General features: G+C 47.6%; 1 protein-coding gene and 1 non-coding gene across 14 annotated transcripts; both read right to left on the bottom strand.

Annotated features, from left to right (window-relative positions):
- Positions 1–17,207: 17,207 nt before the first annotated feature.
- On the bottom strand, positions 17,208–17,354 carry LOC142364322 (U4 spliceosomal RNA). The gene has a single exon (XR_012766238.1). It is a non-coding gene; the product is annotated as a U4 spliceosomal RNA (small nuclear RNA).
- Positions 17,355–22,858: 5,504 nt separating this feature from the next.
- On the bottom strand, positions 22,859–216,524 carry TIAM1 (TIAM Rac1 associated GEF 1). Of its 13 annotated transcripts, none has more exons than XM_075433087.1 (29): positions 216,441–216,524; positions 178,694–179,035; positions 167,435–167,495; positions 157,530–157,589; positions 106,747–107,726; positions 91,319–91,766; positions 88,821–88,993; positions 84,496–84,720; positions 82,864–83,049; positions 80,255–80,401; positions 78,087–78,161; positions 76,861–77,031; positions 71,254–71,358; positions 67,342–67,423; positions 62,193–62,279; positions 58,560–58,784; positions 46,755–46,861; positions 38,122–38,301; positions 37,609–37,677; positions 37,194–37,319; positions 36,298–36,406; positions 33,957–34,136; positions 33,711–33,829; positions 31,807–31,915; positions 30,197–30,255; positions 29,116–29,218; positions 28,297–28,384; positions 27,255–27,427; positions 22,859–25,283 (listed from the first exon to the last, which is right to left on the bottom strand). In XM_075433087.1, the coding sequence occupies exons 5-29, from the start codon at positions 107,713–107,715 to the stop codon at positions 24,796–24,798; spliced, it is 4,803 nt and encodes a 1,600-aa protein (XP_075289202.1). In that variant the 5' UTR covers positions 107,716–107,726; positions 157,530–157,589; positions 167,435–167,495; positions 178,694–179,035; positions 216,441–216,524; the 3' UTR covers positions 22,859–24,795. The 13 variants fall into 13 exon arrangements, with proteins under 13 accessions (XP_075289202.1, XP_075289177.1, XP_075289186.1 ...); XM_075433062.1 differs by lacking the exon at positions 167,435–167,495 and adding an exon at positions 113,180–113,358; XM_075433071.1 differs by lacking the exons at positions 157,530–157,589; positions 167,435–167,495 and adding an exon at positions 113,180–113,358.
- Positions 216,525–228,685: the final 12,161 nt, after the last annotated feature.

Here is a 228,685-nt window from a genome sequence, read left to right as displayed (position 1 = left end):
CACATTTCAACTCAGGACAGATACAATTTTCCGGAGAAGTGTGCCAGCAGGGGTTGACTGGGTCAAGAACCTGGGAGCCCTATGGCCTTGGATGGCCCTTCCCACGCTGTACAGATCAGCAGAAACTGTGAAACCACCCTCCTGGCTCAGCATGAAGCAGTGATTCATGGTTTCTAGAAGGCAGATGTCCACACGAGGAAGACCCTGATCAGCACTGGGCATTGAGGCAATGTGGAGAACAGATAACTTACAGACTGTCAACATTGCAGAATTTCCCCTTTTTTTTAAACTTTGTCAAATAATTTGCTTTGCCAAATGCCATTCCTCACCATTATCCTTTACAGACACGTCAGCAACATTTACTTTTCCACCTTTTGCAGCAGCTATGCTTTCCTGGACAAAGAGCAGTGGAAATCTTGATAAAACACGTGAATCAGAGATGATAGTTGTCTTCCTCTTAAAAAAAAGAGAGTTGAAGAGGCAACTGAGGCTCCTGCATGGCTCCAGTATAGTCTTTTTGTCTTTTTCCTTCTGTCGATCCAGAGATAGCTAGCCAAAGGAGGCTGGCTGCATTGATTTCCTGTTTCATGGAGTCTCTGCTCAGAACACAGTGTCTGCTCGAAAATCTGATGAGATTTGGGAATTCTTCTCTTTGATTCAGTTAGTGTTTTCAAGAAGTTTATAGTTATACTTTGGGGTTTGGATGTGACTTTGTGCTTATTCTACAAAGTTTACAGGAAATGATGGAAGCTTTGAGTGATCCTTTGTGACTTCCCCCAGCGCAGAGCTTCAGAAAATATTTTGGGAAAATATTCAAAATCAGCAAAATTTGTAAATCTTTTCCAGCTAACCTCCCTGCTATCTGCAGCCGGGCAATCACGAAAGTTTATTGGCTCAAATAACCTGAGTTGGACTCTTCCTGTAGTCAGCGTCTCGGCAACGTTAATCAGTTCTCCAGGATGTAATTGAGAGCAGAGTTTAGGATACTCGAGGCAGAATTTAACACTCTGCTATATAGTCAGTGTTACAGATCTCTTTTGTTCATCCCTGAGTAAAGAACCAACTGCGACAAATCATATTCCTGTTAATTCACTTCCTGAGCATTTGTCCTACAATATTCTTGCTCCTTGCTTTACAGAGAAAAAGTTGAACGATTCCACCATATGGGTATAAAAATATTATCTCATATGGCTTAATATTTTATAGCAGCCTATTTCCCACCCACAATATGAATTCTTACTTGTGTGCTACCCAAACATTAGCAGCAACTGCTTAACATTGACATCTGCCCATTATCACTGTCCTCTGCTCCCTCAGGAAACGAGCTTATGCAGTGGCACTGTCTACCCATCCATCTGCTGGTCTGACAGTTTCTCCAGCCCCCCAAACAAGTGCTGGTTCTTGGCCAATTGCAATGACCTCTGACAGAAACATTTAAAACCTAAAATTAACGTGCTTCATGAAAATGAAAACCAGGCAAAGGAGACAGACCCAAATCAGTCACCACTGTGGGAAAGGTGAGCAGAGCTCAGCTGTCCTCCACCTGGCAGCAGCTACCTGGCCAACGAGCCAACATGTCCTGGCCTGCCCATCAGTGCAGCGGGGTCCCTGCCCAACTTCTGTCCGCACTGTTACCTGCCCTTTGTAGTGGCATAAAAGTATATCCAGGGGACGGAGGCTATTATCACAATGAAAGGGTCTAAAGGACACAAACCTCCAAGAAACTCAGCTACTGGAGCTAGAGGTTTCATTAGTTCTGCAGCTCATGGGACAACCTCTCTTATATATGTGGCGGCCGTGCCTAAAAGACCCTTTTCTGTATCAGACCCCAATTTTCTCAGCACTGTACAAATACAGAATACAAAGACAGTCTCTCCTTCTTCCTGCCAAAGCTTCAGTCATTCCTATGGCAGTTTCTCTCTCCTGATTGTGTGTCAAAAAAAAAGCAATAAAGACAACAAATTGTGGAATAAAGATAATATAGAGTGACGGGGGAAACGCATGTAAAAAATACGTAATGAGGCCAAACCATTGCTAGCATAAAGTCTCAAGTATGATTAGCAACTTTGGAAATGTCACTGGATTTATTTTGTTTCCTCACTGGATATGTCGCTGACAATACCTTCAGAGGGCCTGATTTCTCAGGTGTAGATGCTCAGTGCTGTGAAATAAAGTGAAGTCTGTGTACAGGGTTTGAGCAGCTGCTGATCCAATGTGAACGGCTGGAATTATTGCTCCCTCAGTCAGAAGTTCCCTCCCTGCAGATGTGATGAGTGAACTGACCATATGCGTGCTCCAAATCTGTTATAATGTGAAATGGAATAGGTAGCTTTTATCACACTTGGTCTATTTCTGGCTCCAGTAAATGAAAATAAATCTGTCCTGTCACCTTAGCAGGCACGATTTTCCCTCTCTCTCATGGGCACTAAGAGCATTTGACAAGAAAAGTACCTTTTCTTTGAGGAAAAGGGGAGGAAGCAAAAATAAACATAATGCGATGTCTCAAAAATTCAGTCGACCGCACAATTCCAAATTAACAAGGCAGCAGCAAAGCCCTTTGTCCCTGGCCAACACAAAATCCTCCCCAGGGTCCTGTGAGAAGCAGAGGAACCAGAAGGGTTCACCCCATGAGTTAGCCTCCACCCAGTGTATGTCAGCCCAGCTGGCCCATCCAGGCTCAGCTATAGTGCCAATTTTTCACCTCCCTGAATCCAAGCACGTTTCCCCTCAAAGCCAGCCTGATGCTATTTCCGACTCTGGCCCTGCCTGGTCAGGGCTAGCTGTCCCCAGGAGGGATTCCCAATGCCACCAAACATCCCTTGCTGGGCCATGCTGGGCAGGTTTCCCTCGCTGAAGCACCCCACAAGCTCAGGGTGACCTGTGCAAGGCAGGTCCTCTCCTGCGTGGCTTCTGGGCAACTGGACCTGCACCAAATAGGAAGTCAAACAGGCATTAAAAGCCATCTGGGTTCTGGGAAAGTGCTGGAAACCATGTCTGAAGGACTACAGCAGCTCACTGGTAATCAGTGGATCGCTTCAGCTGTTTACAACAACAAACGCAACCAATTCCAAAGCACTAAAAAATACCAAAACCAAAACAAGCATTGGGTAAGGAAAGTTACGCTTTATGTAAACCAGATAAATGAAGGTCATGAAAGTTGGGTCCCCCACTTTTTCCATACAGAAGCGTGGAAAATAATCTCCAAATCCAGTGGCTACAGGGTTTTCAGTTACAAAAAGTAATCTGGTCTAGGTCAAGAGGATGGAATTCCCCCCAAATTGTTGTATCAGGTTTTGTTTTAATTTTACTATCTCCATTTTCTCCCCTTTGAACAGTTCGAGAAATCACGTAGAGTGCTGAGGAGGGGGTTTCAGTGCTCTGTTCCACTCTGTGTCAGCATAAATTTCAGAGAAAAAATGTACCGGAACAGAAAATTATTCTTTTTTAACCTGAGGAAGTGTTAAGTCCCTTTCTCCTACCCACAAATCAGGAAAAACTGGAACAACTTTGAGATATCTTTGCCCTGATCCTCTCTGCTGAGGAAGAGCATTGTCTGCATCAACTCACCACACAGCCTCATACCAAAGGACTCTCTTTTCAAGGAAAAAGAAAATTCCACATTCCTGTTTTTATTCACAGTGCCTGTCAAAACTATTTGCAGGCTCTTTTCGTGGGTGAAGATGAAGAGCTCTTTCATCTACGTGCAGTTACTTTGACTCAATTTCCTTCAATTCATTCCATCAGCTGCTGCAATTATTTCTCTTCACAGAAACCCTTCGTCGTCTGCTACCAAATTCCCGGCACTGCGTGGCTGGGTACCCGCAGCAATGCTTACCACTGCTGTCAGCACCAGAGCTGAGCGTGTCTTCTTCTGAAGGACAGATTAGTAAGTGGGCTCTGTTTACTTCTCACACTTTCCTTCCCCAGGGCAATAGCACAAGTGAGTCTGACTGGAAAACAAAGGAAACACCATTCATGCATGTATGGTTTATTTTGAAACAAATTTTCAGGAAAAAAGACAGCCAGTACAGAGATAAAGAGACAGGAGTTCCCACCGCTCACTTTTGGCTGCAAAACATGTTTTCCTGTTGCAATTATCCAGTGTGATGTTCTGTGGTACATTTTCAGATTAACAAGGCAACGTGATGTGGCAACATAAATTGAACAGCAAAGATAAGAGCCTTCCCAACAAGCGTTTGGGTAACACAGGTCAGGCTGCCATCGGCCTTGGCCGTCTCTCCAGCAGTTAACCCAGCTGCTGCAGGACTGGGGCACTGCTGCTGTGGTCAGAAACAAAAACCCAGTCCTCCCCCAGAAAGAAAAACTTCTCCATTTCACGTCAGCTCTGGAGCTCCCATCTTTCCATGAGTCCAAATATGTGTGCTCCTTTTAGCCAGTGTTATCTCCCTGCCACTCACCCACACAGACCTTTTCTTCTCTAGCTCCCTCATGCCATCACTACGCGTCTCAAGTCCATTACTTGCTGTTTACCTCTTTTGGGCAGCTGGTGACCCTCCTTCTGGTTCGAGTGCACTGCTTCTGAGACAATACCCCTACAGAACAGGGTCTGACTGTTTTGATGGAACACCCACTCCAGCGGTGACACCGCTCCTCAACGCCTGGCCTGCGCCAGCCACAGAATCGCTGGCAGCAGGTCAGCCGGCCTCGCACACTTGTCCTCACCTGCACCTGCTGATCTTGTAGGCACACGAGGGGCTTGCGGGCTACAGTGAAACTGTTCTGCACTACCCAGTCTCCTTTAAAGGTGACGAGCTCTAATGAGTTTTAAGCATAAAGAAAAATTAGAAACTTGATTTCTTAACATTTCGAGATGTTAACTTAAGATTTGGACAAAGAAATCAGATAACAATGGCTTTCTGCTTTCTTATCTTTTCATCTTTTTTCTTAACATTTTTTTCTTTCTTTCTCTCATTTTTACCTCCCCCTGTTTTTCTAATCTTTTCATCTCTTTTGTGTTCTCCCCTTGCTTTTGTCTTCCTTGGTCCTGCACACCACCACCACCTCCCTCCAGCCCGGTTCCACTCAGGGCCTGGGGCTGGCAGAAGCCCACAACTGGGGCAGGAGAGTTCAGCGCAGGGCTAGGTTGGCAGGGACAGGCTGTCCCCTACATTGCTTAATACATAAAAGCAACTCACCCTGTTCTGGGACATAAATGCAAAAGTCTGATGGTTCTTCCTAAGCATAAAGCTCCTGGTTCAGTCCAGGGAGTGCTGTCGGAAAGGCTACAGCCCGGCGCTGAACGAGCACAACCAGTTCTCGTGTGTTGATGCAGACAGAAGTAGCTCACACAGAGAGAAAAAAAATTGGCTGGCTCTCGTACAAGCAGGTTTCACATCCTGACTCCATAGAAACCCCCTGCATTGCAAACATTGTGCTTCTCCGCTGGATGTTGCAGGCCATTCAGCACCACCAGCGTTCACTGTTCTTTGCTCCAGCTCCTTGCTGTGCTCCCAGGGACGTGCAGGAAGGTGGCCCGCAGCAGCAGCAGCGGTGACTGAGCAGGGCTGGTGCTGGCCCAGGCGCAGTGCTCGCCCTGCTCCCAGATCCTGATCGCAGGCAGGTCTGATGGGTCTCTGGGAAGCAGGGTTTCACCCAGAGCATATGGTCTGTATGAGTAGCAACTTGCTCATCACAAAAAGCCACAGGAACTGCAAAGCTTAATGTGTTCTTTATGTACTTCCTATGAACACTAATGCCTCTGGGCTATTGACTCTTTGTTTTCCTTCAAGTTCTCTTTTACACTAGTGGCACTTTATCAGGTTGATGATTCAGCTATATAAGAATCCCCTGATATCAGCACTAGTTTTGTCAAATCCCTTATCCGCTGCGTGAAAACAGACCGGCATTTTGTTGAAACAATAAATCCATTATGTCAACACGATTAATTCTGTTCACTGGCTAAAACATTCTGTCGAGGAACAAAAGGCATTAACGTAATATCTTTATCTAGTTGACACAAAACAAATTAGTTCAGCATCTTTGATGTCACTGTGGTTTATGCCAAGGAAAATCGTTCTTGTCGCCACACCATTTTATCATCATTTTGTGGGGAGTCAGGACATGTGGGCTTTACCAGGGCTCTGCTGGGTGACACAGGAAAAGTTGCTGCAGCTGCTTGTGCCTGCATTTCCCTCTGCCTGTCTGGACCGGGGCTTCTGCAGAGAACCGTTTCTAATTATGTGCTTGTATCCTGACAGGCTGTTCCCTGGGTCAGGGACCATCATTCCTCTTGTGTGTTTATTTTTATAACACAAAAGGAAAGGAACAGGTTCCCTCTCTGCTCTTGCAGCACCAACAATAAGCGTTTGATTTCTCTTGGCACTTCCTAATGCTATTATAGAGCTAATCGCTTTCAAAGTCATTGGTGAACACAAGGGGTTTTGGGGCTCCAAGCTTCGAAATGAGATCAGCTATCCATGCGTGTCTCCGTATGCCTTAAGGAAAGTCCCTCTCTTCTCACACGTATGTTTTTTCCTACAGCACTGAAAATTAGAGGTTCAAATTTCACATTATTTCTTCGGGGAATTATTTTACTACAAAGAGACCTCAGGTTTCACTGAAGCCCTTAGCAGTGGGCTGCATATGCACAGAGAAAGAAAGTTTTACACTGGGGTAAAGTTCCTTCCCCCCCCTCCCCCCTTCTCCTCAGCAGAGGTGAATTATGTCATGAGATGAGTTTTACATCAGCGAAGTAATCAGCCCTGCCTCCCTGGAGGCCAAGGTGGGGCGGTGGTTTCCCTCAGCTCCTCCTGGCACTGGGATGGCTCCTCTGCAGCGGGCCTGGCACCGGGCGGTACGAAAGCAGGTGACGCAGACCGTGGTTTGTGCTGCCAGCTCTATACACAAGCATGTGGATCGGTGTTGTCTTTTTGCTGAATGGAAAGGCTGTTGCGGAAAGGATTCTGGCTGACATTTATCAAAGCTGAGATTTATCAAATCAAAGGTAAATCTCTGATCTGCCAGGGAAAACCTGTGCGTGTCCCAGGTTACCTTTTCTTCAGTGTCCTTCTGGAAATGGCCGTAGTAGCACTTCTTTTCCTCACAGCGAGAATAAAGATGTCTCTTGAGGGCAGAGAGGGTTGTGAAGGGCTACTGCATGCGGTAATCTGAGTTAGAAGTAAGCACAAATATACTTTTAGGAGATGGGCATTTCACCGTGGTCACTTGGCCGTCCACTCCAGCTTCCTCAGGTACCCTGAAAGTAGCAGGACACCATCAGTCTCTGAAGTACTGTAGGTCCCACACACAGGACTTCAAACACAGGTCAGGGCACCAGGCCCTGTGAGATTCATCCTAGCTACCTGCTGACTAGAAAGCTACACTTGCATTATCTATGGGACTAACATTTGGTAGCAGATTTAAGAGGTTCATTTTAAAAGAAAAAAAAAGAAAAGAAAGAATTAAAAAGAAGCTTACAATAAACATTCAAGGAAAGTGCTCAAATTACACTTCATCATATCTAAACCTCCTTCAGACTGCATGCCTACATTTCTTTTTCAAAATCCCAGGAGCTAGGTTTTTCTCCTTACACTGCCTAAAATGCAAGAGTGTAGCTCCACGCAGTGTAGACAGAATGATTGTGAATTGTGTGGTTATCAATAGATTCCTGATTAGCAATTTTTCTTCCATTTATGCCTGCAGCGATTAAGAAATATCCAGTTCCTTCTTTCATTTTTTAAGAAACCTTTTTTTTTTTTTTGTTATTCTGCTGGAAAATAATCTGGTTTGATTGATCTGTGATTCGGCCCTCTGCTGTGGTCATGCATTGTTTTAGAGTAGTTTGTGAACCACAGTTGTGAGCTGAATTTCTAATGTACTTATGCATATGCTTACCTTTAAGCTGGCAAGTGATCCTTGCAAGATCAATAACGCTGTGTTTAAGTACGTGCTTAGGGGCTCTGCTGAACTGAGACTGAAGTGTTCAGAACCTACAAAGCTGAATTCCTGGTGGATAAGTGCTACAATCTTTAGATTTGTTATGGTTTTAATTTATCAGCCAAGGCTTTCCCATTTATTAGGTAGCTGCTGTCCCCTAAGCATATTCGCTATGACATTTTTTTTAGTGATTGTCTCAACGTCCCCACAGACCTCTCCTGTTGTCTCCTCTGAGGTAGTCCACTCTCTAAACTTCACTGGTAGCAGAGAAGACATCAGCAGGATCAATTATGTGGTAGCTATTTTGCTAATTTCGTTAATGAGATGCTTTTCCAGTGTGAGACAGATGTTGCCTGTACACACAGGCACAGAAAGAAACCTAGAGCTCTGGAAATACAATTACTGCCTTCGGGAAATGTTCTGCTCAACGTACTTGCAAATGCTCGTGGGAAGCCATCCTGTTTTACCTAGCCGAACTGAGAAAATTGGCTAGGGATTTTCTATCTCCGATTTTCAACTTTTCTGATATTCTCTGGAATGCTTCGATATTCAGTCTCTGAGTTTTTGCTGTGTTTCCTAAGCTATGCTCACTGAAATTAGCTGTAAAATCTTATTAAAACATCTCTTGAAATCATTTTGCAGTCAAAGCCAATCTGTCTAATGTACCATCATATTTTAGACAGCATCTGTACAGAGGTCTCTTAAAAAGAAATAGTCTTAATCGTGTTTTTTTCCCCTGTTATGTTTTTCCACTTATTTTCCCAGTATATTAATCTGCTGTACACAAACTATTCATTCTTCCTAAGCAGAAAAATTAAGTTAAACTTTCAGCACAAAACATTGCCCTTCCAGACACAGAAACACCTCTTGCTTTGTTGCAAATAAAATGTTGGAACATAACTCAGAGGTGTGCGAATACTTACGGTCTGGTAGGACAGAGCTGCAAGGTGGCAACGCCCCATGGAGCTGGTGTTAGTATGTGGTACTGGGAGAAGAAATGTGGAGTCCTTGAATCACAGGAGGACAGCTGAGGTTGGAAAGGACCTCTGGGGACTGCCCAGTCCCAGCCCCTGCTCAGAGCAGGGTCACACATAGCAGGCTGCCCAGGGCTGCATCCAGCTGCTTGTTGAATGTCTCCAAGGATGGAGACTCCACAACCCCTCTGGGCAACCGGCTCCAGTGTTCAACCAGCCTTAAAGTAAAAAACGATTTGTCCTATTTTCTGAATAGAATAGCGTACAGTGGAAAAACACTCAGCTGCCGTCTTTCACAGAGGGCTGCAGAACTGCCCTCAGGCCACCATCAGGCCAGCAGAATGGTGGCAGTCCTAACTGCAGCGTCACAAAAGGGCATCAGGGTGAGAGACACCCGAAATTCTACTGAAGTAAGACGATGTCAAAGGTCTTTTTGAAACAGATTAGCTTTATCACAGAAATGAGCTATTGCCACCATATTAGTACCTGGCCCTGCCTCAGGTTCCCCCAGGGTTTGGCAGATCAGTTCTGGCAAATCTCCTGTCAGTACCTCAGGGTGCTCCCATGCCAGCCATCCCTGGCTGCGGGACACTCGCCCCAGAGCAGACAGCCATGTGGGCTGTCCCACCACCACACAGCGGGACAGGCTCAGGAAACCCACTTTCTTCCGTGGCTGATGCTAAGACAGATGGGGGAAGGGGCTGCGGACGAATCCTCTCCGCTGCTGACTATGCTGTGGCAAATGTGGCTGTGCACGGGCAGGCAGACCAAAGCAGTGACAGGAGTAACATTTTAAAGCCATTTAGCAAATATGTCTAGGGCTCGCCTGTCAACACCCAGATTTAAAATGGCATCATAGATGAAAGACCACATAGTGCAGTCTCTGTAGGCCACACGTAGGATAAGAAGGGACAGTGCACTCGTGGAAGGGTGCAAGTGAGGAAAAACAAACTTTGGGGTTGACGAAAGGTGCTCAGTAGCTCAATATAAATGCGTGATGTGGGAGCAGGGGGAAGGGAAATTGCTGACTGATGAGCGGGACCACAGTGCCGGGTCCCTGAACCCCCTTGCAACTCCAGTTTTGGTCACCAGCTCCATGCATGTCCCCTTGTGGCACACAGCAGGCTTACTCATGTGGCTGAAGCAGAGACATCAGGAGAGCCCACCAGACAGCCCATCACTGGCCTTCACGGGTGTCTCGATGGCTGAGAAGGAAGATGGAGCAATGACTTTCTCTGGGTCCTTGCACTGCCCTCAGTCAGCCAGAGGTCCTAGGCATGGAGGACCCCACTGTTCTTGGGACGTGAATGGTGACATGTCAAGTGTGGAGGGATACAATGAAGGCACGAGACGTTGCTGCCTCTTTTTCATTGCCAGATGGTATTCTGGGAGCCCATGCTTGCATTCAGGAAGGCAGCTACTGCTCTCTGAAGACTCATGGCTTCCCACACCCAGCAGTCAGTGGCTAACCACTTTGGGATGGCACATCCACCACGCACTTGACACAGGTCTCCACAGCCTTATTCCAGACTTCCTAACTTAGACTGACTAGCAAGTGCCAACAAAATCACCTGAGCTTCTGCTTTCCAGGGTTTCCCAAACCCACATTAGCTGTGATTACACAGGCTGCGCATGCAGCACGTGTCCCGCCGCCCCCACAGTAGGCATTGGGTGCAGAATGCCTCCAGCCATCTTACCAAGGACGCAGGGTGAAGGGCTGGAAGCCATGCTGTGAACACTGCCCTGCGCAGCCCCTGTGAGCGGTTCTGTCACGACCAGAGCAGCGAGGACCGGGTTTTTTTGGCAGCCATATGCCCTGCCTTCCCTCCCGCCCACAGCAGAGGGTGCGCAGCAATGGCGGGGCCACATGAGGACACAGGTTCCTTCGCAGGGTGGCAAATGTCAGAAGATGACAGAAAAGCACCAGCTGACTTGCCAGGTTTATCTTTTTGCCCTCTTCTCTCGCTCTCCAGCAGCGTTTGATCACAGCATCTTCCGGGCAAGAACATTTCCTTTGCTCACGTGTCCCCGGGCCCTCTCTGCCCCCTCCCAAACACTGCGACGTGTCCACGAGCATGGCCTCCACCACCCCCAGATCTCACAGGCCTCGGGGCACACTTGGGTGGGGAAAAACAGGCCTCAAAGCAGCTGCATGAAGGATGGCAGGAGGGAGGTTCAAGGGGGGAGCTTTGTCCCCATTTTCCGGGGTGAAAGTAAGGGATCTGGGGGGTTGTGGGTGAGGGAAGATGGATGAGCAGCTCAGGGCAAATGAGAGAGCTGCAGCTAAGGGCAAGCAAATGTGTTCAAAGCACATCAAAATTATATTCCCCAGGAAGGCTAACGTGGCCCCAGAGCATGAGGGAGATGAGCAAGGCTAGTGTGGAGGCCCAAGAGTTTCTGGGGTAGGGCAAGACTGGTCTGAAAAGCAGGCAGGGAGGGGAGAAGGCAAACCAAGACAACAGCACCAGCATCCCTGAGTGGATCAGCACATCCCAGCGAGGACCAGGAGTAATAAACCCTGGCCATGTCACCTAACTGAAGAAGCAGGCATTGATGCTCCATCATTGAGAAGAGATGGCTCCAGCCATCCCGCTGCAAGCAGGGCCTGGGGGTGATGTGGGCACCTAAGGTCCATCGCTGAGGCCCAGGGATGCAGCAGAATCAAGAGAGGGCATAGTCCAGCTCCAGGGGCAGGGCATCCTTCCCGTCCCTCCTCCTCCACAATACAGGAGGAGGCTTACAGCAAACTTGAAGGTATATTTGGCGTCTCCGTTGCCCGAGAAGCACTTCAGAGCCCTGCGTGAGCGCTTGGTGTTTCCAGAGCCTCTGTTAGCACATGCGTCCACAGCAGCCATGTGGCTGAGTCGTCGGCTCAGATCCTCGTGTCCCAGTTCGAGGCCACAGTGCCTGAGGTGTGCTCCCGGAGCAGATCCTCCAGTTTCATTTAATCCAACAGGGCGCCAGGTCACTGGCACCAGAATCTCCCGAGGTTCCCAACGTGAACCAAGGCAGGGTCAGTGGGGGTGACTGGAATGTTCGCTTGGAAAGCAGGCCCCAGAGGCAGCTAAAACGCCAACGCAAACATGCACTGAGGGCTCTGATCTGCATCTGTTTCTTGACTGGTCTAGCATACCAGCTTTTAGGTGAAAGAGGACTTTTATATGGACCAGAAGCACTGATTAACTAGTCCTTGAAAGAGATTTTGCTGTGGAGTCCATTAGGGTGGTGTAACGTCTTTTCTTACACATTTTGAAACTCAGAGATGAATTAAACTCCAGAGGAAAAATGGAAAAAGGGGTTTTTTTTATAACTTGTTCATGTTTGTTATTTGAAGGCAAGCTTTTCAGAGATGAATGCCTGACATTTGACTATGAAATATATTGTCACACAGCACAGCCAGAAGACACCAGTCATTCTCTTGAAACTTTCATAAATAAAAACTGCAAGACTCATCATCCTGACTTAATACTCAGCACAGTGCTACAGCGCAGTGAAACCAGGCCGATGAAAACACTAAAACCCACTAACGTAATGCGACAAGCCACACAGAAGTGTGGTGTGATGTGCCGTAAGCTGCAGGGCTTTGTGCTCAGCACTCAATAGCTGGTACCTCGGCACCATGGTGATAACGCGACTTCTTCTCCTTTGTTCCTGCTGCATTAGCAGCCCACAGAGCCGTGGTGCCGCCGGGAGAACTGATGTGGAACTGCCTCCATTAGCAGCAGAGAGAGATATTCAAAGGGTGCAGAGCTTACTGTCAAGTAGGTACATCCACCTCTTTAAGAAGTAATTATAGCAAACAAATACAATCCATGTCCCTTTTTATCTGCAGGCACAAGGCTTCCACAGAACTTCAGAGCCTAGCGTGTCACCGTGGACTGAGCTGCATCCATTCAGCAACGCAACCAAGCTGTAGCTAGTTCCTACTCGTCCGCTGATGTTTCTCTGCAAGAAGGGAAAGTTAAACCCAGTATCAGGAAAAAAAAAGCTGCACTATGACAAATTAGCAATTTCCATGAGTACCAAACCAGAGAAAAAACTGGAATCCCCTACCACGCTGAAGAAAAGGTGTATTGGTTGGAAGTGTAATCTCACGCGAACTGTAATGCATCTCTCTCTGTGTTTTGCCTATAAAGCAGAAAAGTAAGGCTGTCTTCTCTCTGCACTGAAGAGACTTGCACATCCCAGCCTCCAAAATGGACCCATGCAGATGAACACCTTCTCACTTGAACAGGATAAATTTATTTATTCTCTCCCTGAAGAAGTTGCAGTGGGAAGAGCTTTTCCCAGCCACGAGTAGGCCTGAGCAAACTGAGCTACCAGTGTCACTGAATTTTGATTTACTTCTTTTTAAATTGAGGCTGACAGGGATATACGGAGCCTGCCGGACTTTAATGGTGTTTTCCAGCTCCTGCCACGACAGCATGACAGCAGTTTTCACAGTGCAACAGGCGGGAGCGTCCCCATCGACAGCGTCACCATTGCGCCTGACAGGAATAGCAGCACCCAAGAGCATGCGAGGGCCCAGGGGAGCAGCCTGAGCTCAGTTTTGGGAGCCCCAGCTGAAAGCAGCTAATGCAAACCTCCTCCTTGTCCTAAACCCCATCGCTCCTCCTGGAAGGGCTCTCCTGCTGTCACCAAAGTAGCAGGGAGCTGCTGACGGAAGTGCCGGCAACGGGTTTTTACCATCCCGTGCCTGAGCACAAGAGGAGCTCCCACGTGCACCAGATTGTTTTGTCAGCATTTCTGTCTCGCCCTTACGCTTTAACGTATTAACAGTTCCTTCAGGCTCAGATTCAGCTGAATCATATTAGCAAAGCGACGTCATCCCTTTGCATGACTAACATCGGTAGTTTTCAGAAACACGTATCGCATACAATGCCTCAAGGACGCTCCATGAACAGCCCGCAAGTGAGGCTGGCTCTGGTTGCCAGGACAGTGATGGAGGAGCCGCAGGAGGAAAATGCTCCATCAAAACCAGACATCACAGGTCAACTGATACGGCCCAGAAGTTTGTGAAACTGTTGTTATTTAACTTCAAACAACTCGAGTTCTTTATGAAACTGGACAGAAGCCCTTTCGCAGCTCTAAAAGCAACATAAGTATCTAAATTTTGGGATGATCCTTCCTCATTTCTTCCCAGTTTCATTGCTTTCAGGACCAGAGAGTAAGAATCCATGAGAAAGTTTAATCGATACACTATGCCTCCCACAAACAGATCTGTTTTGCCACTCCAGGTGTAACTTCAGTTAATCATAACAGGGAGAATGTTTGGCAGGTGGCAGGACCAGCCAGAGATCAGCATTGCACACCGACGCTGCATCTTTTTACACACTGCTGTGGGGATTACTTGTCTCTGTCACGATACTGCTCGAAACTTCTGCGTGTTTGGGATCAAAGTTTTATTATCCTGCAAATTTCTTCCTCATTCCCCAGCATTAGTCTCTCCAGGGATGGGACATCTTTGTGGACTGACGAAGTGCTTCGGATTTTTGCAAGTGCTAGTTCCTTTGATTCATGCTGAGGAAAGCACACCCTTTGCCTACCGCTGCTGTGTGTTTTATACTTTTTTATTAGTGTAGAGCCATAAGACAGCATTTTAAGGTGTGCACAGTTTTAAAAAGCAGATGGGTGTAGAGGAAGGGAACTGTTACCCAGCTGGTACCACAATATGTTACTTGTTTAGAGCCCAGACATAAAACCAGTCAGGTGAAAGCAGCAGCATCCCTGTGGCATTTCAACACCAGAACAAGCGCAGATCTTGTCCTGTGCTGCGGACCTCAGCCTAACGCAGGGTTAAAACATGTGGCTGAGAGAACGTGGCATAGCAAGCAGAGAAACTGAGCGGGTGAGCGCCCTGGCCAGCACAGACCCGCTCTGTGCGCTGTGCTGGGGGTGTCTGGGCTGCTGTGCCCCACAGCCTGCACCACAGATCAGGGCAATGCTCTGCAGGCTCAAGCTGTTCAGCCTAAATATCCTGAATAAAAAAAGTCCTCCCCTGCAGTAACTACCCCACAAGTGGAGAAAATTGCACTACGTTGGTTTCTTTTTCCTTAAATTCTCGCTTCATTTCTCTCTTCAGTTCCCAAAGGCGCTGTCTCGCTGCCCCCCTCCCACAGGGATCTCAATTCTCCACGCTAATGTTTATGACCTTCCAACCCCCTGCTCTTGCCCCAACATGCTGAAACATCTTCTTCAGCCTTCTACAAAAATAATGCCAGTCGCAGCTCGCTGCTAGGGGCCTGTCCCTGCGCCTCCTTGAGACCAGCTCTTCCAGCTGGGAGATGCAGAGAGCTGAGCCCCACGGCTCCAGCTGGCCTCTAACACGCCGGGGTAAACCTGCCCAGACCCAGCCACTGTTTTCAAAGTACGTTTGCTGTACAAATGTGCAGTTTTTATCCCGGCACTCTCAGTTTTCTCTTACTTTAAACAACAGCTCTTTCTTTACTTTTTAAAGCGAAGGCAGAGAAAAAAGGGTCATTTAAAAAATCATTTCGTTACACACTGCTCATTTTCTCATGCTTTGCGAGGTTTTGAGGGGCAGGGGATTGGATTTTATCTTTTTAAGTTACTTTTTTTTTGCTGTCTTTATCTCCTTTTCCTGGAGTACTCTAGTGTATAATTCAACTAATAACCCGCTATTGCAGTGACCTCAAAGAAAGCTGATACTCTTCCTCTGGTTGAGGCTTTTAGTTTCTTACTGGAGATTTAAAGGGCTTTTTTTAATGTTGTATTAGGAACTTGTGGGAGAGGATGGAGCAGCTTCTTCTGAACTACATTTCTAACAAAGCTTGCTTCCACATCCCTCTGCCTTCTCCAACAAAAGGGTTTTCCCCCAAATCCTGTATTATCCTGGAGAACTCCCGAATGCTCTTCACTTGCCGTTTTCAAGCACAGTGCAGCAGTTCTCAAAGCAAAGTTTCGAGACGCTAGGCTCTTGTCTCGACCTACCAAGCCACCACCCAGCCAGCGCATGGCAGGAAGGCTCGGTACAAACCTGTAAATGGTCTTGGCGAGCGGCTGCTGGCTCCCGCACCGCCTTACAGATCCTGCTAAAGCAACAGGGGAGGGGGGAAGCATTTGCCGCTTTCAAGCTTTGCGGGTACAAAACCTGTTTCTCCTTTGTGCCATATTCGCCTGTCGTCCAAAGCACTGACAGAGTCACAGAATGGTGGGGTTGGAAGGGACCTCTGGGGATCACCTAGCCCAACCCCCCCTGCCGAAGCAGGGTCACCTAGAGTGGGCTGCACAGGACCTTGTCCAGGCGGGGTTTGAATATCTCCAGAGAAGGAGACTCCACAGCCCTCGGCGCTCGCGGCGGCTGTCGCAGGCCTTGCGACGGTGCCGAGCAGCCGGCTGACTTTGACAATGTCGCCTGTCGGGAGGTGTTATCTCCATCCTGTCCCTGTTCCGAAATTCCTGGTGGGATCCTTCGGTCCCTTTGGAGAGCGAGCACAAGACACCAGAGACGACGGAGGGAGAAACCGCCCTCCTTCTCCAGGGGAGATGCCCGCCGATCGGTCGGGGAGTGTCGGTCCCAGCATCGTTAGTGCCTGAACAACTCCAAAATACGAATCACTCCAGTACCCCTTGAGGGGTTAATTAAAGGGGTTTAATCTCCGCCGAGAAGAAGCGAATCTGAATCCATCCCTGCAAATTACCGTCTCTCATGGAAAAAAAGCCGGCTCGCAGGCCGCGCCAGGCCCACGGCCGCCCCGCCGCGGGAGGGGAGCCGGGGGGAGCGGGCTGGGGGGGCTGCTCCCGCCCCGCGCCCGCCTGCCTTGGTCCGTTTTCCCCTCACCCGCTGGGTTAGCGAGGGAACCCCCCGCTTCTCGGAGGCGTTCGCGGGGAGAGAGTGACCCCCGCCGGCCACGCCTGGGAAGGAGGGAGCCGGGCTCGGCGCCGGAGCGGCGGCTGGAGCGAGCGGGCGGCCGGGCCTCGGCGGCGGCGGCGGCGGGGGCTGCGTCACGGCCGGCGGGAGCGGGGCCGCTCCGGTCGCTCAGCAGACCGGCCGTGGGCCGTCCCTCAGCACCGCGGGAGCCCGGTGGGCACGGCGGGGGGCTCCGAGCTGGCAGACCGCGCTGCGGGACCGGGCTGCGCGGCGTGGGGCCTTCGGCGTGCCCGGGGAGCCGCGTCGGGCCGGCCCCGTGCGGAGGGAGAGCCTCAGGGGTCACCCAGCGCCGAACCGCGGAGTCCTTATGGTTGGAAAAGACCTCGAAGGTCATCGAGTCCAACCATCACCCCAACACCACCACGCCTGCTAAACCATGTCCCGAAGTGCCGCGTCTACACCTTGTTTGAACACCTCCAGGGATGGCGACTCCACCACCTCCCTGGGCAGTCCAGCGCCTGACTGCTTTTCACAAATAAGTTGCCAACTGTATTTCAAGTCGTCATGGCAGGGTATTGGGAAAAGTTTTCAATCGGCAATAATCGCGCCTCAGATTGACCTCACCGGCTACGACGCAGCCACGGCAAATCCGTTTTCCAAGGAGGGGCAAGGACTCGCGGTTTCTCTGGGAATGGAAAGGAAAGCTGCTGGAGCTGCGGCTGTGCCGGAGTTCCAAAGTGTGGGGCCAGGGGCTACTCCCTGGCACTGGCGACAGCTGACCCCGAGCAGCCCGTGCCTGCGCTGCAGCCTCAGGCAAAACCTTCCAGTGGCCATGAGCTGCCCCGCGAAGTAACACGGGGGGGAGCCTGGGGACCCCGAGAAGCAGAAGGGCATCTGGTGAAAGAGGGTGTCTAGAGCAATTCTCGTAGGTGCGGCGAGTGCAAAGGTTCATCCAGTGCTTTTTTAGGAGTGAGGGCCATGCCACGTAACGCAGTGCTGGCCCTTGGGCGCGGAGGAGCGCTTGGCTTTTTCCCTGCCACGCTCCAAGCACCCCAGTCAGGCGTCGACTGGGAGCCTGCTCTCCCTTCGGAGACAGCGTAGCGCATACTTAATATTCTATTCACGCCTCTCTGCAGCTTTATGAATCTCACTTTCTGGCTTTGATCTGGTTCCTGCAACATTAATTAATTTCAGGCCCTCTTGCTCCCTGTTTTTTTCAATACGCTATTTCTAATTATTTCTTATTTCCTCAGGTTACCTATTTAATCTCAAGCAATTTTTCCCCAAGAGCAGACTACTTGTCTGTTGTAACAATGTGTGATTGCGTACGGGTCATCAGCTAATTGCATAGATGTGACACAGGGATCCGGCACACCTCTCTAACGTAGTTGCCTACACTCAAAAACGGCGTCGGTGTTTGCCTCTCCAAACCGGGCACAGAGTTGCAGGAGGAATTGCAGGAGGAAGTTTCCGTCTGTCCTCCTCTGCTTCATGCAGAGGCTGCTGGCTCGTGGTAGCAGAGATTTTTTTTTTAAGCCAAAGCAGTGGGAAGGATTTCAGACCCGGTGCGGTGAGGCACACAGGGAGCTGGCAGACGCAAGCCGCTTGTCGCTGCTTGTGTGCGTGCTCTTCCAGTTGTGTGCTGCTTTCCGCTTGATGCCCTGACTCGCTTTCTTGATTTCACGACTTCACTGGCGTCCTGAAGGTTCTGGATTAGTCTGGTAGTATTACAAGCTGAAAATAATCCTTCCTTAAGTAGCAAACATAAACTTGCCACCGCTGTAGGAACTGCCGCATATACCATACCCCTTTTCGGTGCCATTTACTTTCTGTGCCTTTTATTGTCATGACCTAGAGAGACATGGAGTTCTGCAAAATTTAATCACTCTAAGAGTCTGTCTCAGACTTGCTGGCAACATAGGCGAAATGTTTAATTTCTACTTCCTTTCACTGTCATACCTTCCTACTTTTTATTGTCTTTTTTGTGGGGAAAAAAGCCCAGTGGCATCCATGAGCAGGATTAATGTCTCTCTGAGTACCAGAAAGGGCCGAGTCTGGGGAAAAAAGCTGACTAATGAGGAGTATGACAGAGGTTTCTAAAGTTATGGTTGATGCGGAGAAAGTTAGTAGAGATTGACCCTTCACAGTTTCAGCCAATGTAAAAAGGTGTCAGATGAAACTAGTGGGATCGAAATTCAGAATGAGCAAAAGGAGGTGGCACATCGCCTCTTAAACTCCTTGCCAGAGGATGTCTGGATGCAAAAGGCTTACCTGGGCTCCAGGGCACGCTGGACAGCCTCCTGGAGCAGAAGTCATTGGGGAGCTACTAAACCCACACTGTGGGATTCGGTTGCCTTTAACGCCACAGGAGCTGCCCCAGGATCCCCCACCACACTCCAGCTGCCCCTCCAGAAGGCATAGCTCACCTGAAGCACCTCTGTCCTCCTGCACCCCCCTGCAGACAGATGTCTCGGACCTCTTAGATTTCTGAAGCATTACTGCTGACTACATGGGGGCAGCTGAATTGCTCTTGGGATCTTCTGAGGTGCCTTAGAAATTCTACACCACGGAACAGCACTGTGCACCTGTGTTTAGAGCTGAGAGTGTGGGGTTCAGAGTATCATCACAGATGTTGTTCTTCTCCGCCAGACCTGTGTCTGTGCGTGCTGCCTGAGGCAGGACATGGGGTGTGTCTGCAGGGGAGCCCAGAGGCATACCCTGTCCCCCATCGCCCCTCGCAGCCAGCCCTGCCCCAGCCATGCCTCCTTCACAGCAGGGTGATGACCCCGAATGCCAGGCTCTGGGCAGAGGAGCAGCAGCACCTTTAACTCTGATGTGCCACAGCAGGGGGTTAGGAGGAGATTTTCTCATTTCAAGTGTTTTGCTTCAGCTGGGAGAAAACAGGGAAGTAGAAAACATGGGTTTGTATACCCAAACACAGTTCAGATAAAAGCCCAGTGATGTTTTTGCAGCAAGGACCCAAGGATTAGGGTCAAACAGGCACTTCTGCCCTTTGCTGTGTTTAGCAGACCCGGAGGATCCCAGGAAACGTGTCTATGTCTGCACCAAACAGTTCTCACTGGGGGTGAGAGGATCAGGAGAAGGTGTCCTACAGCCTCTTCAGTTGTTCCATCCCCACAGTAAATCCGTGCTCCTGCCGTTTCCTATGGAAGATTGTCACCCAGCTTTATCTCCTGGGAGTTTGCCTGTCCGGTTTCGTTGCAATATTTTCATCTTTTGACACAAAATTCAAGATACGTTTTGCAGTTGGTTCCTGACTGGAAAAAAAAACCAACAAACAAATTGAAACTTCTCCCGTGCGACTGCATCGGAGGGGTGCGGAGGGGGAGTCACAGCATCACAGGATAACGCAGGCGGGAAAGGCCCTCGGGAGGTCTCCAGTCCAAACCCCTCCAACCCAGCTCCGGGTTCAGACCTGGCCGCTCAGGGCTTTCTCAGTGTGGTTCCTGAACCCCGCCAAGGATGGAGCCAGCAGAAGCCGTTCTCCTTCCCGGCACACCGAGGCCTGTTCCCTGTATTCCCAGTGGCTTTGTGCAGTCAGCAGCACCTGTAACATCAGCGCCTGCAGGTGAGCATCCAAGAAACCACGGCTTCATTTCGAAGGTCACAGATGGGGAATACTTTGTTGGTTACAATTATTCCCTGACCCAGCATCACCCCTCCCCCTCTCATTAAATTGATTGGAAACACAGAATGGAAAGGAGAAAGCAAACTCGGTACCGCAGCTGTACGTAATGGGCAAACAAATCCCCGCTGCCCAGGGAGTCTGTGTGACTTTTCTGATCACTTTATTAATCTACCACAAGCAAGGATTCCTGACTACAGCTAATTACTTCTTCACACTAACGAAAAGGAAACAGACTAATGGCTACCCAGCCTCCCGTAAGCCTTTCACCGGTACGGCAGGCTTGCTGCAGGACCTTGCGTGTACTCCTCCACCTGCCTTCACTGTCATGCTCAAATTGGGAACCGTTTACCCAGGCCCTAAGGCTGCTATCAGATTTCGTTACTGCAAAAAGCTGCTCAAGCTCATGCCCACGTACGACGCAGAGGTGCTACGTGTTATTAACAGGACGTGGCCAAAGCAAAAGAGAAACAGAGGAAGCGATTTTTCAAAGGCTTTCTTTCCCCTCGTTTCCCCCCAAAGTCAGGCAGAGCCACAGCCAGCTTCCAAAGCGCTGGCTTGGATTCATTCAGTCATGCTGACACGCTGACAGTCTCCAATCAACATGCATGACAGGTCTTGTAATTGAAAGGACTGAAAAAGAAAAGTCTAGTGTTCAGCACAAGTACCTCAGCAATTGTTGAGAATAAAATTAAGAGGAAAGGAAGGAGAGCTGCCAAAGACACCAGGAGTGGGAATGTGACCTGCGGGAAGCACTGTTCGCTGTCTCCACGGTTATCTGGCCACATTTAAAATAGCCGCACGCAGGGAGCGGGGTCACATTCTTGACGTGTTATTTGCAGAGACAATAGCCTCAGAAACAAAAGTACTTCCTGCGTTGTCCTGAAGCCGGGGCAAGCGAAGCAGGTCTGCTAGAGGAGACAGCAAAAACAACTGACTGGTAGAGCCAGAGTTAAGAAAAGCACTTCCCAGACCTCAGTGCCACCAGGTGCCTGGGCTCTCCCTGCAGAAGACCTCTGCCGCTCTTCTACTGCCGGCAAGACCAAGGGGCTGCGCAAGGCTCTTCTTGCAGCTCTGGCAATAACACCTTGTTTTTCAGTAAACCAGCTCCCCAACGTCCACCAGCCCACCTTCCAGGGACAATCTGCCGGAATCCACGTGCATAACCCCACCGCCTGTACGCCGCTAGTCCTACTTCCCCTGCAGGAAAGCGGTGGGAGTCAGGGTCTCACCCACGGGCCAGGGAAGCTCCTGCCCAGGCTGCACAAACCACCCCCCCACTGTGCGCTCCTTGCATTTGGGCTAAAATTCAGCACCCTGTTTGGCCAAACAACCGGCCACCGCACGACTGGAGATCTCTTCCAATGTAACAGGAATTCTTCTGAAATTTGCTACTTTTCTTCCTCTCTCTTTTTAAAATAGAAACTTAAGGTTCTTTGTGACCAGTGCAGAAAAAACCAGGCACGACTAGTTATGGGCATAATAAGGAAAATGGCAACTCTCACTTCTGCAAAATATGAGCTGAGCCTTCCCTGAGGGCTCTTTCCTAAGCTACAGTAGGTGAGAATGCAAGAACTACTCCACAGCATCACACTTTCCACCTACCACACCTTCTGTGTAAGGCTTGATAGGTGATAAATGAGCTGCACAACACGAATTTTTAATGCAAGGTATGATGTTATTGCAGTAGGAGCAGCTCTTCAAGCAGCTTCGTACACAACCTGAAAGCTGAAGTCAGTTGCTGGAAACACAGCAGTAGCTAGGAAAAACTATGCTGTGGGGGAGGCGAACACGTGAACACATCTAGAGAAAGGCTGTGGCATTTAAAACAGAAGTTCATACTTGTTCACACTTGTTCTCTGCTGAGCACACAAGCGAGGATTAGCATGCTTTGCACTCCTGCCTCAGCAGAGGTTGACACAGTTTCACAGATCTGGGGAACAGTGTTGCTAGTCACAGACTTCAACCTGCCGTTGCAAAGTTGGCAGCCCCGCTAACGGAAAGCTTCGTTTTGTGCCAAGGTGCCCATCAGACAGGCACACTGCAGGCAAACACTTGCATCTAGCGTTTGGTCTTCCTGTCTTGTTCTCCATGCTCTAACAGGCAAGGCTCCAGGCTTGGACCTTCCACTGGGGAAATGAATAAAAAAAAAAAATAAGGTTTCAGCAGGAGAGAAGGGAGGCCAACAAGTTTGCCCCCAGCCCTTCGCATGGGACAGGCTGAAGCTGAGCACGTGCTGGCCAAAGGATCCGTCACTTACCCCAGGGCTCAGACCCCACCAAAAAGCAGCGCCAAGACAGGCGGAACCCGTTCTAAGGGGACACCTGCACATGGTGCCAGGCACAAACTGCTAAGGGTGGAAACCTTACTATGAGGGAGACTCCTTAGGGGTTATTAAAGCCAGGAGAGCGATCCCAACAGCTTCATCCACTGTAGAACTTGCTTCCTTGCTTGCCTCTGCCGAGACAGGCACATATCTTGGAGCACACACGCACACACACCACACTCTCGTATTTTTTTCCAGTATTTTATTTCTGACAGGCATTTACAACGTTCCATTCATAGAACTAAAAACATAAAAATAGACCTTCTTTCAGCTTATAAAAGAAATATATAAGAACCTTTGACATAGACATGTCATGACATTATGTACAAGAACAACGGTACCTTCCCAGTACCAGCCTTCCAGTATTTCAGCACTGACTGTATTCCGCTGGGTACAGCATAGGACAGCTAAAACCTCCGCTTCTCTCATACGCCGGGACACAACTAACGGGTAGATGATATAAAACAATGATGTGATAATACAAAGGGTATAGAAACCTTTCTAAAGCTTTTACGAAAAGAAATCAGAAGATAGCAAAAAGTTAATAGAGAAAGCTTTCATAAGATCAAGTATAGTGCACCAGAAACAAGAAGGGAGGGGGCGACGGGGCAATGCTAGCTGGGACACAAAGACAGTGATGGATTTTTTAGGGGGAATAATTTTTGTTATGTTTTAAAATATAGTCAGAGTGGATTTTATAAAATATAATCCTAAAGCTATTATAAAATTTCAGGTTTTCAAAGTACCTATTAATGTGTCAAACATCAATAGATACCAACAAAAAAAAAGAAAATTTCATATAATCTTCCTTTTTTCCTATAGGTGAAACTGAAATGGGAAAAGCTATATAAATCTTAAAAAAAAAAAGTGCTATTTTGTGTTTCGTATTTGGAAGTCTACTTAAAAACCACAAGATTTTAGTCACATTTTACCCTGTTTTAGATGTTTAAATAAAAGATTTTAAATGTTAAAGAGGTTTGCTTGTGTAGAACTTGTTCATTCTCTATTGCAGTGGAAAAGCTTTTATAAAGGAATTAAAATACACTAGTTTCACCCACAGCAGGAAAGTGGATGAGGTCAGTTTTTTGGCCATGAATTCCCTGTCCCCTAAGCCCACACTCTGCCAGAGAGAGTGGACCAAACGGGTCTGTGATGTTGCTACACTGGCTCCAGCGAGGTTACACCATGGATCGGTTTGGTCCACTACAATTCAGTCACGTCATTTTATTTTATTCTTTTTATTATCTAACTAAACTCCAGTCTCAAACATATACAATAATCCTTTTCCTGAAGAAAGTTATACCTAAATAAGAGTTTCCAGTTCATATTTTAATATAAAATCACCATTCCTAACCCTCTGCAAAAAGCTAGCCTCGTATCCTAGACGTGGAGTTACGCTAACGCTGTAAAACTCTTATCCCTTTGTGCCCCTGCATCTCAGGTAAAATACAAAAAAATATTTCTTCAAGTGTTGAATTTGGATCTCTTTTAAGAGAGTTTGGCATCTTTATAATATCGTGTAAAACTAGAGCTTCCGACACTGACGTTAAATTAGACCAGCCACAGACCAAGAGGACTTGACACGACATAAATCCCAAACCTTTCCTCACACATTTCTAAAATACACGTATATTCTCTTACACTTAAAGAGGGAAAAGTAATAAGAATACTGCAACTGTACACGTTAAAAAGGCAGTTTCCTCATTAAGGAGATGAACCTGTAACTGACGTTTTGCAGCTATAAAACCTTCTGCTCGTTGTGCTATTGTTTAAGCTAGTTCGCTGCACGTAGGTTAAGACATCCAGAGTAATTTGTTTTCCAGTGATGATATTCTCCCCATACCTAATTTCAGCCCCTGATTATTTTAGAATAAATAAAATAGTGTGAAAGCCCTTGGTAACGTAAGACAGGACCTTAAGCTTATTCCGTTCCAGGTGTTTGAGCGTTTTACAGTTGCCTGAAGTGTGGCCGCATGGCTTCGGACCAATTCAGCTGCCAAAATGGTGTGTGCAAGTGTGCAATCTGTCGGGAGCGGCTCCCCGCGGCGCACGAGGGCGGAAAGGAGGGACGGAGGGTGGGACGGGGAGACCTACGCATCCAGGCGGGGGGAAGGGGGCCGGTTTAGAGCTCCGTGTTCAGTTTCCTGCCAGGGACAAAGTCTTCACGCCTAACCCAGATGACCTCCTCGCCGTGGCCCTCCACGTCGCCGTTGATGCCGGAGGACAAGGCCGCCTGCTTCTTCAGCTGGGTCATCCTGGAGGCGTGCGTGTCCATGGCCGGGCGCGGGCGGTCTCCCCGGCACGGCTGGCTGCTCGTGATGGAGGCCGCCTGCAGCCGCTCCCGAAGGTCTCGGTCGGCCACGGCACCTCTCATGGCCTCGCAGTACTCATCGTCATCGCTGAGGATGTCCGTTTCCTTGATGTCCTCCTGCTCCTCATACTGAGCAAGGTCAAACTGTTCCTCTACCCAGCGGTCAGTGTCCCCACTGTGCGTGGGTTGCTGGGGCTCTTTCTCAGGGCTGCTCGTGTAGACGGCATCTGAGTCAATGGTAAACCTGTTTCGGGCCAGCCGCCGCCTCCTCCTCCCAAGAGACTTGCTTGGGGCTGACACTGCGCACACACAAAGATAAAACCCCACAGGCTTTTTATACACGGTACAACACTCTTTAAAAAGTTACTCTTCCAGGGGCCCTTTGTTTAACACCACTAGGCACAAAGCAGGCAGAATCCCACGAATGACCTAGTCATTCAGCATCCTCCCTGCGGGCAAGTCACACTTCACTCAGCTCCTCAGTACAGGTCTCTCTCCAGCTGAAAAAGGAGTTTCTGCTACTCAGATCCACAGTTGGGATAATGGCCCGTAATTACTGTTCCTCCTCAGCGCCAGGCAGGCAGCCAGCCAGCACAGAGTGCATCCGTTCAGCTCAGCTTCTCACGCGCAGTGCCCTGCTGTCAGCACACCGCAAAAACCAGCTAGCCCTGCGCCTCGGTGCGGGAAGCTGCTTTGTCTCGGGTAAGAGCAACACTACAGGTTTCCAAGCAGCTACCTTGGCGCTGAAGATGCTGCAATTGTTGCGTTATTTACGGGGAAGTAAGTTCCCCATCCAGGCTCTACTACTCCCTTGCCCGCTCCCTCCCTACTAGGGGGAAAAAAAAAAAAAAAAAAGGAAAACCCCGAAACCAGAAAAACTTTCAGAAGTTTCTTACTCAGCATCAGCTGGTCTACTAGCTTTTGCAACTGGCCCAATTAGCAAATTCACATCTTCTGTGTCGGAACATCTTCATAAGAGGCTTGTGAGGCAAAGCAGGGGACGAATCCTGCAGCTGAAGGACCTGCAGGCATTCCAGCGCTTTGCGTGCACACACACGTAGCTCCGTGGCAAGCAGGTGAGCTCCGAGGTTGCAGCTTGTCCCCCTCCGCTAAACAGCACCTGAGCACTTTCAGCATGTATTTATCAAACTGTTGCTTGGGAGCGGGGCTACATCTAAATATCCCTGAGCCTCAAAACATGCATTAAGTACAACAGCTCAGCAGTTGCAAATTTTAGCTGTAGTGACAGGCATGGACTCTAAGAGGAGATTTTAATCTCTGCAGGATTCGTCATGCAAACGCACCAACGAGCCAAACTGAAAGAAGGTTCGGCACCTACGGCAGATTAGCCCCACAGGCTGACCGAAGCAGCACTGCGGCAAAACAGTTGCGTTTTGGCCCTCCTCTGACTCTTCTTCCTCACGATTTTACGTGTCTCTGAGGCAGATGGCTAGCAACACCCCGAGTGAGAAGCCATGCTGCGAATGTTATTGGTCTGGCCTGCCCATTACAGAAGAGGAACAGAAAGCCTGGTTGTCTACATGGCTGGATCTAATGAGCAGAAAAAAAAATAACAGACCAGAACAAAACACGCAGAGGTGCCGTATACTTTTCAGTTGGAAGTAAATGTTTCTTCCCTCCATCATCTAGTGTTCTGAAAATGAAAACCTGCTTTTCCCTGGGATTTTCTCATTGCTTTTGCCTGAAGTTTACTGAAAAGGAAAATCCATGGTTTAGGACAGACCATTACAAAAATAACAGTATCATGTGCATGCTTCTCAAAATGTGAGAAGTAGAAGCACGCACCCTTTAGCAATAGAGCTGAAAAGGCTAAAATGGAGGACGTACAAACCTAGCTCTTCAAAACAAGCCACTCACTCAGGGGAACTGATTTTTCTTGTGCATTTTAGTTTAAAAGTGCTAGGGTTAGCTCAAAGTTCTGTACGTGCTTTTAAGAAATATGCAGCGGGCTTCTGCTTTGTTCAGCTGAAACCCATTTTCAGATTAAAGTGCACAGCCAATCGGTATTGACAGGAATCCCATTTCTTCCTTCCATGCCAGAAGGGCCGCTCTGAAGCTGAGCCTTGAGTGCAAAGCAAGGTAAACAGAGGCAATTTAAGGCTCTCAAGGAGGTGAAGCATGGAAAACCAGCAGTTTTTACGTACGCAGGAGAGAATGCTAATCCTAATATACAAGTAACAGACACCACCACATGTCCTACAGCGGTGCAGGGGTTACTGGGATCTTGAAAGTCTGTAGCCCTACAGTACCTGCCCTGTTCATGGCTGGCCTTGCACCTTTTAGAGCACACAATCTTTTTCCACCAAAAGGAACATATTGCTGGGATGAGGGCAAACTTTCGGTTTTAAGAAGCTGTCTTCTGTGTTTATCCCGCAGAATCGAGTGCACTGCCTTCAGAAAGTCCTTCCTGTGTTCTGGTGAACTGAAAAATAGGTGAGAATACAAGAGGCAGCGTTATCTCTTGGGAACTGCTAAAAACTCACTGTAAATGAGATAAATAATGACCAGTTCTGTAATTTATGTCAGTGCAAACTGACTAGCACGCACCCCAGAGAAGCCTCAATTTAATACAGTGTTTTCAAATCCAAGCTAAATCTATAGTCATTGCAATGGCCATCCAAGGAAACAAATACACTGTTCACTAACAAAATATTTAGCCATTCAGCCCTCTTGAGGTTTCCTTCTTCTCCAATACCGACCACCCACTTCTCTTTTTCTGATAAAGATCAAATTGACCTATGGTGGATAATTAAATCTCAGTTTGTCTCCTTTAAACACACACCAAGCAGAAGTCCTGCAACTCTTTCCTACCTAGTAGAAGGAATTGGCTTGGTATCAGCTCCGTTAGACCCTGGTGAACTTCTGTACCACGTTCTTATTTGAACTCTAAAGCACATCAGGGCGACCACCACAATGAAGATGGACAAGGTTCACTTAAGGAAAGGGCAATGCCCTAAGAGGAGAGGTTGGAACTTAGTGGCCTGAAAGGTACCAGCTGAACACGACACGTTAGCAGCTACCTGGCATAGAGATCCAATGCTGGAGTTCACCTGGATGTAAATTTGTGACAGGACAACTGTGATAATGATATTCCCAGAAAGGCGCAACGATGATCAAATGTATGCCTTTATTTTAGTACATTTTACAAAATTCTGCCTGCCAGAAGTAAGGTTTTAAACACCCTCCCCCCACTTCCCCTACTGGCTATTCCCAGATTGCCTTCAAGGAAAGGCAGAGGCAAGCTGGGATCCAGAGATGCAGCTGCCATTGAAAATATGGAAACGCACTTACCTACAGCAAAGGTGAAACGTTCTTTCTGGCCTGCCTTCAGACTCAGATTTAACATGGACAATCTCACATACAGAATTGGTCTCTGCATCTAAAGTGAAAAGCAAACCAGACTTCATATAACAGTTTCTTATATTTAACCTCAGTTAGAGTATTTATTCCATACTCCTGAAGAAACAGTTTAAGACCATCCAGGATAACAGATAATAACACTGCAAGTAACATTAATTCATGGCTGAAAGGCAGCTGTGGACAAGTGACGAATGAAACCACACTTCAACTTGCCAAAATCTAGTAGTATTTTACATGCACTTACTGAGTCCCATGAAGATACGAAACCTGCCCCCCCAGCTTTCCAGGTGTTCTACAGAGTACTATCACATTTTACAGCTACCTCCTCTGTTCTTTCCACTTTCAGTTATGCATTAGAAAGGGAGCAAATTGTTTAAAATTTTAAATATAACAACCTTCACATGAAGCCATCACCAATAAGAACAAAAATTCACAAGCTCTGTCTCACAGCTGCAATATTTCCTTCTAGGCTCCAGAAGAGGATGAGAGGGAACCAGAGTCAACAACGACTCTGTCCTGTTTTTCCAGAACCCTGACTGGCTTCAGAAAAGTACTGACAAGCTTGAGATACACAACTGGAGCTTCTGCCCCTTCGTTTCTCTGCAGGGCTATTATGGATGTTGAGGTTGTGGGTTCCTTGCTCAGGCCCCAGAAGCTGCATACGCATGTACTAAGGACAAACATCGGTCAGTGAATGCCCCCAGACCAAACATTACGAACCTTGCCAAATTCATGCAGTGGGAACATTACCTGCACTTGCCAACGCCCGAACCTGCAGGGCTTCCAAAGGTATCATGTGGCGAAAGCGGAACGGATCCCAGTCTTCATAAATTGAAGCTCTGTGTGATCCTCCCTGGAAGAATTTCAAAATACCATTAGGAAACGAGACACCTTGGGATAGTCAGACACAAAAGTCTCATTTGCTTTGCACCAAGAACATCCAGCTAGAGACTTGTTGCAAATCCTGTTCTCTCCCTAAAACATCTTAGTAACCAGCATCACTGATGTGCCTATCTATGAAGATCTTGCTAAATTCTAGACAGAAGCAATGATTAGACCAATCAACTCTTATCAGTGCCTTCAAAAGTCATTCAAGACCAATGCTGCATTTTCTCCTTCAAGTGCACATACACACAAAAACATGCATAAATTTTGCCTTAGTCACTCCAAAGTTATTTCGTGGCCACCTGACTTTGGAAAACAACCATACAAGCATTTCAAATCACACTTTGGTTTATGCCCTACGTGGGAATCAGAAAGTTTTCTGTAATACTATAAGCTGTGTTCCCTATTGTACCAAGACATGTGGTTGCTGTCAAGCTTAGCTTTAACTTTTCATCCCAAACTGCAGTAGAATCCCCTGATACACACGGTAGGCACACCCAATTTAGCTAAGCGCAATCAGCACTTGCTCAGTGGCAAGCAACAGCCAGAACTGAAGAGAGGGTATTGTGTTTCACTAAGAAAGCTGACAGGCATCAGTTCTCATATTTGACTCACATACACCGATCAAGAGCCAAACGCAGGAGAGACCTTCAAGGTGACACCTTGTTTCATGGAAGTCCACTCCCCAGCATGGAATGGATATGGCAGGCCATAGGAATGACAGTCCAGCAGGGAGCAAAGGATAAACCAAATGAATGCCTGCAGAGCGCGGCGCCCAGGCCCAACGGCAGGCCACTCGGCGTTACTCAAACACTCAGTTGTGTGGCAGAGAACAAGAATCACATATTCAGAAGCATACTCTAGCACCCCAGCTTTATGGAAAGCAAATCTTGATTGCAGCACCACAAACGCACACAGCATCACCGAAATAGTCCATGCAACTTACAAGTTTCTTCTTCTGTTTGGAACCATCCTTGTATACAAGGACCACAGCAGTTTTGAACACTAGAGGAGAAAGTTAGAAACAAAAGCCATGCAGTCAATGAGGTTGGGAACGGGTCTCCTCTATGCCCAAGCACACAGACCTTTCAACTCCTCCGACAGCCCTCGCCTGAGTCAGGGAGGGAAGGCAGGTGTAAACCTACCAGCCCTCTTGCACACTCTTCCCACAAAAATCAAGCTCAACTGCTTTTAGTACACAAAACCAGGTTAGTTCAAAGTCAGTTGAAACTTAAGAGCTTAGGTTACCAGTTATTGGAATGAATATTTAAGCAGCAACAGTTCTATGCAAAAAATTTATAAAACTTTAATCCCCCTGGCCAAGTCCACCTCAGACAAACGAGCAGCATCCAGCTATGTGCAGCCAGTCAGCAGATGAGACTGCACTTGGGACAGTATCTGAATCCCTCCCAGGTGGGGCAGGGGTCTGTGCCGAATTAAACAGTGAGCACCACTGGCAGGCAGAGGTGTTGACCAGTTCCTCTTTTGCCACATAACATCCACATGGAGCTGGCATCTGCCTTTCCAGTTTTCCTTGTGATCTCTTTCTTCAGGCCTCAAGTGCATCCTTTGTTTTCAGGCTGAATTGTGTGGACACTTAATTTTGGACATTTTATTTAGCAATTCAAAGGTTTTTAGAGTAATTAAGAGTTGCTGCACATTCCCAGCAGCTTTCACAAGGCGCCTCAGCTTCAGGGTATGGCCAGGTGCTTTCCCAACTTACAGGAAAGCAGTGAATTTTTATACGCTCTTCCAGAACAAAGCTGAAAGAGACTTCATTCATTATTTGTTTGGTATAAAACAAAAACAGAAATAAAAATCACTGGCTTCCTAACCAGCATCACTTTCTGGAAACAAGAAGTAAAAAGCCCGTTGCATGTAAAGAAATCTAGGAACAAATAAAGAAAACTTAGCACACTCTGCATTACTTGATATAACCCTGAAAGTAGAAGAGATGAGATTTAGCCAATACAAGCAATCATGTACCTTTCCAAGGGACCATACTTCAATGCAGTGGAAAGACCTCGAGATCCGTGCCAACAGCAGCTTAAATTTCTAGTTTGGCCACCCAAGACAGGCTACTTGGAGGGAGACAGACCACTTCAAAGCAACTCACTGGGAGTCCTGGCTTAGCTTTTAAGCACTTTTTGAAGCCTAGATATACGAGTTCTTTCTGGCAAAAGGCACGGAGAAAAAAGGCAAGGTCTCTGCAAGCCCCCAACCCATTCTACAGGATGTGAGGTAGAGTTACTTGGTATCGACAGACTGCAAGCCGTATCTTTCCAGAGACAAATACCTTTCTATATAGCTCTCAGTTCATAGCCTTGGATATGGGTTTAAGAAACTCTTGCACTATTAAAGCAGTCATCTCCAAACTCTTCACCAGTCTTAGATCAACACAGAACAGAATCTGACCATTGCAGCAAAGACACAAATACAGTTTTAAGTTCCAGACAACGTTGTGGAAAGCAACACTCAACTACCTTCAACAAATATCTGTTAAGGCACAGCTGACAGTCTTTTAGGCATCCAAAATAAAATTACTAGGATACAAACCAAATGCTGCCAGCTCAGGTTCCTTCTTCCACTTCCCCAGCGAAGCTGGAGGATTCAGCCATATCACTGTGTTATGCAAGAGCAAGTCCCCCATCGAAAGGTCTGCAACCTGCCAACACAAACACACACACAAAGACACAATGTGTAAGCAGTTCAAGAAAGCTTACTCGAATTTTCAGTTCAAGAAAACTTGCTTGAAGTTTATTCCTAAACAAACAAAAAACACCCCACAAGCAAACTTTTGGAATATTTCATCAGATGACTGCAAGCGTGTGCAAGCAGACTGTGAAAGTTACCAATAGATGCATGTAAATCCTTAACTGGTGAGCATAAATTAGGAGAAGTCAAACTCAGAGTCTGGCTCTTGTAATTTGGCGGGAAGTCAGGGCAAAACCCAGATGTTTTCCTTACATCTTTTCCTCCTTTGTCCATCCTTCTCCCAACCAGTCTCTTTCTATTTTGTTTGAATGTTTAAGCATAGCCCCCATCACACACACAGAGTCTGGGGTCAAGTTTAGAGACCGCATCGTGTGAAGTGGTCAGAGCACTTCCTCCCCACAGTTGCTGTGGCTCTTGATTTCGCCTGAAGGCTCATCTGTGAAAACCACATCACTGGAAATGGACTAATACAGGCGTTCATAACAACTGTTGGGAGATGCCTACTAATATTGCAGCAACCCCATCTTTCACTTTAACTTACGGTCTCCCACAGTGACAAATCAAGGGCTGTCCCCAGTCGAGGGGCCATGTTACCCCATTCCTCCACCTTCCTCTCATTAAAGTCTGACTTTTGCCTAGGGATGCCATGGATACCATCAGCACAAGAACCTGAGGTCTCCCCGATAACAAGGGCAACACTAAGATATGTGCTTACTGTTTCCTCTTCAGATTAACACCAAACCATGATTGCTCTCCCAACAGATGTCCTGATGTGCTCTCTCCACTGCTGCTTGCCAGCACCAACCCTAGTCTCTGCCCTCTAACCACCATCTGATCCCTCCCTACCCCCTGCTGCTATCCAGCTCTCATACCCAAAGCTTCGTCAACACTACTCTATCCCAGACCTCCTTTGCCTTGTAGCCCAATGCCTCTTATCTTTGTTCTTCACATCGGCTGCTGGCAAAACCGCATTACCATTACTTCATACGGTCATGTCTCTTTCTAGCCTTCACGCATATCACTGCTCCCATTGGCTCTTTAGTATGACTCTACCTCTTCCTTGACTCCCCCTCAGCCTTACTCTGTTTCCCTCTTACTGCCCTCCACTCCGCTGCTCTGCTGGACTGCAGACCTGTGCTTTATCAGTAAATGGAGACTCCGGGTCTCAGTCTGACACTTCAAGACACCTTCCACGGCTTTCTGAGATGGTCAGCCAGGACTGAGCCACACTGGATCTCCACGTGTTTGCATATGCGCCATATGAGACACCTAGGCCAAAGCCCAAGGCTCTCTCACATACCAAGCCCACTAACACACTTTCTAAAAGAGAAACAGCAGTTTCTCACACATTGCACCTCATGTTTTGATCTCTTTAAAGTGATTAAAGAGCTAAGTACAGACCTGCCTCAGCAAGCCATTCCACTCAGAGTGGTGGGGTGAGATTGTTCATGTGGAACGAGGAGAGCCAAGGCATGGACATCAAAATAGTGATCTGCAGGTTGGGATGTGATTTTGACCCAAGCACAACACTGAAGGTGAATTAACCCACTACTTTTTTCCATTGTTACCACTCACTGATCCATACATGGAAAAGCGGTTTTTGAATTGGACTGGGATTTATCTGTTTGCACCAGGATCCACTTAAATGACCCAGCACGAAAGGTAAATATTTGATACGATTTAACATTCACGCTACAGGCACCAAAATAACAGCCTTTTTTCTCTTAAATTTCACCATCTGTTACCTCTTTTTTCTCCCCTGTTTGTTCTGCTATGAGTTGGTCAAACACTGCCCCATATTCTTCATGGATTTTCTGCATCTCATTAATGTGGCTGGCAACTTTGTTCATTGTTTTTATGGCCACTAGAAGAAAGACAGAGAAATAGGGGAAGAGACAAAAGGTATTTTTAATCTTGTGAGAGGAAACGGGAGGAGGAGGGTTCCGGATCAGAGGTTAAACAGGGAAAAGCAACGTAGGTTAGCTCCTTACCATCAAGGTGATAATGTTCTTCACTATCTACGTCAGTCAGAGCAAAGAGCTCCTTTAGCAGGAGAGGGTACTTCAGTATCCGCTGGATGGGTTTGATGAGGTAAGACTCCAGCGTGGAGGAGTGCTGCCGTCGGGGATTCTGAGCATCCAGAAATGCCTTGAAAGCAGTGTCTGTCTTGGCTGGAAGATTAAAATCAAATGATTTTTGATTTATCCAATCGCAACAGCTGTCCTGATAAAGTGACTTATCCAGCTTTAAATTCATTTATCCAGAGACATTTTGCAAGGCAGTGCAGATTTATTGGGTCCTGCATTTTATTTATCAGTACTGCATTTATGCACTTCAGGTTTTGAGTTACTGACACTTTGCCACAAACACACTATTTATGATTTAATAACAGGCACCCACCTTACTGTAGAAATACATGCAGTTTTTGATTTCACTATCCACAGTATTTCTGGCCTTGCAACTATTATAGAGCAGCAAAAATTGTTTTAATCTTCTGTTTTCTTTAAGAAAAGACTCAGGCTGGATATCTGTAAGAAATCACTACTCGTGACTCTAGTCTGACAGGTACATCTATAATATTGGCAAGTCTGGTTATTGTTACCTCATTGAGCCTTAAAATGCAGTACTAAACGACAACAATAAAAATCAAGAGCTAGTAAAGAGGCAGGAAGCGATAAACTTACAGCAGTACACCATATTTTGGGAGCACAGGCAGACTGGACACCAATTGCTGTCATCTCTTCTACCTGACTGCTACTGAATTTATGAAAATACCATATTCTCTGTTGCTCCCTCTACTAGAACATAAATTTGTACATGGAGAACGTGGCATTTTTAGACATACCAGTTATTCAGTGCAGGAACAATTCCATACAATTGTTTTTATTAGAGCAATGTCCCCTGCCAAGGTTGGGTGGTGTTTTTTTTTTTTAGACAATCACCTGATTTCAATAAAGCAGCTTCAGTTTCAAATCAAAAAGCCACCTGCACCTCAGCTGAGGACACCAAATACAGTTGAAATAAATCTCTTAAAAAGCCTGGGAGTGTATCGCTGGAATAAAATTTTAATTTCTGTTTGTGTCATAATTCAAGCACATCCATTTCTTATTTATAAATACAGTCAGCAATGAAAAAGCAAAAGAAAACCACCAGATCTACCTAGTCTACAGCCTTAACATTAAGGTCTAACGAAATGATGTCAAAAGAAAGCATGGATGTGACTAGCAACAAATCATTTATTCATGTATTCCACAGAGCTGCCAAGTATTATTTGCAGCATGGTAAATAAGAGTTTACAAGTAGAAATGAAAAAAAGAATGTGCACAGCAAAAAACACACCCAAAACCAAACCAACCAAGAAACAAGAAAATCCAAAACTTTTGATAGTCAGGCATCCATACATTCTTTGAAAAATAAGAGCTCTTCCCTTAATAACATTGTTACTACAACTTGAACCATTTGTTTATTTAATGTCTTGGCCAAAAATGAATTGCATGAAGCACTGCTAACTCTAAGAGATTAACACTTTCACAGGGGAAAAAACATCACTCCAAGGAAAGGAGGCCCATAAGCATTTATAAGCCAGACCACAGGTCATTTATCTCCATCTCAGCAAGCCAAGATCTGCTAGGAATTCATACATAGAAACTTCTCAGGCAAATTGGAATGAAGGTGAGAGGAAGAAGAAAGGGGAGAGAGAGCACAGTCTAGTTAAAATATTTAGACAGTTTCCATAAAACATTCTCCCAGGCTGATGCTTTCTTAGTGACTGTCAGCATTCAACCACATTGGCCAGAGCTTCAGTTGGGATTGTCACCAGCAAGGATTCATGACACAAACTCTAGGAGGATCCAGAGGTCATTACAAGCATCACCACCCCTGGTTCCAAAGTACACAGTGATCCATTAGCACATGCTACATCACCCATTTGGGAAATCTTTCCACTTCCCACATGACTGAAAAGAAACATGTCAGGGGAGAATAAATTAAGTGTGTGGGAGGAAAAACTACATGTGAAGTTAACGACCTCTTGTAATGAGCTACTTGGGTATTATTATGTTGATGGTGGTTCAAGAACACCCATGGCACAGAACTCTCTGCGAGCCTCTCATGCCAGACAGACTTAATTCCCTGCTGTGAAGGCTCCAGGAGAGCAACCAGGCATGCGCGTGACCCCCATTCCTCCGCCACAACTTGCCCTGCACCGTTTGGGGTGTAGTGGCCTCCCCTCATCATCCACAAGGACAACCTGCGCCAGCCCAAACCAACGTGTCGCTGTGACATCTCTCCATCTGCATGCCCAGGTCTGTTTGTCCAGGACATGGCTCTCACCTTTCACCAGTACTTTGGGGACTTTTGTGTGGCTGGCACAGAAGGCACTGTACAGCTTGAACCGGTCAGCGTAGTAAAGAAAGGATCCACCCAAGGAAAACAACACTTTCTAGGATTTAAAAAAAAAAAATAATTGATTTTGTGATTGATGCTTATTTTAAACAAGCACCTGATAGCAAAGCCACACGTGCACAGAAAGACAAATCCTTTCAGTAGTTCTTTGAAGGCTGTATGTTAGCTGAAGAGCAGTCCCAGTGGAATTATTATTATTCATCAAGACATTCTGTCCTCTACCAAGGTGAGTGCTCAAAGCAAGAGTAAAACTCCCCAAAGACAAAACATTGTATTAGCTACGAGCCATATATCCAGTACATGACTGCATTAGAAATTAAACAAGATTTCTGTTTCCACATTTCCCTGTTTTTTTAAATGAAGTTTATATATCTTGAGTTTACATTTCTACCTTTGATGTACAGCTCCTGACAGTTGGAAGTATTTGCCATATAGTTCCACTATGCGTCCAAAGCCCAAATACAGAATTCATTTACAGTCCTGACCTGTAGCCCTAGAATGCTTCTGAACTACTACACTAGACTTGTCAGAACAAAGATTTTATGTAACTTTCCATTTCTAGCTTTTCCTGACAGCCTGAGACAAGAAATCTGGCAGAAAGGCAAGAATAGCATCTGAAAGCACATGGCGTTACAGATTTCTAGTGCTCTATATGCAGCATAAACTACAATTGCAGCAGGATGTTTTACAAACAGCTCCAGTATTAGCTAAAAATTAATCTCGAGTGTAAGAAGATGTAGGTTTTTACATGAACAGTGTCAGCAGTCAGACAAATATGATAAAGAGTGTTAAAGGACTACTCAGAATGTAAGCAATGAGATTACCTTAAATTGCTCAACTTTTTCAAGCTTTTCCAGGTCTGGAACCAGCCTTACTCCATCTTCAAGAGTTTTCAAGAACTCTACCTGGAATGCTACCATTTCAGTCAGATTCCCAAAGAGAACATCCAGCTAGTAAGAGAAAAAAAACCAAGATGCTGAAAATAGCATTTCACAGCTAAATCACATTTTCTAGAGCTTCAGTAATTCCAAGCCCAATTGTATAATCAGTGCAATGTCAGGAAAAAAAACCTACAGACTATACATTATTGAGTAGTACCTTTATACTCCACTCAACCCGTTATTTTAAAAGAAATGGAATTCAAATTTGCTCAGACAAGCAAGTCAAGCTGGGGGGGTGGGCAGAGCGCAGAGGTGTGCATAAGCTGTCTAGCAGGAAGATAAGCAACAGTGAACATACCTCATCTGGTGTGAGGAACGTTTCTTTTTGTAGAGGCTTCAGGTATCTCTCCATTAGACAATTTAAGTCCTAAAAATTCAGAAAAAGATTCCCATGTTGCTTCGTCAAAATGCCTCTGAATATTTATTGAGGTAACAAAGATCACCGTTTACCTACTCTATGAATTTTTCTCTTTCACTCATAAGACAAAACAGTCAGATTTCAGAGAATTTAAGACAGTAAAAGGAAATATTTACACATCTTTACTTACAAAATCAATACCAGATCTCATTGAGCAGTGTTCCTCTGCACACCAGCTAAGTAATTTCAAAATGACAGCATAAGAATTTGGGAAGCCTACTCATTTCAGAAGTTTAAGTTACTATTCTAAGTACAGATAGCAAAACCGAATGTAAGTTAACAAAGAGATATATACATAAAACATCATTTGGAGTATCAGAGAAGCAGCTAACAAACTTTTCCAGAAGAAGGAAAAATATTAGTAGACTGAAGCAACACATCATGGCCCCTTACTTTGACGTAGGTGCGTTCTGTCTCGAGCAGTTCACAGATAACCTTTCGCAGTTTATCTGCATCTGTGAGTTGTCTCATGGTGGCCAGCTGGGGTCCTGTAAATTCCTGAGGATGAGCACTTGAATCAGAAGGGTTCATTTCATGCAGACTGCGACAGAAAGCAGCGACCTGCTCTGTACTCTTTAAAAAGAAGGAAGAGGAAAGACCAGTGGTAATATTTTATGTAAGAGCTATGGAAACAATGGAACCTTTGCAGTTAAGCAGCTGCAGCTTGGGGGCTTTTTAACAGGTACCAAAGTCCAAAGTGTACACATCATTTCCTATATCTGTCTGTCCTACCTCTCCATGACTGAGGATAAGGGGTGGGGGAAGAGTTACACAATTCAAGTTAATTGAAGTGCTGTTCAATAATATTCCTTGTTTCAGATAAGCATGAACATTAATTAAAATAGGCTCCTCCAGCACTTAAGATTGAAAAACAAACAAGAAAGCCCAAGAATAGGAACCAAAAATGACTGTACCAACAAAACACACAACCCAGCCCTCTGCCAGTTCCCTAATCTAGTTTGCAACAGTCCTGTGAATAGCTGTGTCAGCACAGCCAAGGAGACGACGCTGAGACAGAAACCGTTTAAGCTGTTTTTGGGGAAGCAGAGCCATCTGGGGAGCCAAAGCCTCTCAGGCTTCAAATGCAAGCTCTTTGGGAAAGCAACTGTATATCCGTTCTCTGCCCGGTTACAGGCCTTGCAGGGTGAATTTCTTCTCCTAAGTCAGGTGTTTCAGAGCTGCTACATCTAATTGGTTTCTTTAATGTTTAATCAGCTGTCTACATATAAAGACAGTTATCCTCTCTTCACCTCCTCATGTTAGATCATCTTCTCACATCTTTCGGTACGCTGAAAAGCTTGGAGCAGGTATAGTCTCCAGTGTCAGTGACGACAGCCCCAGGCTAGAATTCTAGGGTTGCCAAAGCAGCGGCGTGCCCTGTCTCCATCCCTCCCAGAGACCTGGAGGGGGCACGGGAGGAAAAAGAGCTGCTGCACTTGATCACACCTCTCTAACCTTCTGTACCTAATCCTGCCATGTTATCTTAATCCAGATTTAGAGACTTCCCAGCACTGCCTCTATATCCCTCCGGCCCATATGGAAACAACTTACCCAAAATTAGCCTGTTCAAACAGAGAATGTGCAGGGAGAGGAGAGAGGGGGGAAGGGGGGATGTGAGAAAAGGAAAAAAAAAGGGAAGAAAAAAGCACACCACCACCCTGCATTCTGGAGGCAGCACCCGTCTCCCTGGGAGGTCACTTCACTCCCACCAGCTGGTAGCAACATCACCCAGAGCCTGTACTACCCCACACCTTCGTGATGACCCAGCACTGAAAAACCTCCGCTTTTTTCAAGCTACACAGTCTGCTCACACACAACTGTTTTCCTCTCACGGTACACCTATGGCACTACACAGCCACGAAGCCCAAGAGGAACATTAACCATGCTCGTGATAAGCAAGGGATTTCCTTCCACAATAAAGTTGCTTTCCCTAAAGGTATCTTATGGTTGTAAATGCTCACCTGATCGTACCACTGCAAGGCATGTTAGTAAAGATGCTTGTTATGCAAAGGATAATTTTCTTCAGGACACAAAAGTAAGCAATGAACTAATTGTAACTGATGCCTATACAAAAATGCCTCTTGGACAGTTTATTACAAGAAAAATATTAATCTTCAGTATCTGAGGTTTAACTCAGATGAGGAAGAAAGGAAAAACATTGTAAGGTGAGGGCACAGGGAAGCAGTGAGTTGACCCAGTCCATTTCCAGCTAACAGCTTCTTGGTAATGGCGCATGTCACAGAGCTGGATTTATTTATTAGTCAAAGCAATTCCTTTCACTTCTCAGTGAGCTTCCACCTATACTTGCTGTACTCCTAAGCATACCCAAACACAGTCAAATTTTAGGTTAAGTTTGCATTAGATTTCAACAGGTGCAATCTTGATCCCAGCAGTCCCAAATCCACAAAGCCCAGTAGGTGAAAGCCTGGCTCCAGCACAGGCAAAAAAACCTGTCCCAGTTACCTGCTTTCCTAGCAAGCGACAAAGAACTGACAATTAAGAAGTGTTAATCTGAGCCTGCAGAGACCCAGAATAGGCAGGCTTTTCCTCAGAAACGTTTAGCTTTGTTAAGACAATTTATTGAAAGAATATTTGAGGAAGGAATATCCAGTGACATTTTGTTGTAAGAGCCAGCTATACAATTAAAAATAGTTATAATGTATAAAACATGATATGGGTCAAACTCCAAAAATAAACCAAGTGTTTCAAGCAGTTCATGCCTGATACCCCGCAGACAGCTCACCATCCTGTGCATTAACTTGCAATAAGTAGCAAGGGAAAAGATGGGTCACCCAGAAAGAGAGAGCGAAAATCCACTTACACCATGAAACACCAGCTAAGCACTAACAAGTAGTTGAAAATTGGATAACTGTCATGGAGGCACACAGTCTGCCCCAGAAGGAACAGTTACACCCATATGCCAAAAAGGAAGCACAGAAGACTCTTAAAAGCTTTATCTCCGCTTGGGCGCAGTTAACAAACCGCTCGCTGGCTTCAGCCATGCCCAGCTCCCGCCTGCAGCAACCCAGCTCTGCCTTGCCCCTGCCCTGCCCCACACCTTTTACGTATTCCCCAAGTATCATTCACCTGATACTCTTTGGACAGACGAAAAGTCTCAGGCACCGATAATGTTCACAAACCTGTTTTCTTGCTTGTTCGTTGAACTAACTGTCTTGTTTTGTTCCTCATAGTAATCCTTTCTACCTCATATTTACTTAAAAAAATCAATTTCTCGGCACAAAGCTGATGCATACTGCACCCAGGGAGGTTCCAAACACAGCCATTTTGTTGAAAACTCTTGAACAGTATTAACAAAGCCTCTCTCTCCCCATTTTCCTAGAGAAAGTGGATAGAGTAGAGAAGGTCTGGAAAAGAAACAGATCCATTTATCTCCCAGTGCCAACTCTGTTTGTCAGCTGCAACAACGATAGCACTGACCCGGGCTTTCTCTAGGAGAATTATGGCACCACACTTCAGGCACAATTCTGCAAGCAATCCCATCTAGCAACCTTCAAATGAGACGGAGGGCTGGCACAACTGGGCTGTAAAGCGAAGTTTACTTTGCAAGTACACAAACCCTTTCTCTGCAGGGGGCTCAGCAGAGGAGCTAAGCTCACCTCCTTCCCATGCAGGAGGAGCAAGTCCTTAAGTTCATCAAGCATACTGATGCTGCCCACAGTGGGGAGTTGTGGCTGCCTGCCCCACAGCTGCGAGAGCGGAGTGCCACATCGCCTCGCGCTCACCGTACAAAGCCATACAGGGTGCCTGGGCATCAGGCAGACTGCCCCCTTGAATGGCACACAGCACCCCTGTTCCACCACAGACGGCAAACTCTAAGCAGCATTGATCTCCCAAACAAAACTCAGGCAAACGGCATCCCTTCACGCATTGCCAGGACTGCTAATGACATTGCACAATAACAAAAAGCCTCTACAGGGTATATATGTTACAGCTCAGCCTCGAATTTATAACCTGAAAATTAAAACAGCATGAAAATTCGTTTAACTGCTAATTACTTAGACTAGTCGCGTTGCACAGTAGATCAGCTCACCAAATACAGCATACGGTACAGAGAGTCACCAGCTCTCCCAGCGCTTTCGTCCTTGAGTTTACGGTTAACTCTCCAAAGAGCCGACATCGCTGGAAAGACAGTCGTGCCAGAGCTGTCACTCAGCTAGGAGCAAAATCCCAGTTCTCCACATATTCAGCTGATCCGAAAGGCTTTCTCACTCCAGACAGATACTCTGTGCTGCTTCCTTGGCACGCAACACAGAAGACGGCTGCGTTTTAATAAGGAAGGGCAGTGACCATATTTCTCTCAGCAAAGCCTTTCCACATGTGTCATTTGCCACTGGCGTTGTTCGCTCGCCACATCAGCTGGAATTAAGAGCTGGCTGCCAGGCAAAGCTGAGAACTCGACGCTGCTTTTCGCAGACTCGTTAAGAGGAAAACTTCAGCAGAGAGGCTGAAATGCAGCAAAGCAGAGGTGAAGGCAGCCGGGAATATAAATGTCTCTTGCCTGTGGCTGAGCATGAGCCGATTGGCTACGAACAGCACTGCCGAAGAATACTAAATATCTGAAGGGACAGAGGCACAGAATTGAAAGAACTTTAAAAAGCCAGTTACGCTACTGGAAAACGTACCCTTCAAATCCCTGTTTTAATCCTTGCGCGTCTATCGCAACACATTGAAGGTTTTGAGACTTAATTCTGGTCTTGAATAACGATGCAGAGAGAAGACGACCTATTTTCTCTGAAAAAATACCTCTATCTGGTATAAGCATGTACACACACAGCCCATTACAGCATGCTCCCCTAAGCACAAGTGCTGCAAGGTAATTAGCTTTCATTTCAAGAGGCAGATGTTTTTAATTAGAAACAGGGAGAAATTAGTGTCCTGCAGTATTTTAACTGATGACAGCTTTTAAAACACATCCCCAGTCAAATTCAAAGGATCATGACAGGAAAAAACATGCAAAAGGCTGATCCTGAGATGCAACACAACACCTCTCTTAGCCTTTGGTAACCTGCAACACTAAGCACTCACATATATAATCAGTTTTCAGGGTACCTCCTTCGAACCTCAATTTATTCTACAATATTTAAAAGGCGAAAGCAGTCAGGTCACCACAGAGGCAAGTAACCATTTAAGAAATTACTCTGGTATGAAATGTTCCCAGTAGTCTATTGAACTGGAGACCGACAGAGGGACATCATCTAGATTTCATAAACAGCCTGAAATTTAAATTCACAAGCTGTATGACAACAAGCCTGAAGAGGTGGCAGAGAGCAGGCTTTCCTGCACTGATGAGAGGCAACGGTCTCAAGTTGCATCAGGGCAGATTTAGATATTAGGAAAAATTTCTTTACTGAAAGAGCAGTCAGGCATTGGAACAGGCTGCCCAGGAAGGTGGTGGAATCACCATCCCTAAAGGTATTCAAAAACTTGCAGATGTGGTACTTTGGGATATGGTTTAGTAGGCATGGTGGTGTTGGGGTGATGGTTGGACTTGATGATCTTAGAGCTCTTTTCCAACCTATGATTCTATTCCTTTTCCCCACTCTCCTCCTCTTGGCTCCCACATGAAACGGGGAGAGAAGGGAAAGTCAGGAACCCACCCCAGAGCAGAAGCAACTGGGAGCACAACTCAGGCTACCACTGGTTGCACGGCTTAAAGGAAAAGCGTTGCACCCAGAAAGCGTACCTGCTACTGTTTACACAGACTTCAACCCAAGAGATACTGTACCTAAGAGGGCTGGTTGATAGTGGGAAGGCATCATGACATCAGATAGGGAGTGAGTCCAAACGACAACAGCTATCCCACACCACGGCACTGCAGATGCCTCAAGCCACCTTGGAAATGGGTTCCTAGTATTTTATCGGAACAGTTCTACAGACATCCCATTTTTCCTTATTATTATAATGATTACTTCTCCATCGCTATTGTCAAAGGAAACTCCCTGTTATCAGGTCTTTAGGATATACAGCAGATAAGAGTTTCAGAAAAGGGAGGAATCCTCAGAGCTACTGGTGTACCCTTCAAATCCTTCACCACCATCAACAGCTTGGAGGCTTTTGCAGATTAAGAAACAAATGCACCACCACTAAGGAAACACACACCCACGTGCACACATGCTGGGCTGGGGGAAGGGAAGGAGACAGCTGGGAGGGAGGGGAGGAGAAAGGAAGACACATTCCAGTACCTCCTGTGTTACACATCCACCTATCACCTACGTGATAAAACGACAGGTAAGTCAGAAGGCACCCGAGGCTCGTTTTTGGTAGGATTTCACACAGCTTACCTTCATAAAAAGCCTGCTCAGCTTGTGCTACAACCAAGAGCGATGAAGGAGAGCTGCGGCACCGCGTTCCACTCCTTTTCCCATGAATTATTAACTCTCCCCTAGGATCGCTTTGCTGGCTGGAGAGCTGGGAGGTTTCCTTGGAGAAGCCTGGAGCTCTCCTCCCGTGCCGCGCTCTGCAGACATCAGCAGACGGCCAGCACCAAGGCACGGGGTCGGTGGGGTTTGCAGGGTTAAGCCCTGTCTCAGGATCGTGCTACCGCAAGGCAAAAGGCAACCCAAACGCTATTTTCGGATCTTCGGCTGCTAACGCCGTGTCTGCGCTGGAAGAAGGGGAACTCTGCATTTAGCTGGGAAGCTCCAGCGCGGTTAAACTGGATTTCTTCTGCTGCCCAGCGGTGAACGGGTAAGAGCGCTCCTGCCCTGCTTTCGCCAAGAAGGGCATAAGGTAACGACAGTCTCCCCTGACGTCCACCACCCGAGGTGGACGGGAAGCTGTGGCAGTAATGGCGATACAGGGGGAACGTGCCCCTCCTGGTGGGACAAGGGCAGAGCGTTTCACTTCCCACATACAAAAATAACCCGTGTAAAACTGTGCTGAGGACATCAGCTTAATCTTCTGCTCCATAATCCTCGCAGCATGGAAAGGTGTGGCTGTGCCTGGATGGGAAAACACCTTTGCTTTTTTCTCAATGTACCAGCCCAGGGGGGACTTTTCATGGAAAAACATGTGATGCTGGCTCCTTGCTGCCCATGCAGATTGGCTTTCCCAAGCACTCAAAAAGCAAAGGGATTAGGAACACCCTCCGGTTAATTGAGCTTTTTTAGGTTACAGATTCTTTTCCACTGTTGTATTTAAAAATTAGCATGTGATTAGCAAGAAATGACATCCTCCCCTCTACCACATACTGGAATTCTCTATAGGCACTGCAAAATAATTTGAGGGTTTCTGTAGCTTTCGTTAGAGAAGAATCACAAAAAAATCCCACTTATTAAAGAGCTCTTCTATGTGAACAGGGACAGTGGCATTCACGAGTTTGCCAAATGGAGCACACTGTATATACTGTGTGTACCTGTGTGCTGCTTTTCTATGGAAGCCCATTTTAAGCAGTTCATCCCGTAACAAACAGAACATGGAGTAAAATGCCTCACTCCCCTCTATATCACACAAACAAAACAAGACATATTTCTGAATTTTAAAAGAAAACATGTACTGATGTTAATATTTCGTTCACAGAAGGACCAATTTTCCTCACTGGAAACCGAGCTTGTCAGAGTTACGAGTTACTCTCCCAACATACAAATATTAAGTATTAGAGCTGCTAATGCACATTTCTCAGTTTAACCAAATCTCCTGAGCCACAGAGCTAATCGTGTAATCCTTACGCCTTGCTTCAGGCAATTACAGCTCTGAAGATCCAGGAGGCAAGATGCAAAATGGAACCCCACAGCCTGTCGCACAGTTCAGAAATAGAAAGCTACGGAAAACACGGAGAGAACATTTATTCCCGAAGCAACTACGTGTTATGCTCAGTGCTCTTCCACAGCTTCAGTGTTCAACATAGGAGACACTTTCAGAGCGTAAGAAAAAACCCACACATTTACAGTTTAAAATCCCAAATTATCAACAAACACTTCCACTTAGTGAAGAAGAAATTCTTTGTACTTACAAGAAAAAGTTCCGTAATAAAACCTGGAAACAAACTGTAAGAGTAATCACCTTCTCCGCATATATTTCATGCACGGGAATGTTTTCTCTTATCTGACTTCCACTGTCTGGCTATCAAAGACAAAACTACAGGCTAGCATGACATAAGAGATCAGGAAACAGGAGGCCAGGGTCTTTTCCTTCCTTTCACTACAATGACAAGTAGAATAGCACAGGGACCAGCTCAGAGCTCACTGTAACACATTTTAGTTAGAAGAAGAGCTGAGAAAAAACATACCTGTGCATAAGCACAAACTGGGTGAAATCTGATTCTCATTAAATCATTAATTCTGTAGAAAAATAGCTATAAGCTCTCACCACTACCCATGCAACAAATACATAAAAGCAATCAGCATCTTTAAAATAATCTCACTCGATTCTGCCTCAAAAGCCACTAAGCATCACACCTCATGTTGTGTAAAGCTCCCCAACACCAGAGCAAGTGCAAACTACCAACCACTGTGAAACCCATCCCTTAATAGATGGCAATTAGCAATCCATTTGCACAACCTCTTAGCTATAATTTGAGAATTTTGCTTCAGTTTAAGATAGATTGGCTATAATTAGTTTGCATCTGAAAACTAGCATTCACGCTATGCTATTGATTTAAGGAAATACTGTTTAACTTGTTTTCCTCCTATGATCAGAAATCGAGAAAGAATAAGAGATCTTAATAATCCACCTGATCTTTCGATTTAGCTGACCTGCTACGGTGAAGGACAAACCACGAGGTGATAAACCATCCCATTTAAAAACTATATGGGAATATTACCACAAGATGCTGAAGATGTAAAACAGCCCTGGAAAAAGGGCGCAAGTCTTGCTTAAGAGGTAGCGATGTGCCGTAATCAGAGCTGTAATTTGTTCCATTCAGCATCATCCGTGAACAGCTTAAAAGTAAGATTAACATTTTCCCAGAAAAGATGCTCTAATCATGTGCAGCTGTGAAGTCAGCACCTCAGCTGTGAGCGTACTGTGCTTTCGCTCCTTGTCATGTGAAAATGAAACTTTCTCACCTTGCTCATCTTCTCGGCCTCATCAGATGACTCCAAGTCTTGCGCCTCTGCCTCCTCTGGAGCTGTCTCAACAGAGCTGTCCGGGTCGCCACAAAATGAGTGCCCTGCTAAAATTGAGACGTGTGTGAAAACCCAACCATAATTTCCAAAAATTCAAAAGGTTGGGTGCAACAGAGATGGAGTTCCCACAGCGGGCCAGGCCCCGTCCTGCACACAAGTACATGCCAACAAGACGTTATGCCAGAGGCACTCAATGACCTCAAAGAACTACCTCGGTTTACAGCAGTGGTGAGGTTTAACTACAGGTGTAAAAATAAACAGGTTATGGCCAGACACAGTATTTAGCTGGAAACTACAAAAGCCGATTCAGAGATAAGGCTAAAGTGCCACAGCGAAATTCTTAGGTTTAATATTAATATCTTGGCTGGCGAGCAATTGCCTACCTTTATACTTCAGTGGGTTCAGATGGAAACTGCAGCACGTGAACGGGCAGGCCGTGCAAGAAGCAAGCCTTGTCAGCCCTTCCTCTGAGTTAACTCGAACGTGAGGATATTAAATTGCTTGCGGTTTTGGCCTAACACACCCACTACTGAGTTTTGATGTTGATTTTTAAGGAAACAAACCCAGTTTTTGCAGGTTTTAGGAGCCTATTACATTAACTGAAAACTAAATTTCATTTCCGTCAGTACGTGGCAACAACTATGCACCGCTATGCCCAAGCACTCTTCTGGAGACTGTGTTGTTGATACAGCTAATAACTCCTTTGCCACTTCTTGTAAGTAAATGATGAATTACCTGCAAGCGACAAAGGAAAGAGCAGAACTAATCCCAGTCTGAGACCTCTGTGCACAAGTAAGTTTTTCTGGGATCTCATTCTCTTACTCAAATAGCTGTAAGAAGCAGTATTAGCCACTCTTCACAGAAAAACAGATTTAATCTACATTCAGCTTCCAGCTATGGCAAATTATAATGACTAGCAATTAAATGAAATCTGCCAGGAAACTTCTGCGTGCCTCAGCTGAGCTTCAAGCCGGCACAAAGAGATGCTTTAGAGCAACTGACTCCAGACGCTAATTCCCTTTACCTTTCCCCTCTCCTCCCCTCAGCCCCACAAGGAAGAGGCTTTTTCGCAGTGCCGCTCCTGGGGCTGGATGGGGAAGGGTGGTTTCTGAGTACGCCTCCCTGACGGCATCCTGCCACACAAACAGGACAGTGAAAGTCCCACCAGGGACTGCACCCTTTATTCCGTCATGTTTATTCTTCAGGTAATGCAGAAAAACATAATCAAAGGCCAGTGGATGCAGCAACACAGAAAATCTCTGCTTTTTAAAACCCAGGACTCCACAGCCTATATTAGAAGTGGTTTTGGCTGTGTTGTTAGCACGTAGCGCTTAAATGTTTTGGCGGAAAATGGAACAGAAAATTTTTCAGACCAGTGGGTGTTTTCATTTGCTAACCCTACAAACAGAAGCAGCCCAACAGCACACTATCACGTTGTCAGCACCCAGTGGTCTAGCAGCCATACCCTCCTATTCACTGCTCGATTGAAACACGGACATTTTACAAACATTAACAGTGATTTAGCACTTCAGATGCAGCACCATTTCTATGTTAGTCCCATGCTGATTCTCAAGTTACTTGCTATTTTTCAATTAGACATTTCAATTTAGGTAAGTCACCTATATTTGTCTATAAGAAGCATTTGGCTAGAAAGCCATGCTGTGAGTAAAAAGGCCACAGTGATGATAACACACATCTGTCATTCTAATATATTTCAGTATGGCCAAAAAGGCTATAACAGCATGGATGGTCTTTTTAATTCATATAAAATGACAGGCTGCTTTCAAAATCAAGAGACTGGGGGGAGGGGGGAAGTGATTACACACATCTAGCAGATTTGTTTGTATTTATACTGGACTGAAATATGTTTCATGATATAGAAATTACAGACTTTAAGAAATATGTTTCCCAAATTAATAAGAAAATTAAATTCTCCTGCCCCTTTGCTGCAAGTAAAAAGGCACTGCTCTTCTTTCACGGAGTTTTATGTTAACACACAAAGTTGGTTTGCAAACATGTCCTAGGTAAGGTTCTCTACACCAAGACTGAGGGCAGAGATCCAGGTCTGGGTTCCTCAGTACTCAACTTTCAGCTGCTGTTCTTGCACGCTTTCGGCCACTATTACCAACACCAATTTGCACGACTGTACAAGATTTCCACTTTGCTGAGTCCGGAAATAATTTGGAAGAATTGGAATTCAGAAATCCGGAAGTAAATTCAGAACATATTCTGTACACTGGGATGGAGCTAAATTGGACATCAAATGATACTGAAAGGACATAAAAGGTAGCTGAGCTTCCGGAAGACATGCCTCTCTTCTGAAAACATAGGGTTTACCTTTTAAAAAGATGTGCCTGCAGGAGTTGTTTAGCAATACAAAAATCTATCTGAAGAAGTGTTTTTTCTGTAAGAGGTTAGGTTTTCAGAGCCTTGCCCAGTCTTTATCAGCTTGGACTATCAGCTTTCTGTTCTCTCTATTAATGTGTGAAAAAAATCTTAAAACCCTTAAGCTATTTATCAAAAAAAACAAAAAAAGAGAAAAAAAGTGCTGTGTGTCATAATTTGTTTGGGGCAGTCTGTGTTTTTTCACTGCAATTAATTTCCCATTATAAGCTGTGTGAAATACATCCTACAGCTGTTTCTCATCCCAAGCCAAGGCAAATAATGTTTGTTTGGGGGTTTTGGTTCTTGCTTTTAAGCTACCACTTCTTCTTTTCCTGTATATTAAAACACCACTTAATCTGTTTCCTGCAGTATAAACACTCCTACCCAGTAGACAGCAATCTTTCACTTACGCCTTAATGAGCAGTCACACAGTACATGTGCTCAGGGTATTTCTAATGTCTTAAGCTGCCAAAGCCAATGTCTACTTTAGCAGGTTTGTCTGCTGGTTGTTAAATGCAGGCAATCAGTTCAGTAACGCCGCACATTCCTGCCTTTTAATACCTTCCATATACCGTCCCACCTCTGTCAGGTTCATTACATCATTTATTTTTGCCCTGTAAATCTTTATTTAGCTCTGCAAGGAGCTCTGAGGACAATGTGCTCATTCCCTTCTGTAGCACCTGAACACTGCCCAACCACTACCGTTTTCTAGGGACGCTAATGCGTAGGCTTCACTTGACACGAAGGAATTAGAAAGGGAAATCCAACAAGCAGCAGGAAAAGGGGGTCAAATCCACGTGGCCACCAGCACAGATGGAGGTCACACGAGCGCCCAAGTTGCCCCAGCAGCGTCATATCCATGACATTCTGACTAATGCCCATTAAATAACTCCTACTTATGGCTAGAACTAACAAAATAAAAGGAAGACTTATATCACTGCAGCAACGGTGCTGAGGCTCAAAGGCCTGGAGAATCACGTAAAGCTTAAGCACTATGCCAACACTTGGCTAAAATTTTCCATGGCTGATGCTTCCAATTTGCAGGGTTGCTGCCGCTTGAGATTTTAATGAGACTTCCACAATATTTGGTATTGCTCTTAAAGCCCGCTTCTTGGTGCCAGCTTTTTTTTTCCTTTTAATGCAGTGGAAATAAATACTCCTAGTCAAGCTCTGACAGCTGTGGTGCAAAGCTCAGAAGTGCACATCCTACTAAACACAAAAAGCAGCACAGAAATCAGAAAACCTTCCACGTTCATCATTTTGGCATCTCGATGCCTTATTCCTGTGTATGTGGAACTGGCAGTACTGAATTTAGTCCCCACAGTGGCTGCAATGGGCAAGTGCTGGCAAGGGCAGCCATCTGCCAACATGTTACACGCTGTAGGCCACAAGCAACAACAGGCTCGGATGGCTGAAAGCTTTGGTTTGTAAATATAAGGTGCCTCAGCCTCCTAAGCAGGTTGTTTCACACATCTCGGCACCCCACACAACACCTTGCCATGCGACTGAGGCAGCAGTTGCCCAGGCTGTCCGGCGAAGTGGTGGAGTCACCATCCCTGGAGATGCTCAAAAAACGTGTAGATATGGCACTTCAGGACATGGTTTAGCAGGCATGGTGGTGATGGATTGACTGTTGGACTTGATGATCTTAGAGGTCTTTTCCAACCTATGATTCTATGATTCTATGGTCTGCGACTGCAGCAGCCAGATGGCAAGTGCCAGGGCCAAGGAGCTCAGCCTGCTGTCCCTCCCTGCCTGTCGGCCACCGCTCGCTCCCTCAAAAGCCACAGCGTGCTGCTTCACACCTCGCCCACCAACGAAATTCAGCTGTACTGGAAGTCAAACACAGCGACTGCTTCATTGCTCTCAGCCGGAAATACGGAGCGACCCCCATCCGAGCTGAAACCACAGGAGAAATATAGACCAGGCGGAACGCGACTACCCCGGCTGAGTCCCAGCCGAGACGCTCGGGTGTCTGCTCCCACGAGAAGTGCTGTAAAGGTTTCAGTGCCAAGTGCTTTCAGGGGCTCAAGTCTGACTGCAGTCTTAGAAGAAAAGTGTCACTTATTTGGGCAGTTCAACAGCAACTTCCTTAAACAGAAAGTGTCATTTCTAAATGCTGCTGGGGAAAGGCCCCGCTATGACAAAGGCGTACCTTTCAGGAGATACTCTGTCATAAATGGAACAATTTTAATACAAATTGTTAGGGAACAGTCTCTCAGATTAAATTTTTATTTGAGAAAAATTTCACCTATAAATCCACAATAAAAACGGTAAGTATGCAGTTTATTTCTTTTTTAGAATGCTGCTTAGCTTTGAAACACTGAAACACGGCTAACAGGGGAGGTCCCAGGCGACTGAAGGATCGCCAGTGTAACACCCATCTACAAGAAGGGCCGGAAGGAGGATCCTGGGAGCTACAGGCCTGTCAGCCTGACCTCGGTGCTGAGCATGATTATGGACAGGTTCATCTTGAGCGCACTCACCGGGCACGTGAAGGACAACCAGGGGATCAGGCCCAGCCAGCATGGGTATTCATGAAAGGCAGGTCCTGCTTGACGAACCTGATCTCCTTCTATGGCCAGGTGACCCGCCTAGTGGATGAGGGAAAGGCTGTGGGTGTTGTCTACCTGGGCTTTAGTAAGGTCTCTGACACTGTTCCCCACGGCATCCTCCTGGAGAAACTGGCTGCCCATGATTTGGATGGGTGTACTCTTCGCTGGGTAAAGAACTGGCTGAATGACCGAGTGCAGAGAGTGGTGGTGAATGGAGTTAAATCCACTGGAGCTGGTGGTCGGTCACGAGTGGTGTTCCCCAGGGCTCAGTTTTGGGTGTGGTCTTGTTTAATATCTTTATCAATGATCTGGATGAGGGGATTGAGTGCTCCCTTGGTAAGACTGCAGATGACACCAAGCTGGGCAGGAGTGTCGATCTGCTGGAGGGTAGGAAGACTCTGCAGAGGGATCTGGACAGGCTGGATCAATGGGCTAAGGCCAATTGTACGAGATTCAACAAGGCCAAGTGCCGGGTCCTGCACTTTGGTCACAACAACCTCATGCAACGCTCCAGGCTTGGGGAGGAGTGGCTGGAAAGCTGCCTGGCGGAAAAGGACCTTGGGGTGTTGATCAACAGCCAGCTGAACATGAGCCAGCAGTGTGCCCAGGTGGCCAAGAAGGCCAATGGCATCCTGGCTTCTATCAGTAATAGTGTGGCCAGCAGGAGCAGGGAGGTGATGGTGCCCCTGTACTCGGCACTGGTGAGGCTGCATCTGGAGTACTGTGTTCAGTTTTGGGCCCCTCACTACAAGAAGGACATTGAGGGGCTGGAGCGTGTCCAGAGAAGGGCAACGAGGCTGGTGAGGGGTCTGGAGAACAAGTCTTATGAAGAGCGGCTGAGGGAGCTGGGGCTGTTTAGTCTGGAGAAGAGGAGGCTGAGGGGGGACCTTATTGCTCTCTACAACTACCTGAAAGGAAGCTGTAGTGAGGCAGGTGTTGGTCTCTTCTCCCAGGTAACCAGCGATAGGATGAGAGGCAATGGCCTCAAGTTGCATCAGGGGAGGTTTATATTAGATATTAGGAAAAAATTCTTTACTGAAAGAGCGGGCAGACATTGGAACAGGCTGCCAGGGAAGTGGTGGAGTCACCATCCCTGGAGGTGTTCAAAAAACATGTGGCACTTTGGGATATGGTTTAATAGGCATGGCGGTGTTGGGGGTAGTGGTTGGACTCGATGATCTTAGAGGCCTTTTCCAACCTATGATTCTACGAAAGAAGGAAATATCACTTTTACAACGGGGTATTCTGTCCCACTGGGAAGTCCCACAGAATTGAAAACTTCTCCAAAGACCTGTAAAACTGAGCTACAACTATCACAGTTTCAGTCGACTGAGCAACCAAAGAACAGTATAGGGACAAACTGGGAAACTTAAGTCTTTCCTGTAGAGCTACAGAGCAAGCCCCGTAAATCTCTCTTCCCTTCAGAAGGACTCTATTGCTTCTCTTTCCATTTCAACTAGGCAACAAATTGTGCAAATATAGAAGAATCTAAGCTGAATGTCATTCCATTCACTCATGCTTCTTGGCAAAAATGCAGGTTTGATGAAACTTTCCCTGTACCAACTGTACCACGGCCACTTTTCACCCTCTCCAGGTCAGGAGCCTAGTCAGACACTTGTAATACACTGGAGTAGCCCCTTTGGAATAAACAGGAGCTTCCACAGATGTAAAAATGAAGTATGTGCTCAGGGACCTTGGAAACAAGTGACACTGCGGTCAGAAAAACCAGCATTTCCTTCTGCAAGCACCATGCTGCAGCCTCGGGCTCACAGAGCCAGCAGAGGGAGCGGCAACACAGCAAGAATATTCAGATTACAAACGAGGGAGCTGGTATGCTTACTGCAGCTAAAAAGGGAAGGGTCAGAAACCCAGAGTCGCAATGCAAAAACTAATGTGCTAACAGCCACGCTGCTTATTTCAACAGCAGCTCAGGCAGTCTTTAGAAAAGCCAGAAATGAGACCTCTGAATGCAATTCTGGCTGAGAATTATCGTCCTTGAGCTTTGGCTTTTAAGCTTTTAGAAAACAGATCTTGTGAGCAACAGTTCTGCATGTCTCTGATTAATTATACGCAAGACCCTCAGATTGCTGCTGCAGTTAAATGCCCCTGGAATTGTTAAATCAAGCATTGAATGATAATAATGTTTTTTAACATGCTACAAAATGTACCAAATTAGTTGTCTGCCTCAAGAAAATAACCCTGAAGAAATTAAGGTTACTGTTAGTCTCAGCTTGTTCTGAAATCCAGATTACTTAGCCTAAGGGGATCTGTGACAGGACGAGGATGGAATGAAAAATAGCGGCCATTCTTATAGTGCAATGAATGTTTGTTTCAGTTTTATACCATAGTCTTCAGAGCGTATGTTAACTTCAGCCTCTGGTTCTCCTGCTTTCTGAATGACAAAATAATCGACTCCTTAAAAATACCTAGCTGCTTTCTATCTGGAAGATTAACATACCCATTCAAAACAGAGGTATACTTTCTTTTTTATCATTTATACATTCTGCATGGTGATTTGCATGGCTCACAGTTATCCCTGCAGAATTATCCCTCAAGCTAGAGGTCTCCAAAATACAGGAGCATGCAAAGCTTAGACCTCAGAAACTCTACCCCAGAGTAAAAAAAGGTAGTGAATTGCAGGGAGACCACAAATATGGATACTACTCCCATTCCCAAATCCCCTTCCAATAATAAAATATCTTCTTTATGATTTTGGGGAGATGCAGTGCTGTGTTTCCAGCTTTCAGCATCTCATTCCCTGGATCGAGTGGAGCAGATCAAGTGGGGAGACAAAACACTCCTCATGGGGAGGGGAGACAGCTCTCAGTGATCCTTTTAGGCAACAAGGAAAACATGCTGTGGGCCTCCACACAGAAGGAGAGCTAGTCCTCCTCAACCAGATTTACGCAGACTGCAACAGCAAAAGAGAAGACTGAAAGCCAGGAAAAATGGTAACAGATGAAAGGAACAAAACTTGTGGCTCTGCAAGCCTGATGCAGTGTGAATTCCTAGGGGAAAGTATATCTCATACCCAAGATTGTATTTTTTGCATCAATTAGAGAGATAAAATCCAAGGTCATTTCAAGAATAACCTGTTAAGCAAACACAATGAAGTAACCGCTGACACAGAGCAGATTTGCAGCTCTGTCCCCAACCTCAGTATGCAGAAGGTAGTTCCAGAGAATAAAACAGCTGCGAGAGACGTTGTATTTAACAGGAGCACTGGCAGTTGCTTCAGGGAGGTCAACTCCCAGAAACACAGGCCCGCTTTTCTCCTGGAAGACCTCCCACTGAGTAATGAGGCATTAGCAAAGCTTCCTTAAAAAAAACGTAACACAGCATCTTTCTGCCGAAAACACACAACGTGATTTGCCTCGTGCAAAACAATGTACCCTTTGCTGACTTCATAGCCAATGAAGACTTGCTAGTGAAGAAGACACTGACAGAACATCAGCATGATCAGTCAACCAGACCCTGAAGTTCTCGAGAATGGATGTGCCTACAGGTGATTTATACCTGCTGGCACTCTGGCCCAGCAATGTTTCACACACACCCCGCTGAAAGGGGGGCTACACTACTTCAGGACCAAAATAAATATCTGCATGCTATAAATAAAGCATATAACAGAAATCACTGAGCTGCTTTGCCTAGCTAGCCAGACTGCCAGTAATCAACAAGGACACAAATAAATGGGTCAGTGGGGATTTCATACTTCACTGCTCTCTACAAGAAGCTGTGGAGCCAAGATCAAAAATCTAAGATACAGCCACAATCTCCCAAATAAAAGCACGTACTCCTTTTTAGAATTTCACGTGGATCCCATTTCAGGTAACAAATCCCTGAAAAAGCACAGGGCCAGAAGAAGAAAAGCTTCAGTAAAACATTGTGTTCTACAAACATCTAGAGAGAAATTGATGGGGAAGATCAAAACACCTGCCTCCCAATCGCATGCTTGGGTGCAGATCCTTGATTTCACTCCCACCTCAGGCTGCATCATCCCAAATTAGAGCATCAGTACTGTTTAGCTTTAAACACCATCTTCACATTGTTCTTCAGAGGCGTATTTCATACGGCAACTACAGGCACTTTCAGAAGCTGCCACAGACACCTGCACATCTACTGATAAGCTATTGTGTTGCTTCTTTGGTTAAAGCAGTATTCCTTCCCCTTTGAGGAGGAACGAAGGCGATTCCCACCTCAAGGTTTGCTGTGTTTTGACAGAAAGCAAATGTCAAGAGAGCTCAAGCTTTTGTGTTGTCTGTTGCCTGCAAGAGAGAGCAAAGGAGCTGACTACAGCACAACAGAGGCGAAGGGTGGCTGTACCGAGAGAAATCTGAAGGGAAAAGGAAGTCTTGAAGCTTAGCGCTGGTCCTGGGAGCTATTTAAGAAGGAGGCGCTCCGGCCCACCAGACAGTTCACGTGCTCACTGCAGGACATGGAAAAACAAGCAGCTGTTCCACACCACTGCGATAACCACAAAAACCCAGCTTGGGAGAGGCTTACAAAGGAGGACAGACACGGCTCGAGTTGAGAGCAGCACAAAGGAAGCCACGTCTACAAAGCAGCAGAGGCGGGAGGTCTGATTTTGCCGTGACATCTCCATCAGCCACGTCCTGTGTCTTCATTTCACATGGTGCATGCAGTGTCATTACTGGAAAACGTTAAAAGGCAAATGCTGGGCTCATCAGACACGTTCGGCAAACCATGCACTATCTCACCCTCAGCAAGGGAAAGGATCCCTCGAAGCCCCTCACAATAATGATGCAGAGAACTGACAGCAGCAGAGAAACTCCTTGTGAAGACCAGCTGTTGAGACTCTGTGTCAGGAAATGTGACTGCTCTGCCTTAGAAATCACTACGTTGCACCAACACAAAAGTCTCAGTTCCCAATTCTTTGCACCCCGGGCAGACACTCAATTCAGTGAAAAGCTGGGGTACGAGGACTCGGCACTGGGGGTTTCAGCAAAAAAGGAGAAAAGGATGGGGCCTGTGAAGAGCTGGTGTTAAGTAGGAAATGGGGGCATCTGGTGGCCAGCTATAAAAATGTACGAGATGAGCTCAATTTTTCAGTACAAAAGCCTAACTGGGAAAAGTTCAATGAAAATTAAAAGGGGAAAATATCCTTCTGAAAACGTTTAATTTTAACTGCCTTTGGGGGTTTATCCCACATCTTACACGAGGTTGCTTTTATCAGTCCCCTCAGAGGTACTTGCAATAAGCGGCTTTTAAGCTTTCTTGTTCGCTTTATTCCACTTGCTATGAATATCACACTCCCCAAAGTCAGACGAGGGGTCCAGGTTTCCCTTTCCCCACTACCTGCTCCCACCACCAGAACAATGACGTTTTTGCTACATCACTTTCAGTAGATATTTTAAGCAAAACCCGAGCGGCATCCAGAAATGTCGAAAGGCAGGCTGTACCTCCCTGACCCTTTGCGGGCAGAGATGAGTTGAGTCAGCTTGGTCCTGAGCCCAAGCAAACTCTCTTTCACTGAGGCTCATTTGCTCCAGCTCAGCACCATGCTAATGCGCTCACACTGCTCCTGGCTTAGCTCCAGTTTGCACCCAGACTCATCCCAGAAACCCTTAGGCTGAGTGATTGCAGCAATCAGACAGACATGTCCTGGGAGAAGGCTGACTTTAACCCCAGTGAAGTGTATTAACAGCCCCCCCCTCCTGCCTCAGCTTTTTATTCCAAATGCCCAAACCAAAACCATTCCATAGTTATCAAAACAGTTATTCTGACATTTCTGAAACCTTTAGTTTAGGGAGAAAACAAAGTATTTTGACATGTTCAGACACCATTTACTTTTGACTGGAAGTCAAAATTTACCTCAGCACAGAACAGTTTTGATTATCTAGAAACTACTTCTTTTGGGCCATTCCACTCATTTTTCCTGTATTTTAAGTTATTCCAAAAAAACTAAAGCGAGCAGGTACATCCAGTATCCTCTTCTGGTTTTGAGTATGGGGGACATTTAGAAGCCTCCAAGTGAGACTTGTCTAAGCAGGCAAGTAAGAGGAGACACAGTGCAGGAGCTTTCCTGCTGTCCCTCTGCTCTGGCAGTGCAATTCCCAGCACTGTCACCTTGCAGACGTAACGGCTAGCAACCGCCAAGGAGGTGATCCTGCTCTTCTGCAGCCCTTATCCCAGCACGGGTGCTTGTCCTCAGCCAGTTCAGGAAGCTAAGCTAGTGGCAAACAATTCACATTTGCTAGGGATTAATTCTCTGCCAGCTCAGTTCTCTGAACAGGGCAGCATGGTGGGCAGGAACGCCCCTTCCCACCGCAGTGTGCTGTGGGACCAGTTAGAGACATTTGGCTGTAATGTCAATCCCCACCTTTAGGCGTTTTGAACTGTCCTTGTGAGCTATTTATGTGTCTCATCAAACGCACAGGACTTCTGTGCTCCTGGCTAGTCCCAGAGAGGGCGAATGCCTAACCTCTCCTCCTTCCTTGCAATACGTATATCCTGTGGGCAAATCCAGAGGTAAAGGCACCTCCTGAGCAGCCCAGGAGTGAGCATTTAGTTCTGCGACTCACTGTAGGTGCAGTTACACGATGTGACATGCATTTGGCGATGACACACGTTGCACAGCCTAACCGTGTACACAGTCATCCTTCATTGCTACTGCAGATTGTACCTTACAGCTTCCAGAGCTCCCACGTGTTATCTGCCCAGCGCATTCAGACTGCAACTCCTCTCACTCGAACCATGGCAGTTACACGCAGGGATCAATGGGATTACACCAGCACACTGCAAGTGCGAATCCTCCTCCTGGTAGTTTCTACGCTGAACCCAATACCTTGGTTGCTCCCAGCTAATGCCAGTGCGCTGTCACTCAAGTCCGATGGGTTTTCCAAGCGACGTGGTGGTGGCTGCATCAGTTTCTGCCCTTCCTCTATCTCAGGATAGGTGCGCACGGTAAGACACAGTGAAGACTGAACAAGGGCATCTTTCAGCAAAGCTGAGTCCAGATCCTCAGCAGCTTTCTTGTTAATCTCCACAATTTCATCACCAGCTTTCAGGCCTGCAACACAGAAAGGAACAGGTAAGGCTTGCACAGTAACGTTTCTGTTACCCACAGGCATCAAGGAGCTCAGCTGGGTGTTTATGAAGTGCCAGACAGTGTTATGTCTAGACATAAACATTTATGACTGCAAATGATAATGAAATTTGATGGACTTTTGCGAGACCTGTTGTCAGGCTGGTACTCCAGTACCATCCCTAAGAGTGTGCGCGGTGCCCAGGATGTCCCTCCCAATGTACCAGCAGCAAGACATCCCCTTTTCCTTCACCTCACTCCGCAAGGGAACAGCTGCTGTACAGCAAGTCACCCTACACAACATACTGCTCAGAAATAAAATGTACACTGACGGAGAGAGTCAGACTGCTGAGGCACTGCACACAGGACAGGGGAAGGATGGAGTAGCTGGGCTCGCTTGATTCTTGCTTTTAATTTTCCACAGAAGTGAAGGCTTTTATTGGAAGTGGTCACCTACCCAAACACCTAGGAGGAGAGAAAATGTTTCCCACCCAGCCAGGGCATACAGTGTAGGGCTTCAGATCGCCTCCTCTCTGGCCCTGTCTCCATCACGTCCTAGCAGACAGATCTTCAAAAGGCAAATTTTAGCACTTGGTAAATTAGTCATGTTTTTTCTTAAATCTGATTTCAGAAGCTATTTATAGCACCAGCACACAAGGGAAAAGGGGATCTACAGAGGAGACAGCTGACTCCTGCTCACTTCACGGGCAACGCAGCGATGCCGACAGACAACGTGCAGCCCTCCGAGGAGCCGCAGGAAGCCTGACTGAAGGGGGGCCCGCAGCCAGCCGGGCCTGCTCACCGACTGACAACAGCAAGCTGGACCAGGATTCAGTCACAAATAACCTTCAGGGCCAGGGCACACCGGTGCCAGCAGCCCCGGTTGTCGGGGGCTTTTTCTCTGCTTGAGGGTGACACCAGCAGTCCTCTGCAAGCATCCCTCCGGCAGCCCGCTGGGCACAGCCGCTGGAAAAGCACGCTCTGCAGCGGGCACCAACCCACAAGGAGGGCCACCATGGCATCTGAGCCACCGTCCTGGCATTCACAGGGACGAAAGCTGGAATTTACAGGGTCAAAAGAGCTGCTCCCTCCATGGGGGTGACCTGCCCTTGTGCCGTGCAGTCCTCTGTCTGGACAATCATGCAGAGGAAAAGTCTCACCACCCTTAAGCCCGGATGAAACGCCTCACTCGATGAGCCTGAGCTGCACGCAGAGCTCAGCTGCATCTTCCAGAAAACAGGTTACCCACCCGCTTTCAAGAAAGAAACGTGCAAGGGAGGAGGCTAAAGAGCCTGAGTCTTCTTTAGGAAAATTGAGATCTTTTTAAACGTACGTAATTGTGCCCAGAAACTGCAGCGTGGCATGCAGTTTCGGAGAGAATAAAATGAACTAGATAGAACAGCTACAAAGTAAATGGACCATAAAATCATATTTGAAACAAGGACAAAACAAAGCAAGTCAAGCATTTTGCATTATTTCATTTATTCTACTCAGTGATGCCATGTCATAATAGTAGCACATTAATATGCCTGCAACCACAAACATCGTATCTGGGGCTTCATTTACTCTTTGTAATCCTTGTTTTGAATCATTTGGGATAAAGCATCATGTCAATCTCAGTATGATAAAGCACCTCAAATTCCAACAATGGTCTAGCTAATGCAGACCAACAGAAAAAAAAAGATAAATCATAAAATTACTAGGAGAAAATAAAATTTAAGCTTTCTAATTGGAGAAAAGATTGAAAATTAAATATTGTATCTCTTCTGGTTAGACTTGCTACAGTAAGTGCAGCCAAATGAAAACATGAATGTAAACAATGCGAAGAAGAGCAAGTTTTCCCCCCAGCTTTCTGCTAACTATGGGTATCTTGTCGTAATATCCTTCCAAATACTGTTCCTACAGAAGTGGCTTTTTATATCAATTATGAAGAGCAATTTATCACTGAAAGTGTGTTTTAGCATTTCAGCCCCACAGGAGGCAGTCTGTGTTCATGCATCAATTTAAATTGCCGCTCAAACATTTTCTAAAAGCAAAATAAGAGAAAGCCCTGGTGAACCCTCCTCCCTCCCCGTCCCCGTCCCCACATTCTCTTTGGTACCCACAGGAAACCCACAGGGTTTTATTTCCCTGTGGCAGACTGGCAGAGAGCCGCCCCCCAGCCCTCACTCAGGGCTTCTGGTAGAATCCCCATCCTGTCAGCCAGGGAATCGTACGGGGCTGAGGTCGGGTGAGGAGAGAAAGATGGTCTTTTCAACCTCAATAGACATAAGCAGCAGCCCCCAGAACTACCTACAGGGTTTTCTTAAGTTTGGGTTAGAGGTTACAGCTGAGTGAAACTCCAGGCACCCTGCAGCCAAAACTGCTCCCCCTCCCCTGCCCACTGCTTCTTCCTTCCCAGTTTCTGTCTGCACAGCCCTGTCCCTCCACTGTGCCACCTCTGCTACTCGCTTCGCTGCAATACAAGCCAACTCCATTTCCTAGCGGGTCAGAAAACCAGCCACGCACTTCTGCCACAGCAGTTTTCTGTCACGATGGTGAGCTGAATCGTCTCAGCAGAGTGCCAGAGTCAGTACAAGGCAAAGGGCTGGAGCAGCCTGGGGGAGACCAGCCCCCATTGCTTCCGACAACAGCTAACTATTGAATAAGCTCTGGAAGACCGTGTAAACACTCACCAAGAAAACTCTGAAGGTGTTCTTGAAGACTCTGCATACACTGATGGGTTATGAAGAGATGAGAGTCTTCTCATTCTTCAGGCTCTCCTCGTTATTCTTTAAAATCTGTTTAGGTTTCAGCTGCCCTCCTCCCCAACCAGCCCGTCCCATGAATGCACGAGCAGCAGTGCCAGCACATTGGAAAGGGAGATGAATGGGAAAAGCAGCAAGGGCACAGCAGTGTCCGGGTTGACCTCAGCTTGGGTAAGCTGAAGTTAAACCGTACCCTGCTCTGCCCTGGGACGAGCCTGGCAGCCTGGTTATCTCTGCCGGTTTCTGGTCCAAGTGCTGTCATGCTTCCTGCAAAGGCTAGAGGCTAGAAGTAAAACTAGAGGCAATAATCCCAGCCACAGAGAGCACTACGATGACTTCTGCTGTACCAGTTTATCTTGCAGTGACTGACTTGAGAGGGCCCCTGCTCTTCCTAGCAGCAAGGGATATTCTGACCCTGCTGCATACACAGCAACTCAAAATTAAGAGAGGTTGACTCTACAGCACAGTTGATCCCAAGTGCAGAACAGCCATGCATTCAGTACCTCAGGTTCTTCCCAAAAGACCATGATCTCTTTTGAACTGGGACTCTGGTTTGGTGTGTTGATAAAACTCCCATCCCAACAAGCTCATGGTCTATACCAGGATTAAATAAACAACAACAAAAACATTTTGAAAAGTCTTTTACCTTTCTTGAAAGCTAGGCCTGTCTCTTTTACGCCGTTCACATACAGCCGACGAATCCCTTCTTCTTCCACAGAGGACAGGGAGAAACCTAGGGAGATATCCAGTGAGATGGTTAGAAAAAGCCAACCACTTCCAGCATGTCCTAACAACTGCATGCAGTACAGGTAAAGCTGTGCTGTCCTTGTGGCAAGCAGTCAGAATTCCTCCCTTCTCCTTTCCCATAAACCTTTACAAATGCAAAGGGGAAGTTAAAACGTGAAAGTGGCTTTAACAAAAACCTGAACTAAATTTCTGAGTTAATATGTAAAACATCTACAGCTTTATTTGAGGATACCACAGCTGCAAAACATTGGAACAGACTTCCAATTCTCTTGCTACAAAAGGTCACCTCACGAAGTTTTGCTGTCTGCGGACAAAAGCTGCACAGAGCTGTGGTTTGTGACCCAAACCGACAACAGCGAGGGAACGGAGCGCTACGGCTGACATGCCACCCTGAGCGCAGACAAGGCATTACAGCTCCTGCTAAAGCAGAATGCCAGCTGTTACTTTTAGAAATTCCTGGACTGGACAAGTGTGTAAAAATGCCTCTTTCCCTTTTCCCCTTTCTTTTCTCAGCTGCTCCTGGCATGACCTGTTACTTGCCAAGTCTCAGCTCAGTGCACATTTCATGGCTACGTTAGAGACCCGCAGAACAGCCTTATAATGGAAGTACTGACACAGCCTTAGTTTAAACAGCGCAAATGGTACCATGATGTTTGGTTTTGGTCATTTTCCTGCCATTTGTGTTTGACACTGTGTAAGATAACAATGTGTAAAGGAAATACAATGTGGTTAGTTAAATACGGTTTGTTTATTTACTGTTGAGAGTTATCTAAAGCAGAACATTTGCCTTTCTGAAACTTCATTACTCCCTAAATGGGTGTGGGCAACCATTTGCTCTCTCCTCTTCTGACTAGAAAAACACTTGTAAACCTCTGGAGGGAGACGCTTGCTTGAAATGGAATCAGCCACCAGCCAAGAGGAAGCAGATGTGCTGGGAGCCTATTCTGACTTTAGGACTCCCTTCAAGTTGATGCTTATGGATGGGAAGTTGTTTTTTCACCCAACATTTAAAAAAAAAAAAGAAAGGAGGGGGAAGAACGTGGCAGCCTAGAAGCGAGGAGCATATGGCCCTTCATGACTTACTGAGCTACTTGGAATCTATATGTGAGCTCCTCAGCTTGAACAAAATGGAATTTGTGAAGCTCACTCAACACACCAACTTTGGCAGAGAGAAAAACTCTTGACTAAACAAAAGAGCAGCTGTAAAATACAGAAGTTATTGGTTGTCATCACCACAAAGCCTACCTGGAAAACCCTTAACCAGAAGACCAGTGGAGCATGCCCAAGACTGCAGTTTGAGTCAGCACAAATTATCAGTTGGTAATACCATCACCCTCTTGCAACTGAAATGCAACCAAACAGCTACCATACAGTTAAAACAAGGCTGAGTTGCATCTCCAGTTCTTGCTGTGGCTAACTGCGAAGAGATTAGCATGCCCAAGCAGTCCCAAGCTCCCATTCTCCTCCATGAGAAGACCTCTGCCTCCTCCATTCTATCAGGGCTAAGTGCATGTGTAGTTGCTTTTTAATTCATCTTTCAGCCAAAAAAAAAACACCCAACCATAAATCTTGAGCAGTCATTACTGGCAGAACCGGTGTGAGGAGCAATTACATGTGTTGTCATCAGCTTTAAGAGATGAGAGATGGACAACTGCAACAGCTTTGCAATGGTCCTCTCACAGATACACTTAACCCCTCTGCAGACAGGGTATGTGACCATACCCCAGGCATGGACAAACTCTTTTATTTCTGCAGTTGCGACAGTGGCTGGATCTCGTAAACAATTTGAAGCAGCATAGCTGTCCCACTGCAGTGCTGGTGCCAGTGCTTTCACTGCCGCGCAGCAAAGCAGAGCAGGGAACTCATCCAGATGAGAAATACCTCAGCCAAGTGTCTGTGCATATGTAAGTTTGTGTATACGCATGTATAGTACGAACGTACAGTTTCCATCTGGCTGAATTCTGCAGGTGCCTCTCACAAACACGTGTACTAGCACTGCAGGAGAGGAAGGGCAGGAGTGGGTGGAAGCGACAGCGATTGCATAAGCCGGCATCACTGCCAAAAAGATTATTATCAAACTGTGCATGGACTCTGAAACACAGGTGTGAAGAGATGGGTGGTGACCCAGACAGCACCTCTTCTTCACTGCAAAGTTTTGATGACAGGAGAACAAAAGTCTGCACACGGCCTCATCGACCCAGCACAACACCTGAACAAATCCGCCTCCAGAAAATTACCTCGACCCCCTGAGAGAGACAGCTGCTAACAAAAATACCAGTATGTTCCCGGTACACACGGGAGCTGGAAGCAATGGGTTCTTGCTGCTGGTGCGCCCTGATTCCTGCCCACACAACCTTTGCAAGCAGCCTGGTACCAGCGAAAGAGGCAAGGACATATGTGCCCAGGCATCAGCAACAGCATCACGTTGACAGATCTAACGCTGGCAAGGTCCGACACGCTGGCCAAATGCCCCGGGAGTGCCTCTTACCACAGGTGTGTTGGTGGGAGTAGAAACACTACGAAATGTTCCTGGGGGAGCTTTCCCTGAAATGCTTCGCTCTGTCCCCTTTCTGTCACTTGAACTCATGGTGTGCTCAGGCACAACGGCGAAGCTGCCCAAAGGCCTGCTAACCCCAGCACCAGGATCTCTTCGCTGATCCAAAACAGCTTGCAAGGCCAGCAGACAGCCATTCACTTCTTTTACTGTCTAACCTTTCTGCCAGGCCAGTGAGCTGAACTGGCCTGTCTAACTGCACCCTTAGTGAGAGCGTTCCACCTCCCTACCTTTGATATCACGTCTGTTAAATGGAGATAACTGCACTAAGCCTACATTGTCGGGATTAACGAATGGCTGCTTGTGAAGTATCTTGAAAATTCTTTACAAATGATTTACAAGTATTATTATTGCTATAGCTGGAATAACAGCAACAGCAACAGGTAATGTCACTAACGATTTTCATAATCTCGTAAGACTTTTCCAGTTCTTCTGGAGGAACCAAGGCACAGCAAGTTCAGACAGATGTTTTTAAAATGGGCAAGAAGCATGAGGCCTGAACAAAGCTGCACATAAAAAACAAGTGATGATCAGAATAACCAGTCCCTTAGCTCTCAAGACATTCAGTTTCAGCACTGGCTCCCGACCCCGTTTCCCAGCACTTGCTGCAGTGCCTGTACGGGGCTGAGCCTCAGAGCTGCCCACCTGACAGAGAACCAACCTCAAAGGCAGCCCCGCTCACACATAGGCTTAGGCAGGTGCCTAGATGCTTAGAGACTGTGCGGTCACGTTTTTGATTTAGCTTTTTTCAAAACAAATCCAGTAGCAAGAACCCCTTAAGCAACCCTGCTAAAAAGATTCTATGCCAAAATTTTAAAGCTCTCATCTTGGTGTTGCCATAGCTTGTGAATGTGCTGTAGCTTTCTCTCTGGATTGTGAAAATATGTATTGGCAAAGCTAATCCTCTAAAGAGGCTAAAAGAACTAAAAACTCAAATGTACCTAACATACAGGATGGGAAAGGATCTCTGGAGGAACCCTAGCCTCCGCCAGCACCAAGATAGGATCAACACTCCACTTCTGCTCCCCCGCACACACGTATTTCATCACACACTTGCCACCGTATGAACACATAGTACTGTTTCTATGAGGCACACACACTACAGAAGTTCTGCTGCCATTTAGAGTCCAAGTAAGTTTTGCTGTTTTCTTTCAACGAGAGCAAAGTCAGCTTTTTTGGGGTGCATTTAGCGTTCACTCCCGGCAGGGTCGGAGCCACTGAACAGATACGCCCCACGTCTCACACAGCTGATCTCATTTCACAGGACATGACAGTGCATTTCACGGTCTTTCCCACACATCATTTTAAAAAAAAGAAGAAAAAGAAATCAACAGAAAATGCCACGATACCCCTAGTTCTTGCAGTGCTTGCAGGCACAGCATTATTATCGAACGTAGGGCCATGGCTGTGCTAGTTAATATTTCTCTCTCAGGCCTTCAATATTCAAACTGCCGTCAGTAGCACTGCTTTGTAGCAGAGCTCAATATTCAGATGGCCTGCAGCTGTATATTAAGCAGTTTGGGGATTCAGAATTATTCTAGTCATTAAAACAGAATATTTAGATAAACAGTAAAAAGATGCAGATTGGCTTCCCGCAGGGTAGGTTGCACAAATAACTTTAAAATACTCTATAGAATTGTAATTGCCAGACCAAAGGGCAAACTCACCAGGCTGGAGTCCTGTAATTTGAAACACTTGAAAGCTAAGAAATACAACCATTCCCAGGTAAAGATCAGAGATTTTGCTGAAATTACACAGGGAGGACTCCCTCTGTCTTGTGTTTTATACACGGATCTGTATGAAGTGTCAGATTCTGGCTCCAGGAGTCCATGGGGCATCCCCGAGGGCCAGGCTCCACCAGCCTCAGGAAGGTTGGGGCGAGACAGGGACCCACCTTGCGTGCCCAGGGCAGGCGGGGAAAGGGGCCGAGCAACCCTTCCTGGACAGCTGCCCGGCCGTAGGCCCAGAGACGCTTCCCACCCACAGCGATGCTCCCGGCCATCCCGCTCAGGCGAAGGGGTGAGGAGTGGGAGAGCCTGCTAGCAGCAGCAAGCCTCAGTGGCAGCCCGCTCCCGAGTCCCTCGGCAGGGCCGCCCTGACCGCCCCGATGCAGGCGTTCACGTGAGATGTGACAACTGACACAGGATGCTGTTTTCCGCCGGCGCTCAGTTGCACAACCTCTGTAGGTGGTGTTCTGAGAAACTACAAGAACAAGAGAACATTTGTCCTTTCTGCCACCGTAGGTCTCATCAACGAGCTGCACATCCTATAGCTCGAGCACCACGAAACACAGTGTTTGGTGCACTACAGATAAAACCGTCCTGCTTCAGGGCAGGGGAGCGAGCTTTCTGGGGGACGGCACAGGAATCAGATGTGCTTTTCTTATCGTGCTCAACAGGCCTGTCAGATATGTTGCTGAATAGCAAGCAAGAACCTGCGCATACTAGAACTGACTTGGTAGAAAAGTAAAAACAAATCAAGGAGAGAAACTCACCATAAATATCAGAGGATGCATCAGACTTCTCTATTTGAATGTGTTGTGTAATTTTCTGACAGATTTCTATTTCTTTGTACAGCTGAATAAAAAAAAAAACAACATAAAAATACGTTACCAGGGGAGGACACATCAACTGTAATCATTTTGAACATTTTTTTTTTAAATTACAGGTGCAAGAAAAGGACTGTGGTCACTATTTATCAGTTTTTCTCCACATGTGTGAGATGTATTAGTAGTGTCACTACTCTTTACTGTTAGAACACAGTTAAAGAGGAGGCAGCAGTGTTTTACTGCTGCCAACATAAAAGCAAGGATACATCTATATCACTCGGTCAATACCACTTTGAGTGCACAAGAAACAGAGCTTCTGTTCCTGTTTTTGTATTTTATGGATAGTCATCATTTAACATTTTTATATTATTTTGATTAAGACACTGCAGGAATTCAATTATTCAACAGCATTAAAATCACAAGCAGGGATTTTGTTTCTTAAATGTGTTTCTTAACTGTTAGAAGACCATCAGATCTGACACGCAGCTCTTTCTTAACATGAAATTTCATCTTTAACACATTTATGCTTGTTTGTACCGAGAAGAGCCCCCAGGTCTTTGAAATGGTCATTAACATCCTTCCTGGGAGACCAGCACAAATTCACACCGAGGTAACAACCCAGAAGCCTACGCGGGCAGGTGTAATTCACTCCGCCTTTCAGGAGCCAAGCAACACCTCAGCAGGGCTACACCCCTCCACCACAGCTCACACATTTTGTGCTTTCAAATTGCTTGCGTTCTCTTGCCTTGCCTGGCTCACTAGTGCAGCCAGGTTCTGCCCTGAGCTCTGAACAAAGGGCCTGTCACCCCACCTGAGGCAGGGAAATCCCGCTTTTCCAGACAAAGTCACCCAGACCAGGTATCTAGAGGCTCCGAGCTGACATCTTTGGGAGTCAGCCCTGACTAACTCCTTGTCAGACAGCCCTGACACTCTGCAGACCTCTGGCTCGGCACAGGTTTGACGCTGGATTTTCCACAGCACAGACTAGCGCTGAAGTAACAAACCATCCTTTTGTCTTTGGAAAAAATCATAGCCACAGGTGACTAAGAGCCCACAGGTAAATACTAATTTTGTTTATATGCTGGTACGAGTGTGTAAAAAAGCAATTCACAATAATCAACATTTTGAAATGAAGTGGCATCAGTGTTTGGACTGAAGTATTTAAACCATTTCTTTAGAAAAGAAGAATAACTCTTAGTAAAGGGTTTCTTTAACAGAAATCTATTTTTATCTCCTGCTTATATCAGCGCCTACACCTCTGTTTAATTGCAAATATTAGGTATTACAGAACAGTTATATATCCATTTAAATGACTGTATATAGTGAAATAAAATGTAAAAGTAAATAACGATGACATGCTAGCAGTATTTTTAAAATGCAGTTTTCAAATATAGGAACATATTACTCAGAACCTGAAAGAGAGTCAAATGACATTTACAAAAATCTCATCAAGAGTTTTAAAAAGAGAATGAAAAAAAGGAGCGAAAACCGCCATATTTTCAGAACAAAACTTGAGTCTGATCCCCGCAATCATCTCAACTGGGCATGCAGGAGCAGAACCAAGGAGGGCGGCTGACACGCTCCCGCAGGGGTCCGGGAGCCAACGCGCTGCCTGCATCCCACAGCGCCCTTCCAAGCGAGAACCTCCGTTGAACGGGAGGCAAACAACTGGGACGCACAGACCGCGGCTGAGCTGCCCAAACCAGAGAGCCCGTCCGACAGCAGCCCTGGGGTGCCGCTTACATTTCTGTGCCCCGGGGACCCGCTGCCCCAACACCAAAGGCGGGCAGCACATCTGGGCGACAGCAGCTTGTGTCATGAAGCTGCCGGCATCCCGGGCACCGCAGGCTCATGGGGAAGCTCCCTCTCCGGACCCGGCGCAGGGCCTGGGGCTCTGCACAGAGAGGTTTGATACCAGTACCAGGAGAGTCCTGGGGAGTTTGCTGGGCACCAGGGAGTGCCCGGGGACAGGACTGCTTCCTGACAGCAGTAGCGTTGCCCCTTTGAGCCACTCCAGTCCCTCACAGTGTTTCTCATAGCAGCTTTGGGATATTGTTGTTGTCGTTGTTATTATTTTCTCAAGATTTTCCCTTCCTTGCCCTTTTTTCCTCTACCACTTTTGGTCTTGTCCCAGCACCTTCTCCAGCAGCCCCAGTGCCTTCACCCCAGCCTCGTCCAACCTGCAAGATTTTCCAGGAGGCCCCTGGTCTCCTGCTTCCACCTACAAGTGCCATCTTACCCAAAGCAAAAAGTCTGGCATGTCAAGCTTCATCCGAAACACTCCAACACTTAGTTTACATAAAAGTCTAACTGCTTGGTACAGCACCTAATACTAAATACTCTCCCCTGAGCCCTTAGTAACACTTTCAACACACAATAAACTGAGCTGCTGAATTTTTGAAAGACTGTCAGAGCACAAAGTGTCACCATTAATGTTTTGGAGAGGAATGGAATATGGATATTTAATCTCCATCTCTTATTTAAATACATCTGATGTATCCTGCAAGAAAAAGGAATATCATCCTAGGAAATTATGTTTACCCTTTCTGCAGCCGTGCATGTCTGCAAATACATTTTAGTAGATGGAAGATACCTCTAGCAAGTTGACATCAACATTAGACAACATTATCAACAGCTATTCAGGGGACTACAAAAATAGAGTCACTAGTTCTATCATACTGCACCAGAATCTTTTAATTAAACACATCAGTAAAGTAACTCCATTGTCTCACGAAACAAGCACACATAAGCAAACGCACAAATGTGTGTTGTTTTAATGTTACTACGTTAGATATAACCCTGCAGCACCTACCTAATATTCTAATCTTTCAGCATGTACATAGTTCCACTGACTGTAGAGTTTTGGTGTAATTTCATTTTTCAGAATAAACAATAACTGATTGACTGACGTCAATCCTACATCCTTTCAACTTAAGACAAGTCACCAAAGTCCTGCCAGGCAATGAAAGCTAAAGTCTGTCTCCTCTGAGTCTTAATTTTTCCCAATTATATTTCACTTCCCAGTCTTAGTACTCCACTAGCACTTTCTCACTCTTTTTTGTTGTTGACAGTGTTAATAGCAAATCCCAGAACTTCTTTTCTGAATGAACAAAAGCATCCATAACTGGTAAAGTTTTACTTTTTATAAATAAAACAGCCACTAATGAAAAGGACTTTAAAAAGCTTTACAGCATGCATGTGTAAAATCATAGATTTAAAGCACAACACTAATTCTGTTTGGTCTTTTTTTTAAGCTCTCATTTCAAAATTCCTTTGAAGTCTGCTTTTGAGATGAATGATATGAAAACATCTAACTGAAGCAATTAGGAAAGTATATTCTCACACGTAACTCCCAAGCTTTTTAACCTCAATGTTTACCTTCTCATTTAGGAAAAAAACCCAAAACCAACTAACCAACAAACCAAAAAAACACAACTACTTGTGTATTTCTCCTCTCTTTAAAAATCAGATAAAGTGATCCGAACAAGAAATACTTAGGCCTCAAAACAATGTCTTTAAAACTACCCAGGACAATACGAACAACAAGAAAAGGCAACCTTGAGAGAAGTTAAGCTTAAATGTATATTACACTGACTTTCACACATTACCTGGGGCTGTTCCTCCTCTCTCTCTTCCACACAGGTACACGCATGCACAAACATAAGCTAAACACCAACTCTCTCCTCAGGATGAAATGTTTGCAGAGATTACTTTACTGTAGGCCAATTTGCAATGGTCTGCAAAGCACTATAATTGCAAGTTAAAAAGCATAACTCTGCATATTACGTAGGTCAGATAAAGACTAATTAATAGTGTCCTACCAAGTGTCATTTAATTTTGCTCAGTAGGTAGCATTACCAGTTCATAGATATCCTCTTCTGGCTTTGGTACGTAAAATTGAATCTGGTTTTCAATCAGGAATTTAAGCCGCAGGTAGTGAGCAGAGTGATCCAGCTGGTGTGTCTGCAAGAAACAGAGAAGAGGCTTTAGAAGAAAAAAGCAATGGCTCACATCAGCTATACTTAGAGAACAGCCTGGCACTCATAGGAAGAAAAATGCCCCAGCACCATCTTTCACAAGAGGCCCATGACCTCCTAACCTGAAGAAGACCCTGAACCTCCTCCTCTTCCACAGGAATAAGCGTCCATTTAACCACTGACCAGGATGTTAAGGGCAGTGCTAGCATTCTGAGCAGTCTCTTTGGTTCTGCTTATCTGGCAGTTCTGCTCCATCCCCTGCTGCTGCAGAAATACGCAACCACTATCACAGCAGAAGACTCGGAGCATACCTTTGTACACAAAGGGCATTTAAAGTTGCAAGGAGGAAAATAACTGTTCTCATAATAGAGAAAAATGTAACAGGAAAGTTTTTCCTATTTATTTTGGGTTTTTTAGCATCTTCATAATTTAGTGAGTAAGTATGCTGCGGTACATTTCAAGTAAGGTCAATACAAAAAAAAATCTGTATGTCCTCTAAATTCAAAACAGCTCAGTATACACTGGCTTTATAAGGCTAAAAGAAGCCAAGAGTTGCATACTAGATTACATCCCAGTGGAAACAGGTCACACCATTTTAATTAATTAGTTATAATTAGCCAAGGATATGGCATTTGGTCTGGGAGATGTTACAGACCTTTTCTCAGCACGTTTAATAAGCTTCATTTAAGCAGGGGTTAATGCAGTGTGTAATCAAAACACATTAGAATTATGATAAACACAAAGGATGTCATTCAGAAGTTACTTTCAAAGTTCATAAACTGTTGACTAAAGCTAATGAAAAATGCCGAAGTGATTCACAAATACAGGACGTAAATTCTCCTCACTGTCACTTCTGAAATCCCATTATTATATGCTTTTATACATTGGCCTTTTCAATTCATACAAGCAAATTACCAAAGTTTCCTAGGCTGTACTAAAAACAACGGCTCATCTGAAAATTCATGCAAGAATGTCATTATTGCCTATTTATTATGTTTTTTAAAGCCTTGCTTATCCAGTTCAAGCCAAGATGATGATACACCGGGACTCAGCTGACTGATCACACAGCACAGACGATGAGTAACGTACACCAAGTGACCTGTGGAAAAGATCACACACTGACCTAGCAAACCCTTCAGCAAATACTCAGAGAACAGTGAACATTTTTGAAAACGCAGATTAGCCGATGAATAAAAAAGATAACAATAAGAAGCAAAAAAATAGATCTATTGCTGCACTCTACATGGTGCTACGTTCAAATACATCCAATTCAAAGACCAAATTATCCATATACGAAATTGAGTATCTGAAATGGGATAACCTCCATAATCTGGGCAAATAGCTAGACAATTAATTAAGGAACGTGAAATCTATCAAAGGCCAAAATAAAAAGAGCTGAATGTAGCTCCTCGCCCTCTCTCTCTTTTTGATAAGCATTTTGGTCGCTCTGCTCATTGTTTACTGACTGTTTTCACTATTTTTTTCTTACTTGCACACACATACAAACACCCCAGAAATTAGAGGGAAGCAGAATTGGTTTTAATTGTTCAGAAATGATACATAGGACTCCTAGATTAATTTCTGGTCAGATCAGTTTACTGCTCCCAGACACAAACTAAAGAGCACCTTGCACACTAATTAAACACCAACATACAGAGGAGACATAAACCCACAGACTGCACACCCCACCTCCGGAGGGAGAAGTCCATGAGAAGTCTCTCTGAAAGTCTGGAAAACGTTTGAGCCTTTTACAGCAAAGCCAGTGGGGAAAAAATTCTGCGTGGAAAAACCATCCTAGCAGAAAAGACAGCCAACAGCGACTCTGAACGTCCTCCCCTTGCAGAGGGCACCCAAAGGGATGCTCTCCAGCCTGCCCCAGGCCACCAGAAATCACAGCCTGTCGCAGAGGGACATGAATTTATGGGGTCTGAGACCTGAAGCCATTGGGCGCAGGCCAGGAGTTGCCTTAGCCACACCAGCGGGGCAGGGAGCCCATGCTCAGCCACCCCGGGCTCCCCACGGGGCATGGGGGCACCCCGACACCCCTCAGCAACACAGCGGCTGGTTCAGAGTCACCGCCCCTTCGTTCTGCAGCCTCGCCCTGATAGCATCTGAGAGGAGCAACCTTCCCCGCAGGCAACAGCTTGATCTGCCATCCCGGCGGTCAATGACAGGGCTTCTGCCTGCTTTGATACGGGCACTGCGTCAGGCGTGGAGGTGACCGCTGGCACGTCTGTCTTCACACCGGTCTTGCAGGGAGCTCTGCTTAGGAGGAAATTGTGCATGCTGGCCATTTTAGAGAGCAGGAGGGAGCCAAACGCAAGACGACCAATGCTGCACTGAAGCCCTGAACTATGCCAGAGCACAGCATCGTCTAAAGAGGTCACCAGATAAAACTCACAGATATTTTGACCCACTCATTTACTCCAAGAGATTGGATGCCATTCATCCACTACATTGCAGTCCCATCCAAGCCAAGGATACGGGAATCATCACCATTAAAGCTGTGATGCTGCAGCACAGGAGTCACACCATTTAGTTAATTAACATTTGTATAGCTGCAGCAAGGCTTTGTCTACCTCGAAATTTTACATTAATTAAACTGCCAAATAGGGGCACGATTTTCTACTGAAGTGAAAGGAAAAGGTCCTCTTAAAGTGGACATAGCCAGTCTGGTCTAAAAGCCATACCATTAACTCACAATTCTTTTTTTTTTGGTTGCTGGTCTAGCTGCATCCATATGCAGGGAGGTGGGAGCAGAAACAGTGCAGCTTTAATGATATTAATATCCTTTCGAGACCACCCAAAATACCTTTTAGCAGTCCAAATAACCTTCTCGGTTTATTTATTTCTCTCCTAATAACTCTGGCTGTGTCTGGAGTAAATTAAGCCACTAACCCAATTTAAAGCACAACCCGACAGCTTAAGTGACGTGCTCTTGAAGAATAATTTACAGTCTGGGGTGTGATCCGATTCAACAGGCTCCTTGTGGTGTAGCGGGTCGGCACACAACCCAAGCTATTCATCTATTTTGGCTTAAAGCAAGGGACAGGCACCTCCAGAGGACCATTCAGCCTGATTTGAGATCCATCTGAGACCGCTGAGCTCATCATTCCCCCGAGTGCTGCCTGCCTTAGCAGAGGGCTAGGATCTACAAGAAAAGGCATATTCTTTCAGTTTGGTGGGGGAGACCTTCATTGGCACTGAAATCATCCCACTGTATTACTCTGGCTTTGCACTTCTGTGTCCCAAGCTTTTCCAGCAGAAAAACACCAGCTCAAAATCAAAGTAAGCCCGCAGAGCATCTGGCTTAAGTAACTTCTTGGAGACTTTGAGCACAGACCCAGAGACCTAGGGGAAATCCGCTTCTTGCCCCTCAGGCAGGTCTACTTGAAAAAAGCAAAACATGAGAAACCAGAACCTTTTTAGCTTCTCACTTTTTATCCAGTTCAGTCAAAAGACTAAATGCCATGTAGTCTTCTATGCTTGATTTTTTGTGTTCTTCTCTCTATACCGGCTCTGCCTAAATCTGTATACAGTGTGTATGTTTCTACTCAATTTTAATTTATACCATTATGCAAATGTTAGTAATATGTATACATACGTTCACACTGATCAGTATTATCCACAGGAAACAATTTAATGTATATACACTGACTTTCCCTGCCTTCCAAGTGATGTTATTAGTTAAATCTTTGGAGAAATTTTCAAGAAACCACTTTAAAATATGCTTTAAACTCTCCTCCCACCAATCTCGAATCATGAAAGTGTCACAAAGCAGCCTCCAAAACCTAATTTGCTGTATAACAACAAGCAGCAATGCTAGTATAAGGACACATTTTCTACAATGATTTGAGTGCACTTAATGTTCTCCAACAGAATAATCAAGCTCAGCTTAATAGCACAGATAGATTTAACCACATCTACAAACACGAAGAGGTTTATATGAAATGTAGATCTTGAAATGTTTACTATACCAGAACTTGACTGGTTCTCAGATGGCAGATGGCAAACTGATGTGAAATGATGTGGATCAGATATTAAAGGGGAAAAAATGAGCTGAATGCAAGAGACAGAAGAAAGAGATTGATTATTAAATGCTACAGAAAAGAAGGCATCCATCAGTGTTTTCCAGACTGAAAACTCTTACAGAAAGGAAAGAAACAGATAACAGCTCTTCAAAAAACAAACACTCACCCACCCCTCCTTCTCTTTATACACCACCACCCACAACAACCAAACACACGGTGAGAGACCAGATTCTCAGCAGGCACCTGCTGAAACCAGCGGAGCTATGCCAATTTACTCCAGATAAGGATTTGGCCCACTGAGTTAATCACCCTGACTCAAAGGAAAATATAAATCCTAAAAATAAATCATTACTAATAATGTGTCATCCAGCTTCCCTATTATGACTCCCTCCAAAAATGTCATCTTTTCCTGAATACAACGCAGAGCTTTCACAAGCTGCAGCATTCTTTACCAGTGCACCTGGCAGAGAGACGAGCACCCCGTATAATTATTGCAAACAAATGCCTTTCTCTCATCTTCCCTCTCTTTGGAAGCACATGCAACATATTCTAAAAGTCCCCAAAGTTAGCAGTAATAAGTGTTTTCCTTTCTTTTGCTGTTGTTGTTGTATAGAAGAGGACTCACTTTTCAGAATGGCACACGTCACAAGTTGGGTCTAGCTTGCAGTCAGCCGGTTAGCAGAAAACATACATTATGTAGCTGCCAGAACTGAAAGCTTGTACTTAATTTGTCAAAGCTTTCCACTTCCCTGCTGAGATGTACCTCTTTTTAAGGGCCAAATGTCTCTGATACTTCAATTCGCAAAGAAATCCAGGTGGTTTTTCTTCCACCAGCCCCCCAAACGCAGACAGCAGCTTTCCTCCCCTCCCCTCTTGCCACCTACGCAGGGGAGCCTGACCCTGCCACGCAGACAGCAGACCCGGGCACCTTTCCCCCTGCCTTCCCCCCCAGCACAGGCGGGGTGACCGGGGTAGGGGCGTGAGGCCGGGGTGCCTGCACTGCCGTGCTGCGGGGACGCCTGGCGAAAGGCAGCAGGCTGGGGGCCAGGGTGCTGGGGGGCAGAGGGGGGTGGAGAAGGGTCGCACACACAGCTTGGCCTCCGGTGGAGGGGGAGCGGGCGGGTGGGTGCGGGAGATGCGGCAGCACCGGCAGAGTCAGGGTGCTGAGGTGCTGCAGAGGCTCACGTACAGTGGCCAGAGTGGAAACGGCAAAGCCCAGTCTGCCTTCCTCACCCTACGCCCACGCCAGGCTTAGCTCCAGCTGCAGGAACTTTTCTTGTGTGGTACTAGCATGGAAAACGCGGTATAATTCATGCTTTTCATCTAACATACAACTGACGCCCCAGCGCAGTGCAGCCTGAGCACTGGTATATGAGAAACTCATGACGAGGTTCAGCTGAAAGGGCTCAGGGTTGTAGACGCTTCACCCCACTCCGGGGCACGCTTGCGGCCTTTACCTTGCAAATCATTTCCAGCACGTCTCGCGTGGTGTCCCCGGGACGGATGACTGTCAGAGCAGGCTGGTTGTTCGGCAGGCAGAACCAAGACGGTGTGAAATACTCGTGAACCCAGATATCACAGTCGGGATTGTGCTGATGGACACTGCTCAGTGCCACTTCTTTTTCCCTCTAAATAGACAAAGCCATTATGACTCTACCAGACAAATACGATCTCCCTTTTCATCAATAACAAGCGTAAGGAACATTATATACTGTATCAAAAAGCCCTCTTATAGAGAAGGTATTTTATTCATAAGGCTGGATTGAAGGCTTGTCTGGACAGGAAAACTTTGCTGTTCTACCTGAGCAGTACAAAGTGTGCCTTCCCATGCCACCCACAAAGCTACACCGGTGCAATGCACTGATCCTGGGATTTCACCCTATGGCTATTGGGAATGCTAGGAATGCAACAAAAAACAACAGTGATAAAAAGACATTTAAAATTAAAACTGAAATGCACTATTGTTTCTGGGTAAACTAATCCCAGGCCAACAAAACTGTCGTAGATGTCACAGTTCCCACACCTAGAAATGGCAAAATAGCAAATCTTAGCACTTATTTTGAATTTACTATCTTTTATACATCCAAGTTACACTCCAAGCTATAAATCCCCAGGATGTGACGGAGCTGCAGAATTCCTGTTTGCTGTAAGTGGGCTCACGCAGCTAAACCCCTATTTGCTACGTGAAGAATGTGCCTCTTCGCACTGTCTCAATGCTGTTTTATAGCTGACTTTCTCTGGGGAAAGAGAAAGCCGTTGTAACTGTGGCTGCAAATGCAGCAGCTCAGAGAAGCGCTTGAGAACAAAACAGAGAAAGCCCTGAGCTTTGTAGGTGCACCAACTCTGAACTATGAAAACCCCATATGGCCGTCACAAGGAGGCATTTTCCAGAACGAAGGGTGTCCAGGTGCTGCTGTAGGCAGGCACTTCCCTGGCGCACAGTGCAAACAGCCCTCTGGGTCTGGCACCTCCAGCCATGCTCGGGGTGCCACACGCAGTGAACCCTTTCGACTGTGGGCAACCAGCTCAAACCCTCCCAGAGCAGCGACAAGCCCCACAGCGCACAGATGTTCTTCTCCTCTGCCAGGGGCTCTGCATCCCCTCTCGTGTCCCAGAGTCAATGCTGCATTTAGGCTGTCTGCAAATGGTGAGGAAGGAGGCAGCTGGAGAGTTGGTGTTTTACCTTGCCATCTGGGACCGTATCGTCAAAGATCCCTTCGAGAGATTTCTTCACTGAATCAACTCCTTCACCGAACACCTGAGGAACAACAGACCGACTCTGCTTTAAAACACAAACACACCTCCACGCTGTCTGCTGCACAGGCTAAGGGGAGAACAGTGTATCTAATATCTAGCATGGAAATCAAACTGAAAAATAAAAACATCCATCTGCAAATACAGAAAAGGAAAATACCAGCTTGTTAAAAGGGAAGGGAGGGAGAAAGACAAGCTGCTCATGGGTCACCATGCTGAAAGATCAGAGGCCAGTTCTGCTTAGTGGTCTGTCACTGACTCACTTGGCGGAGCTGGACAAATTTTATCTCCTTTTGTGCTCAGTTTCCCCACCTGTAAAGCAGGGGAAATGAACACTTCTCCACCTCTGCTAGGCCACAGAAATCAGAAGGGCTCTACTTCTGGCTGTTTTTGTAATAAACCAGCTTCCAAAAAGTACTTAGCAAATATTCAAGCACCACAAATCAGCACAACCCTTCTCTAATGAAACGAGAGCTGGCAACCCAGCATGAGCCAGAGAGCCAAAACCAACAGGAATCCGTGCAGGAGGAATGACAGAATGGGATCTACCCCAAATCAGCACAGGACTGCATCAGACGGGCAAACGGGGTTGTTACTGCACCAGAAGCTTGTAATTAAAACTGAGCAGTTACGTTTTATAGCTCCATATCAGCACAGCTTTATGATCAAGACAGTGGGTTTGGCTGTTAACTATTCCGTACCTGGAACGAAGCACGGACCGTGTAGGATGGGAGAAGGTCACTGCCCTTTCAGGATTTACAGTTTACTGCTTCAGCTTCACAATACTTTGCATGCTACTACACACAAGCAGGGGAAATGTGTTCACGCACTACATTTAGACATTCTGCTAATTTCTCAAAACTTTGTTTTTTCTTTGACTCTCTCAAGTATGATTTTTCTTTAACCTGGAACAAAATCCCTTTTCACGCCTGCATTTACTGAGGAGTGAGGGGGATAGGAGTGGGGGCAGGGGGAGGAAGCATGAGGAATGCATTTATTTCCACTGAAAGAAAAAAAAAAAGGGTGAGTTCACAAAAAAAAAAACAGGTCTGAAAGCACAGCATGGGCAGGACCCTAGCCCAGGACAAGAGACTGCGCTTGATTTGGGGAAAATAAGTACAAAGCAACAGGGATGTCACAGCACCAGCGCAAAGAATTGGGAATGCGCTCACAAAGGCATCTGCTGCTTCCCAGCAAGACCCTAAGCTATTGCTCAGCTACTAAATATTAGGTGAACTTTTAATGTCTCACTAAAAACACCCTAAACAATTTTGCAGCATTTATCCTCTGCTGAACAAAACAAACACCCACTGCTGCTTTAACAGAAGGAAGAAGAAATCACGGGGCACAGAACAACACATGTCCCAAGCCTTTCTCCCCTCAAAAAGTGAAAGAAGAGAAAGAAAAGCAAAGCCTACGTTTCCTGCAATTAGATGAGGTATGGCTCTCAAAAACTGAAAGCTATAATTAGGGATGTTTGGAAAGAATAACAGGGAAGCACCTTCCTACCACACTGAAACACGTTTTGTAGAGAAAGATCTGGGCAGTGACTGGGTGGAAATGTTTTTAGCTTTTGCTTTTTTAAAAATCTGACACAAAACAGGGACTGTCCCTACTAAATACAAAGGTTTTTGTTACTTTACGACATTTACCCCAAACTCAGCTACATTTAAAGTATTCTACAAACCCATAATTTTAATTTAAAGAAACAAAAAGTCTGCACTTTTTCTTTTCCTTCCAAAGTAGTATCTGTTTTACACTGCTGCTTTGCTACTCCTGAGTTCAGGGAAAGTACCTCCAACAAAACCAGAAGCAGCAGAAATGCAACAACAGTAGACATGCAACTGATTTAGCTGAAGAAGGTGTGAACTCCAAACCTCGTTTGAACAGGAGCTGCTGTGTATTACCTGTAGTTACAGTCACTGATTTTTGAACAGGATGTGGAATGCGATGACTGTACGCCGTGAAAGATAAAACAGGCAAGTTTAAGGTTGGATGTGTAAGTGCTTGATGCAAGTGACTCTGCATGAGCTGCATTCTGCGCGCTAACAAATAAGCCTTGAAAAACAACAGTATCACAAACTCCCCCACACTTACCTGATTAATGCTTGGCCTCCCTTGCTTTTTCTTCGAGGTAGTATCCAGTCCCCAAAGAGAAGAAAACCTGCTTCTCCGTTTACTGGCAGATCTGGACATGGCCTGCGTCCTTCTCCTCACTCCGGACTCCCCTGTGCGAGCCGCCACCTGTCAATGCCACATTGTTTTAAAATCAAAGGTTGCAGCTTCCCACTGCACTGTGGCTTACATAATCTAACAAACAGTGGAATCTGGTTCAAAAAAAAAAAAAAGCAAATACTATGGCAACAATGTGTACTCACAACAGGGACAACGGTGATGCTGCCAAGCTACTTCCTTCTCACTGCAATTTAACTCACCTCTTCCAACACCAAACCTCAAATATTAAACAGGACAGTACCCCCTGCCCCCCTCCCATTTTTTGGCATTTAATCTGAGATATTTTGAAGCAGCCTAATCATCCCAGAGCAAAGCCTCAGCATCAGTGAAGGGTCGGGTATTTTTTTTTCTTCTTTCTTTCTTTTTCCTAACAAGGTGTCAAAGCCGGACACACGAAACCTGAGATTTCCAAACTTATCAGCTGCTTCCAAAAAGCCCGGTCTTTCTCTTTGCTCTTTCCTGTGGAAGCACTCTGGGCATCCTGGAACTGACTCATAACTGTTACAAGGCCAGATAAAGGCTTGCAAATAGGTCAAGGTATTTAAAACCTGCACTTCCTTAAAGATAGCAAGGAGTGAGTAAAACACAGGAAGAAAAAAGTGAGCTGAAATGACCGTTTGGATTAAAGCAGTGTTAACTGCTTGGGTACTTGAAAAAAGGCCCGTGGCAACCCCTTGGGAGCAAAAAGATATTTGCCTTTACTGAGACCAAATATTTGGGGAGCATTTCCCAAATGAGGAAGCTCTGGTAGAAATACGTGCGACATTAGTCAGAGGTGAAGTGTTTAGGCCAAAGTTTAAGCAGATTTCCCATGTGGAGGTGGCCTCAGGAGAGCGAGCTCCTCTCCTGCGAGAAAGGGAGTGGTAGGAGATGGCAGGTACGAACGGGAGCGCCAGGCGAAGCTAGACAGACAGGCAGACAGACCCACCCTGCCGACTTGGCCGTACGCTTCCTGGAACACCTTTGTACTGGATTCCCACAGCCGAAACCAGCAAAATGTGACTGTCGTTTGGCAACCCCAGCGGGAACACCCAGATCTCTGAGTGGTGCCCCAAGCTACGGAGCTGAGAAACTGGTTGTTTGGCTGCAGCAGATACAAAAACCCATCTAAAGATAGGACAAATACAAGGCTGGCTTGTGTACCCAGGGAACCATCACTGTCTGAGTAATGGTGATTCTCCTTGGGAAATGCAGATAAATCAAAAAAAAGGAGAACTTAAACACTACTGCAAGCGTCTCCATTCCCACAGCCTGGACTTGTGAGACGTTTCTTAGCTGTACCGGGACGTTTGTGCAGAGGCACCTGGGAGACTTCACATGTCCTCTGGCTAATGTACAGAGGAACATCTTCAGGAGAGCTAGAGATGCCATGCTATCACCATGCAGCACCCAGCTCCAGTCTGACACTCACTGCACCCTCTCCACGCTAGTGAGGGCAAAGGAGGACACGAGAGTTTGCTTAAAGGAGAAGAAAGCACGTGTCTCTTCCAACACAACATATTCAAAACATCTTTTTTTTTTGCTTGGCTCTCAAGAGACACCAGCATGAAGAGGCAGACTGTTTTTCAGGCTAACGCTCAGTGCTTTGCTAGATGCAAAAAAACAAGCATAAACGCAAATTACAGTACGCCACTTAAAAAAAAAATCATAAATCCCCAGCAATTATCAGGATGATGACGCTAATCTTTTCATATATAAAAGAATAAAAACGCCCCTGACTGAATTACAGCTCTGGATTCAATTGAAGGGTACAGCTGACATCTACAAGACAACAGTGGAACTCAGCTATTTCTGTGAAGCTCCAGGAGTCCAAGCCGAAACTACACGAACTTGATTTAAATTCATTAAAAAACCACCACTTTGCAATGCATTTCCCTGTATTTTTAAGAGCTGGGTTGTTACATTATTTAAATTTAAACAACCATTTTAAACATTGTTTGCCGCACCATAAGCAGCAGAGCAGAACATTTCCCTTCCCTTGTGGAGCATCAGGTGTTGAGACCGGATATTAGACTAATTGGTCAGTAGATTCATCCATATGGCAGAAAGCAAGCCATGCCCAAGAAGGTCTAAGCCAACACGTGCTGAGGGCCTCGGAAAGACCCCCACTGACTTCACTGGACTTTTGGATCACGCCCATGTACACGGACATTAGAGATGAGCCTGCTCTTGTAACAGGAAGATCTGTTTATAAAAAGCACATTTATAGTGCAGATCTGGAAATTCAAAATCACTTGTTCAAGAGAAACATGTTTTTTTCCCTTCCGTAAGGCCATGGCTTGCAAGCGTCTGCTTTTTAATCTGTATCTGGGACACACAGCCCTTTCAGGAAGCAGAATATTCTGCACGCGAAGGTAAAGGCTCACCCCCCAGGCACAGAGACTGCTGTTTGTCGATGTGGTCTCTGCACTGGACACGTGAAACGATCTGCATGTTGGCAAAGATGACCCCTGGCCTCTGTTCAAACTTACCAGTGCGTGAAACGACGAGACTGAAAAGATTCCAAGACGGCCCATCGCAACTTTCGTTGGACGGCTGGCAAAAGCAAGCAGTCTTTTAGGGTTTGGGAGCTCCCCTCCTTGGAGACTAGCCAAGTAACAGCGGTACCGAAATAGGTCCATCTGGAACTGTTCAAGATTTTGCTCCCAAACAAAGATCTGTGTACAGTGAAGATTGAAGAGTGAGACACAGGAGAAGAAAAGGGGAGAGGAGGAAGAACAGAGTGCTAAATACCTCGCGAAAATTCTACTGTTCCCACTAACACACCCCTTTCACCAATGCTGATCTCATTCAAGAAACTATGATTCCCGTGCTTTCCCACTCTCCCCTACCCTCCCAAACCCAAACAGGATACAAATAATAAAAAAAAAAATTAATTAAATGGAAAACAACTTTTTTTATGTTCATGGCAGAAGTCTTCTCCTGGGACAACTGCTCCTTTCATACAAAGTTAATTAATAGGATTAAAATTCCATTTTTTATTTTCTTTGTATTCCAGGATTCTCTTCCGAGCAGTCCCTTAAGAGGCTTCTTTCATGCATCAAGGGGATCTGAGAAATGAGAAGACCAAACCCCACCAAATTCCACATACAGAGCACCCCGAATCAGCAGCCGCAGCAGCACTGTTGCTGTAAGCATCAACGGAGCTCATCATACTTGAAAAAGTGTAGTACACTGGGGATAATTAATCTTATCAGCGGAAGAGCGCTATAATCAGCCTATGTAAGGACTTCTTTAAATAATTCAAATTGCTGATAGAAAACAGTTTCAAAGCTTTTAGAAAAACTCAGTTACATAAAGAGAGAGACTGTTCTGCCCTCTCACTGTGATTGACAGCCTTTGAGTGAAGCCCTTTCAACAGAGGCGAGCATCTCGCCCCACCCTCCCCCCTTCTCACGAGCTTCTAGGGGGTACGAAATCTCTTCAGCTTAGCGCGTTAGGGCCCCTGCTGCTCCCCATGGTTTGCATTACAGGCGCCTTTGGCAGCCCTGCTATAAGAGCTACAAACTAGCGAAGCAGAAGCCATATGTTAGCTTCTTAAAATAAGGTGCCGCTGCGGCAGTGGGAGAGACATCTGCTCTAGGCTCTCTGCTTCCAAAACGCAGCTACGTTGCCCACTTGAAGTCAGAGGGAGCGGTCCCGAAGGGCAGCCACGGCTGCAGCTGTGAGGGCAAGGCAGGCCCTTGAAACAAGCAGAAACCAGGGGTGGCTTCTTCATCCCGTCTGCCAGCAGAAGAACCAGCCTCTTGCAGTCTTAAGAGCAACAGCAGCACCTGTCACTCTGCAACCAGCTCTTCCCTAAGGCATCCTGCTGCCGTGGCCTGGTAGCTTCTTCACTGCCCTGAAGCCCTTACTCAGCCCCTGAGCAGCTAACCAAATCCCTTGCACGGAGGTCAGGAGAAGACAGCCCATGCTGCACCTCAGTGCGTGTTATTTGGAGAAACAGTGCAACCAGAGCAGAGGGCACAGCTCTCCTGCCGTGCTCCGGGGAACTCTGGCCGCGCACACACACGGCACAGTGGGAGCAGATAGAGGCACCGCTAATCTGAAGAAGGCCTGAAATATTTGCTAGGGGTTTATTTCACATAAGGGAGCAAGATTACTTGATCCAGTATGGTCTTCTTCTTCTTGGAGTCCGTGACCGAGGACAGCTGCATTTCACCCATTTTCTTCATCTTCTCATCCATATCAATCTTCTGCTCCAGCTTTTTTATCTCTGTTTTCAGGAGCTTGACGGTGTCCTCTTTGTGATGCTGCCTTGCCACCGCGGTTGCACAAGCTGAATGGATTGCAGTGATCCAGTTCTCCAGTTCGGTCTGGCTAGAGGTCTGAAGAGAGGGAAAGAGGGAGAAAAGAAGTCAGGATCCTCTTTAAAATTGATTGGAGATTAACAAATGCAATTCCAAGGAGTTTCTTTTCCCTTTGATCTTAAGATTCAAAGCCTTAAATCCACTTACGAAAGAAGTAATAAAAACTCCATCATTCTTAAGCAGGCCATTTTTAACTCAGCACTAGGCATTCAGCCCTTAGAACTACACCTATATCTGTGCTTTGCAGCTGTACAGTGTTTCCATGCAAGGTCTCAGGAATTACCTTCCTTGTGCAATGCAATGCTGCCACAATTTGTAGCTCTACATTTAATGATATTTTGTAAACTCCCAGTTTCTTAAGGCAGGAAATTTACCAGTCTTTGTGCTCTTCACAGTATGAAGAGCTTTTTTGGCATGCAACAGTTAGTAATAAATTAATGGCATAAAACATGACCATGGTATCTATGAGTAGCTTTATTACGACTCATGGACAAACAAGCTTTCCACTTCTGAAGGTCCCAAAGCACTCTGAAGACAACCATTTTATCATTAAAGGCAGGCCCATCATCATTTTTACGGCCCTGGTACTGTGCGTTCCGAAGCACGTGTGTGACAGTCCAGGAAAAGGGAACACCTCCCCTCCCTGGAAGTGTGCAAGGCCAGGTTGGATGGGGCTTTGAGCACTGGTCTAGTGGAAGGTGTCTCTGCCCACGGCAGGGGGATTGGAACAAGATCATCTTTAAGGTCCCTTCCAACACAAACCATTCTATGATTCTGTGAGGTATTAGGCTGGGGGCACGGGACACCAGCACATTCTTCTGGAAGAGCACTATTCTCATTTGAGGCTTTTGACACAGAAGGAAGAATATTTCAAAGTGTTCCTCTTTCAGACTTTCAAAACAAAAAGTGAGTCTTCTCAGCCTTCTCAGTGAACTTCATTCCTTTTTACAGTAGGTTGTAAAACAAAATTTGCAGCCAACTCAGGGTTGCAGCGGACTTTCTCTGAGTGTCAGCCTTTAGCAGTAATCACGCTGGTATTTGGCTCATGGTTGAAAAAGTAGCAAGGTGCCAAACCACCTTGTTCTAATTAAACTTTCTGACGATACTGGATCTATAAATAGACAGCACAGTATGACTTCTCCAGTTGCTAGCATAGATGAAGAAGGTCATCCTCACTGCTCTCCTGGCGGTCACAACTAACAGCAAAGGACATGGCTTACTGAAGCCAAGGAGAGATTCCTACAGAAGCCCGACTCTGGAAATCACATATGCACAGGTCAGACTTCAGGTTGATGCTCCCAAAACTTCTGGGGTACTGGAGCAGCTGAGGCACACATGTCCAAGAACAATGTCGCTTTCCTTAGCTCAGGTTGGAAGTCCTAAGCAGAACATAGAGTCTACATTGGAAAGACCGATCTCTTACTCCCAATTTTCTTGTCTTCAGTTGGCACTGTACAAAGGATATTGCTCAAATTCTTTAGGCTCCCTGCCCAGGTAATAATACTAATAAACTCTTACTCATAGAAGGGGGCTTACAATGTCTTATCACCACTGCTGAAGACATGTTGAGCCTCCCTTGCTGAGGAATTTCTGCTGAAAACAGAGAAATTATTTTCAAGATGGGAGACACTTTGCCTACAGTCAGGTGGTGAAACCTAGTCCCCAGTAGAGAAGAGAGCAGCACCGCAATAATGAGATGGTATGTTTTGTTAATTCCTAGCAAAATCCTAACAGCAAGAGGTCATATTTTTATCTTACTCAATTTTAAAATATTATCTGTATACCATTAGATTCTGTTTTCTTTTCTGTTTCCTGGGAGAGGGAGGGGGAAAAAAAGGAATCTGGAATGGATTTTAGGAGCTGAAGACTCTTCTGGTAGATGAGTAGGCAAAGGGAATCACTCCGCTTCTCAAAGGAAAGGACCACATAAACAAGCAGCAAACATCTGATACATGAGTATGTGGTGTCACAAGTTGCTCTGAGCTCCTGGAAAATGCATGTGACATCTGCAAGTAATGGATTTGCGTAGGCATGATAAGAACTGACTGAGCAAGGAATCATCGTGTAGGAGGTATGTGATGCCTCTAGGTGCAACGCAGTGGGAAGGCTTGTTACAAGATGTCCGCTATCTGTACGCATTACAAAGCAATCCTATTTTTCTCCCTAAGTACACAGTCTCCATAGGACAGAAATAGTCTTCCTCAGGTCTGTGGTTTCTTCTCATCAAAAGCACTACTACAGCACCATGTTACGTTTGGACAGACGTGCATGACATGAGCAGTTAAGTAACACTGCTGAACAGCCGTACACGAGCGTCGGCAGAGCAAGCCCTACAGCACAGTCACTCACACATTACTTCCACCCCTGCAGCTGGTCTCCTTCCCTTCACCCCCAACCCATGGCTCCTTTCTCTTCTGCTTCACTGGCTGCGCATGTGTTCTATGGCAGAAGGGACACACCAAGGAAAAATTTCTGCAAGGCAATATAAATGATTGTTTTCCATCTGAAAATATTCGGTTTTGCTTTTTCCCACAAAGTTACAAGAAAATCTACCCATGGCATAATGACATGGGGCTTTTAATGAATAAGGGCCCTGTGTTGCCATAAAAGAAATGTACTGAACATGAAATTTTCAGTATTTAGCATCCATTGACAATAATTTTATGAGAATGACAATTTTTCCTTAGAAAACTGTATGGAAAATATTTTACAGCTCGTATCAGCAGATCAGGAGAAGATCGTGCTCCATGGCCTTTCAAGCACATGCTCAGACCATAAGCACCACACTTACCTCCTGGATGAAGCTCTCCAGGTGGCAAAATACATCTACCCTGCCCAGGAAAGGCTTGAAGTAGACAGGGGCAGTGCAGTATCACACTATGAGCTGATGAAAAATCTGACTGAGACAGCAGAGAAGCTAGATTGCAAAAAAATGATTTTTTTTTTTTAGTATGCAATCAGATACTCAGTCTCTTCAAGATGTAAGCCAGCATCACTTCCTTTCAGTCAGTAAGGCTTTCTTATTTTGCACTAGTTTGAGAATCTAGCTCCTTGTTTAGGACAGCTGCAAGGACCTACAAGACAGTGTAATTTGATATACTTGATCTGGAGTACTGGGGAGTGATGATGGAGGAGGTGTACAGACTACCACAGAGTAGGCTTCTGGTTTAAGCAGGCAAGAAACTCAGAATATGTTGTCAGTGGAAACGGAAATAAATAAGTGATTCCTCTGGCGAAAAAAATGAATCAAAAGAGGAGGAAATGGCACCACCTCAGCACAGGCTGGCAATTACAAATAAAAGAGTGTCACACCTTGACTAGTGATAATTTGCAATAAGAAAGTGGAATGCCAACCTAAAAATCACTCAGGGAAGCAGTAGTTACCAAAATACAGAAATATTTTTCAGTGAAACATGCCAGCTAATGTATGGTCTTTGATATAAGTACTGGATTTTTTAAAAACGTGCCCTGTGAAATTCAGACATTTCTATTTTCTCGTTAAAAAAACTAAACATGCACTTTCGGTCTCCTCTTGGGCAACAGCAAGATGCTGACTAAGGTCTGCATGACCAAGGGGCAACTGCATTCTGCAGCACCACTGGGAGAGCACCTGGAGGTCCAAGTATCCCCTGAACTTCAAACACCTCTTGGTCTTGTACACCCCACTTGAGCCTCTCTGCAAGGTCCCATCTTTGATACTTGTCTCTTACAAGGCGCCGATAGTGTTACAGCATGTTTAATGCACTACTGTATGTCCTGTGTGGTAACTGGCCTGGTCTGTGCGTTATCAGCACACTGTCAAACCATCCAAAATTCCCAGTTTTTACAGGGATGTAAGAATATTTTAAATTCTTATTTTGTTCCAACCACCTACAGAAAGAGGGTCCGATCAGTCAATAAAAACAGCAGATCTGACAGTAATTCACATGTGGTGGTGGGTCTCTTGAGTGGCATTTACCAAATACATCATGTCCTTCCTCTAGCGCTGCCAGAAGAAAATCCCAAACCTACTGGAGTCAGCAGGATTTTTCCACTGATTTTAACCAGAGCTAAGATGTCCTCCTCAGTCGGAGACAGCAAAAGACAACAGCTTTGTAAAACCCTCGAACTGGACCAACCTGAAAGAGGAAAGCATCCCCGAGGGAGTTGCTGAGACAGAAGACAAAGTCCTTCTTGGGGTGTTCAGGCACCGCTTGCACTATGCTGTTTTCCACCCAGACAGCGTGCTTTGGGATACTGTTGTGGTCAATGCCAGATCTGCCATCAGTCTCATAAAAAAACAGTGTGCATCCTAAAAGAGACGATTGCATATTAGCAAGCAACACATTTAAATGCAACAGCCGCCCTGCCTCTATCCAGTGCTAACGCTTGGGTCTATAAATCATCTGTAAAACTGTCACAGGGATGACGGAGGATTTGCCAGGGCCTGTTCAGGTTTTCAGCCCCGCAGTGGAGAGCACGAGCAACAGCCCAGTTTTCAGCCCGACAAGGTGGTGGTTTCCACGCCACGGGGGCACACCATAAGCTGTGTGGCACATCAAACCATGCCCCAGCGGGCCATTATGTTTGCCCTGGGATTACTAAAACAGAGATGCAGACATGAGCTGAGAAAGTCACGGGCAGGAAAATACAGCCCCAGATGAGAAAAGCTGTTGTAATTCCCAAAGTGGGGGTCCTCCACAGCCACCCTTTCCCACTGAGGGGACCGAGAGGAAGACGGAGGGGTGAGAGCCCGGTGAGCCTGGCGGTGCTGGCCAGCTGCGAGCCGGCCCCAGGCAAACCCCCACAGCCCTGCCGCAGCCTCCGGCAGCTGCTAGCTGCCACGGCCCCTGCGAGGCAAAGATCAAGCGAGTTAATTACTTGATGCTGATGAGTAACTGGAGGAAAAACGGACTGGAATGAGCTGTGCTCGCTGAAAGACTGACACACAAAAAAATCCCAACAAACAAACAAACAAACAAAAAATACAAACCAAATCCTTATTCCACTAAAACGTTTCGGCTCTGACTCACGGCAATACGGCCAAAACCAAAAGCACATTTCAGCTGGGGACAGCAAACAGCCTGCTCGGTTTTACAAAATAATCTTTACAATTCTCTGAGGGGGGAAAAAAAAAAAAAGGTAGAGCAAGCCTGCAGTTTGGGAGACCCCAAAGACAGGGTCTCCCTCTCTCTCCCACCTTCCCACATTATCTGCAGCTGTTTTACATTGAGAGTAGCCCATTGTTTCTCTGCCCCTGGAAGCAGCCCTCTCTGCGCCAAGGGATGCCCTGTCACCCAGCCTCTCCGAAAACTATTCCCAGCCACACAATGGCAGCTGGTAACTTCAAAGCCTCCTTTAAACACTGGCGTTATTAAGGCACAGCAATCTGAGGAGCAAACGCTCTGCTTGAGTCAAAGCACTTTAAAATAACATTGCCTGCCCGCTCATCCTTCCCCCTTCCCCTCCCAGATGGCCTTTTGTTGGCCCGCTCCTCACAGCAAGACCTTCCTGCCACAGGGCCCTCCTCCCCCAGTCCGAGAGGTCGGGGTCCCCCCTCCCTCCCCTTCCATTCCCCCAGTTTCCCTGACCGCCCCAAGGAAGAGCTGGCACCTAACTTTGCTGGAGGGGCTGAAATAGTGCTGCAAATTAAAAAAAAATAATAAAGGGCTCTGTGGGGAGGACAGGAGTCCAGCTTTTCGGCAGTCCCATCTACGGCAGGGGACATGGCCGTGCCTCCACTGGCCCAGAGGTGAGGCCAGTCCCAAAACCTCACCAGCGTTGCTCCCCGTTTCACCACTAACACAACCGCATGGAGATTAATTAGAGGTGGCTTTAAGAGGCCAGCTCCCAAGCTTCACCGCTCTGTTAGCATTTATGTGCCTTTGTAAGCACTCCGACCCCGAATGGGGTGGGAGCACGGTCCCAGCAGGAACCGCAAAATCCAGAGAGAAAAGTGTCTGTGGCCCAGGTAGACCAGCAAGGGTGGCCGGGTGCCGAGGGCTGCCCCCCTCAAGATGGGTGACGCAGCCAGAGCCAACGTCTCCAAGTCACGAGCCAGCCTCAATGACCAAACCGTGGCTTCCTGTCCACACCACAGACGTGTTGCAACTCACTGGGTGTTTACACTCATGGAGCGCATCTCAGAGAGGGAGAGGCCAGCAGCACTAAGCGGGAGAGCTACAAGAGGAAAACACATGAAGACAGAGCCCCTGTCTGAAGGCATGCAGGTGTCACCACTAGAAAAAACCCACCGACATGTGCCTGCGGCTGCACACAGGTATTTAGTTTGTCAGCAAGCCGCAGACATGCTCCTTAAAAGAAACACCCAGTGCTCCAAGAAGCCACCCACGGTGGTGCCAGCAGGACTCGAAGCAGGGTACGAACTCCACTCCAGTGCAGCACCTGTCTTGAACTAGATGCGTTGCATAATATGAGCACATCAACAACCACCAAGTAAAACCCCCCTCTGAAAAACACCAGGGCCACCTCCTCACAATTGATGTTAATTACGCTGAAGTTCACAGCAGCTTTTGTTAAGAGCATAGGCTACTGGTGCCTTCATCAGCAGCAATGAACAACCCATAGGACACTGCAGATGCCCATCTGGATAAACCCTGGCACGCTTGCTCTGTACCTTTCAGGGAAACCCAGTAGTGCTTCCATTTCCTTCGTGTGGCCGACTCCACCTTCTTGTTCTTTTTGTGCACTAGGAAGTTTTTCACAGCTAGTGCTCCAGCTTTCCGCACCGTGCCCTGGGCGGCCGTCAGGAGGATGTCAGACTGCCCCGGCGAGCTGAGGGTGCCGCTGCTCTGCTCGTCGCTGAGGGCAGAGCCAGCCTCCTCCAGGTTCTCACTGTTCGTGGTGCTCATCTCCAGCTCCCGGCGGAAGTTCTCGTACACGCCCTGGCGAAGCCCGTCGCCCGTCGAGCTGCTCCCACTGTCGCTGCCGATGAAAGCCCGGCTGGCCGTCGGGGAGTAACTCGAGTTGGTAGCATTGGAGCGTCTAGAGAGGAGGTCGGTGTCGGTGGCTGCTCCCTCGATCCCGCTGTCGGTGAACTCGCTCCCCTCGCCTGCATTGACGTCCTAGTCACAAGAGAGACACAGTGTGAGACACAGTGAGCCTGGCCGAGCCTGGCCTTCTGGACACACCAACATGAACCCAAAACATCCAAGTGGCACCACATTTCTTCACACCCCCATTTTGTCTGGCACTGGAAACCCCTCATCTCTTTTTTCCTCTGAAGACAAACAACTGGAAGAAAAGGTAGGGTAGGCAGAACTTCCAGCGCAGTTTAGGACGCATCAGTCACACACGCATGATTTCAGGTAGTGCCTCTACAGCCTTAGCATTTTGGAATATAAGATGCAGCATCATCTGTTTACATTAAGCTAAGCTAACAGTGCTAAAGGTTTTGCAAAAGGAGAACATATGGTAGCAAAAACTGGCAGTGTCAAGAAAAGCAGCAATCAACCTACGCATTTTGAAAAGAAAACATTGATATTGTACATTCACACCTACAGTTGAAGAGACATTTTAGACATCCCAAGAATGTCATTTGCAAATTATATAACTAAAAAGGTACTTTTTTGCCTCCTAAGAAGTTACTGTGTTTGAGATTATTTCTGTTCTGTGTCACTTCTACATCATCAACCCTAACGATGGGCCAGAATCCCACGGTGATAGACCCTGCCAAAACACTGCCACAACAGGAGACCCTTCCTGGTCCCCAGTAACTTGCAGGTGGAGGCTCACATGAGACAAGAGTACGGCCAGCTTGAGCAAGACACAAAATAACATGACAAAATTCAGGTCTCAAAGGCATAGTGGCTCAGCTTGCCGCCTATAACAAGGCTAGTGCCCAAAGGGGCTAACCACTACCATTTCAGCACTCAAAGGCATCCGTGGCAGTTTTTGAAGGGGGACAAATAAAGGCCAAGCCCTGTAAGTGGAGAGAAATATCTCATATTAGATAATCGAGAGAAGAGGGAGCCACAGAAAAAGATGCAAAGAGGTTAGAAATATGGACAAAACAACAGAAATTTCAGCCTCTATCTCTCCTGCCAGAGCAGCTGCTACTTGATTAACAAGTTTTTTAAGAAAATTAGGAGACTTTGAGAAGAGGTGGCAGAATGCAGTGTTTATTTTGAGAGAAAACAAGCTTCTAGGTGTTGCTTTAAGCCCCAGTTTTCTATGCATCCAAGAGCAGCTCTGTGAAAAACAAGAAACCCTCCATGGAGCTCTGTTTGAAACCTTCCTCCTGTGGAGCAAGAGCTGGAGGAGGAAACCTTGAAGGGAGGGAGGGAGGGGTGTTGCTGAATTCAACTAACTTTTAAGGCAGTAATTTGTAACGGATGGGCTCATTCTTTATAAACGCTACCTCTCAAGGGAAACTCGGAGTCCAGCTGGAAGAGTAAGTGCTTCCTTCCCCGCTCAATAAGCACAGTTATCCTAGTCAGTCCAGCTATTTAATGCAACACATGGTGATAGACAAGCTGTGCTGGACAGGCCGATTCTCCTCTACTCCCACCGCATGTGAATGAGCCGAGCAGGGCTTCCCGTAAGCGCAGCCATCCACCCGTACACAGCAGTTTTCACAACCACGCGTTCTTTCCTGCTGTTCCAATACACTTGCTTTCTGGAAGCCAATTATCTTCCCGTCTCTTGCAATGCAAGGAAAGATATCTGGAGAGGGGAACTGGCGCCGCTCGGAAACCGGTGTTTACAAAACGCTGCTGCGAGTGAGTTTTTTTGTGCTCCATCACGAAAAGCTGGATGGCGCGACACCCGACGACAGCCCTCCATCTGCGACCCCGCGCGCCAGGGCTGGCACGGCCGCGCGACGTGCACACACCCAAGGCACGGCCTCTCTGCCAACACGAGCTACATCGCTGCAAAACCGGAGCGCCAAAGAACTGAACCGGATCCCCGCTGTTCACTGGGATAGTTATTCCCATAGGATGACTTGCGCTTGCATTTGCTTTCTGGGGCCTTCTTCCTTCATAACTTTTTCAAAGGGAAAAAGTGTGTCACTCGTATAGCATAAACAAATCCACACTCTGCAGTGGACATTACATAACGGTGGCACCATAAATTATTTAGGGTTCTGAGATTTTTATTTTAAGTTAATGATTTAATAAATATACGATCTGTCTCATAACTATTTTATCCGTGCAATACAAAAAGTATCGAGTCAATCCCAAAATTTTAGCTGATGCAACCTTCAGGAAGCATATCTCATGCTTTAACTAGAATTAGTCAGTTTAAAAAAATGAAGAGCTACTAAAACAGACCACCAACTTGAGGGAGACAGGATTTGTAATTTTGCCAGCCAGTGTACGGACAAAACCTTCTCGGTGCTTTTTAAGACAGAAATGCTTCTTAGCATTTTTTCAAGAACAGAAGTGCACCCAGAGATGTTTAAGCACAGCGCTGCATTGCTGGCTCTCAAGGTTATAGAATCATAGAATCACAGAATAGTAAGGGTTGGAAGGGACCTTAAAGATCATCTGGTTCCAAGCCCCCTGCCATGAGCAGCGATATCATCAGGTTCCTCGTGCCCCATGTGACACAGCCTTCTTCTTGTGTAACCCTGATGAGACACAGCATTAATTGCCTCAGTTTCCCCATCCATAAATGGGGATTATACTCCATAACTGATACATGTATAACGGCTTATTTATAAAAAAATGAAAGGATGGAAAACTCGGAGTGAATATATGCTCATGAGCTTCAATCGTGGCACGTTTTGCAAACATCTTTATAATCTTCATCACAATGCAAGTTATAGGCTGGATGAGTCAAAAGATCTTTTCAGCATAATGCCACAGCCCTGCCCCTAATCTCCCTGTGCTCCCTGCACTCCCTTTTCCTCTCTTCAATAGCCCGTATCAAAGACTTCTTGCCAACCGATGCAAGCCCTTTGGTAGGAGGAGGGTCTGAGCACACAAAGGTCAGAACGGTTCAAAAACTACAGCCTGCTAATATTGTTCACGCTCATGAATTATGAAACGTAGCATTGAGTGAGCTTAGCACTTTCGGAAGTCTGCTGTATGAGGAGATCGGTCGCGGGGTTAGTAGGGTTAAGAGCATTCATTGCACAGGTCTCTGACTTCTGCGTTCCTGCTGCAATGTCAGCTCGTTCTCATCGGAAGGCATGAAAAGCTCTCAAGAAGCAGCCGGCATCCGCTTTGGCTGTCTCGCAGCGCTGTAACCCGCACGCTCAAGCGCGTTCAGTGAAGAAAGCACAGAGGTTTAGTATTTGTGCTTCCACAGAAATGTGCCGAGGCTGGAGGGGTAAGAGTCCCAAGCCAAGCAACAAACCACAGCAGGGTTTGGTGAACACGTCACCGGGGGCACAGAACTACTCCTTCAAATTTTTAAATGAGGATGCTGAAAATTAAGCATCCCAGCTCACACCGTGAGCAGCATGGCTCTCTGCTGATGAGATCGATGTGGATACAGGAGTGCCTAGCTTTGGTGTCCAGCTTCAAAGTACCTACTGACATGACCACCACAGGCTGTTGCCCAGAAGCAAAGCAAATATTGTGTGACCCTGATGAGACCTATTTCAAAATTACTCACGTTTCCTGCTCAGGTTCTCAAAGAGCCCCGCGGGCAGCAGCAAGGTCGCTCTCCTCCGAGAAAGACTTATTACCACCCCAGGTCCATGACGGGATGTGCCACAGAGGCTTGCTAAGGGAACAGGCATTTCACTCCTTGGCAGAAGGGCTTCCCAGGCAAAGACTCTCGAGGCCAAGAGTGAACTACAGACACGGCTCAGTCTTCTCCCTCTGACTCCTGCCCAGCACCCCTGCCGGCCATCCACCAGGATGCCAATCCAATGGCATGTGCCAGGCACATCGCGGGAGGTGGGAGACAGCTGAAGACTGCAGAATGCACATTGCTGAAGCCCTCAGTGTTGGACATTATACACACATTAGAACAAATCACCAGCACGTTACTCTGGACTTGTAATTGCTATCATGAAGGGGCTCTGTTTTATTTTGCAGGGTAAAAACCCCCGAAGTTTCAGTCAGCTCTGTGTAAGATTCAAGACACTGCACCTGATATTTCACACCTCACCAGAGATGTTGTGTTTTGTATTTTCAGTCTGGCAAACAGCTGTCTCCACACAGAGAAATATTTTTGCCCCGAGAGACCATCCCAGGAACCAAATGCAAGACTGGAACTAAAATCTGTGCTGCCCCGCTTAGCCTCCCCACTGGTGTTTACCTAGCTTCGGGCCTGGGAGCACAAGAGGGTAAAGCAAGAGGGAGGTGGAAATCATTAAATTGGTCACACCAAGTAAAAAGCATGTAGCAAAGAACAGAAAGCATATTTCCTCCAAGACAGAGAGATGGGACAAGTCGTGGGAATAGCAGTTCTTGGCACGTTGCAAACACAACAGGTCTTAGTCCACAGAGAAAACAAACTGAATAAACAGGGGGCTCTGTCCCTTCCATTCGAGAGCGCTGTGTGGAAAGCAGGGAGAAAGTCGCATAAAGACCACCGGATGAAGAAGGGAACTAAAGAGGCTCTAGCGACTGCGCTGCACTGCATGCCTTGATGGGGAGGCAGTGGGCAGTGGCACAGCTTCCACCAGCACTGGGATCCCTGCCGCTGCTGGAAGTGATGGAGGAGCGGCACCGCGCCTTACGCTGGCAGTGCTACCACGTCAGTTGCAAACGCCCAGGGTTTACGGAAGGAAGTTCAGTAGACAGCAATGGAGGGTAAGAGGAGGGAAAGGCAGAATGCCCGACACCAGAGAGATATGCCACAGAATGAGAAGCTAAGAGGGACTGAACGGTGCCGTTGATACCCACACGAACGCAGTGAGGCCCAGCAAGCAGGCCACGTGCCAGGACAGCTACAACAGCCGTAACAGCATTCAAGTGTAATGAAGTGGAATTATCACAGCCCCATCAAATGCAGAGAACAGTTTAACTGATGAACCAATTGGGTAAAATATTAGTGAAAAAACTAGCAACTCAAATATATGTTTATTCCTCACATGAACACCGGGCTTCATGCAAAGCAAGCTAGAGGGGAATAAACTGTAAGGCAGGCTACATCAAGCTAATGTATTCGGTGCTGTAGCTTCTGCATACTCATGTGATATACATCTGTATGTCTGCTGTAGCCACATTTGTAAAAAAATTGTTGCTAGATTTAGAAGATACAAAAAAAATCCCTTTTGTTTCAGAAAAAAAGGTCTACTTTCAGCTAGCGAGGTTCAGGCAAAAAGTTTTGGGGCAGGTTCCAAGTGTCTTTGTCCCTTTGTTGAATAGATTTGGTACTGGCCTTTGCTAGCAAGAGACCATCGGATGGGCTAAGCCTTGCCCAACTCTCCGGCCCATGACTGGACACATTCAGAGCACTTGCAATAACGATGCACTTCCCCAGCTTCCCACCAACAGCCCTGTTACAGACACGATGAAAATGGCTTGGTGAATCACCTTCTCCTGCTTGACTGACAGCAGTGATTCACAGGCACTTTAGCCACACGGGACTGATTAAGTAGGAAAATGCTTACTTCCCTAATATAAACAGTTCCTTATATGGTTAACACTTCTTCCTAAATTTACCATTGGATTAAAAGTATTTGTCAGTAAAAGGCAACTGAGTGTTTTTTTCCTTGTAAGGGACTCCCTCTGAAAGAACGCCAATCCTCTGTTCCCCACCCTGTTTAGCAACAGAGCAATAAGGTGTTCACGTTCAGCAACACCCTGAAATTGCACATAACCTGTCTGGCTGCTAGTTAGGCAAGCCCCACAGAATACATTTAAAATAGATGGGTAAGCAGCCTGGTGGTTTGCATGCTTTTATGTGCCTGGTGTCTCTCTGAAGCTCCTGTGTAGAAAAAGATTGGCCTGATAAGTGTGTTTCCTTTCTTTTCAGTACTGACTCTGCCATCATTTGATGGTCAAGGTGGTCTGTTAAGGTACAACTTGCTCCAAATCAAAATGAAATCAATTCTCTGGAGTAACTTGAACACCTGGTGATGGATGCATTAGAAGATTTATCTGTCTTGAAAAGAGTCAAAACATTCCAAGAAGCAAAGATAAATCATAAATCTCAATTGAAACCTGAGCGGGAGAAACAGTTTTAAAGCTGCAATGGAGAAACACAAAAGCAACTCTATAGCTCATCCTGTATGGGAGGAATAGAGTTTTGAAGACTGTCACAAACGCACTGAATTGTGTCCACATAACTCACTGTAAAGTCAATGGGATTATGACAACGACACGAAGAAGATCTGCCACTGCAGCAACGAACAAAGCTCCTCAACCAGATGCTGGGATTTGATATGAATAAAAGGTTTTGAAGATATCTACAGGCCTGTGTACAACAAGACTGTATTATATGAGAACTAGCCAGGATACACTGGATTGACAGTAAGCTTTGGAGAACTGACAGCCACAAACCAACACGGACCAACTGCAGTTTTCTGTTGGATTGGTTGGGTCTTGCTTACCCCTCCTAGGAGGCCTCCCAAGTCCAGTGACATACAGTTAGAAGCCAACTGCAATTTGTATGTGGATACCAGACTGGCATGCTGGGTTTGTTACCTTTGGGAATTCAAAGAGATCGGATACTGATATATACAAGCAGCTTTGGTTCCTGCTTCTGTGCACGCATCACACTGGTGCAACAGTTCTTCAGATGTCTGAGAGAGATGAAATTAAACAAAAAAACAAACTCTCATATGTGTTGTTAAAGTTGCTCAAAGTGGTTTAACAAGCAAGCAGGTTTTGGCCATGGTTCCCTGAGATCAAATTTACTCTCAGCAAAAAAGGCACTAGCCCAGACCTCTAGATACCTCTCCTAGCAGTAAGCTTCACTCTTCTTATGAAAGGATGAATCACAGTCATAGGTTTCTGGGCAATAAACCCTGGGAAAGTCTTACAGTACGGATTTCAATGGATTTTGGTTCCAGAATTCCTTTGTGAACTTGTCTTGGTGAATGCTGCACTGTGTAATTTGGCACCTTGGAAAGACATACAAGGTAGGCACCCAGAAGATACCTGAATATGGGAAGGAGATGTGCATCCACTTTGCTTCTGTGGGACAGGCAGGTAGAAAACACTAATATATCATGCATTTGTTAACCCCATTTCCTTTGCAGGCAGTTCCAACTGATATATATGGCTGTTGCCTCAGTATTACACTTGGCTCCTTCGCTCCATATTAAGATATCAAGTGAGCTTGGTGCGTCTAACACAGGGGTTGCGAACATTTTCAGTTCGCTGACTCCCCAGACGTTTTCCAGCCAATATGTGGGGCCTTCCAGTAAGATCATCTCTGTAGACCACCACGCTTCCCCAAGGAGCCTGGTTTTCTTAGCTGTCTTAGAGGACTTAAAGGCAAATTATGGACCCACAGGGACTCCTGCAGGAGTCAGGAAAGTACAGCCCTGGACGACGTGTCAGCTGCGAGACAGAAAATGTTGAAAATGAAACTGTCCCCCATAAAGCTGCAGGGAAATATATAGGACAGCTTCACCCTTCTCTCCAAGGTGCTGTGCAGAGCTCTTCACTGACTCAGGACAGCTGCGGCATCAGTTTGTGTTCTGTTCGTATTCAGACAGACAGTTTTGCATCCCTGAAAGCTAAAGTATTGGGTAAAGGGAAGGGGGATGATGTATTGATTTTGCTTTTCAATAAAAAGAGAGAAATCCAAGCCTGTGAACGAATGCACAAAAAGGACAACAGAGGCCTTAGCAGGAAACGGCACGAAGCACCACCACGGGACCTGAGCAAACCAGCCCTTCCCTGGCTTTTGCACTGACTTGTAAGGGGTCATAAAGCATATAATACCACGAATGCGAATCATCCTACAATCCAGTAAAGCCTCATGCAGCATGGTCCCTGCACACCACTTCTGGCACCTGCGCAGAGCCGGGGTGGAAGCCCGCCTTCTGTCCTCCAGCAGTGGGAGGAAGTCTCAGTTCTCGAGGGCTGCAGTGTTTAATCTGTCTGTTCCCAAGTGATATGCTGAGGATCCCCCGAAATCTACCTCACTTTCATCCCAATGGACCACCCAGATAAAGAGCGTTTCTAGAGGGACTGAGCTAACCATAAATGAATGCAAGCAGCCTAACCATGCTCGAGTTCAACAAATGGCGCCATGCCTAACCAAAATCCTCAAAGTAAAATACAAGGTTAGGTTACTTTTTGCTCACTCGGTGCCAAGAAGAGGCAATTCTTCCTGAGAAATGTAACAGAGGGTGTAGAAGTGGGGAAGGGGGTAAGCTTCTAGAACAGCAGCTTGAAATTTGAGCATGTCATATGGGAGGTGTCCACCTGAACAATCACCTAACTTAAGGGAGCGGGGAAATGTCTGCCATCTGGGATGATGACTAGTCACAGGATCACACGCTGAAGCTCTCTGAAAAGAATGGCTTCAAGAGAGCCCTTCACTGGAAAGGATCACTACTGCGAATTGCATCCATCTAAGTAAGCACAGCTCAGCGAACAAGCAGCTGGGGCAATCTGTCTGTGATTTTTAAGTGGGAAGTACTTGAAACTAAAAACATGCGGGGTATACAGCTTTACGCAGAACACAATTATTGCCAGTGGTACAAGCACCTCGGATGTATAAAGGGCAAAATCCTACTGCTTAAAAGAAACATGCCTGAATGGAGCAAGATCAGATATCAGGACTGCCTATTTGCTTTCCATTGGCTTCAGACCAAGAGTGAAGGAAGAAAAACAAATTAAGATCTTCAAGAGCATCAAAATATTTTCCAGCAGAGACCAAAACACTCATTTTCAGCTGCTCCTTTCCCTGACAATATTGGGCCAGAGTTGCGTGCTCTGAAGGGAGTGACTGCTATTTGCTTTAAAATACCCTGAATCGGCAATACCTGATCTAATCTCATCCATCTGGGAAGGGCAGCCTGGTGACAGAGCAGGGAAGACCTCCGAGTTCAGGTCTGAAGCCCTCTTTTCAAGCTTTCCTCCAGGCTCATGCTGAATCCGCTTCCAGTTAGCCAGGCTATAAACAGCTCATTTGGTCTAGCCATCAAACAGGTCCGGTCACTCAGCCCCAGTGAGAGCCACCACAATGGCAGCCAGCAGGACCCCAGATGTGGATTCACAAGCAGTTTACGCTGATGCAAGCTTGGGCTGCCACCAAAACGTGTGGTTACCCCCTCCTCCCCCAAGCCCATTTTCACCCCTTCCTTTAACTTTGTCCCCTGCAGCTGAAAACAGAGACTTTTGGTTTTAATAGGGTCGCTGGTGGGGAGGCTCAGCAATCTGACTGGCTGACCAGTGCTCTCCAGAGGCATTCAGACCCTTGAGTCACCTGAGCCAGACCGTCCAACCCAAGGATCTCCAGCTTTTGGAGATTCAGAGTGTGGCTCAGGCTATATCCGAGACCTTGGGAATGACCTCTGTCTGAGAGGCACCACGAGACTGCGTGAACAGAGGCTCGAGCCAGTGAGATGCGCACTACAGCAGAAAACCAGTAACATCTTACTTTTCGGCATTTATCAAACTACATGTCATTAATTATAATTTAATGATACATGACTTTGTCTTTATGTCTTTCCTCAATTCCATCTGGAGTCAAACAACTAAGATTAAAGGTCTGAATCAGTCTGATTAAGAATCATATTTAGGTTGAAAACAGCTATGTTTTCCAGACTCCAGACTGAGATGTACAGAATTACTTTAATAGGAGCGGAGCTTCAGCTGCTGAAGATACTCTGCCTGGAAAAGTGATGACCAAGAAGGGCTACATGAGCAGTCTGGAAGGTCACAAGTGTTAGGCAGAGAGTGAACAGGATGCAGTGGAAGCCAGGAGGAGAAAATAATTTCAGAAGAGAATTCATGGGGGACAGGTCAAACCGACAGTCTTGGACGCATTCCTTGCTCAGGAAGACTCAAATCGCTAGTTTTCTGGGATCGGGAAGAATGCCCTAAAGGAAAATTCACCCCGTACTCTCCTCATTTCTTTCTTTTCCTGAGCACTTGGTATTTGGGGAACAAGGTACTAGGCTGGACGGTGCTTTCATTTGACTGACCCAGGGTGGTCCTTTTACATTTTGAGGTTATATCCTCTATGCCACAAAACCTTTTGTGAAAAAGTTTTGCACAACTCAAAAACAAGTATCAGCTCTCTGGAATTTAGCCATCCTACAGAACGTAATGAAACACTATAACCTGTTACAAAATTCCCTGAGATAGTTAAAAAAATAGTATCGACTGGAAAGATATTCTAATTTTAGACTGGTTTCTCTGTATGTCCCGATCTAATTCCCACAAAAACCTTGATTTCATGTCCTGCATATTCTGCAAAATTTTTTTGTATCAGATTTTTTTTTTTTTTAGGGCTTGAGATTCCAAATTCCTTCAGACTACCTACAGAGGCCTAAAAATAGTAATAAATTTGAAAATCGGACAAAAGGGGATTTAACGCGCCAAGGACATAGTCTGGGGCTGGCGCTGAAGCAGGCGCAGCTTCCAAGTCAGTCGGGCAGGAAGCTTGTTCACGCTCCCCCTGCTCAGTTTCACAACAGACGCTGGAGTGAAGATGCTGTAAACGACTTTTGCTTTCCCTGCAGAGTTGAGGGACATCTTCTCACTGCTCCTTCTCAAAAGTTATGTAAAAGCTACTCCTGCGTCCTTCCCCACAAAGCAAATGCCAGCACTGGAAGCCCATGGAGGTCTCTGGCTTCAATGGCCACTGCCATCACCACCTCGACCATCACGAAAACCAGACGGGGAGGAGCGGGAACCTGCGGGGCTGGAGGCAGCAGCCGGTAGAGCTGGCTCATGCCGATCCGCAGCTGACATCCATGAACTGACACGCTGCTGGCACTATGGCCTGGCAAGCAGATTTTGCTGCGTGACCAGAACATCTTCTGTACACAGAGGACGTCTTCACCTGACTGCCCTTGTAGCAGAGTTTGAGATGTCAAAAGAGGTTCATGCCCTACATGGGGCTGTATCCCCCCATTTGATAGCCTAGAGAAAAGAGCAGTCAGAAATTATCCACAGAGGGGGAACATGGAATAAGGTGGTGGCAAGATGGGCTTGGAAGTGGCACAAAACCATATCTCCAGGTTTCCATTCCCTAATTCCCCTCCTGAGACTTCAGTTAGGGCTGGTAACATGTGCTTACGCTCATTTCTGAACATTCAATAGGGGGAGGAGGAGGAGGAGGAAGAGGAGGGAGTCTCCCGCAGGCAGCTGTTTAGCTGCAAGCAGGACACAACAGGGCCATTTCACAAATTCTGCATCCCAGCAAGTAGGTTGTAGGATCCTGGGGATCTCACAACCCACAGTCAGAACAACCTGTATCCAACCGGAGCTTGTCTCCCTTCAAGCAAAAATGGGTGAAAATGTCAGCCAATTAAGCTTTTTCCACCTACATCACATCAGCTCCAAAAGCCAAACAGGATCCCAGCAGAGCTCTCTGGGAAGTCTCGCTTCAGCAGATCTGAACCCTTAATGTTCAAATGTTACGAAAAACAGAACTGCTGCGTGGGTGCCCCAAAGCTACCCTGTGAATATTAATCACTTGTGCATATTGAATATAATTGTCTCTCCAGTATTAAAAAGCTCTCCTTCTCAATTAGTGGAAAATGACTCCCACAGTTCAATTAAGGTTTAAATTTGGAAAGGAGAGATTTTCTTTTATTTTTTTACATACTTCTAAAGAACCCATGGATGAGGCCTTATAACAAAATACGTACGGTTGTGATTCCGGCATCTTCCTTCTGTGATACATTCAAGGACACGTTTTCCCAGTAGCAGTGGTCAGCACACCACAAAAATGATAGCTGCTGACAACTTCTACTAAATTTAGACTGTATAGAAAATACGATGCTGTACATATAGTTGAACACACATATAACAGTGGCTGGATTCAGGAATCAAACACAAGGACACAAACCGACTGCCCTGGTCTCAGGCTTACTCTGCGCTCAGCCTCTCTGAGTTCAGAGACCTAGACTAGTCAAAAGCCACCTAGAAGTGGCCACTAGGACCTTTCAGTATTTCTAGTACCAGGGCAGGTTAGACTAAAAAATCATGCAAATATCCCGGCTACAACTTTCCAACAGCTGGAAAAAAACCCCTGGCAAATACAAACCCAAATTGTTGTGAGGATGGGCAACAGCGATCTGGGCAGAAACCTCACTCCTGGCTATGAGGCTCAGTTAGGTGACTCTGAACAAGGGAGCTTCCCCTGCACTGTTAAAGAACACAGGGACAGTGACAGGTCACTGTCCAACACCATATTACACTTGGCCCTGGGTCACCTTGGTGTGGTGCCCCTGTGGTCCTAAGACATAACTATTATTTTGTGCGACTGGGATGGGGGGAAGTAGACCGAAAGGCTGGAAAAAAATGTGAAAGTTTTGCCTCAGTCCACTACATTGCTTTTCTAGCATGAAATGTTTTACAGCATGAGAACACATATGGTAGGCTCTGGGGCAATGCTGAAGGCGGTCATCATGAGCATGCAGCCCAATGAGAAAGTGTTGAAAGACTGGGAAGGGGAGAGGGAAACAGAATTTCCCAAAGTGTGACCAAATACTGGCTGGCACTGGCCAACACAGTCCCAAGGAGCACACTAACAGCAAAGCGGTAAGGCCATCAGCTCCACATCTCGGCTTCCACTGTCTCAGGTAGGGTGACCATCACGCTCTACTTCACACCGGGGCGTCAAGTAAAGAAGAGCAAAGTGCTGAGATATTGTTGGACTGGGGACTTGGTACGGAGACAGGTTCGTAGTTTCCCTACTCTCACCCCATCAAAAGCCACCTAATCAGGTTCACCAAGGAACTAGTCCTTTTACTTTGTGTGCAAATTTGGACTTCCTTTTCACTCTGTCTATCAAACACATAATGATAGTCATTTCCCTAAGCTTGCTAAAGGTAGGCCTGGGCTAACACGACTTCATTGCTGACAAGTATCTTGTACTTACTGTATGCTGTTAGGATTAAAGGCTAGGAAGGAATTTTGACCTTTCCAAAGCTTTAATTTTGTTGAATTTATACATGATAATAATCACTGCTGAGACTCCTTTATAGCTACCGTCTCCAAGCTCAGGACATACATCTAGTGAAACCAGCCCCACAGAGTGATTTCCCTGGGTATAGCTGAGGCCTCACAAGATGCTACGCAAATTCGTGACTTTCACCAAGTGCCTCAGAGGAATCTTCTTAATGTCAAGATAGGCACCAAGAAGAAAAACAAATGCTTTGCTGTTCACCAGCGACACTGCTTTCTTTTTCTTAAATACACTTGAAAGAGGGCTGGAGGCAGCAGTAGCACCTAACAATCTTCATGAAAGCTGTTACGTCCAAGGCTGCCAAAGAACATCCTTTTTTTTGCTTGTTGTTGTTGTTCTGTTGCTTTTTATCCTGCACTGCCTTGACAGAGCACCAAAGGGTTTCTGCGCTCGCACCGTAAAAATACCTCTGAAAATAAAGACCTGATTTTGAAGTACAAAGCTGCTGTTGTGGGACGCTGCCGCATCTGTTCTAGCATGTCATTTTTATATTTAGAAGCAGCATATCTCCACGGATCAAGCGCAGCCGGTAAGTCGCTCGGCAACCCCTTCCCATCAGGTCTCACAAGTCGGTGCCAGCCGACAGGGGACACACACACAGACGTGCTCTTCTCGCCCTCCAGCAGCCCTCCGCACCTCCGCAGCCCTGCACCTCCTTGGCGGCACGCTGCCACCGGCCTGACATGCTGTCCAGCCTGGTATCTCTAGCGCTGGTGCCCTGCCAACAGCCCTGCCCGGCAGCAGGACGCGAGCCTGCCGGCCCCCCACCTCGATGCAACGTGCCGCTTTCGGCTTTTCCTGGGTCAGGCGGTGCAGTGCGTGTACGCGGCACGGCGTATGTTGGAGGAACCACGCAATAAAATCAGGGGAGCCACCGAAGCACGTGATCTGGTGCACAGGTCTGACCTGCGCCATCAGACTGCTCTGGCTGTGTCCCCCGGCCGGTGCCCACAAATAGAAAACAGTGCATGTAAAAAACACCACCAGCCAGCCTCTTCCATCAGGTGGCCGGACCACTGCTCTGAGAAGGTCCAGCAAGCCAGGTGAATGAACTTCAAATGAGCGCAACACGCCCGCAATGTGTATGCCACAAGCGGCTCGTACAGGTGGGCAGGATTTGTAGCTCCTTTTTTCCCCTCTCTAAGAGCAGTCTGCTACTTCACCGCAAGCAGAACTGCTGTTTTCAGCACAAGGCGGTGCTGTGTAACTTGATCAGGCAGAACATGGCCAAGAAAAGCGGAGCAAAACATATGAAAGACCAAACAACAGCCATCAAAGCAAGGGTCACAGGACTGGTGTCTGGAGGACGGGAGGGGCAACAGATAGAAGAGCTCCTCTTGGCTCTGTGCTGCCTCTTAAAAGGATCGAGGATGAAGGGTATGACGTCCTCCTTGGCTAGGAGAAGCAGCATCTTCTCCAAACATCTACATCTCCCATCATTTTTCAGTCTCCGGTGAGGGGACAGCACTGTCTCCGGGCGATGCTTTGCAGAGATGTGAACGTCGGCTAATTAGAGTGAAATTTCAGCCCGGCGAGTGCTTAGGATGGAGGGGAGGGGAAACACTCGCAGGTTTCTCCTTTGCTTCCACAGCCATGAGAGCTGAGGAGCACTTGCACATGTGCAGGCAGTGGAGGGCAACAGGGCGAGGAGGGCAGGGCGGGGAGATACAACCAATGCGCGTGAGCTCCTCAAGTGGAGCGATCGGTTTTGGCAGCTACCCCGGAAAAAAAGGCACCGTCAGCACTGTGAAACACGCAGGAAAACCTCTAGCTGGCAAATGCAGATTTATCTTTTCCAGAGGCAGGGAAGAGTGGAAAAGGCCCAAACAAGAGCTGCAGATAAGGAAGGGAGCAGTGATGGGATCAAGCCAGCTCCAGAGACCGGTTAGTTCAGCTCCCTCCTGGACGCAGCCCTCTTCTTGGAAAGGGGGTGTTGAAAGAAAAGAGAGCCTGGAAGAACCTGAAATACCTTTATCTACAGACACAGCCTAACGAATGCCACACGATTCCGTTTCACGCAGGAGAAAACTGCCTTACCTGAGTAGTTTTCGCCCTTCTGCCTTGCATGCTGTTACTATGGCTAATTTGTGGGTTGCTGGCCCCTTCGGAAAGGCAGTGGGATTTCCTGCAGGGCAGCGTATTGTAATTACTGTAGGAAGGCGCGTCCTCAGCAGTAACCGATGCCATCTTATGGCTCCCGATATCCGGCATGTCGGACACGAAATTCCGGCAGTACCCTCCAAAGGCGTTCCGCGGGCCCCCGTTGGCGGCAGCGCCCGGGGTTTTGGGGGAATACAAGTCACTCATAGAGTTGGCGCGCTGGCAGGCGACCAGCGGCTGCGGGCTGCCGCCGGCGTCCGTCCCCCGGCTGGCCTCGGCATCCTTCTCCTCAGCCAAGCCCAGGATTTCCTCGTTGCTCGTTAAATGCTCCTGGCTGAGGTCAGAAAGAGAAAACTCCAGGCTGTCCTCACGCCAGATGTCAGCCGATTTGGAGCGCTTCTTCTTGAAGCTGGCCGTCTCCATGAAGTTTGTCCCATTGGCTGCGTACCGATGCGACCTCCCGTCGCCCTCCGCCAGGAAGGGGTGCTCGTCCCCGTACAGCCGGCTCTCCTCCGAGTCGGGCATGCTCTGGACGGAGGCGGCGGTGAGGACGGTGCTGCTGTCCACACTGGGGGTGACGGAGGAGTCCGTGTGGTAGGAAACGGGCCGCAGGCCCATGTCCACGTGGTCCACCCAGATGGGGCTTTCAAAGTCTTCTAGGTTGGCCTCCTGGGCGAAGGGCTCCAGGCCGTTCTCCGCCAGGGACTGGGGGATGCTGGGGGTGCTGCTGGAGCGGGTGCTCACTTCCGAGTTGCGGTGGATGATTTTTCCGGATGAAGCATGCCGCGTCCGGCGAGAGGCTTTATTGGAGAGGCGAAGCGAGCGGGAGGTGTGCTTGCGGCCCAGGCTGGCGTGCTTGTCTCCGTAGAAGGCATGCTCCACGCTCTGGCTCTCTGCGTTTCCCATGGCGTCACAGTCTGCAAGGTGAGAAAGCAGGGACCATTAGAGGCAGCAACCAAACACATGGGCAAGAAGACACACGGACACCCCAGCACACCCAAAACAGCTTTTTTCTTCCTAATGAACCTGTCCCGAAACCCACACCACAGCTTCCCCTGGGTCTCGCAGGATGTGCTTTAACAGCAGCAACTAATCCCACAGAATCAATTAAGGGAGCCAGCCACCGCATCAGCAAACTTATAAATACAGCTCAGTCAAATCAGTACGTAGGAAAAAGCCAGACGATAGCTATGCTGTTGTAAACGAAGAGTGCAGAAGAGGGAAGGACTGGACCTCAAAGCTTGCTCTGAACCAGAGCCAGTTTACCACCAAAGTGCACTGGCAGTCTCGGCTCTGCAGACATTCACTCGACTCTTTGCGTTAGCTTCGCAATTCCACACAACGCTACAAACTCAAAAAATCAACAGCTATTGTTCATCTGCATGTAACAAGATTCCAAAATGTAGATGGATATATGCCTTTATCTGAGATTTCACTTTTTTTTTGGCTAGCAACTGCAAATTGAAGCACCAAATTGCAAAGTACAAATTCAGCTGTTCGGCAGCGAGCTAATGCTAGGTTTGATTTCTGGAACAAAAAAACAGCGCAACATTAAGCAGGTACAGAGAGCCCCACACAAGAAAGCCATATTATGAAAAATAAATTAGCATGAGTGACTCAGACTGTACAAAAATAACCTTTCCTTCCTACTCACTCTGAAGCAGATAGCTAGATCTAAGCGCTTTGATCTCGCAAAGGGAAAACTGAGCTGGAATGCAGGGACTGGGTTTCTGTCCCCGTCTCTGTAGCTAGCCTCCTGCATTATTCAGTTGCACACGTCCCGCTGTGAAACAGGTTTCCCATCCAGAAGATGAGAGTGATGATCTGGATTCAATCTTGGAAAACACTTTGAGGTCTGTGACCTCACTCAACAAATGTCAGAAATATTTTATCAGTAGTATTGGCTCCTTCTGGCCAAAGATCAAGAAGAAGAACAATAAAAGTAAATGTTGAAGTACATGGCCATTCAAAATTAAATAAGAGATCCTGAATTACACACAAGACAATTATATATAGATAAATAGTCCATCAATCTTGAACAGAAATTCCAAGACAAAACTTCCTTGTTTTGAGGTATTTCTGCTAGTCTTGGTTGAAGAAAAAGAAAAAAAAGCTGCCCTAACAGCAACATAATCTGGAGTTTTTCATTTCTTGGGGCAATTTCCTCTCCTTTAACAGGATGCACCGATGGGTATTGAGCCAGACGCTGGCAGAATGAATCTGAACATGTATTTTCCCTCACTATCTAAATGCATACTATCGCTGCTGCACAGAACTGAATTAGCCCTGCACAAATTACACAGAAAGTGAGGAATCGATTGTGCTAAACACAGGCACAGCACTTCTGCCGTAGGCTGCCCTGGGTGCACATGGTAGAACTGCACTTCTGCAGTGATACTTCTGACCACCGTCGGAGGACTGCGCTTCTCTACTCTTCTACCCAGAGAACTAGGTCGTGTCTGAGGCTAAAAATCTGTTCAGTGCTGGAGCAACAGGCACCTCCATAAATATCTGGACATTTCTGTATCTAAAATAAATATAACTGCACGTGAAGTAAACTATACCAGGAAATACCCTACGTCTACTGAAATTAATGGCTGGACTCCCATTGACTGTCATGAGACATGGTTATCATGCATCGTTTAGAAAATAAACGCACTGAGGAGAGGGCAGTCTTTAATCCAAAAAAAAATGACAGTACTATAAATCCCTAGAGAGGGTTTATTATTCCTTAAAAGCTACAGGCCTTTGATATAGACCAAACTGAAAAACAAATGTCAGCTAGTTTCTGCTCCTAAAACATTTTAAAGCACAAAAACTGCATTTTGTCTTCCACACTGATGTCTAAAACCAGACCCCAACACTCTCCCTCTTGCAAAAGAAACCCTCTCGGGGTAACGCTTTTAGCTGCTTTGATTCTGAGATTCTTGCTAACCACACTTTCATTCGACAGGAATTCCACCGGCTGCAAAGCCCATCAGAGCACGCAGCCACTTATCCCCAGTCTCCAGCCACGCAGCCATCACTTCAGTACCCATCTAAGGAGAAAGAGCAGTTTTAGAAGTCCTCTTGAAAGCCTGAACGATTGAAGAGTGGCTCTTTACCTTCAGAAACAGAGCTGCCGATGGCCAGGAGCATCCCCCGCACACCACACGGCAAGGCACCCTTGCTGATGAAAACGCCGGGGGCTACCGAAAGCAGCCCCGCGCCACCACCTCGACGTAGTCTCCATGCGCACCGGGCAAAATTTCACCCAACCAAAAAGTTAACAGAACCACATATGACTTGGTGACGAAAGGAGCAGCAGGTCAGGCTGCACCCCGTGAGGAAATAACGCCGCTAGAAACACTCTCATGGAAGGAGGAAAGTCTCTTCTCCGCGGACGGCGGCAGGAATGTTTACTGAGCGATTTCACACAATGAGAAGTATCTGCTAGATACCGGCAAGAAGTGTCAGACTTCAAAGAAAAGAGCTGTCCCTTTTTAATTCCGTGGATTGGCACCTTAGGTGAGGACGCGTTTGCACATCCCACAGACGGCTATCTATCCCGGCCATCAGCCCACACCTCGCTCCCATACCCAGGAAGGGTGACTGAAGAGGCCTCGCCCTAGTGCCACCGATTTCCCTGGCATCAGGTCGCAGGTTTGCACGAATGCTGCGCGGCGGGTTCAAGAGGGCTGCAGGCAGAGGCGGTGCAGCTGATCCAGCTGCAGCGATTCAGGACAGTGCCACCCCCGCGGTTTGTCACCATTCCCCAGCAGAGGCCATCTCCCCTGGGAGATGCAGAACAGTGCCATGCCCATGGTTTGTCACCATTCCCCAGTAGAGGCCATCTCCCCTGGGAGATGCAGGACACAGTGGGCTGAGCCTGCCTTGGGTGGGGACAGTCAGCCCCGCGGGATCAAGCTGAGGGTGGCTGCTTGCAGGGTGCCTGAGACAAATGGCTGTACCTAGAAAGGACCCCACTCCTACCTTCTCACCCCCATTTTTACCTCCCCTCTGCATTTCTGGCTGAGCGTTTCCATCAGCTACCCTCAACCAGTTCAGGTGCTCACACAGCTGAGTTCCCTAAAACAGCAGAAAATAAACTCAGGGAAAACAAAACAAAAAAAAAAGAAAGAAAAAATCAAAGACTTTATGTATTAGTTTATTTTTGCTGGATAATGAATTCGACTGGCACATGCCAGAAGCAGCACACGGGTGCCCATCTGGGGACACGGCGGGGCGAGGACATGGCAGCATGGCTGGAGGGCAATGCGGGCGCCAGGGAGGAGGGGGCAGCGAGTGGCATCTCCCCCATTTTTTGGCAGCAGTGAGCTGTTAGGTCAGCTCAGGCAGATGTGGAAAGGCAGCCCTGAAACATGCAAATTCACACTGAAGCAGATCCCGGGTGTCCTCGGCTAGCAGGAGCTGGGTCGGGGAGGGGAGCCCCAACCTCGCCCTCCCAGGGGCAGCGGCAGACGCCCTAGGGCAGAAACGTCTTAAACTGCTCCAGCTACCACCGCCAGACGCTGCCTGTCTGAGGCTTAACTGAATTTAGCAGACTCAATCAAAAAAATCTGTATCAAATTAAGAAAACAAGTAATGCTAATGGGAGTTGCACACAAATGCTGGTAGGACAAAGGCTCCCCTTGTTAGCTCACCCACCAAATCCAAAGGTGACCATTAAAGACCTATCAAGGTACCACCAGGATACAACATAAATCAAGTGTGATGTGTCTTGATGCTTTAAACAGGTCTGCTGCGCTCGACCAAGGACTGCAACGTGTCAAAAATCTGTTCTGAATTATTCTCCTAAACTAGCAGAGATTAGCGCACACAGACCATGCACTGCAAGCAGAACTAGCTGGAAATCTTTCAGCAGAAAATGTCGATTCATCAAAACCCAAACTCTTCCTGGGAATAGACTGCTTTGGATGAAAGGCTCCTCCGCTCCAAGAGGGAGAGATCTGAAAACCGAAGCGGGGAGACAGGCACGTCTCCTGGAAGAGGCACCAGCTCAGTGACTCAGTCGCTTGCCGGAGACGCGGAAGATCGAGATTCGTATCTGCAGCCCAAGTCAGGCAAACGAGGGGTGGCAACTTGTTCCTCCACCTCGAGAGGTGGCCTGGTCATGGAGCTATCGGCTGCTCTGGGAAAGGGCCCTCTCTCCCGGAAGATCTGTTCCTTACTGGTTCACAGCTGGGAAAATGTCAAAACTGTGGAAGCCTTCAAGGGGCCATGCAAGCCACCTCTCAGCCAGCTTGCAAGTCAAGAGACGGTACAGAGGTTTGAGTTGTTTTTTGGTTTTTTTTTAAACCAAAACTTAAGATTGGTATCAACATTAGGATATCAGCAGGGAGAACACAAATTCTGTAGGAAAACTTTGAAAAAAACAGTGTTCTCTACATCAGCTACCCTAGACAGACAGATTGAACTCTAGCTGAACTGCTGAGTTTTTGCTGCATGAGTCGTACATAAAATGGTTACACATAAAGGCGATCACATTCTAGATGACCACTGATGACAGCCCCATCAAAGAATACAATCTTCTCTGAAAACAATCATTTTCCTTTCTTTTCCCTCACCCTCGATATTAAATATTTCTCAAAATAATTACAAAACCAAAATACTCATTTCAACTAAGCCTCAGTTACTAACTCTCAAACTCGCAAAAAGTTGGGACTTTAAATTCCAGAAGAAAATCTGAAGTGTATTAACTTTCCAACCAAATTTGAAGCACCTCACAAGACAACAGATTGCAAATTTAAAATTAGATTCTAGTGGGAGGCCCTGGTGACAAATCTGTATTTTTCTCCTGGAGCGGAGTTTGAAAGCTGTGAGAACCAGAACAATGATTAAATCCACAGCGAGCAATGAGCCTACAGAAGTAAACTTTTGCTAAAAATCTGCCAACTGAAACCAAAGACTTTTACTGAACTCACAAGAACCACATAGAAAAATGTACAAGGCTAATAACCAAGTGTGAACACATACATTTCATTGTAATTAAAATGTGCTTTTTCAAAAGGGCAAGAGAGAGGCTGAAATTCCACAGTAAGCCTTTGAGTTTCTAGGAAACTCCAGCAGCACATTTCGTTGTTTTCAAATCAGAACCTTTTAACCAGCCATTTCTTTTTTGTAAGCCGCTCTCGCATATGTTAAAGCACGGATGGACTCCGAAAAGGCCCTGCAGGCAATTCAAGGCAGAGGAGGAGAGCGAGAGGGGAAGGGATGTCATCAGTAGCTGCATGACAGCCGTTCAGATGTCTTTGTATTGCTAAACGGGTGTAACCATAAACCACATGCAGCTTATCCATTTTTTCCCCTCCCACGAACCATTACAACACACAGCAAACTCCTAAAGAAAAATATATGGACACACATGTACCTTCCGAGGCAGTACTGGTATCCAGCGCAACCTTCCCCAAGAGAGCTGTGGCATTTAGAGGTATAGAATTGCAAATGATACCAAAATGAACAGTTACTGGGACTGCAGAAGCTGTCAGCACCTGCCACTCAGCGACTCCGTTACTCTCGCGTCAGAGTCTATGACTACATGCCAAAAACCTGGGGAGAAAAAGGGGAGAAAAAAAAAATCAGACAAAGGGTTAGCAGGAACGGCTATAGAGGAGGACATCTTCTGCCAGGTCCTGTTATCATCACTTACCTAAGAAACACTGTGCAATACAGCATGCGAATGCTGCGCTTAAATTCAAATTACAAAATCTGATGATGGCAGAATAAATGAAAAACCCAGTCAAGCACCATCAGCCCAAACAACAGAATGCGGAGAGTTCCTCTTCCCACCGCTCTGTACAACAAAAATCCCCGTAGACGTTAATATGCTGCTGAGGACGGTCTGTATCAGGCAGGGCTAGAAAACCCGAGGTCCAAAAACACGCCTGTGTCCAAAGACGACCAGAAGAAAGGCACCCTCCAGTAAACCACGGTTTAACTTCTGGCAGCAAGGGGGGACCCAACTGCCCAGGGAATGGCGCCGAAACTGGAAGACCTCAGAGGAGATTTCTCTGTGCAGACTGCCTAATTTACAAAAAGGGCAGTTATCCAAGAAGAGATTTCATTAACATTTTTGAAGGGCGAATCAGACATGTAGAGCAGAGCATTTACATGCATTTTTGTGCACAGTGAAAGGATCCTTGGGTTAATTGCACTCACTAAGCCGAGGATACAAGAGACCAGTCTGCGCCTATTTAGACCTAAGACAAGTCGTAAAGAACAGTCCTCAAGTCACAGACACGTGTGCACTCGTGTGGGTACCAAATCCCAGCCCTGTCTTGGCCTGATACCACCAGCCAGCTCCCTTATAAGTACGCCAGCTCAAGGTCCAGTCCTGCGAGACACCAGGAACCACAAACTCACCGGTGGGCTGGGTGGTCTCACTCTGCCAAAGTCAGCTCTCAAGTCACCCAGCTCCCCCTTCTCCCGGCCAAACACTGGCAGTGAAACATCAACTCAACACTGCACGCAGATTTGAGAGTTACAGACTTTTCCAAAAGTCTCAAGGAATGAAAACTTCGGAAGAGATTAGTGATGCCCTTCATGTTTTTAGAGCTGCTTGGTGGGGAAATTGTGATCCTCACTCTTGGCTGGATTCTCAAAAGATGAGAGTCACCGGCTCCTTTCTAAATTAAAAACATTCTCATTTTCTTTCTCCTTCTTTATGTTGCCCTCTCCGCTCCCCACCTCCCCCTCTTCCCCCAAGCTGTTGGTTGAGATCCGAAAAGCAGTTCATGAATTGCTCAGGAGCTGGCAGAAATTAATAAAATGAAGCTCATTTATATTGAAATGGACTCATTACCATGCCAGCTGCCAATAATTTGCAAGACAGGAATCCTGCTGACAAACAAGGTCCTACAGGCACGAGGCTTTCCACCTGCACCCACTGCACGATGAGCAGCCCTGCGATGTGCATTCCTCACCTCCAAAGAGAAAGGAATTGCGACCATCTTTTTTCAGACCTGCCTGCTGCTGCCCACAAAACTTCTCCAAAAGAAGAAAAAAAACAGATGCGGCTGAGCATTTTATCAGATTTTCCATCCTGAAGCGGCTTTTGAGGAGTTTGTAACTCAGAAAAAACTGCTCCGGGCTGAAGCGAACTCCAGTCACTTCTGCGAGAAACCAACTACAGCGTCGCCCGCTCCACATGCCACCTGTGCTCCTCCAGCAAAAATCATTCTCTTCTTGCACTCACTTGTCAAAAAGGTGGGAAGACTGAAAGTGGATGTTTACAGCTGGATACTAGATTACCCCAGTCCTCACTACGCTCCAGTACATTTGAAGAGCTGGCAATATCCTTAGCCACAAACAGGCGGGTACCATCCACAAACAGCTCCTCCAGAAGAGAAGGATTTTTCATTACCTACAGATATTTTTCCTGAAAGGGTTTGTTCCTGCTAACTTCTACAGCTTGGAGAGGCTTTCCCAAACAAAACTAAGCCATACATTTCAAGAACACCATCATATTTTCATACTTCTCTTTGTCTGCCACATTAATATGCACTGGAACAGTCCTCACCCCCACGCTCCCCAGTTGACACCAACATCCCAGGCTCTGCCGCAGCAGAAATTCTGGGGGTCTGCAAGTGCTGAAGCAGCAGCCTCGGACAACAGCTTCCCTCCAACAGGGTCTTGGCAAAAGGGGATGCCCGTGCTCCTCCGTGAGGCGGAAAGGCAGAAGCCAGCACGAGCACAGCCCCACCAGGGCTCGCTTCCCAGCACAGAGCCCGGCCCCGCACAGGGTGCGCTTGCTCCTGCGGATGCTTGCTCCGTCAGCGGAGCCGGAACGAGGGGGACGCCGACCGCGCGTTCAGACCACTGCTAACTCACCAGTAACCGCTGTCAGGGTAGATGGACAGTTGTAAACATTCACATATGGAACAGTTCATCTCATTAGAAAAGAAATGTCCAATAAAGATTTTCAAGCTTCTACGCCCAAGACAAGATACTCAGTTTTAGAGGTGACTTCTGCAAACACGCAGGCACGCACACCTCTGTGACGCACGTATGCATGCGCGTGTGCCAATGCCTGCGTACGGCAGTGCAGCTCCTCTAGTCCTTTGAAGGTCTGGAAGTAGCACAGCTGTATTTGTTTCACAGCCACAAAACAGCGCCTTGAAAAATCGGTCCAAGGAGTTGCCACAGGGCTCATCACCCAGCAAGTTAAGTCAGTGTAAACTGAGGAAGCTTGCAGCAAACCACCACAAATGGATGAAATCTATGCATAGTAAGGAAGCAGAATATATTAAAGGAGCACCTTGTTTTTCATCACATCTGCTACCTGCGATTCTAGGTACAGCAAAGAGAGGCTTGACTTTCACATGCTGGGAGGAGTTGGCAAAAAATAATCAGCACACCTGTTTTCTTTTTGCTTGCCGACAATTAACATGAACATCAATGGATGAAAAATACGGAAGCTGTAGTATTCTAAAAGCCTCCTTTTCAATGCAGAACCCTTCCTTTCCAGCAAGGAAAAATTAGTATGCAAGTATACCCCCTTGTCCAGTGAACATGAAAAGTTGGCTAGAAGGACAACAGCTCTCTTTCAATTCTATTTATACTTTTTGATTTTATGATGCATCGTTTTTGTCAGATTCCAAATGCAACTGCAGATGTGAGATCAGCTGGTCATTCAGCAAATCTTCATCCAGCTTTGAGAAGCCCTTGGTAATTCTACCATAAACCATCAAGATGCATATACATAGACAGAAAGCAGCAATCATTTCATACAGAAACTATTCAATATTAATCAGTGGCTCTGGGCTGTATTCCCCACCCACGATCCCAGTTCCACGCCATTATAACTTTGGTGTTTGATCCTGTCTCCTGAAATGGAGGATCAGGTCCTTTATTTGTAACTGGAGGCCAAATTTTGTTAGCCTTTATTACCTCTGGTTAATATGAATTGTTGCCAAAATCAATCTGTCAAATCGCTTACCCTGAGAAGCAGGTAGATGCTCTAGTATGCTCCAGGGTCCTGGTGCCCTGACAACTCTGGCTCTCCTCACTCCATACCCCTGCGCTGTCCCCCACAAACTGACACACTGCAACCCACAGGAGATGGGTGGGTGCGTGGGTGGGGAGAGGCTGCTCCATGCCCAGGTCTTTGAGAGGGCTTTCCGTGACAGGGCTGGGTGCACGCATGGGTTCAGAAATGTAATTCAGAAACACTCCAAGCTTCCCCATTCATCGATGGAGTCACTGAAACTATGTACAACACTGAGCTCCGAGATCAACTTTAGTGGATGGCAGAAGCTGATTGACTTTTAAATCAGTGAAAATAAATGATAAATGCGCTCTTGTGTTTTCTTTCTATGACTTATGTCACAGGACCCTTTCATTTCTGAGAAAAATTAATTTTAAGCCAACCACGGCTTATGCTACCTGCCAAAGACAACGGCTGCTCCTGGAACTGGAGTCTGATGACAATGACCACCCAGACAAGGCTGGGGGGACCGTCTGCAGGTCCGCAAGAACTGGCCAGCAGAGCTGGAACTGCAAAACTGCTTTCCAATGGTCTCACTAACACACAACCTTCGTGCCCATCATGGTTAGGAGAACAATGCTTGGTGATCGCTCCACATGAAGAGGAGGGGAAAGAAAATGAAACCCACACTCTCTTTGTGGAGAACTTGTAAAGAAAAGATGTGGGAAGCCTTGTTCCTCCAGCTGTAGCACCACACCTATGAGAATTCCCAAGGAAGGGAAGCAAAAGCAAAAGTAAAGGGAAGGAAGAAGATCCATGAGGAGACCTAAAACTTCCATATAGCCAATAGTCAACAATCCCCAAATCCCAGCTACAGAAAATAAAACGAGGAGCATGGCACTGACAAAGCACCATGGGGCCTTGGTAATAAATTAATGGAAGAGAAGAGCAGGTAGTCCAAGGGAAAGCCCCCTCTTCAGGGTTTCTATATTTATACCAGGGGATATGAATAATTGACACGGTGGTGGTTTTGTTTGGTTTTAAATCATTTTTACAACTATCTGAACATGTTTTAAGTCTTTCTCCTTCCCTTCCCTTTTATTTTTAATGGTGGGAAAATCCCCCTTTCTTCCCTAGGGGAAATTTGCAAGGTTTTACACGTTTAAAGAAAAGGGCAAAGCAGGGAAAGGATTCTAATTTCATATTATCAGACACCAGCAAATCTATGGGAAGCCACAAGGGCAACTCCCTGGAGCCGGTGGGGCCGACGAACAGCAGCTTGCGCGCTGCGCCCTGGGAAGTGGAGCAGTTTTATAACCTGCTCCGGGGAGCTGCAGCCAGCCCAAAGCCACGAGGGAGCTGCAGGGAAGAAGGAGCCCACTCAGCCTCCGCGGAGGACGAGAACGAGAAAGGTAGCTACAAGGACTGCATGTGCACTTATGTGTTGCTTAAAAAAATAGAAGAAGAATGCCCAAAATGCAGCTGACGTAAAACTAAGGTGCAGTTAGTTTATTTACCTTTAGGTTGTGCATTATTGTTATTACACTTTGCCTGAAAAGGATTTTCTGCTTGTGCAGAGAGCTGCTGATACACAATGAGGATGGGATGCGCCAAATGCATTAAAAAACCCCTTTATTTAGAAGTAACAAGAATGTTCACACCAGGAGACAGAGCCCTCAACGGACCCATCGGAGCACTCCCTGCACAGCCGAGGAGGGGCAGCTGGAGGAGGGAGAAGCAGAGCGGGAGACGGCGGGCCACGCACGAACAGAGAAACCACCCAGCACCATGGTCTCTGGCAATAAAAACATCAACCCTTGGCTTGAGTTACCGGGGAGCCACCGCAGGCAGGATGGGAAGGATTAAAACGTCGCGGAAAAAAAATTAAGGCCGATAATTGGGGGAGGGGGAATTGGAGAGGAAGCATTTAGTGTGTATCCTCATTTCAGCACAGAGGTACGCAATCTGATTTTCAAGCAGTGCCAAAGACCTCACACAGATCATTAAGATGGTGCCTGAGATATGAAGACAAGTATCTAATTTTAGCTACCCCGACTTACGTACCGGGGAGGGATTCCAGAGGTCTACGGAAAAACAGGCTGCAAATTGCACTTGGGCAAACGCACGATCAGAGTAGCTTTCACATTTTGGCCGCGCTCTCTCTGAAGGAGAACACTGAGGCACCTCACTGAGGTACAAAAGCATTATAGCTATCCTACACAATTAGTAAAAATGATGTAAAAGTAACATCAACTTCCGCAACGAGGCCACAAGCAAAGCATAGTAAGGAGAAGTACTGAAGCAGAAGACGTCGTTTTAAGTTTATAGCATGTCTTGCAGAAGTTCTGGTACCAGTGACTCTCCCTGAGCTCCTACCCATAAATCAGTACCTCGCAAGACTCAGCCTTCACTGAGATTGCTTGTCAGGGCCGCTGCGCCGGGCTAGGATGGAGGCCAGTGACTGCAGCACTGCAGAGCCAGGGCTCAAGTCCTCCCGTGCCACCTTGGGAGTGGAGCCAGGGAGGCTCCCCAGAGCTCCCTTCCCCCTCGGCAAAGCATGAATACAGCGCTCTCATCCACTGCAGAAAGACCCAAGACGGCCATATCCCCAATTTAAAAGGGCACTGGGTGACTCCAAGGAGGAAAGCCGTGTTTATCTGGCAGAAAGCACATGTTAAGCATCCCACGCTTCCCAAAAATAAGAGAGCTTATGGCCGGACATGTCGGCAACGCCATGGCTGGGTTGCTCTGGCAGGACAGGGCCAGGCGGAGATGTTAGTGGGACAGATGCTGGAGACAGGAGTCCACCCAGGCCAAAAAACAGGACTAGCAATAGGACTACCAGCCTCAGCCTGCCCTGAGTGCTCCCGGAGAGGAGGGGAGAATCAAGAATGAGCCACGGGTGAAGAGGCAGCCCTGCTTCACAAAACCCGACACTGGGAATTGTAACTACTGTTTATTCAGAGCCTGGGAGGAGAGGCAAGCAAGCATGTGACCAAATGGCTGCTGTTTTCACCTAGCGTGATGATACCAACTGCAACAGAGCAGGTTTCTCAGCCTGGCATTACCATAGCATAAACCCTTGCCGTTTCTCCAGCACGCAGAAAAAAAGAAAACATTCATGCAAAACTCGGCTGGTCTGTACCAGCTTGCCACTGTCAAAGTTAAATTAAGCACTCAGATTTTATCTTGCACGTCCTGACAGAACCTGATCACTCAAACGCCGTCGCAGAGATGTATCCACACCGCAGTTAAGTTTATCTGGGTTTACCGGTTTTAGTCACAACTCGTACATCACGTCTCCTGACACAGCTCCTGCTGAAAGCTCTTCCCCGTGGGAGGAACACACAACACCAAAGGCCACATGCTGGGTGTTGTTTCCTTCATTAAGCGGGGGCAAAACCCATGAGGGATGGTAACCCCAGCGGAAGACACCCTCGGGGCTCAGGGGGTGAATCCCCACCCTGGGAAGAGGTGGGCCGGGAGCACAGAGCCCTGCCACGGAGCGGGGAAATGGGCCGATCAGCAAACGTTTTTGAAAGGAAAAGCCAAAACTATCGAAAGTCAGGCTAAGGAAGCTTTGTGATGGAAAGCTGAAACCCATCAGCTCTGAGCGAGGCCTCAAAATAAAATGAATGCTTTGCATTCTTTTTCAGTAAGGGCATGGGGCAGCAAGGCATGTGAATCACTACATCTGAGCTATCTGAGGAGCAAAATTCAAAGAGTTTAAAATGTGCCAGTCAGCAGGAGTTTTGAATCTGCATCCCAAAACTATGAGAGAAGTTGTACAAGTAGCCACAGGGATATGAACGAGAATTTTTATGTTAAAACCTGCAGCTCAGGTTCCCGCATGGGACTGGAGAACAAGTGATCCCAGCAACAACATAGCCATCCGTCTGGCCTCAATGCCACACAAAGGCTGGAGAGCGCCTTCGAGAGACGGAACAGGGAACAATATGGGAAGAAATGGGAAACTGAATAAAATGCAATACGGATTGTGGCACACTACTCTGATCGCTTTCCCCAACAAGATGACCCATTTTCCATAGGAGGAAAGGGCAGAAGATACCTTTCCAGGAAACTACTAGTTAAACTGAAGATGACGAAAACTGGCATAGGAATGATGATACACATAAGAAGCTTTGCAAAGAGGTTGTGCTGAAAGGAAAATTATCTGGCTCAAAGGACTAGGTTTTTTAATAATGACACGCAAAGAAAAAAATGTACCAGTGACTTGTGCTGATGAGACAACGTTAGAAAAAGTCACAACACAGAAGAGACCTTTTGTCTCATATTGATCCCAGAGGACCATAAGCTCCTGATGTGATAAAAACGACAAAAAAAGCAAATGTAATCAAAAGATGCACCAAGCAAGACTTGTCCAGCAGAAACAGGAGTAAATGCTGACACAGAAGACATTGACCTCATCTGGAATAACATGCAAAATCCTCACCATCCATGGCAAAGGTTAATACAGGCCAGACCACCTCGAAGAAAAGCAAAGCAGACACAGCGAAGCATAGAGCTTCACTCCCGAGGGGCGAAAACAACATGCAAAACAAGTGGCTGCAAAGGGACATGATTTATGTTCATGGGCAGAAAAGGGTAAGTTAAAAAAAATCCAAAATTCAAATAGTTGTATTCATAGTAATTTCATCCTGACAAAACAAGCAAGGCAAGGTTAAAATAGACTGTGCCTTCCTCCCGCTCCCTCTCCCCTTCACAAATGGCCTCGAGACAGGCAGAAGTCCCTGGCACTCGGCTCGAGCAGGGAGACCTGCCTAAACACAGCCAACCCCCGGTGTGTGGCAGGGATCTCCCAGGACAAGAGGTGCACAGCAGGCAGGTACCGGTGCTGGCCCCAGGAGCCGCAGGAGCAAGCCACGGTGATCCCTCTCTCAGGCGCATTTCAGCAGACAAGGATTGAAGACTGCACAAGTTTTGCACGGTAATTGCTTTTGGACAGATTAAACTTTGCCTCTAGAATAACAAATCTGTAGTCAAACGGGACACAAGCGTGTAGCAGAGCGGCAGCTTTCTGCACTAGTAACCCTGGTGGATCCAGCTGGTTTGCTCAGGAGATGACTACTGGTCTGGATTTCATGAACTGACCAACCTTGGTGGGATCCATGGACTGCAGTTCCACGAAGGCAGAGAGCTCGTCCTTCCAAAAGATGTGAAACTCAAGCTCTTTCTGAGCAATATGAAAAAACCAATACATTCATGCAGCTGGATTGATCCTCCATAGTTTGGCAGGCACAGTAGTTGGTTCAAGCTCTCCTCTGGCTTTGCAAACTATGGTAAATAAAGGTTAAATGTTGCTGCTGGCACACACAAGCTACCTGCAATTTGTCCAACGCCAGCACTGACGGATGGCCAGCTGCGGGTCTTGTACTTCTCTGCTCCTGACATCCTACAGAGCAGACTGCCAAAAAGAGCTTCTGATTTCTTCTTCTTTTGAAAACGATTCAGAAAGTATCACCAGAGAAAGAGCAAGAAGAGTTGTTCCGAATCGTAGGTGGGAATTTTCCAGCACCAGGCTCTCACTTTCTCTCAGTGCCTCAATATTTAAATGTTATATGAAAAACATAAGCAACTACTTACAAGACAAACTGAGGACAACCGTTCCAGAAATATCCGACAATGCAGTAGTTCAAGAAAGCCTCCTGCGAAGATGCCTCCCACAGGACAGGTGGAAAATGGAGATTTCAGGCTCATCAGCCAGAGGACTTTCATCCGGACCTCCTTGGTTTCGGAGAAGCGATATCCTCTTGGGTATAGGATGGAAAGGAGCATGCAGGAGCATGCAGGAGCATGCACGCACGCAGGGTTGAGGGTGGGGAAGCCCCTCTTTCTCTATTTCACTAGTCTATCTGGAAAATTAAGTTTTCAGCTGAAAATACTGAGTGAGTTTAACTCAAATCTGCGGTTGCAGCGATTGCTCAGAGCCTCGGATCCTGGCTAATCCCGCCCGGGAGCTCCACTGACACAGTATCGCTTGGCCGTGGCCCTCCACAGCTTATAACTGGCTCCTGAGTTTCTTAGCTCTCCCAAACTCACCAACCACATTTCAGTGAATAAACCATTCACCAAAAAAAGAAAAATTGATTGCCTAGCCTAAAGTGAAACACTACTGGAAAGTCACCCAGTAGAGCTATTTATTAGAGAGAGCGCTACAGATGCTGCCTGACTGAGGCATGACCAGAGCGCTGTTGGAAAATTGCATACTGTTAGCCCTGGTTCAGTGCCTTTTTTATAAAAGAAGGTCGCTAATAAAACGTTCTGCCTTAATATTTATACGAAGAATATTTTTCCTACCTGTAGCAGTTACTGCAGGGTATAGTCACATAAATGAAACATTATATGGTGCTAAAGTATTAAGTGGGATTTTTTTAGGGATCCCAAAGTATGCATTGGAAATGCAAACATCTCACGAAACAATAGCTGTACCTCTTCAAAAATGCCAGGTTGTTGAAATATCAGCCACACCATCAAATGAAGACACAGTAAATCTACACAGCACTTGATATTTTCAGCAGTAATAACTGTCACTCCATCATTTCAATGCTTCACGTTGGTATGTGGCCCAAAATAGTCCTAAGAGAAAATAACTAGTTTCCTCTTTAAATTTAAAGAGTGGTAGATGATTTTAGTAGCTGAGAAAGCTACTGATATTTTCTGTGGCGTCATTCCCAGCCCAAATGAAAATAAAAATCGCAGTACATGTACACACGGTGCATTTGTGGGCACACTGACCATATTCACCTCTGTCCACACTACAAGCGAATTATTCAGCCAACCTGAGCTCTCAACAGTTCCTGAATTCATGTGAACGGCATCTGTCTGACAAAGGGAGTAATCTCCAAGCTGCAGGAAAGGCCGCTCCCTCACAGTACTTTCTCAGCACTGTTTTTGTCCATATTGCACACAACCCCCACTGTGTGACTGGATAAAGTGACTTTTACTCAAATGGGTGTTAAAAAGGATATCAGGGAGCCCAAATTTCAGTCCTCTTGAAAGCCACGGTTCCTCCCTTCTGCGCCAAAGTCACCAGGAGAGGTGACTCCTCCATGCCTTCCACCCCATCAGCAGCCACAGCCTCACTGTATCTCCACACTGATCCCGCAGACCTAGGGCAGCAGGAGCAACTTTTTCTTTTGCAGCAAGTAGATATACCTCAAAGACAAAGAAGAGACTACTGCCATTTTAAATGGGAATTTTAAAAGGAACCCCTTTAAAGACAAGCCAAAAGAGAGAAGCGAAGGACACCTTTACAATTGAGCTAATCAAAGACTCGTTGGTTTTGCAGCCCTTGCACCAGCCTTTGCACGCCTTTTTTGGACAACAATATTCTTTGTGCTGGTTCAGAGCTCTTTCCTCTTGAAGTTTTCAGATCGCTAGTACAGAGTCTGCCCTACAGATGCTCTGGTGGTCTCTGGTCATTTTGCCACCAGAGACAGTCTTCACATCGTAAAAGATCACCTTGTCACTCAGCATTGGTGGGCCACACATCCCTCCAAGTCACCCAAGAGGGAAATCAAAGTATTTCAGATGCAATTCAGTCCTCCCCTTGTTTACTTGTTTTTTTCCACCGCTTTACAGAGCCAACATACCTAAATAAAAAGAGGAGGAGGGGGGAAAAAAGCCAATATTTTGCACTTTATCATTTACAGCTTTCAATCAATCCGAATCCTACAAAATCTTTGCCACAGAGTTATCCTCTGTGCACTAAATGAGCAAAGACAGCTCTGCGCAGTGCAGGTGTCTAAGTACGGTCTCAAGATTCAGGCCCAACCTTTGTTACAAATATTTGCCAGCACAGCTATGTCAGTCACAAATTTGATGGAGCATGACCTCTGATTACGCCTGCAGAGGCCACTGCAATATAGTTATAGGAGCAAAAATTGTGACATGGCCTACAGTAACACTCTTTTTTTTTTTCTGCAGAGAAAAACAAGCTTAGACTAAGCTCTGCCAGCAAGAGTGCTGCTTTGCTGGCATCAGCTGCACGAAGCAGGCTTTGCAGGGCTGTGACAAGGCTGTGCTGTGCACCACGCCAGCCGTGTGCTCCCGACTCGGGTCTGGCCTTGCTGCGCCCCGTCCTGCCCTCCGCGACACGACGCCTTTCGGCGTTCCTCCACCAGCCCCGCTGCTCCCAGCTTGCCAGGAGGCGAAAGCCACTCTTTTCTCCCCGTTGCACAAAAGCCGGGCTGCCCCGCGCAGCCTCCGGCCGTTGCAACACGCAGCAACGCGGACGCCCTCCTCTTTGCGATGCTGCAGCCCATCGCTTCCCGTCGGCGTGGCTGCCGGCTTCGGGCCGCGCCGAGGGTGGGCAGACACCTCAGGTCTGCCAGGGGAAGGCAAAATGTCCTCCTCCACAGTGCTGACACCGTCCTTTTCTCCCCGAGGAAGCTGTCGAGCTTATGCGTATCGCTCTCACAGGGAACAAGCCGGCACACGAGCGGCCCAGCCAGCCTCCCGCCCGCGGAGAGCGGCACCTCTCTTCAACACCTCGCCTTGGGCCCGGCCCAAAAGCCATAGTGAAATCAGTGGAAAGTTAATGCAATGGGCTTTGGATCGGGCCCCCGAAGAAGTAGCGAGGCTTGAAGAGTCGCCCACAAAACCAAAAAAGCTTAGCCCAGCTTCTGCCATTTCCGAATTGCAATAGGAAACTCGTCTTTGCCTCACGTATGTACTTTCACACCAAAAAGGAAAAGGCAAAATGGAGCAAAGAACAGTGGAAAAAAAAATCTCGGAGAAACAAGATCTTATTTGTCTGCCGTTACTAAAAACCATTCCCTCAGCGGTCATTTTTAGCACCCTTTTCTCTGGCCCGCAGTGCCCTCACCAGCCGGGCTCCCCTCAGCCCTCTCCGGGGCTGTCGCACAGGGCTTGGCTGCAGGGATGGTGCCTTCTCCCCTCTTCTCCCCGCTCTGGCCCAGGGGACCCCACGGCCCCCGTGAAGAGGAGGATGGAGGAGGAGGAGGAACCAAAGGCAGTGGCAGGCAGGGCTGCCGCTCTCCCCAGCCACCGCTCCCGGCATGTCCCCAGGTAGCAGTCCCAGGGCAGCCCATCTCGCTTTCCCATTTGAAAAGAAAAAAGGTGTGCTACAAAGGAAACTCGCAGCTAGCATTTTGAAAACACTCTTGTTTATATCTTAATTTTTTTTTAATATCTGAAATTAGCAGCTACGTTCAGGCACGGTACCCAAAAAGCAACGAAACTCTCCTGTTCCTCTGCCAAAAGCGTTCACTGCTTTAAACTTTGCAGAGCCAAACGAAGACAGCACAGGCTGGAGGAAAACCATCCCTCCTCGTGTCAGCCCATCTCACAGGGGCAGCAGCCACTCTGCTCTTCTGATGACACCCATGAGGGTGCAATCCCCTACCAGTATTTCTGTAATCTTACACAGTGTAGCAAACAGCAGGTCAACTAACTGGGACATTTATGTGGGATTTCTCTTGGTTCGGTTGTTCCGGAGGCTGATATTTATAAAAGATACAGAAACCTGACGGGTTTCCTTTTACAGGGTTCATTTCAGGTTTAATTATTAGATTAATAATTATGTACCCAGGCAGTAAATCCCTTTTAAAGATAATAAGAACACGTGAAGAGTGACTTAATGTTAGAAACAAGAGTAAGGCTCCTCCAAGCATCCCCCGAAATCCCACGGCACCAATTAATACGCGGGATATCGTTTCGTCTGACCACTTATCAGCACAGCAGGTGGCAAGGGAGAAGTAATTTAAACCAGCCGTGCCTGCAACAGCTTTGAAATGAAACTAATAAACTACTGCGGTGACGGCTGGAAACGTGGTTCGAGGCCGGTTTCTACCATCCCCATTCACCGTGCGCTCTGCCTTACCCTGAAGAGCCTCACCGATTTCACCAGACAGAGGAACAGGGGGAAAGTGGTGGGTTTTGGCAGAGACCGCGTTCCCTGGGAGAGGGTGATGGGGCAGGGGAAGGGCCCCGTGTGCCGCCGGCCTGGCAGTGTAGGGGTCAACATCAAGCACCGCGGTGAGAGAGGGGTGAAGACCCCTGGGATGGGGACGAGGTAGCACCGGCGCTGCCCATGGGTCCCAGCACCGCTTGGGGGCCGCAGGCGGAGGAAAAGAGGCAGACTTCCCCCCGACCACCTCACCCCTCTCCATCCCAAACCGGAGGGCACGCAGCAGCCCCCGCGGGAGAGGGCCGTGAGCAAAGCCGGCCAGACAAGAGGTTTGGCACATCTTATCTACGCCTGGCTGTGGGAAAGGAGCGAGGCGCTCGATTATCGCCTCTCATACAGGTTCTAACGTGCCTGAACATATTCTCTGCCTCTCAAATAAAAAAAAACCCACACAAAAAAAAAACCACCACCATGAAAAGGAATGTATAATCACTTTTGCAGGGCATCTTTCCGCTCCAGCTTGCAGAGTCTGCCCCGCCATGTACTTTTCCCAGCGCAACGTGACTTGCGAAACATTTTGCGCAAGGGGTACCTCGAACTTTTCAAGGGAAACCACTTCCCCCGGTCCCACCAGCAAATTAGGCGGAGGCCTTTGCTGATGGCTCCCATACCGACGAGGAAAAATGCCCTGGTGAAGTATGAACATAGAGGTGAAATTAAAAAAAAGTAACTGTTTGTTTACGCAAGACATGCGCGAAGCTCCAGCCAAACGCGCATCCAAGTGCATCCCAGGCTGCTGGGTTCGGGCTTTTGGTCAAACAACTCCTGCGGCGCCTGGAGGAAGCACGGGCCCAAGGCGCTGCGACCATGTTTTTTAGCATCTACAAAAGTGCCAAAACCCCCTACCTGGACTGTGCTAACCAGTACCGCAACATGGAGACATGTAAGATGGCAGGTACAAATCTTCACAAGAATAATTTAGTTGTGGGCAGGCAAAAAGCAATGCCAACCCTCTGCTGAGTAACACAAACGCATCTCTCAGAGCCATCCATAAAAGCTGGTCCTTAATTTGAGGCACGAAGCACTGAGAAAAGCCCAGACCATGAGGAAAGGCAGCTAACAAGACCTGGAATATCACAATGGGAGGGGAAAGGAAAGAGACTGTAATTAATTTTCCTAATGAGCAAAAAGGCTGGGAAAACTCTAGGAAGGTTTTGTGTGGGGATTCATATGCACTCTCAGGAGCTCAGCAAGGTTAATAGCCTGCTCTTCTTACAACGCTGTACGTAAATACGCAATTTTAGGGCACGGGCCAGCTTTGTAAGCTTACGCTCATTAGTCCCGTTTTGATCTTCCTCCTTAAAAGCTGACTTCCAACCGCATTTTGAAAAGGAAACGAACCCTATACTTGTCTTAACAAGTGGGCAACACCTGCTCCGGCGCTTTTGGTTTTACTGTATTGTTTGGGGTTTGGGTTTTGTTTTTTAAAGCCCAAGCTAACAGGCTTAGGGGGAATAAAGAGCCCGTAACCAGTTTTGGGAACAATAGAGAAAAAGACTTTATTCATTCACTCCTTTGTTTTCAGGAAACTTAGCCTGACATTTCTCTGTCAATACATCATGAAAAATGCAGAAAATGCAAACATAGGCGGGATGGTGCTTCAAAGGGAAAAGGTACAGCCCTGCTGCAGCTCCCAGATTCTCCTGACCAAGCCTATATTCCGGGACATTTCTGTATCATCAAGAGACCTTTGTACTGGAACTTTCAACAAGCAGGGAAAACACAGCAGCATCCGGCTTGCCAAATGTAATTTGTTTACACAAGTTTTCCAGAATCCATGTTCTTTTCCCCCATGGAAATCTAACATCCACTTGCAAGGAAGGTATTTAAATGCTATAATACGAGACCTGAGCAAAGCTCAGCACTGCTGTAACATAAGCTGGCTCCCACTACACTCCAGCCATTTTTTTAAGTGAACATTCAGGTGACTGAAGTTAAGTATTGTCCTGCAGTGCTACACCAAGGTCATTGTTTCAGATATCACCCTGACAAGTAACTTTATTAAAAGAAACAAGATTTAAAAATTATGCAGAATTCCAGGCAGAATTAGCCCACAATTCAAGTGAGCATCTTGAAGCGCGGATCAATGCGAAGCAAGATTGCTAGCACGTCTACCGGCAACGAAGCCGTCCCCAGGCCAGCATTTTTTCCAGGGAACATTCAGACAAAGATCAATGGAGACATGAGGGTAGTTCTCAGTTTAACCTGTCAGCCAATGACTTCGGAATAAATTGAATTACGAATTGTTGATCCCATAAGAACGCTACTTAGACATTTTCTTGCAGCGTACGTCACTTAAGACGCCATCCATCAAAATGAAACAGAAAAGAATTTTTTGTCAGCTCTGCGTGATTTTGCCTGATTAATTCATTACTGGAGTTTGAGAGAAATATTCAGAAGAGTGCCACGTGGTGTGAACAGATAAATGTCCTACTGCATATATTATCTAAGTTAGCCTGTATTTAAGGCAAGCATTAAGTAACAAAACTAATAACAGTGAATGTAGTTTAGTACTAACATACAATAAAAAAACCAATATGTGGCTAATTTTGCTGATTCATTTACTGTGCCAAGTGTGTAACACATTGCTAAATTTCTGCTGAAAAGATATGATTCACAAAGACCATTCTTGCACTACCTGGAAGTACACAAGCAACAATTTCACAGAATCATAGAATACTTTGGGTTGGAAGGGACCTTTAGAGGTCATCTAGCCCAACCCCCCTGCAGTGAGCAGGGAGATCTTCTACCAGACCAGGTTGTTCAGAGCCCCCTCCAACCTGGCCTTGAATGTTTCCAGGGATGGGGCATCGACCATCTCTCTGGGCAACCTGTGCCAGCGTTTCACCTCCCTCACGTAAAAACTTTCTTCCTTATATCCAGTCTAAATCTACCCTCTCTTAGTTTAAAACCATTGCTCCTTGTCTTATTGCAACAAGCCCTGCTGAAAATATTTTCCCCATCTTTCCTATGGGTCCCCTTCAGGTACTGGAAGGCTGCTCTAAGGTCTCCCCAGAGCCTTCTCTTCTCCAGGCTGAACAGCCCCAACTCTCTCAGCCTGCCCTCACAGGAGAGGTGCTCCAGCAGTGTGAATCTGCAGGAGGGGACCGCAAGTGCACGTCCACAGGTGCTAGGCAGCACGCTGCCCGCTGACAACTTCTGAGGGATCCACGCCTCTGCTGGAATGGCTTTAAGGACGTACTAACCAGAAGATGTTGAAAGCCACTACACAAAAGTACAGGCTGTGTGCGCTGGGTTTGAATTTGCATATAGAGAAGAAAAATCAGGATAAATCGCATTCAATACCACAACAGCTAACCATAAATTTTAATTTAGCTGATGTGATACCAAACATGACATCCTGGACTAGTTTGACCACAAAGTTGTGACTGATGTCACACAAACTAACTTGATGCTTAAATACATTAATATGCTGATATTTAGACCAGCCTTAAGTAAAACCTCAAACCTCTACCATTATTTTCAAATCAATTTAGATGAAGAAACATCGATGCAACAGCCATCCAGCTCTTCCAAGGAGATTACAGTGCCTTTCATGAAAGAAGCCAGGAAGCAATTCTACATGCCAAGTCGGTAAACAGGATTAGATTTAGAACTAGAAGAGTAATAATTCCATTTTTAATCAGGGAAAATGACAGAAATAATTAAAAACTGATAATCATTATGGAAACCCAGCTGAAACATTTGTTCACTTTAAATAAAAATAGTCTTGAGTTGGACTAACCAAGAGCCGTACTTAGAATATTTCCAACGCTCTCTTACTAGAAAAAGCACTTAAGTTTACTGCATTTTTAATTAAAAGAATAACCTACAGGACTCGGAAGAAAAATCTAGTACAGCTTTATGGATTACTCTACTGCAAAGAAAAACACCACAGTGTTAGCTGCATCAAGAACGACTAAAACAACTTCATCACGTAGTTCAAGTGCAGTCCAAAATAACTACTAATGTAGAATTTTAGTAATATAAAATATAGCTAATACAGTATTTTCTCCTTTCTCTTCACTGTTACATTGTGTGATTTCATTGCGTTGTCTTAATCTCCGATTAGCAAGGGATCACAAATATCAACAGGAGGGCTGGTTAGGGTGCGGCAGCTAAAACCATCGCCATGGGTGTACCCAAGTGCACTGCTCTGATCCTAACTCAGGCGTACAGGCTGCGCCGTACGGCTGAATGCCGTATTTCACCATCGCTGCTGCAGGGCCGGTAACTTCCCACAGAGGACGGCAGGGACGGCTGCGGGCAGTCAAGTGACTCAGTGCCCAGTTTAATTTGCTGTTGCAGAAGACAACACCCTTAGCTACCTTTTCGCTGGCGCTTTCAAGACCGAGCGTTCCACACATGGCTGATGCTCTGGCCGGATCCTATGGCCCTGTGGCTACTCCAGTGCACACCTCAGACTCTTCTCAGCTACTGGGAGTTTTAGAGGCATGAAGACGCCTAAATGCTGGTTCCCATACAACCTTTTTGTCCACAAAACCAAAAAAAAGGCAGTTCTACTGTGATAATGTAGACACAGGTGCAGTGATATCAATGTACAGGTGACCTCTGCTGCTGCAGCTGAATCCCCTTTGCACAGGAGAAACAACTTCACTGATGTTCTTGGCACCAGCACTACCGACCACGCTGAAGACGGCGAGGGAAACCTCAGCGTAAGCAGGAAAACTCTCACCCAGGGGTCCTATGGACCTCCAGGCATTTCTAGAGGGACACAGCACTGGCTCAGCCCTCTGAGCACCCTCATGCCTTCAGGAGCTGAATGCCCAACTCCAATGGCACAGTCCAATGTGCGTACATGTCCCTGAGGACAGCCCAAAGAAAATGGCTATCTATCCGCACCGGTCTGCGACAAGCTGAAAGCATAAATGGTCATTTAATCAACAAACCCCCTCAATTTCTATATGAAACCATGATAACCCCACCCAGGCACACGCTTTTGCCTCACACTCTGAGGGATCAAGCTCTTCACATACATTTATATTTAATCCCTTGAGTACTATTACAATGTCATAATGAAAATAACGGCTTTCAAGTGTAGCTATTGAGATAATCACACTCAGCCAGAAAGAATCAGAAAGCTCGAGTCCTCAAATCCAGGATTTACAGTGAAATAGCTAATGCTAACAGGTAGCATTTCAGATCACATTCTGTACTGCTGAATAAATTCAACAACCTTATACAATGCTGTCCCATCGGGTAGACCTATTTTCTGTTATTAGCCTGATCAAATAACCTGCAATACTTACATTGGGCACGTTGTGTGTTCCTGTTGTTTTCTTTGCACTTAGCACCGTTGCTTATTTTCACGTATTCAACAAGATTTTAGGAGAACAGTAAGATCAGATGCATGGGGCTTGCTTTTCAAAGAAGGGCACGTGCCTTTAAAGCTGACTAAATTTTTAAATTCTAGAGGATTCTGTTCAATTGCAAACCGAGAATTTTGGTGTGCAGCACTCAGGCTTTCTGACAGGTTTATTAGTTTATTCAGTTGTGAAGCTTAAGCAAAGGCTGTATCTCACAGCGAAAGTACTAGATTAGGGCTCCACTCTCAAACTCAGCTCCACAGATTCACAGGCAAGTATCTTACATCTCCCTGCATCTCAAATCTCCTTTTACAGATGGAGAAATTACTTCCCTGAATCACTGAAATAAAGCCAGAATAAATCTATTTATAAAGGTGAGGTGCTCAAGCAGGTGACATGGCAGAGACAGGTATCTAGTTAGGCAGAAGGGACTGTGCTCAACACCACATAATTTCATCAGAGTATCACAAAACACAGCACTGCCTCATCTAAAAGCCCTCTCTAAAACAAAGTGAAAGGAATCATATGCACCTCCTTAAGAGATGACCAGATAGTTGATATACAGACTTGTAGCATCCACTCAATTACTTTGAGACAACGTTGCAATAAATTGTAGGTCAGGCATGGTAGAATATGAATCGCTGGTCTCCAGCATTCATCAATTAGGTTTAAAAAGAGAGGTCAAAAGAAGATAATCCTCTTATTGCTCCATCAATTTTACTACTAGAGACTTGAAACGCAAAATTTGGTCCAACTTTAGCAACAAAAAACAACATCCCAAATCTCTGCCTCTCAACAGCTCCAGCTGGGAGCCCAACTGAGCTCCAGGAACAGTGGGCTGGCTCCAGCCTTAAGCACCCGCCAGCTCAACCCAACCAACCCTCCCAGCTTTTGAAAGCCCATCCACTGGGGAGCTCAGAACACAGGCGAGCAGAGAGGCTGGACGGGCCCCCGCACAAAGGTACTCATTTCTGAGACCTCCAAAGAATTTTGCTAAAAAACTCACGGCAAGAAGTTTTGGTACCTTCTGGTGCGAAGAGGGTAGAGAAAAGCAAGCACCGCCAGGAAGGCATCAAGTTGCTGTCTCTCCCTTCTGTATCAAGCTCTGAGTAACATTAAGACGTGACTAACAACCTTTTGCAGATTGCAGCGAGGCAAGAAATTGTATTGCCGCTTAGAGAATGAATCAGTAGCTCCAAGAGGAATGAGACCTTCGAAAGCTTTTATCTTCCCATGTTCGAATACACATTTTTTATGAGAATTTGATAAAAGTATAACTTTAAATACCTGCTGAAAATGCTTTAATCCTTAATTCCTTCTCATGAGTATTACACGCTGCCAAAACCTATCTGTTGTATTTGTTTCAATTCTCTCTCTGAATAATTTAGGATGAAAGCATGTTATAGAAAAGTCAGTGGAAGTAACAGGTTGGCAGAGGTTTCGAAAATCTGATGCCGCTCCCTTAAGTGACTCATTTTGGGGTTCAATGAGCAAAAAGGGCATTAAACTTTAAAGGGATTCCTGTACAGAAATAGCTCTCTGCAGCTGGCTGGACTCGGTAAATTTAAAGTGAGGTGTACACTCTGATGAGCAGGTTCCAGACTGCTCTTAAAAAGCTGGCTATCTGCAGCTTGCCTGTAATCTTGTCTAAATTACAGGCAAGCTAAGGATGGCCAGCTGTGCTTCTCCTAAACACGCTGTGTGCAGGAAAATCCCAGCTGGGGGGGGGAGGTATCCAGCCATCTCAGGCAAGACGGGCTGGGGAACCATTTCAAAAATAGGATGATCAGCCCGCAGGCCTGAGACAAGCACGGCAAAGCTGGAGCAGGTTCTGGTGACAAGCAGGATCCAGCCCCCTGACCCCAAGAAGACCTGGAGCTCAGACTAGGACCCCATCCCAGTGCAAGCATACATGTATTTAAAGGGGCTGGCACGCATGTCCACGTACTGCAAATGAGGTTAGCTGAACCCAAAACTGACTCCAAACACAATTCCTCAGATTTCTCGTTCCCCTTGTACACAACAGCTCCAGGATAAAACAACTTAGGGTAAAATGCTCTGGAAATACACAAACTATATTCAACAAATATCAGAAAAACTTTGTAATCTTCCTGAATCCACAAAAATCTGTGTGTGAGGATCCATCTTCCTTTACAGAGGCACTGAGGCACCAAGAAACCATGCCTGAAATGTGGGCAAGTCATCGGTGGCAGGAACCGATCTCCTGCTCCAACCACCAGACCATACGCCCTGCTAGACGCAGCCCCCTTTCATCTCTTCAGAAAACCAACAGTGAAAGCAACTTAGAAGGAAAGCTTTTGGTGGGGGAAATGAATCCAGCTGATCCCTGAATGCAGATCAGGAACCTGAAGGTTTACTTGCAAAATCTCACTCAGTACATTTAAGGTAGTGCTACGAGCTTGTCTCATGAACACAAGGCTCTACCTCCCCAAAAAACTCTACAACTGAAAAGCAACCTCCCAGCCCTGGAGCTAACAAAAGCCTCCACTGGCACCTCCAGAAGGGAAGCCGGTCTCCGAGCGAAAAGATGCCATCCCTGGACAGAGACTTCATAGCTCTTTGCTACTCTACGTCAACCACATGCTACAATGTCCCCAGCCTTTTATTATCGTGCCATCTCTACAGCTCTGCACATTTTGGTATAGAGGATGTTATTTTTTCTCTTAATAGACTTATTTGCAATTTTGGCCTGCCTGACCACTCACTGTCTGGGAGCTGTGGTTTTACTGGGCTCCTTCAATTAACCTTCAAAGACTTCAACCTTTCTTCCCCTGCACATTTGTACTCAGCACCAAACATACACTTGTTGGAGCGCTTCACTGTTTACTTTCACAAGACACATTTCTCTGATGTTCTACATCGCTGAATTATGCAAAAATAGCATACTCCACTGACATACTTCCTATACATTTGCAAGTTGTTGTATCTGTGTTTTATACACACAAGTGGCGTGTTCTCTGGAAACTTTTTTCTTCTGAGACACCATCCGCCCAAATCACCTCCGGAGAGCTGATCACGGACCCCACTGTATTTATACTGCAGTCACATCTGAAAGCTCCAGTGTGGATTGAAATCGGAGCTCCCAGCTGCTTTACAGTCACACAAGGATATGTGATCCTCGGTCCAGGAGCTCACACAAAGCTGTCGCTGTTTTCCCTATCATCGCAGACTCAGGCTTGTCAATTATTACATTGCCATTTATTTGGTCCTGGCTGGGCAATCTACATACCATGCCTCCTGCAGCTGGGCAGTCCCAGCTCCCATTTCATATGTCAACTCATCCTTTGGGGGAACCAGTCCACACTATTCAACAATGGAGGCCAGGACTTTGGCAGGCGTGAAGTGGCTCAGCCTCTTGTTTTCCAGGAGAAGTAACCAACGCACAGCTGATGAGACCCCAGCCCCTGCAGCGCTGGCCAATGCGTCCAGTTCGGAGAGAGCAACCCCTAATTCCATCTCTCTCTCCTCCAGCCCCATCCCGTCCCAAACCCTTGTCCTTCCCTACAGTCTGTTCACTGCCAGCTTCTCCCTGCCCCCTCACCAAACACCTTTCCCTGGAAAAGGAGATCCCAGGGAAGACAGATGTAAGATCCTCGGAAACACAAGGTTTCTTCATTAGCTGTGAAGCCCCGTGAGCCCGAACAAGGCTGCAGGCAGACCTTCCCTGCAAAGCCTCTATTTCCAAATAATCCTGCCACCTTCTCCCAAAGACGCAGCTCCAGCACCCCCAGCCCTGCAGATGTTTTCACTCTCAAAGCCACACTCCCAAAAAAGCTTCGATTTCTTTCTTCTCACTTGCCCAGAAGCACAAATCAAAAGCTGACTGCGGTAGGTATCATGGTTTTCTCATGCTCCCAGACAGCCGTGTTCTGCTTGTTCCCTGCATTACTCAACATTATTTCGAAATACAGACTCCAGCTGTTTGAGTACCTATGCGGATGTGCAACTCTGCCCTCCTCCAGCCTCAACCCCCTTGCTGCAAAAAGGCTGGAGGCCACGGTTCAGCCACATTTCGGGCAGCGGGACATCCCATGCTGCCAGATGCTCCGGGAAGGAACAGCAAGGGGCTCCCAGGGACACTGCCAATGGGTCCAAAGTCTTCACGGAGCTCTGGATATTAATACGGTTTACCAAGTCCAGGTGGCCCAGAACAACTGACTGCATCTACCTCTCTACTTCCTCCTCAAAAATCTCCTGTTCCTTTTAATTTCCGTTTAAAAAAAAAAAAACAAACGTAAATTCCAAAATTGAAGGTATGCTCAGGTAACCATGTCAAGCATAAAGACCTGTTTTAAACAGTAAACAGAAACTGAAATGTCATGCATTCATTCATATGCCTCCAGGAATGACAGCTTAAGGGAACATATCAAACCGTATGACTTTCCATATTTAAAAAAAAAACAGGTTGGTAAATTACAGTGATTTATCATTCCGTAACAAAGTACACACACAAAAAAAGTGCTTCCAAGAAAAAGATTAGCAAGAAATCATCCAGATGTCACTAAAGCGTTAAGATTAATTGGCTTAAAAAAATAAAAGCAGCGAGGAAATGACTTCCACTGGCTTTTTTGTTGTAAGTCTCATCCTGCAGCTTCCAGCTGAATGGACTCCTGTATTCTGCCTCAAGTCTCGCACCAAGGCTATGTGCATTTCTGGTGCCTGCTGCCTACGCTTGCACCTCTTACAGCAGCACCTTGCCAACTCCACTCTAGGATACCATAAAAGTGAACAAAAATGCAACTTTCACCCAGTTTAAGGAGCGGAAGGGGGAAGTGAAAAACATTTTCATTGCAGTTGCGTAGAAAAAAAAAGGCTCCTTTGTTACTATTATAAAAAGCACATTAGTCATTTTTAACCAAAACAGCCTTTGGCACGTATTACACATCCCTTACAGCAAAAGTCATCGGGTGCTGGCCACAGGTTTTCAGTAACCCCTTTAGTTCAGTGCACAAACCTGCAGCCATCACTCAGCAATACCCCCCCTGGGTAGGAAACCTGGGAGCAGTGAACGCTTCCAGTCCCGCGGCGTCTGGCCGGCAGGTTTCCCCCAGCAACTCGCGGGCTGCAGCCAGGCCACGTCACGCATGGCATCGCTCCGGCTGCACCGGGGCCCCGCGCGTGGGTCCCCCCTCTCCGGGTGAGCGCAGGGGGCCAGGCGAGCAGCCTCTGGTTTGGGGCTTCCAGGTTTCGCCAGTGTTCATGCAAAACCCAGGCATGGGCGAGGACGCGTCTCGTTCCTTTGGAGACGAGACTTCAGCGTCGAGACGCCGCTTTCCCATGGCTGGGGTAACCCAAAAATCGTCTTCTCAGACACTTGCCGCGGGCATGGAGCTGGTGAGCAGCAGCCACGCGGCTGCACTGTTTTAAACTCAGACTGATTGCTCGTGTTCCGTAATTTCAGGTTGGGAAGTTGATACCACACAGTTGAAGTCCTTCAACACACTGGATTTGGGGGTTTATGGTAATACTTAGCATAATCTCATGCAGGTTATTAAAATCATTTTAGCTTCCTCCAGCTAGGCACGTCAGTTAACATGCAAGAAACGTGCCTATCGAACAGTGCTGGTCAAGTGGATTTTGTTTTGCAGTTAACTATTAAACACACCTTCTCCTGCACACCCCAGACCTTGATCAAAATCCCACCTGTCCGGACCAGAATTTGGCACCCAGCAGCAGCTTCCCAGCCCCCTGCCCAGCATGGCCTTGCGCAATAGGGGAGGCTTTGTCTGCGTTTCAATGTCTGAGGGCCTGGAGCACACTCTGAGCACACCTTCCCCACCCAGGTTAATGCAATTGAATAACAAAGCAATTTTCAGCTGGGAAGCAGACAGCAGAAGGCTTATTTGTTTTCCCTCCGACCTGAGGATTAGAGGCACTCAGCTGCAGGGCCACAGAGCGCTGTTTGCTCACCTGGGAAAGTCACGACACCAGGTTTTCAGAGTTTGCTATGGCAGTTTCTAACACAAGCTGCGAAGCCCCCTCTCACCAAAAGCCCAGCTGCTGCTGGGGTATCTTCAGCAGCCACACGGCAATGTAGTGTGTGGAAGGGGAGACCGGCACGAGCGGCTCTGTGCACCCTCCAGAAATGGTGGAGGCGGGTATTAATGCAAAACCTACACGCTTTCCTTTTTCCCTCCCACCTCTGCTACTCTGTAGGCTGCCGAGCACCGCTTCCCAGCCCCCAGCAAAGCGCTACGGACCAGGTCTGGAAACTCCCCCGACTCATCCATCCGCAGCTATGACTCGCTGGTGCCCTGCGCTGCCTACCGCAGAGCCCCTGGTCTTCTTGGGGGAGGTCACATTCCGCGCCCAGGACCACCGCTCCGCTAGCTCCAGCGCTGTGGGAAGGAGACATCTCCCTACACACGCCGCGGAGCCAGAGGCCAGCGCAGCAGAGCCAGCCGCCCCTGCCCGGCAGCTGCCGTGGTCCCCAGCCCCTGCCCACCCCTGCCAGCAGCCAGCCCTGTAAGCTGAGATGCATCTGGGCCCACCAGTTCCAAATTGTTTGGAAGGGAAAACAGGAATAGAAATGCAGAGCAACTTTCACCAGAAAAAAATGTTTCTGCCTCTTCAGAAACAAACGCCTCGGTTCCTACCACCGCGGCCGCCCACCAGCACCACCTCCATCCCCTTACCGCTGCAGCAGAGCACACCTACCGTGACTTTCACATGTTCCCATGCCCACAAGTAATCCCGATCTTTTGACAGACCCAAACCATTTCTGAAACGTCCCCGCTTGCAAGCACTCATGCCATCAGAGTGGTGTCTAAGTGTGCCAGGTGATTTGTGGTCAGGCCTGAGTCAGCTTACAGAGGTTCTGCTCATTAGCTGTAACACAGGTACACCTCTGGCAACGCCAGGCAACGCAATTTATCTTCTGCCTCTCTCGGGGAAGTTGCACCACATTTGCCGTGCGTCTCCTGACAGCATGCGCACAGCTCCTGCAGCCCAGCTAATGCTTGGCAATTTGTTAAACTCCATTAATACCACTGTGAGTTCGAGCCCTTAATTACCCCGTAATCTAGACCAACTCTAGACAACACTAGAAAACGCAGGAGGGAAACCACTGCTGGTCTCCCATGAGCCAACCTCCAACCTGCCAGCCCAGACCTCGCTGCTGGGCTCATTTATTGGCTTTGCTTTGCGAGGCCTTTTTAAGCTACCTGAGAACATCGCATTCCAACTCTTATTGAAAGCGTAATTGGAAGTCTCAAAAAGCAATTACTTTAAAAGCAGTCTGCAGTGAACCAACTAACTACCCGCTTGTCCGCGAGCCTCTCGCACCAGCCGCAGCTCCGGCCGATGGGGCTGCGCTCCCAGGACCTGCGCACGGAGCTGAGCACCCAGGGAGGCTTCACGCACGCGAACAACGCAACAGCTTCCCCCTGGAAGGAAGAGGGCTCTGTTGGTCGCCACAAATGCTGCCCCTTCCTCAAGTCCTTCGACACCATCCCACTGAGAAAGCCAACAAGCAGCCGAGAGCAGGCGTGCTGAGCCAGGCAAAAAGGATGTTCGCATTTGTTTACAATTCAATTAAAATCTGAGATCTCGCAACCAATAAAGGCAAAAACTACACTCCGGTTCGAGAAACCCCTAAATCTTATGTGACCTACGCCTTGCAAGGCACAATAAAAATACAAATATTTACATGATAGCTTCCCCTTTTTTTCCCCTGCTTTTGCACTGTTTGCAGCACAGCTGGGTTAATCCCATTTCCACTGCGCTGTATTCTGACCTCCTTAAACAACCCCACGCTAGGATGTTAAAACACTCTAATCTATAAATAATGTATTCCTCTCATCCAGCAATGGATTACTGGGCCATAAAACTCACTGGAACACACCGCACAGTCACCAGTTTAACAAAATAATACTGAAAAAGACATATCAGTAGAGAGTCATCCTCTTTCTTGACAAATTCTTTTCAAGATTTTACGCCACCATTACTTTTGCATTGGACTTTTCTTTTTTAATAAATTGTTTAGGAGCTGGTGTTTTATCCTGGTGACCTCTTTTTCCCCCCCTACCAAAGACCCTTTATTTTTTGGCGCTGTTAATCCTCACAGCATGCCAAAAGACCAGCACCGGCTAACTAAGCAGAGCCAAAGCGAAGAGGGAGCCATAAAGGGCTCACTGCTGCAACACGCTACAGGGCCTTGACACACACGGCGAGGCCAGGCTTCAGGCCCCAGCCAATTTGTTGCCCCAAGCAGGGAGGTCCTATTTCTGCACACACACACACCATCCCCATCCTCCCACCCCAGCTTCTGGCAGGAGGATGGCCGGGCATTCACTTGATCAGGTCCCTGATCCTGCAGGAAACTATCCGTATTTTCCTCAGGGTTCATTTTCAGACAGCCATTACCTACAACTCAAGCCGTAATGTGCAACTTCATTTAAAGATAAATGAGTCTGGTCTGAAGACCAGTGTCTAGCAGGCTTGCTCCCACTGCTGCCGTGGTGCAAAATCAATGCCTCTCCTACGCCGCGGACGCTGGCAGGAATCCTACCACTGATTTCCCAGAGCTAAAGCATAAAGCTCAAGCAAATACTTAAATGATGAAAATCTGCGGTTTGGCCGATTTTTTTCTAAGACGCATTCTGGAAAAATAAAGTGTTTCTGCCTCAAAACAAGTTGGAACCCTCTTAAAAACAGCAGCACATCCTTTAAAGAGCCACTTCTGCAAAGCATACCCAGGCACGCCACACTTGGGCACTTGATTCCTTAGCTCCATTTGCCATGATTACCACGGCAATCTTCCACGCATTTTTTGTAATGCACAGACCACTTTTAAGTCCAAAAGGACTGGGGAAAAACAAGCAACACACCGACACCCACAAAACCTGCTTCCTTCGTTCCACTGCACTAATCACATGTGAAAATTTAAATCACTCCCGCAATATGAAGATGCCGTCAAAGGAATTAATAGCCACCTTGACAATGGGTTGCTGGTATATTAAACGAAACAATTAAAGCACTAACGTTTCCACCAGCTACCGCGTGACTTCATTCCCCCAAAAAAGGTACGCATCACACGTCGCCTCTGCACGGGAGGATTACTCACGGCTGATGGGTTAGAGCGCAGCTCTGAATCAGGTCTGAGCCCTGCCCGTCAGAAAGCAAGCCCGTGCCCCTCAGGAAGCAGAAGCCACGTCTGACATTGCTGCAGCAGCCCCAAAGGCAGAGAGTCGGGACGGCGAGCCGGCCCCTCGACGGCAGCCGGCTGCTGGGGGAAGAGCAGGGCCGGGAGTCAACGCTGCCCGCTCAGTGCTTAGTCACAGTAATTGCAGGGCCAGGGCTCTGTACTCACATTTCCTGTCACCAACCCAAGAATTAGGCAATTTAGATTTAAAGATAGTAACCGGTATATAAAATAACTTGGTAAGCGATCGCAGAAGTAACTAGGAGAAAAACGAGCAACCTGATAGGGAAAATTTTCCCCCAGCCCCTGCTTCTGCAGCGGTATCAGACCTTCGGCGAGTGCAAGACCCCACCAAACCCAAGCCTTCCCACCCTTGCTGAAAAGCGCGGCAGCGTGGCTCTTCACATTTCAGCTTTCCCCACCTCGCAGAAATACCTAACAGAGCTCAATTCAAGTTGAAACCTTTCACAGGGCTCATTTTCAACAATTAAAGAGCATGGCAACCTGTAATTACTGAAAATAAAGCCAGACAGCTGGAGAAGTAAAGCATCTTTAATAAGTAACATGATACTACATTTTCTCTCTTAGGGAATTTAGCTACTAAATCCCCAGCTCCCATCCAACCCGTTTTAGCTCTGGGTGCCCACAACGAATCTGATGTGCTCCTGCTACCCGCAAGCAGCGCAAACCCTGCAAAAGCAAACGACGCTTGACGACCTGACGAAACGCGACTCGGAGAAAGCAACACCTCCGTCCGCGCCGGGGAAAGACAGAAGTTAGGAGCGGAAAGGCTCGCGGGGCTTCCCGGACACACAGCGTCTCAGACAACACGACCACGCTGCACCCCTCAAACACGTCTCCCCAGCTCTAGCTGAGCTGCAGCTGCCCCCGCTCCCCCAGCCCCGCACACACAACGCAAGCAGAAGTGAAAGTCGTTTGCGAAGTAGCTTACCGCTCATCATCAACAGCACAAACATCTTTGCCTCTCGTACTTCCCAAGCCCCGGCTGCCCGTGACAGACAGGAGGAAGCGCCAGCGTTTCATTCCCCTTCTGCTGCAGAGTGGGTGTAACTCGTGAAGTTTCATGCTAAGATGAGATGGGTCAATGGGGTGTGTTTGAAGGTTTGGGTTTTTGCCACCCCTTCTTCCCTCCCTCCCTCCTTCCCTCCCGCCCTTTCCTGATTAATTCCTCCTGTCGCAGGCTTCAGATGAGCTGCCGCTCAGCCCCGCTGGCTCCCAAAATGGGAATTCCTAAGGACACCCCTCCGGGGTGACTTGAACTCCAAACCTGCCCGGACGAGGTCCTGTGCAGCCTGCTGTAGGTGACCCTGCTTCGGCAGGGGGGTTGGACCAGGTGATCCCCAGAGGTCCCTTCCAACCCCACCATTCTGTGACTCTGCAAACTCACAGCCTGGCACGCTGCGAGAGGAGCCAAGAACAGAAACACCCAGCCACCCCACAGAGGCGACTCGCACATCAGCTACGCGTGAACCAGCAGCAGGGTCCCCTTCCTCGCGCTGCTGAACCACCTCGTCCTTGGCATTTCATTGCATTTTCAGGGAGCAATTCACCAGCGAGACACAAAATAAAAAACTCCTGACTTACTCTGCACCTTTTGCCACCGCCCTCGACTCCCTACATCCCAGAGGATCCCTCCCTGGGTACGCACCCAGACGGTGCTTCTGCGCGAGGACACATGTTCAAAATGCGCGGGCAATCGCCTCCCGCTAAGCTGTCCACAGGTGCAAAAGCGCTTGCAGGAGCAGGAACTACAGGGATTTAAAAATTACTCATGGATCTGGCTTTACTTAATTCACTACCTCCACGTAACTGTCTCTGGATTAGGATTTGAGCAGCATCGTCCTCAAAACCGGGGTTGATTTAATGGTTGCTGTAAGTAAGAAATACCGATACAAAACCTAAACCAGCTGTGTCTGTCCGCCAGCTTCCCCTGCCTTGACTCTGCCCCATTACAGGAGAAGAAAAACAGGAATCAGACTGTTCTCAGAATGAAGCAGACAACAGGGTAAATAATTTTTACAAAGAGAAATCAAATTAATTAACAAATTAACATTTACAACTCTGTGTGATACTTCAAAAATACAGAGTATTAAGTGATAACCTTATCTTTGTAGCTCTATCCTCTGCAGCCCAGCAACGACCATAAATTGGGAAAAGGACATACTCATTAGGAAAAGAAAAAAGAAATAAAAATGGCAAAAGGTGTGTGCAGGAGCCCAGCTCTCCCACAGGGTTGTACGCACAGTTGTGCATCTGCAATAGTTAAACAGCTGTAGCGAGGCTGTGGGGCTCCACACGCCCGGGTGCTACGGATGCTGGAGGAGAGGCTGGGAGAAGATGACTGTTTCGGGCCAGCCAGAGATGAGACGGCTGGAGAAGTGATCTGATACGGTGCAATCATTCTTACCCACCCCATTATCAGAAACAGGCGTGCAAGCCGGGTTTCCTGGTACAGCAGCCAGTTTTAGCCCACTTCAAAAGCAGGTTTGGTTCAACTTCACATCTAAGCACTTGCAGCATCAGATGTTTCCAATACATCTGCCCACGCTCAGAAAGCACCAGGTCCCCCATGACCACAGGCACTCCTGATAAGCACCAGTCCTCCACCTCGACAGCAGAAAAGGGCTGAGGGAGGGATAGGACCAGACGCACCGTTTGGAGTAGAAAGCACTGGAACGATCGACCCTTGGCCTTACGGCTAGTTTAAACACCAAATGAGCACAGCCAACAGCTTCCATTTGTGGGCCAGGCAGGAGAAACAAACGGGAGAACGCCCAGGGGAGCACACTGCCTCCTCCAGAAGTTTTCGGCGCCCATAACTAGCAAAGCCCGAGCAGGCAAGCAGGTCTGGTGGACCGAGAGTGACTCAGAAGGTGGTGGGGGCTGCTGCTGCCCGCCTTCGGGTTCACTCGGGCACGGCCAGCACTCACCATCTTCCACCCGTTGGAACAGCCCGACGGGCGTTCAGAGCTCTGACACCACCCACCCCTAATCGCTCCCATCAAAACGGCTTCGCCATCACGCGGAAACCGGTGCGTACGTACACACAGCCGTGCGTGCACACAAGCTCCCATAGATACAAAGAAATTACACTCCAGTCCTAAAGGAGGAACATACATGCTTACTATGACAGATTGCAAGCGATTGTCCGAAGTGTTCTTCAGCTTAAGCGGACTAAAGGAGGCACACCCTTCTGCTGCCAGCATCAGGTCCATTTGCAGTCTGTCACAGCAGTTTGGGGCACCTTTTCCTCCTGGCTTGCTGCTACCTATAGCAAATCCTTGGCACGGCCAGGACTCCCAGGAAAACATGAACTGCGTGTGCCCCATCCCTGTAAGAGCTGCTTGCAGAAAGCTTCAGACAACCAAGCCATTAAGCCAGCAGGTCCCAAGCCGGTCTGGCCATGGGTGGATTTTGAATCAGTGCAGATGGTTAAAAGACAAGCAGCGATTTCCCTCTCCCGTCACGACCCACCACGCAATAAACAGCAAGACTGACACAGGGAGAGAGATGCACAGCAGAATTACAGGTGCCATCACGTAGCTAAGATCTGGAGTTTTTGTAGATACAGCACTTGATCCGGTTGATCCGGTTGCGGCTGCAGTCGTCAGGAAGGGCTGGAGGGAGAGGCAAGGGAAGCCTTCTCCCCAGCCATGTACCCGCCAGCCCGCCCTTCTCCAGAGCTCTGCTGAGGAACCAGGCGACGGGCCTCGTGGGCAGCCCGGCCGGGGCAGGCGAGCCGCCGCGGCCCAGGGTGCAGGGAGAGGGTGGCCCCGGCCACTCAGGGAAGGTGCGGAGCGGCCGGCTGACAACAGCCTTGCCGAGAGCCCTCCCGGGCAGCGCCGCGGCTTGTCGGCTCACGCCTGCCCGCTGCGGGAGAACAGGCATTTCCAGGCGCCGCGGCCCCGTCACCCCGGCTCGGCTGACGCACTGGGATACACGCCTTTTGATGTGGGCTTCCTCCGACGGCGCGCGAGCCAGCTTACACAAATCGCAATGCTCTCCTGCGCTGAGCGATTAGCGAAGACCTACCGAAACCTGTTCTCAGACAACCTAGCGTATTCCACCCGAAACGGGCTGGAGACAACGGGGCCAGCCGCTGAGCCGGCCGACCGGAGGGGACGTCGCCTCCAGGGGCTTGAAGCAGTGATAGCGATAGGACAAGAGGAAACAGCCTCAAGGTGCATCAGGGCAGGTTCACATTGGATATTAGGAAAAATTTCTTCACTGGAAGAGCAGTCAGGCATTAGAACAGGCTGCCCAGGGAGGTGGTGGAGTCACCATCCCTGGAGGTGTTCAAAAAACGTGTAGATGTGGCACTTCAGGACACGGCTTAGCAGGCATGGTGGTGTTGGGGTGCCGGTTGGACTTGATGATCTTGGAGGTCTTTTCCAACCTTAATGATTCTACGATTCTATGATTCTAAGTGGCCACCGGCTATCCCCTGTGCCTGGAAGAGTGCACGTGTTTACCCTCCATTCTCAGCCGAGTAAAGATGACACTGCTGGGAAAAGCCCCTTTTCCTTCCAGCATCAGCAGGACAAATCCCAGCAACCCTCCAGGGAGTCCGCAGGCTCTCCCAAATACCCAGCTGAGACGTGGAGACCCCTCCTCAGAGCCCAGAGGAGAAAAGTTCCCCTGCGTGGCATGGTCCACTGCAGGACAGCACCTCCTGGATTGTGAAAGGAGGGGAGAGCGACTCCCAGCAGACACGAGCCAAGTCTGCATCCTCCTTAAAGGTGTATTTATCAACCCTAATTAACATCCCGGGCTTCTCACACCCTGGCGCACCTGCTAATTAACGCACATGAGCTAATATCATTTTAACAACGGATTACCACTTTGGGCAGAAAAATGGTTGGGAGTCACTTCAGTACAGTGACTCACCCTGAGCACAGCAGCAAGGTAAGACAGGAAGAGCATCGGCCGCACTTGCACAGGGCTACGCAGACCGTATCTCCTTAACTACGGCTTACTTTACAAAGCCAAGGTGCTTCAAAAATTCATGATTGTATCTGTCCTATTTTCCACCTGCGCAAACAGATGGCCTTGGAGAAGCGTCCTGTCTCCATCCTCCAGACGACTGAGCCACTCAGGTCTTTCTTCAAGTCCTTACAGCCACGGTGGAGTTTCTAATGGTCCCAGCCACCGTGACTATCTCCCGCCTTGGTCAAGCATGTTTCAGGACACGACCCAGGGACCACAAGGCTCTTCTCTGCCAGCAACAACCCCAGGGGAACACCAAAGTGCCAGTTTCTGTGCTACCCCAAAACGTCCCACAGCCACAGACCAACCCGACAGCATAGGCAGGCACCCTGGCACACGTCGCTGCAACGTTATACTCCATTTTCGTATATTGCTGTAAACGACAGCCCTATGAATGCGACCTGGCTTTCAAAGTTCAAGCCGACTCTTGCACGTCCCTGTGGCTGATGCGGCCAAGCCGTGCACCAGCTTCCACCCTGGTAACCCCCACCCCTGGAAGCAACACCCACGCTTGTGCCTGAGGCGCAGCCTCACACATCTGGCAGGAGGGACCAAGGCCCACAGTACTGCTAAAGCAAAGGGCTGTCCCTGTGTAGGCAGGGACGCAGTTTGGCTTGAGCCATCTTATATTCAATGATAAATTGAGGAATAATGTCGACTTAGGTTGCACTTATTTGTTTTTTTCTAAAGCCTCACGTTTCAAACTGGATCGCCATGATGCAGCAGTTCACAAGAGGGCACTGGTGGAAACCCAGCACGCTGCCATCAGAATCACTCCTACCCCCTCAGACTGATGTTTAACACTGCCTGCCTTCGCTTTGTCCAATAAAAGCCCATAAACCAACCCCAACAATTAAAGAACATTAACACTGTGAAAAATTATACTAGTATCCATACTCCCTGTTATCAGAAAGATTTTCTCAGCCTCATGTTTCTGTTTGGGATTAGGAAGGGAGCTGTGAAAGGCAGGTATTGTTCAGCCACAAATAGCTCCCTTTCAGCCTTTTGCTTTTTCAGCAAAAGTAAGGTAACGAACTACAGGTGGGGTTTTTTCCCTTTGGAGAAGTCAGCAGATACATCAACTCATGGGAAAACTGATCCCCGTTGTTACACTGCAAGGGTAGTTGAAAAAGTTTTCTAATGAGATACAGGGAGTGGGTGCTGGTGACGAGCCAGCACCCTCGCCTGCGAAACCAAGACGAACGGTAAGCGCCACGAACCGCCTCTGGAGCGAGTACAGGCTAAATTTTAAGGTTTGCATCTTCTCCCGCTGCTTATAGCTGGCAGTTCTCGCACCGACTTTGCTGCACATCCGCACGCACACCGCTCGCAGACACTCGGCGCGCGTAACTTCACAGGCAAAGGCAGGGCTCCTTCTCTCTACCGGGAGCGTCCAGGTAAAACACACACTGCCGCATACACAGGATTCATATCTAGAGAAGAGGCTTGCTTCTAGTCACCGAGCCTCAAGAAGGCACCCGCAGCGGTGAGGCTCTGCTGGACACGCACACACACGTACCCGAAGCTGCCACCAGCCCCTGCACCTCCCCAGCACCAGGACGGTTTTACAGGGTAGCCGGGCTGCAGCCCGACGGGGGGAGTGGGGAGCGGGCACGGCTGTGACGCCCGACGCCACGCAGGGTCGGTCCTCACCGCAGCTGCCGTGCGGCGCAGTGATAGACCGGAGTTGAACAGAACAGAAACCGTTTCCTTCTGTGGTGAGAAGGCTCGAGGAGGAATGCTTTATTCAAGACCTCTAATCCAAACAGCTCTTCTCATTTCTTTGAAAGACACTAGGCGGTAGCTGCTGTCATTTTCGTGCTGCGTTCTGACACGCTTCCACTGCGTCCCTGCCAATAATTTTAATTTTGTTGGAAAAACCAGCTCAAAATGAGAGTGACAAGCTGTATGCTGGTGATGATGCTGTCAAGTGATGGATAACGTAGGTTTACATTAGTTGTCAGAATTTTTCAACACTAAAAATAGGTATCACAAGCTTTTGGATTCACCACATTGAAGTATTAAACACACAGGATATTCACACCTTCAGAAGAGCCCAAAGCCACTCACAGCGCAGTATAACCAGCAATGTGTGACGTACAGCAAAGGTCTCTGAGCATTATTTATTTTGAGAAGAAAAAACAACACACTGCCTTATGAAATCTCGTAACAACGCTGGCCAAAGCAAAGACAAGACACTGCACACAACACAAAACACAACAGCACAATATGGGATGCAAACACATGCAAAGAAAGAAAGAAAGAAAAAAAAAAAACACTTAGAAGAGAGAAAACCCGGCATCCTGTTATCCCAGCTCTTGGTCCAGATCCCACTGAAAGGGAGGGCAGAGACCTTCCCATGGCAGCTCCTCCTTTCCCTCCTGCCATCGCTCGCCTGCCCCAGCCCAGCAAGAAAAGGCCCAGAGTCACAAGGCTGGAAAAGGATGGGAAAGACCAAAAAGCAAGTAGGTTGCCGGAGGGCTGACATTTCCATTCGAGGGATGACTTCTCCCCAAGCGGTGACCCGCCAGCAGACACCGGCCAGGCAGCAAGTCGCCAAAGGGGACGCTGCTTTTATGTTTTCATGGGTAACATGGTATGGGGCGGGGCGGGGGGGGGAGATCATTTACAAACCAAATCCAGCTTGCTTATTCCCCCTGAGTCACTGAGATGACTAGCACAGGCAAAGTTGTCCCTATATTAGGCCAATATTTATAGCACAAAGAAAATGAAGCATCATAAGGAATTACTAATTAGATGTTACCATAACACTGCATAGAACTGAAGCAGCACTCCAGTGTGCTTTATAAATAATTAGCAAATTAACTTTCACAATATCCCTGTGAGGCAAGTATTATCCCTGTCTGCTACACGGCCAAGCGGAGAGCGAGTGGTTTGCTCACGGCCGCAGCCCTCGAGCAGCGGCAGGATTACAACCGATGCCCTGGTACCCCATCATGAACACCTGACCCGGGCATGGCCTGCTCACCCAGGGTGAAATCCCGACTCAAAACACGCTGCTGTGAAGTTAGCCAGGGCACCTGACCTGCCACCTATGTTTTTATGCCAATGGTGAGAAGACAGAAGATACCTGTCCCAGCATAAAGCCCAACAGTACCAAAACCTACCAAGGTCTATGCCGCTGCCTTAAGGAGAGACCTCACCCCACAGCCACACGCTCCCCTCCCAGCACACGTACCGGTGCTCAGGGCAGGCCAGTGGCTTGCTGGTTCAGGGGGCAGCTTGGAGTGAAAACTGGTCCCACTGAGGGAAAAAAGCAGGGTTTGGGCAGAGGGGTTCCCTGACCCATTCGAGTCCACAGCTGGCTGAGCACAGGGATGGGGCATCGAAGAGGAAGAGGGAACTGGGAGCCCGCTGGTTACATCTCCTGTACCATCAGACCATGGGCCACACTGCTGCTCCCTCCTATGCTCAGTCCAGCAAGCTAGGGCTCCTCAGTTACCATCCCAGCCCCACACCTCTCCACGCACTGGCCCGGGCTGCGTTTTCAAATTCCTTGCCACTAGGATTAACTGCGCTCGCAGCCACAAACCCGGGGCCCGAATTCAGGGCTGACTGAGCAGCTGAACCCACGTTACGTGGCATGGGCACGACTCTGTTCACTCTAGGGATAAATTCCATCTTACACCAGCGTGAGACCAAGACTCCGCCTCTTCCCCTGCTCTCCGGAGGAGCACGACAGACAACATGCCAAAGCTCAAAGTTTGTTCAATGACTCAGTCCCTTCTGCTCTTCCCAGAGGAGGCACCTTCTCACGCTTATGGAGAAATCTCTTCGCAGCCACAGAGCCAGGAGAGGCCAGGCAGCCGAGGCTGCACCGGCCACAGACAGACCCCCACCATCCCTGTCCATCCCTCCCACCTTGCCCGCGGGGACTGCAGCCCGTGGCATTGCTATCCTTCCCGCAGAGCCAGGGTCACCGCCGGCGGGGACCGCACTGCCCGCTGCCCCTCCAGCACTCATCTGCACGTTGAGTGGAGAAACATTGATGACAGGCACGTGGGCTCCTTATGTGCTGGGGGCATGAACTGGGGTCCACCCCAGCAGATCCAAAGCAAACAACTCTGAGCAACTGCCCCTTCCCAGACTTAGCAAACTGAGCATGCAGCTTCAAGTATGGGCTATAAACACCTGCTAACTCCACCGGCACAACAGCAAGCACCCTTCCAGCAATGCTTCTGTCCGGGCAGTGCTTCCCTGTGCATACAGCTGCCACCTTTCACCGGAGCAAGCAGTCTGCCACAAGTGTCCTTGCTCCCTCCCTCCCACACTGAGCTTTTTACTGAAGGAGAAGACCACGGCAGCACCAATGCCATCTGCACACACCCCCTGCCCACACAGCCCAAAGCAGGCTTTGGGAATGAGATCTGCTCAGAAAGCTCCTGCTGCAAGCCCTCACACTGCCGTCCCACCAGAGGCCACGCTGCAGACCAGGCCACCAGGCAGCTCTGGGCTGAAGGCACCGTTCCCATCAGCCAGTCCTCCCCGTGAAGTACTCGGAGACTCTCACCAAAAGAAGCAGTACAGACACATAAACCGCTGCTATTGCTTTCTGCCAGACACGTGTTAAGAAAGCAGGCAGACCTGCACCTATTTCATACGCGCTTGCATAAAAATAAAAAATGCTGCTTGACTGTGTTCTCATTTCTAGAAAACAAGCTTCAATTTATTTCTTTTCTTTTTTTCCCAAATCTTTACAGCCAGATGGTAAACAAATTCTGCTCAACGTCACCTCAATGAAAAAGAAGTCCCGACCTGGTTTTAACCCCCCCGGACCAGAGCACAACACAGGAATCACACTGTTCGGGTAACACCTCTCTCTGGGGGGGCCCCGACCTGACACCCCCCACTTGCAGCCTGACCCAAAGCCCTCCGACACAAGCAAGGATCTTGACTTCAGGTTCTGCCCAGAGGGCTACCACCACCAGCTTTCACAGGATGACTCGAGGTTGCGAAGACCACAGCTGGCAGACAGGGCTGGCACAACCGGACTTGCCATCCCCAGAGGTCTCAGAGACTTAAGGAGATAAGGCTCTCTGTCTTATGCCTTAGTGCCTTCCCTTTTTCTCCTCTTTCATTAACTTGTTCTAGCTACTCTAGAGGTCTTTTTCCCTTTTAAAAACCCACATCAAGTTATTTAATTGAAAGATAAACACAATTTTATCAGAAAGTATATGCTGTTTTTCTGCTTTTCCTATTTTCACTCCCCTCATTCACTGCCATGACAACATCTCGTATAGCTGTATTTCCATCCATCTGTTTGCCAGCGCTGCGCTCCTCACAACGACCAAACCTTTAATTTCAAGGCATAGTTTGTAACCATCTACGGTTTCTGTCAAGCATCCATACTGGTGGTGCCCGTGCCAAGTCTGGGTACACTGTGTTACAGTGGTCATAAAGTGAATCACTGGCAGTTCTGTCGGGATATAGAGATCTTCACCATGCAGATGCTCAAGGTGAAAAGCGAAGCGGGATCGGGTTTTCCAGAGAGGCTGTGCAGGCTCGATCCTTGGAGGGTTTCAAGATCTGCCTGGAGAAGGGGCCCAAGTAGCCTGGTCTGGTCCCAGAGCTGGCCCTGCTTTAGGCAGGGGCTTGAACAGCAGACTCTCACATGTCCCTTCCCACCTGAGTGACCCAGACACAGTGATCCCAGGCTCAGGGGCACCCTCCCAACCAAATGCCCAGGACCATGCCTGTAGGAGAGGGCAAAACTCCACATCAACAGCAGATGAGCCTTGCATCAGTGCTGGGTCCACCCAGCTACACTGCCTTGAAACCTCCTCACGGATCGCAGAAGGGTTTGATCCTGTCAGACCATACCTATGGCCATGACAGCTGCTTCCTGCCTCCTTCCACACTGGCTGTCAAACATGCCTACCAACCTAGCCCTGGGGCCAGCCACAGCACCCCAACCCGCTCCAGCCCAGCAGAGCTGAGGGCACACCAAAGCAAACAGATCTCTGCTAAACTAGCTGACAGCGAGTGCCAAAATGGCAGACGTACTCACCAAAGTGGTTTCACCAGCAAGCCTGAAAGGCACTGACTTCCAACTGAGGTTTGTAGTACCAGCCGGTGGCAGCAGGATGGCAACCTCCTGTGAGTCCCCAACAATCTGCAGAGCACACCTCTATCTACACCCTCTTTCCCAACCCACAACAGAACAAATCTGGGGGTCTTCTGTACCTAGCTTGGGTGTGGCAGAGGCATGCTAAGATAGGATAGTACTGAGAAATCCCACTGGTGATTTTGAAAAGTATCAAAATTACAGGAAATTGTTCAGACTCCCTTTATTAAGAAAACAAGAAATTGAGAAGCGTGACCAGGAAACACCATGTAAAAAGCTGGCTCTTTTTCATGGTTAGCGGGCAAGGAAAGGAGGCGCAGAACAAGAGCAGGAGGAAACCATGAAGCAACTGGAAGGGTCTTCTCCAAATTGCAGTCTGAAGTCCTTCGGCTTTCTTTTGATACCAGTAAATTCACAAGAAAATAAAGAGTCTCCAAATCTTGTTCTAAACTACTATGCAAAAGAAGGCCACAGCTTGTTACAGAAAAAGCAGACAAAGAATATATCGTTTGCAACACTCAAACAATGGCCCTGCTCTTGCAAGCCCACTCCTGAGTATTTCCAAACCAGTGGCAACACTGACAGACAACACATAGATCGCTACACATTCACGGTGTTACACACTTACCATTAGAAGACCTGCATTAAGGTCTGACCTCAGCCTGCAGCTTCTATCGCCACTGCCACTTGACCTTGCCTTTATACTTGCACAAAGGTGTTTTTGAATGCTCAGAGACACATAATTTCTTCAAGTGATCCCTAAGACTAAGAGTTCACGTACAGATTACCTTCTTAAGCAAGCTCACAGGCAGAGACCTGGTCTTCTTTACTGGCAAAAGCCTCGTACTCTGAAAATCATAATTGCACTAGAACTGCTGATCAGTTTTCCTCATTTGTATTTCCTTCCCCCCCCGCCCCCCCTTTTAAAGTACTGACTGTTCCTTTTATTTCTTATGAGGCTTTTCAATACTTGTCTGTTACTTGAATGTTAAAGCCTGATTTGTGATTAAACACAACATTTGGGAGGCGGACTGCAATGCTGCCTGCTGTCACTTTTCCAGCTGTAAGCAGCTCTGGGAGATATCAGCGTTATCATCAGGGCAGACCCTTCTCTGCATAAGCCTGTGTGACCAAAGTTATTTCTCCCCTATTCTATACCCTCCTCCCCCCTAAAAAAACCATGATTAATACACAGTGGGATAGCTACATGGTATGAATAGCGGTGGGTATGTATTGAAGTGGCAATAAATAGGGCAATGGCAGGGAGAACATAGAAATATGTTGCAGAGCAATACAATAGTTCAGTTTCATCAGTTGCATTAATTATGCAAAAGCAGTAATCAGAGACTGTATGCTTAAGCATGTCAAGAATGCTGCACTCGGTAACATGAAGAAATTAGTTTCATAACTTGGCCCACTTCCCCCACTGTGGCTGCACTCAGGAGATAAGGGAACTCTTCAAACTTAAAATGACCACGTTCCTCATTTCAGGGTTCTGTGAAGACCAGTTGAGCTACCTGGAGGCCAGCCGAGGTCAGACCAGCATAGAGGGTGTGACCATCAATTTCTCGTCCATTTTAATGATGCAGGATGGGCCTCACAGCACACCCCTCAGCCACAGGAAAAGGGAGCCTCCTACATCAGTCATGAATGAAAGCCCTGGAGAGACCTCTGCAAAAGCAGAATAAAAAGCACAGAAAGCCTCAGGCCTTCTGCACTCTTCCCATTAGGTGATCCTGCAGCATGAGGGATCCAGAGTGAGATGCCTCCTCTTCTTTGCTCTCCACCCCACTCCCAGCATGGATCTCTGGCTGGTCCTTAAAGCAGGTATCTCCCAGGTCATCATCTTGCAGGACACAAGTGAAGAAGCTCTGAAATCCACAGAAAAAAAGCACAACCCCACAGCTGGCAAGGAAGGGTTATTCAAGGGTGTCCATCTGTCACTGGGCTTTGGAGTAAGGGATCCTAATGACATGGTTTGCTGAGGCCACAAGAGCGCTAAACAGGCTCCAAGACACCTCCTTTCTCCTCAAACCTCCTCAAAAATGACACAGCCAGATGATGCAGAAGGACGGAGACCAAAGAGCACGGAGCCCCAGCTGTACGTGCCCTTGAACAGGGAAAAGGAGGGGCAGACCTCCGAGTGGTTGCGTATTTACACAGTAACAGCACCACTTGAGAATTTATTCATTGCAGGTAGCACACAGACGCTCAGTTCAGAAGTGGGACGCACTAAAGCACTCGGAGAGACATCCGTGTCGGAAGCAGGGTGCTGCGAGCAGAGGACGTGAGTGCTGCAGAAGAGGCAGCAGCCCCTGACAAGCAGGAGCCCTCTGCGCGGCAGCTCAGTGCCTGGGACCTCGGGGCAATCCCAGGAGAATCGGGAAGGGCTGGTCCAAAGTACATCGTGGAGAGGTCCAAGCTTTGCAAAGTGTTTCATTAAACTGCTTCCCTCTCCTCGGTCAGCTTTCAGCAGAGTCCAAAAGCGCTGGGAAGGGGCTGGATTCGCAGCACTGGGATAAACTGTTCCAATGCACTGGCAAGGAGAGATCGCAGATGGTGGTGGGAAGCATCAGGCTGCAGGAGAAGTTTTCCCCCCTATGTCAAAGCCTCCGAGGGGCATCGCTGACGAACTAAGGAAAAAGTGGCTCTGCACTAGAGGAAATCCTGTTGAAGTTGTGCTCCGCGGGCTGCCCACGACCTCCACTTCTCCCTTTTGCTCTCGTTAAGCAAGGGGCAGCAAAGCCTTTCAGGCAGCCTCCAAAACTGCCCATCATTCCTCAGCAAAAGACGGAGCCATGGGATTGATTTTAGATGCATGAAAAACACCCTTGCTTTTAAGCAAAGCTCTGGTACCTGCTTAAAGCTGATCATCACGCTTATAGGTTTTGCTACGTAGGCGTGAATGGTGACACACCTTTCCTTCAACAGGCACCGAAAGCTGGGGAGACTGCTGCTAACTCGCACTCTGGTGCAAGTGGGCAGTCAGAGGTTCTGCAAGATGGTAAAAAAACATGCCAAAGGAAATGTCGCTGGCTGTATCCATCCTAGCACCTTTCAATTCATCACGCTCCAACTTGATTAATTAAAATAAGGATGTGCAGTAGCCATAGCACACCTTCACTGATTAAGTCAACTAGAGCAGAGCTTGCGGTAAGTAAAGGACAGCAAGATCTCTGATGCAGCTTTATTAAATGTGGTGTCTCCAGGCTGGGCTCTCAATCAAAATCAAGGTCCTGCTACGGCTTTGGCTGTAATTCCCCAGGTCATCGCAGCCATCCCTTCCTCACCGAGATGGGAGGGATGTGCATTGTTGGCCAACAGCACCCCCAGGCAGCCAGCTGCCCCCCGACCCTGTCCTGCCTCACCCCACTTAAACTACTCCACATCAGGGCTGCCAGGTCCTGCCCACGCATTCCCACCTGCAGGCAGCCACTGGCCCGCCTCTAGCACCCCGGCTCACAAAACACAGCAGGCCAAAACAATACATTTTCATTTTCTGGCCATTTTGGCTCCCTGAACTTGCTTACTATGCAATGAGGAAAGCACCGGTGCAGCTGCAGAGAGGGGAGCAGGAACACATGGCCCCGATTAAAAGGATGTCTCGAGCTCAGAGCCATGCCTCCACCACTTGGCAGCGAAGCACGGCACGGAAGCGGGGCTGGGTTACAGCTAACCGGGTGAACAATACACGGTTTGTATACTAGATCAGTACCTTGGTCTGATTCACAACCACCCTGGCGATGTGGTTGTGTGACAGGGCAGGATGCCCCAAGCTGCAGGGGCCAAAGACTTGCTCTTACAAAACCCAAGCCGTACACCAGCACGGAAACATCCCTCATGATTTTCCCTTCCCACATGGAAAAAAAAAAAAAAAGAAATTAACTTCGGGGATTGCTGTGAAAGGTGCAACAGCCTTCAGAGCAGCAGCCCCTTTGACCTCAATCAGTATTTGAGACAACAGAACAGGAGAGAAGAAAAGAGATAACGAAGAGGAGACCATTCATATTTTTCTCTTTTAGTTTTTTTTTTTAAGGTGCACTGTCAGTCTATACCCTCAATAAATGCATGTGAGTCTCTTTATAACATAAATGTCAGCCTTGCGGTGGATTGGAACCTTGGGATTACTGCACTGACAGAATTAACATATTAGACATAAAAACCATAACATTTCATTATCCACCGTAAACTGTATGTGCTTTCACTCTAGGGGAAACTGGAAATACCACCAAATTTCACTACCATTTTCAGTTAACTGATTGTTTTGCCACGTATTCGCATACTGGCGCATTCAATTTAATGATGTATCAGTCTTCTAGTTTCACTCTTCTTTCTCTACTATGCTGACATTATTTTAAATCAATTTTTTTTGTTCTGTTTTTGTCTCTATGAAGGTACCACACTACAAAACCACTCAGTGGAAAAAAAAAGAAAACGCTTGCCCTGGAACAATCAAAACAGATCATATTTGTCAAGCTGAAAACACACCAGAAGGAACCCAACCTGATGTCTGAAATAAGGGTAGAAAGCAACATGGAGGTAATAAAACCTCAGACACAACAGGCAAGACTTCGACCCATTTCTAAGCAGGCTAGGGTCTATGGTCAATAGTAAGGTGCTAAAGAACAGAATCTGTTCCCTTTTGTGGTTCAAACTCGCTGTATTTTTCCTTCCCACTATTAGGCTGGCTGCAAATTCAAAGATTTGCATAAACCACAGATTTTGTCTGTCTCTTTGAAAGGTCAAAAATCAGAAGCAGCACAAACAAACACACATGACAAATAGGCCAGCTGGCAGCAATTTGGAGTGACCACATGGAGGAAGTGTGGAGAAGAATAAGGGCAGGAGAGGAGCCTTTAAAAGCCTGGGTCATACACATATTGCAAGTTACTGGGTGCCTCAGGGGAATTTTGTTATTTAATCAGTTTTGTATCTTTGCAAGGATTAGTGACCAACTATCCAGATTTAGCGCTGTCATGTTTCTATAAATGTTTCTGAATACACTTTCTTTGATTAAACATGCAGCTGCTGACATGATTTTTCTTATAAACATTTCACTATGTGTTACACTGCCTATTTCAAAGAAGCCTTAACATTTTTATTTCTAAGAGACCACTCGTTCCCCCCTGGGGGCTATGGAGCATTGCCTTAGCACAGAGAAAGGAAGGGACAAAGAAACAGAGCAGAAGGAGGGTGGGCAGGAGCTGCAAACAGATACAACAGTAAAAGTCTTTACCAAAACCATTCTGGTCATTACTCACATGAGGGCTTTACAGAAGTAAGTAGGAAGGTAGGGAAACATTTGCTGTCCTGCGTAGCTTCTGGAATGAAAGAGAAAGATTAACAGGTCAACTTCCAACATCGAGCCAGATGCACACAGCTGGTGTTAATCTGCATGACCCTCATTACCTGCAACAGACCTCTGCCAAACTATGGCAGCCAAAGAGCTGGCCAGATTTTTATTACTAACATCACCTCAGCCCATTAATGCAGGGGGGAAATAATTCAAATCGAAATTGTTTCTCACTATTTGTTGCTGTTTATATCTTGCCAGAGCCACAAAACACAATTAAGTCGGTTTCCCTTCGGTTTGCGCTCAGGCAGCTCCAGGCACTCAGGGCTGCAGCATCTGGGGCTGCCAGTCCTGCAGGGAACATTTACTTGTTTAAAAGCAACTTTTTCCACTGGACTTGGGTTTAGCTAATTGTACCATTCCTATTGATCTTGGGTTTTATAAAAAGCTTGGCTCCCAATTGCATGCTGTCAGCAAAATTACGCTTGGGGGCCAAATTTAGTGTAGTCTGGCTCCCACAAAACAATAAACGGGAAGCACTGACATAGGTTTAAGTTAGTAAAACAGAATGCATTTAAAAAAATAATTCTTTAGAACTCCTGTCCAACTAAAGCACTAAAAGGTCACTTATCCCCAGCAATTATCATCACCGCACACTGTTCAGAGACTGGAAATGTGATTGATGACTCCCTGAGCACCATCCAACTGAGATTTTCCACAGCCCTTCCTGACCACCCCTCTTCACATCACCTCAACACACGGGTTTGTGGGAGGGAGAGCTTGCTGATGGCTCGTTAATTAAAACGGTTGTTTTCCCACAACAAGAAAATGGGAAGAGAAGAGCTTCCCGTCGCCGTTCGACCCACCACAACGTACCGAGGCGTTTCAAAACCCTCCCAGGCTCTAAGTGCTGTAGATGATGTAACGTCATCAGACATCTGCCAAAGAAATAAGCAAGCTCCGACATGCCTCGCCCCAAACCTGCAAAGCAATTTCTATCCCAGTACGGGAACTTGTACCAGGTTTTAATACTGTCTTCAATATATCCCCTTCCACAAAGAAAATCTGTGCCCGCTGCTGCAGGAACACACTTAATCCCTGTAAGCAGATGTCAGCCTCCAAAGCTGAGAAAATGACTTTGTTCTTTAGGATCAGGGAATTTAAAATGCAAGAAGTTGAAATGCCCTGATGAATTTGGTAACTTAAACTCCAAGAGGAAGCACCTGCTTTCTAAATAGCTGCCCAATTAAAAGCCTGCCGCTGTTTTATGCGCCCATAATTCAACGTGAACAGTCTTTTGCTAGTTGACAATCTATCAGCTACAGTCAAAGAGCAACGCAGCTGAAAAAGGAGGCAGCCACTGAGAGCAAACAGCCCGAATCCTGCAGCATTTCCCCATGCAGCCGCTCTCAGACGAAAACTTCCAAGCCTGGGTTGCTCCACAAGGATCCACCAAACTCCATGCAAGCTCCACCAACCACCTTGGAGGGACACCAGTTCACCCCAGCAGTAGATCTGGGGCCCGGATCCACATCTCTGATGCACAGCTACACCTCCCCTCTCCCAGTAACTTGCTCACAGAAATAACAGCATCTCCCTTCACTAGACGGTAGGTAAGGTAAGGCTCCAGTACGCTGCAGGTAAGATTAGGCATCTTCCCATTTATTCACACCAGCACTGGCAGGGATGGAGAGGGGAAAAACAAAAAAACAAACAAAAAAAACCACCAAAAAACCACACCACAAGAAGGGATTTTCACCAAAAAGTAAACAAAAACACAAGCCAGGAACACACAGGAATGATCAGCTTGCCTGCAGGATTAGCAACTGCAACAACAAAAAGCGAGAAACCGTAGCAATCCCCTTCGCCGAAGGAGACAAAGCGGGAGGCTTCTCATGGCAGCCTGCTGCTCACCGTGCCACCCAGGGCAGAAGGCAGCGAGTCTGGAGCCCAGGCTGGAGCTTCAGATACTCAATCCAGGTCCCAATCCACCTTCACATCGGCTAAGAGAGGCTCCCGCCGGTCGCTGGGCAAGGACGAAGCCATTCAGCCATTTCCCAAAAAGTCTCATTTACCTGGATTGGGTTGTCGCTTTCTCTTAGCACATCCAGGTTTTCAAGAAAGAAATGTTTTCCCTGTACACAGGCAGAAACTCGGCTAAAAGTAGGGTTCCCACACACACCCCGTGGAGCGAGGAGGACTTGGCAGGAGAGGGACTGTATCTACAAGGATTTCGGGCAGGACCAGCAGTAGATCGGCAGCCTTTCTGGGAAACTTCATTTGCGTTACTACACGTGCACAAAGGGTATCAGTTTGGAAGTCTGAAAACACGCTGGCGTGAATCCTAATGACGAGCAGACCTGTCGCTTGACTACGATTAAAATCTGCGTCGATACCCAGGGCCGGGCTGGGCGCTTCCCCCGTCTCCCACCGCCTCCAGAGGGGTGCGGAAAGCCCTGGGGAGAGGCTGTGCTGGCCCCCATCCAGCGCCCAGGCCGGCAGTGGCTTCAGGGAGCTTCCATCGCCACGGCTCAGCACAGGCCGGCTCCTCAGGCACGCTCACGCCAAACGCCGGCCGCCCGCACGAGGCACATGTGCCAAAACCCGTCCCTCACCCCACAAAATCCAGCCCCTGTCCCAGCACCAGAGGCTGCCCTGAAAGCAGCTCCCTCTGACAGGAGGCATCTCCCTCGCCTGGCTCGGGGCTGAAGGGACAGACACACGGACCATGAGCCCAGAGCAGACTTATATCCATCCAGGCTGGCAAGTCCCCAGGAGAAGCAGACCCCAGATTTCCCAAGCTAGAGAGCAAGAGCAACAAAAAGCCTGCCCCTGCTCCCCGTCCTCAAGTTCCTCTTGCAACAAAACCAGGGTGAGAGGCAGTCCTTGCTTTGTGCCCACCACCAAGCAAATGGGCTGCAGGCAAGGCAGGAGGTGTCCTGTAATTAAACACCGCATTGAAACACTCACGTGTAAAGAGGACAAGTTAAGATTAGGCAGACAACCTCAGTTCTGACATCTTCTACGTTTAGCTTGCTTAAAACTGCAGCTTCAATAGCGTGTATTTCATGCAGAGGTCAGGATGCAGTTTTTAATGTGTCTTTTGAAAGGTCCACAGAAAAACAAATGAAAATGTTTTTTAAAAAATTTAAATTATTCTACGTAAATTAACCAAAGTTTGGTTAAAACATCTACAAAAGGTTTCCTTACCTTTGTATTTTGCGTAAGACAAATCTGTGATATCTGACTACATTGAGGTCAGAGCGCTCCTGTTTTTTCTGCCCAGGACTCTCCTCGGCAGAGCTCTAGCCTTCTTAGGGATCCATTTTGTCTTATCGGCAAATGCCTTTTCTTCTCTTCCACTATTCTAGAAGCTCGTAGTGAAACCCAAGCATCCCCAGCACCTACTGTAAATCCCCAGTCCTTTTTTCTGATTTAAGAATGGCTGCAACATTATGGTATCATCATACAGTACTTATCCTTGAAAACATGTAACTCCAATTCAACAATCCTATTACATATGCTCCCAGCATTTGCACAGAAGCGATTTAGCTCTTAGCTCTCCATTGCTTTATCTCTTCCTGTGTTTGCCAGTGCAGAAATTATCTCAGGCTAAAGACAGGTCATGTCCAAATGCTTCTCCTATCTTGCTGCAAATCTGGAAAAAAAACCAACCATCACGTAGCTTGCACTACCCCGTCAAGCCTCCCAGCTCAGCTTTTAATAGCCACCCCTCTGAAGTGCAGTGGAAGGAGCCGGTTAGCGTCCCATCTCTCAGCAATGCTATCAAAAAGACAACTTGTGCAATCAAGAGGTCCATTCAATGCCCTCCAGGACCACAGGGCAGAGGGAACCTGTGTCACGCTCGTAAGGACCAGGGCCGCTTCAGCAGTGACGGCAGTACGAGTCCCACAAGCTAAAGGGCAAAGAGCCCACCTAGAGCAGAGAAGTCAGAAGGGGAGCTCCCACGAGCAGAGATGGCAAAAGGACAAAACGAAGGGAAAATAGGAAACACAGACGCATGCACGGATGGAAAAACCCACCTTCTATATTTCAGTGACTTGCCCTAAAACTTGGGGCTGGAGTGTTGGGGTAAAACCACACCAGCATACCACGCTGCTGCCCTCTTCTGCCTCTGATCCCCCCACACTGCACGTACGTCCTTACCTCACGGGCACTGCCAGCTGCCCGTGGCCCTTCCCGTGCCCAGCAGTATTCATGCCAACTCACTGCTTTTGTCAGCAAACTGAGCCACCATCGAGCTGTCTCCATGTCTCAGGAACACACTCACCTCTTGCATTAACAAAAAAAAACAACCAGAGAGCTAAAACACTTCTGTTTCATTTATTCCAAGTGCACTGCTCCTACAGGCCTATCCTCCATGATATACTTACACATTTCTTGAATCATTGTCTCCTACATCTAATACTGAAACCCTGTTTTAATGCTGCTTCGCCATTCACCTGCCACGGTACCCCCTTCTGTGCTGTTGCCCAAGACCTGTCTCTTACCTCATCCCTTTTTTAATTCGTATCACGCCTCCCAACACATTCTTGACAACTCATAGTTTAGTCACCATTAGCAAGTCTAAACCCCGGCTATGCAGCATTTGCCAGCGAGACAGCTCTATCTCCGTGAGAACATCAGCCCGGCTTTCTAAATACGCAGCTCTCAGCAGGTCTGACGCTGCAGCCCAGGGACAGCCCACGGAGCAGGCAGCGCTCTCGAGAAACTTGCCCTTTACGTAGAAGTACTATGGCACTTACAGCTGCTTTTGACTCATCTTGCAGCAGGTCCCCTCAAGGAGCACCCACTGGAACACAGAATGAGAGGAAAGGAAGGATTAAGACAAATGGCATCTAGGAGGTGGTTTTGTCTGCACTGATCATCCTACCAACTAAATAGTGACAATAATGTTACAACTGAAGGGCAGGAGACGTCACTCAGAGTACACTTCCACTATCAGTGCAAACCACGACCACGAAAGAGACAGCACAACCCAGGGCTGCACATTCCCACCGGCTCTTTCACACCACCGGAGCATGGCTGCACCCACCTGTCAGTCAAATCAACCTGCTAAAACACCCATCTGATGAAAACAGATTACTTTTCAGCCATGTGGCCTGGGAACACTGGTACTGACACAAGCAAGGCAGTAGGAACACAGGGCCCAGCAAAGGAAGAGGTGGGATAATACCATCCCCTATCAGCAGCAGGTCAGTCCTGGAGCATTAAATATCAATAAAGAAATAAATAAATAAATCACCCAGATGCTCAAGAAAGTTTTTGGTTTTTTTTTTTTTCCTGAAAAGTAAGCCCAGAGAAACAGGCAGCAATGCTGCAGTTGGCCCAATCCATGCTCTCTCAACACCATCAACGCTGCTCGGAACGGTTTCTTCCGTGTCCTTCCTAACGAGCCTCTAAGGCATATTGCTGGTTTGCCTTCAGCACCCCTGGGGAACACCCGACCCTGTCCTGCAAGCACAGCACCCCACCCCACAATGAGCCATTTCCATTAACCAAGCCAGAGTTTCACTAATGACACTGCCCTACCAAAAATTTCAAAAACAAGCAGGCTGCAAGGTGCCCTGGAACAATCCCAGCCTTTTCTGCTCAGCTGCGTCTCCTCCCCACCCTTGCGGCACCGTGAACTCCTTTCACCGTGCCCTCGCAGCCAGACCCCGAGGTGCGCCTTTCGGAGCCTCTCACCCCTGACCCACCGCTTCCCACAGCCGTTTCTCATCCTCTTCCTCTTCCTCCCTCTCTCCCTCCTCCAGCGCATTCCCACCAGCCCACAGACCCAGCCTTTGTCTTCTCCCCCGAGCAACACCGATCCCCGTGCCCTTTCCTCACCCCTGCTCCCCCTCACCACCCGGGGCTATGAACCGCACTGTGGTATTCAACCACGGCAAAGTTTAGGAACATATAAAAGTCCCGGGAGGAGGGAAAAAAAAAAAAATAGCCATTGCATTTATGCTGGGCGGTTTTATTTAAAACACAGCTTACGCCCGACTCCAGACACCGTCGATTGCAGATGCAGCCCTTCTCCCCGCGCTGCCTGCCTTCCTCGTGGCTCCCGCCAGCCATCACCCTTCCTGACGTCCAGCCATCGCCCCTCCAGACGTCGTTCCTCCAGCAGCCCCATGCCAACATGGCCCCAGCTCCAAGGGGGCCTCCGGGCAGGGCCGCAGCGCAGGCCTTGGGCAACAAGACAGCAACAGCAGCAGCCATGAACCCCTTCGCCGGATTCCTGCCTTGTTACCACATCAAAACGGCAGCTCCGCGGGCCAGCGCCAGCATCACCGCAGGCACACCGTGCATGCCGAACCGAGGACATGTTCCCAGCGCAGACGTAACACGGTGCCAGAGGGGCTCACCCAGGGGCACGGCAGACGGTCATCAGAGAAGGCCACAGTGAAAGAAGCCGCCGATCTGAAGAGATATGCGGCGACCCGAACTGAAGCATCGCAGGCCTCGGGGAGAAAGCATGTGACGTGTCACGACCACTGACGTGCAGCAGAATACCACAGGATCAGGGTCTTTGCCTTTGGTTTCCGCGCTGCAAGTGATTCTCCAGAGCAAGAGCAGCCCTTGCAGCAACGCCTCCTGGCCGAACAAGCTCACCCACGCTCACAGCAACACGAACGTGCTTTCACAGGTCCCTCCGGCAGATCCCCTCTCCAAGCAGATTCCCAAGGACTCCCAGACAAAGAGCCACAGAATCACAGAATAGTAGGGGTTGGAAGGGACCTCTGTGGGTCATCTAGTCCAACCCCCCTGCCGAAGCAGGGTCACCTACAGCAGGCTGCACAGGATCTTGTCCAGGCGGGTCTTGAATATCTCCAGAGAAGGAGACTCCACAACCTCCCTGGGCAGCCTGTTCCAGTGCTCCGTCACCCTCAGAGGGAAGAAGTTCCTCCTCATGTTCAGATGGAACTTCTTGTGCCTCAGTTTATGCCCATTGCCCCTTGTCCTGTCACTGGGCACCACTGAAAAGAGCTTGGCCCCATCCTCCTGACACCCACCCTTCAGATATTTGTAGGCATTTATAAGGTCCCCTCGCAGCCTTCTCTTCTTCAGGCTGAACAAGCCCAGTTCCCTCAACCTCTCCTTGTAGGAGAGATGTTCCAATCCCCTCACCATCCTCGTAGCCCTCCGCTGGACTCTCTCCAGTAGCTCTTCATCTTTCTTGAACTGGGGAGCCCAGAACTGGACACAGTACTCCAGATGAGGCCTCACCAGGGCAGTGTAGAGGGGAAGGAGAACCTCCCTCGTCCTGCTGGCCACACTCTTCTTGATGCACCCCAGGATCCCATTGGCTTTCTTGGCAGCCAGGGCACACTGCTGGCTCATGGTTAACCTGTCGTCCACCAGGACACCTGGGTCCCTCTCCACAGAGCTGCCCTCCAGCAGGTCCACCCCAAGCCTGTACTGGTGCATGAGGTTGTTCCTCCCCAGGTGCAGGACCCTGCACTTGCCCTTGTTGAACCTCATCAGGTTCCTCTCTGCCCAGCTTTCCAGCCTATCCAGGTCACGCTGAATGGCAGCACAGCCTTCCGGTGTATCTACCACACCTCCCAGTTTGGTGTCATCAGCAAACTTGCTGAGGGTACATTCTAACTCTTCATCCAGGTCGTTGATGAAGAATGTACAGGTGCAGATGACTGTCACCGGGTGCAGACGACCACTACCACTGTTTTGTCTTCAAGTTTCTGTGAATCTATGTATCAGACAGATCAAAGAGGGCAACTTCTGCAGCAAATGCTGCTTGCGTTTCCAGCTTCGCCTTCAAACCAGCCTCTCTGATGTTACAGCTTCTCTTTCATTGCTGCTCTTTTTGTCTCCTGGCCCCGTCCACAGCTCTGGCCTTCTATTACACTGTTTGCTGCATTGTCAATGTTATTTTCTCTGTGCCCACCCGCCCCTTCTCTTCCCTCAAACTCACTCTTTGCATCAGTTTATCCAAAGGCACCTTCTTCCAGTTCGTGTTATTGCTTGCTTTACGATAGGGCTGCAAGATCTGAGTTTGCACAGGACTGAGCACATCCCTTCCAGACCAGCATGGCAAACAAATCATCTCAGAACGCACGCAACAGCATAAAACAAGGTGGCAATACACATGATGTTCCTGCACCAGATGATTACTGTTTATACACACAAGGCACATATAAAAATCCTTGTAAATGCTTTTTGAGAGGGAGATGGGACCAGAGAGCTCTTCTAGCCTAAAAAATTCTACGATTCTGTCATCTTTTTGCAAACAAAAAAAAAAGACTAAACTGGAAACAGCACTGCTCACCCAACAGCACACAGCAGAGGTCTTCTCCCAGCTCTGCAGCAGCATCACCGCATGACCTTTGCTGTGACATTTTACTTCTCAAAAAATCACAGTTCAATCCCATTAAAGCAGACAAGACATCAAAGGTTTTCTTTTGCAATGCACCTAGTAATCCACCAATGGAAACGGTGATCTAAAAAAAGCAGAGAACTACGACTACTCTTAAGACTGAGAAATATCACCATAGTACAACGTATTATTATTGTATCACCTGAGAAAAACTTGTAAATATAAACCAGTAAAGTCCTCACTGCTCAGAAAATAATTCATCCTTTTCCCTTTCTTCAGTCCTCATTGACAGGGGGTAAGGAGGGCTGACTTATGTAAACATGCTGTTTAAATGAGGCATCTCTGACAGCCATCAGCTGTCCTGAAAGAGGCCGGAGCTGGCCATGACAAGCGGCGCCCAAACAGCAGACAGGCACCCGGGCCAGAGGCTCAGCCCCTCGGCCCCGTCCCAGCACACAGCCGCAGGAGCAGAAGGACCGACGGCAGCTACCGGGACCACCAGCATCACAGCAGCACCGGGCACCACGGCTGCCTCTTCAGAACCGGGAAAACAAAGCGGTCTCTACCAAACAGACCTGGCAAACAAAATTCAGGAACCCCTCTTGGCATTGGCTAAGAAGTAGTTAACAATAAGGAGGTCTCAAGTTCACTTTCTTGTAGAAAACATATTTTACTGTGGTAAAGAATTGCAGGCTCTGTCCTGTTTCAGGCCCAAAGGTGTCCGTGCCTTCCACTGGTGTTTTCCAAAGTGACAATTCGCCCCTAGGAAGTGGGGAGCTCTTCAGTTAGCACCAGCAAGCGAGAGAAGATGTTTAGCTTGACAATTCGACTGTCAGTGGGATTTTGAAATGTCACTCCCACACCTAGCAGATGCAGTTGGCTCATTCCTCATTTTAGAAAAATGTACTGAAGTTCCTTTTGTAATTGATACAAAATGTTTCACAAGGCTGGAGCTTTATTTTGAAAAAAAACCCTCTTGTTCCTTTTCAATACACAGGCATTTTAATTAATTCTCTTGAACTTATTTAAACTGCTCTATCCTTTTTAAAGACGCTTTCGCGGGGACAAGCTATGTCCTTAAGTAAACCCATAAGGCACTGAGCTGAACTAAAAATGCCCCAAACCAACACAAAAGACTAAGCTGATGTTTCAAGAAGGTGGATCCTCCACCTACCATCATTCTTGGCCCTGAATCTGCCAAAACTTACATCTTTGAATAACGCTGGAAGGATGACCAAGACAAATGTTTGTACAATAAAAGCTTGAATGTAACTTGTTTTTAAACAAGCATGTAAGACAAATCACAACTGGAATGACAGTATGAAAAACAAGTGAGAGGGGACACCAAAAACCTGTGGGAGAAAGATGACATGAGTTCCAGTTAGTTTTGGTACCTTGTCTTACAAGCGAGCTTACCTAATAATTTGAGTACCAAAACTAATCTACTAGATGAGCTTTTTTTTTCAATATAAATTTTCAGTCCATATAAAAATTGTCCCAAAAAGCCTTAAACACCACAAACCCACCTGCACTCTTCACATCCTCTTTACCCCTTCCAACTTTTTCCTCCTCTTTGGCCAAATGCACCTGGAAGAAGTGGAAAGACATATAAAACATCCCCAAATTTACCATAACTTGAATCCAGTATATATGAAAATGTGGATAGAAAATTTATTCCTGAGTTAGAACTCCACTCAGAAACAAATCTTTGATTTTTATCCTGTGGCACCTACATCTCTCCCTGTAAGTCGTGACATTGAACTTCATCGAAATTGGACCACGCTGCTAGGAAAATTGCCGTGACATTTTCTCAGGGCTCAGGTCTGTATACCCATATGCTGGTCTTTAACTTCATCAGCTAAATATATTGGATTTGTTTCTCAAGGTTGGAACAACACTTTTTACCCTCTGTTCCATCATGCAAAGTTTAAAAGTGAATTCAGTTGGTTTTGGTATTTGCCCTACAACTAAGGCAATGATCACATTATCACCAGCATTAAATTCAGCTTGATCTTAAAACTCAACACAGTTCTGTAAACTGCTCTTCTGTTTTCACAGGAGGACTTGGTTGGATCTTCTTCTCTGAGAAAATTGGTTGCATAGAAATATTGCCTGTACATATATATATATATACACACACAGATATATATATATATATGTATATCAGCTCATGAAATGGGTGCTAACATTTGGTTGGAGAAATGAAGACAAGCACACCCTGTACCAAATTCTGTGCAGTTGTTATCCTCCATTACACAAACACTTGGCAGGCTTCCATTATAAAATTTATGCACTAAAATTAGCTCTCACAATTGCAATCAATTGCAACAATCAAGCGTTAAGTAATTCCAAAAAAAAAAAAAAAAAAAAAAAAAAAAGGTGAGCATGGAAAACAATGTTACAGCACTGCAGTGGTTCCTCTATTTATTCATAATCATGTCCAGTACAGTCCTTCTGTCCATCGTTCATAAGGCCACAAGCACACAACCCGTAAGCAGAGCAAGAAGCTTCCTTCTGCAATGCCCTGGAATGTTTCCTTGTCATTTCATTTTTGGCAGACTCTCCCCATCCCCAAGACAGGGAAGGATGCTAGAAGGAGACACCAGAAACTCTCCAGTGCAGAAGATGCCCGCCTCCAGGTCCCCACACCCCAGCGTTACTCAGCACCTCTCAGGCTGCTTCATGTACCCCCTTTTCCTCACCCCAGTTTCTGCAGACAAGCGACCTGGGCACCGCTGCTCCCTCCGTCCCCCGTCGCCCAGGACCCCTCCACGCGGTGCTACAGGAGGGGATGGTGCAGCTCCACAGGACCCCATGGAGCCACAGGGCCCGGGGACAACCCGGCCCTGGCTCCGCAGACTCTTCCCAGGGCTGAATCCCGCCTCGGGCGCTGGCTGTCGAGTGGCAAAGCGCAGGGGCTTTCCAGGAGGGGCAGGGAGGGACAGGTCCCCAGAGCAGCACCAGGGCAAGCTGTCACCGTAACAACTCGCAGAGCGGGGACGCGTGCATCAGCGCTTCCAAAACAGGAGTCTGATTTTCTCGCTACAGCGTGGGCAGAGGTAAAGCGTTAAAAGCCATCTTACTGACCAACAGCAAAGCAGCAGGAACACTCCTCAAAAAGATTTCCACGACCATAAATGACTCTAAGACAACTACGCAGCGAGTTGGTTGATAGGCGTTTCTTTTTATCATCCCCTTTGACGCAGATGGTATATATTGTGTACGGTACGGTGCCAGAGCAGAACTCAAAGTTACAGGCAGCTTTATACAGATTTTTTCCCCCTTGAAACAACTCATGAAACTAGTAATAAATTTTATATTTTTTGGAATGAAAAGTAGATAATGTATATAAACTTCAGGAAACTAAACACATATGGCAAGAATACACTAGGGAATACAGAATACTCTAGAGAATGAAAATAATGAAAAACCCCTCTCTCTGTAATTCAGTGCAAATATCACATCTGATTGCCTCTTCTCTCCCACACGCATACAAGCAAATCAATGCCTGGCACCCCACTTTAATCTGACAAGTCCTCCATCTTCTATACTAACAGTCTACATAACTTCTGGCCCTTGAGAACCTACATCTTGCATGTCAGCACACATTCAGACTGAATTACCTGCCACTATTTAATTCACTTCTGGGTTTTGGGTTGCCTTTTTTTTTTTTTTTTTAAACAGGTCACAGCTGTACTACAAAGGAATACAGATAGATAAATAAGCATTTGGTGTTAAACAAATATTTTGGGTTTCCAAACAGAGGAGTGAGAAAAGCTTGCATGGTACAGCTTGATCAAACCAGAAGCAAAGCCCTCAGGTACTATACATTTGTCTCCCTTCCTCGGTTCCTAACAGCAGACGCTCTTCTGACCCAGACCTATCGCACTGAAAACGAGCGTAAATGCATCATTCTTTGTATCATCTAAAAGCTATTTACAGTCGTCAACGTGAAACAAATTAAGCTGTTTTGAACACAATAGCGAGCCCACCAACACAAGTTTAAGAATTTTCCGTGGACGTCACTTGGCTTTGGTCCAAGCCTGTAATGTCATTTCTCACTGACGTCCTTTCGCACCATGAAATTCATGTTCACAATTCATATCAGATAAAGCCAAAGAGGCCCCTCAGCAAAGCATCCAGAGAACCAGATGACTCTTCAGCAAAGTCTACCATAAAAAAAGGGTATGGGCATGATCAGAAATGGATTTAGCATAACACCACTTCATATGACACTAAACAGAAGCTGGAATCTAGCACATCCTGCCTTTATTTTATTTTTTCACTGAACATACCTGTTCTTCTCATTCAAAATGAGGGCTGAGCTATTTAAAAAGCCAAGTTACTTCATGAGCTATTTCCCTTAGCACACAAGCAAGCCCAGGCAAGAGAAACCATCCCTCCAAAACACAGATTCTCCCCAGAGAAAGTGCAGGGGGAAATCTGTAGAGTGAAAATGCTCTGTGACTGCAGAATAAGCCCCACACTCAGCGTTTCAGCACAGCACAGTCCATGACAGCTTCTCCCCCGCTCCAAAATGCATGTGGCAATGGGTTCTGCCGTCAAGCTCAAATCAATTTGGCTTTTCTGCTCACAGGCTGAGCCGCACAGACTGAACCTGCAGGTTCACGTTGCTGCACCTCTCCAGGCAAACCGGCCGGCACCAGAACAAGGTGACTGGCAATTATTGTACTGGAAAACAAGAGCCACAAAAATATTTTTTAATATGAAAAGTCTCTCAGTTGAGGGATGAAAGGGTCTTTCCAAAGGAGAAGAGCAATCCCAGAAGACCCATCCATCCCGTGGCCATCCACCCAGCAGGATCAGACGTGTCTTTCGAAGAAGAGCAGGAACCTGAACCCAGGTTCCCACTCCCCAGCCAAGCCTCCTGACCACTGCCAAGGCAATGCTCATCGTCCAAGTCCAGAGCAGCTTCTTTACTCCCTCTTGCATTCAAATCCAGTTTTAAACTCAAGCACAATGAAAACATTTCTGAATTCTTGGAAGTTTTATAGGACAGCGTTTACATTTTCAATGCAATTAGAAGTTCTGCATAAAATGCAGTGGTGATGTCAAGTTATTTAAAATTCCTCATTTTGAGTTAGCATTAAGAGGCAAAACAGCTAGGGAAAGGTTTTAGAAAATATATGAGCTGTAAGGAATAGTTTTAAATATAGCAAAAAAGGAGATGGCTAAAGGAAAGGATTTGGAGAAGAACTGAAGCCGATAATCAGGAAAGCGGAACATAACAACACATCAGACTGCAGAATGCTCTCCAAAAGCAATGAAAAGATAACCATTGCGAAAAGCATTACCACAGCAGAAGATGATCAGCAGCTGAACACGTCTCTATAAATTCTCATGCTCCTGCATTGCTATGGAAATACGATATCCCAAATACTGGAATCTTCTTAGATTGGAGAGACAGGGAAAACCGCCACACTCTGAAAGCATCTTAAAATATTTCCTGTGTTGACTAGCACAAAAAACAAATAGTAGCAGAGACTTATAACCCATGTTCCCAGCAGGGAAAGATCTCGTTAATCTGCCATCCCACTCCTCAGCCTAGGAAGCGTACTGCCAAGCTGCTCCAGGTACCAGGGGCAAAAGGTCCAAGAGCAACCACTTATGCAGATAACTTCAAACCTGGCACGGCCAACCCAGGCACTACACATCTTTCAAGATCAGGTGCTCACTGAGCAGATGACTGTTCAGATAACAAGCTGTAAACAAAATCATACACATGGATACACAGAAGAAATACTTTGGCTTCAAAGGCATTTTTCTTCAGCACGTAAACATTGCAGGAATTTCTCTCATGTCTCAAATAGCATTACTCTGCGGACAAAGTCAAGTCCACTCGTGGCACAGCCTATTTTTGTCCGGCCATTAGAAACAAAACAACAGCCTTTAACTGCTCAGAGAGACTGCAGTATAATATCCTGAGGTTCAAAGATGCTCTGCAACGATGCGATAAGCTATTTTTGGAAATCTATCTGGTTGCTAGGGCAAATTCTTGTAACAACACACACCATCCACCAAGCAGAATATGGTTTGCAGTCAGGAGAGGAGCAAAAATTAAGATGAGAGATGACTAACCATGGTAACGTGAGAAACCAAATGAAATGCCATGCTATACAGAAACATGGTTAGGGCTTCCATCAAGACTCAGCTGAACTCCTACGTGAAACACGCCTGGTTGTTTTGAGCCAACGGAGCCTAGATCAGAGGCTTGAAAAATTTCAAAAGGTTGTACAAGGCATCCTGCTGCCCCCAAGGCAGGATTAATTATCTCTACACAGTACCTTATGCAGGGCATACCACTACCGAATCATAAGCATTTGTTCATATAGCTCTCTTGTACCAATATTATTTCTCTTTTACACAAGGGTGTAAATGACGCAGACAGAAATGAACCAGTCAGCCCTCAGCTGCACACGAAGTCTCCTGCAAAATTAGGAAATCATTCTAAATGCTCAAAAAAGCACAAATAACTGATGGATCCGTTTTCTAGGAGCTGTATGCATGGATATCTCCTCATTTTCAAAATTACTGGAGCCTCGGTTCACATCAACCTGTTACACGTCTGGATAGTCTTATGCATTTTATAAAAGACCGTGCCAGTTTTTCTATCCAAATAGCTTCCAGCTCAAGAAACATCTTTCGATAGCTAACACGGCAAATATGGTCAAGAAAGGACAAAGGGAGGAGGGAGGAGGGTTATAAACTATTTTCCATTTTCTCCACGAGCAGTGAAGAATGGAAACTCGCGTGCTAATGTTCGAAAACACCAGCTTTGGATGACGCAGACTGGAAAAGCTTGTATAATTTATACCTTACTGCCGTATCTTCTGGTCAGCTTTGCGCTGAACTCAGAGACTATAAGAAAGCATGCAGATCAAGCCATACTCTTCTTGGTAGCGGAGCGCTTCGTGTGTCAGAAGAAAGCTTCTGTAATTAAAACAGTATCTGCCTTACAACTGAGAACAGAGAATATTTAATTAGGCTTTAAACTGTTGAGGAGAGGCTTATATAATAATCTCACTTAGGCCTCACAGTCAAAGAAAGTGCCTACCCAGACTTAGTCAAGCGTTAACGTACCTCACTGGTAACAGATAGCACTCCCAACACAACTGGCATTGAAACTGCATTAGTGTGCTCTTTTCCTCCATTTTGACTTCTGAAATAAAAAGGTTCAAATTGATGAGAGATTTAAATGTTGCGGAGACCAAGAACTGAGTGAAATTCATTAAGTCACCAGACTTAAAGATTACTGCTGTACTCTGCAGGAGTGATGCTAAGAGCAGGATGACCACCGAGATCGAAGCCGAAACCTCTGCCACAGGTGACAGACGGACATTCAGTGGGGCAGACACCTCCATCACAGTCCTGGGCACGTTTCACAGGCCACTGGTCAGCAGAGGTTGCAGTTCTCCTCACTGGAATAACCACGAACCAAGCAACACACCAGACACCAATCTGTCCTTCTGTGCCAACACAGGGCAACCCTGGCCCCTGCCTTTGCGAAGGAGCAGTTTTCAGAGGAGGGTCCGTCTGACTCGTTCACCTTTGGGCTGCAGATTCCTCACGTACACACACGTGACATAGGGACCCCCTGCACGGGCTGTCCCTGCCCATAGGGTGGCACAGCCCCGGCAGAAGGCGCAGACGCGGGGCTCCAAGGGACAGGCCAGCACCCACAGCAGGCAGCAAGCCCTCCCCGTTCCTACCGAGCATGCAGAGCTTCAATGCCGCCCCGAGCTGAAGCAGCAGCAGCCCTCCTTTTGCTCCTCCGCTCAGGAAACAAATCAATTCTCACTCGATGGAGCGTTTGGGCAAGATAAGGACGTAGCCGAACTATTCAGAGCGCAAACTGCAGCTGCCTTCAAACTCTTACCAACTGTAACACCAAACACTAGGTTTTGTACTCTTCCAGCTGCCTCCCCAAAACCTCTTCAAACAGGACTGCATTATATACGTGGGATTTCCCTCCCCAGTCACAAAAACCTGGCAGTTCTCCATAGCCACATATCCACGTGTTCTGCTGCGAGAGCTCCAGCCGAGTCACCTGCACCCCTTGGAGGCAAAGCACAAGCAAGAGCAAGGTGCTCCTGGTTTCCGCAGTGATCCAAAGACACTACTCAAGCCCTGTAAGGACCACGCTATGCACGTGAGTACACACACGCAGCAGCTTAAGAAATGGTCTTGTTCACTTCAGGTAATGTTAAAGAGGCTAATGCTTCTAAATAACTCAATTTGGAAAAATGGGGCTTAAATACCATTGAAACCTAAGATGATAAAAAGAAAAACACATGTGCACATACTCCTAAGAAACCAAACAGCTTTTCAAAACCGGATTTCTCTGACATGCTCGTAAAGCAAGCTTTTTTACTTCAACTGTCACCAACTGAAGAGCAGGAAAAAGACCGCAACAAATTTATCAGTAAATATACCCATTCTACAGAGGTAAAAACATATGCACGAAGTAATCTAATAACTTCCTAATCTGATAAAATGCCATTATACATAACATAAATTATAATATATATGCACGTGTGGTAGTTGTCTATGAACATATACATGTACCACAACGCGTAGCTTCTTACAAACAACTTCAGGAGAGTTTGGCCATACGATGACCTACCTCAGAGAAGTAGTACAGAGAAAAATAAAGGGGAAGATACTCTCTAATCCAAGCAAAACCCATCGCAGTCAGGAGACCCATCCTATTGACAAAGATCAGACAAGGAACAAGGAGACCCAGCTTTTCTTCCCTGCAGCATCGCTCCCTTCCGGGCAGCCCTACTACACCTCCCCAAGCCTCTGCTGCTCCTTTGGTTGCCATCCCTGCGGGCAGGCTGGCAGCTTGTTTGTGGGGAGGGCTCACCTTTGCTATGGCGTGAGCATTTACCTGCATTAAGGTCCTCATCTCCCTCCAAACAGCCCTGCGGACAGATAAGCTGGCTTCTCTTCTCTGCTTCGCGCTGAAGGGAATATGGGTTAGTAAATATTGAGAGGGAATCTGCCTGTAGCTTTACTAGGCTTGCATAAATGGTTAAAATTTTCCTAGAGCAGGAGGGAGCTTGTGGGGGGGGACACAAAACGCACAGCTGCACAAATGTAAGATCAGGGAAGCAGGATGGCAGGTACCAGGAGTTCTGAAATGTTTTCGGTGAGATACCTACACAGGCTCACCCAGACTCCTGACAAGTGCTCTGCTTTTAAAAGGCGCTTTAATCTGTCTTAGATCTATATAAACAAAGATCATAGAAATAATTGTATTCAGCAGCCCAGGAAAGGGGAATACGGGTATCATCTTTCACTTTGTAGCTTTACATTGGAGAGGAGGGAGGAGAAAGAAAGAGGGAAGTAAAGTAACCACGCTCCCCATCGCAGCTCGACGTGAACAGGCCTGTTTCTTTTGTTACTTTGGGTCATCAGGATAATTAAAACCTTTATAATAGCAACCGATCCGCATCAGACAGCGTGTGTAAGTGCGAGCCAACTTCTCCAAGTTCCACATAAGAGCTGCTACATATCGCAAAACAGCCTCTGCGCCTTCCTCGGTGCTTTCGGGAGGAATTCTGGCTCCGCTACTTCAGCAGCATCGCACCACGCCTCGCGGCCGGCCGGAGAGCCTCAGGCCACGCCGGCCACAGAGCCCCAGTGCCATTTGGGAAGCAAGGTGGTACCCCAGTGTCTGAGGCACAGCCTGCCCCGTGCCGCCCGGGGGACCCGGCGGTTCGGCCATGGCTCAGACGCCGCACGCATTTTTGGAGGAGCAGCGGAGTTGACAGAAAGGTCAGTCTGAGCCGGTGCACTTCTGTTTCCACCCTTCCTCTCCCAAGTGCAGAGCTTCTAAATTAATCTGGGTCTTTCGGCTTGTCGGCTTTTATTGCCGTTTCTTAAAGCAAAGCCCAGCTTTCACGCTAGAAACTACAGGGCTGAAATCCCCAGACAAGTTTAGTGAGTGCTTTTTGCCATTCGCCTTTGCCCTTCTTCATCCAAGTGTACTCCCTTAAGTGTCCCCTAAAAACCTAAGATAGGAAATGCGCTTAGTTTCTTCCTTATTTTCCCCTCCCTGCAATGTTTTAATCAAAACGCGCCAGCCAGCTCCATCCAGCAGACGCGGGGTGAAAGGGAACAGCACCGCTTTGTGCAGATGGCACTCGACAAGTCGCATGAGCAGGGAGCAGCCTGAACCACTGCTCCCTCTCCCTCTCCAAATCCTGACCTCTGCTACTCAGAGGTCTCCGACTCAGGGTTGCCAGAGGGCAAGAAATCCCGCTTCTGTGCAACAAGACATTGTTAAAGGGAAAATTCCTCGGGTTGGTTTTTTTTTTCTAAATCCTTGACAAGGAGATCTGTGTGCGTATGGCCCACAGCAGAAATAATCCTACGCCTACCAAAATCAAACGGGAATTTACTAACTATCTATCTCTCACACGCTGCAGGGACCCAGCCAAAGCCTAGAAACTTACACTGGCCATCCTGCGACAATATAACTCCTTTTCTATTTCAGTTTCACTTAAGTACGGGGCGGGGGGGGGGGGGGGGGGGGGATTAGTAAAAACGTGTTTAACTAATAACTGGAAACTTTCTGTTAAACTAATCAGAGCGCTGTACTTGGGCAGGGGTGCGCTGCGGCTTCCCAGGATGCAGTAACCAACCAAACACAACCCACCATCGGCTCCTGGCAGGATCAGCTGCTCGGCTGCAACGGCACGCATCTGTTAGGCTGGCAATTTACAACTGGAAAGTATTAGAGAGAGCCGATTAATTGCTACAATATGAAATTTCCATGCCTTCATTTTACATTAGCAGCTTTGCAGTTAGCAAAGACCCGAGGGAAAACCAGAAAAGGAGCAGGGGGAGGAGAAAGCAGCCCCTCTCAAACACGTCCAGGGCTGTCAGCATCCTCGGAGGATGCTCCCCTTTCAGCAGGGCTTCAGCTTTCATCAGAAAAAAAGAGGCTCCAGGCTTCCACGCCATGCAGAAAATGCCACGGGTGGGAGCTGACACAGTGAGCGCCTCTAGAGCCCCCAGACACCCCCAGAGCTCCCCTCTGCTGCCGGCAGAGGCTGGCAGGGCTGGTGCCCCAGGAGCATGCAGCGCCGTGGAGGGACCACAACTGGCCATGAGATGGATGGAGGCAACACCATCCATCCTCCTTCCCCACCTCCCTCCTCCTCTTTCCTCCCCTCCCAAAAGGAGGGGTGAGGAATTTGCAGTGACTCCAAGGCTGCAAATCTCTTGCTTCCCACCCCCCTTCCTGTCCAGCCCTTGATGCCACACATAGGGACCAGCCGCTTTAAAAAGTGAAGACTATGAAGAGCCACCTTTGCCTTATCAGAGCGCAGGGGCAGGCCCAAGCACACACACCTGAACAGGCACGGGGGCCAGTGGCAGCCACGGGAAAATCCCAAATCCTTGGTCAGAGGGCAAGCTCACCACTGGCCCAAGGCACAGGGACACGGAGCATGGAGACGCCAGCGCCGCAGGCTTCCTGACGAGACGCTGGGGTCCAACCCGTCAGCACAGGGGTAATTTGCACCCGCTGCTGAAGCGGGAAGTGGGAAATGGCACCGCCTCTTGCTCCCGGACGGAGCAAAGCAAGATGATGGCCTTGTTGTCACTTCCCCTGCATCCCTTCCTCTCCCCTCCGCATACAGGCAGCGGGCTTATTTCCAACACGCTTTGCGATAACACACTCGGATGAACAAAAGAACAAAAACTCTCGCCCCCTCCCTCCAGAGGAGAGGGAAAAAAATCAGAGTTCGGTCTGCCACTCTGCTGCTGGCTGTTGATGCTGCTGCCAGTGCCACGCGGGCCGCCAAGCACCGGGTAATTTCACACGCCATATGTGCGGCCATCGGCAGGCACCGAGAGCACAGTGCTGGAGCAGCAGCCGCTGCCTGCAAATCAGCGGTGCTACGGGGAGGGAGAAGCAGCAAAACAACGTCCACAAGCAACCTGTCACATGCAGTCTTTCCAAGGTGACATCATGCCCCTGGACACGGTCCCAGTCCAAAGGTGAAAGGCGCGCGGACACAGGGCACACTTCGGCATCACCCAGCTGCACGTGCAGCGCCGCTGGCAGGGATAAACCCAGAACGCAGCATCCACCCCCCCACCACCACCGGGCCCACAGGCAGGGATTCGAAGGGCCAGCACCCCACGCAGTGACAGGCAAGGTCAGGGCAGCAGGCCCAAGGGCACTACACACATGGCTGGGTACGTGCCACGCACCCGGCAGAGCCTGGCAGCTCTGCTCCGTTCACCCAACCTACAGCCGTACCCCTGGGATCTCCGGCTGGGAAACCCACCGGCCATGCACACACCAGGCGCAAGAGATGGGCACCCTCTTGCCTGGGAGGAAAAACCCCCTCCTTGCAAGGAGCTCCACTGGTGGGAATACAGCGTTGCCAAGCTTCAGCCATCAAAACCTGAAGGTCTACTTCACCTGGGGCTTTCCAAGAGGTTTTCTGGTGGTGGTGGTGGGTTCTTTTAACAGCCGATGGGTCCATATGACAAATGTTAAGCAAGAAAGACTCACTCATAATTAAAAAGGCACAGAAATGGGGGACAGGGACATGACACGACAGACAGCCACACACTTAAACTGTAAAAACCTAAGAGGTAGAACAGCACAGAAGTTCTCGTCCCACAAGTAGCAAAGTTTTATTTTCTTCTTTCTTGAAAACACCTCAGTCACTGAAGAAAGAAAAAGAAGAAAAACAAAAAAAGGTTTTAAAAACATGGTTTGACACATCATTTGCACTCACCTTGGCAAGATCTCTTATTTTTCAAAGGTCTAACAGCTACTAGGTGGATACTGCAGGGCTGGAAAGGGAGAGTTTGACACCACTATCTGCACAGAGATATCCTGAAAGCAGAGGGTCTGAGTTTTCCTCTGTGTAGTCCCATTAAGAGATTTCAGCCTTCACCATTCCTCCAGCTGGCTTCTCTTTAACAGCAGGGTCTGGAGATGAGCGGCGGGGCGGCTCTAGGAGGAACACGGGAAGCCTCTCCGGTGAGCTGGGCTCCGGCGATCAGGGGTGCAGGGCGGATGCACCAAATGGCTGCGTCCCGCATCGAGCCGTGCCGTCAGGTACCGGCACGCTCCCCTGCACGAAGAGCAAACACAGAGCTGACAAGTGCATCCTTCAGCCACGGTGCGGCATTTTGCTTGTGTTTTATGTAACCATTTATGACTGTTACTCAATTATGAAGGAGAGCTTACCATGGAAACTGCAAGGAGGGGTTTTGTTTAAGATACAGAGCACACTTTTTCAATAATAGCTGTTCATCTCTAACATGCAACCATCTGAACTTCACTCAAGGTTTCGCATTCAGATATGCTTCCCAGGAGACGGCCAGTCCTACCTGGAGGCTACGCATCGCACGGCACACTTTACAACAAAGAATTTTTGAATTTTTCCTCCCTAAAGCTAAAGAGCCAGGTGAAACGAAGGCATGGATCCGCTCCTTTACACGGCCATTGTAGGGGTTGGCGGGAAATGCCATTTTCCGCTGAGGCCCCACGGGACAGCAGTGGCTTAGCAGGCTGCCAGCCCACATCAGCCCCCCAAACCACGAAGCCTCAGGGACCAGTCCCAATCCTGTACAGCCCACAGGCAGCCAGTAAGCGACCCAGTAATCCAATTAGGCAGCAACACAGGCTGTCTAAAGAAATAAACCAAAAGGAAACGGGGAAGGGAAAAGTAACAGGAGAGGAATTATGCCTGAAGCAAAGGGTATCCTCATTGCTCCCCTAATCCACAGCTGTGAGCAGGAGCTTGGCTGGGTGCCCAGTGCCTGGGAGAGGGGGACAACCAACTACGGAAAGCCCAGCTCACACCCCAGCGTGGAAACCCCCCATCACCAAACACAAGAGCTGCCCACTGGGTATATGGAAGACCAGGCAGCGAAGAGGCAGTCCTCTCTAGCCAGCCTAGTCAGCAAAGCTTGCCAGGATTTCTCCAACCTGCTCCAGCTATTCCAAGCACTTCTCTGGCTTCTGCAGCATCACACTCAGCCATCACCAGGTACTCCGAGTGCACTACCCAGAAAACCACGCAGCTGCAAATGGATAGGGGAGGAACACCGAGACAAGGGTGGGTGGCAGAGGCTGCTCCTGCGAGCACTCCCTGGAGGTGCCAGCCCCAAAGTGTATCCCATGCTTTTCAGAGGATGCCCCATGCCTAGCACGAACAGGAGAATCCCCCCCTGCCCCGTTCAGCTGCAAAGGTCAGACCCCCTGGGAAGACAAGGGAAATGCATTTTTGCAAGGCACTGTGAAAAACACAACTGCAAAAAGAGGACTTCTGGTTAAAACAAATGTTTAAACTGCTGGTGGTTTCCACACACCTAAAGAAATGAGCACAGCGAAAGTTTTCAAAACACATTTTAAGCAACTTCCTAGCTGAGTGCTGGCTTCCCCTGGGCCGCAAGACAATTACAGCTCAAACACAGAGCAAGAGATCTCAGCCGCTGATGGATTTGTTTGTGGCTGTGAAAGCTCCAAACTACGGAAACCATCGCATCAGCTTCCATGCTGGAGGCCCAAACAACAGCATTATCTGGGTTTTTGGAAAACAACAAAATGAAAGAAAAAAAAAAAAGCCTTATAAATGCCATTGCTCTGGAAAATTAGCATTTTTAATAGGAAAGTATACATAAGGCTTCTTTTATACGATGATAACTATCAGCATGTCAGATTTTTTGAGTTGCTCCATTATGATAACAAAAGTGTGATGAGCATCTTGGTTGAGCTGCAGGAGTTACAAATGCATAACATCCTGACTTCTTAGAGATAATTTTGCAAACAAGAAGCAACAAGGATGCACTTCTACCACTGATTTCTTTTGTGAATAACTTTAACAGCACTGGACCTGCAATCCAAGATCAAACTTTGAAAGAAAGACAGGTTAAGGAGCTGGGCACTCATCTCCGGCTCAGAAAAGTGCTTCTCCTAGTATTAGCATAAAGGCTCTGCTTTTGCTACGTACTCTGCGACACGACACTGCACAGCATCATCTATCCCTGAGGGCCTCTTGGTAGCTCTTTGCTGTGCTATCAAAACCTTGGCTGAGCATGGCCAGGCCCCATTTTAAGACAGAACCGCTCCTGTGGTGGTCCAGCTCCTGTGCCAGGGGCTCCTCCGGACCGATGAAGACCCAGGGACAGCCAAATCACCCTTCCTGGCCAAGCAGCAGCTGAAGCCCACATCTGCCCAGCCACAGGGATGTTTCTCCACCCCAAGGGTGCCCCAGCATGGGGTACAACCCTCAGAAGCTCCCCTGTGCCCCGGCACGGGGGGCTGCCCAGCAGCAGCGGCAGCCTCCCACGCAGCGGGGAGCACGGGCACCAGCACGTCAGGTGGCCCTGAAACATGCTCTCACACGTCCCCCGCTGCGGGCAGGGAGGGACGAGGAGCCAGGCACCCCAGCAAGCAAATCTCGAACGCCGCGGGTTTGCCTGAGCTCCCGGGCAGCGTCCACGCCGTCAGCTACGCGGGTCTAGAGAGCGACCAGTTCCACAGCAAACAAAATATTTTTCTACCCTCTCCACGGACAATTAGCAACACAAGCCTGAAATGTCAAAAACTGACTCAATTACCAAAGTCAGGACTTAATGACTCCAATTATATTTGCACTGATTTCTGAAAATTGGATTCTCCACTACACTTGCTGTGTTTAAATTAGTTTCTTACCTCATTTGTGGTAATTATACTTTGACAAACCAAATTAAAATACAGTTGAGGTTTCTAAAATCCTACTTACAGTAGTCGGGATTTAAGAACAAAAAAATTCTTGAGCCTACCATCATCCACATTTTTCATTACCCTCCCTTCAGGGCACAGGAATACAAAGGGTTAAAAGATGAGAGATACAAAAGACAGTATTTTGTTAAAATGCCATAGAAACTGTTTTAGTAGTATGAAACAGGGCTCTCGTTCTGTAATAGAAACTCACTGTCTTCTCCCCCCATTATCACAGAAATTAGCTGCTTCTTTCATCCTAAAAAATAGCAGAAGTTACTCTCCTCAGGCTTACCACCACCAGTGCCGCAGAGGACTTCAGCAATGAGGAGACTCAGATGCGCATTTATTGAGAGGGAATACATTTCTCACTTAAAACTAACAGCTCTCTGCATCTAACCTGCATGCTGAGACCCCAGTAGCTAGACCTACCATCAAAACGTGTCCATGAGATAAGCGTGGCTTCTGCAGGACACAGTTTCACCCACTTGGGGATACCTACCCTTTATTAGGGAATTATTTTCAACTTCCTGCTCTTAATTAGAATTAGAAGTGGAAAAGGACAAGAGAGTAGGCAGCATATTTGCAAGAAACTTATCACCAGTGTAAAGAATCCATACCAACATAGTATTTTAGGGAAAGCCCCGACATGTATTTACTTCGTATGATACAGAAAGCACAGTGATTTCTCCAAAGAGGATGCCCCTCCACACACTTTCCTCCGGAAAGAGGAAGGAAAAGCCACTAACGGCCCCTAATCCGTTTGGCAGTCTCTAAACTCCAGCATCTGAAGCACATACCCTTACACTGCAGCAGCCTGGCAACAGCCACGGGAGCTGCCGAGCATCCGCAGTAACCAAGGCAAAGCCAAGGTGCCCGTGCCGGCACTGCGGGCAGCATCGCAGTCCCGGCAGCAGAGTCACGGGAGTGTGTCTCAGCACCTGCACAAATTAATCCCAATCCCTGCAGGACCACAGCCGTTTCGGGAGCCAGCTACCCAGCACTGCATCTCGAAGAACTGGCAGGCGTTACACTGGCTGGGAGGTTAGTACACTGAGCAACCAAGCCTGCCCCAAAGGTAGCTGACAACAAATTAAAAGAAGGTTTCAGGTCTCTGAGGGATGACAGCTGCCCCAAAGGAGCAATGACAAGAAGCCTGAAGCCGTCCAGATCGATGCGGCATGCCATCCTCCACCTCCTTATGGCACAGCAGCAACGCATCACAAAGCCCCCGCCAGCTCACTGCAGCCAGGGAGGAACACAGAGCAAACCGCCTGCATGCGTTCAACGTGCACAGCGTCAACTCAAAAGGCAAGAGGATACAGATTTACAAGGTCACATTTTCACTTCGGTATAGAGATATAATACGCTGCTGTCACAGCTACTTCTTGCAATAATACCTTTTCATTATGTTTGTTTCCGCTGTATCTTTATTCTCATCTTTCGCAGATATCCATTACTCAGCAGTGGTTGTTGGATTTTATGTTCACATATGGTTTAAAGCGGTGACTGTTTAATGTTCCCTACATGTAAATAACTCCATGCTGTTTCAGTCCCTGCTGCGCAAGTGGAGGAATGATAAGATTATAAATCTTGAATATAGAAATACGTCAAGTCGGTTTTCACCTACAAATCTGCTAGAGCTTAGTCTGGGTTACATTTCCTATCTTCCCGTTTACCCACAAATTCCCACTGCTTTTAATGAGTGCATAAATCAACCAGCAACAGGCAAAAATAGCCCAAACAGCAGGACTCCAGGGGAGCAGCCAGCAGCCCAGGTGCAGCCCCCTCGCAGGCATCTCTCTGCCTGGAGGCAGGGCTCTCACCAGCGCAAAGCCGAATGGGATGTGGCCACACCAAGGGGACCCATGCGCCGAGGATGCTGGGGGAATCCCGTGGCGCAGCGGGGAGCAGGGAGCCTGGGGAAGGGCCCCGGGGGATAACACAGCAACCCCTGCCACCACCCACGCGAGCGGGAGCCACCACGCAGGGAGCCAGCTCCACCGCCAGCAGACAGCAGCTGCGGGACAACGCATGCAGACAACAGTGCGGCACAGCACGGCGAGAGCCAGCAGGGCAAACACCTGCGTTTTAAGTGATGCTGCTTTTACTCTTGTTTGTGGCATAACCCCAGTGCTGCCACTTGAAACAAACACACGTTTTTTGAAGTAATTTATCATCTTTTCAATATGGCTGACAGCATTCGTTTCAAATCAAAGCTCCCATGCCAAGCACATTACAACCATTTTTATTTTTCAAAAGTGAACGCCATGAGAGCCAGGAGCAACATTAACATAACCACTAACATTTCCAGCTTGCTCAGTATCGGAAACCAGCACTTAGAATAATCTTTTGAACTTCCCAAGGTGGAGAAGCACTCGTTAAGTAAATAAAGAGGAGACGCACAATTCGTTGTTCAGCTGGTCTCCCTTCCTTGCTGAGCCACAACAGGCTGCAGGCAACGCTCCTGCTCCCTGCCACCCCAGCCCCGACGCTCCCAGGCCTTTCCGTGCAAGGGAAGAATGCAGAAAGCTCACGCTGGCTATCGAGCAAGCATGCTATAACCACAGGTAAATGAGCAGCAGACCTTACATCACAAGCAATCCCAGACAGCCCACGTTGCAAGCCACAAAGTGCTTGCCTGATAAAAAAATCACCCCCAGAAGATGGAAAGACTTAAGAAACTATGATGTGCCACTGAAAGCAGGCAGGTAGCATGGCAGGCAGCAGCAGTAGCATCCGATTTCTTTCTAATAAAGGGTGAGTTCATCAAGTCAAAACTCCCATCTCGCCCCAGGAGGTTGAGCATGCAACTTGCTGCCACGCACAGGCTCAGGGCAGCAAGCAATGGTCGCTGCCAACCCGATCCAGCAGCGAAATTGCCTGAGTGTACCGGTATCGCCACAAACAGATGCAAGCACTCCCCCTGCAACCACCTACCTTGGGGTAGGTGGGTGTGGAAATCAGTCTCTGGTGCCAAACTAACAAGCAAAACCAGGAAAAGCCTCAGAAGGCAGAAATTAAGACACAAGAAGCCAGGAAGGAAGGAAAAGAAATCTTTGGCCTGTGGAAGCAGGCAGTAGATGGCCTGAAACTGGATATTAATTCAATATATACAAATGTAGTCCAAACTATCAAGTCTGGGCATAGTCACAGAATCACAGAATCACAGAATAGTAGGGGTTGGAAGGGACCTCTGTGGGTCATCTAGTCCAACCCCCCTGCCAAAGCAGGGTCACCTACAGCAGGCTGCACAGGACCTTGTCCAGGCGGGTCTTGAATATCTCCAGAGAAGGAGACTCCACAACCTCCCTGGGCAGCCTGTTCCAGTGCTCCGTCACCCTCAGAGAGAAGAAGTTCCTCCTCATGTTCAGACGGAACTTCCTGTGCCTCAGTTTGTGCCCATTACCCCTTGTCCTGTCACTGGGCACCACTGAAAAGAGCTTGGCCCCATCCTCCTGACACCCACCCTTCAGATATTTGTAGGCATTTATAAGGTCCCCTCGCAGCCTTCTCTTCTTCAGGCTGAACAAGCCCAGTTCCCTCAACCTCTCCTCGTAGTGGAGATGCTCCAGTCCCCTCACCATCCTTGTAGCCCTAGTCCTTCTGCAGTTAGGAGAGATCGGAGTGACTGCAAGAGCTACGGGATTCAAAAGACGCTCCAAACCAGCCCTGCAGTACGAGGATGGGAGGAACCCCAAAGCTGCTCAGCTTTGCCTCTCCCATCCCCACCCCACCCCCACACTCCCTCAGTATACTAATGAGGAATCCTTGCCCAAATCCAGCCCCAGTGACTGATTTCTGCTGACCTAAAGTTATCCTGCAGCTCCAACATCAGATGATGGATCTCATCTCCTACCCTAGCACCCTCTGTTGCATGGCATTGCTCTGCATATTAACGATCCTTAATGACACCTAAAAGCATCTGCAAAGTCTCAAGTATGGATTTTACCACTTAGTTGCATGTTTGGCAGACAGAAGCCATAAAAGAGACAATGATGGTAAATTATGTTTAATGATCAAAACCAAGAAAAGAAAACATTCATTAAGACATCCTCTTACTCTTATGGAAGGGGGGGTATTAAGCTGATTTTTCTCCTTGACCAGTGGTGGCAGGTGAGTAAGGTGAGTAATACTGGCCTGAAAGGGATCTTTTAAAAATAAATATTTTTTTTTTTCAAATTGGCAGGGAATAAGCTTATTCAGTGGAAGCGGGGGGGGGGGGGCGGGGGCGGAGGTCAAGGGAGCAAAGGAAAAGAGCTGCTCACTTGCCCATGACATTGTCAGCCTCGGACAGTGATGGAAGATTAGTCCTTAGGAATATAAATCACCTTCAGTCAGGGCTCCTGAAATTCAGTGCTTGCTGTGACTGCTGAAGAGACACTGTCAGCTGATCCTTATTGCTCAAGTTTGGGATGATGACTGGGGTGGGATAAGGCTGAAAAGAAGGGTTAATTAAACAAAGCAGCAAGTAGGCAAGAGCCTTTAGAAATTGATTAGACAATTAAAGTAAATGACTTGGCAAAACAACCTTGATTTCACTGCCAGAGTTATAAAAGCATCTAAAAGATAGAATGCTGTTTTAATGATTGATATTCTCACTGTACGTGTCTGCAGAAATGACAAGCACTGGGACGTTTACTGGAGTAAATGAAATCACAGCCGAGCCACCTCCTGTCCTACTCTGTGAAAGGAGAAAAAGCCGCCAAGATTCTCTTCATCCAGAAACCAAAGCACCACCAAGGACTTAGGAAAATGATCATGTTGCCAAAATAAGGCTCAGAAAAACACAGTCCTCAAGCTCCTGTGGCATTTGTTGTCCCCTCGCTGGGAGGAACAATGCATCAACATTCAGTTAGCTGATCAAAATCAGAAACCCACCTTCCCCTCCCAGCATTTCTGCTCTACAGCTAGACTCCACATTTTCCACTCTCCCATGCAGATCTATTTCGGTTCATTTGGGAAGTCCTACGGCCAGAGGAAGGCCCAGAGACTTGGGAAAAATACACGTAAAACATAGATCATGCCCATGTTACTCATCTGATGGCAATTTAATGCTTTTTTGTAATATACTGGTAAAGAAAAGAGGCTTCAGTCCAATTTCGTAACACAAAAGTCTTGAATCATCATGTTCATAAGGTCAGAACTACAACTGGTATAAATTTACTTACCACCACCATAAATCGCAGCATCGTAACACTGAAATATTCCAGCCGTCAGAGCAGCGATGTTGCAGACTGCCCTGCATTTTTAACCTCGTTTGTACATAATTGTTAATCACTGACCCATTCTTCAGCAGCCCTCAGTGGGAGCGGGTTGCTAAGCGACCCATTTTTGCTGCAGATACTTTTTCAAGCTAGTTTGAAAGTAGCCAAAAGTCAACAAAGTGAATATTGAGACTACTGCGGACAGATCCGAGATGGACGGATCCGAAGTGGAGGTGTGAGCGCAGGAAGCAAGCGAGACTAACCCGCATCTCTATCGGAAGCGTAGTAATATGCAGTGCCGCTTTGCTACACGTGGAAACCCCTTAAAGAAGCCTTGCTGCAGCCCCGACACAGCTCACGCACCTCCTGACCTGCAATATTAATTGCCTCCTGCTTCTGAACGAGCTCCCGTGCAAATTGCCAGCACGAGAAGACCGAGATGAGGAGCCAGACCTCTGTGCTGGCCACATGTCCAGGCGGCGCGATGGCTGCAGCCCCGTACGGCTGAGAGCAGCCACGCCGGTGCACCTACCTCCCAGCCCCAGCACCCGCAGCTCGCAGAGCCCGTGGGTGACAGGCGACGTCCTCCAGACCAGCACTTGCAGGCACCCGAAGGGCCACACTGAACAAGAACAGCCTTCAGAAACACACACAGGGTTTTATTGCGGGGGAAAAAAAAACCATGCTGTTCTTAGAAAGCTAATGGGAATATAATTACTCTCCCAGCCAGAAGTGCAGGGACTTCCCATAGACCGATGATTAGAAATAATCAGGTAGAATTAATCAAGCAGAGGGTAGAAATCGCCCAGACGGTGTTTCTGCGTCCGTGTGGCCCCGCAGCCATTACTTCCCAGCCCGGTGGTCGACAGGCATGTTGGCACGCAGGCCCTGCCAGCACCCAGCCGTGGGCCTGACCAGCAGCGCGTCACGCAGCCAAATTATTTCTGCTGCTCCCTGCCACAGGCTGGGGCTGTCGCACCCGCCAGGCTGCCACGCTCCGCGGGATTTACGGGGAGGGGTCTTCTAGCCTTCTGGCAAACGAGCTTGCGTGGGACATGGATGGCACAGGGAAGACTGTGAATATTAGCCTATCTCTAAGTCATCCACAACTCAGGTCTTTTTCTGGGTTTTTTTTCTTCTCTCTTTTTTTTTTTTTTTTTTTTTGTATAATACCCTGAAAAAGAGAAGCAACACTTACCATGTCATGTCCTCTCAGAGAAACATATCCTCATCTTGGTATTTTACTCACGTATCACCATCTCATTAACAACCACTATAGCACATCATTATTAATTATAGAAACTTGATTTTTGTCCTATAGAAACCAGTGGTAAAAAAGCTACAGATTTAAAAAGAAGCAAGACTGAGCAAACACATTCCTTGTCAAGAGGGAACTGGAAAAGTTGCAGGATACGAGAGGAACATGCAGTCAGGAAAAGTCTGAAGTTCTGCTTTTTCTGCCTTTTTATTTTTTAATATAACCTACTAGTGTAGGTTATAGTAGTAACTATAGTTACTAGTGTAACTAGTGTAAATTAGAACTTTATGATCAGGTTCACAAAGCAGCTGAACAATTCAGTAAGAGAAGCTGTGGCTGTATGCCAGAATGGATATTGAAGCAGCTGAACATGTCTTGTTTTCTTGTTTTCAGAACAGGCTGTGTATCAGTTCAATACATTTATGCAAACACGCCTTTTTTTTTTTTTTTTCTTTAAAACTTCAAGAACACTTTAAGAACAGCACAGCACAACAAGTACTGGGGTAAATACACGCAAAACCAGTAAAGGGTTCCAGCTTGTGCCTCTCTTTTACCATCAGGAATCTTCTTTCACCAAGAGCAGCCTAAGCTACAATACCGTTTTAGGAGTAACAGAGCTGGCTTAAAGAACAATGTAAGCTACATTTTGTAGGGAGGGAGAGAAAGATTTGGGCAACCAGATGACTGGCAGGGACAACATGTGCAAAAAAAGCAGAGGTACGAGGATCAAGAGGTCAACAGAGTGAAACAGAGAGGGACCCTATGCAGAGCACCCACCCAATGGAGCTGGCGGCCATCACCCGGTCAGGCTCTGTGGCTCTGTCCAGACACCCAACAGGGTAAGGGGACAGAAACGGGGCTCCCCACCACTGAGTCTTCCCCCTGACCAGCACCCTCCCTCCTGCTGGGTGGGCCAGGGCAATGGGGAGACCGACAAGTAAGTCCTAGGACATAGCTCCATCTTCACCACCCGTTAATTTTCGCCCCTCTGAGCACCAGCTGAAGCCTACAGGCAGGGATGTGCAGTACATCTGCCCACGCCACCGCAGTCACCCACACGCTCCGCAAACACTTGGCGCTTGCTTCACTGCTTTACAACCTTGCAAAAAAACACTATGAAATTATTAGCCTGGAAAAAGAAATGATTAAGCATGAGGAAGTCATACAAAACCAGGGGGCCCCATGAGTAATCTGACCACTTTTGTTTAGACTATTTTTGATAGTTCGTTATAAAGGACTTAAAACCTTAACTTGGCTTGCCTCCGCTGCTGCTCTGGGGGTCCGAGCGAGCTGTTTATCGCACTTGGTTATGCTAAAGCCAGTTATGCAGCATAAAGCTTTGTCACTGTCTTGTCAGTCACTCCAAGCAACACGATACCATCACCTCCAGCTGACCCCTGGAAGTTAAGTATTGTTTCATGAAAAAATACTGAAGCTTGCTGATGGCAATCTGCCCTCCAGACAGACAGACCTTGCGCAACACCCGACCTGCATCCGAAGCCAAGGCATCGCCCAGCGGAATTGCTAACTGGAGATAAATACCCACGGTGCATGGGAAGGTGACGAGCCAGAAACACAAGACCAGCGATTTTGGGAAAGCTGCTGGGATTAAACAATAACGTTTCCACCAGCCCTGCAGAGGAAGAGCTAGAGTCGACCCGGAGAGGGAAACCTTGCCAAATAAAACTGCTAGGAGCTGGACTGCTCACTGTTCACTTGTGCAAGCAAAGCTTCTAGGAAAAAAAAACAAACCCCTTTCGGTCCTATTAGTGCCTGGAGTACAAAACCTGGACTGAGCTCAGTACCCTGCCTGTCCCCAAGAATAAAAAGGATCAGGCAGGGAGAGCAGAAGGAGAAGGCAATGTGTGTGTGCACGCAGGTATCAAACAGGCGCTGCTGCTCAGGAGCCAGGAGACAGACGGCAGAAGTAATTTTAGGCCCACTGGCCTCTGCCGAACGATAACAAAAGAAAAAAGGAACTGCGAAGAGCTCCAAAACGTAAAACACTTCTTGGAGGAACAGAGCCTTTCGAGCGGCACCTGATAAATGTTGCAGTTGTTAAACGATTGATGCCTGCAGGCATCAGGCAGCTGGCCTCACACCAAAAGCGGAGGTGACTGATGAGATTGCTGGAAGTTCTGCCTGTATGGAGACCTGAGAACCAAGCCTAGAAGTTTCAGTGAACTCCATGATCCCTAAAGAAAGAAGAAGAAAACAAGGAAAGCAAAAAAAAAAAAAAAAAGCACAGAGACAACCAGAGCTGCTCTGCACAGTGCTCTACTTCATTGGAAAGGAAGCAAATCCAACCATGCATAAAATATAACAATATGCACTTGAAACCAAATTCCTACTTCATCTGACCTATTAAAACCAACCATCAAGGGACCCTCAACCTACTCAGCACGAGCAACCACCAGGCAACTCAGTCGGCCGGGGCGCTTGGGGCAGCAGAGGCAGCAGGCAGGAGCACCCACAAGAGACAGCAGAAAATGAAGAGGAGAGCACAAGACTACTTCCGTAGCACAGCGGAGATGGAGACGCGTGCTACTCCAGGTCTCTCGGGCCAGTCAAAGCCCAAGTGTCAGAGCTGACACCTCCTTCACCCATCTACACCCCGTGTGCTGGACCCTGCCTTCTGCAGTCCTGGATGCTCCTGCACACATACAACTCAGGGTGTGCAGGTGGAAGTGAACCCTTGGTGAAAACCAACCCTACCAAGAGTGGTTTCAAGCGGACTGGCTCCCTGAACACCTCACCACATGGTCGCTAGCATTTTCCTTGTCCTCTCCCTTGTGCCAGCCTCCCAGGATGCCAGGGGATGGAAATGCTTCTCCTCCGACCCCATGTCGTAGGGATGCATGTGGGGCAGCACGGGGCAGAGCTGGTGCAGCCACTCCTGTGCTGAATCCCTTCTGGTAAAGCAGCCTCATGTTTCCAGAGAGCCACTAATCCATCACCTATCAGCTCTAAAATTCACACAAATTATTTTATTCATAATTAATTAAGGTCTCTAAATGTGGAAATTAAATTACCATTTACAGTGTAAAAGGAGATAGCGCAGAAAAACCTAGACAGCAGCAACAGCTCTCTCCTCTGCATGAATCAGGAGGACATGTGGGGGTGGGGGCTATCTGGCAGTAGCTTTAGGTCATAAATACAGATTTCAGCATCTTTGAAGAGCTGCTCAGGCCCAGGCACAAGACATCTTTATGTACAAGGTGCCAAATTAATCCCAAATCTCAGGTGCCCCTCAACATCGCTCCAAATAATCCCCTGGACTCCTGCATTAGGAGCACATTTGCAGGACAGCTAAAAACCCAGAGTTTCTTCTAATGCTTGGCTCCTCTGCTGGAAAACAAGCTGTTTGAAGCACAGAAGAACTGCTCCTCTTCATATGTATTTAAACTCACCTTTCCATTCAAATCAGGCTGCAGCAAAAGAGAGAACATACAGAGAAACAGATGGCCAAGCACTGAACACAAGGCGTAATTCACTTGAGGGGCTGAAAGTCAGGGAGGGAGATGGGATGAGCAAGCTACAGATCAACACCACCCTTGAATTCAGCCTTGTATTTACAGCAGAGCCCTGCTGTAAATACTGCAACACGTACTACAGCCATGAACATTTTCTGATTAACTCAGAAGGGAAAGATTCTGGAAAGGTTTTTTGCTTCTTGTTTCAATAGCAAAGCAGAATCTGAATCAGTGGTGGGGATGCCGGTGACAGTTTCAAAGGCAACTTCCTCCCATCCCTGATAGCCCACCAACGCAGTTAGTATCAGAATCCATTATGAGAGTAAAAGGCTCTTTTTCCCTTATATTCAGCTACTGCTTTGTCCAGTTGCAAAGGGATATTTAGGCTGAGACGATGGTAGGGAGATGGTCTGTACACAGCTACTCAAAGAGACCAGAAAACAGACATGTCCCGAGACATTAGCACACTCATCCAGGCAGCCAGATTGCAGAAAGGGTAATAGCCATGTTGAAATTAAGCAAAGAAGAAAAGGTTAATATACACGACCTTTCTGATTCTGTGCAGCCGAAAATAACGATGCACAAACTACAGGAAAGTTTTCGGGCTAAATTTTCCCCTGCTCCCCAAGCATACTCGCATCTCGCTGAAGTGAGTGGGGGCTGAGTTGATCCCTGTCCTAAAAGTATACACAACTTTTCCTGACAGAGGGAACATGGGGAGGCTTCTCAGAGTACCTCACAGGAGCCTTTCGGTCTTCACTTGGCAAGACAAAAACCACCAAGGCAAGTAACAGCACAGGCATGTTTGTTGCTGAAAAAGCAGGCTCTGAAAAGATCGAGACTGCGGATAGCAGGAACAAGAAGAACTGCTCCGTCTGGTCTCTCTTCCTCGTGCGCCCATCTCCATGAACCTGCTGTCTTTGTGAATCCAGCCAACTGGTAAGCGCCCTTCTGCCGCTGACGCACAAAGGATGAGAAACCTCAATTAAGGATCCATGTCTTGCAGGCTGTCGTAATTCATGCCTTTAGCTCTGCAGGACCCCGGGTCAATTCCTGATGGGTAGCTGCTCCATAAACACAGTTCAGAGGGCTAGCATTTCCAAAATGCCTACAGACACACATGCAGAGGTATATAATTGAACGCCAAAAGAAATGCACAGTAATTCTGTAGAATAGTTCGTTTTTAAAACCCACAGTTTGTTTCTTGCAACATATCCATTAGATATAATGAAAACAGTTACTTTTTCCATTTCAGTTCAGGCTATTCCACATTGCATCTGATGGTTTAAGACCTGCAGAGGCCAAGGCACGTGCTTGGCTTTACATATTTACGCGTGTTCTATATTTACACACCATGAGCACAAGAGTTAAACAGATGCCCCAATCTCAGCAGGACTACAGTTGGTATTTTAATGCCATACCAAAAGGAGCTTATCTCTGTATCTCCAATATGACGTGGCTCCAGCAAGCCTGGTGACCGCAGCAGAGCTGAATAAAGCTCTTGGTTTTCAGCTGGAATGAACTACGTAATTTTATACGAAAGGCGCTTCAAATTGATGCCAGCATGAGGACACTATAAAATACGGAGACAAGTGTGAAAAGTGAACAACTGAGGCGTACCTCAAAAGATGTACTGCATATAAACGTCACTGCGACACTGAGGAAAGCAAAAGGCTCCTCCAACAAAGCCAGCTCTGTTATTATTTGTAGGCATCTGTCCTCCTGAAGACCCCAAGAGCCGCAGCCATGACCCATATGCCCACACTGCACGAAGAGACGCCAGCCCCATCTCCAGAGAGCCGCTGCAGGCACGTGCTGCCCCTGCGCCCCAGCCCCGCAGGCAGATCCCCACGGCGGTGGAGCAGCGCACGTCCGCCGAGCGGTCCTCCTGCGAGGGCTGCCTCAGGGCCTTCCTTGGGCAGGGACCCCAAACCAGCATGCCTGCAGTCCACACCGCTCTGCCTGCAAGGGTATCGCCCCACTCCCCGCAGGCGGTGGTAAAGAAGGGAGACGTTTCCACGCTCCCCTGACAACACAGCTCTTTCTGCAAAGCACTGTTGTGTGAAGCCCAGTTCAAATCAGATCCCACTCCTGCAAAACACACAGAATCACAGAATCACAGAATGCTTTGGGTTGGAAGGGACCTTTAGAGGCCATCTAGCCCTACCCCCCTGCAGTGAGCAGGGAGATCTTCAACTAGACCAGGTTGCTCAGAGCCCCGTCCAACTTGGCCTTGAATGTTTCCAGGGATGGGGCCTCCACTGCCTCTCTGGGCAACCTGTTTCACCACCCTTACAGCAAAAAATTTCTTCCTTATATCCAGTCTAAACCTACCCTCTCTTAGTTTAAAGCCATTACTCCTTGTCCTATCGCAACAAGTCCCGCTTAAAATATTTTCCGCATCTTTGCCACAGGCTCCCTTCAGGTACTGGAAGGCTGCTATCAGGTCTCCTCACCTTCCACCCCTGGCATGCAAACCAGATGACCTAACGGGACTACCTACAAACACTGCCGCACATGGACAGACTCAGACCAGCCACAGTGCAGCATAAGCCTGCGAGATGTGCAAGCAGTAAGTGACACGCGGAACACCAAGATTTTGTTTGCATGTTTGTTGTTTCACTTCATAGTGGATAATCCCAACCACATGGGTTCCCATTTTCTTAAGAGACCCCTTGAGCTCCCCGCTTGGTCTGAATGATGCAGCAACAGCTCTCCCACCCTAATTTCTGCCCCAAGCTTCGGGTCAGGGGACTGCAGCAGAGCCACCTGCCTTCCAACTCTGAAAGCCAAAACCCGAGACAGTGCACCATTTCCAAGCAGCACGTACACAAACTGCTCAAGCACGGACAGGAAAAAAGCAGTTTCCTCGTCAGTACCACTTTTGTTAGTGACAGGACCCAAAGCAGCAAAAACACCTTCTGCAAACCACCCTCACCAAACCAAGAGCACATAACACATCGTAAATACTGCTCCTCAGCTGGGGATGAAGCATTTTTCTTCCTAACGAGCCTTTCCAAACCAGAGCAGACAATGACCACAAAACAATTACAAAGAAAAATATTGGAAATTGCAAATTAGGCATAGTACATAAAAAAAAAGCTTCAAAGAAGAAAAAGAACTTCAACGAAGACATTACTTATTTGCACCCAGCTACAGACCGTACTTATTTAAGGGAAAACATTTTGCTGGAAAACAAGTTTGTTTTAATTATAGAATTCTGACTTTACACACAAACCAACCCAAGTGATGCAAAACACCATACCTAGGCTCTTAAAACAGCGAAAGTGGAGCCAAGGAGAAGAATATGCTACAGTAATTAATGTTTCTTTGCAATCTAAAAGGTATTACCATTTTGTAAATGCTGTTGCAAAGTGATATAAAACACTGTTCCAGACTGAAATCTGCCTCTGCTCTGTCCTCATTGCTCCCTAGAAAAAAAACCTGTGTGTGCACATGAGCAGGAAGAAGTGGGTAACCTCATCAAAGCATTGATGCTGCCCCTTCTCCCCTTCCCTGGCTGAGTCTCCTCTCTCCCCAGGAGCCCCCAGGAAGAGCCGTGCTCCCCCTAGCCCCCGTGCGAGGGGGCACTGCCTGTGCCCGAAATGCCAGGGCACCCCATGATGCCGCAGCCGGTCCAGCCCCTGCCGCCTGCTGGGGAGGTACCCGGGCCTGCCTTGGACGGATTTCGGACTAGCAGCTTGGGTGCACTGCCCATTCCCACGGGAACCAGCAGCACAGCCAGCAGAGCTGCTCATAGCACAGTGGCGGGCAACCACGGGTCATGCTGAGGTGCCAGGGAAAAAAAAAAATACATAGTTGAAATCGCTGTTTGCTCCAGTGCAGAAAACTGTCTTCAAGTATAAAAACTTTTCATTTCAGCTCCATTTCTACATAGTTGAAGCATCCCAGACTGCCTGAGGTTGTCCACAAGAACATCAAACGTACAGAGCCATAGCAGCTGGCCCAGTCAGATCTATGAAAGCAATGCCAGTGCTGGCAGACTAAGTTGCCAAACCAACTACGAGCACCAGGATCCAAGGGAATTGGATGCAAAGGAAAAAAGAAACATGAGATAGGTATATGGATAGCTAAGAAGAAAGTTCACCAGGCAATTAAAAAGAAGAGAAGAATACAAAACTTCCTCACATCAGAAATCATCACCCAGGCTATTCCATTCCATTAATTTTTAGCAGTGCTGCACATTCAAGTCAAATATCAGACAGCGAATTTATACTCTTAGTCTTCTGAACAAACCTTCTTCCATAAAAAGGACAACCGACCTGATAGCAATACATCTGCAGTGAAAAAAAGAAAGGAACTGCCTCTCACACCAAGCAAATGCAGTGGCAAAACTCTATAAATATTGCAAACCGGTTTCAGCAGTACATCTGCTTTAAAAGAAGCTCAGAAGCCAAGGCTTAAAACAAGCCGCTAAAGTCAAATACTTTTGCAGCAAAGTGTTCAGGGGTAGGGTTTGGGGGTTTTTACGTACTTTTCTTTTTCTTCTCTAGTTTGTGACACTATTTTATCAAAAGCTTCATCTAAAACCCAAAGGGGAAATTATCAGTAGAGGTCCTGTTTAAGCCACAGAAGGAGACTTTTGGACCTCTCCATCAGGCAGCAGACCCAGCCACAGAGCCAGGCTGCTCCCCTAGTGAAGAAGCTAAAAGCTTCTTCTGTCAGCGAGACACTCACGCAAGCCCCCCTTGCTCTAGGACTTAGGGCTTAGTGCTGGTCTCCTTGCTCATAGCGTGGGAATTTAATAGTTAAGAGGACAACCTCCTCTGTAGCTCAACACAGAAGACTTGATAGTTGGGAGAGGACCAGCTACGAACATGAAGCAAACCCCAGGTTCCCCTAGCGTCTACATCATTTCTACAGTGAATTCCCATGGCCGAGGAAGGGAGAGAAACAGCAACTCCGCAAAGCCACAAGAGCGATGCAAAACAGAGCAACAACAGCAACCACCCACCAATGTGTCCTGCTATTTCTGAACAAACTAAACTACTTTTATAAAGAAAAAGAAAAGAAAAAACAAACCGCTGCTTAAAATATTTTTTGGAGGTTACGTAAGATGCATTTAAAAAAAGAAAAATCTATTAATTCTTTGCTAAAAGGAAAGATCCTGAAAAAAGGTCCTTGGAAGCAAAAAAATACACTCATTACACAATTGCATACTATTTACTTAAGACCGCTGTGATGAATGTGCAGAAGGGGTCTTCAGTCTGGATTTCCCATGAACTTCCGAGTGTTCAACTCTTCTGCTTTTAACACTGAATGAAATAAATAAATAAAATTGAATACTGTAAGCATGAGTAACTCCTGACTTTAAATATTTACGAAAGACTATTATCATTACCCCCGACACGGGTCATCCGCAGTGTGAAGACACTCAGCTCCACAGCACAAGCAGCTAGGACTAGCAAGAATGAGCATCAGAACGGTTCTTTGCTACCTGGATCACTCATAACTGCTGGTAGGTCTCAAAGCAACCAGGCATCAAAGCAGGGTTCAAACAGTCACAAGGGGTTGGTCTGACTGCAGGTTTCAGAGAGAAGTCTGCTCCCAAATGTTCCCCTGTATTAAAGCATCCACACAAGTTAGATCAGGACAATTAAAATGAGCCCGAACAATCCTGTTACAGCTAGGCTGGCTAGTTTCTCACACAGACAAGCTTAAATTCATACTTAATTAGCTATTTTAAGGAAGCTCAGTAGTCTCTTTCCAAGACCAGCTTTCCAGACCTGAAGGGACCACCAGCTGCATTTTCAAAAGACAGCAGGGGAAAAAAAAACCAAAACCATTTCCTTCTGTAGAAGAGGCCCCACTGAGATCACGGGGCACACAGACTCTCGCCTGCACCAAACCCCCTTGACAGCCACAGGGCCATGCAAACCCACATCAGCTGCCGGCATGGCAAGAGGCTGCCTTCGTCTCCTGTGCCCTCGCCAGGGCTGGCTGCGATGCCTGGAGCGGCAGCCGCATTCCAGGTACCACTACAAGTTTCACTCACTGTGTCAGATAACAAAAGCACCCAGCACAAGCAGCCGACTCCCTTATTCTCATTACACAGTATAAGAGTGATCTTGCAGCCCCTGTCAGGGTCGTCACCTAGTGCCACAAGCAGTGAAACTGAACCGTGGGGCAGCAGCATCTTGTGTTCCTCACAACTTTGTGGTTAGACTTTGATTTATTTTATTTCTTAGTGTTTTCTTTATGAGACAGGGGCTATTTTACGTGAAACACTTAAGCACACAGGGCTTTCAGGTCACAAGCCTGACACCACTTTAACACAAATAAATACTGAGAGTATGCCAGGTGATATTCACCTCCAAAAAAACAACTAAAGAGACTACTTGAACAAAAGTAGCAGCAGGTTTACTTTAGGCATCTAGAGTGGAAGCAGGTACTACAACCCAAGTACAAAGAGAGCTGTAAGTGGCAGCAGGACTCTGATAACGAGACAGGGAGATTAAAACAGACCCAAACATCAGAACAAACCTTTGAGGAATATGAAGGGAGAAACCCAGGGTCTGACAATCACTTCGACATCATTGACGCTTTAGCTATATAGAGGGATGGATAGGTATCAGTGTTTAAATTCTCTTGAGGATTTCTACAAGTTTTATCTCATTCCATAAAAAGAAGTTACACAAAATGACTCTACTTTGCTTTTGAATGCTTTCTCTGCAACAAAGGTTACAGGCACTTCAGTCTCCTCTGGCAATGCCACACACTTTCAGCCCCTGAAATTCAGAACGTTTTTAAGTTAAATGAGAATGGGAAAGTCAACATTTTCATCTCAGCTAGGAGAAACAGTATTTCAAACACAGAAAACATTGGCACGGCTTACTTAACAAAAGACAAATTGAATCAATCTGTTCAAAAGCTTAGAAGGGCAGAAATTATCTTCTTCCACCAAGCACCACGGAAGCTATTTTAAAGGAAAGCATACATTGACGAGTGACACTGCTATACCTAACTTGAAAAACAAGATTTAAGGCTAGATTAAGTTTTGTTGGCAAGCTAGAGGAACTCCATTGATATCAACCGCTTACGTGAAGCCAGGACTTGTTTTATGGTGCCGCACAACGTGACCTCACTTTTGAGCTTGTATTACCTAGGAACAGCATGTCCCACTGAAGCATTAAAGTCTATGGACTCAGCCAAATCTTCCATCTCAATATGCCACCAAGTCAAACCAGCAACAATTATCATCCCGGTCTTGAAATACACTATAGCACATGCAAGAAATATGCTCCACTTGATCCGGGAGACAGATCAGATCCCAGCACTCCTTAATTCTTTCAGAAATGCAGTCTCCTTTAATGCCTCAGTAAAGAGGCCGTTCCAGCAACATTTAGCTGTCACTGCTTGATGAGAGAGAAAAGGACCAATTCTCTTCAACAGGTATCTAAAGATTGGGAGGGAAGGGAACACGTATCAGGAACCCCTGGAAGGAAAGCAATTAGCAGACAGGGTACAGCACCGAGGGAAGAGACGAGTGCCTCCTGTGAAGATAAGACTGGAAACGGCATCCTAGTGAATTATAGCAAAAGCATCTCCCCCTCAACAAAGCCTGTCCCGTACGTGCTGGTGCTTTCTTCTCACAGCTTCAGCCAGCGCAGCTGGCAAGCAGCAGGTCAGGGCAACCCCACAGCCTTGCCAAAGCCCAGTGTGCACGGTGCTGCACCCATGCTTCGGGGACACCCCCGGGCCTCCCCCACCCTCAACCCACAGGGCGGGAGGGCGAGAGGCAAGTGACGTTTCTCAACACATTACCTTCAGAGGTCATGCTGGTTAAAATTCATCAGGCAAGCATTTAGTGGCCAGATACTGCTACGGATCAGATTTATTTACTTGCCACAGTCAACCACAGGGAAGAAGAAAACAACCATCCCTCCACATACACACACACAATTGCCTCTCCTTCCCTATATTTCTGGCATCTTCCTGTTTCTTGTGGCTTGTGACACCACCTAGCAAAGGGAAAGCCCAAGGCATCCTGCAAACAAAAGAAGAAAAGCTGGTCTTCCACTGGGATAAGAGATGGAGGTATCGCACCTGCCCCTGAAGTATAAACAGGTTCAGACACCTTCTCTTAGAAAGACAAAGAGCATTTCACATGCAATTCCTCCCACCATCTCAAGAAGGCTTTAAAGTACTTGGGGGAAGGAAGGAAGGACTGTGCGGAGAGAAGACTGTACATTTGCATCAGACACTTTGATGGTATAAATACTTCTGTGTACCCACATTTATTAAAGAGACACTTATGACTACCATGCACGAGTGAAAACAGGCAACAGACCTCACCGAACCCAGCGGCAGCGCAGACTCGGGACTCCAGAGCTGCTGGGTGAGGGAAGGTCTTCTACAGCCTCACACATGCACCACTCTAACACTGGCAGGTCGGTGATCATGGCAAGTGGAGGAGGAGGAGGAGGACAGGAGAGGGAAACGGGAGGCTGGCATACAGAAACATGGTGAAATACGCCACTCCAATATTATTCAGACTAAGACTGCACTTCATTAAATACCTAGGTAACCTGAAGCGAAGATTAAATGCACAGACATACTAGAAATGAAAAAAAAAAAGGTTTTTTTTTATTTTCATAAAACTTGAGACCCAGTCATCACCTTGGGACAACTTGTTCTTTCCATCCAAACAGAGGATAAATCCAGAGTTGCCAGCCCAAGCCAGGTAAAGACACTTCTAACTCCTTCTCTACTCAAGAGCTTATGTGTTTTCATAATCACTTCAGAAATAAAGGTCGTCCTAACACCCGAAAACTTGCCTAACAATACATATAAAGCTAACACTACAGTAACGGCGACTAAATTATTCCTTTTCACAAAGGCCAAAGCAGGCCTAGAAACAAAACAAGCCGAGCACAGATTTTCTCCCCATCTCAAACACACGTATGCCCATATTTCGACCTGCTGGTGACAGCTGATTTCCTTCATGCAGCTCAGCCTTACCAGTCTTACTCTTCTCCTGTTGTTTGTCACTTGTCATAACCACACGACTAAGGTATCGGTCTTCTCTCACTAACTCCTACAGACTATACCCAGTTCTCCCTTAATGCAGATTCAGCTCCAAGCAATTTTTGTCACAGCTCTCTAAAGGAAGAAGATTCACCACTGAGGAAAAACTGACAGCCAAGACCAAGAAAATAATTTAGTGACAAGAACAGGGATGCTTAGCTTAGCAGATCAGCTAACAAGCACACTGGTGCTGGAAAAGCCATATGCAGGATTTCGGGCAGGGCAACATTCTTGGGTGACTAACTTCCAAAGTGCCTGACAATTCTTATTGCTTCCTCAGAAACTCTTCAAAAGCACAAAAATACAGCAATTTCCAGCTTCTGCTTGAGAGAAGCCACACATCCCTTCAAGCACAGCCACCAGCCCTAAAGAGAGACTTCTTTCCATCACAGATATTATGTTGAATCCTCATCGTTTCCATCACTTTTCTTCCCTTGTTCCAACGCAGGGCGTGCTCTCAGCAGCTTCAATATACAGCATCATTGCCGCTGAAAACCGTGTCTGCGTACAAATAGGGTCACACAATACAGATGTCTTCAGAAGATCCCCACCCAGCAACAACACTGCAAAATTCCCCACGTTTGCGGCTGGATGCTGAAACACCTCTTCATATGAGCCTTTCCCGCTCAAGAGAGGAACTGAAACCCAGCAGGAGGCTTCCCAGCCCCAACACCTAAAGATTATCGGTGGCCCAGAGGAAAGCTGGATAAACAGGTCCCCCTCTGCGTGTGCATGCAGGGTATGCTGGAGCAGAGGCGGCGTGAGGCAAGAAACCCGCACATTCCTTCTGTCAACAAGGATTTGGGCAGATCTAAGAGAGCAACATTTACTGCTATCGGTCATGAGTGAAAGCCCCCAAAGATATGTCAGGACTCTGCTGACACAAACAAGCCTGTTCTTGGCCTATGGGCTGCATAGCTCAGAGACCACGCAACCCTCCAGCCTTCCAGCCCTGCCTGCACCAGCAGCCCCAGTTCACTCTCAGTCCTTTTTATCCGCCCAGCTGGCAGGGTCAGGACATCTCATCCCACAGCAGGTCTGCACGCTCATTCGCGCGGCCTCCCTCCCCCCGGCACACGCCTTGATGGGCGCCGTCAGTTACACGGACACGCCAGCTTCGCACTCCCCAGCAACGAACCGAAGCCTCGGGAGCTGCCCCGGGGCTGCGGCTCTTGCTGGCGTCAGGGACCACAGCCCTGGGGCTGTGCAAGTCCCTGAGCGGGATCCCCAGCCCGAGACGCTCGCAGGAGGCTGCCGCGTGCCTCCTCTTGCACTTGCCGAGGGACACCATGCATGAGCTCTTCCCTCTCCTGTCTATCAAAAGCAGGAATAAATTACCTCCCAGCGGACTGAGACGCAGCTGTTCACTGACTCCGGAGGCCCGGCGGCAGGCAAACCCCTGGCGGCGTTTCACATGCTGCCATTCCCAGCTCTGCCGCACGATGATTCTGGTTGGGGTGCACCCACCTGCTGCGCAGACCTCGGCCAGGCTTTCAGCCAGCGTGCATCCTTGGGGTTCTCTCCACCGGTAGCAAAACCACGTGTTCACTGCTGCTGCAGCGTGCCAAGGCGGCACGGCTCAAATCGTTCCAGAAAAACGGTGTTTTCTGTTTCTGGTTCAGAGCTCCATCGATACCTTATTTTTTTTTTTTTCCCCCTTTCCTCACCCCAGGATGGAGCAAACCGGACAGGCAAGACCCAGGCCCAAGGACAACCTCCCATGCTTCCAGCACAAAGTGGCGAACAGAGCAAAGTGAATCACAATTTCTCTTCCTCTCTGCCCATATTTCAAGACAACTTGGGTACTCTGCAGAAAAATTATGGATTTGCTTCAGCCACACCAAGCTGAAAGTTTTGGTTTTGGGCACAGGATTCAGTCCTCTCTGCTGCTGCTGCCTCTCCTGCTCCCACCTCAGGACAAAAGGAGGCAACAGGCAAGGTGCTGATGGAAAAAAATAAAGGTCATGAAACTTGTAAGACTACTCCATTTGAATGGATAAATCCTAGGCAAAGAGAGGGTACATATTACCCCGGCAAGCCCGCATTTCACATCTGAGCTCCACAGCAACAGAAGGCCAAACCAAGAAAGCAAACCAGAGGGGCGAGGACCACAAACTGCTCCAGAAGCTCAGCAACAAGCCAGCAAGCGTGCGAGCTGACCTAGCCGGCATTTCAGGTGTCCCGCAGGAGGAACAGCCCTTGCAAAGGACTTGCTTTCCCTTCCAGCAGCGCCCTGCGCTTGTCCCAACACACCGGCCCTACACGGACCTCTGCAAAACTGTGGAAGACAGGAGAAGCCCTCCAGCGTTTCGGGACCCCACCAACAGCAGCCACGGTCACATCCAGTCACCCGAGGCTTCGCAGGACTTCACCAACAGTTCAGTTCTCTTTAAAAATGTCAGCAAAACTGGAGAGCACTAGGGCTCAGACAGGGAATAGATAAGGGCCTACATGGGGTAGGAGCTAAGGGAAGGAGACCTCTGCCCACCACAAGAATGCAGACAGCTTATCTACCATACCCTGAGGGGTCCCTTCAGAAGGCTGTTTTTTCTTCTCTTCCAGGAAGGAAAAGGAGGGGGCAGTGTCTTTTGTCACTCTTAGTTACACAAAAAAAAAAAAAAAACCAACAAGGAGACCTGTTCTCTGTTGGCCAAACCTCCAAGCACTTTGTCCACCCCTCCTCGATCCATCACATTCTCCAGATGCCTCCTCACTGTCCCGTACCCCCTTTCACCCCTGGAGAAGGCCACGGCTGGAGGACATCAGGGCAGATCCCGTCTCCAGCAATGGGGAGAAAAGATGAAGGAAGGGGGATGACGTGTGGGATCCCTCAGTTAAGTCAAACATTTGGCTTCACAACTGCATCCAAACACCAAACGGGTTTTTCTTCTCAGTTTAACTGAAGGGCACCCATACTCACAGCTTTTGTTTTAAGAAAGTCTGCTTTGTTAAAAACAGAGTGTGTGTTCTAATTTAACACAGACAGAAACCAAGGTACAGCAAGGGATGTTTTTGTCATTTCAGAAGACCTTATTCATATGTTATACATCCACAACTTCCAAGAAACTCACCTATCACACACACCCCCTCCACCTGCCATTAACTGCACTTGCGCAGGGCCATTTTTACCACAGGGCTCCCATAGCAGCTTTCCAGTGTTTCTTTGCTGGATTTTGTTCCCTGTCCCTGTCCCTGTCCCATTTGTTCCCTGTGATTTTGTAGCCCTTCCACTGTTCCACAGCTGGTGGGGGCCGGGCACACTTGCACGCAAGACTGTGTGCCAGCAGACAAACAAATAAGAGATAAAGTTTCCTCAGTAAACCACCAGTCTTTGCCTGAAGTCTTAACACTTCAGAAGCATTCTGCGAATTTTTTTCATACCCAGCTTCTTCCTACAAGCCTGGAGCATCCTATGTTTGGAGGCTTGTCCCACAGCTCTCTGTCGAAGGGTGTCTCTGTAGGAGCCAGGCAGACAGCTGAAGCCCCACTCTTCTTCTGAGCATTGCCACAGGAGAACTGAGCGAGCAATGTCTGCAGCCGTCAGACCTCAGCACCTTGCTACAGAGCCAGCAGCACATTAACCACAGATGGCCCAAGCAAGCTGAAGTGAGTAATGTAATTAGTGAACCACTAAGTACCTCCATGGTCACATGCTTCAGTGACTGTCTTCAGAAAGCCATGAACGGTCCACTGCAGCTACGCCCTAAGCTTTTAACATCAAAATTTATTCATCCTTGACCTGAGGCATAAAAAAACCCCATCCACCCCACAGACTTGGTCATCAACTAAACTGATGACTGCTGGTCAATACCATCCAAGCCTTTTCTTGACCCATCACAAGCCTCACACATAACATACATCGCATACGGATGATATATACAACGATGACACTGCCAAATTTCAAGTTCACATTATCCAGAGAGAAATGCATGCAGTTATCTTCACAAAAACTGGTGCAGACCATCAGAAATCAAGTGAGAGAGGAGAATTAGCATTTGGATACCTCTAAATTGGAGGACACGGTCTCTAATGCCCTGAGATATGCTCACAACGACATGAAATCCCTTATGCCAGTGTATGCCTCATTGTGGATGCTCTGGCATAAGGGACTTCATGTCAACACCACCACAAGCTGGCACACAGATGTTTGACCCAAGCACCAGTGCTCCCACAACTAGGTGAAACACAAAAGCCCAAAGTAATAGCGAAGTAAACCTTCACTCACAGAATCACAGAATGGTAGGGGTTGGAAGGGACCTCTGTGGGTCATCTAGTCCAGCCCTCCTGCCGAAGCAGGGTCACCTACAGCAGGCTGCACAGGACCTTGTCCAGGTGGGTCTTGAATATCTCCAGAGAAGGAGACTCCACCACCTCCCTGGGCAGCCTGTTCCAGGGCTCCGTCACCCTCAGAGGGAAGAAGTTCTTCCTCAAGTTCAGACGGAACTTCCTGTGCTTCAGTTTGTGCCCATTGCACCTTGTCCTGTCGCTGGGCACCACTGAAAAGAGCTTGGCCCCATCCTCCTGATACCCACCCTTCAGATATTTGTAAGTATATATTAGGGCCCCCCTCCTGGCTAAACCATAATTTTTTCTCCATTCTTAAGTTGTGCTTGCACTGGAGATGGATAGCAGCGGCCAGGTGGCACCTGACTGATGGTCTGCCTAGGTGAGCTCCATGGCCACGCTGGTCAGGGCCACCTTTGGGACTCACACCGCCCAAAGGTCTGACAGCCACTACCACTTATAGGAAGAGCAGAATAACATGTTGCTCGGTTCCCTCTGGAAGAAGCTGTTAAACGCAAAGACGCTGCTGCTGCTGGCCTGCAAAATCCCCAAACTGCATGGTGCTGGAAAAGCACTTCGGAGAAGTGTCAGTAGCACCTGTCCTGGTCTTATACTCATCCCTAGGACAGAAGGGTCTGGCACTATTTAGTAGCCGTCCACAGATCTACTTCATGGAAGAAAAAAAAAATCAAATACGATGTGAGAATGTATTCACAAGACCCTGTGGGAAGAGGGGGCTGCACAAAGAACTGCCTCATTCATCCAGTTTGAGTCTACCTTCAAGTCATGCCCCAGCAGGTACCTCCAGACACTCACAACTGGCCCAAGGAAAACTGTTTCATTATTCTTACAAGCTTCTTAAGCCTTTCTGTGATGCAAAAAGAACATTTCCCGGAAGTCATATTTTGCCAACAAACAATTTCCACATGCAGAAGTAAAAATTTCAGACCGATTCAAAGTTGAAAGCTGATTAGTTTTAACTTGGGAAGCAAGGGTGAAAATGTGAATTGCCAACAAATAGTTCTCCAAACACAACACACACACCCCTTCTCACACCTTGGCATGAGCAAGCCCCAGGCACAACCCTTTCAGAGAGGACACATGCCTTGTGTCTGCGCACATTAGGAGGGTTCTGGCAGAATAATTACAATTAATCCATTACTTAATCTTCTAATCACTTCTGAGCAAACAGCATTCCCGGACATTTGTTAATGACACATTCATTTTCATACCATCCTACTCATGAAAATTTAACCAAGAAAATAAATCGAAAAATGCCTAGGGAACACCAGTTACCTCACTCAAAGCTACAACCAAGAAAGGTTCGCAGCCGAGGACTCGTCTGCAGGGGCAACTCATCATCAGTGGTACAGGCACCGGGAGGTCCCCCATGCCAGGGGTCTCATCTTCAAGCTGGCCCTGCCACCGCAGCAGCTGCTCTCCACTTCCAGCTGCTCCAGCTGGGTTTCAGGTGGCTTGTGGTCCATGAGCTGCATCAGTAACTGGATATGCAGAGTCCCCCAGCAATTCCCATCTTACTCAATATATTCCACCTAACATATGTATCGCAGATTTCAACGCACAGTGAATGAGTTTAATCGCCCCACGGGACGCAATAACTAGGTGTTACCAGGAAAGTCTGAGAGCAGACAAGAGTAAGAACAGAAACTCAGGTAGTCTTTGTGACACTTCGGTTCTGTGTCTTGCTTGGTAGGTTTAGGAAAGACCTCTAATACCAACTTTTTTTTGGTTTATTACCAGAGGAAAGAGAATATTCCAGCACGGGAGCCCTGAAGCTAAAATTAAAAACCTATAATTTGGGTTCAGTAGCAGTTGGTATAATTCAGGTCCCAGCCACAAAGAGAGGTCTCCAACATTATCAACTGTCAACAATTATTATTGGCTAGGCACACAAAACAGCTTTGTTCTGAACTGGAAGCCACAACTGCAAGCAACACTAATTGCTACTGAAGGCAAAACACACAAAAAACCCCAGCCTTTCCATGCAAAATACTCTTGAAAGAGGAATATAGGAATGGACGTAAAAGTCTTATTATCTCTGTTTACATCTTTAAAAAAAAAAAAAAACACAAAGAAAAAAATCCAAGACTGTATGTCCAGCAAAGGAAGGGGCTAACAAGGAAAAGGGATCCCCGAAAGACACTTGTTAACTATTCTGAGCTGAACACGCATTTAATGAAACATCCTGTTTATTAGTTATTGAACTTTCATTAGCAGTTTAAGGGAAAGCTACACATGAAAGAGATGAAATGCAATCACTTTCTCCTGAAATTGCATACATTTCCACACTAATCCTCAGCAAGTTCATCCCAACCAATATTAAAAACCAAATCAGTTAATACTAATTGCTCACCTTATTTTCACAAAGGGATCTTCACACTTCAGCAAGCCTCAAAAAAGTTAAAAAAAAAAAGAAAAAAGGCTATTTGTACAAAAGCAATTTACTTGTCTGGTTTTTTTATATTCCTTTACCTATGCACTTAATTATTTTGGCAGGTAATTCTGTCAGCTCAAGTTTCCTTCCTCACAACTACCCTTTTACAAACTGACAGCACGAAGCAATCACGTTTTTATAACCCCACAGGCCTATAGCAACAGAATAAACAAAGTTTTTAGTCACGGAGTGAAATCCCGAACCCACTGACTTCATTAGCAGATCCGCCATTAAGTTAATGCAACTGGTGCAACTTTCCCAGGAGACAATGATGTGACCGAGTGAGGAAATGTATTTTACTAGCAACAAGCAAATGTAGCAGGCTTTACGTGCAATTTTTCTTAAACACACAGATTTTTAACATACACCATACAGATAGCACAGAGCAAATGGAAGCTACGTTCATCCTCCGCTGCTGTAGGAGTGCAAAAGGTTTTCTCACCACCACACGCTGAGTCTCCAAAAGAGGTTTTCTCTTCCTGCACTCCATATAATCACACCATACTTCAACACCACCCCCCCATTAACAGGTCTTGAAAATTTTTGACACAGGTCCATTAACGTCTACCAGCAAAACAAAACAAATAGCTTTAAAAAAAAAAGGGTCACTTCATGCTGACTGGCTTTTCTAACTCCGTTAGTGTTACGGAGACAATCCTGCCAAAACGGCTCCCCAAAATGCTAAGGAACTTGGAACTGGTTGGCCCCAGTCAATCAGTGCATCCTTAAAGCATCCTGCACCCCTCGCCCCGGGGACAAGCGGGTGTCAGTACCAGTCAGGCTCTGGGGAAACTTTCCCAGGGGCTAAACAACAAGCACATCAGCCAAGCCTCGACTGTTCCTGGGGTTTCCTCCAAAACCACTGCCCCTAGCTCATATCTCACCTGTCCCAGCTCCCACAGAGGCAGGGGATGCACAACACGAGACAGCATCAGGCTGAAAACCTCTGGTTCATCTGGAAGGACATAGCTCAGGCACTGGAGGCAGCGACAGCGGCAGAGATCCTTTTGGGGCCCTTTTGCTTCAGCTGTGTCTGAACAGCCAAGAAGTGACTTAAGTGAAGCTAGTAGCAAGGTGGGGATGCAACAGCCTCAACTCAAAATGTTTCTTGCATCACACAGTTTCTGCATTTTCTGCACTGTCTTGCATTTTTCCCCCCTCATTTGGCCTTGGCTAATACTGCAGGAAAGCCAAGTCTCTTTAGGGAAGATGCTTAACCTTTTTCTGCTCACGAGTTGGAAGAAGCTAAGTATTGCTAGCTGTCACTCTGCTTTGTCACCATAACAGCTCTCCATCTCCCAGCACAGCAGATATCAGACCCTCTGGATCAAAACCCACTGTCACCTCTTAAAAGTGTGACGACAAAATAACATGACAGTAAGTGGAAAAATTAACTGAAGTCAGCCCTCTATGCCTTTTTTTTTTACTGTGGTTCTCCAGATCACCTATCACACAGTCAGCGGAGAACAGTTTTAAAAGTGCCTCTGCCATCCTGTCGCACAGGCACCTAACCAGACTCTAGGGAAGCTCCATGATGAAGGAACAAGCTACAAATAGAGGCCTCCAGGTGCGGATGGAAATGCAGATAGGGCATGAATTAAGGCTTTCATAAAAGTTTCAAACAGCACCAAAACTCTGCAGGAACTTGTCAGGTGGTTAGGAAGCACTACTCTCAAGGTTTTAAGATGTGCTTTCAATAAGCAAACTGAGCTGAGGAGTTGATGCAAGTGAACAGTGTCCTGCCGGAGCACTGGTCGGGACACGGAGGGAGATGCCTTTTGCCCAAGGCTTCACTGGTGACTAACGGCAGCAAGTTACAGGGAAAGTGCCAGCAGAGAGGAGAGTGGTGGGACCGAGTGATGGGGACAGCCCAGCCCGCTCAGGCGGCCATTCTCAGGGAGGAATGACTGACAGTAGAACAGTAAGCTTCCAAAGTTCAGGGGGTTTCTACAGCCCAGGAGATCAAAGCAGTGCTGGAGTGGGAGGAGGTGGCAAACAAGAGGGAAAAGGACAGGCTTTGAGATCAGGATGGCAAGAGCCGAAGTCTGATGGGAAGCAGTCGGGAAGCCTGCCTGGGGTTAATGAGGAAACCCATGTCTCTCCCCAAACCCTGTCAACGGATAAAGGCAGGCACAGGATTTGCTTTAGAAGCAGCAAAGGAAACTAACTGTGATGGACTAGGGCAAGAGATAATTCAAAACAAACAAACAAACAAAAAAAAAAAAAACCCCACAAAACAAAAAAAGCCCCACTGCTTCTACAATAATGGATGGGTCCAACAGACAAGCAGTAACTGGATCAAAGCAGGGATTGCCCCGGCTCACTGAAAGCCTGGTGCCCTGGCTGAGCGTTGCTTATCAGGGAGGGTAGAGAGCCAGACGGAGGGCTAGTGTGGAGGCAAATGCAGACGGTCGGACAGATTACCATACACACACAAAAAATAACAAACAGAAAGGGATCAAAATGCAAAGTGAAACTTCCATAACATCACAAGTTTTCTTCCCATTTTCCTCTGTGAATAAAGACAAACAAGATGCAGGCAATCAAGGTATCCATGTAGAGCAGTGCTGGTACAGCAGAAAATCATGGGCAACGTATTAGGCCACAGCTCTCTGGCGTGCGGTTTTAAATCTCTAGATGCAAGATGTTTTGAGCAAGAGATGAGAGATGCTTTCCAGCTGTGGTTTAACTTTAGCCTAGAGATATGCAGTTGCTCTATAAAGGTAGTTCCTAAGAGTATTTTTTACAACAAAGGGAGAGGAAACTCCAGTCATCCGAGAGTGCTATTGTCAGCCAGCTGAGATGAAATGGCACAGCACTGACTGATAACGACGCAGGATGAGATCAGTCTCGCATTAGGGAAAAAGACTTCTTTCCATAGGAAGTTGGTTTGCAGTTCTCCAGGGGCAGCTATGGAGCACATACGGCTTTACAACTGTGAGAGCAGGAGAGTTGTTCCTCTTTGAAAAGACATTTTGGAAAGAAAATTAACTGAAAGGACTTTTTCCAGATAGAGAAGCACTATTGTAGCACCTCCATCCTCCCTGGCAAGGGGCACATCGGCTGCCACCAGCACAGAGGTTTTGCGTGAGCCTTCAGATGAGCCCAAGCAGCGGGAACAGAGATGGCAGAGGCAGAACTTGACAGCTCCTGGCTGCTAAACCTCTCTGACAGCTCTCGTCCCACCAGCACTGACCATTGCCATCCCTGAGCAGCTGCTCCTGGCATCACCAAGCCAAGCCTGGACCTTCCGGAGCAGTCACCTGCCTCCCATGAGCCCTGCCACCGCTGCTGCATGGTGGCGTCATGCTTGGCCCAAAGGACCCTGGCATCTTCCCACGCCGGGTCAGGAAAGGGGCATGTGGCAGGTAAGGCACGGTCAAATCCAAACTCGGAGGTTGCCTCAAACCTTCTGCTGTCAACTTTGTCTTCCCAAAACACCCTCTGAGACAGCAATCAAGTTACTGCACAACACAGACCCACTTTGCATTAACGTCTTTGCCATCATTCTGCAAAGGCAAGGACTGCCCTGCCCTCCAGAAAGGCATACAATTAGGCAAAGTAAACGAGTTGTCAATAAACCCTTGATTGTTCAATGAGATGTCGCTAATGGGAAGGCAAACATACACTGCCAGAATCCATGACGTGATAGTGATAATATTCAAGTTATGCTTGATGTTTCTGTGATGAAGCTATTTTCAGTTGCTTTGAATCTTCTTCAAAAAAGTTATTTGAACCCAAAAAAAAAAAAAAGTCGTGACTGTTCTGAGCTCATATGCTTGTATTTAATCAGTTCAGGTGTTTAAATTATTTATCACGAGGAGGAAAACTGTACTCACCTTAGGAACAGAGCATATGAAGGGTAAAAACAATTAGACATAAAGACATGCTGAATAATGTCAAGCAACAGAGAATTCTCTCATGCCCAAGACAGCTAGAACACCCTTGGTAACAGTTATTTATGTTATTGCAGCCTGGGCTGCAAAACTCAAAATACAGACATTTGCTGCAACTAGAAGAAAGGTTTCCCAACCCAAAGGCAAAATGATTGTTTTCAACAAGCACAAAGCCCCAGTCAAAAGTTGGTACTTCCCTAGTTTGACAGATCAGAACTTTCTAAATTTTTTTTTTTTTTTCAAAAACAAAAACAGTGTCTGGGGAAAACAGAATACTTCATGAACTATTCTTCCATAAGTGTGACATCCAATGCTCTGGAGCAGACCATCTCTCCTCATCACATAAGCATAGACAATAACCTCTTGCCTTCCTCCTTTAATCTTAACCTTCTCCTCCTCTATCTCGCTTTTCAAAGCCAAGGGTCTACCCAAGCTGCAAGGGAGACCTCCAAGGTGGAAGACATACAGGGTGGGAGCAACGAGCCAGCCCACCGCAGCCTTGTTAGATCACTCCCCTGGCAATGGTTACAGCAGAAGCAGCTGGGCGAGTACTACAGCTGTAGGTCTCCGGGTGGACTGAAGGGCTGTGGTGACACACCAGGACACCTGGTTAAGAGTACAAGACCTTTCCACTGCCCTTACTCACCGTCTAACCTTGAAAGAGGAGGCACTCTTAAAATAAGTCTGTTTTAATGTTAATAGATTAGGTCCCTTGTTCCAACGCTCAATGTCTGGTCCCTCAGAGACTTGGCTTTATCCACTGAAATTAATGGAGAAGGTCAAGAAAGAGATGTATTTATATTGTGCACTGGAGAGAAGTAAAACTAAGTGTCCTGCTGCCAAGATAGACACATTTACACAAAGTTCAACCCCAGCATCAGTACCTTCACTTTGAAAGACTTCGCCAATTAAGCCAATAGCACGGCATACACGGGGACTTCCTGACCATGCAGGAAAACAAACAGGCCGTTCTTACTCCAGCAACAAATCTGGCTCTTCTCCCAGCTTGTTACCTGCCTTCTCTGCCTCAACACCCGGCATGCAACATCGCCTGTCTAGCAGGTGGGTAACGGCTACGGAGCAACACCCTGCTCCTACGCGAACAAGCTAAAATCCTTTCTTGGTCTGCACCATATCACAAAGGTTGGGCTGACTACAGGGAAAACAAAATCCCTACCTTTGCTCAAAGAGACCCAGGGAGAAGTTCAAGGTGTTTCAACTCACTTCAAGCCATTGCCAGCTGCTGTTTCAATCATTTTGTTTCTATAATCTGGGCAGCACACCAAGGATCACAAGGTTTGGGTTTAAGTTTCATTTAAAAACCATCTCGCAGTAGAAGAATCATTCCTCCATTTTATTAAGCAAAAGCCATAGGCTGCCGACAGTGCTATTATAGGCGGCAACATCAATGGAACATTATATATATAAAAAGTATATAAAAAGAAAACCACTGAGCTGGAAGGTTACTAACCAAAATAGAAAGGGAGATGCCAGAGACATTCTCTTTGCAATTCCTTTTTACACAAGCCAACACTTAAAGTCTCCTGGCTGAGATTCCCCAGGTAACCTACAAACCAGTTTATGGCATCGTTGCTCAAACCGATCTGAGTAACCAGTCACGCAATTTGCAAGGGAACGACCTGCCTATTATTGACAAAATTCTTCACAGAGCAAGGAAAAAACCTACAATGCAGATGAATCAACTTTTTTGAAAGTAACATTGGCTCAAATTGAGTTATAATGGGAAAGCAACCTGTTTTCATGCCAACGTCCTTGGCATTACCGCTCACAGGAAAAGCGTCTGTGAAACACTGCAAGGGGGACCCAGTTTCACAAGGAGCAGCAGCCAAACGAGAGGGGAAAGAGAAGGAAAGAAAAATAAAATAACAACACCATAGCAGCCTCCAGCACCACAGCCTGCCCAGATGCACCCAGGTACCCCTAGGGGATCCCGAGTCCCCCTCCTTCTTAGGATCGATTCTCCAGCCATGGGAATCCTTCATCTGATGCCTGCTTTCAGCTGACATCTTCCTTTTTACTCAGTTTTGCCAGACTGCACTTTTGTCATTAGTTCTGGTTAGAGATACAGATGAGATGGCACTTCCATTTCATCTTTTTTTTTTTTTTTTTTCCCCTCCACTAAAGTACCTTATGCTGAAACTCTAAGGATAATCACTTTGGGGGCTGAAATTTCCCATTCTTCTCAGATATGTTCAGAGGTACATATCTGAAGAAGATCTGCATGGTCATTTTAGGTTTTTAAACATGTTCTCAGATAAGCACAGCTGCATTTTTAACAGTAGCTAACATTACAGAATTTAAGAAAGGAAAATTTGATGTGATGTTTCGTGCTTTAGTTAACAGTCTTCCAAGATACAAAGCTCCAGTTGCTCTGGAAACTGTAACTTGGACACAACCATGTAGATACATCAACCCGCTGGCTATAAATGAAAACATTTTAGCAACACTGCACATTCGTGTGGCAAACATTTTTAAAAACAAGCATTGCATCCTGATCTTGATCTAGGCAGGGCACATCCCGCGGCCCCTCCACACAGGGCACAGTTCTCTGGCTGCACCTCCTTGAAGCCTCAAGAGAAATGACTGAGAAGGAGACAGGTGAGCGTGTGGACCTCCCATCGAAGGGACAACCCTTCGGATAGGGGTGAAATGGGAAACACAGGCGGGTATTTGAGTGATGTGCCAGGGATTCAAAGCAGGGATGTTTCATCCCGCGTTTGAGTGGTGCCTATAGCTCTGCAGGCACAGCCAGAAGCAAATGCTGGTACCAAAAGGAGGACTTAGCAGACAAATGAACGTGGTGGACAGGCCGGGATCTGGCACACGGAGCCCTCAGCTGCTGGCCTGGAAGCAGGCAGCAGGAAGGCTGAAGCTGGGAACGGAGCAAGACAGCGTCCATAGGGAGAAGGAAAGCGGAGGGGGATGCTCAAAAGCAGAGTAGAAGGAATGAGTGCGGGGTGCTCGTGGAGGAGGATTGGACACAGCACAACACTAGAGGCCAGATACATTTTTTTTTTTTTTAAAAAAAAAAGGGGGAAATATTACATACGTAAACGACAGCCTGAGCGCCGGTTGCTGTGGAAACTATAACTTTGAATTCAGTGGCTAAAACCTAGCATTGCTATTTATACCGTGTTCCTCACTACAGCATGAGAACTTTGCCTGAGAAATGGAGAGCTCTGGTACCAAACGTGGTTTTTTGCCTCGTTACATGCAGTGATCGTTTCAAACGATGCCTCATAAGGTTTTTCTGATGTTCCTGGCCACTGGATGACTACGCAGCATAATCACTTCCAATAGGAAAAAAAAACACAACCACCACTGTCTTTCCTCTTCCAAGCAAGACCAGTTGAATCACTAGACAGACATCAGGTAGGATTCACTGAGTTCTACTTCAGCCAAGAGCAACCAGAAAAGTGAAAAAGGCCATTTAAAACAGCAGTATATCTTGTTTCCCTGAAGGCAGATTACAGTCAGCATCGCATAAGATTATGGACAGCCAGATCCCAAAGTCAGTTAGCATTAAAGATGACGAGCACTGTATTTGTTTAAGGACTCCAGAATATTGCCTTTAATATACCGGAAAGCATAACTGGATCATTAAAGCAAGAATAACAATAACAAAAAGGCTATAGATTAAACTCCTATTAGGAGAATCCCGTTAAAAAAATTTCATTTTCAAGTTGGTCTGCTGTTCAAGAAGGAGACAGCTTTTTCCTCCATGGGAAACACGATTCTGGGGCAGCAAGCGTTCCCGCAGCCTAAGTGGGAGCAGGACTAATCTGCCTTTAACTAAAGCAGAGCCAAGTCGCCACGGGTATGTCACATTCCTCTTCCACCTCCACCATTCCAGGGCTTCGAAGGGAAGCAACAGTCCCCTTCCCTACCCACTCCTAAATCATGTTTTACCTTGAGTAGTATGGAGGTATCAGTGTAGCATGTTCATTGCCACTACCCCATGTGCACAATAACAACCATGGGGGTGATGATGGGGTTTTAAGACACTTCCCAGGACCTACGCACGCACCAGTCCCCAAACCAAAGAGCTTGTGGCGTACAAGGGCAATTCAGGCAAAAAGCTGAGAGAGAACACCACAGCGCTTTCCAAGGTCACTCGCACCTTCGAAATCCCACGGGACCGTCCCACCCGTGTGGGCTCATCGGGAAGCAGCGAGGGCAACTGTTAGATGCAACCTGACAAGCAATCCTCTGCCTGAACAGGGCAGCTTTTGCCAGGCGAAGGGCAGCCGAGGATGGCACAGGGACAGGAGCAGGGACTCGGCAGCGGGGCTCCCATAGCTGCCGCGCCAGGAGGGGTGAAGGGAGCTGCTCTCTGCGGGAACGGGGCCCTCACAGCTAAGGTGAAGGAGGTCTCCTTCGCCCTTGCTCGATAATTTGTGTCACGGCACTGAAGTGTCATTGAAACAGGCAGAAGCGTCTTAATAACACAGGAAGGGGAAAAGATGCTCTAATCACAGAGCAGGCACCCAAGTAATCACTCCACGGGTCTCAGCCTCCCCTAATTCATTCCAGCACATTTTTTTTAATCAGAATTTCACACACAGCGAAACGATTAACGAGCGGTACCTGTTTCCCAGCTCCAGCCGGCCTTCCCCAGCCCCGAGCCCCCCGGCCGCCGCGGAGAGGGGCGGCTGGGAGCGACGGGCGGACGAGGGACGCGGAGCCGCTTCCCCCCGCCGCTTCCCGACCCGCCGAGGCAGCGCCGAGCTGAGCGCTGGAACCGCGCACCCGCTCCCGCAGCTCCGCTTCCCGCCGCCGGGGCTCTCCGGGGGGGGGGGGGGCCCGGCAGCCCCCGCACCGCCTCCCGGGGGGCGGCGGTGACATTTTCGGGCGCTCCCGGAGGCCGGCTGCCGCAGGGCCGGACCCCCGGCGAAGACCCGGGCATCCCGGCGGCCCACACCGCGAACAATAAAGCGGGCCCCGGCGGGCCGGGCGCCCACCCGCCCTCAGCGGGGCAGCGCGGCCGCGACCCCCCCTCACACACACACACACACACCCCGCCCGGGCCCCTCGGTGCGGGCCGCGACCGCCGCCGCGCAACGGCCCCGGCGCACCGGCGTGAGGGGGGATGCTGGGCGCGGGGGCCGCGATCCGCCGCCCACTCACCTGCCGCGGCTCGGCTGGGCCCGGCACCGGGGGTCGTCGTCGTCGCCGCCGCTGCCGCCCGCCCGCCCGCTCGCCCGGGGAGCTGCTCCCGTCGCCGGGCGCCCGCGGCCGCCGCTCAGAGCGCGCCGCCACCAATAGGCGCCGCTGCCATATTGTTACTGCCGGCGCTGCGAGGGGCGGCGCCGGCGGCCTCCTTGGAAACCGGCGTCCGTTGGCTGCCCGGCCAGTCAATCCGCGCCGGGCGGACCAATGGGCGGCGGCGGCGGCGAACAGCGGGGCGTTCGGAGTTGGAATGTTGTGTGACAATGGCCCACGCGGCTCCCAGGCGGGAGGGGCGGGGCCGCTCCCGTCCCTCTCCTCCTCGGGGAGCGGCCGGCGGGAGCCTGGCTTCGGAGTCAGACCGACTTCGGAGGCGGAGAGGGACCGTCCTGGCGCGGCTCCCGACTCCCCCCTCCGCCGCGTCTCGGGGGAGAAGGTTCCTGAGCGCTGCCAGGGAGTCGGGAGCCGTGAGGGGGAAGGCGCGGGACCGCCTCGGAAAGGCGGCTGGACTTCGAGGGGGTCGGGAGCCGCGGCTCCCGACCCCCTCGAAGTCCCCCGCCTCCCCTTCCTTCACCACCAGACGCCTACAAGGAGCCATCGCCCACCACCCGTTGGTGGCACCAGATCTTTGGCCCCGGGGCCTCGTCCGCCATCCCACGCCACGTTCCCCTTCTCTTCCATGCCAACGGCTGTCCGCACAGCCCAGAGACGCAAGCGAGGTGCAGCGGCTTTTAGCCCCCGTGCTATTTCTGCAGCTAAAGATTTTTGAGGGAACTGAAGCCAATTCGGTGTGTTCAGTGGTTGGGTTTTTTTTTCGTAAGTAATGACTCAGCTCGAATCGGGGTAAGTGCCTTTTCAAACGCATTGATAAATAAACATGAGCCGTGTCTTAACGGAAGGTATTTTACAAAAACCTGCCAAACTGCGCAAGTTGGGTTTTGAACACAAAAAATGTGGAAGCACCTCCCCATCGACTCTGAAAATCAGGATGGGGAAATCCAAGTCACTCGTCATTGCTAACCTTAATGCTTGGATGTGTACGGAATACAAAATATTTATTTTCAAGTACTGTCTATTTGTTCTGCCTTTAAAAATCAAATACGAAATCTCAACTCTTTACTTACTAATCATTACGTTGCTTGCAAATCAAGTCAGTTTTCTTCATCAAGCCATTGATTAATTAATGGCAGGTTTTAAATGGCATTACCACACTAAGCGCTTTAGTCAATCCATTTAATCAGCAAGATTAAACGTAGGTCCTTTCATGACATTGATTTCTAGGTAAAATTCCCCACTGATTCAGCCAGGAGGTCTTATTAAAATTTGATAGATATAGATATAGGCTACAACCCCGGATTAAGAAAGTTCAGCTAGTCGAGTGGCCATTCGGAATAATCGTATGAACCTAAGCAAGCAACAGCTACCCCAGGTATGCTGTTTGTTTTGTAGCTCACAATCGGTAGCGTAACTCAAAACCAGATCTTCAGGGTGTCCATCAGCTTATACACAAACGTCTCTCATCAGGCTACAGATTGCACGACACAATCTCCCTGCACCCAAGAGCCATCCCAGCCCCATGCAGGGCTGCTGCACCTCCTACAAGGCCCCAGGAGGGCAGCCCTGGCCCCTGGCCACCTCAGCCCTTCAGTCACAACTAGGACCACAAAGGGAAGTCATGCTTGACCAACCTGATAACCCTGTACAGTGGAATGCCTGGCTTTGGTAGATGAGGAGAGCACTGGGGATTGTCTGCTGTGACTCCAGTGTGGCTTTTGACACTGTTTCCCACAGGATCCTCATAGACAAGATGAAGAAGTACGGGCTGGCTGAGCGGGGACGTGGAGTGAAAACTGGCAGAAAAGTCGGGCCCAGGGGGTGGTGATCAGTCGTACAAAGCCTAGTTGGAGGCCGGTAAATAACAGCGTACCCCACAGATCAATACTGGGTCCAGTCCTGTTCAACATCTTCACTACTGATCTGCATGATGTGGCAGAGCGTACCTTCAGCCCATTTGCAGAGGACAGAAAGCTGAGAAGAGTGACACAAAACAGAGTGGTGCTGCCATCCAGAGGGAACTAGGCAGGCTGTAGAAATGGGTTGATCAGAACTTCATCAAGTCCAGCAAGGGGAAGTGCAAACCCCTACACCTTGGGAACAACCCCCTGCACCAATATGTGCTGGGGGCCACCCAGCTGGAAGCAGCCTGTCAGAAAAGGACCTTGTGCCCTTGCAGCAAAAGCGGCAAATGGTACCTGGGCTGCACTAGGCAAAGCATTGCCAGCAGGTCGAGAGAGGTGATCTTTCCCCTTTATTCAGCAGTGTTGAGGCCACACCTGGAGCACTGGGTCCAGTTCTGGGCTCCCCAGTACAAGAGAGACGTGGACACACTGGCGAGAGTCCAATAAAATGCCACGAAGATGATGAAGGGACTGGAGCATCTCTCCTATGAGGAAGGGCTGGGAGAGACGGGACTGTTTCACCTGGAGAAGAGAAGGCTGGGGGGATCTCATCGATGTGCATAAACAGCTGAAGGGAGGGTGCACAAAGGACGGCACCAGGCTCTTCTCGGTGGTGCCCAGTGGCAGGACCAGAGGCAATGGGCACAGACTGAAACACAGCAGGTTTCCTCTGAACATCAGGAACGCTTTTCCTCCATGAGAGTGACTGAGCACTGGAACAGGTTGCCCAGAGAAACTGTGGAGTGCCCCACCTTGGAGATACTCAAAAGCCATCCAGGCAACTGGCTCTAGGTGGCCCTGCTTGAGCAAGGGCTTGGACCAGATGCCCTCTAGAGCTCCCTTCCAACACCAGCCACTCAGTGATTCTGTGGCCAAATCCTGCGTACCATGGCCTCCCTCCCCTCCTGCAATTATATGCACCTCCTCCATTTTGGGGTCTTTATGTCTGATATGTGCCTTATCTGCACCACTAGCACCTCTGGCCACAAGTGCCACCTGGCCACTGAGCGGGTGTCAGTCACCAGCTTGGCCTGGTGAGGCCAGGCAATGCTGCTTTGTCATCGCGTGCCGGCTAAGTCTGGTGACCTGCTGTCCCACCAGGCCAGTGTGCCTGGCACAGTGCTGATTTATTTCTGTATATCCTGCAGCCCAGGATCAACTTTGTCCACGGTTCAGACAGCTCCACACAGCCCAGGGACAATCTGTCCCCTTGGTTAGAGGGCTATGCTTGGCTCCTCAGCCAACGTTCGGATACACAGGATACACATGTTCCTATATAACAACATCGTGTGAGTCTTTAAGGTCTCACAGCCTGGCTATTAGTTCTATGGTTAATGAGATTTGTAACTCTGATCTCATTTACCATTTTGGAAAACTTCCGGTGAAAGGAAAGGGAAAAGGCATTGTAAAAAAAAAAAAGGGGGGGGGGGGGGGGGGGAGAACATATTCTCAATTTTCGACCAAGGTGAAGCTACCAAAGATGGCAGAAGGTCCTTCATACAGCATGGCTGCTTTTCCCAAGCAGTGCTTGAAGAAGGCTGTATCATTCCCTAGGTATGGCCAACACCATCCAACAGCAGAGTGCTTTGACAATGAGCCATCCTCATGGAGAAAAATAAGGGCAAGGAGCCAAATGGTTCCTCCTTCACGTGGTTCTGCGAAGAAAAGCCAGGACTGGATTAAGCTGAGCATGCAGCGTTGTCCACGCTTTACAGATAACCAAGCTGCTACCTCCCCACACGGTAAGCAAAGCAGTTCAGAGACAGCTTCATTGAAACGAGTCTGAGGAAGGGAGAAAAGGAGAGTTGAGGTATTTGAAGGAGGACTGAGGAAGGCAATACGGTGCAGAAGATCTTCCTTATTACGTGGAGCACAGGTGGCATCAGTGGGACTGTAAATCACGGGATAGAGAAGTCAGAAAGGACCTCTGGGAACCTCTAGACCAGCCTCCTGCTGAAAGCAGGGCTGATTTCAGTCAGGGAGGTTGTGCATCAACTTGCCTTGTTAAGGTTGGAGTATCTTCCAGGCTGGAGGTTTCACAGCTTCTAGGCAGCCTGTGCTCCTTGCACGACACAGAGCTCCAGCCCCTGGTCCTGTGTCCTTCCACCGGACACACTCCAGTCTGCCAGTCTCCCGCTGGTACAGGGGCTCTCGTAAGTGTCCAAAGGAGAAACCCCGCACCTGTCAGCATGGTGTGAGACAAACACCAGCCAATAAATGAGGCAATCAACTGGCAGGTCCCGTTTCACCCCGTACCCTCCGTTCCTCAGCCTACAGCTCCTGCAGAGCACTGTACGGCACAGTACAGTACAGCCCCCCAGGCTCCTCTCACACCCAGTGTCTACTCTGTCCTACAGGCCCTCAGCGGTGCATGGAGAAGAGTGGTAAGGAAGAGCTAAACTTGAAGAAAGGCCAGGACATTGTGTAGCAGCTTGTAAAGCAAAAACGCAGACAGACAGACCCGGCGGCGTAGAGAGTCCGACGCCAGAGAGGTGCTGTCGCCTCCTGCATCCGCAGTGCGTGACACTGGCACAGTCCTGCTTAAACACCGGTGCCATTTTCAGCAGCTGCCCCAGAACCGGGGGAAACCAAAAGGGTCAGGGGTATCGACCTGTAGGTGACGTCTACCATCAGACCCCATCGGGGAATGTTTCTTGTCCCGCGGAAAGCTCCCAGTGCCTGAGGGAGGAGGGGGCTGCCCCCGCCCAGCCCAGTGCAGCCTATATATACCTAATATAGGCATATTTTTAAGTAATCCCACTTCATTAGCTACTTTTCTGGGGCCTTGGCGTCTAATGAGTGACATCCATTAGTCATCTGACAGTTCTAGTTACTCTGTGTGTCAAGCCCTATCTCTTCATTTATATATCCAGACTGTTACGGCAAGCTGGTGAGCTAGTTGTACCCCTCCACCTACTCAGTGCTAATTTAGGAGTTGTTATTTTTGGCTCACGGTGATTGTGTGCATAAAAAGTTCAGTTTTCTCCAAAAAATTTTAAAAGGAAGCAAAACACGGGACTGAACAGAAAACTCCCCTTGCTAAACACCATTTGCCCAGCATCAGTAAACCTTGTTTCCAGATAATGTAGCAGAAGTAAAGCATCTTTTTACAAAATTCTGTCGGAGTTTATGAATGACTGAGTTGCAAAAAACAGTCGTTTTTGACACAATTGGTAGATGGGGCATACAGAAGTAGCTCACTGAGAAAAAGCAACTTGGCAATTCACAATGAACAGAGTAGAACTTATTGCAGGGATGGTAATTCCATGACTAAAAACATGAAATAGCATTCGCTTATTGAAAAATTTGTATGGATGAGGAAAGCTCAAAAGCAAAGTTCTGTCTCTACTCCAGACATTCCCTGTCCATTTATAAACTTAATTACTTGTAAATAAAGCATTTTTCTCTTTGTAATGCATGTTTTGATACTTCTCCTCTACACAAAAGAATGTTCTTATTCCTGCAGAGGACATTTCAAGTTGAAAGATTGAAAAAGGAGTAAAAAAAAATTAGGGAAATAGTTCTTTGAAAAATAGCTGTAGACTGTTCCCAGTACATCCTTTCACGGACGTGCCGTTGTATGCCCGCAGGCTGACATTTTACATCCTGCATGCAGTCAGCGGGGCTGCTTACCACCAAAGTCCTAAGCAGGCCGTCCAAATTGGATTAAATAAGGACGTGTTCTGTACCGGTGAACTTCGCGCCTTCTACTTATTTTCCTATCAGTTTTGCCCATAGCTTAAAAAACACGTTCACCGCAACCCAGAAGTTGTCGCCTTTTTTTTTTTCTTTGAAAACAGGAACAAGAGTGTAATAACGGACATTTCTTTCTGGCTTTTAAGGAAAAGTAGCTCAGGCTGGTTCCAGGACCCTGAACTCCATACACAGACAGTAACTATCCCTGCTTAGTGTCCCTTTTAGCAGGGATGGTCTGCTTCCATGAGTGCGAAGTATCTATTAACCCTTATAGCCCTTTGCAGAAGCTCTCCCAGGCCTTTGCATGGTTCAAAAATTATAATAATGCCTCCCCTGTTTTTTTCAGCTGGTATTTGTCGGAATAATTTTCAGGCTGCAGCAAGGCTAATAGCAGGATCGCGTCCTCACACATCTAGGATTATGTAAAAGAGGAGATGCATTTAATGAATTATTGTCCACCTTCGCCTCTCTTTTGAAAAACGCTGTTATCTGTGTTCACTGCTGGTTGCAAGTGCAGTGATATGTAAAATCAGAGTACTCTGGATAATGGCAAAGTCTGAGCTTTCCCGGGGGTATGATTGCTCATGTCGTAAGGACACGTATGGGGAAGGCAATAGCCCTTGCTTCCAGTCCCTGGTTTGTTGTCACTTTATGGTATTAAAGGGTTTCTTTCAATGTCGTTGCTAATTTATGGATAAAGAATGCATTACTGAAAAGCCTGTATGAGGAGGGGGGAAAAAAAAAGACCATCACTAAAAATATTTGTCTCTTGTTGGATTAGCTTAACCCAGACATGTAAACCTAAGCAGAATCTGTGTTATTGCACTAGCCTTTTACTACTGGAAACCTGGCCTCAGCCCCGATGTAGGTCACAGACAGAAAATCATTTTCTGTCCTTAACTAAATCCCAAAGTGGACATTTGCCCTTGCGACCACCTCGCAAAAAAACCCAGCAGGCTTTGGTCTGGCTTTTGCCTTTGTGAAAGGAACCACAAGGAAGCCACAGAGGTCAGCAGAGGAGAGGACAGGGATGGCACACTGTGCGGCACCGTTTTCCTCTTCTACCCTTCCATCTGCAAACACCCTCTCACAGAGGTGTGGGGACAAACAGCGAGAGACTGGTGTGCTGAGGGCATGAGCGACAGTTTCATAGGGAGCACCAGCATGGTCAGAAATGTCAAAGATGCACTTTAAGAGGATGAGAAGCTTGATGCTACATCTAAGCCACCCTTGACAGCAAATGACAGTGCAAAGGGGCAGTATTGGTCCCACTCCCTCAGTGCTTGCCTTGCACAACCTGACCCTGCAATGGGCAGGCTCAGCCACCCAAAAACTAACTCTCCAAAACCAAGACGTCAGCTTTCTCTTGGTCTAGTTCCCTGAGCAGGCTGGAAGGATGGACAGGTGGGTGCTGCTACCAGTAAAAAGGAAAGAAGAACCTTCCTTTCACAGATAGCTGTCACACTGGTTTAGCTATAATGTAAAGAGTACAGCAAGCACATCATGAACGGTGGTGTTGGTGTAGCAAAAGGAGGTGGTGGAGGTAGAACTGGGTGGGGAAAGTAGAGAGGAGTCAGAAGACACTCGAGGTGCCATTGCCATTGAGAAAAGTATAGCCTGATCCCAGAAATCAGGTGTTTGCAGAGACAGGCAGTATGGTTTGCTGTTGGGTGGTTGTTGGGTTTTTTTCACTAGCTCCATTGATGCTGTCGAGAAACAGCAGCTTTCAGGCACAGGAGCCCCTCCTCACTTCTGAGACAGAAGCAGCAATCTTCATGTTGAGAACAGATTGAGATGAGTTGTTCTGGATTTGACTGAATTATGTTAATCAGCTGGACAATTTGAGAACAAGTTCAGTCAGTACTTGTGAAGTGCTCACAAGGGAGAGGTGGTAGCAGAGGTGGGCAATACTGCTTGTGGGACACTGAGGTGCTAGTAGGCAGGGAGCATCTATAATACATTTTGAAAGCTAGTCTCTGCCTTGTAGCTGAAGTGTGGTTTTAGCCAGTAGGTTCATTAACTCCCGATTCATCTTCTTTTTGAAGTTTTGTTCCTCTGAGTGCCTGCTTTATGCAAAATGCCCCCTCCCCCTTTTCAATTAGGTGCATCTTTGTGGGCTGTTCGTAGGAGTTAATTCTGGTGACTAGTGGTTGCCTGGTTCCCCCACGTTATTTCTTCCAGGGCAGCGGTGCACCGAGTAGTGTGGACAACCTTCTGGTGCGTGCGTGTGGCTGCTTTGGTGGCTGGGGACGGGCGACGGCAATCGTTGCAAGCGGGTGCTGTGCAGTAACCCCCCGTATGGGGAGAAGAGCTGGGCTGAGTAATTCAGGAGAGGCACTGATGTTCTGCAGAGGTGATGTCTAAGAAAAATCTGTATGAGTAAGAAGAATGAATTTTAAAAAGTCATTTTTATCTCGAAAATGGTATTACTCAGCCTGTAAGTATGCGGGCTCCCACAGACGTAGCCCTCAGCGCTTCTGACGGTTTGCTCTGCAGCATCATCTGGTGGTAGCAGCAGGAAAAAATCACCCCTCCAGTACCTCTCATTTCTGTACTCTCCATTCCTGCAGTGCTGCATAACCTTCCTGCTTCTTTCTCTTCTCCCCACCACTCCTTCTTCTCCTCTAGGTCAGTTATTCCTCCTACAGTGACCGGACTCACAGGAAAAACTCGAGGAGTACCTGGTTCAGGTGACTCTGAAAGACTGCTGGTCCCGCAACTGGCATTGTGTGAAACTTGCCCCTTGGTAGAGGCTCAGCAGGGGCCAGCGTATCATTGAACCCCTTCGGGAGAGCCTCATACAATTTACACAGCCCTCAAATTTCACACAGTCCTCAGCGGAGGCCGTACACCACACTATTACTACCTGGAGAGCAGATATGTTGCATGCAAAATTTAAATGAACGTTGGCTCATGCTACGGGGCTGAATTTCCCCTTGCAGCCTGCGCAGTGGATGGATTAGGCACCTCCCCCTTGCTCCCCAGCACAAGGACAGGGGCAGCTGCTGCAGGCCTGCTGCTCCCATGCCAGATGAGCATGGTGGGGGGCAAGCAAGCAGCAACCCACCATGCAGAGTCGGACGCTGCCCATCAGCGCCAGAGTTGGGCACAAACCCCTGGGAGAACGTGCATAGCTCTAAGCTTCCCCCAGAGCATGGGGGGACGGGGACCAAGATGCGACCCGGGGGCCGTGCTGCCATCAGATGGCTTTTTTGCAGTAGGTGAACACCACCACGTTTGTGTTCATCTGGTGAACTTGGACACGGGTAACCATGGGGCCGTTGTGGTCCTGCCTCTGGCATGGACCATTATCACGCTCGCCCTGTTACCTGCTCGGGGGCTTCCCAGGCTGAGGTCTGGGCTGCTGCACGCCTGGCCTTGTTACCTTCCCTGGGTGGTCTTGGAAGAAGTTGGGCATGCCTCAGCCCCAGCTGTGTGGACCCCAGCCCGAGCGCCGCAGCAGCAGGGCACTCGCCTGCAGTGAGTGTTCAGCACAGCTCTCCATGTCTTGTTTTCCTGATCGCTAAAGCCGACTCTGAGCAGCATGGAGATCTGCAGGAACGTACTCCCAGAGTTAGTCTTATGGACGCAGCTTTGTAGTCCATTGGACTTGCCTGCCGGCCCATCTCCCAACAGGGCTACCCAAGGAAACACGCTTGTAGCTTGCAGAACGACAGGGGAAAGGGGCAGGCGACCCCGCTGCTCAAGGGGCAGCAGGCTGCAGCAAGGCTCACCCAAACCTCCAAGCCTTCTCTCCCCAGTGATGTTGAATCAGTTTGCCTCTTTGAGGCAAACCTACAGCATAAGCATATTCAGGGAGAATTAATCATACTTTACCCCATAATATGTGGCGATCGTGAGATGCAGAGAAGCACAAAGCTGCTTATGAAACGATGGGGAGAGAGCATCCCTGCCCTTCCTGTCCGAATTATTAGCCTGGAGCTTTTGTTCAAATATTAATGCTTTCCTGATTATCTGCTCCTTATGAAAAGGTGATTGTGCTTGCAGACTCTCTGAATAATTAATTTTAAATATTAAAGCCAGAGAGAAGTGAACTTTTACTTAACAGTGGGTTAGAGCATGGCCTTCCCATGCCATGCTTGCCCCAGGGGAGGAAAGCAATGGGGAGCATTCCCAGCACCCCAGCCCTTTGGGAGATGGCAGTACGGAGAGCAAGAACAGCAGTAGGAGTTGCTACAGACCATCTTCTCCCACATGCATGTAGGAGTGGAGTGGGGAAGGAAGAAAGGAACTGGGGGGAGAGGGGGATGGGGGGACGGCTCAGTGAGCTTTTCATCTAAATTTTTAAGCCCCTCAGCATCAGTGCTTCTGTGGGTAGACACTGATGGGGTCACCGCCTTTCCTCAAAAGAGACAAATGAAGCAGACAGTGCAAACTTGTGTCACACTTATTCCAGCTATCCGCGGTGCCATGAGCAACCCAGGTGTAATCCACCTTTTGTTTTTTCATGGCACTTCCCAAGGTCAGTGAAGAACCTGGATTCACTCACTGCAATTTCATACACAGCTTAACACATGGGTTGGCAGATGAGCAACTGCAAGCTCTGAGCAGTTGGCCCAGGCATTTGCACTTGCAGTCCCTTCGGAAGGACACATTCTTGAAAGGGATTTGAGGTATGGTTAAGATGTGCTGGGAGGTGAAGCATGAGGTGACAGAAGAGACAACTCCTTGCATATGTGTCCCACCTAAACTGGTGTCTCTTGGCCACTGTGGGAAAGCACCAGGTTGGTTCACAGAATCAAACAATGGTAGGGGTTGGAAGGGACCTCTGTGGATCATCTAGCCCAAACCCCCTGCCGAAGCAGGGTCACTTACAGCAGGCTGCACAGGACCTTGTCCAGGCGGATCTTGAATATCTCCAGAGAAGGAGACTCCACCACCTCCCTGGGCAGCCTGTTCCAGTGCTCCGTCACCCTCAGAGGGAAGAAGTTCTTCCTCATGTTCGGATGGAACTTCCTGTGCTTCAGTTTGTGCCCATTGCCCCTTGTCCTGTCGCTGGGCACTACTGAAAAGAGTTTGGCCCCATCCTCCTGTCACCCACCCTTGAGATATTTATGAACATTTATTAGGTCCATGTGCTGGCAGGAGGAGAGAGAAAAGAGATGGTGGTTTATAGCGGCTTGGGAGAGGACTGCTGCTCTGACCCTGGGGCAGAGGCTTTGACTTATGTCATGTCTCAGTGGCAGAACAGCCCACCACAACCACTGCACAGGTGCCTCCAGCCCTAGCAGCAAGGAAGGTCCCAGCATCTCCACTGTCGCTTCTGGCTATGCTTGCACTGCTGGATGGCAGAACAGCAAGGAGCGAATCCTAGCCTAGTAGCTAAACAGCAGATCGCCTGTGCATGGCTACAGGCCAGCCTGCTCTGTTGGCAGATGTACCTTGGAGGGGCCAATTTAAATGATCTAAAACATCGACCTAATAATTACCCACTGCAGATAATCAGGAATTCAGTGCTTGAATTTAGTCCCTGGTCTTCCCATACTTGGCAAGTGTAGACACATCTTCCACCTTCTCGGGGAGCTAGGGACAAAAGTGCAGGCACTCTCACAAGCCAGAACATGTGCTGTAAGACTTCAGGGAAAAGGCAGAAAGCAGGTGAAAGCAGACTCCAGGTTAGCGCGTCTGGAGATGCGTCCTCCAGGACAGTTTTAAAAAACACCGTGACTTTCATGATTTCTGTCTTTTTTGAGTTTTCTGCTTGGACGCTACAGCTCTGAGATGCTTTGATGTAGGTAATTTGCCAGTGCAGCAGCCTTGGGCAGCTCAGGAGTCCAGAACCGGCTGGGCTGAGAGCATACCCATCCATCCCGTCCTCGCCTGCTGTAATGGGTGTTAGATCCCACCTCAGCGGGGACCAGAGGGCGTTCAGTGTTGCTGAATGCTTGTGCCAATCGATTGGAGTTTATTAGTTCCATTACTTCTATTTACACAAGTGCTTTTGCTGTCCTCCCATAACTCAGCCCCGTCAGGCTAACGCAGGTGATAAGTCACTCCACTCCCTGCTTCCAGCAAATGGCCGCTCCAATGGGCGTTCGCTTTCTGCCTGCACGGACCAACTACAGCCTGTGTCGGTGCTGCAAGTGGACAAAACAGCTCTGTGCCGAGCGTAGTACATATGACCCGCCATGAGCACTGCTCTTTCAGGGTTTGGCCGAACGAGGGGATGGGGGAGGCAAAAACCTCTCAGGCTCCTCGTGGAATTCAGCCCCTGCTGTGTTAAGGAGCTGCCGGTACTGCCGCTGTGCCCTCTTGTTACTAAATCCTGTTACAGGATTAGTCTGTCTGCATGCTCGGCGTTTTGCTTTCATTTTTGAAGCAGGGTGAATTGTTCAGTGGTCTGTATAATCGGGAAACGGTGTGTTGGAGGAGCCAGGTGTTGCCTAAATTGGCATTGCAATCTCCTGCATACAAGGGGGCTTATGTTACGTTGGGTTGCTACGTTCCCCACTCCTCTCCATCCTGGTGAGGTCCTACATGTTGCCAAAGGGCAAGAGATCGCATCCTGCCGTTTTTACTGAAGCTGTTGAC

Source organism: Opisthocomus hoazin, chromosome 1 (assembly GCF_030867145.1).
Source record: "Opisthocomus hoazin isolate bOpiHoa1 chromosome 1, bOpiHoa1.hap1, whole genome shotgun sequence".
Taxonomy (NCBI): domain Eukaryota; kingdom Metazoa; phylum Chordata; class Aves; order Opisthocomiformes; family Opisthocomidae; genus Opisthocomus; species Opisthocomus hoazin.
The sequence above is the reverse complement of the archived record's forward strand: the minus strand, read 5'-3'. Positions and strand labels throughout refer to the sequence as shown.

Excerpts from the sequence above, each read along its gene's own strand:
- TIAM1 (XM_075433048.1), bottom strand. The coding sequence starts at position 142,153 with ATGTTTGTGCTGTTGATGATGAGCG. Across the intron at positions 83,050-84,495 it reads AGAAGACCATACTGGATCAA|ATCTTTGTTTGGGAGCAAAA; the intron begins GTAATCTTGCTC and ends CACTGTACACAG. Across the intron at positions 62,280-67,341 it reads TGCATCCTCTGATATTTATG|GTTTCTCCCTGTCCTCTGTG; the intron begins GTGAGTTTCTCT and ends ATATCTCCCTAG.